At 38.7% G+C, this 288,358-nt stretch overlaps 1 protein-coding gene across 1 annotated transcript; it reads right to left on the minus strand.

Annotated features, from left to right (window-relative positions):
* Positions 1–39,838: 39,838 nt before the first annotated feature.
* LOC149228290 (ABC transporter I family member 21-like) lies at positions 39,839–174,895 on the minus strand. The gene is made up of 7 exons (XM_089378141.1): positions 174,771–174,895; positions 174,073–174,600; positions 125,141–125,301; positions 71,833–71,884; positions 70,875–71,011; positions 40,526–40,612; positions 39,839–40,433 (listed from the first exon to the last, which is right to left on the minus strand). The coding sequence occupies exons 2-7, from the start codon at positions 174,251–174,253 to the stop codon at positions 40,143–40,145; spliced, it is 909 nt and encodes a 302-aa protein (XP_089234267.1). The 5' UTR covers positions 174,254–174,600; positions 174,771–174,895; the 3' UTR covers positions 39,839–40,142.
* Positions 174,896–288,358: the final 113,463 nt, after the last annotated feature.

Genomic DNA, 288,358 nt, shown 5'->3' on the forward strand with positions numbered 1-288,358 from the left:
TTATTGAGGTGTATTAAATAAAGGTTTCGTGTTCGGGATATAGGCCTTAGTGCCTGAGGGCTAAGCACCCGGTCAAGCCCCCAATCACATGAAGGAAGAAGTAGAAAGGGGTTGAAAGCATGAGGGGCTAAGGGACAAATAATACAGTGGTCAGAACTCGCTTATTTCGTGTGTTTCCGCAATAAAATTCGCACCTGAAAGGCTATTTTGCTACATTGAAATACATATCCCAAGGCATATCAGGGCGCCAGTTACATTCAGTGGGAGGTTTAAGGCTGAAACGACAAAGTTGGTCGTTAAAGCAGCTTTAGCAGTAAATCATGGGGGACGAAGCATTCAAAATAGTTATGGGCGCATTCAAGGAAGGATCAGCCTATAATACGCCTCTAGAGTTGGCACCGAAAGCATTTAAAGGAGAATAGACAACGAACTGCTTCAATAGCGGAAAAATGCATCACGGCAGGGACGTGCCTTGACCAGAGGCCTCCACAAGAATAGTAGAGGGATACCTCCTCCTTCCCCTTTCCAACTTCCTTATTTTTTCATTAATTTTTGTAAGATTCCAAGAAATGTAGGAACTCCCTATTGTAATCACAGTTTGGGCAATAGAGCTTCACCTTGGCCAAGATAGCCAGCTGATCTGACAATTGAGACTCAGCCCAGGGATATTTTGTATTGAATCATGTTTGATAAACGCTCCCCATCCTCTTATAAATAGGCGGAAGCAACAATGTAATGAAGGGGGGTTGGCTAGTTGATTGGGCAGGCTAGCTGGTTCCAGAATTTCTCACCCGCTGGGTCTGATTTCTGAGATACCATTTGTTCTACTTGTTGTATTCATGGAGGGGACTGAACTGATGTTTGGATTAATGTATGGATTCATTTTTTGGACCCTTTGGATTAATGAAACTCCCTGTTGATTTCAATCATAATGGATGTGCAACATGTTTTCTTGGTAATTTCATTTCACTTGTGTCTTTCTTTCCTTGAAATAGTGTTAATGGAGACTTTGGTTTCTTGTTGGTTCATAGATTTATCTTAGCTGCTCAATAGTCAACAGTACCTGTGCATATCACATATTTACCTCTATTATTCATTAGCATGCAGCACCTGTAAAATTATATATTTACTTGTGTTTGTGATTAGCTTACAGTACCTGTGATGGCTCACATTTACTTTGGTTGTTAAACAGAGAATGATACCCATATTAATATGTAGCCTAAAACCTTAATCAGTGATCAACTATTTTTGCCATTTCACCTTCCTTTCTCTTCCATATTTTTGTTGGAATATTATTGTTAAGGATTATGTTCATTTACATCCCTTTGCATATGTTTCCCTCCTTTTCTTCCTCTCCACCACTACTCCAACTTCAGTTTTAAAGTTGTCTCATTGCTGTGTGTCGGCCACCAGGAGAAGACATTTCTCTTTTAAGATTGCCTCTATATACCCCCTCATTTGAATCCCTGTATTGGCTTGAGTCCACCTTAATGAAGGCTTATTGAATCAAGCCTCTCCTATTACCTTTTTGCATGACAATTGGAGTGTTGATAACCCCTCACATATAATTTTTCATACATTCCTCTATTTAAGATGTCCTAGGCACTAGTCTACAATCAACTCGGAGGTTGTCTCTAGGGAGCATTCTTTGTCTCCTACTGCACTTCTGCTGCAGGTGCAATATTTAGCTACAACATTAACATTGGAAGGAACATAATGAAAAATCAATCTAGTAGTCCCAGTTTTGGGATCCAAGGGAGAGTCTCTACATATATCTATTTTATGTTTTATGCTCTCACCATTGCTTATTTTCTGTTTTTAGAATTCGTATGCAGGTAATTTTTGTACAGGGTTAAAACCTACAAGTTAAGAAGTAGTTAAGACAGTGCCCAATTACTCATAACTGTCTTTTGTTGAATCTTTTCTTTAAAATGAGACAGAGGAACCAATGTGAGGGTTCTGAAATTTTGCTTAGAGAAATTGTATTTTCATGTGCAATGTGTTGAAGTTCCTTGGAAGATTAATAAAGTTTTCAAGTGATTCCCAATATTTGTTGGCTATAGTATGTGTTTTATCTCTCTGTAACTCATTTATTTTGTTTTGTCTTCTACTTGAATTTGTGTTAAGAAGTTGTTGGTGTCTATTTATATAAATAGATTTATCAACAAAGGATACCTGTCTATTTTTATGCACAGATACCTTAATTAAAGTGCTCCACAAATTCAACATTTCACTTGCACTCATTTTAATTTTATGTTAAGATTGGGTGAATTGGATTCTTTACAACCCCATACATTGAGTCTTTATTCTCAATCCTTCTCCCACTAAATTTCAACTCGAGAGAAATTGTAGTCACGGATACACAGGCCATTTGAAGAGTTATTTTATTTTTCAAATAATTAAATTCACATTAGACTATAATGGTCATCTCTGGGCACCAATATTAAGAAACCTTTAATAGAAATAGTTTATTTACATTGAATAGATGTCCTAGGCATTGGTCTCCTCTCAGCTAGAGTTTCTCCATTAGGTTGCAACATCTTTTGGCACCATTGTCAGGGAGCGAAGAAATGAAGTTATTTTCCCTGGATATTTTTCTTAAACAATTCTTTGATTGGTGAAAAAAGAAAGTGTGGGCTGAAACCACTAACCAGAGGGAGTTATTATCAGTAATATTGGCTCCAAGAAAACCTCACACTAGAAAACTCCAGCTTTGTCTAACCCTGAAAAGCTTATTTCAAGGAGAGACTCGATAGAAAGACAATCTCCAAAAAACCATAGTCCTACCTAATCTTCTACTGGTGCTTCGAGTCCAAGTCCTCAAAAGGATGAAGTTAATATCCTTGAAATTTCCTCAAGAACTTTAGATTTTTCAGAAGGGGAATTCCCCCCTCCTAACTTCCCTTTTACAGAACCCATATTGGAAGAAAAAAAACTTTTGAATCAGTGTCTTTTTCTATACCCATATTTCCAAATATTGAAGAAATTGTTAAACCAGTTATATCTCAGGTTCTGACACCAATCACACGGCCAATTCCAATATTTGTAATCCCTCCTATTTTATCTGCATCACAAAAGTTAATCTTCCTCCACCCAACCTCAAAATATGGCCATTCCAGGGTTTTTTCTCAATAGATATGCCCCCTTAAATCTACCACAACCCATGAATGTTATGCCACAAGATTATTTAAAATTATTGCCTTGATTTACAGGAAAAGATGAAGTGACAACAAAAAATCATGTGGCAACATTTTGTGCTTTTGCTGAGAATTTAAATGTGGAATATCTTGATGTTGTCATGAGGTTATTTTTGCAATCTCTTGATGGGGAGGCAAGAAAATGGTTCAAAACTCTACCAACTAACTCAATTAACACATGGGAGGAGTTAGAAAATACTTTTATGCAGAAATGGGGAGAAAAGAAGGATCATGGTTACTTCTTAACAAAATTTAATAGTATAAAGAGGAAGATTAATGAAGAAGTAGTTGAATTCATTAAAAGATTTAATAAACTTTATAATATATTTCTAGCATAAATAAAGCCTCCACCAGCAGTTTCCAAGGTAGTCTTTGCAGGGGCTTTTGACTTTGATTTTGGTTTCACTTTGAGGGAAATAAAGTCACATAATTTGGATCAAATCCAGATAGATGCTCTAGAACTAGAGGTGAACTTATCAACGACTGGAAAGCTAAAGGGAAAAACAAACCATGTTAATAGAAGAAAAGGGAAAGAAGAAGTTGGGCCCTCCCTGCAACAAAAAGATACCAAGGAGCAGAAATTGGTGAAATGGCTAAGGTCATTAGGAATCTCTCAAACAAACTAGTAAATCTGGAGATGGAAAATAAAAATCCACCAAGGCAGATTCAACATGGGTCCAGCAGAAATTTTAATCCCCAATTTAGGAGACCTCCTCTATATATTTTACAAAAAGAAAAGAAGGATCAACAAGATTAGGTACAACACCCTTTATACATAGAAGATGAACCAGAGGAGAGTTTAGAAGAAGCATTGAAATTCCAGGAAAATTAGTATTCTACTTTATCAAAAGAAGAAGAAGAAGAAGAGATAAGTGAAGAAGGTGTTGATATGGACCCTCAAACTACTTTAAATGAAGGGGAAATCGATGCTTATTGTAAGGGATTTGCAGACATGATGCAGGTCAAGCTGCATAAAAGGTATGATTTGAGGTCAAGGAAGAGACCCAAAACCCAAGATCAAAATGATGTATAGAATCAACAAATTTTAAAAAAATCTAGTGACAAAGGGAAGCTGCCCATTCGGACTATTCGAGTCACTAAGGGAGAGTCATCACAATCTCAACAAGCCAAGACAAACTAGGGAAATCAAGAAAACCAAATTGTTCAATCATAGCAAAAAATTTAAGAAAATAATGAGGTAGATGAATTAGAAAAAGTGGAGAAAGGTGATATAACATTGAAAAGGAGTTGGAAATGGTGAATACTCCTGTCCCATTGGTTGAACTAACAAAGCAGCCTGCTTATAAAAATAAAATTGCTAATTTTATAAATTTGACACATGTGATTATAACTCAGGATACTATAAATGTATAGGAGGAAAGGACAGTGGTGATGTTCGGACCTCATGTAGAAGAGCGGGATTCAATAACTCCACGCTTTTATATCACAATTTTCATTCACGATTTGATGTTACACAAATGCATTCTCGATTTAGGAGCATCACATAATCTTATGCCTCTATATATCATGGCGCATCTTGGTCTACAAATTACTAAACCTTATAAGGACTTGTACTCATTTGATTCAAAAAGAGTCAAATATATTGTCTTGATTAAAGATATGTGGTCTCTGGAAAAAATTCCTACTAAGAGTATTGTAATGGATGTAGTAGTTGTTGACATTCTAGCAAGGTTTGGAATGTGTCTTTCAAGATCCTAGGGAATGAACCTTGGAGGATCCATCAAATAGGATCTTACATATGCAACAATTCCAATTTTTGGAGGAGAAGAACGAAGGCTATACAAAGAATCAAGGTTTGTAAAAACCATTACAAAAGAGGTTAATCCAAATAACTCTCCAATGTATGGCCAAGAAAAAGTATTTTCTTGTTTTTTGTTAGAAGTAGATGATAAAATTGTTGAAAATACTCAAATTGAAATTGCAGCAGCTGTACAAAATCAGAAGCAATCCAAAACTCCATTTGGAAGATGTTTTTCGATGGAGCAAACTCTAAAGAGGGAAATGGTGCAAGAGTTTTATTTATTTCTCCTAAAGGTGAGATGATCCCTCTTTCTTATAAATTGGAGTTTGATACAACAAAAAATAATTTAGAGTATGAAGCTTTAATTTTGGGGTTGCAAGCTACAAAAAATTTGAAAATTCATTATTTGTCAGTATTTGGAGACTCTAAGTAGGTCATAAAGCAGATAAAGGGCCAATGTCATACCAAGCATCCAAGGCTAAGAACATATTAAAATGAATTTTTGGATCTGGTTGATAATTTTTTCTCAGCTTTCAATATTTAGTTCTTGCCAAGAGAAAATAATAGACTAGTTGATTATCTAGCAATGGCAGCTAGTACTTTCAAACATCCACAAAACCCTCATGTAAGTTATGAAGTTGAATTTAAATATTGTCCTTCAATGCCAGATAATGTGAAATATTGGAAAGTATTTGAGGTTGAATATCAGATCAAACACTTTATGGAGGTGATAGGATAACTTTCTTCTTCAAAAATTGATCAAGTAGAAGAAGGTGAGGGTGAAGAGGAGGAAGTTGAAGAAGATATGCCTTGGAAGGATTTAATAGCAGATCAGAAAATTGTACATCTCGGGAGTAATATAATTCCAAAGGGACTTGTACCATTAGAGAGATTATTTGATGCAGATAATGTTCCAGCCAAATTATGAAAACATAGTTGGGAGGAATATATCGAAGATTCCAATATTGGTATATAGCAGCAACCCAAATTAATCAAGTTGACAAAGGGAATTCCAAAAGAATATAAACAGAGGTATGTAGATCCCTTTAAAATATGTTTTGATATTTTTGCATGGTCATATGAAGATTTGAAGACATATAATATAGATATTATTCAGCATAAAATCCCATTAAAATTAGGAATGAATCCGTGTAGACAAAAACTTAGGCAGATCAACCCTTTGTTACTTGTTGTGATAGAAAAAATTATAAATAATTTACTTTAGGAAAAAATTATTGTCCCTTTAAGATATTTAGACTGGGTTGTGAATCTTACACGAGTAAGGAAAAAGAATGGGGAAATAAGGTTGTGTGTGGACTTCATAAATTTGAACATGTCGTCCTTGAAGAATAATTATATTTTTTCCAAAAATGGATTATATTTTGCAAAAGGTAGTGGATTCCTTGAGGCTATCAATGATAAATGGATTTTCTAGATATAACCAAATTGTTGTACATCTAGATGACAAGAAAAAGACAACTTTTACAACACCTTGGGGTACTTTCATGTATGCCAAGATGCCCTTTGGCCTCATGAATGCAGGTGCTACTTTTCAGAGAGCCATGGACATAGCTTTTGTTGGAGAAAAAGAAAAAATTGTGGTCATTTACCTTGATAATATAACTATCTTTTCAAAATCGGATGATGAGCATTTGAATCACCTAAACTAGACCTTTGAGAAATCCAGAAAATATGGGTTGTTCTTGAATTCGAAGAAATCCAGTTTTCTCTCAGAGAAGGAAAATTACTTGGGAGAGGTTTGTTCCTAATTATGTAGAAATTATAAAAGAAATTACTAATATGCTGAAAAAAGATAGGGACTTCAAGTGAACACTTGAAGCCAAAGAATATTTTTCAAGAATTAAAAAGGATTTTGGTGAAGCTCCTGTTTTGGTCAGTCCAAATTATGAAAAATATTTTTTTCTTTTGCATCACCTACGATTGTTGCAGCGGTGTTGTTGCAGAAAAACAAAGATGAGAAAGAGTAGCCTATGGCTTTTTTCAGCCAGGTGTTGAGGGATGTTGAATTGAAATATAATACTCTAGAAAAATAGGCTTATGCCCTTGTCAAGGCGTTAAAGCTGTTTTGGACATATATATTGCAGTGAAAAGCTACAGGTTATGTTCCTCCTATAGCATTTACAGATGTTTTAACACAAGGAGGTGATGAAGGTAAAAGAGGGAAGTATATTGCAAAGATACAAGAGTATTATATGGACATAAAGCCAACCAAACTAATAAAAGGACAAGGCCTAGCCAAGATTTTATTAGAGGAAAATTGTCAAGTTATGGGTATTATTTTGTGGATTATAATCATGGATTAAATGTTGTGATCAAGAATTGTAAATCTAAGGAAGAATATAACAAGATTGCATACAAATATTTGTGGTTAGATTGGTACAAGTGTATTGTCCATTACTTGTTGTTTCTTAGTTGTCCACTGGATTTTGACAGAGAAAAGTATAAAGATTTGATAATGCAAGCCCATAAATATGTCATTTCTAATGGTCAATTATATTGGAAAGATCATGTTGGGGTGTTGTTGTTGTGTGAGGAGATCCCTAAAATTATTAATGAGTTTCATGGATGTGCTTGCGGGGGACACTACAATTGGAAAGTCACAACCCATAAAATCCTGAAAGTTAGATTTTATTGGCCAACAGTGTTCTCTGATGTATATAGCTTGGTGAAAATTTGTAAAGAGTGCCTAATTTTTACTGAAAAGGAGCCGACACCTTTTACCATTAATTCTGGTTTTGTAGATGAACCATTTAGACAGTGGGGATTAGATTACATAGGTGAAATTCACCCACCATCCAATGAGCAACACAAATGGATTTTGACTTCTACTGACTATTTTTCAAAATGGTTCGAGGCCATTCCTACCCGAACAACAATTGATTCAATTATGATCAAAATTATTGAAGAAAATATTCTTGCAAGGTTTGGTTGTCCAAAGAAGCTAGTAACTGATAATGCCCAAGTATTTAAATTTGCAAAGATTATTGATTTCTACCAAAAACACAATATCATACTTAGCCATTCTAGTACCTATTATCCACAGGGAAATGGACTAGTTGAGTCCTCCAATAAGAGTTTGGTAAGAATTATTAAAAAGATTATTGCAGAGAATAAGAAGAATTGGGATTCTCAGTTGAAGTTTTCTCTTTGGGCAAACAGGGTGACAACAAAAAGATCCACTAGAAAGTCTCATTTTGAACTGGTGTATGGCACTGTAGCTTTATTCCCTAGTCAATTAATTATGCTTGTAGCTAATCTAATTCAAGATGCATAGGAAGAAACAAACCCATTGAATAGAAGAATAAATCAGTTGGTGGAATTAAATAAAAAGAGAGAACAAGTAACTCAAAATTTGATCAAATATTAGGAGAAATGAAAGTTGTGTTTGACAAAAATGCCAATGACAAATTGTTTCAACAAGGAGACCTTGTAATTAGATGGGATGTTGTTAATTTTGGGTATGTTCTATGCTTAGAGCAATTTATTTCAATTTTCACAGTGATCAAGCGATCATGTCCTAAGTGGAAAAAATGCTCAAAGTTTGAATTGCTCAACATTAGTTGAAACCAGAATGACAAGATAGGTCTCGATATGACCCTGTAGCCGTAAACGGCACTCAAATCCGACACTGTATGTGAAAGTTATTCAAGTTTGAAAATTCACAATTTCATGCAAAAGACCAGTTTGACTTGGGTTGACTTTGAATTAAAAAAATTAAAAAGAATATTCTAGGAATATTTCTCAAAATATTCTTGGAATATTCCACAAAATATTCTCTACATGCCAATCATGTTTCGACACTTGGCATTCTATGGTAAGATGAGGTTGACTGTGTATAAGGAAGGCCAATCGATGAATGCCACGTGGCCTGCCAGGAGGCCGCCATGTGGCCCTTGGTTGGAGAAACGGTGGCATTGTAAGAATTTTATGGGTCGACCAGGGTTGAACCCATGACCTCCCGCAGGTGAGCCAGGTGACTTAACCAACTCCACTATGCGTTGTTTCTTAACCCATATGGAAAACAGTTTATATTTCAACGATTATGGTTTTTGGTTTGGGGGTATACCGCCAATGATCCCGTAGCTGGGTCACTTGACACTGTTTACACCGTCGTTTTCGCTAACCGTCAGCACCAACCGCCAACCTTAACCGCTGGTTCACATGGTCACATGCGCCATTACCGTCGACAGTTACGGTTAGTTGGTAGTCAGCTTGGCGGAGTCCGCCATTTTAGGCGCTTTTTCCAAAATTAGTGGGGTTAACTGCAGTTACTCCAAGTTTAGTGGAGTTTTCTTAGGCCAACTTGGGAAAAACTTCAGTTGGTCATAACTTTCACTAGGGAGAACCTTTTTGAGCAATTTTTTTTTTGATTTTGGGTATTCTGAGCATTCCAGAGCCAATGGTATAGGTTTCAGAGCCAACAGATCTCATCTTCAGGTACTTTTTCAGCAAAGAAGCTTGGAGAGCCATCAGGGCCTAGGGAGTGTTGGAGTTGTATTGGGCTATGGTTAACCATTGGAGGTGAAACAAAAGCCATTCTTTACTGTTTTTTGTGTTCTGAACTCATTTCCACAGCTTATTTTGCCTGTTTAGGCTTTCTTATCACTGTATAACCAATTTGAGCATCTAATAAGAGCAAGGACATGCCCATTTGGGGGCCTTGGACCTGGCAGATGTAGCCCAAGAGGGGTGAACTGCCTCATCAACTGTTGTGTTATATTATGTGATTTTATCTTGTTGTGTTTTTCAGATTTGATATGCTAAACAGTAAATTGAAATAATACTCCTTCACACATAAGACTTAGAAAGTTATCAAAAACACTTTGTTTCAATTGCAAGACATGAATAACAGTTTGCACATATAATTTAATGGAAATGAATACCTTGAACAGCAAATACAAGTAGTTTCATTTTCAGATCAATTGGTATCAAAGCTCAAGTTTTGAGTATTATTTTTGTGCAAAGATATTTTTGACTGTTTTGCAAGTTTTAATGCTTACCAGGCTTAAGCTTCAAAGAGGGAAAGGACAATTGGTTAGAGCACAAGATAATCCTCAACCAAGGAGGGCCAGGGTGCCATTATCTCCACCTTCTAATTCACCCTCAATAGCCTTAGAAGAAGCTTCAAGTATGTCTGAAAGGGAAGGAGAAGTTCCTAAAGACATGGATCCAAAAGAAGAAGAACGGGTATTCAGAAAAGCTTTTTTGGACATGACTGAGATGGTAAGAATATTATACCAGGAAAGGAATGATAGGTTGGTTGGAGAAGGGTCTAAACATCAGAAAGAAGGAGAGGGCTCTTCAGGAGGAAAGAAAGGTGATGATAATTCAAAGAAAGGACATGGAGGAAATGGTGATCCACCATCTCCATCATCATCCTCTTCCTCTACATCGTCATCCTCTACCTCGGTAAATCAACCTCATAAGCTTAAATCTTCTGGAAAAAGTCCATTTTTAAAGCTAGATGTTAAATTTGAATTACCCATGTTTAACGGTGAAGTCAATGCAGAGAAACTTGACAACTGGATAAGACAGTTGGAAGTTTATTTAAGGATACAGAACTTACAGGATGATGACACCAAGATTCAGTTAGCCTCTTTAAGAATGGATGGAGCAGCATTGGTATGGTGGGAAGCCAAGACCAAGGATGAAATTAAGAAACATGGTAAGATTACTTTAACATGGGCTGAATTTATTTCCACAATTAAGAAGCAATTTTATCCTCTTGCTCATTTACAAAAGGCTATAATGAACTGGCAAAACTTTAGACAACTAAAGGGACAAAATGTTCAAGACTACACCCAAGAGTTTAGGAGAAGAGCACTCTTATTAGGGGTAGACTTACAAAGTCAAGACACTTTGCTGAAATATATAGATGGTTTGCACAGCTACCTTAAACATACTATCCTTATGTTCAATTCTACTAGTCTAGACGAAGGTTGTGTACAAGCTATGCATTTAGAGACTAGAGGGAAAAACACTTTTGATGAGGGTAGAAACAAGCCTTTTAAGGGGAAAAACAAAGAGAAAACCTTTAAGGGAAAAGGCAAAAAGAATGCATATGTCAAAAAGGAAGGTGAGAAAGTGATATGTAAACATTTTTCAAAAGAAGGCCATGAAGAGAAAAATTGTTGGAAACTTTATCCTGAAAAAAGAAATCAGTTTAATAAAAACAAAGAAAAGAAGAAAACTACAGCTACTACAACTACACCTCAAGATTTAGGTGATGATTCAGGGGATGAAACCAAAATTACAGCCATGGGTTTAAAGAGTATGAAGGGAAAGGAAACTGAAACTAAAGCAAGTACTAGTACTTCAAACTGTCATCTACAAGCCCCTAATGAGGAAGAAAGAATTGAATTGTTCCATGTGAGGGTAGTCTCAAAACATACAAAAATTGACACATTGTTTGACAGTGGGTCACAAGCAAATCTCATATCAAAAGACATGGTCAAACAGCTTAACCTTGAGATCATTCCACATCCAAAGCCTTATCCACTTGGGTGGATATGCAAGGACGCAAACTTACAAGTCTCAAGAAAGTGCATATTGCGCTTTGCAATTACTGCACACTTGATATATCAGGAGTTGTTTTGAGAAGTCCTTACTTATTTGACAGGAAAGCGATCTTCCATCGCCATGAAAATAAATATCATCTTTTCAAAGATGGCAAGGAGTACATTGTCAGGGCACATCGCAAGAAGGCAAATATAGCGATGGTAAATGCGGGACAGGTAAAAAGGCTAGTTAATTCAAGTAAGAGTTTTGTACTTCTTATGATCAAGCCTAAGGTTGATGTGAATCATGAGTCATTTGAAAATTGTGATTCCAAACTTAAATCAAATTTATATGATGTAGTTGATGCACATCATGAGATGTTTCAAGAACCAACAGGTTTGCCTCCTAAAAGGGAGATTTAGCATGAAATCCATTTACATCCAGATTGTCCTCTTCCTAACATAGGCATGTACTGCATGTCTATCATGGAGAATGCTGAAATAAAGAAGCAAATTAAAGACTTGTTGGACAAAGGTTTCATAAGACCAAGCACTTCGCCATGTGGGTCACCGATAGTGTTGATTCCAAAGAAAGATGGAACTTGGTGCATGTGTGTGGACTTTAGGGCTTTGAACAAAATAACGGTAAAGAATCGTTACCCACTTCCAAGGATAGATGATTTGTTAGATCAGCTGAAAGATGCTAAATATTTCACTAAGTTAGACTTACATAGTGGTTATCATCAAGTTAGAATTGAAGAAAGTGACATTTGGAAGACAACTTTTAAAACCAAACAAGGACTCTTTGAGTGGCTTGTTATGCCATTTGGTTTATGTAATGCACCTGCAACTTTCATGCGAGTAATGGATGATGTCTTACGTCCTTTTCTTGATGATTTTGTTATTGTCTACTTAGATGACATATTAATTTTCAGCAAGACTAGAGGAGCATGTCATGCATGTTAAGAAAGTACTTGATATTTTGAAGAAAAATTAGTTATTTCTTAAAATGTCAAAGTGTGAATTTGGAAAGACTTATTTGGTTTATTTGGGACACATAGTAGGAGGAGGTGCTTTGAGAATTGATCCTTCTAAGGTAGAAGCTATTATGAATTGGCCTACTCCCAAATCCATTACAGAGGTAAGAAGTTTTTGGGTGCAGCTCAGTATTGGAGGAAGTTTATTTCTAACTTCTCTACCATAGCAGCTCCTATGCATGCAGTGACAAGTGTGAAGCGTGCTTTCCAATGGGGAGGCAAGCAACAGAAAGCTTTCGAGTCTTTGAAAGAAAAGATAAGTTCAGCTCCAGTTCTTGCATTACCGGACTTGAGACAGCCATTCGAGATTCAGACTGATGCTAGTGATTACGCCATGGGTGCAGTTCTCTTACAACATGGTAAGCCTATCGCATTTCATTATGAGACATTTAATGGTGTTGTTGTGAATTATCCTACATATGATAAGGAGTTGTATGTGTTGGTACAAAGCATCAAAAAGTGGAAACATTATTTGATGGGCAAAGAAACAGTTGTTCATACCGACCATCAACCTTTACAGTACTTGCAGTCACAAAGTAAATTGCAGCAGTCACAAAATTTCAGATGGATGGGCTTCCTACAACAATTTCACTTGGTAATGACATACAAGAAAGGTATTTTCAATAAAGTTGTTGATATGCTTTCAAGGCCTATTATTAGTGCTACTACTTTACTTAAGAATGATTCTATTGTACATGAGAGCTACATAGAACAGTATGCATCAGATGTTGATTTTAAGGATGTGTATGCTAACTTGAGTGAAGGGAATCATGTTGAGGAGAATGATTATCATTTGCATAATAATTTGTTGTTTCATATGGGCAAGTTATGTATACCACAAGGAGAGAGACTAAGTATCATGAGAGAAGCTCATTCTTCTCTTATTGCTGGACATTTCGGGGTAAGCAAAACGGTGGCACATTTACAGAGGTATTGTTATTGGCCTCACATGGTAGATAGTGTTTCACGTTTCATTAGAGGTTGTTCATTATGTGCTACAAGCAAGCCTAGAAATAGGAATCTTGGATTATATACGCCATTGTCGGTACCTTCTAGACCATGGGAAAGTGTTTCTATGGATTTTGTAGGAGGTCTACCATTATCTAGAAAGCAGCATGATTATCTTTATGTAGTAGTTGATAGATTTAGCAAGATGTGTATTCTTATGCCATGTAAGAAAACTATAATTGCTTAACAAACTGTTGATTTATATTTTCAACATGTATGGGTTCATTATGGCTTGCCTACTTCTATTGTTAGTGACAGGGATTCCAGGTTTGTGGGGAATTTCTGGTCCAATCTATGGAAGATGATGGACACCAAGTTGAAGAAGAGTACTACTTTCCATCCGCAAATAGATGGCCAAACAGAGGTAGTGAACAGAACCATTGTACATCTTTTGAGAGGTTATTGCAGCAAGCATCCCAAGCTTTGGGATGAGCACTTGCATTACATTCAGCATGCTTACAACCGGGCCAAGCACTCTTCTACAAATACTTCACCTTTTGAAGCTTGTTTTGGGTATTTGCCTAAGTCACCTTTAGATTTCATTCTTGAGAAGGATGTTGCCATTGATGGGCATAGTGACATTGACAAAGCTTGCATGTTCATTGAAAGAATTCAGCTCATACATCAGCAAGTTCAAGAACAGCTTGGAAAAGTCAAGGCGAGTACAAGGAGGGACATGATAAACATAGAATTGATGATAAGTTTCAAGAAGGGGATGAGGTATGGTTGTACATTAGTAAGGAAAGAATGTAAGGAGAAGGTAAAAAGTTGAATCCTATTTGTTATGGTCCATTCAAGATCCTTAAACAAGTTGGAAATAATGCTTTTCAACTAGATTTGCCTTCATATATGCAAATGTATTCCATTGTGAATGTGGAAAATTTACGTTTGTATGAACCTCCTTTAATTGTTGATCATGAAAGTGACATTCAGCTGCCATCCATAGATGATTTCTCGCCAGAATTTTTGGATGAGCTGAAAGAGGATGCTATCCTTGACAGAAGGACACGCACTTCGAGGAGGGGAAATGTTGATTATGTTCGGGTTGGTCTTAAAGGCAGCAAACCGAGTAAGGCAAAGTGGATGGAGGTGGAAAAGGTGAGGGAGTTGTACCCTCACCTTCTTAACAGGTAATTGAAGGCTTTTGGGGTCCAAAAGCTTCCCATTTGGGAGGTGTGATCAGGTGATCATGTCCTAAGTGGAAAAAATGCTCAAATTTTGAATTGCTCAGAATTGGTTGAAACCAGAATGACAGGATAGGCCTTGTCGATACGATCCTGTAGCCATGAACGGCACTCAAATCCGACACTGTATGTGAAAGTTATTCAAGTTTGAAAATTCACAATTTCATGCAAAAGTCCAGTTTGACTTGGGTTGACTTTGAATAAAAAAATATTTAAAAAAAAAAGAATATTCTGGTAATATTCCTTGGAATATTCTATAGAATATTCTCTACAGGCCAATCATGTTTCGACACTTGGCATTCTGTGGTAGGATGAGGTTGACTGTGTATAAGGAAGGCCAATCAATGAACACCACGTGGCCTGCCAAGAGGCCGCCACGTGGCCCCTGGTTGGAGAAACGGTGGCATTGTAAAAAATTTATGGGTCGACCAGGGTCGAACCCGTGACCTCTCACGGGCGAGCCAGGCGACTTAACCAACTCCACTATGTGTTGTTTCTTAACCCATATGGAAAACAGTTTATATTTCAACGGTTATGGTTTTTGGCTTGGGGATAGACCACCAGCGGTCCCACAGCCGAGTCACATGACACTGTTTACATTGTCATTTCCGCTAACCGTCAGCTCCAACCGCCAACCTTAACCATCGGTTCACGTGGTCACATGCGCGGTGACTACACCGATAGTTACGCTAATGCAACCACCAACATTAACCACCGCCGATAGCCCTGGTCACATGCGCCATTACTGCCGACAGTTATGGTCAGTTGGTGGTCAACTTGGTGGAGTCCGCCATTTTAGGCGTTTTTGCCAAAATTAGCGGGGTTAATTGCAGTTACTCCAAGTTTAGTGGAGTTTTCTTAGGCCAACTTGGGAAAAACTTCAGTTGGTCATAACTTTCACTAGGGAGAACCTTTTAGAGCGAAATTTTTTTTATTTTGGGTATTCTGAGCATTCCAAAGCCAATGGTATAGGTTTCAGAGCCAACAGATCTCATCTTCAAGTACTTTTTCAGCAAAGAAGCTTGGAGAGCCATCCGGGCCTAGGGAGTGTTGGAGTTGTATTGAGCTATGGTTAACCATTGGAGGTGAAACAAAAGCCATTCTTTACTGTCTTTTGTGTTCTAAACTCATTTCCACAGCTTATTATGCATGTTTAGGCTTTCTTATCAATGTATAACCAATTGGAGCATCTAATAAGAGCAAGGACATGCCCATTTGGGGGCCTTGGACCCGGCAGATGTAGCCCAAGAGGGGTGAACTGCCTCATCAGCTGCTGTGTTATATTATGTGATTTTATCTTGCTATGTTTTTTAGATTTGATGTGCTAAACAGTAAATTGAAATAATACTCCTTCACACATAAGACTCAGAAAGTTATCAAAAACATTTTGTTTCAATTGCAAGACATGAATAACAGTTTGCACATATAATTTAATGGAAATGAATACCTTGAACAGCAAATACAAGTAGTTTCATTTTCAGATCACACAGTTAGCTCGATATCTTTTCCAGATTAGCAATCACATCAACATAATAGTAAATTGCAGATAGAACATAAACATAAATCGTAGAAGACAATCCAAGACAATAGGACTCAAGATGTGGTGCTAGCCAGGGACAAACCCCAATGTGGGGAAACCCTTGATCAATTATTCTTACATGTTCTTCAATAGTTCAATAGAGAGAGAGAGAGATAGTACATATACAACAGAAGTCAACATTTTGACTTATCTAAATAAGAGCATAGATCATCTCTAAGAAGATGATACACGAGGTAGCTGAACTCAGTTGAATACATGCGGCGTCAACTGATTCTCCAAGGTAACTCCATCGTCTTGCTGCAACTATCATTGTGCTACTCCTCATCATCATGTTGCACCTCACTATGTTGTACCGTGTTGCACCCATCATCACTATGTTGCATCTCATCATACTTCACTAATCATGACTATACCCATCATTGTAGTGCATCATGTACTATTGTTGTCCCATGTGCCATTGTTGCACCATGTTGCCACATTGTTGTCTCATGTTCCATTGCTGCACCATGCTTGCCACACTGTTGCATGTGCTTGTTGCACCATGCTTGCCACTGTTGTCCCATGTGGCATGTTGTACCATGTTGCCATACTGTTGTCCCAATGTGCTTGCTGCCACATTATTGCATGTGCTTGCTGCACCATGCTTTCCATTGTTGTCCCATGTGGCATGTTGTACCATGTTGCCATATTGTTGTCCCAATGTGCTTGTTGCACCATGCTTCCACATTGTGCATGTGCTTGTTGCACCATGCTTGCCACTGTTGTCCCATGTGGCAGGTTGTACCATGTTTCCATATTGTTGTCCCAATGTGCTTGCTGCACCATGCTACCACACTATTGCATGTGCTTGTTGCACCATGCTTGCCACTATTATCCCATGTGGTTCTGTCCACCTCAACGCAGCCCTAGACTACCTCCAACTGTTTGCATTTGCTATGGCCTACGACCTAGCAACAATTTGCTGTAGATTTCGGCCTCCTCCAAATGTGCCCAAACAGCCAGTGTTTTGTTCCTCCTTTACTCAGCCTAGCATCTTTCCCTCTCGGCCCTAGAACTCGGCCTCCTGTAGTAGAATTCCTCGGCCCTCCTTCAGCAATCTGGTCACCTGAACTGGCTTTTGGCTATGGCATCATAGGCCTGCGGCTAGGCTAGGATAGACCTGTGTATGAGGCAGCGTGTAGGCCTCCTTCACCATGTCATATCTCCATCTTGTTAAGGCCTCCTCCATAGATGCATTAAAACTTCTTCCATGACTGTGTTAGAGGTAAGGGCTCCTTTAGGTCAGCGTATAGGTTCCTACCATAGCTGTGATTTGATCTCCATTAGGGAAGCATAGAGGTCCCTTCCATGGCTGTGATCTGATCTCCATTAGGGCAGTGTAGAGGCTTCTCCTTTTGATTGCATCAAGGTCTCATGCTAGGGCTCCTTACCTTCTGCGTTTAGGGCTTCCTCTCCTAGATTTCTCTTCCACTAAAACCCAAAGCGAGTGGAGAGAAATCAAGAGTGAAGTGTGTGTGAATGACTCTCAAGTCATCTCTTTTTATACTAAAACGTTGAGCACATGTGGGGTTTATTAGGTTGCTGGCCGACCCTGACGAATTGTCCTATAACATAAATAAATTCATATCTTTATGAATACTTATCAGAATTAGATGATCTTTAGATCAATCCTACACCTCTCGATGAGAGGGATCCAAGAAAAATATCAGCTGCCATAAATAATATGACCCACATGGAGTTTGGCTCTATTTGTCAATTTTAACACTCCCTCTCAACTAGGGAGAACTCCATCCGCTGATCCATCTGCCAGACTGTACTATCTCTGCCATCAGTGCCCTGCACTACTCTGCTCTGTTGAACCATGAAGAAGAATAATTGATCGCGAATGTCTCATACCATTCTCTACTGACCCAAAGTCAGTTCCATACGAAGAGAGTGTGTCATACCACTCTTATGTCACTCTTACTGACCCGAAGTCAGATCCAGTTGATCCCATACCAATGGAGGTCATCCTAGCATAGGGAGTATGGTAGATACAACAATGTTTCCATCGATAGTACTACTATGGTCCCTAACCCCATTTCCCTACTCATTGGCCAAATGAGAGGTACTTCCCATGAGTCCCAGACTGCATGGGTAGGATGCCTCGACGGGAGAACCACTCATCCTGTCCATAAGTCGCCATGGGGTATCACAGGGGAAGGCTGAACCATTCACTCTCTACACAGCACACCATCAGGGGAGGGTGAGTCTCCCTATGGTCGCTTTTTGATCCAAGAAGTACCCCAAGCCCCCGAGAGCTCCTAGAGCTCAGTGCATGAATCATACAGGACCCTCATAAGAGGGTTTCTCAACGACTCCAAGTCGTTCTGGAAAGTCATAAATTTGACCTTTCATCGAGGCTTTGATTGAATGCCTGCGACTTGCACATCAGTCCCAATGCGATGGAGCCTTCTTGCTCATCAATGTGCCATATCCCAGATAAGGTAGTACCTAGTGTCTATATGCTGGAGAAATCATAGAATACGGGATTCCTCAACAATTGAATCCCCCTCTGGTTGTCACAGAAGATCACGGTGGTATCCATCATGTGTACAAACAGCGCACTGAAGAGCTTCCACAACTAGGCAACTTCACACGAGGTCATACTCGTAGCTATGTATTCGGTCTCAACAATGCTCAAAGCAATCGTCCTCTGCTTCCTTCTCATCCAAGATATCGAGCAAAACCCAAAGAGAACCAGCACCCAGAAGTGCTCTTGCGATCCTCCAAATTGCCTGTCTAATCAGCTTTAGAATAATCATGCAGCTTCACATTTCCGGCAGTGTATCTTAAGCCTTGAGAGATTGTACCCTGAAGATATCTCAAATGATTCTTGGCACCAATCCAGTGAGGCTCAACCAAATATGAGCCCAACATGCTAACTGCAAAACATATATCCGGATGAAAGTTCACCAAGAACATCAATGTGAATGAGTTTATGAAACTCAGAGGCATTTCCCAAATCTGGTATGGCATCATTAATACATAAATTCTGAAAGTTAAGCTCCATCGAGGTAGTCACGGGCTTGCAGTTCACCATTCCAAATCTGGAATCCAACTCCCTCTTACTTTTGCAAATGAGAGGGTATGCACCTATCAGAAAGAGGTCTTCCTCATAAGGTGCCAGTATGAGAGTTCTATCATCCACAACCTTTAAGCAATGGTTTGGATCGGCTTCACTCCTAGTGAATCTCAACTTCATCAGACAATTATCAATCCTCTCATATTAAGCCCGGGGTGTTTTGCATCAAGCCATAGAGGGCTTTCTTCCACCCGCATACATGAGATTCCCAATAATGAATCTCAAACCCCTGGTTGTCCCAAACCTGTGGACCTGCTACATGAGGGGAATGGTCCCCTTGTAAGATTTTCCTTCGGTACATCTCAGACATGTACCTTCATGCTCTTCTTGAATTCAGGCATCCCTATCATCATCTGACCCACATCGGGTACGGCCCCATAATAAGCAGACCTTCGGTGCTATAGATGAGATGTTTCAACTAACATGGTCCCTAATGGACTTCCTGCAAATTGATACAAATTGCCAACCTTGAACCCATGAGTAAAATCATCTTTGAAAATTCTATTTTCAAACACGTACCTTTCCATCGATGAATGCCACCATGAAACCTTTGACTTCCATTGCCGAAATGGACACCAGGTTCTTCTTGCAATCAGGTACATAAAGATATTCTTATAAATGAATCGAGTTACCCTCATCCAATTGAGGGGCAACATTCCCTACACCCTTTCCAAGATAGGTGGCATTGGCTCCAAGTATAATCCCATGATTGTTTCCATCTCTACAAAATTAGAGAGAGCACCCTTCTATCCGATGAAGTGCCTTAAAACACTACAATTAATAAGCCAGATTCCCAAAGAGTCTGGAGGAGAGGGTCAATATAAGATAATGCTTCTTTATCTTATCATAAACAACTTTTTATTCTCCATACCTGGGGTTCCTTGCTTTCTTGAAGAGTCAGATATTTCCTTGATGACCTATATTAACTGTCATTCCTCTTATCATTGAAGATGTCCCTGGAATGATTGTCATCTTCATCAAGTGGTGTATCCCTACCATTTGGACACTCCTTCGCATAATGGCCGAACTTATTCCAAGCAAGGCATCTGCGTTTCCTTCCACCCTTAGATCCAGACTTCTCATTGAAGTGATCTTTAGGTAGGCCATCGAAAGCTTCCGCTGCACCATTCTAATAATATTCTCTGCTTCGACTTCACCCTTGGTGGATTTGAAGAGGGATGAGAAATCCATTGATCCTTTTGTCCTTTACCAACTGTCTTCAGTGATTTCTCTTTCACTCTTGCTTGGGCTTTGTCTTCACCTCAGCTCTGATACCATGTTAATTTTAGGTATGTTCTATGCTTAGAGCAATTTATTTCAATTTTCACAGTTAGCTCAATATCTTTTCCAGATTAGCAATCACATCAGCATAATAGTAAATTGCAGATAGAACATAAACATAAATCGCAAAAGACAAACCAAGACAAGAGGACTCAAGATGTGGCGCTAGCCAGGGACAACCCCAATGTGGGGAAATCCTTGATCAATTCTTCTTATATGCTTTTCAATAGTTCAACAGAGAGAGAGAGAGATAATACATATACAACAGAAGTCAACATTTTGACTTATCTAAATAAGAGCATAGATCATCTCTAAGAATATGATACATGAGGTAGTTGAACTCAATTGAAGACATGATGCTTCAACTGATTCTCCAAGGTGACTCCATCGCCTTGCTGCACCTATCATTGATTGTGTTGCTCCTCATCATCATGTTGCACCTCACTGTGTTGCATCGTGTTGCACCCATCATCATTATGCTACATCTCATCATGCTTCACTAATCATGATTGTACCCATCATTGTACTGCATCATGTACCATTGTTGTCCCATGTGCCATTGTTGCGCCATGTTGCCACACTGTTGTCTCATGTGCCATTGCTACACCATGCTTGCCACACTACTGCATGTGCTTGTTGCACCATGCTTGCCACTGCTGTCCCATGTGGCATATTGTACCATGTTGCCATATTGTTGTCCCAATGTGCTTGTTGCACCACGCTGCCACATTGTTGCATGTGTTTGATGCACCATGCTTGTCACTGTTGTCCCATGTGGCATGCTATACCATGTTGCCATACTAATGTCCCAATGTGCTTGCTGCACCACGCTGCCACACTGTTGCATGTGCTCGGTGCACCATGCTTGCCACTGTTGTCCCATGTGGCATGATGTATCATGTTGCCATACTATTGTCCCAATGTGCTTGTTGCACCATGCTGCCACATTGCTGCATGTGCTTGTTGCACCATGATTTCCATTGTTGTCCCATGTGGCTCTGTCCTCCTCAACGCAGCCCTAGACTACCTCCAACTGTTTGTTATGGCCTGGCTGTTCCTCCTTTACTCGGCCTAGCAGCTTTCCCTCTCAGCCCTAGAACTTGGCCTCCTGTAGTAGAATTCCTCGACCCTCCTTCAACGATCTAGTCACCTTAACTGCCTGCGGCTAGGGCAGGATAGACCTTCGTATGAGGCAGCGTGTAGGCCTCCTTCACCATGTCATATCTCCATCTTGTTAAGGCCTCCTCCATCGTTGCATTAAAACTTCTTCCATGATTGCATTAGAGGTAAGGGCTCCTTTAGGTCAGCGTATAGGTTCCTACCATAGCTGTGATTTGATCTCCATTAGGGCAGCGTAGAGGTCCCTTCCATGGTTGTGATCTGATCTCCATTATGGCAGCGTAGAGGCTTCTCCTTTTGACTGTATCAAGGTCTCATGCTAGGGCACCTTACCTTTTGCGTTTAGGGCTTCCTCTCCTAGATTTCCCTTCCACTAAAACCCAAAGTGAGTGGAGAGAAATCAAGAGTGAAGTGTGTGTGAAATGACTCTCAAGTCATCTCTTTCTATACTAAAACGTTGAACACATGTGGGGGTTATTAGGCTGTTAGCCGACCTTGACAAATTGTCCTATAACACAAATAAATTCATATCTTTATGAATACTTATCGGAATCGGATGATCTTTAGATCAATCCTACACCTCTCGATGAGAGGGATCCAAGAAAAATATCAACTGCCATAAATAAGATGACCCACATGGAGTTTGGCCCTAGTTGTCAATTTTAACAGATGTCAGGCGAGAGGACAAGGGGAAGCATGACAATTTTGATGCTTTATGGTTTAGATCATTCAGTGTGTTTATTTTACTGCAATGTCTGATTTACAATATGACCCCATGCCTAAGGTGAAGGCACTAATCTATGGTTTTTATCATTTTGTTTTCAAAATTATATCCCCAAGTGGAACTAGTGTTGTAGCCACTTTTCTTTTTTCCTCTAAAAAAAATATATAAAAATTATATCCCGAGTGGAGCAGTGTTGTAGCCACTTTTCTTTTTTCCTAAAAAAAAAAAAATAATACAGAAATTATATGTAAAAAGAAAGAAAAAAAAGTGTGAAGGGACTCATATAGCCAACGTATAGATAAAATCCTTCCATAAAAGTTTTTTATATTATATATTTGGTGTAAGTCTAACAATTCAGGCCTAAACTTTTATAAAGTGGAACACGGTTATTGAACAATTTGAAGGGTGAGCCACCCCACACATGTATACTACGACGGAGAGTTAAAAAGTGTGCATGTTACAAGTGCATCATGGTATGTTCGGATCAAACTATGCCCACATCCAAACTCAATAGCATGAGTCGATCAAAGATTATTTAGGGAGGAGCTCCCGAGAGTTTATTTCCCGAAACAGCCAATTGGGAGATCAACGGTCTAGATCTTCCTCGCTACCTCCCAAGGGAAAACCTCTCACTGGCATGGGAACCCCCGAGGGCGGAAAAGGATTTCTATGGAAAACACTTACAGTGACAAACAAGTATGTAGCAAGCGAGCCCGCTCAGTTCCCATCCACGTCACCTTTCACTTCCACTTCACCTTTCCACGTCACTCTTGTCTATATTTTCATTTTCGTTTTCCCTCCATGTCGTGAAACAAAACCCATTCAACCTGTTATTTGCTCCATTTCCTTACAAAGCTCGTTCTCACCCCCTAGTTCAAATCTACAACATTGATCGTATTAAGTCCAGGTCACGACATTACGCAATCTCCTTTACTTTTAATTAAAGGGCAATGTGCTAAAATGGCCAGGAAATCTACTCTTTCTACGTCGGCCACACATATTCCTCTAATGGACATGGAGAGGGACATTTGTTACCCCATATATTCACTAAGCCTCATATAAATCCGTCAGAACTTAATTACCAGTCAAAGGACCTCTTTCGAGCAGTTGGGTCTAGCTTTGGTGTTGCAATTATTCCCCACACTTATCATTTTCCAGAATTCATCAGTTGGTTGACTTCATCTCTTTATCCCCAATGAAATTTTGCGATGAATTATTTAGGTGAGAACATTTTATAAGTCTCTGCTCAATGTATTCGCCAAGCCCTAAATTTCCTAGAGTCCGACAGTTATACCACTTTTACAGATGACTCTCTCTCAGCCACTTATCACACTATTTCGAGGACAGGAAGAAGTTACTTGAAACCGTTATGCCTCCAAACTCTACCCTTCCTCCAAAAACTGTTGAATTTCCTGAAACCCTATTTTAAGAGCTTGCTAGACCAATTCTTTCAGTTATTATGCGTATCTTACGAAAAGATGATACAGAGATCATCAATCACCGGGATTTGGGGATTTTCCATTTAATGATGAAACCAGACATTGTATTAGACATTCCATCTTATTGAGAGCATTCTATTAACCTTCAATTCCAAAATTTCAACATCACTGGATGTTTTATATATTTATCTCTGCTTGTTTACCTTTTCCTATACCATCATGGCGATCAGTTTATTAGTTCAGGGTTTAATATTTTTCAGTCCAATAAGCAAAAGCAGTTTGTCATTGATTGGACTAGTGTTGTCAGAAGGAAAGAGAACAATGAAGCTTTTTGCTATTAACTAAATTATTTTATGTCAATTGCATATAAGATTATGAATGATAAACCTGCTCCTAGAATTCTTCCACAAGCAAAAGCTTTGTTGCAGTTGAGTAAATATGCTAGGGTTGGTGACTTGTACATTTTCGAGGAGTATTTGGAAATAAGACTATATGGAGAAGAAACCTCGCCCTACAGGTTGCCTGCATTTGTGCCTATGAGAATATTTGCTTTGAAATTCATTAGACAGAGCATAAATGTGGATGGAGTCCATTTTGTTCTTGCTCGCAAGGGTTTTTATTCAAGCTTCCTAGAACATTTGGTCCTTTTATTGTGAACAATAGACAAGCTACAGAAAAAATTGAAAAGATGATGAAGGAACTGAGTTTTGAACAAGGAGAAAAATGAAACTACGATACTCATCAAGTAATTTGAAAAAGGAGAAAGGAAATCACTTGTGCACCTTACAGCCATGTAGCAAAACCAGAGCTGGAGAAATTAGCAAATTTGTGTATGGAGAATGAACAACATAATATAAATGTAGAAACCCCCCTTCCCAAGGAAAAGGATTTAAAGAGGAATGCGTTAGATTTTATGGACATTGATATCGAAGACTCGCAATCCAGAAAAAAAAAAAACCAAGGTTCAAGGAGCACAAACTGAAGTTAAATATCTTTCTCAATTGATTGAAATGCCTTCAAATGAAGTAGGTTTCCAAGTATAATTGGGAGATATAAACGCTAGTTTCAAAAACCCTACCCTCTAGGAGAGAGGGTAGGGTTTTTAGGGGAATAGGTAAGGTTTGTAGGGGAGTAGGTAGAATAGGTTTTGTATGTGGAGGGTTAGGGTTTTATGTAGAATAGGGTTTGGCAATAGTGGGATGTAGGGATTGGAAAAAATAGATGAAGGGAATAATGTCTAGGGAGTTAGGGAAGGGATTAGGAGATAGGTTTTGGGAAAATGGATTTAGGGCATAGGGTTTTATAAGGAGAATGGAAAATAGTTGTGGAATGAAATGTATGAGGTAGTTTTAGAGACAAATTATGGTTTAGTTTTTAGAGAGGTAGAAACCACCAAAAATTCATGTAAACCTTAGTTTCAACTGAAAAGAGGCTCTACTTACTTGATAGGAGGTGACATGAGGCAATTGCAGTGATTGAAGATGATTTTTAGAGGTTTGGAAGCTTCACAGCCCAATGCACAGCGCCAGTGTATTTTTCTGAGGGAAGTTTGGCTCTAATACGCAGCGCCTCCCTGATGCGCAGCGCCACTATTCCTATGCGCAACACCAACTTCAAGGTGAGTTTTGACTACCTTTCCGATGTCAAAATTGGGCGTGTGATAGCTTGTTGGAAATATTTTCGAGTCTACTTTCTAGAACATCTTGAATTTTTCAATTTGGAGTTCATTTTCCCTATCAAAAAGTCAAATCTCCCAAGACTGGTCAAAATGTGCAGAATGAGGTTGCCTAAATGCAGAGTGCTATTGCAGTCAACTTTTGAAGGTCTTACTCAACTCCAAATTGAGCTCATGATAGCTCATTGGAAATATCTCTCTGTCTAGATATCATTTGAATAACCAAGAAAGTCATTTGAACATCCCAGCTAGGTGAAATCTTGATTTTCCCAAGGTCACTCCAGAAGTGAATCAATCCTCCTGAGGCCAATGATGTTTTCGACATTTCTCCCAGACCATGAAGCCTGTGTAAAAAATGAAAGAGGTTTTTCTTCTCGGGTTAATTATGGACAAAAAAATCTCTCACTTCTGTCAAATTCATCTTTTCTTGCTCAGAAACATAGTTTGAAGAAAACCTATCCCAATATGTGGAACAGGGGATTTGTAGAAATGAAGGGAAATGAAGGGGATGAGGGGCTTCTAAATTATTGAGAAAATTTTGGGAAGTAGGGAGGGATTTTAGAAGCAAGGGAAAGTGGAATTTCAAATATTGAATGAGGGGAAGGGGTCCAAAAGGGCAAAACATAGGCCTAACCTAGAAAATTGTCAAATTGTAACAATAAGCTAGAGTTTGTGGGAAAATGACGAATTTGAGGGATATCAATGATGGGAATTGTTTATGAAGGTATATTAGGGATAGGGGAAGGTGTATGAACATCAGGACACAAGTTTTGTTGATCATTTGGCCATCCAAGAAAAATTACCTTCAAAACCCTAGGAGAGGGAAATGGGCCTTACCCAAGTACAACTGAAGCACGAACAAGGTGTAAAATGACCCATTGGAACCTAAAATGATGATGACAACTTTTTGAATGATGGTACACTCAGCCAAATGGTGACATGGATCGACACTTGGAAAACTTTGGAAAACAAATCCTAGACCTAAGACCTAGTGATCAAATTTTACTTGAAGACTCACTGAAATGACAAAATTTGACTTTGACACCCTAAGACCACTTTGTAAGAGCATGTTTGATCACTAGTGGAAGGCTTCAAAGACTAACACTAACAGAAGTTGTAATGCCTATGTAATACACCATGTCTGGTCTGTGCATAACAACGCTCACAGGATGAAAGATCACAGATCCCTGGAAGAGAGGCTTGCATAGTTGGATGAACTTGAAGAAGAGAGAATTTTGGTTGGATTTCATCAACAGGTCCAAAAGCAGCGCAAAAAAGTGTGGCATGACCAACATATTAAGCTACGCACCTTTAAGGTGAATGACTTGGTGCTGTTGTATGACAGTAAGTTTGACAAATTTCCAGGGAAATTCAGAATGCATTGGCTGGGGCCCTATGTTATTAAGGAGATTACTGATGGTGGCGCGGTCCAGTTGGTTAAGTTGAATGGAGATCCCTTCCCAGGAAAGGTGAATGGAAGTCGATTGAAGCCATACATAGGTGGCCCGACCATCTGACTAGGTGATAGAAGCATAGTCTTAGCGCTCCAAGCAGCTAAATGGAGGCACAAGACTATAAACTACATTTCCGGGGTTGGGGAGCTGCGCGATTTTAGGACTCTACGAAGCAGTGAAGTGTCACAGGGTCCGCGACAGTGCGAAGACAGTTGTGCTAGTGTGCAAGTCTGCCGGAAAGTGACCGTTAAAGTCACTATTCACGATTTGATGGTCAGTTTGAGGCAAAATGGAGTGGGCAGTAGGCATTTAAGGCAAACTTTATGGCTTAAATTCTTGAAAATCTACCACCAATCTAGCGTTAATGGGCCAAATGTGGGGGGAATGGTCGGATTTGAATTCAAAAAGCCCTATAAATCACATGTGGTTGTCTAGCGAAAAACACTTGGCATTTTGAAAATTCAGTTGTTATGTTATCAAGTGTGTATGGACCTTACAAACTTTGAGGCTTTGACAGCAAGTTCAATGTTTGAGACATTGACGAAGGAGATGCAGGACCTCCTAACTAGAATGATGTCGACACCCGAGAAATTCGCACAGGAAATTGCGGTAGTAGAAGCCCCAGAGAGCGCCAGAGCGATAGTTGAAGTCCCTAAATCACTCAGAACACTAAGACCAAAGAAGGATAAGCAAACTATGATCCCAATGCGTGTCTCACCAAGAAAAGGGGAAGGCCATTAATCTGGAGGCCAAAGAGGAAGAATCTGAAGAAATCCTGGTGGATGAGGAGGACATAGAAATGGAAGTTGAAACCCAAGGTGTGGACCCTATTACCTGGTTACCTGAATATGTTCCTCCGTGCAAGGGCAAAGCTAAGGTGCTGAAGGACATAGGCAAGAGCAAGAGCTCCCTGCAAACTCTGTTGCTCCCAAATGACATTTTTTTTGAGGGACCGCACTTAGGGCGGGTTCCTGCACTGAAATTCAAAGATTGGGACCTCACAGATCACGAGAAATTCCCACATTTAGCGACTGAGTAGCTAATGCGCCGACAGATGGATGCAACTACTAGACCAATTGAATTAGAGCTGCGGACATGGCTCAAGGGTGTAGAGAAAGTCAGGTTTCTTAACCTGCTCTGGGTGTTGGTATGTTCTATGCTAGAGAAATTTATTTCAATTTTCATAGTTAGCTCAATATCTTTTCCATATTAGCAATCACATTAGCATTAAAGTAAACTGCAAATAGAACATAAATATAAATTGCAGAAGACAAGCCAAGACAAGAGGAAACAAGATGTGGCGCTAGTCAGGGACAAACCCCAATGTGGGGAAACCCTTGATCAATTCTTCTTATATGTTCTTCATTAGTTCAGCAGAGAAAGAGAGAGAGATAGTACGTTTACAACAGAAGTCAACACTTTGAATTATCTAGATAAGAGCATAGATCATCTCTAAGAAGATGATACATGAGATCAGTTGAAGACATGATGCTTCAACTAATTCTCCAAGGTGACTCCTTCACCTATCATTGTGTTGCATTTTGTCATCATGCCGCACCTCACCGCGCTGCACCATGTTGCACCCATCATCACTATGTTGCATCTCATCATGCTTCATTAATCATGACTATACCCATCACTGTACTGCATTATGTGCAATTGCTGCACCATGTTGCCATCCTGACCTATGTGTTGGCTGCACCTTGCTTGCTTGTTGTCCCCAATTCCTAATGATGAAGAAGCTTTTTCTTCCATGAATGCTTTGCAAACAAATTTTTAGCAGATTGAGGAGAGAAATGTAAAAGTGAAAAGTAATGTTGCAACCCAGTTGGAGGCCAAGTCAGCCATGGATCTTGAGAAGAATCAGTTGAAATTATCTCTTACCCACTGCGTTGCTCAGTCTATTTCATCAGGCATCAATTTCAAGATCATAAATTTATATGTGAATACCAAAGATATTCCTTTGTCTAACAAGATAAATCTACACAGGGAGACAGCCTACAGGTGAATTAATCTATAGTGACCTTGGCAAGACTTCTTTCGATGCTAATAAAGAAGAAGCACTTTTGGAAAAGGTGATATATCAAATTAAACATGAGAGAGCTAATTCTAGAGCCCTGCATACCCAAAATGAAAAGCTCAAAAAATCAGTCGTTAAATTAGGAATAAATCTTGAAGACCGAGAAACAATACAAAATACTACAAAGTACAGATTTAGTTCAAACATTGAGAAATAAGATTTAGATGTTCAAACATTGAGAAATAAGTTAAAAATGCCTGCATCAGATCATGTATAGACACCTGAACTAGCTTAGGTGGAAGAAGAAAAAGAAATATTGACAAAAAAATCTATTGGATAGAAATTAAGAGCTTGCAGCACTCAAACAACAAAATGCAGAATTGCAACAAAAAATAGATAAGCATGTATGTATTGTGGTAGTGTCAGTTGACTCAGAAGATCCTACAGAAAAACTGACTAGGGCTATGACTGAATTAAAAATCTCAGAAGATGAACTGTAGAAGTTGCAAAATGACTTAAACGACACTAAAGAAGAATTGAAGCATAAAGAAAAAGGAAAAGAATTTTTAAATATGTAATTTTGGGTCAAAAACCCCTCTAGGTGCCAAGTCGACCTACCTATCAAGTCAAACCTGCCCCAATGGACATGTCTATTCGCACCCATCAAGTCAAACCTGCCCCAATGGACATGTCTATTCGCACCCATCTCAATTATAAATAAAGGGAAGATGGAGCTCAATTGGACGCACACACTTGGATGGTTTTTGGCAGATATGACAGAGAGGAAGAGGAGGGCCGAAGCATGAGAGGAGTTTCTTCTTGAGCTTAAAGTTTGTGGAATTTCTGCCTTGATACATCTTGTGTTGCTAGTCTCTTGATGATGGATTTGTCGTGCTAAAGGAGGGTCTGACATGGCATCTAGAGGGTGAAGTTTTATGTGGTCATGGGTCTTGGATATCTCACTTTGATTTGATTCTATAAGAAGATAATTTTCTGGGTTTTCCCCTTGGAGGGGTTTTGCCCTGGCTTGGGGCCTATATCTTGTGTACTAATCTTCATGTTTTACAATTAATAATTGTTTGATGAAGAAGAATATAATTAAATTAATAAAAAACCAATAAAATTCACAAGCATCATCATAGAAAAAGAAAATATAATCTAATCATAAAGCCTCCCATTTTCGAACATGGTATCAGAGCTAAGGTTTGTTTACAGAGGTTTGAAGATCACCTTTTGTTAGCATCTTTGATAACAGTCATCAAGTCTATAACATCCAAGGGGACCAAAATTTGTGTCACATTGACTTAAATGATTCATTTTGTGACTTGTTTATAATCCTTGGTGACTTGAAGATCTATCGCACATATATATATACATCAGTCACTTGTTTTATGGCTCATTCATTGTGACATTGATGGCTTGATTGAACTCTCTTATAGTCTTGTAGCTCGCAAAACTTGTATAATAAGTTGCAGATGTAATCAAAGAGACGCATCTAGTTTGTGATTCGTGACTGACATTAATAGCAAATTGAATAACTTCTTGTGGTTCGGTAATGAAACATGACATGAAATCCTTCTCTGTGACAAGTATCAACCTACCTATGGTTATCTATTCACTAAAAATATAGTCTCACATAGGATAGCCTCACACCTGTAATTCACATCAAAATAATGGCTCGCTTGAGTGATGTGGCTCTGGTGTTATGATTCTCATGACTCAAATTTGTGGCTTCATGAATCATAATTATGAATCACATTTTTTTATTCGTTTTGTGCATCGCACCGTATAATTGGGACATCTCTTTTCTTTGACATCATTGTGGTTCACACAAAGAATCATAATTTTTAGATCATGAATCATCGAGACTCTATACTGAAGCTCGTGGAAGTTCACCATGGATTGATAACAATTGCATTGGATCATACTTTTATGAATTACATACTTTGTGGATCTCGCATATCCTACATGATTTTGTTTTTGGGTCTCACACACTCTAAAAACGGTTCATGCATATTCTCGCGATTTGATGCCAGACAATGTGACAAAAACATTGCATTCTATACTCTAAATATCATGTACTTCAACGCTTAGATTTACAGTAAGGTGGCTTGCAATATTCTTGTACCATGCATTCCCTCTAAGCTCTATTCATTTCTCAGTGGCTTGTTCTTGGTATGGCTCGAGAATATAATCTTTGTAAGGTTTCACTCTAATCATTGGGACATGCTCGCACTATAGTTTGTAGTGGATCACATTTCATGGATCTCGCACTGGAGTCACGTACATTTTGAAATAGATCACGTACATATATTCTTGTGGTTCATATACCCTCTCAATGGCTCATTGACTTCAGTTGTAGCTCGCTCTGTGTACTTTTGTGATGGTTTTACAACACCATCATTACCTATTCTCCTAATAATTCGCAGTTCTGAGTGGCAGCTTTCTTACTATATCGAATAGTTGCAATCTTTGTAGTATCAAAGTGATAGCATCGTTATATGATTTGAAGCACCATTATATAGACATCTATTTATGCTATAACCCCTAACCTATGATGTGAAAGCATCTTTGACATGGTAATAAGACATAATGAATTGCCAGTAACATCAATCGCTATATAGATGCTCTACAGAACTCTTACAAGAAATAACATAGTAATGGTATGAGGAATATAATCTATGACAACTACAATAATGGTTGTATGGATAATGGTCACGCCATTCAGATACATAATAGAAGAAAGAGTGACAATAATGAAGCTAACATGAAGTTGAAAGCAACAATGCTATCTCTTTTTTATGAAGATGATATATATGAGATAAGATATCTGCAAAGTACAAGACAAAATGCCTTGATGAAGTATGGATGTCTCTTTGAAAAGCAGCTCAATAAAATTTCTGAGATTGAAGCACCTCTGCTGAAAAGTGTTGACACGTGAAGAAAGACCGGATCTTTGCAAAGAAGAAGGAATTCTCTATAGTTTGGACACTGACAACCTGAGTTGTATCTAGAGAAAGATGACAACATCGGGTGAAGAAGACTATGGTGAAAAATGATCTTGTAGCTTAAGTTTAAGAGGGAGATGTTGTCGTTTATAAAAGATAAGTGCTCTATCTATCTTGTACTATTATTAATTCCTTTAGTAAAAATAGTTTCTTGCTTTATTTTCATTATTTGATTGCAACTATTTTTTTGTGATCTCCCCGAATAGGATTGCAAGTATAAGTTGTAAATTGTATGGGTTAGAAGAAGTTATAATATCAAAACAAAGCTTGTGACAAATCTTGGATATAGAGGAAGCTTCAGAGGGAGCTTTAAATCTTGAAAGGGTTGTGGATTCAGAGGAAGCTTTGGATCCAGAAAGAACTATGATTTTAAAAGGAAGTTTTGATTCAAAGGGAGCAATTCAACTCTCAAGTTTTAAGGTATGTCTTTAAGTATTATCTTTAAATTATATTTGAAGGCTAAAGTTGTGATAGGATTTTGACAAGCATCTGTCATGGACAAAGTACATGTACTTCAAGGACAAGATTGGACTTGTTAAGATAAATTCTCTCAGTGAGAGACCATTAATAAGATAACAATAGGGGCAGACATTCTCCAGATATAGGAAGAATGGCCTAGACTATTGTTAAGAGCATATGTTCTCCTAGTTTAGGTAGAATGGTCCTTAAGGCCCATTTACTTAGAAGGGTAGGTGTCTTTTTTTGTTGGCACAATCACTCTATCAGAGTGGGTGCCTTTGGTCAGGCTCAGTTACTTGTTAAATGAGCTTTTTGGTCTAGAGTGAGGCCTGTGATGTTAGGGTTTGACCAAGATAACGGCAACCATGTAATGTAAGGATCCTTTAGGGTTTTGACTTGTGGTGTGAGGAATTGAATGTCCTCTAGATTTTGGCCAACCCTGTATAGTTGTAACAAGGATGTTTCTAGAGGTTTGACCTTGGTGATGGAAAACCTGTATTAGTCTATATACCATGAGGTTGAGGCGCCAATTGCATCATGGTGACTAGATGTTGTACCTTAGGCTAAATAGCTTGTATGATGGTACTTAGGGTTGGTACCTTGGCAATAACCTAGATGGTACCTAGATCCCTGTAAAATGGGTTGGTTCCTTGGCAATAGCCTAGATGGTACCTAGATCCCTGTAAAATTGGTTGGTACCATGGCAGTAGCCTAGATGGTACCTATATCCTTGTAAGATGGGTTGGTACCTTGGCAGTAGCCTATATGGTACTTAGATCCCTGTAAAATGTGTTGGTACCTTGGTAGTAGCCTAGATGGTACCTAGATCCCTGAAATATTTTGGGTTGGTGCCTTGGAAATAACCTAGATGGTAACTAGATCCCTGAAAGATCTTGGGTTGATACCTTGGCAGTAGCCTAGATGGTATCTAGATCCCTGGAATAGTATATGTTGGTTATGATGTTGATCTGACTCTTCTTAGGAGAATATTCAATTTGAGAAGTATCCTTGTGACCAATTATGGAATCGTGAATACCTCTCTAGTTAAGAGGGAGTGTTGGAAAATATAACTAGGTTCAGTCTTCATAATTGTCATTGTACTTATGTCATTATATATTTTATGAAAAATGCAAAAGAAGAAAAGGAAATATTATTTTTCTAGCATGGGCTTCATGCTGAAGAACTTATTAGTTTATTAGTTAAGCATGTTCTTCATGCTTCTAGGTTTTCTTGAGTCAAAGAGTCAAAGTCCTATTTGGACCTATTGTAAAGAAAAAGGAAAAGAATTTTCAATTATGTAATTTTGGTTCAAAAACCCCTTTAAGTGTGAATTTGGCATACCTGTCAAGTCGGCCGTGCCACATGGATATGTCTATTTGCACCCGTCTGGACAATATAAATAGAGGGAATATGGAGCTCATTTGGACACACACACTTGGATGTTTTTGGGTCTGTAATATCGCAAATAGGACAGAGATGAAGAGGAGGGTTGAAGTATGAGAAGAGTTTTTTCTTGATCTTAAAGTTTGTGGAAGTTTTGCCTTGATACATCTCTTGTTGTTGGTCTCTTGATGATGGATTTGTTGTGCTAAAGGAGGGTCTAACTTGGCATCTAGAGGGTGATTTTTTATGTGGTCATGGGTATTGGATATCTCACTTTGATCTGATTCTATAAAAAGAGAATTTTTTGGGTTTTCCCCTTGGAGGGGTTTTTCCCTAGCTTGGAGCCCTATATCTTGTGCACGATGATCTTCATGTTTTACATTTGATAACTGTGTGATGAAGAATATAAATAAATTAATAAGAAGCCAATAAATTTCACAAGCAGTTATCATAGAAAGGAAATCTAATCTAATCGTAAAGCCTCACGATTTTCCAAGAGGACTATAACCTGGGTCAGATATCAATTGGTGGCACCCACGATGCAATTAATACACAAGAAACAGAACTGGGGATTCAAGGATCCGAAAGTGGTGAAAAGCGCATACCATTCGATAGCCAAGATACATTTTGAATTGGATATCATTCTCAATTGTTGGAGGACTAGCCCACCAACAAAACCTTGAGCACAAAAACATTATCATCGAGCCATTGTACCTCTAACCTCAGTAATTTCTAGTTATGGTAAGCTTATGAGGAAGGTTTGATGTCGATTAGTCGATGGTCAAGCGCGCGAAGAGGAGTTTAGAACCCCGAGTGTCGAAACACTGCCATTAGTCGTCTAATCTTGGACCTCGAATCTTAGCACTTTTAGTAAAGGGAGGCAAGGAGGAAACCTTGATTCCAAGATCCTAAGATGACATGCATCAGTGGGCTCCACCTCGAGTACTAGCAACATAGATTTGACATCATGGACCACAGACCTTGGATCTAGGCAATATTGACAAAGGAAGGTGAGGAGGAGACCCCAAGATGACATGGCAAGTGATGGGGTGATGATATGGTGATAACGTGGCACTGACATGGTGATAATGAGGCACCGACATGGCACTAACATGGAAATGATTTGGCGAGTAGTGTCATATTCGTGGTTTTTCCCTATCATTGAAGTAGACTACAACTCTTTCAACAAGGGAAAAATCACTCTGATTGGCCCATAAATATGGAGGTTGGTATCACATCTTTGCCCATGGAGAGGGTGTTAAATCCCATGCATGTTAACTGGGTGAAATCCTCTCCCAATCGAGATTGATTGGGGAGATCCTTATAGTTTATGTATAATAAGCAAGGGGGTTGCAGTGGGGATTTGCGCCAAACTTCCCATCGTCATTAGACGACTGAGACCAATTGCAACCACCCCCCCCCCTCGCCAAATTCAAACCCACCATTGGAATGTTCAACGCTACTAGATGTTTGGTCAAGGCGGTATTATACCTCGGCACGATGCACATAAGGTGGGTGACCAATGGGCAGGAGAGCAGTTGTAGTGGTGCCACATGGGTCCATGTGGGGATTCACAGACTGATGTGGACCCTTCTTATTGGTAAAATTTCTAATGAACATAACTTTCAATCCAAAAATTAGATTGAGATAAAATTTACATCATAAATCTCTTGACGAGTTGAGTATGATGGTAAAGTCAAAACTTAATTCTATAGACTTGGATAGAGTTAGGTCATATGACCCCACCTTCATAACAGACCTTGGAGGTTGGGTAAAAACAATCAAGTAACACCTCCCTCATTCAAGATAAGCCCAGGGGCCAGGAGGAAATGTTGCGAGTGAAGCACCAACTCCATCCTTGTCCTCATTTTAAAGGAATCCAATCCCATCTCATTGTTGAAATTTAGGTTGATATCATTATCCCTCATTCAAGATAAGCCAAAGGGGCAGGAGGAAATGTTACGACTGAAGCACCAACTCCAACTGTGTCCTCATTTTAACGGAATCCAATCCCATCTTATTGTCAAAATTTTAGTTGATATCATTATGTAATGCCTCTTACAAAATTTTGACAAGCATCTTTGCCAAAAGAAAAAGCTCTTGACATCACTTACTTATCTCTCTATAACAAGCTTTGTATCATGATGGCACATTCGTAACAATATAGTCATCATCCAACGAGCATTACACCCCAACAATCTTTTGTAACAAAAGGGGATGTTAATTTACTAGATATGGAAAGAACAATTGTCAAAGCAAACAACGTTTTCCTTTACAGGTTGTTGGTAGAATTTGGATTCACCCCACACCCACCCAACCTTTCCCACCTTTATTCAATGGATAAGTCCCTACATTGGAGGAACTTAAATCACACCGGATTCAGAACATACAAGAGCTTTCCCATTGGCAATGTAAGCAACGTAAATGGTGTTGGATGACAAAGCTTCTTGCTCATGCATGATGAAAGAACAAAAAGCCCTTGGATGAAGTTTCAAACAACTCAAGATTACATACAACATTTAAAGTAGTGGGAGTTTAAGGTCCAATTCTCAATTGGCAAGCTCAAAGCAAGAGGAAGAAATGGACATTGCAACAAATGCATTGGAAGAGTTGATATTCTTTCTACCAGTGTTTATCAATTTCTCAACTAAACGCTTGACCCCTCTACCTTTCCAAGCTCTTGGACCTCCATCAAATGTAACAAAACAATCAAGTTAATCAATTCAAATGGAATCTATAGCTAGTGCCCATAATGGGTGCTAAACACTATTTGAAATGTACAGTAAAGTTTTGACATTTTTTTTACAATTATGACGATGCATTAGACAATACAACAATAGCTTTTGGCTACAAAATATATGGATAGAATTGCTTAGCCCAAATAATGAACTACTAAAGTCTCTTATGACTATAAAAGTTTAACTAAGTTTTCTACTATTCCCAACAGGGGAATGGTTCCCACATTTTGACTCAATTCAATTAATTGTTTGAAAAAAGTTGCTAGTAGTATTATAGCCTCAAAGACCTACTAGGGCCACAATTACTATGAATCAAGCATTTCTACAAACATATGGTATTTAATAACACACACTATCGATTGTGAGCCCATATAAAGTATTATTGAAATGAAAAAAAAAATCGTAATGCATGTAGATCCTTGGATTGGTTTTCAAACCTACAAGATCTAACAACCCTGCACAAACATTCTTTAAATGTATAAATGCTACATAAACACACTAATATGAGCCCATTTAAGTAATTGAAAAGGAAAAAAAATCTTAATGCATGTAGATCCTTTGATTGGTTTTTTGCCATGCAAGGTTCAACAACCCTACATAGTATAAACTATTTGAACTTGGAAGTAGTGATAATAAATCCAAATGATAAACAAACTATCTTACAAGTATAACAACTTGCAATCATTAAGTATTATATATCATCACAAGCATTAGCACAACCAAACTAGGAGGGAACCTCTATAACCCTCACAAGCACCCACTTTGACCATTTCTAATTGGCCACATAAATATTATAGTGAAATGGAAAGAAAAGGAAGGTAGTGTTGAATAGATGAAGCAATAAAGGAAGTCCTTATTACTTCTTGGTGTGAGGCACTTACCAATGCAGAGATGTTATCAAGGATCATGTGCTAAAGGCCCTTAACCTTCCAATTAGGGGTTTCATATGGGGAATCTAGTCATTCAGCATCAGATCTTGTATCAAAGCCTAGGCCCTGTGATTTTCATTATTAGGATTTTCTTGTTTCTATTGTTTCCATTGTTATTACGTGAACATCTTTGATGTTACAAGCACTTTACTATTTGAATTTTTCTAAACGTTGTCATTGTTTCCTTGAGTGTGTAATGTCATCTTCACATTAAATTGCCCAAGGGAGGACATAGTAGCCTAATTAAGCCTGTAGGTTATAGTAATTTGAAAAGGGGGAAACCATTATTTAATGTTACGTAGGTAATATTAGATAATGATAGTTAATTTGGGGCAAATGGAGGGAAACTTGTTAGCCACTCAAAATTGAAATTAGGAGGGAAAAACCCCAAAGGGAATCTGTAAAAAGGAGAGAGGAGATTCATTATGATCATGGATGGTTGTTCTTTCTGATTTTGGGCTAAGGCTCTTGGACAGTTTTGATACCCCTTTCTTCTTATTGGTTTTAGTGGTGAAAGATTCAACCCTAGCCAATCCTTCTACATTTCTAATTACAAGGCCGGATTCTAATTGAAGGATCATATTTCTGAGGTAAGCCAAGGCTGGAATCTTCATTTCTGAGGCAGCGAGGGTTGGACTAATCATAATGAGGCAGTGAGCCATTTCCTGAGGCAAGCATAGATTGGGAACTTAGTGGTTGAGGTAGCAAGGATTGGACTAATCTTCCTACGAAAACAAACCAACATTCTAAGGTCATCAAGGGCTAGGAATAGTCCTACTGAGATAGTCGGTCACCTTTTTTAGGCTAGCAAAGGTTCGAGATAGCCCTACTAAAGCAATGGATCATTATAGAGCAAGCGAGGGTTGGAGTCTAGGCAACGAGGACTGGAAGAAGAACAACATTTGGCTATCTGTGGCACAAGACTAGCAGGCTACCTGTAGCTGGATATGAACCTACAACAAGCTTATCTAAGGCATCAAGTAGCCCATGGGGGTTCTGCTCAAGATTCTAGGGTTGTTGGCTGATTGACAATGAGGATCCAAGGGAGATATCAGGGGTTGAATAATAGTGTAGGTTAGCTAGTGTGATAGTTGCAATTTGTAAGTTTGAAAACTATATCTGTGTTGTTGGAAAAACTGTGGAATTTGCAAATCTGATAATTACTTGTTGAATTGGCCCTACTTATAGTGTTGCTGATAAAATCAATTGTTTGTGCAATTAATGATCATCATTGTTTTAAAGATTGAAAAATTACTCCCATTATTGTTATAAAATACATGTTCTTATTGGAAACCCTAACCTAGAATCTCACCCCAAGGGTACTTTCTTAAGAGGGATATCATAAGAGTGAACAAGCACACCATTCATGCACATGCACTAGCATGCTTTCATTGTCCTTGAACTTGACTAGGTGGATGGTTGAGTAGGAGATAACTTTAGTTTACCTTGCCAACAAGTGGAAAATATGATTTGTTTCATATCACTACACAACCAGGCAAGTAGATAAGTGATAAAATCTTAGAGAGAGTGTGTTGCTTATGTTCTTAATGCCCCTAAAAGGTAGTGGTCAATTGTTTTGCATGCTCTCAAACAGCTTTCTAGGGATATTGGCCACAACTTGGCAAAACCAACCCATCACCCATAAGAGGCTACCCTAAAGCATTTGAAACAGAAACTACGATGATCATGAATGAAGATTCTACAACAATTAGTATAATTCCATGGAAATCCCAATCAAAATATTGGCTAATTGATCAAGGTTGATTACTCCAAGAAGCCTACAAATCATGGATTAAATAGGGTAGGCTCAACCATAGATGTAACCACCCAATAATCTTACATGTAATGCACTAAATACAACTCACACAAATATTATAAGACTTTGCACTTTGAGCTCCCTGTTTCTTCCAACTCCCAATCCAGTAATAGAACTTGCGTAAATTAAAATTAAAAAGGTAGAGTGTGGCGCGGCTTCATGTTTCATCCACCTCGCTATCTACTGATAGAAATTTGTAAATTGAAACTATATAAGTAGAATGCATATGGAACCAATGGTAGTTCAAAATATTTTATTTTATGATTAAAAGAACCGATTAAAACATGGGCAATAAAAAGGTTAAATAGAATCTTGAGTATAACGTATATACTAAGTAGATTATTAATGTTTATAATGTTGTACCTAGCTATAAGCTGTTTGATGCTAGTCAGTAAAGCAGTCACATAGTAAGAGAAGCAAAGCTAAAAACAAAATCATAATATAGATTTATAGATTCTTCCCATGATATTCCTGTGCATATATCAGATGCACATGTAAATCCAATTTTCTACCTCCAAAGCTATAAATAATATTATAATATAGAATTATCGACTCTTCCCATGATATTCCTCTGCATATATCAATAATCAGATGCACGCGTACATTCATTTTTCTACCTCCACATTTTAATATACTCCAATCATAAACCTGAAACTTTATTAGCAGTATAACTAAACTCTATTAAATCATAAATGTGCTTAGCCAGCTTTAAAGCTTAAACACATAATCAACGATAATAGGCCATATGCCTACTTGAAGTAAATGGTGAAACTTCTGATAGTTGAGAAGCCATCTTGAACTGGGTAGCTGGCATTGGGGTTTTGTTGTCCTTGTCTTTGTTTTCAGCCCGAAGCCATGACTCGACAACTTGAAGCAAATTAACAGCATTTCTCATTTCATTCAGTTCTGATAGTTTTTCAAAGCGTTTCAATTTTCCATCTTCAATATATGCAACATGGGTAATCCATGACTCTAGGCCATCAAAAATATGCGTTGCATAAACAATAGTTGCACCTCTCTGCCAAATAATCAACAAGACAGGTCAAATAAATTCAAAGATTCTGAAAATTCCTGGGCGAACAAAAGCAAAAAGAGAAAATAAGGATTGACCTGTTCACACTCTTCCCTAAGAAAATCAAGCAAGTCCAATCTCGCCACAACATCCAAATCAACCGTCACCTCATCCAGCAGCAAGACCTGTCATTGCAACATTAAACATTTTGGCACAAGTGACAAATCAAAAGCACTAGGCATGGCTGAAAAACTTTCAGAATTCAAAATTCAGCATTGACTCGATGCTTGTAAAGTCAATTGTTTTCGACGTCGTTACTTTTTAGCCATGAAAAATTACTTGAATAGATAAAAATTGAAAAAAAAATGATACAGCCTAAGCAACCTGATTCAAATTCAAATTCCAATTTAGAAAAGATAAAAATTTAGGAAAAGATCAAAATTCGTCATTATGTTCGAAAAGAAGAATAGGCTGTCTCTTTATAATTTCATATTCTGAAGTAAAATCCAAATACAATTTTTGATAACTTCAGTTTGATAAAAACATCTCAATATTCGCCAAATAATTGACCTGGGTTTTCATAATTGACTATATTTTTTATTTTATTTAATAAAATTTGCCAAAGCTTCATAATTCAATTTGGAATGTAATTCGGACCAACTAAATTCAATAAATCTAGCCAATTTAATCAGCTTTCTTTCACATTCAGTGAATTTTTAATTTTTTGGAAGAAAATCATTAAAATGCAGTTACATATTATACAGCATGAGCTCATTGGTTTGAACAGTGCACTAGATCAATGACTAGACCATAGTCAAGCCTACACCTTGAAGAATAATTTCAAGTAGAGTTCTTCTCAAAACAAAGTTCCTTCAAAGTCAAAACCTCTTGCCCAACTTTCTTGTTAAAGACTATGTTAATGCCGGAAGTTTATTACTGCAATAAATGCTATGACGATGGTCAATACATCTCCCATAGCAGGCTAAATTTTGCGGGTTGGTGCACTTTCCCATATGCAAAGCCCCTTTTCAAATGCAACATGGATGAAAACACAACAGGATGAATTTAACAAGGAGATGGTTGTCATCAACAGTTGAATTACTAGAGTATAAAGCAAAGCAGATTATCAAGTGAGGAATATTAATTTTTCAATGCCTTATATGGGTGCTTGGGGACCTTAAATTTCACTGAAGCTGACTTTTATTGCACCCACCAAAACTATATCATTCTTCCACACATACAACCTTTGACCCAACTAACTAGCTTTATGCCAATTAATGACATGGTCGACCTTTTCTAAAACCTTACGTATAGTTTTGAAGCTTGATCAAAATAAGTCATTTCCTTTCTTAATAACTAAGATGATCCTTAGCCCAATGAGCTATCTCGAGTGGTTATGACTAAGTTGCACTGAAACGGACACAGATACAGGGTTTGAAACGGATACGACAAACTTTCAAAAAATCTAGATATGATATTGCAGAAAACGGCACACACATATATATAAAAAAAATAAGAATTTCATATTACCATTCATATTTTAGAATCTAGATTATATCTAAAGACTAAAAATACATAATCAATTATCATCTATGATCTATCATCATCATCAATTATGCTTAAACATTGTCATCATCATTAATGATTATTATAACATTCATGATTCAACATATCATCAAGTCTCTGTTTCAAATTCAATCATCAACATGACAAGTTACAACATCATTACCAATATTAATAATGCATACTATATAGTACAAAGTACAAAATGAACTATGATTGGCAATCTACTATCATTATTCATAATTCATATGGTTGTTCAAAAGTTTAAAAGTTAAAACACCATCACAAATTACATTTACATATCATCAAATATGTCTTCATTCCTGTCACTAGGAAGTTCCACATCCTCTCCAGAAGTGGGAACATTGCTGCCATGTCCACTTAAACATCCACCTATTGGTGAATCCGCATCAAAGAAAGTCATATGAGACATGGCATTCAATGTCATATCCAAGTCAGGCAACTTTAGTTCCACGTCCCATAATTTGGTGGCCGCAAATTTGTATTCATCTCTCTTGTGTGACAGAAGGCGAAAGTTCGAATGAACATACACTAGTTCCTCAGGCTCCTTACAGCGCAATCTGTTTCCCTTCACCGAATGGATGAAGCCATATGTACTCCAGTTCCTTTCTGCTGAAGAGGAACTAGCAACCTATGACAAGACCCAGATGGCCAATTTTTGGATACGTGGAAGTACCCCACCATAGTAGTTCCACTAATCAATTGGATTTAATTTGGTCTTGTCCCGCATACAATCAATATCAAAACCCCAACCCTCTGATCCCACAAAATGAGCAAACTTTGCACAAATCTGAAGCCCAATTTCAGGATCTACAAAAAGCTTTCTAAAAGCATTTTTAAATCCTTCTGCGACTTCTGGGTTTTTGTTTGGTATGGTTCTTTCCGGATCACTTAGCAACTCTGCAGCATAATATTTTGGATTCACTGCATAGGCCAAAAGGTGCAATGGGGTGGTCATCTTGTTCCACCTTTTGATCAATATATCTTTTACTTCTCTGTAAAAGAATTCATCTAGGTCATTCTCCTTGTCATTTATAACCACCCTTATCTTCTCTATCATGGAATCAATGCCCTCATACACATCTTCCAAATTAGGCATATATGTGTCAAACATATGGATCAAATCCACAATTGGCTTGGTAAATTCCAAGAGGTACTCCACCTTATCCCACCATTCACATCAACAACCTTGCAGTCATCAGAGCCACAACTCTCTGCAGTGGCACTAAGTATGTTAGATTTTCAGGAGAGGTATCGTTAATCACATCTTAGTGTGCTTCACCTTATCTTCTCTCTACCACTTACTACGCAATCAGGCTCTATATAGAAAGGATTGAAGGGTTTAAACTTAGAATAAGCATTTAACTAAAATTAACCAAGATTCCTACATCTCACACCTTAGTGTGCTTCACCTTATCTTCTCTCTACCACTTACTACGAAATCAGGCTCGATATAGAAAGGATTTAAGGGTTTAAACTTAAAATAGGAATCTAACTAAAATTAAACAAGATTCCTACATACATTAGTTTTAGGATCTGCATTTCATATAAGAAATTAACCAAGATTCCTACATCTCACATTAGCTTTTAGGATCCACGCAACAGTTTCTCATCAATTACTTGGTCCTAAATTTCCTAGCAAGATCGTTAACTCCATAAGGCACTGGCATCAATCATCTAAATCTAATCGAATCCTATAAGTCTTGCTAAATCTAAATCAAGTACTTGGTTGCTTAACTGTGTCTCCCGAACTGGTTGGTTCCCAACTAGTTCTCCTTCATTCCATTCTCGTAGATTCTACCCCCCTTAGTCTGCTTTGGGAAACAGCTTAAACGGAGAGATTGCGGATCAGGGTGAAAACCCTCGATCTGAGTTGTTGTCGTGGTGCCTAGACATTTTGTGCGATAACAAGTCCAAAAGCTCAAGTGTGAGACCCACTGCACCTCAGGGAGGGTCATTGTCACCTCACCAACCCTCTTCTCGCTTTTGGGCAGCTCTCCTTTAACTCAAGGGGGGTTCTCCCTATAAATCCTAGATATCTAATGGCCCAGTCACACCAAAGTCAAAAACTCTCCAAAGTTTCTACTTCACACTCCAATCAAATGATCTGATCAATTAGGCTTTAGGTGGAAGATAGGATTACTAGATTTCTTAGAGTAATCACTGTCAGAGTTTAAAGGAAATGTCCCCAAACATATAACCGCTAAGTTGTCGGAAACGCCAGCCCTAACCCCCGGAAACGAAGATCCCCATTTCAGATTCGGAAACCCGTACGATCTGCCATGGAAATGGACAAGATCCGTATTTGTCCCGTTTCAGAAAATTTGGAAACGCGTTTTTTTTAGCCAAATCCATGTCGTTTTTCGGTTTTTCATAAATACATTGGAAATTTTATCCATACCACGATTTCCAAATCCATATCACAGAAATCGTGGTACGGATCACGATTTTCCGAAAACATTTTTCAGTTTGGGATCGTGTTATGCTAGAAACGGTTTGTAAATTGAATTCGTCGGGAACGGGCTTATTGCCAAAGGAAACGTTATAACATGTGCGGCTAAAAGAATAAATCTTCCGCACTTTTAGTTATAAGTTATAACCCATGAGCCGCTTATAGTTCACCATTCGACTGAGCTCAACCGCCGTGGTGACTGGACTCTGGAGCAGTGAAGCGTAACTTTGTTGGACAATGAAGCAGTGGAGCATAACTTTGTTGGAGAATGGAGCAGTGGAGCCTGGGACAGTCGAGAGGCTAGAGCCTGCAGTGTATAATCGAAGTTTCAACCTTCAAACTTTCAAAGTTTCATGTGAGCTTGTAAAACATGATCCGCTAAACGAAGTTTCAACTTTCAATTTAGAATGATCCTATGTAAATGTAGAAAACACGTGAACCAAATATTGTTGGGCTTTGGATCTGCACCTTGGCCACATCTGCTCTAAACCTTACTGCTATGCTTTGCTTGCAGTTAATCACATTATTGCTTTCAAATCTGTCACTTATAGCAGCTATGTTGCACGGGGTTGGGGGTTCAAAACATTGGTATGGATCGGACCCAGGCTTCAGTCGAGGATAGAATTAGTTGCACCAGCATTTTACCTTCAAAAGTTGAACCCCAATTTTTAGGTGCCTCTGAATCTAGGAGCTAATGCAGTTCATTTGCTCTATAGTACACAAGTTGAATCTAATGCTTAACCTGTATCATAAATTTCTTGCTTACTCCAATTGATTTGAAATAGTGTTGGTAGTGGGCTAGATACATTGTGTGTTGTAGTTGCTAGTATTATGCTTAATGATGATAACCATCTCAGTTATCCTACACCAAGGACAAGAAGTGAATTGTAGCTTGTGATAGGTATCAGTAAGAATACATGTTCCATGATTTGAGTACAATTCTTGCACATTCTAAGTTGCAACACCATATTGTGTCTTGGATATTAGGCTGATTCCCGTTACACCAAGTAAAGGCAGTGAGCTAACCATCATGATTTGTATGACTGGGAATGGTAGTTTCGTATTCACAAAGTTATATTTCATGTAAATTGCACTACAATATTTCTTGTTTTTTCAATGGCAATGAATAAAAACACTATTATCAAGAAAATCCTCACTTTTAAAATTGTATCATCAGAGGACATAACTGTTTTGGAGAAAGATGGAATTCTTCCCATACCATGTACATATATGCTTTCCTACTAATATCATGTAAGGTTTTTCAAAAAGCAAAAACAATTGTAACTCAGTGGACCACAAGATTATTATTTTATCTAAAACCACGTGAAGCAAACTTAAATAACATATAAACAAGCTTAGAGATCTACATGATTCAAGTAACTTACCAAATAGGTAAAAGTGTTGTAGATAAAAAGTGTCCCAAAATGAGATCAATTGAAAACTTAAAAGAACTATATATATGATAGCAGTTGTTTGTTTCTACGTGAGACCCAACCATACCTGGGTGTTAGGATATTCCGACACATAGGAAATAGTTAAGTATAACCTGGTCTAGTATAGAGTTAGGTAAAGTGTGTTTCTTTACTATGTACATTTTGTAACTTACAATCCAACGGTCACGATATGTAGTGATCCGACAGTTCATTCTCTCCTCGGTATTATCGACACTTGATCCGTGGCTTAACACCCGATTGGTCCTTCTGCAAAGGGAATTAACTTAGAGAACTATCCATTTACTAAAGTTTGCCAAAGCCTAAAACTGAAAAGATGAATCTTCTCCCATTTTTGTATTTCTACCATTTTTATTATTTATTTTTATTTTTGAAGTAACATAAAACTGACAATTGCACACAAATTCATATAATATTTTGTGAAGATTTCCTTTGTTGAAACTTGAGAGTCGAGACTCGAGACTCGAGAGGCTTTTCTTTGTTGAGATTGCATTGTGACCCATCAATTTTATTTTGCAAATTAATTTACATCATCATTCATGGCAACTTCAAGTTCATCCATTCGTGAGGCAGAGACAGTCCCCTAAAGTTGATCCAAAGTCACCACTTTGGAAATATGTAACTATTGTTGAGAATATCCAAGGAGGGGGATCGTTGGCATGGGTTTGCAGTGTGTAAAAAGGAGTATAAGGGATCATACACTCGGGTTAAAGCACATTTACTTGGGTTAAAAGGCAATGGGATTCGAATATGCAATGGCCCAACTAAAGAGAATGGGACAGATGGAAATGGTTTAAGCAAGGAAAAACTTTCAAAATATCAGAAAGAACAAGACGAGGCAGGTGATAAAGAAAATGAGGAAAATCCTACCTCTCAATTAAGACACCCAACAAGGTTGGGAGCATCTTCATCAAAGCCTCCACTTCATTCTCATGGAATTGTTTGTTCAAAGCGGTCTAATTTTGGACTGCTTGAAAGGAGTTTTAATAATGAAGCTCGAGAGACAACAATCGCAGCTATAGGTCAATGCATTTATGCAAATGGCCTTCCCTTTAACCCTGTGTGATCTCCTTACTGGGGAAAGATGATAAAAGCAGTGCATGAAACCCCAAGAGGGTTCAAGAGCCCTGGATATGAGAAGGTATGCACCACAACGTTGAGTGCTAAAAAGTTAGATTTGGAGACTAAATTAAGCCCCATTCGTAATTCATGGCGCATTCCAAGGGTGTCCATCCTTTCTGATGGATGGAAAGATCAAAGAAATAGGCCTTTGATCAATGTGATTGCTCAAAGCCCAAAGGGGGCAATGGTTTTGAAAGCAGTGGATTGTGAAGGGCAAATGAAAGATTCTCAATTCATTGTTGACATCTTGATTGAAGCAATTGAATTGGTGGGGTCATAAAATGTTGTCCAGGTAATAACTGACAATGCAATGGTGTGTAGAGCAGCAGGCCTAATTATTGAAGGCAAATATCAGCACATCTTTTGGACCCCTTGTGTTGTACATTCATTGAACCTCATGTTGAGCAAGATGGAGAAGCAAATTGAGTGGATTCGAGTTATTTTTGAAGAGGCAAAAGAAATTCAAGCCTTTATCACAAATCGCCACATGTCCCAAGGCATCTACAAGGAATTTGCGAAGTTGGAGCTCCTTAAGGTACCTAGACTTTAAAGTTTATTTCATAAATTTTAATTTCTATGACTCTAAATACAAATATGTAAATTGGATTCTCAAATGTCATGATTCGTGAATCATAATAATTATTCAATCAAATTATGATTTTTAATTTGTTGAAATTTGAAACATTGGAAATTTGGCACCTACAGGTTGTCGAGACTCGATTTGCTTCTCACATCATAGTCTTAACAAGGCTTATGCAGGTGAAAGATGCATTACAATCAATGGTATGCAGTTCTCTTTGGAATCAATGGAGGCAATCCCAATCTGATAGAGCATAAGCAATGAAAAAGTTGGTTGTTGATGATGAATGGTGGGATAAGGTGGAGTACATCTTGGCATTTACCAAGCCAATTGTGCATTTGATCCATATGTTTGACACAAATATGCCTAATTTGGAAGATGTGTATGAGGGCATTGATTCCATGATAGAGAAGATAAGGGTGGTTATAAATGACAAGGAGAATGACCTAGATGAATTCTTGTTCCAAAAGGTGGAACAAGATGACCACCCCATTGCACCCTTTGGCCTATGCAATGAATCCAAAATATTATGTTGCAGAGTTGCTAAGTGATCCAAAAAGAACGGCACCAAACAAAGACCCAAAAGTCTCAGAAGGATTTAAAAATACTTTTAGAAAGCTTTTTGTAGATCCTAAAATTGGGCTTCGAATTCATCCAGAGTTTGCTCATTTTGTGGGATCAGAGGGTTGGGGTTCTGATATTGATTGTATGCGGGACAAGACCAGATTAAGTCCAATTGATTGGTGGAACTACTATGGTGGGGTACTTCCACATATCCAAAAATTGGCCATCAGGATCTTGTCACAGGTTGCTAGTTCTTCTTCAGCAGAAAGGAACTGGAGTACATATGGCTTCATCCATTCGGTGAAGCAAAACAAATTGGGCTCTAAGAAAGTTGAGGAACTAGTGTATGCTCATTCAAACCTTCGTCTTTTGTCACACGAGAGAGATGAATACAAATTTGGGGCCACCAAATTATGGGATGTGGAACCAAAGTTGCCTGACTTGGATATGACATTGAATGCCATGTCTCATATGACTTTGTTTGATGCAGAGTCACCAATAGGTGGATCTTCAAGTGGACATGGCAGCAATGTTCCCACTTTTGGAGAGGATGTGGAACTTCTTAGTGACAGGAATGAAGACATATTTGATGATATGTAAATGTAATTTATGATGGTGTTTTAACTTTTAAACTTTTGAACAACCATATGAATTATGAATAATGATAGTAGACTGCCAGTCATAGTTCATTTTGTACTTTGTACTATGTAGTATGCATTATTAATTTTGGTGATGATGTTGTAACTTGTCATGTTGATGATTGAAATTTGAAACAGAAACTTGATGATATGTTGAATCATGAATGTTATAATAATCATTAATGATGATGACAATGTTTATGTTGAACTGATCATGATGATAGATCATAGATGATAATTGATTATCTATTTTTGGTCTTTAGATATAATCTAGATTCTAAAATATGAATGGTAATATGAAATTCTTATTTGTTTATATATGTGTGTGTGTGTGTGTGTGTGTCGTTTCCTGTCGTATCGTATCCAGATTTTTGGAAAATTTGTCATATTTGTTTCAAACCCCGTATCTGTATCTGTTTCAGTGCAACTTAGAAGAACTCTTGGAGAGTTAGACCACGAAAATAAGGGTTCTCCACAAAACCACGACTTCTGGACTTGTGATGTTAGGATGCCACAATTCTTGACGGCCCCAGAGAATACTCGCATACTATGCCACAAGAAGTTCGTATAAGAGCACATTTCTTTTGAGTCGGATCACAGTATAGAGTTAAGCCTTTCAAAGGAGATCGATCATCATACAGATTTATAATAAACCTTCTAGATCTTCACTTTGGACTTGATTAGCGAGAGGAGAGTAATATTTTCGGTCCTTCAAAGTAGAGCTTCGGATTCCTACATAAGCAAGAGAGTCAGAAGAATAAAGTACTCTGCCAACACAGATAGGAGAAGCTTAGATCCTCATAAAATTCAACTACAATACGAAGATCACAGGGAACTTGGATTGATTCGCAAAATTTTCAACCTATGCCACTCTTGGATCAAGGAGGATTAGCCTTCAAAATTTTCATTAATTTGATTCATCATAGCTTTGAAATTCTTAGGATATCTAAGCGGAGGTTCGAATCTTCATCTTATGAATAACAATACTAGCACAGAAATTTCAGAGCTTACCTCAGAGCTCGCAATATATTCATAGAAGACTTTCGCATGAATACCATACAAAAATCATCACAGGGATTTCAGATCACAAGACTTGCATCCTCAATTTCAAATTCTTATGGTCTTCGAATTAGTATAGGCTCCAGACTCTTCTGAATCTCGAATATATGCACAAAAATTAGATTATCCATAGAGGGAGTTCGGTTACCTTTTAATTGAATGCCTTACCACAAAGATTTTGCATCAATCTACAGGAGAGAAGCTTCCACATTTTACAAGGACGCTTACACATGTATACTTGCATTAACCACAGAGATGCTTGCATACATCATAGGGAGGCTCGCATATATATATTTGTACAAAGAAGCTTGAAGCTAGCAATGACCATTGAGACACTTGCTCGGATCACATCATCCTAGACCTGGATCATGTTACAGAGGGACTCGCACAACCATAGAGATTTACAGCCTCAAGAAACTCGACTTGATCACCACAGAGCTCGGCCTTCTATTACAATTGTTAATCACAGGTGCGGACTTCTAGATTCGGCCTTACATCCTTTGATTTTTACTTTGATCAAGTCACAGATTTGTCACAAGAAGTATGCCATGAATACAAGCCAACTCAGTCTTTCCAGATCTTCAATATTGCTCTTCAATGCCCCCCCAACTCTGATACCATGTTGATTTTACTAGGGCAATGTTAGAACTTAGAACAATTTTTTTTCTTACACAGATAACAACTTCAAACAATCATTATTAGCGTTAACATTTTACATCATTAATCAGTTACAAGAAAATTCATTCATAAGCATGAAAGAGCAGTAGTAAATCACAGCATAAACAAAAGAAATAACCAAGAAACCATGAGACAAGAGACACAGAAATTAGGATTGAGGCCAGGGAAAAACCCACAAGGGGAAAACCCAAAAAATTCTTCCTTATGTGAGAGAGAGAGAGAGTTCAAGATAAATGACTACATTAGAAACATCATCAAGATAATAACCAAACCAATACCCAAGACTAAGAGATATGCCAAGCCAAGTCCTCCCTCAGATTTTCGGCCTCCTTATCTCCTCCTGAAATTCGTTGGATCAGAAAGGCACAAGACAAATTTGATGTACCAAATGAGGAGAAACCCTCTCTTTTATATAAACTTCCAAGGGGGTCGAATGGGTGTCATATTGGTGCCTAGCCGACTTGAAAAACCATGAGGCTGACTTGTAAATTTAGGAGGGAAAATTCAAACTACAAATTTTACAATTTATTTCTTTTATTTTCGTTGAGGGAAATACCAACCATGGCTATCATTTTCAACACATTAAGTGCTCCATGGTGAAGATGGGCCATCCTCCTGTGCCACAATTCTCCTAGCCCTCTATTGTTGCTCACCAATGCATGTGTTGGCTCAAGCTACAACTGAAACAACTTGTCGTGCTTGAATCCACTCACTTTCGCTACCTTGGAATCCTTCGGAAGAATATAGACTTTGCCCCCCTCAAGGGTCACAATGTAACCCTTGTCTTCCAAGGTAGAAACTAATATTAGGTTCTTCGTCATGCCTGGGACATACAACATGTCCTCCACCAGCAAGGGTTTGGTGGACTCCATTTGAAACTTGACCATGCCAATACTAGCTGCATGGTACTTGGCATTGTCTTCAAGCTCAATATAGAAATCAAACTCCTCCAACTTGGTGAAATATTCTTTGGCTCCCGTCAAGTGGCAAGAAGCCCCACTATCAATATACCACACACTATTGGCAGCTGAACTCACAAGACAGGGGATGAGTGAAAACTCATTCTCAAATCGTGTTGCAAATTCATCCACCTCTGCAGTATCTGCAACCTACTTCTTATGCTTGCCCTTGCTTTTCTTTTTCAAGCATTGACTGGTATAGTAACCCAACTGATGGCAACAAAAACACTTCACTTTACTCGGATTTTTCTTCGTCCTACTCTTGGAAGAAGACCCCTCGCTTGGCCCTTTCTTGGCCTTCTACTTACCCTTGCTTGCCAGAGCAGGGTTCTCCTCTTTTTCAAACCTCTTCCTTTTATCTCCCCATTGACCACTTTCTCGAATCTCCTCCTAGACGAAAGCATCTCAAAGCCTCGCCCAATAGGATAAGTGATCCCAGCCCATAATACACTTGAAAAAAACCTCCCAATGCTTCATAAAACCATTCAAGGTTATACGCACTAGCTCCTCCTCATCAATCGTCTCTCCCACAACAGCCAACTTGTCCCTAACATGTGTTAGCCTTAACAAGTAAGATGTCATGCTCTCGCCCTAGGACATTCTTGTCCCATGCAACTTGTCCTTGAGCATCATCTTTCGACTCCGATAGTCGTTTTGACATAGCTTCATGAGCGCATGCCACATCTATGTAGTGTCTTTCTCCGATAAATGGGGTATCAAATGATCTTTAACCCCATCAAGGATAATCCTCTGCGCCTTGCCCTCTCTAACCTTACGCAGATCTAGGGCAGTGGGATCATTCACTAGTGGAACCACTTTTGTATTTGCGTAGGCCATATTTTCCTTGAGAACACAAGTGATTCTAACCTTCCACTGCAAATAGTTCGAAGTGCCCTCAAGCATATCCTCATATCAAACATTGGTTGCCATTGTAGGATAAAACCCTCGAAGAGATTGAAAACTGAAATCTGATTTTTTTGTCTTGAAACATGTGTCAACTATCCTTGGCTTCATATTCAGAATTTAGAGTTCTAATACCATTTAAAAATTTTATAACCTAGTTACGGATTAACTGCTCAACAAATTTTCATAGAATAGAGCCAAAACAAATTTTATCTATCTGATCTGTAACAACGAATGCTCTGGGTTAATTAACATCAATAAACAGCAGAAGCAAATTCACATGAAACCAATCACATCAACAAAATAACATAGATATACCCGGGAAACCCTAGTGTGAGGAAAACCTGCAAATGTTGGGCTCTTTGTAATGTCCCGAAATGGGAATTTGAACAATAGATACTAGAAATAGACTTGAACAACAAAATAAACATAAATAAACACACAGCCAGCAAATAATACACAAATAGACGCCGATAAAATCACCGAGTCATTTTATTAATCCACTAAAAAGAGTACAGCAACATGAAGGAATAGTGGAACCCGAGCTTGCTAAGCAAGCGGAGCAAAACCCAGAAAAATATCTCTGACCCAAGTGATGAATGGCTCTGGCAATGATGTCGATGGCTCAGTGAGAAGACTGCTGCAAACCGGCTACGCAAAACTACTCTCTCCAAACTCCACTGAAGTATTGTGAGATTTCCAAGTGAAATCTCCTCAAGAGTATTGGGTTTTCGTTCAAAACCCACTAATACTCCCGAGGGTTTTCGTCCTTGGGCTACCAATGAAGTAGAGAACCAGGTTCTCAACCTCTCATACAAGAAGTAATATCAAATCCAAGATGTCCTCCAATGGCCTCCTCCTCTTTTATAGATCTGATGGACCCCTCTAGAACCTCCTATTTTATTATTATTTTAATCATGGAGCACTTTTCCCTCTTTTATTTTAATTAAAATATTCTTTTTAATACGAGAAAATGGTAAATTGGCCACCATGTCTCCCCAGGTCACTGAAACTCACATCTAACCATCCCATCATGTAGATCTTCTCATTTTGGTTCCAACGAACTAATACACTAAAGTGTTCTGCCAAGTATTCCTCCTAGAATACCACTTTAAGCGTAATTAATTGAGTCAGGCCCACTAATAACTATGTTTTTTGAAAGTTGTCAGAATGCATCGGAATGAAAGGCAAACTGTGCGGATGATGGAATATACCAAGCGAATGCCATCGGACCTCATAGGAACTCCTCAAAACCCCTCCAAAAGACCATGGGCCTGCTAATGACACCAACTAGCACCTGTGACCTGTCTACCCCCAACTCTAAAAGCCCATCCTAACCATGTCATAAGGAACACCAAAAAAAAGGAACATTACAAATCCTCTGGCCCCAAGATTGCTTGCCCTCAAGGAATCCAAACCTGTGGACCATTCTGGTGGCCGAACACCACTGAGACCCAATACCCGGATCCCATACGAACCACTGGGTGACGTTCTGCCTCTATGTCAACCCATCATGAATGGACCCCTCAATGCCCGAATCTCAAAATTATCTCTGACTATACCTATCCCAATGCCACCATGGCCAATCATTGCCCAGGTCCCATGTCTTAGACTGTGCTTTGTCTCCAGCTATAGTTGTTGCTCCATAAAGCGAATACCAACTCATCAACTCTCTCCAATCCCGCCTCTGGCATAGGCCGAGGTCAACCCCACTTTGTTGATGTTGGGCTAGCGCTAGTGAAATATTGATGAATTGTCGGTCCACATCCCACTAGCCACTTAAACATGTAGTAACCCCATCATCTAAGCGCCCCCGTTGTATTGTGCCCCAGACTAGGGTTGATACTCCACCAAAAGGATACCAACTCATGATCCCCTGTCAATCTAAAGCATGGACGCCAGTGTAAGGAACAAGTCTACTATGTTGATGCTAGTCCACGCTCAACTCATGTTTCTCTACCTGGTCGATCGACAATATCCACTGAAGGAACCCCACCTCTCTCCCTACAATGGGTACAAGTGGCCAAACTGTGTTGCATGCCCTGTCTATGTACTCCTAGAGAGGGATATTGCCTAGAAACACTATAGCTTTGCTGGCTGCCACTGCACCTATCGGCACCTTATAAGTGGGTAGGCCCAAAGATGGGTGCACCACCATCTATAGAAGGTCCTCTCTCATCTGTTTGAAAGCTCCTTACTCCTCTGGTCTACTCATCACCTACAAAACTGCCATGTCAGCCTCTAACACCTCTCGAGGACAAGTGTCTATAAACACTACCACCCTGCTAGCTGTCTATACATCTGTCTGCTCCTCATCAATGGCTGACCCCAAGGGTGGCTGCTCAACCTCCTCTGTCGCGGGCTCAATATGAACCTCCAACTAGCTTGCCCCAAAAGGCTCATCATGCATATTGTGCCCATCATCCTCCTCAGTTGACTCATGCTCCACCATATGCTACTCATGTTGAATCACCACTGGTGACTCATCATCCTGAATGTCTCCCATGGGGTCCACTGCCTGCTCATCATATAAATCTGACCTGCTATCAACGTCTCTACATGACTCATGCTCCTCGGAGGCATCCTTGTATGAACCCATGGACTCGTCCAAAGAAGAATCCTCGCGCTGAAGGTCAGAGAGAATTTCCACCTACTCTACCTTTTGTCATCTCCTCAGTATCACTCAAGCATGAGTGGTCAGATCCCCAAGGTCCCTGCAAATGAAGCAAAGCCCCTTCCTCCTCAACTCATTCCTACTACACAATCCCCCAAACCTGAGCAACTCCTACCTGGTCAGCTGTCCCCTGAACAACCCCATGTTTTACTCAACCAACCTTTCAGCCATTTCATAAGCAGCAGGTGAAACTAGCTGTTCTCTCCTCCAAATGATCAACAATCTAGCCCGCAACTCCCTGCAAATGGCATCACGATCTCCCATAATTGAAGACAAAATGGACAACATGTTTGCTTTGACCATGTCAAGGTGATGTTCCTTAATGCTGAAAAAGGATTGGAACATTTGAATTATCAGGTCATCACACTCTAGATCAAACATGATGTCATAGGTTCGGAGCTTGGCCATATCCTCCAAAATTCGGAGCTTTTTCCCAAAGGTAAGACCCACAGTGTTATCTAAGTCCTGAAAGGTCTCTACTATCAACCTGAAAATTATCCTCATAACATTATCATTGAAAGGAGGTATGGGTGCGGTCAACCTCATAATGTTACTGAGACATGATGCAACTGGAAGTTTGACCCCTTCACAAGGTTCCTCCAAGAACTTGGGTTGTATTAAAGCTAGCATGGCTGGTTTCAAAGCCCAAATTAGTCTGTTTCCCTCTAATTGGTTCAATTTGGAAAGGAGTGCATCCAATTCATATACTTTGAAAAGAGATTTCACTATGACCCTCGTGTTTCAAATCTGTCCCAAGTGCAAAGATTTTGTGTCCTATCTCACACTCTTCCTTGGGCTGGTCTTGTTGAAGAATGGCATGGACCTCTCTAGAGAAGGGTCTGTTGCTTTGCTTGGGTTTTTGGTCCATAGAGGCATGGTGGTCTAAGGCATCAACTATTGTACTATTGTGCTGGTTTATAAGGTGTCTTAGGAACTCCATTGAGCATAATCAAGAAGATGTATGCAACCTACTATGACATCAAGACCTTGAAATACACAACCTTACTTGTCATACAATACTCTGTTTGCAACATAAAAGATTCAGCCCTCCTAGCACAATTGTCACACATTCCAAATTATAAACACAGCAGAGCATATGAAATGATGGAACCTAAGTTGTCACCGCTTGTAGCCCAATCTCTGATCAAATTGTCTTGCTTCAGCACCTTAATGTAAGTGGACAAATTCAGGTCAAAATTCACTGGTTTTGTTGAGCAACCCAAACATGCCACCAGAATGTCTGCAACTTGTGTTATCCTCCGGCTCAATATAACTCGGCTTCCAAAGAGCAATCTGCTACAACAAAATTAACTTGGCTCCAAATACTACTGAGTTTTATGGGATAATGAAATTGTTCCAGTAGGGTGTTTAGTCATACAGTTGGAGACACACTGTAGTCTGTGTAAAAACATCATCATACACAGGAAATAATGTACAACCAGATTGAAAACCGACTATTAGAAGGACACCCCTTACTCAGAGATAATACATATTGTGGATATAAATTGAATTTCAGTAAACTGGGAAGTATGCTTTTGTGTGACTGATTTCTGGTAACAATAAAATACATTACAGTGAGCATATCAGAGAAACTGGTTGGAACGCAGCATTACATTTTCAGAATGACGCCCAGTGTTTAAATCTTCTATTGTAGTGAAGGCTCAAGGTATCGACCTCTCAACTCCCTATTATTTCACCTCTGTAACAATGACAATGAGCTGGTATATGCACGTTCATCAACGTTCAATCACCCAGTCACTGCGTCCTTCGAACCATCTACTACAGAAAAGGTTCTCACAACCAGCAAACAGATTGAGGCTCACTGCTGTGTAGTTAATAGTCTATTCCTCCTTCCAATCGCACCAACAAACACAAAAAGACTCACGGTCTCAACTTAGCAAGGGAATGTGTTTCTTTCATCCCCAAATCTTCCCTCTAGCAATAGATATTTACACAGCCACCAACAGTAAACTGATGAAACTCGTGCCCCCTTATCAAGCCAGAATTCCTTTATTTGATGCAGTCATCGTAGCAATGAAGAAATCTGCCCTCGACCACTGTCTCTCTCTCCAAACTCAATTCCCACTGCAGCTCCTGGAAATGAAGTTGGCCCGTTAATCAATAACTGATGCAATTTAGGTAATTGACCTTCAAAATTTTGACCCACGTTCACGCACGAGCCACATAATCACTCTATCAATCTCGTAATTCGCTCACCCTCCCGTCAGTTTGTGGTCGGCAAAGGGACACGAACTCTTCTGCAAAATGCCAAGCCATCAACTACGGTCCTCTACTTCTTAAATCGAACCACCCACGAAATCGTGTCGTTGTTCAACAGTTGACCCGCAGACTTAGAGCCGCCAATGTAATCAGCCGTCAATGTCAGAATTCGACCCAAGGAGAGTTGCCAATGTAATAAATCGTCAATGTGAGCCGCCAATGTAATCAGTCGTCAACTGTGCTAACTTCCAGACGCGCTTATTAAATCAGGTTCTTGGCCTGCGATAGAAAATTTCGACCCGTCCCGCAATAATACTCAAATAAATTTTTTTTTTAAACCATTCGATGGCCCTTGAGATTTTAATACGACTCCTCTAATAATTCAAAAATTCAGCTCCGCGACTTTTATAAGAGTCAGCCCTTCCCAAACAATTCGACTTTAATAATTATGCCTCCTCCGCTTTGAACAAAATAATAACCTTTGATTGATTAATAATATTGTCCACGGCACCTTCAAATAAATATTGGCCCAATTTGTCCCATAATCATTAAATGAGAAAAAATTTGTCTAATGCTTATGGCTAAGACAAATTTCTCCTAGACGTTGTCGAAATAAGCAAGCAAGTTCGAGAATTCGGCACTTTGTGAAATCACTGTAAATAATTATGAAACCCTTGAACCATAATAGCGACAATTGAAAACCTGCAAGCTGAGCCAAGACCAAGGCTCCGATACCACTCTAATGTCTCCAAATGGAAATTTGAACAATAAATACCAGAATTAGACTTGAACAACAAAATAAACATAAAGAGACACACAGCGAACAAATAATACACAAATAGATTTCGATAAAATCACTGAGCCATTTTATTATTCCACTAAAAATAGTACATCAACATGAAGGAATAGTGGAACCTGAGCTTGCTAAGAAAGCGGAGCAAAATCCAAAAAAAGATCTCTAACCCCACTGAGTAATGGCTCAGGGAATGATGTAGAAGGCTCGGTGACAACACTGTTGCAAACTAGCCATGGAAAAACTACTATCTCCAAACTCCATTGAAACACTGTGAGATTTCTAAGTGAAATCTGCTCAAGAGTATTGGGTTTTCATCCAACACCCACTAGCACACCTAAGGGTTTTTGTCCTAGGGCTACCAATGAAGTAGAGAATCAGGGTCTCAACCTCTCATACAAGAAGTAATATCAAATCCAAGATGTCCTCCAATGGCCTCTTCCTCCTCTTTTATAGATCTGATGGACCCCTCTAGAACCTCCTATTTTATTATTATTTTAATCATGGAGTATTTTTCCCTCTTTTATTTTAATTAAAATATTCTTTTTAATTCGGGAAAATGGTAAGTTGGCCACAATGTCTCCCAAGGTCACCGAAACTCACATCTAACCATCCAATCATGTAGATCTTCTCGTTCCGGATCCAACGAGCTATTATACTAAGGTGTTCTGCCAAGTATTCTTCCCAGAATGCCACCTTAAGCATAATTAATTGAGTTAGGCCCACTAATAACTCTGTTTTCTGAAAGTTGTCGGAATGCGTCAGAATGAAAGAAAAATTGTGCAGATGATGGAATATACCAAGCGAATGCCATCGGACCTCATAGAAACTCCTCAAAACCCCTCCAAAAGCCCCTGGGCCCGCTTTCTCTGCCTAGATACTTGCTCTAACTGAACCTCCAACTCATGCTAATCAATTATGTCTGTGCCTCAACCCATAGGCTCAATTTATAACTTTTCTAAGCTAAGATCGAAAACCAAAATTAACTTGTCAAATTAATTGAAGATAAATTGCTTATTTTTAGTAACTTTTTTACCTTTAGATTTTTTTACTTTAACTCAAGTACCAGTCATAAATTTAGCTTGCATTACATGCATATCTCATGCATGCCACATGTAACTCATCCACATGCATGCAACTCCGCATCTAGCATGCAACCCACTTGCACACTTTGCATGTCGCATGCAATCAACATGCAAACTCCACGTGTCGCATGCAAGCTCCTAAAGAGGCAAAACAAGGTCCTTCTAGTTAAGACACAAGGCTAGAAGACCTTCCACACCCACAAAAATCAACACTTTCATCATGGGATTCCATGCTACTATTAAATTCTATGATAGAATCTAGCAGTGTTCCTGTAGTGATTAATCCTGGAAAAACTTTAAATATTAATTCTAACCTAGAAATGTTTCAACAATTTCAGTTCATACATATGCTACAAAAACATACCATTGCATTTACATGGGAATACACTGATATGTGAGGAATAAATCCTAATACATTTATGCACCGCATTTATATACAGGAAAATGCTAGGCCTATCAGGCAATCTCAAAGATGCGCGAATATTATTTTAAGAGAAATTGTAAAAGAGGAATTTCAAAATTATTAAATTTGAATTTCATATATCCAATTTCTGATAGCGAGTGGGTATCACCAATGTAATTGTGCCTAAAAAGAATGGTAAGTGGCAAGTTTCAATAGATTATAAAGAATTAAACAAAGCTACTTTAAAATATCATTTTCCTCCACCCTTTATTGATCTAGTCTTAGATACCTTAGCAAGAAAGAAATATTTCTCTTGATGATTTTAGTGGATATAACCAAATATAGATTGTACTAAGCTTTTAGGGTTAGCTCAATTGATCGAGTTCTCATCGCTAAAGCACCTTACTAATGGAAGGTCACAGGGTCAGTTCTCCTTGACGCCCTAAGGGTTAGGCTCTGCTAATAAGTCGGCGGGAAGTGATCCCTTCAAGTGGATCTGTTTGGATATTTCCTCAAAGAAAAATTTAAAAAAATGCTCTAGAAGATCAAGATAAGATGACATTTACATGTCCATGGGGAACATATGCTTATAGAGTATTAACTTGGATTGTGTGATGCTCCTGCTACCTTTCAACAAGTTGTTCTAGTAATTCTCTAACTTGATCCACGACTGTGTAGAGGTATACATGGATGAATTCACAGTTTATGGTGATAATTTTGAAGAAGCCTTGGAAAATCTTGAAAAAGTTCTTTGAAGATGTCAAGAAACTAATCTTTCTTTAAGTCAAGAAAATGCCATATGCTATTGAATGAAGGAATTGTTTTGGGGCATTATGTTTTAGGTGTTGGGATTCAAGTTGATTCAGCAAAGATTGAGGTTATTTTTAAACTCTAAGATCCAAAAACTCAAAAAGGTGTAGGAAGTTTTCTCGAACATGTAGGATCTTATAAAAGATTTATAGAAAAAAATTTAAAAGATTGCCTCACCACTATTCAAATTGATCATCAAATATAGTGAATTTTGTTGGACTCCCTCCTGTCAATTTGCTTTTGGCACACTGGTCTCTTCCATTTCATATTTCTATCGATGCTTGAGATATTGCTTTAAGAGATATCTTAGGAAAAAAAGAACACCGAACAGTAAAAAGTTGACACCCACTGAGTTAATTCAGCACCCTTCCCAGTGCGCCTTCCTCAAGGTGATTGGAGTCATCCCATCACTGAGATCTACATTTCGATCCACTTGGAAGGATGAAAATCATGTTGCCTCGTAAAGCAACCACATCCGAGGATTCAATCGAGGACTCGCAAATCCAGAATTTAGCATAATGTTCCAAATAGAAATTTACAGTGATAACAAAGACATGCAATCATTTCAAACACAGAAATTAACTCAGTAAACACACATATAAATGGAAATTCTACCCAAAACACCAAATTGGCCAATTTTTATCAAATATAATGGTTGGAGTACAAAAGAAGATGGAAGGAGTGATGGGCTTGCACAAGGCAAGCTACAAGCCTCAAGTGATCAGTACAAAAGTGCCCAACTGTTGTAGAAGTGTTGATCTCCAGAAAACTGCATTGGCCCTATGTTTTTGCATTGTTCGTTAACTTCAGACCCTAATTTTCCCCCTTAAAACTGCCCCGAAAATTTTGTAAAATTAGGGGTGGGCTACTTGCCAAAAACCCAAAAAACCTAAAAAGGGTTTTCCCTAGTTTTGACCCTCCAAATTTGGCCTCCCACAGCTTGGCCCTCCTCCAAAACCAGAAATCTACACCTATAGCTGAGTTTGTCGTTTCCTGCTCCCAAAATGCTAGAAATCCCCTCCTAATAAGCCTCCAACCAAAATCCCAACAACCCAACTCCTCAATCCTCCAACCAAGACTCTCTTCGAACAACCCACACCAATGAATGTGCATTCTTGTAGGTGATGATGCAATCTTTGAGCACAGAAAATCATTATGAATGTTATGCTCTCTCTCCTGCTGAAGATTCACTACTCTAGGCTGGAAATTGGTCAAGAGACACTCCAGAAACACTTCACACCCAATCCCCAACACCTTTGCTCCTCCAAGACTGTGTGGTCTTCTCTACTATGTCCTTGTTGAACCAGAACAGCGTGATTCCCTGTAGGATATGTCTCCCCCGGTCTCCAAATGAAAAGTAAAACCTTCATGGGGTGGCACTCGAGGTCCACCGCAAAAAGGGTGAGCTTCACTCCTTTAGAAGCTCTTGTGCTAAATAGCATGTTGTGGCTCAACTGAACAGCCAAAGCAACAATGAGTTTTCAAATTGTCAAAAGGCCCCAAATGATGCTTCTCTTCTCCTATTTATGCTTGTTGGCCTTGAGTCTCATGTGGGTCCTGTCAGGCTAGGCAGTAACTCCAGTTTGGCAGAAAACTCAGAAAAACTAATTTGTGTGTTTATTCCATAGGTATGTTATTGATTTATACATTAGGAGTGATTGTTCAGTTCATCTTCCGATGACTGTTCACATTCCTGATTTATCTATTTTACAAATTCCCCAATCATGAAGATTAGGTGTCAACATTCCCCCCCCCTTAATCTGAAGGGATGTTGGTGAGTCCAAGCATCATTCCGAATCGTTCAAGCTTTTCCTTTCCAAGTGCTTTGGTGAAGATGTCTGCAATTTGCTCATTTGTGGAACAATGACGGAGATGGATTGTTTTGGCCTCGACATGATGACGAATCAGATGATATTTAGTATTGATAGGCTTTGTTCGATCATGGAACTTTGGATTCTTGGCCAACTTTATTGCAGAGGTATTATCAATCATGAGTGGAGTTGATTGTACTTGTTTTACCTGCAAATCTTCAAGAATTTTCCTGAGCCACACAATTTCTTTCGTTGCTTCAGCTGCTGCCACGTATTCTGCTTCAGTTGTGGAATCTGCTGGAACTGATTGTTTGCGTGATCTCCAGGAGACAGCTCCTGATCCAAGACTCATAGCATATCCTGAAGTAGATACCCCAGTTTCTTTGTCTCCATCGAAGTCTGAATCAGAGTATCCAATCAAGCTGAAGTCGTCCACCTGTGTATACTTGATTCCAAGGTCTTGAGTTCCCTTCAAGTACCTTAGAACTCTTTTTGCAGCAGACCAATGTCCCTCACAAGGCTTTTGCATGAACCTGGAGAGGATTCCAACAGTAAATGAAATGTCTGGTCTGGTAGTAGTGAGGTAGATGAGACTTCCTACAAGCTGTCTATACTTTGTTGCATCCTCAAATTCCTTTCCTTCAATAGATGTGAGCTTTAAGTTTTGTTCCATTGGAGTAGAAAGAGGATTGCACTCTGTCATGCCAAATCTGTTTAACAAATCTCCAATGTATTTCTTTTGAGAAAGAAATATGGATTTTGGATATTGGGTTACTTCAATGCCAAGATAGTAATGAACATAGCCCAAATCAGTCATTTCAAAACTTTTCCCTAATTCCTTCTTTATGGATGCAATGTAGCTTTCATTGTTCCCTGTCATTAAAAGATCATCTACATATACCACAAGATACACAACTGTTTTGCCAACTTTCTTGACAAATAAAGTTGCATCATCAAGATCAAAATGATTGAAGTTGAGTTTCAGAAGATGCTCAGTTAGTTTTTCATACCAGGCTCGCGGTGCTTGTTTGAGGCCATACAAGGATTTCACAAGTTTGCATACTTTATGTTCATGTCCTTTCACAGCAAATCCTTCAGGCTGGGACATAAAAACATTCTCTTTTAGATCTCCATTCAAGAATGCAGTTTTTACATCCATTTGATGGACTTTCCAACCGTTCTGAGCAGCTAGTGCAAAGAGTGTCCGAATGGTGGCCCATTTTGCTGTGGGGGCAAAAGTTTCCTCATAATCGACCCCTTCCTTTTGTGCAAAGCCTTTTGCCACAAGCCTCGCTTTGTGCTTTTCAAGTGAGCCATCAGCTTTGTATTTGTTCTTGTAGACCCACTTGCAGCCAATTGGTTTGGTTCCAAATGGAAGATCAACCAGCTTCCAAGTGCCATTCTTTATGAGGGCATCATACTCCTTTTTCATCGCTTCTTTCCATTCATCATGAGAAGCAGCTTCTTTGAAGGAAGTTGGTTCAAAATCTGTAGACAAGTTCAATTCACAATCATAAGTAACATCCATATCAACAGGTGATTTAGAGTCATCTACATCACCTCCATTTTGTCGGTTTGAATTTTTGGTTCCTGTTTTTCCAATTTCATCAGGATGAACACTTTCAAGTGTCTTTGTTAGCCACTTTGGGGGACCTTTCTGAGATGGTCCAGGCTGCTCTGTTGATTGAGTTGGGACTGAATCAAGATTGAGTCTCCCAATTCTATCAATTACATCACTTAAAGCATCATCCGTTGTTGGAGTTTCATGCAGGGGAGATTGTTCTTCAGAAGAAGATTCCACATGTTGATCTAGTATAGGAATCCCCCCTTCAAGATGTGGAATCTGATTATCAAATTCTTGAAATGATTTCGTTTTTGTAAATCTATCCAAGCGATCAAGTTGTCGCTCAACAACATTGTCAGATTTGGATGATTCAAGAAAAATGACATCTCTAGATACAACAAACTTTTTATTTACTTCATCATAGAGGCGGTATGCTTTAGAGGTGTTTGAATACCCCAGGAAGATACACTTACGACTTCTAGCACCAAGTTTTTTTCTATGTACCTTTGGTATCAAAGCATAACAGGTGGAACCAAAGATCCTGAGATGCTTTACCGAAGGAACATGTCCATACCACAATTCATAAGGAGTCTTGTTTCTTATAGCATTAGATGGACATCTATTCTTTATATATGCAGCACATAGAACAACATCAGCCCAAAACATTATCTTTACATTTTTGAAGAAAAGCATGGATCGTACCATATTCAAAATTGTTCTATTCATTCTTTTTGCTACACCATTCTGTTGGGGATTATAAGGTACAGTTGTTTGATGTTTGATCCCATGTTGGCGAAGATAGTTTTCAAATTCATTTGATGTATATTCTTTTTCATTATCAATGCGAATAGACCCAATATGAGATTGTGCATCATTTTCAATCCATTTATGAAAATTTTTGAATGTTTGAAAAGCATCAGATTTGTTCTTCAATAAATAAACCCAACACATTCTGGTGTAATCATCAATAAATGTCATGATATATTTATTTCCATTTGCAGAAGGAACAGGCATTGGACCACATAAATCTGAATGAATGAGTTCAAGCTTCCTATGTGCTCTTGAATGTGAATCATGAAAAGACTGTTTGCTATGCTTTCCTAGAATGCAAGCATCACATTGCTTATGTTTCCTAGGAATTGTAGGCAAACCAGCAACACCATTTTTCTTCAATAAGCGGAGACTGTCATAGTTTAAATGTCCAAATCTAACATGCCATAATAAACTTGATGGAAGTGTACCTCTTTCATGATGAGAAATAAATGAGAAATGTTGTGCATGAGCAGAGGTTCCTTGCAGTTTGAGAAGCCTTTCTTCTTCTATTCCCCTCATGACAAGTGAGTGGTCAGATGCTTTTCTTACCTCAAGCTTGCCATCAAACATATGAATGGAGTGACCTTGCTGACGGATGTGGACCAAGGACAGCAAGTTTCTCTTGAGCTGTGGGAGATATAGAACATGATCCAGAAGAAAGTCTGGAAGACCAGACAGTTTAAGCCTGATTGTGCCAAGCCCTGATGGCTTGATTTTTGACTGATCTGCAAAGTATACTGCTCCATCAACATTGTCAGTGAAATCTTCAAAAAAATCTTTCCTATGAGTCATATGACAGGTTGCTCCTGAATCAAGCAACCAATCATTTTTCGAAGAAGCAAGTGAAGCATTAAACAAATCTTCATTTACTCCAATGTTACATTGTGCCTCAATTTAGTGAGCGGATTCAAGTGCTTTACCTTTGTCTGTATCATCAGTTTTACCTTTCTGCTGGTTTCTTTTCTGCTCAATTTTGTCCCATGGTAGCTTGCATGTAGAAGCATCATGTGATCCATTTCGTTTGCAGCAAATGCAATGCAGATCTACTTTTTCTCCTTGAGAATGTCTGCCCCCCCTACCTCTGAAGTATCTTCCTCTTCCTCTTCGTCCACCTCTTCCTCTTGTAGAATCTTGAGCAGGATGCTTTTCTTTATGAGCAAGGCAAACAGTCTCTTCAGAAGATTCAGGGACTGTCTTCTTTCCAAAGGCTTTCTCTCTTTCAGCAAACTTTTTCACAAGAGAGTCAAAGGTTATATCTTTAAGATTTCCATTTGCTTGTAAAGACTCAAGATAATTGGAGTAAGTAGGATAGAGTGCCTTGATAAAAGCAATAAGAGGGATATCCAGCTCAACCTTAGTGGATTTGATATCATGCATTATGGATTTTACTTCAGATGCAAGAGCAAGAGGATCATTATTTTTCAGTTCAAGAGTGAAGAGTTTAATCATGAGCTGAACAACTTCAAGTGCAGAATGTGAGTCATAGAGTTCTCTCAGTTTTTGTAAAGCTTCAAAGGCAGTTGAATATGATGAAATATGGCGACTTACTTCTTCATTTACAGATGCTGCGATTAATGCATAGGCTTTGTTGTTCTTGTTTTCCCAAATGACGAGCTCTTTGTCTGATGTAGGCTGCACTGGGTCATTGTCTCCTTCTCCGACACACACTCCTTTCCACAACTCATTGAAGATGAGGGTGTGTTTTATCATCCGGGACCATTCAGGATAGTTCTCTTTGCCAGTGAGAACTATTCCTACCATAGAGATGATTGAATGCATTCTATAAAAAAAATACTTCTGCTGATAAAAAAAAAACTTCCTTACGTTACAGCCTTATGCACTATATTTTTTTTTTTTTTAAATCCCTCTAATATTTGATAGAAGTATCAGCATTACATATAACTGTAGACCTTCGTTACAAATAAACTATTCATATCAATATACAAATTGTGTATTGAGCAAACAGAGTATTCCTCTATCTCAGTATACGAAAATTTTTAATGAAGCCTGCAGCTTATCATATTGAAGTATCCCCATTGCACTAGTTCACACATCAATCAGGCCTCTGTCCCAAAGTGAGAGTAGTGGATTTTGTTTAATACCATCACGACAAAGAAATTACCTCTGGAATATCATATAATGACGGTCTCTAAGAACGTAGAGAACGCCCCACAAACATTCCACTGCCTTGCAATTTCTGCAACGGAAATGACTTTATATCCCCATTTCTGTCACCGTTGTTCCGACGAAGCAATTTACACAGTTCTCTCGAGAAGATCAACACCTTAATTTTGCGAACCTCTCCACCATGTGAAGGATTATTAAAATTACACTTCTTGTTTTGTAAATGAAGATCAAAATACAGTGGTCGTTGAAGATTCAGATCGTGGATGATCTCAATATTATGTTCAGAAGGAACAGGCCAGAACGAAAAGATTTTCAGGTTTTCGATGTTCTCTTATAGATGCTTTCACAGTTCGACTTGACTTAACAAAAGATTCAAAAATTGCAGTTCTGATCAGGGTTTGCAACAGGATACGTATACCTCCAATGCTCCATAGATACCTCGAGAAATGACGATTTGATATGCTCAGAAATCAATGGAGAGTTTTCATGATCCAACAGGACTGTAGCAGATAACAAACCAAGAGCGTAAGTCGACGGGCAGGCCGGAACGAATTATCAGAATGCGAGCGACTGGTTCTGAATAGAAGGAATCAGGGGAAGGAGGAAAGCAAAGCGAGGGTTTCGCTTGCTCGCGCTCTCTCTGGCGAGGGTTTCAGTCAGTTCTGGCGGGAGGCATAAATGGCCACAACGGTCATCTCGACTCCACCTCTATGTCCGTTGAATGCGAAGCTACAGGATGATCGCTACGCTGCGGGGATTCGATCGCGGGGTCTTCAGCCCTCGCTCTATTACAGGAATCGAGTTAGGAGTGATGTCGCTGGCCGCATATTCCATCAAAGATCGAGATGTCTGGAAGGCATTCAACGCAGCGGGATTCAACGTAATGATTCAGAGCGTAATGATTCGTTCGATGCAACCAGTCAAGGTATAACCGACACATTCATGCGCAGAGAATCAACATCGTTGAGACGCAGGACAGAGGCAGCGCTCAGGACAGAGTAATCAGGTGAATGCAATGCAATGGAGGCAGAGCATTTCAGGACAGAGGCAGTGGCAGAGATAAGGGAGTTACAACTATTTTTAGAACTGGCTCTGATACCATGTCAGGCCAGGCAGTAACTCCAATTTAGCAGAAAACTCAGAAAAATTGATTCGTGTGTTTATTCCATAGGTATGTTATTGATTTATACATTAGGAGTGATTGTTCAGTTCATCTTCTGATGACTGTTCACATTCCTGATTTATCTATTTTACAAATTCCCCAATCATGAAGATTAGGTGTCAACAGGTCCCATCTCTAATTTCAACCTCACTTAGGAAAATCGAATTGCTTACCATTGGGTGTGTATTATTTGTGGGTAAGTGGCCCCCACATTCCACTAAGATGCTCATCAACCCACTTTTCCTAAGTTTTCGTCACCAAAAATTGCCTTGGACCAAAAACGACAAAATTGACAAAATTGTTCCTATCACCTTAGCAAAATAATTAGGAATGGGCATTACATTTAGCCATCATTCTCCATGAGCTAATCAATCTGTAGCAACAAAGATGCCCTCCAGGGCACATACAACTAGATACATGGTTTCAGTTGCCCAAATTTTCGAGCCAAATGAACGGAGAGGTTGTCAATTCTTGGATCTGCAGTCTCTCCACCTATTTCAAAACATGTCCCAAGATGGCAGAGGACATGAAAATTCAAATCGTCAGCCTATAGTTGGAACACATGGCGCAAGCATGGTGAGATACCCAGTTAGAGAATACATCCTTGGTCATTGAACTTAGAGAGATAGAAGAGACCAGTCATGCTTGCATCACATCTTGGGATGACTTCTGCCAGGCATTAAGATCACACTTCTATCCCCCAGGATATCTCCAAAATCTCCTTGCAAAATGGTTGCAACTCTGCCAACTACCGATTCAGCCAGTACAAGCCTACATTGAGGCCTTCTGCAAGTTGCGCATTCAGCTACATATCTCCAACCCGAAAGAGGTACTCATTGTCAAACTTAAATCCGGTTTGTTAATTGTTTTTCATTCAGAAGTTGAATTATTCTATAGTCCTTCCTTGGACAAGGACTTTCTTCTCAAGAGTTTCATGGGAGGTATTAATTTCTACAGAAAAATTCTCTCATTTTTCCCAATTCTCCAATCAAGCAAAATTTCTTTGGGATATCGAGGCTGAGTGCCATTTTGCTAAGCTCAAGAATGCCTTATGCTCTACTCCTGTTTTCCATTTGTCAAATATGCATCAACCATTTGAAATAGAAAATGATGCCTCTCAATTCACTATTGAGGTTGTTCTTAAACAGGGAGGTCACCCTGTAGCATACCATTCTAAGACTCTTGCAGAGGCTAAAGCTTATGTACAGCACCTATGACAAGGAATTATATAGCTTAGTGCAAGCATTGAAGCAATGGCGCCATTATATTCTTGGCAAAGAAACCATATTCCATACTGATCATCATCCACTGATCTTCATCAACTTGCAAAGCAAGATTCAAGAGCAATGTCATCTGAAGTGGGTTGCTTGCATTCAACGGTTCCATCTTGTAATTAAATATAAGAAGGGTACAGCTAATAAAATGGTTGATTTGTTAAGCCAACCACCTACTCAGGTCCTGCACATTCTAAAGGTCCGTTGTGCCGTTTTTTATGCCTATAAAGACATGTATGCAATAGATCCAGTATTTGGTGAGATATGGGAAGCTTTGCAACAGCCTACAGTTATCAACCTGAAGCGAACAAAGTTCCTTCTACAGATTAATTACTCCAAAAGACTTGGAATATCAAGATATCCATTTAGGATATAAATATTATATTAAATAAAATGAATAAGAATAAGAATGATTTACAAATGAGAACGAGAGGCTTGCTTATATACCAAGTGTCTCTTCATGAAAATTGGGCACAGGTAAAGGCTGGTGCAGGCCATGATTATGGTTTGATGGCTTGCTTTGTGAACAGAGTGAACATGCTTGAATGAATTTTTCTACTTGATTGAGTAAGACAAGCTATTAGAATTTAGAAGTGGTGCTGGAGATTGAGAATGGTCTTGGTTTTGCCAAAATATGCTCCGCATGAAGAGGCATGTGCTTCATGGATGAGAAGGAGACGATTATCAAATTGTGGCACACATAGTTGGTTAAGTTTATATAACCAACCATCACGAACGGTATAATCAAGAAAGGGAGTTTGGTTGTGTAACGAATAAAATATATAAATAATATAAATATAATGTAAAAGATAATAATCATAAATAATAGTTAGTTAAGCTAGTAATTAGGTTGAAGAGGCATGTCTAATAGGACATGACTCTTCATGAAGGGACACTTGCTTGGTATATAAGCAAGTCTCTCGTTCTCAGTTGTAAATCATTCTTATTTTTATTCATTTTATTTAATATAATATTTATATCCTAAATGGATATCTTGATATTCCAAGTCTTTTGGAGTAATTAATCTGTAGAAGGAACTTTGTAGGACTTCCGTATTTGCATGTACCACCTTACATATAAATGGACCTCTCTAAGGAATGACAAGGTTATTTAACAGATCTGTGCCATGAACAAGCAATGTTTTTGACCAGCTTCTCACATGAAAGACAACTTTAACAGCTTGATTTAAAGTAGTTAACTGGAGAAGACTTTCATAAATGAGAATAATAAACATGTGCAACAATCACAATGTCTACCTCTCATTGATAATGTTTATCCTAGTACTTAGCCATGCCTATAACCAGTGTTTGTCATTTGTAAGCAATAAATGTTATTACAATCAAACATCATCTCTGCCAGTCAATGCATAGAGACATTGGTCATTGGAGCTAAACTGTGCTGTTCAACTTCTCGCAAACTGACATGCAAAAATACTAATGGAGCATTTCAAGATTTAGAAAGCACATAAAGGTTAAACAACGCTAACGATGAAGACAACAATGCAATCTACAGAGAGAATTTTCATAGAGTTTCAAGATATGCAACAGACTGCCAAAGTTAAAAGCAGATTCTCTAGTCAGATTCACAATATCTTCTATCAAGGAATGTAAAAATTAAGGAATGATGGAAATAACTTAGTGATTAAAAATTTCATGCATTCCTAACTATCTCTGTTCAGTTTCCTTGATTCTTTCAAAACATCTATCCAACATAGTAGTTACCTTGAATGGATGAAGAAGATTCATACAAATCTGTACACGGCGGCGCTGGCCATCTGACACTTTGTGCATTTTCCAGCCAAGATCAATATCAAGCAGTTCAATTAGTTTCTCTCTCCGAGCTGGGTCTACTCCTTCCACTGCACAATATAAAAAACACATAAACTGTTAAATTCACAAATACTATTTAATGTAGAGAACTCCATAAAGCTCGCAGTTGAAGATCATTTTCAATAATTCTCCATAAAGCTTGCTATGAAGATCACTTTCAATAATTCTCAAGGCTGCACTGCTATAATCTAATGATTGATACGCTTGCTCCAAACCCAACAAAAATCTGATCTAGAACATAGAAATACACAGTCAGTCATGCATCAACTACACAGTAAAAACATGTACAGTTTAATAGGACGAATGAAGTAGATTGTTGCTGGTGATATACATTTTATGGTTTAAAAGATTGTCTTGTCAAAGGCCACACTACATCGAACTTCTTAAGCTCATAAAAAGCACTGTTGATAATATTGGTGATATTCGAAAATATCGCGATATTTTCAGCAAAACGATATATCGCTGAGAAAATATCGCGATATTTTCTGTTTTGAAAATATCGCGATATTTTCAAAATATCCGCAAATATCGGCAAAATATCGCGATATTTTGAAAATATCGGCTATGTTTAAAAATTTGAAAGAATTATTTTTTATGCTTGCCAATATTTGCCAATATTTTCGCCAATATTGCCGATAAGATATTTTCTGAACCCTCGCCGATATTTTGCCGATACCGATATTTTCAACACTGATAAAAAGTACTTCCCCTTTATACTTTCAACATGAAAATGTTTAAGTTTATGATGGTAATGGCCTTGCAAAGCTACAGTGGATCAAAATAATCCACAAGATTTAACACGAACTGAAGATGATTGGATTGTTATCAATACATTTTACAAAATTCTTACCTCCATAAATCATGTGTGATGCAAAGAAATCGCCTTGCAGTGGTATATCCCCCTGTTTACATGTGAAACCGTCTGATATTTCAAATTTCTACATAAAAATATAACTACTAAAGATATGCAAGAGCCAAACCAAGAAACACAAGCCCTGAAATCACACGAAAAATTTGTCACTACAATCTCAATTAATAAACACCAGCCCATCACAATTAACATACACCCTGCCCTAGTGTCATGAATCAGACCTGTACCAGATGCACCAAAGTTGAATGCACTACGAAAGTTTGTGTTCATTCTTCAATTCAAGAATGAGAAACAAGCAACAAGATCATACAAACATTTGATTTCATTAAGGACATCATAAATTTTGGAAAGAAGTTATATTGGAATTCTGCTTCTTTTAAACATGAACAAAGGGTCATCTTTGTTCAAAGTAATGTTGATAAGTTGACTAAATAGAAGCCCAACAAGCTAGCTCAAGTGATTGTTGCTTTGAGCTTTATGCAGGAGGTCTTGAGGTCCATCACCAAAGGTGGGTGCCTCTGTTGCATGTCTCAATCAATGTCCCCACTGGGTCAAGCACCATAATCAATGTTAACAAGTTTAAACAAGATAGCATCTGCAAAATGCCTGAGGATTTCCCTGCAAGGTTTTCCTGGGAAAGAAAAAGTTTACTAATTGAGGCGATGATTTTCACGATTAGAATAACAAGTTTTATTGAAAAAATCTTCATCTTGACCCTTCTAACACAAAATCTAGCAGCATATTGTAATGCCTCATTGGGCACTATAGATATTAGGGCAACAATGGGATTAGCCACTATTGTCACCTTGATGGCTTCTCCCCTATTGTTTTATGGTTGGCTATTATCCCCACCAATGTTGATAACATTGGCATCGGCAAAGAACTTGGCAAAGGTCCAAAAAAAAAAAATCTTGGAAACATCAGCAAAAATAGGCAAACCGCCCCAAAAATTAAAAAATACAACCTATATTCGTTTTTTCAAAATTTTAAACATATAAAGCAACAACATCAGATAAACATATTGGTACATAAATATGGAGAAAGCGCTAATATATATATATATATATGATGTAGCAGATGCTAAATAAAAAATGATACATCAAAGTTGATACCAAATCATGAACCTCATCATCAATATCACCCTCTAACCATTAAAATAATATAGAAAAAGCTTAACATCTCAAATTGAGATTTTGTTTGAGTGATCAATACATCTTTACAAGGGTCAAGACAGAGGAGTTAACAATCACTACCCACCAACATCAAGGTATATAGAGGGCTTGTGAAAATTCCTTGGACTGCAGCAACTGAATATTATTCTCCTAGCAATTGAGTATTATTCTCCTAACTTAACAGTTTATTTGTCTTTTGTTAAATTATTAACGGCAAATAGCGAATAAACTACACTGCAATTCTTCACCAAATAAAATACGCTGCAGAAATAAAAATATGGAACCGAGAAATAGATGCACATACACAATAAAATGACACTGTTATTTTGGACTTAACATCCCCAGAAAAACCCCGAAGGGAAAACTAGTGCCGCAGATGAGGGTTTATTATTATGTAGCAATTTGAGAGAAATATTACAACCGGTTGCCTTACTGGCAAACCTCCAAAAATCTACTAGCAAATTATGCTAGAGACACCCTTGTCTCCCTCTGCAACTCATCTGGCATTCTCCAGCCACTCACACCTCCTCCTGGCTATCCGCACCTCTGCCCAGAAATGTGCACTGGTGGCTCTGGCAAATTTGCAGAGCCCTTGGAAATGGCTCCTTGCAAGTAAATATGCCTCCTATGGCTACTAGACCCACTCGCTATGCCTCTAGGATACTAATCCGGCCTCCAACAACTGAAACGAGTCTCTTCTCGCAACTCACATTAGATAAACTAGCTACTCGCACTGCTATTTTGGCCTCCTCTACAGATGAATTTGACCTCCTCTTTCCTGTCTCTCGGACAATGGAAACACTGCGGAAAACTTTCTCTGGAATCTCTGCTCCCAAATCTTTGTTGCTCCCTCTTCCGATGCTCTTTCCCTGGCGAACTGTGCCCTCACTGAAAACTACGAACTGGGTAGCTCAATCTGCGTCTCACAACTGATCACTTTAATGCTATATCCAAGTTCTTCGACCTACTCTTATAATCTCTCATTGGAGTCTCAATGGCCACAATTTAATCTCCATCAACGGCTAAGATCGATATGACTTCATCAATAGAAACCTTGTTAAAATTGGCAACTAGAGCCAAACTTCATGTGGGTCACCTCATTTATGGCAGCTGATATTTTTCCTGGACTCCTCTTGTTGAGAGGTGTAGGATTGATCTAAAGATCATCCAATTCCGACAAGTATTTATGGAGATATGAATTTATCAGTAATTACTTGACAAATTGTCAAGGTCGGCCAGCAGTTAAGTGTGTGGCACTCTTGCCCAGTGTTGCATATAAATAGAGGAGAGGTTGAGTCATTATCTCAACTCATCTTACCTCTCATCTCTTCCATTGTCTCTTGGGTATACGAAGGAGAGAGGACGCAGCTAGGGCAGCGTGGAAAGAGAAGGACGCAGCTAGGGCAGCGTGGGAAAGAGGACGCAGCTAGGGCAGCATTGAAGGAGGACGCAGCTAGGGCAGCAAGGACGCAGGAAGGTGCAGCAAATGGTTTAGGCCTGCGTTGACCAGCACATTGCCTCCATTGACTGCGGCCTTGTGTGGGCAGCCTCTCCTAGGCTAGCCGAAGTGCTGAACAGGTCTGCGTTGACTGTTTAAGGGCACATTTATGACTGCGTTATCTGGTTAGGGCTGGCTGCAGTATGTTGTAGCATGCACTGCTGTTTTGACCATCTTACCTTGACTGTTTTGGGCTGCCACTACCTCTGTTGGAGACCGAGTTCTCCTAGGTTGTCTTGAAGACATTTTGGGAGCTGATTGATCACTTTTACTATTGCTGTCCAAGGGTTTTATTACTGTTGTTGTAAATCACTGATTAGTGATATTGTACTATCTCTCTCTCTGCTAAACTATTGAAGATAAAAGAAGATTTGATCAAAGGGTTTCCCCACATTGGAGTTTGTCCCTGGCTAGCCACCACATCTTGTGTCTCTTGTCTTGGCTTGTTTTCTGTCGATCGTTTAATGTTCTATCTGCACTTTACTTTATGTTGTGATTGCTAATCAGTGGCTAATAAAAAGTAAAAGAAGTAAACTTCTCTAAGCATAGAACATACCATAATTTAACAAACCTCTAGAGCAATCTCAAACGTCCTTAATTAATTAACTTTAATTTACCACTTTTCCTAAGTTAGACTTAGTAAAAAATTTAATTATGGCAAATTAATTTAATTAAGGTGTTTCCAAAACTTATATCGCAAAACCTTTTCTGGGTTTTGGAGATCTCGTGTTCCTTACCCTCTTAGCATCATCTAAGATTAGAACGCTTGTTCGATGCTTACCATATCCATCAAAAACTAACAGGACTTAGTTTTCTTGATTAAATGTTAGTTCCATAGCCTTATACTTGACAAAATCAAATGACAACATTGCAACCCGCCAAATCCTGAAATCCTAAAAACTATTAAGTTTGTTGGATATGAGTTTAGAATTACCATTAATTACTTAGCGTTAGTAGGGCTTGCGCAAATCCACTATCCCAACACTTGGAATCCCTTCTCACACTGTGCAAAAACCCTCAGCTAGACTCAAAATTTCCTCACAACTCCATCTAGCTGAGTGAAATGTCAAAAGAAGGCATTCTGACTTGAGATCGTAATATTTCAATGAATTACACAAAAAAACGACCAAAAAAATAAAAATAAAAATAAATCGTGATTTTTAGTAAGCAACACAATGTTTATTTTATGGAAAAAAATCGCAATTTGTTCAAGCCAAAAAAATTGTGGTTTTCAGCACATTGCCGAAAAATTAGCAATGTTATCAACATTGATCCCCACAAGGGATACTTCACCCACAAGATTTAGAGGTTAGATGACCAAAGAATCTAAGCCAAATAGCTTTCTAAGGGACTTGCAACTAAACACCCTAAAGGACCTTCAACAAAGATAGGATCAAGGGTGGACAAAGAGCTTATGAGAATCGAGATAGAGGCAATCACTGGCAAGGCCTTGGAGGCCATGATATGGTCTACAAATGTTCAAGTAAGATTTTCCACTAGCTACCATCAACTAAAGAATGTTGTTATAAGTTAGGGTTTTATAGGTAGGAAGATTTACAGGATGCAAAACAGTATAACACCAACCAAAACAACCTATAAACGGTAAGAACAACAAAGGTTTGAGTTTGTTCAAGGAGGTAAACAAAGGATAGGTCAAACAAAGGTTTTCAATGGCTGCAAATGCACAAAACAGCAAAAATAACCTAGACATCAGCCCTAAAATCAACTGCAAAATATGCAATAAAATGATAGATTTTGCTTTTTAAACATTAATAATTGCAATTCCTACCTAAAGGACTATAACATCTAGGTGCACGTAATATCCCTTTCTTAATTAATTTGTACTTTTCCCCAAATTTCCTAAGAAAAAATTTAGAAATAATTTTGCTGTAAAATTTAATTAAATTCAACGGGAAAAAATTTGGAGAATCCACACAAGAAAGATTAGAGCCAATAACCGTAAAATCTAGATGAAATTCCTCAACAATTTCCAGCCAGCTTTTATTAATAATTTCTGGGAAAATTTACATAAAAATTATTAGCAGAACCTGTTAGCAAAAATTGGCTGGTTCCCCTTAAATCAACTCGGCCTTTTCCAAGATATTTCATTGCGCCCAATTAACTCAACCTCTATAATGTAATTTCTCTCACCAGAACAATCTCCCGAACCATGGATTCTGACAATTCTCTGTCCTCCTTTGCTAAGCACCAATGAAGAACTTGAAGTGGTTCTCCCTCTTGTCTAGCTAGGGTAGATGTTTCACCACCAAAACTAGTTTTCATCCCTAGAAAGGATAGTTTTACCCCCGAAGAATATCCACACTCAGGGTTACAAATCCTCACACAAAGTTCGATGAGCCCACAAATTAATTTACCAAAACATCCAATCATACCTACAAATGAGCTCCTACTTCTCTTTTTATTATGATGGCTTATCAGAATACCATGGTCAATACCATGGGTCGTCGAAATACCACAGGTCACCTTTTCCTTCATTAAATAAAGTGACTTTTTAATATTATTTTCTTTAGTCATGCTAATTAATTAATTCCTCCCCTTAGAGTCCCCAATTTATTTCAATTTGTAGCCTATGGGAATGGCTAGGCTACGAAGTTGGTCTCTATTCCCAATGCCCAGAAAAAGAGACATTGCAGTCCTCCCTTCCCGATATTGCTTGACCCTAAGCAATTCCAACATCAATACCAAGATCCCACACCAGTCTGCAAAATGGTTTCTTATGCAGTTGTTGTATCATCCCAATCCTATCACACTCTACCATATCATAAAGATGTAGATCATGCGCTTGAAGAATTCCTAATAAGATTGAGTATAGCTCCTCATGATCCCCTTCTCCAGCATACTCTACATCATCCCTTGGCATTAAGCATGGATGCTTCAATATCCCAAATGCAACTAGAAGACTTCCTGTAATAAGCCATATCATGCTACCTATTGTGAAGTCTTTTAGGCACAAAGTATTAGCAAGATCACCATCTAAAGGACTTATGTGCTTCCACATGTTGCTAATTACTCCATCTACTTTAGTCTGGAGAGGGCTTCTACAATGGTCCTAGATCCCTAAAGCATCATCATAGCCCCCAAATTTCTTCTTTTTGCTTCCAAAGATGGAATCCTACCGCCCTATCTGTTGTCGCATGACTAACCTGAGGATATATTCAGGAGATCTTACCCACCTAAAATACCCACTGATAAAGTGATGGTGAACAAGATAAATCCATGCTTTTTTTGCTACCCAATACTCTCTCCATGCATTATCCTGTTTTGAAAACTCTATCCTTGTTGGCTCACTCATATCTCTATACTGCAAGTAGCTTTCTTGTTCCACTTCACACAGCTTCCTTGAGCATATATCTTCTGGAAAAATTGTTGCTATCGATCTTTCAACAATGTCGCCCCTCTGTCTGGATGATATATTATGTTGGCTATCATATGATGTAGCCCTATACTCCCATGGAATTGTAAGGAAATCATAAGCTTGATCACTCGGACAACCTTTCTGTAATTATAATCGCTGCCATGCACTACTGGTAGACCTGGTAACAATTACCCGGTTGTGTTTTCCCGAAGCTTTTGCTGCTTCAATCTGATATAGGTGCAAACTAGAAAATCTGCTATCAAGAAGTCGAGCTCTCATGCATTCATCTTACAAACTAACAGTTACTTGTAGAAGCCCTTACCTCCAATGATCACCAATAAACCTATCCTTGGTGTATCCCCCCAACAAGGGGGACATCCACCCAACAAAAATGTAAACCTTCTTTCTCCTAGTTGTGTTTTCTTGCTTGACCAAGCCCGGCCATATGATGGGATGATCCACTTGGATCCCACTCCCAGATGGGTGGTCAAGCCCTGCCATAAAATGGGATGACCCACCTGGATCCCACTATCAAATAGGGAGTCCATCATCCTTAATACTTTAACACTCTTGCTACATCGAACCCCTAGGTACAAATGTCCTCCCATAAATCCTCCACTTGATAGGGTACCAACTCATAATCTCCATCCAATCTAACTGCCACGGAACCCTATCAAGGAGATGTCAATTGTAAACATAACACCTCTGGAGTCCATGATCTCCAAGAGAATGTCTCTCCCACTAGCCATTGACAATTGCTCGAAAAGAACACCATGCTAACATTGCACTACTCTGATTACAATTAGGATGTTGATATGACAAAGTTATATCTCCTGATCTTGTATCCCAATTTTTTCGCCATCCGGTGGAAATATCCTCTAAGATTAGGTTCGTATTTCCTCATTGATCCCAATCCTATGTGTTAGCAACTGCTCATAGTGTCGCAAGCCCTTTCTATGTATTGCAAAAGAGGGATACTCCACAAGTCAAGTGTTGACTTTTGTCCCTGTCTCCTTAGCATTGCCAACTATCTCTCAATATCGGCAAGGTTAGCAGTTGTCCTCGCATTCCTAGCTACCAATGACTTATGCAATGTATTTTTGTAATATTTTGTTCTTTAGTGCCTTGGTTCTCTCCTATATTACTTAAAGGCCCTTTTTAACCTCTTCTAGCGTATATTCTCGGTGATTACCCACTTGAAAGCCTTGGTGAAGCAATACTCCGGCCCATGCTACTACTATCATCCTCCTGTGTGATGGCATCTGTAGATGACACAGAGTGTGCATCCACACAAATCTTCTCAACCTTTCTTCCTCATTTACCAGCTCCTCCTCAAACAAGTGAGGTTTCAACTTCCCTTCACAATGTTTGACCACAATATGTACTAAGACATACGTAGTTGTTGAACTAACCTGTTTTTGTTCTAGTACAACCAACAATAAAGATACAACAGGCTAGAAAACATCACTTTCATCAATAATGGCAATCATGATGGCCTTCATGCGATCTTGGATAGTTGTGCCATGATCCTTACTTGATGGCACTGAGGAAATGATAAAACATTTGTAGGGAAAGATCATTAGAGTCTAAATCAAGCATGATAACACATGATCTCACCTTTTCCATTAAATCTAGGATCTTAGCCCTTTTGCTGAGAGAATAACTTCTGATGTCACCTAACCCACCAAAACTTTCAACGATCAATTGCAAGACCTCCCGCATGGTATCCTCCTTATACAAAATGTTAGGAGATGTAAGCCTTAGAAGCTCACTTAAACAATGTGCAACAGCAAGCCTTGTCTCCTTATCCTCATGTCTCAGTAGCTTGTGCTTACCTAAGTGAATCAATGTTGGGACCATAGTTGCTTGCATCAGTTGGGAAGGTGTCTAATCCACTTTGTGTAAACATTTTGGCACTTCCTCCAATAAGCTAAGAAGGGTATCTTTTGATGGAGACCAACCACCCAACTTGTCTCCTGCAATAAAAAGCTCCTCTTCCAGCATTTTCCCAACAAGTTCACTAACATACTATTGCACCAATTCTTAAGAGCAACCTAAGCTTCACCTCATACTGATAAAACCCCATAGAAAGCTGACTTATTTCACAAATTTGTATAGTATAGTAGAGACACCCTTCCAAATCTTCAGTCGTTCTTCATAATAGTCTAGGTGCTTCCGCAAACAGTTAGTATGCAAACTTCCTGTATGTCATTGACTACAGCAGAGACAATATTCATAAGAACCCTTGCTTAACACAATTTTGCAGCTTACATATAGAACTGATAATTGTTTTATTTATGTAAATCTAGAGAGTACAATGATTACTTCCGATATAGGGATTTACCCTCAAACTTGGCTTCTACATGATCAATTTTTGCACTCAGGGTGGCTCAACCTTCAACATTCGACCCCAGTTATGATAAAATCAGCCTTTAGAAATAATAGTCTCAAATAAACTCATCTCGACCCAAGAAATAGAGCAGTAGTTCGGCCCTCAACTCATCCAATGACCTCCATGGACTATTCGGACAACTCATGCTAGGGTTTTTTAGTGTGGCCCTTCTCCCACTCATGCACTGTATAGAACTCTTCCGCTAGCAAGCTAATTCGCGCTAGGGTTTCGACCTTCACAAGGAGAAATGCAGCCTCTCCAAGAGGTGGCGACATTTACAAAGAAATATAGCCCCACCAAAGAGAAACTCAAACCCTACAAGCTAAACTTGGCCTCGGCAAGAGAAATCCTACCCCACCAGAGAAATGCGGCCTCTGCAAAAGTGAGATTCACCCCCCCCAAACGAATGGGTACTCATCCTCTACAAGATAACTCGACCCCCTAGAAAAGAAATACGGCCTCTACAAGAGAAACTCGGCTCCAACAAAATAAACTATGTCTCTTCAACACAAAATGGTTAACCCACGAATTTACCTACAATAGAAATTTAGCAACGAAGTGAATCGTCTCTCTACAATTCAACTTGGTGACTTCCACGAACTTCTAAAATTCCGCGCAGTGGTTTTCAGCGTCCTCGTTGCTTCACAAATTCTTCAATTCATCCTAGGGTTTTCGACCTCTTTTCTATCAAACAATTTCTTCAATTTGGCCTAGGGTTCCAGCCTTTTTTCTGCCCACGATTTACTTCAATTCGGCCTAGCGTATTGGCCTCCTTTTTTACCCACAACTTACTTCAATTCGGCCTAGGGTTGCCGCCTCCTTTTTTACCCATGATTTACTTCAATTTGGCCTAGGGTTTCGGCCTCCCTTTTTCCCACGAGTTTGCTAAATAATTGGCCCTACAAATCTTTGTGTATGCACCTGACTTAGTGTTTGTCACAATCCCGCTGCAACATTTCTCAACAAAACCCTTCAAGCTTAGAGGAAAAATTAGCTCTAATACCATTGTAATATCCGTTTTTGAATTATTTTGTAATTTTCCCCAAATTTCCTCACAAACATTTTAGAAATAATTTTTCCATAAAATTTAATTAAATTCTTCAATTGAGTTTAGCTTAGGTGGTTGGACAAACTAGTTGTTATCCTCCCCACCCAAGTTCAAGTTTCGTGAGTTGACATGTTCATGCTGTGGAATATAATAACTATGTTGCGCTCTTAAGTGAGTCTATACTGAGGGTTGGCCTAGTACTAGCTACCTCTCTCTTTGGGAAAAAAAACATTTAATTAAATTCAACGGGAAAAATTAAGGAGAATCCACACAAGAAAAATAAGAGCCAATAACCATAAAATCAAGATGAAATTCCACAACAAATTCCAACAAATTTTTATTAATAATTTATGAGGAAATTTACACAAATTATTAGCGAAACCTATTAGCAAAATTTGGCGAGTTCCCCTTACTCGGCCTTCTCCAAGATATTTCGTTGCGCCCAATTAACTTGGCCTCTATAATGTAATTGCTCTCACCAGAATAATCCTGATCAACTGGAAATACAACAATCTCTTGAACCATCGATTTTGACAATTCTTGATCCTCCTTCCCTAACCACCAATGAAGAACCTGAAGTGGTTCACCCTCTTGTCTAGCTAGGGTGGATGTTTCACCACTGAAACTAGTTTTGATCCCTAGGAAGGATAGTTTCAACCCCAAAGAAGATCCACACTCACAGTTACAAACCCTCACACAAAGCTCGATGATCCCACAAATCAATTAATCAAAACATCAATCATACCTGCTAGTGAGCTCTTGCTTCTCTTTTTATTATGATGGTCAATACCATGGGCCATCTGAATACTGTGGGTCAATTTCCCTTCATTACATAAAGTGACTTTTTAATATTCTTTTCTTTGGTCACCTTAATTAATCAATTCCTCCCGTAAAATTCCCCAATTTATTTAAATTTGTAGCCTATGGGAATGGCTAGGTTACTGAGTTGATCTATGTTCCCAATGCCCAAAAAAATGGACATTATTGTGCAAAAATGCTATAAAATGCAATTTTAACCAAACCATAACCCTAGTTAGAATAAATTTAATAAAAAAAATAAAGGTTGATTGACACACCAAGACTATTGCCTCTAATCAATTGGGCAATGGAGTCAATTAGGGCAAGATCAAGATAGAAGGACCTTGGATAGAGAGGGTGGAAGACAATTCATGTCACTTGGGAAACCCTAGTGACTTTCTTGTGTAGGAGATTTAAGGTCAAAGGATGCAAGAAAACTAGTTCCTTTGATGGATACTTGATGACAAATTTTACATAAATACATAGAAACAAGAGTTCACAAAAGATATTGCACTTTTTAATATGGCATATGAAAACCCCTATTTCAGAAATTTCATGCAAAATGGAAGAAAATAGCATTAAACTTACACCATTCAAGCAAGCATCACTTCATCAATCCAAAGAAAGCTTCTCCATGCAAAACATATCCTCCCCAAGACAATTCACACTCTACTTAGCCATTACATCCAAGAGAAAAGAAAGATTCACTAGTGCACACTCCTTCAAGAGAGAAATGATGAGTGTGTGTGACAATGATCCAAAGAAATTTGACTCCCCTCTATTTATATGAGGGTAACCAAGTCAAATCCATTAATTTACAATTAAGAGCCCTAAAAGTTTGCTCAAACCATCCAAAAGGCTAATAGGTCACAAGCTGACCTAAATATAGTTTTACAAAATGATAAATTACAATAAAATGACAATTTCTCCACGTATGGGAGAAAAAGGCTCTCCAACATGACATCATACTCAATAAATGAGCATCTTCATCAAGTAAAGTGACAAGAGGGTCCAAAAAGTGCTTCTCACTCCAAGATACATAATTAAAGTGGATGGGTGCATCAATGATCCAAAGAAATTTGACTCCCTTCTATTTATACGAGGGTAACCAAGTCAAAATCCATTAATTTACAATTAAAAGCCCTAAAAGTTTCCAACAAGGCTAATAGGTCACAAGCTGACCTAAATATAGCTTTACAAAATGATAAATCACAATAAAATGACAATTTCTCCGGCTGTCCAACATGACATCATACTCAATAAATGAGCACCTTCATAAAGTAAAGTGACAAGTGTGTCCAAAAAGTGCTCCTCGCTCCAAGATACATCATCAAAGTGGATGGATGCATCTCCAAGTCACATCTACTGATCCAAGACGTCATCATCAAGAAGCTTCACATCACCTTCCTAGGGCTTGCACAGGTGATGTGGCAACCCTAGGGCATGTCGTTGGCATTAAGAAGAGGTATGCCAGCCCTCCCAAAGTGTCTCAAGTGATCACCATCCTCCTCTAGACTCTGGTGTTGAATTTAGTAGCTATGGTCAATCTTCATAATGTACAATTTTGTACTTGTAAAGATAAAATATAAATTATATTTGTGATGAAAGAAAAATTATATTTAGCATGTTCTTCATGCTTGTGATAAAAGAAAATTTATTTATTTATTTGTCAAAAGAATATTTTATAAGGCATGTTCTTCATGGCCTTTTCCAAAAGCGGGAAATTGAATTTTTAAATTTGAATTATAGACACCACAAGATGTCAAGTCAGCCTCCCTAGTGATGAAGTCGGCTCAACCCCAAGAGGCACCCATTCAACCCATTGGATCACTATAAATAAGAAGCATTCAACCTCTCAACACCAATTTAAATCTTCTGTGATATATCTTTCTGAGGTAAGCGAAGAAATCTCACGAGAAAATTGAAGGGATTTAGGAGCATATCGAAGTATCTAAGGAGCAGATAAAATCATTGTGGAAGGGTCGAGTTCCCTATGGTATAACCTTTGTGAAAGGGTCGAGTTCCCTGTGGCATAATATCTGTAAGAAGGGTCGAGTTCCCTATGGTAAATACTTTGTGAAAAGGGTTGAATTCTATGGTATATTCTTCAGTGACAAAGCCTGAGTTTTTTGTGACATATTCCTATGATCTAACCCGAGTCTCTTGTGGAGTGAAGCCTGTCATCAAATATGAGTTTCTTGTGAAGTAAAGTTGTGATCAAGACAAATTTTTTCCGCGGTGTAACTATGATCTAGCTTAAGATTTTTCTGTGGAAGAAGAAGCTCGAAACTCAGCCTCCATTACAGATCTTGACGGAGTTGTTCAAGGATGATTTTTGTGAACAAGTGAAGGAGGTTGGACTTGACATCTTGTGGTTGTCTTGTGGAAAGCATCTTGTTGGTTAGTGTGACCATTGACCTTGAATTTGATGTATCTCCTGCTAAACTAATGTTAAAACTAGCAACTAGGGCCAAATTCCACCTTGGGACAGCCCATTTGATGGAGATGATGATTGCATTGGATTCCTCTTTTCGAGAGGTCTAAGATTGATATAAAGATCATCTCATTTGGACAAGCAGAAGTGTGATTTTGAATTTATGCCCACATGTGCAAATTGATCAGGTCAGCTTCATCATTATGTAGGCTCAAGAAGCCCAATGGATGTGTCTCTTCATTCACAATGAATTGTATAAATACAAGAGACCTCACACCTCATTTGGACATTCATCACTCACACATTCTTCTCTCTCTTCATCAGATTGGTTCGTACAGCTATTGGGCAGCCTCTCTCTCTCACACATGTGGCAAGGAGGACGATTTTCTGGGCATAATTACAAGCTGAAATTTCAGACTTCAGAGACAGGTTCGACCAGTGTTGATTGAGGGGTTGCTGACCAAGTTTGACCGCGTTTTGAGGGCCAAAGGTTTGATTATTCTAGGCCACATTGTTGGGCACAGAAACCGAGAAATTTTGGGCTATTTGACTTGCATTGACTTCGGGGTTGACTACTATTTGACCGCATAAAATTACAGCAGTTTTCTCTCTCCTTTGACCAAGTTTGACCAAGTTGTTTTGGGATGAATTTGACCTCTTGATCAGGGCGAGTTTGACCAAGGAAGACCATGCTGCTTTGAGGAATATTTGTTGTTGATTTGACCAGCGTTGACTTTCTGGTTAGGGCTAAAGTTTGACTGCAGCTGACTGCAGAAATTTATAGGGTTGTTTTTACTTTGTATTGGGCAAGTCAATTCGACTTTTATACTCACTCTATGCTAAACTTTAGATTTAATAATAAGAAGAATTGATCAAAGGGTTTTCCCCACATTGAGGTTTTTCCCTGGCATCCACCAAATCTGGTGTCCTCTTGTCTTGGCTTGTCTTCTGCAATTTGTTTTATTTCTATCTGCTTTAACTGTCAATGTGATTATTGTAATTACTATTGGAAATTGGAAATTGATATTGGGTTGATAAGGAACATTAAAGTAAATTGTGCTAAGCATAGAACATTTAACTAAAATTAACATGGAACCAGAGCCCAAGTGAAGACAAAGCCCGAACAAGAGTGAGAAAAACAATCACTAAGGAAAGTTGTTGGAAAAGAATATTGGTCTAGCTTCAATGATGACTACATCATACTTCAAATCCGAGGACAAGCTCAAGGACAATTCTGACTATAGTGCATGAAAGATGTCTTTGGATTTGACTTTGGAAGAGAATGATGATATGGACTATGTAAAGAGAAGAATGGTGGAGCCTCCTTCAAATGCACCTGCTGCTACAAAAACAAAGTACAAAAAATGTGAGGTCAAAGCTAAGAAAATTATTGTAGATTCCATTCACAAGCCTTTGGTTACCTATATTTCTGATTTGGAAACATCTAAGGAGATGTATGATAAGCTGGTTGGGATGTTCAAAGTAAACAAATGAAAATCAAGTCCTCTTTCTCAAGAACAAGTTGAAAGACATCAAGATGGATAGAGGAGAGTCCATTCAATCCTACTTCATGAGGATTACCGAAATCAAGAATGATCTTCTATATATTGGAGAAGTTGTTGGTGACAAAGAGCTCACTCTTATTGCACTTGGAGGTCTTACAAGAGCATGGGATGTGTTTAACACCACCATCCTCAACAATGACAAGATTCCAGGTTTTGATGAATTATTAGCTAGATGCACTCAAGAAGAAATAAGGATGATGGAGAGAGATAAGCCCTCAAATGGAAATGATCCTACCGCTTTCTCCGCTCATGCTAAAAGGAAAAACAATGTTGGTCCAAGGAAACAAGGTCAAGGATTTAAGCTAGGATTCAAAGAAGGAAGAAAAGGAAGATGTTACAATTGCAACAGGTTTGGCCACTATGCTAGAGAGTGTCCTCACAAGAAGGATACTCCAAGGGATGATGACATCAACTACAAAGGCAATGGCAATCAAAGGAACATCAAGTTCAATAATAAAGGAAAGAGGAATGCTCCCGTTGCTCGATATGGAAATGGTCGTCCTCCCAAAAGATCAAGAAATTCCAAGTATGAGGAAAGTAATGTTGTAGAAAAACAAAATGAATTTTATCTTATTTTCGCTTTATCTACTGCCTCTCCTCTAGATACATTGGATCATTGGCTGATTGATAGTGGAGCCTCAAGGCACTTCACTGGGTACAAAGAGGCCCTCTCAAATTTGGTTGAAAAGAAGACTAACTTGCAAATCATACTTGGAGATAATGCCACCTATCCCATGAAAGGAATAGGTACCGTCACTCTTCACTTGAATCAAGGTCAAACCATTCATCTACAAGAAGTATTGTATGTGCCCAATTTGAAGAAGAACCTGGTATCTATTTTTTGATGGAAGATAAAGGCTTCAAGGTAGCATTCATTGATGGAAAGGTACGTCTTTGGCAAAGAAACCCTAAAGATGCATTTACACTTGGATTTAGGGTTGATGGTCTTTATCAAGTTGGAGGAAGTCCTTTGGGAGCCATGTCTTGCGACACTTCTCTTCAATCCGAATTGTGGCACCGAAGATTTGCCCACCTTCATTACAAAGCCTTACCTAGGGTAAGGAAGATGGTCACAAGTATGCCCGATTTCAACATGAATCATGAAGGTGTTTGTCAAGGTTGTGCAGCTGGGAAACTTACAAGGGGACCATTCCCCTCAAGCGAAAGTCAAACTTTTGATATTCTTCAACTGGTCCATTCTGACCTATCTGGTATGTTGCCCGTAACATCATTAGGAGGATACTTATATTATGTTATTTTTGTGGATGACTTCTCTCGCAAAACATGGATCTATTTCTTGAAGAAGAAGGATGAAGTATTCAAATGGTTTCGTGCTTTCAAAGCCTTGGTGGAGAATCAAACAGGGAAGAAGATCAAAATATTGAGGACCGACAATGGGACCGAATATGAATCAAATGAATTCAATGACTATTGTAGAGAAGTTGGCATTAAGAGGGAGACAATCGTTGCATACACTCCTGAGAAAAATGGAGTTGCTGAAAGAAAGAATCGAATGATCATGGAAGCCACTCATGCCATGCTTCATGATCTAGGCCTACCGAAGTTCTTATGGGGAGAAGCTACAAATACCGTCATATATGTTCAAAATAGGTGTTCACATCAAGCATTGAATTTCAAGACAGCCGAAGAAGTTTTCCTTGGTAAGAAACCTGATGTTTCTCATTTTAGAATATTTGGTTGCCCTGTATATTTTCATGTGCCTAAAGAGAAGAGAAACAAGTTGGTAGCTTGCAGGAAGAAAAGAACTTTTGTGGGCTATAGTGAAAACTCAAAGGCATATGGAATCTATGTGTTTGGTCAACAAGATGTGGAAGTAAGCCATGATGTCACATTCGATGAAGACACTGCTCTTGGGAAAGCCAGAGATCTCTGCATTCCAGGATAAAAAAATGATGATGCTAAAAGAAAGCAGGAAGAACCTCTGTCCGATGAGCCTATGCCCAATGTTGAAGCTCCGATGGATCCCATTGATCCACCTCTTAGTGATCCCTCTACCTCAAGGAAAAGACCGTTGTGGCTCAAAGACACTCTTGAAGATGCTGAAAAGCATATTGCTCCAAGAGGGACATTTTTTGAAAGTAAGAAGCCCACCAGGTATCAAGGGTACCTTGCTACTATGAGTACTATTGCTCAATCTGAGCCTTGTATGTTCGAAGAAGTCGTGAAACACTAATTATGGAAGGATGCAATGAATGAGGAGTACGAATCCATCATGAAAAATGATGTCTGGGATGTGGTTCCTAGACCCAAGGACAAATCTATGGTCACCTCTAAATGTCTTTACAAATTCAAACATGGATCTGATGGGAATGCTGAAAAATACAAGGCCAAGTTTGTTGCTCGAGGCTTCTCTCAAAAGGAAGGGGTGGACTATGATGAGATATTTGCACCAGTTGCTCAATATACCACTATTCGTTCAATTATTGCTCTTGCTGCCTCTCAAGGATGGAGCCTACACCAAATGGATGTTAAGATTGTTTTTTTGCATGGCTCGCTTAAGGAGGAAGTATAACTGGAACAACCTAAGGGGTTTGAAGTACAGGATCAAAGGACACATGTATGCAGGTTGAAGAAATCCCTCTATGGGTTGAAGCAAGCCCCCAGGTCTTGGTATGAGAGGATTAATAGCTATCTTATGAAGTTGGAATTTACAAGGAGCGATGATGACCCTAACCTATATTTCAAGGTTGACAATGACAGGCCTCTCATTCTGGTCCTTTATTAAGATGATCTCTTTCTGACAGGTGTAGACCCTCTCATTTATCAATGCAAGAGGGAGTTGGATTCTGAGTTCGAGATGAAGGACCTAGGACTTATGCACGACTTCCTAGGCCTGGAGGTCTATCAAAAGCTAGGAGAGATTTTCGTTTCTCAAGGAAAATACATTGTGAAGTTGCTTGAGAGATGTGGGATGGTGGATTGCAAGTCCGTGTCTACTTCGATGGAACTCAACTTCAAGAAGCTATGTGGAAGTGTTGTTGGGCCCAAATTGGCAAATCCTTCCAAATATAGACAACTTGTGGGGGCCCTGATGTTCTTGGTAAACTCTCGTCCTGACATATGCTTCATTGTGAACACGTTGAGTCAATTTATGGTCAAGCCTCATCACATACATTGGATTGTTGCTAAGAATCTCTTGAGATATCTCTGGGGCACAATCTATTATGGACTAAGATACACTGTCGGGAATTTGAGGCTGCATGGATATACAGATGTTGACTGGGCTAGCAATGTGGTGGATCGTAAGAGCACGTCTAGATGTTTCTTCTCATTGGGATCTGCTTCAATTTCTTGGATGAGCAGAAAGCATAAATAAGTTGCACTGAGCACCGTCAAGGCCGAATATATTGTAGCTAGTATGGCTTGTTGTGAAGCTATTTGGTTGAGGAAGCTCTTCAGTGAGCTATTTGAGCACGTGTTGGATACCACCGTGATCTTCTGCGACAACCAGAGTGGGATTTGCCTTTCAAAGAATCCTATGTTCCATGACCGCTCCAAGCACATTGATATCAAGTACCACTTTATCCAGGATATGGTACAACAGGAAGCAATAAGGCTCCAACACATCAGGACTAATGAGCAGGTCACAAATATCCTCACGAAGCCTTTAGGGAAGGTCAAATTCTTAGCCTTCCGAGAGAGACTTGGAGTCATGGAAAGACCCTCCCATGAGGGTCCCGCTTGAGTTGGACACTGAGCTTTGGGAGCTCCTAGGGGCTTGGGGTACTTCTTGGAGCTATGAGCAACCATAGGGTGAGTGGTTCACCTTCCCCTATGTGGTGCGTTGTGTACAAGGTGAGTGGTTCACCTTCCCCTGTGATACCCCATGATGACGTGTGTAGGGTGAGTGGTTCACCTCAGTGTTGCAGGAAGCGCCCCCCCCCCCCCGGATCCTAGGCCGGAATCGCGTCTCGTACGGAAGCGTTCCGGAAGCGCCCAAGGAAGCGCGATTCCAACTTTTCCGAAGCGCGATTCCTAATTTTTTATGCGCTTCCTAGTTTTTGAGAAGCGTGGGCCCCGAAGCGCGCTTCGGATGGCGCTTCGGGCCTCCGGAAGCGCCACGCTTCGGGCCCGGAAGCGTACGCTTCACGAGCGCTTCGGAGCGCTTCCGAAAAAACCGCGCGGGCTAAGGAAAGACACTTCATTTTTTTTAATTTTTTTTTTAAGTTAACTTAACTTAGCAATGAGGGGGTGGGTTAGGGTGAGTTTAGGGTGAGGAATGAAAAGCATAAAGCTCCCATTCATTCCTCATTTTCTCACTTTGAGTTTATGAGAGTTGGAGAAGAGAAGAGAGGAGAGGAGAAGAGAAGAGAGGAAAGGAGAGGAGAAGAGAGGAGAGCTTGGAGGAGTGAAGAAGGAGGAGCTAGGAGAAGGAGGAGAAGCTTGGAGCAAGAGCTTGGAGGACTTCATCTACAAGAGCTAAAGAGGTAAGTTCAAACCCCAAACTCCCTTGTTTTTTTGAAAAAAAATTTGTATTTTTCTCCTCCCTCTCCTACTCTTTCCCATTGTTTCTACTTGCTCCTTTATTTACAGGTTGTCCACCACCTATATCCATATTCCAAGATGGTGTTCTTTTGGCTTCTATGTATCATTCCACTCTTGGTTTTAATGATGGCAAGGGTGAGGAATAGAAGGGAAGAGGAAGGGGATGAACTTGGTCCTAATAGTAGTGACCCAATGTATGATGAGGAGGAAGGGTTTGAAGAGGAAGGGGATGAACTTGAAGGGGACACTGAAGCACAAGATGGGAAAGGTACATCAACACCCTTGTGGAACTATGTGACCAAACTTGATGGGGGAAAGGGTGGTGGATCTTACAAATTTGTGTGCCCTCATGGTTGTCATGGAGGAAAACCATATTGTGGTTCATATACCCGTCTAAGGAGGCATCTTTGTGGGGTGCTGGACAGTGATGAAAAAAAGGGTTCTGTGGGGGTACAAATTTGCCCAAACATTTCAACTGAAGAAAGAAGAAAATACATCCAAATAGAGATGGCTGCACAACAAAAAAACAAGAAACAAAAAACTCATTCTGATTCAAGTGCAACCTCTAAATTTGGTAGTTGCCCATCTCCTCATGGTACTTCTGCAACCTCTGGAGGTAGAAGAACAATAGGGGATTTCCTTAATGTTGCTGGGAGGGATGATGTGGATGGAAAGATAGTCCGTTTTCTTTGTGCTTGCGGTGTACCATTCAATGTGCTTCGCTCTCCCTATTGGCATGACATGGTAAAGGCCATCAATGAAGCCCCAAAAGGATACAAGGCCCCCAACTATGAGAAAGCTAGAACAGTGTTATTAGAAAGAGAAAAAGCTAAGGTTCAAAGAGCTTTGACACGTTTTACACATGAGTGGGTGGATTCTGGGGTATCCACTGTATCAGATGGGTGGACAAATATTAGAAACCAACATTTGATAAATGTTCTTGGTGTTTCTTCTAGTGGTGCAGTATTTATTGCATGTCATGACTCCTCCTCCATCAGTGCAACTGCACAAAACATTGCAGATCTCCTATTGAAATCAATCAAAGATGTTGGTCCGAATAATGTGGTTCAAGTGATCACAGATAATGCAGCAAATTGTAAGGCAGCAGGAAAAATTATTGAGCGTACTCATCCACACATCTTTTGGTCTAGGTGCCTGGTTCACACATTGAACCTTTTGATGCATGATATTGTGAAACACAAAGATTGTGGGTGGATTGCTGAGGTTTACAGGAAAGGGAAGCAGCTCATTAAATTCATCACAGGGCATACAAGGGTAAACTACTTCTATGGCACTTACTCCAAGTTGCAATTGCTTAAAATTGCAAAGACAAGATTTGCTAGTTATTACCTCACCTTTAGGCGGCTAGTGAGGGTGAGACAAGCTTTAACTAATCTGGTGTGTGTTGAAACATGGGATGAAATTAACACTGACACAGATGGTGCTAATGCAGTCAAGGACACTGTTCTTGACAGTTACTTTTGGTCACAGGTTAAATATGTTTTGCAATTCACCAAACCAATTTATTACATGATCAAGTTTGCAGATTCAGATCGACCAGTAATTGGGGAGGTGTATGAGCAAATGGATAGCATGTTGGGGCAGATTAAAGACATTGTTGAGCCTAGAGATACCACCTTGTACAATTATATTCGTGTAGAGGTGCAAAACCGATGGGAAATGCTAAATATTCCATTGCATGCATTAGCATATGTTTTGACACCTAAATACTATCATCCATCATGGCTTTCAACACCAGCACCTGGGGGGGGAAGCAGGAAAAAACCACACCAAGATAGAGAGGTTCATGAAAAATATATGGCTGCATTGAGTAAATTAATCCCTGATGAGGAGGAGGCTGCATTGGTACGGAGACAGGTGAGCAACTATACGCTCAACACTAGTCCATTTGGGAGCATGCATGCAATTCAAGATCGAGAGACTTTTTCTGCTCTTGAGTGGTGGAACATGCATGGAGGGGGTACTCCACTTCTACAGAGTTTGGCATTGCGGGTGCTATCACAGGTGGTAAACACTTCTTCTGCAGAGAGGTGTTGGAGCTCTTATTCTTTCATCCACAGTGTTAAAAGGAACAGGTTGAATTTAGACCGGGCAGAGAGCTTGGTTTATGTTCATTACAACTTGCGATTGTTGTCCCATTACTGTGAAGATGCAAAGTCTAATAAAGACTTGTTGATTTGGGACAAGAATCCAGAGGAGCCCAATTTGGAGGATGGAGTGTTGCGACTAGAGCAATTAGAGGATGCTCTTATCCAGATATGTCCATTGTGGTATGAATTTTCCAATTTTCCCTTATAAAGCATTTCTCTAATTCATGTTTTTTATTTTTTTGTTAACTAGTGTTTTTTTTTTTTTTGCATGAATTTTTTGAGCGATTCTAGGATGATGATGACCGTGTTGATATGCCACCACCCCCACCCCCATCTGGTCCCTTGGTTCCTAGGTTCCATGGTTCAACACCAACAGCAGGGGGTTCTTCTTCATCAATTTCAGTGCCACGACTTACACAGGGACCATCTTCTTCATTGCCACCACGTGGAGGCCCGCCATCACGTTCTATTCGTGGTGGAAGGAGGAGAGATTAGTAGATATATTCACAATCTACTACTTTTTGTCATAGATTACTCATTAGACTTGTAGACTTGTGAATTTGAATTTTGAACCTTTTTGGCTTGGCGGTGACCAAGTGACATATTTTGTAAACATTATTATTTGAATTTTGGACATGACAAATGTTGACAGTTGCTCACTTGCTAGATAAATCATAATATGCTCTATGTTTTATGTTTTATAATATGCTTAAATGTTTTATGTTTTATAATATGCTTAAAAATTTGATGTATGTTTGTAATAGCTAGAATATAGATGATTGTTGTACATACTAGTAACTACAATGGAATCATGGATGCCATATCTATCTTGATTTATGCAAAAATATGCATGTTTTCATGTCTTCTACAATTAATTTGGTATTTGGGATGTTTGTTTTGAGTACAAATGCAAAAAAATATAAAAATATATATATATATAGCAGACGCTTCCGCGGACGCTTCGCTTCCTAGATTTTTGGAAAATGACGCTTCCGCGCTCCCGCTTCCGCTTCCGCGCTTCTGCTTCGCTCCCGCTTCGTGCAACATTGGTTCACCTTTCCCTACGATTGGCATATGCATAGGATGAGTGGTTTACCTTCTCCTATTGATGCCCCAACGTACATCCTACCCATGTAGTCCGGGACTCATGGGAAGTACCTCTCATCTGGCCAATGAGCTGGGAAATGTGGATAGGGACCACAACACTACGGATGGATGCATCGTGTACTGTCGTACTCCCTATGTCTAGGATGCATGGTGTTCAACAACTTGATCTGGGATCATTTGAGGTTCTACATCTACACTGACTTTTGTCAATGGAGAGTAGTAAGGTCTTGTGACTCACTCTCGACCGATTCTTATTCATTATTACTTCATGGTTCAGCAGAGCAGATATGAGATCACAGAGACGGCATGATGACGACAAATGGATTGGCAGGTGGAATTCTCCCTAGTTGAGAGGGATTGTTAAAATTGCAACTAGGGCCAAATTCCACCTTGGGATAGCGTATTTGATGGAGATGATGATTGCATTGGATTCCTCTTTTTGAGAGGTCCAAGATTGATATAAAGATCATCTCATTCGGACAAGCAAAAGTGTGATTTTGAATTTATGCCCACACATGTGCAAATTGATCAGGTCAGCTTCATCATTATGTAGGCTCAAGAAGCCCAATGGATGTGTCTCTTCACCCACAACGAATTGTATAAATACAAGAGACCTCACACCTCATTTGGACATTCATCACTCACACATTCTTCTCTCTCTTCATCAGATTAGTTCGTATAGCTATTGGGTAACCTCTCTTTCTCGCATGTGTGTGGCAAGGAGAGCGATTTTCTGGGCGGAATTACAGGCCGAAATTTTAGACTTTGGAGACAGGTTTAATCAGTGTTGACCGAGGGATTTTTGACCAAGTTTCACTGCGTTTTGAGGGTGAAAGGTGCGATTTTTCTAGGCCGCATTGTTGGGCACAAAAACCGAGAAATTCTGGTTTGTTTGACCTGCATTGACTTCAAGGTTTGTTGTTGTTTGACCGTAGAAAATTACAACAATTTTCTCTCTCCTTTGACTGAGTTTGACTGGTCTTCTGAAGAGCTTCCCTTTACTCTGCAATAGAGGAGCTATTGCAAAAATCTAGGCTCCAATAGACTGTTGTAGCATCTGCGCATTGATTAGGGCATCTGACAGTCCATGTCAGCCCTATCTCTTGGCTACTACAGTAATCACAAACAACCATCCAATCTTATCTAATCTTGGATCCAACACCTGGCAACAATTCAATCACAAAACATCATGACATACCTTTGTTTGTCACTTATTTGGGACTGTTCCTTTTGTTGTTGACTTTGGTCTAGTTAGGGCTTGTTACAGTCAAACTACAGCGCTTATCTTCTGCCCAAAAGTGCTCCTAACAGATGCATCTCCCTTCTTCCAGCCTATTCCTCTCATGTGTTGTCTTCCTAGGGAGAAATAAGCCTTAGATTAGGCCTTCCATCTCTCTCTAACTCACTCGGCGCTTCTCCCAACTTCAGATAAAGTTTGTGGCTCCCTTGCAACAGTCTTATCAAGCCCTCGGCCTCCTGCAGTGAGACAATTTGTTGAAGCCTTCAGAACAAAGATAACCTGCCACCCAAATCACCCTAAAATCAATCCAATGTAGCCTTAAACCACTCGGCCCTGCTGCAGATTATACCATGCTTCCAAACAGTCACGAAGATGCTCAATCTAGTCGTCTTCTCCTTGCTGGAATCTGCCTCTAGCCTGCAGCCTAAACAAAAATAATCTTCTTGTGCTCGTTGCCTTTGTCTTGCTCACTTGGATGCCTAAATGAGTCTCCACCACCTTGTATTTATACACAATAGAAGGGCTCTAACAAATATACATCTATGGGCTTCCCAACCTATCATAAGGCCTCTCTTATTCTGGCCGACATCAATTCTTGCCGCGCAAACCCAACCAATAACTTCAAAAATTCATTTCTCCACATAGACAATTCGGATTTCGATGATTTTCGATGCATCCAATTCGTCTCAGCATCCTCTATCATCTTCATCCATCACATGTCCAAAACTCCTTACGGATTCACACCCACATGCTCAAGTGCAAAGCCCACAGGCTTGGGTTTCACGCCCACAAGTGCTCTTGTTGCGCTCCAACCTCCAATCCCCAAACTGTAGGGTTTGGATTACCTCCCAAGCTTCAAATCTCAACACAAAGCAATCTTGAAGGCCTGAGTATTAGAATATTGCTATTTAGTATTTAATGCTCATTCCTTTTAGCTGTTGCTATTTGTATTCTTTTAGCAGTTTCTTAGATGAAACTGAGTGTTTCTATATTCTACATAGAAACCTGATGTTTCTATTATTGTAAATATCTTTGTATTATGATTGAGCTGTTTGCTCATTCAAAATTAATTCATTCAACATTCTTTTATGGTATCAGAGCCAAGTTAAGAGATTTCCTGAACAGTTATTCTCTTTGCATCTTAATCTCTTGAGTCCTTTCTAAGGTCGAGCCCTCTGTAAGCCAGGTAGCCTTCACTGAGTCTTAGCCTCGGCTTTGCTCGCTGTGATAAAAGCTTACAGTCGTCCATCTCGATACAGAAATGGATTCTTCCCCTGCATGATCATTTTTTTCCAAGGAATTAACTTTGTGGCGGTGACTGTTTCGTGGGAGCGGGATTTTTTTGGCTGGCCAGTTTGCTTGGAATCGTGAATTGAATCCGGCTATTTTCTTCTTCGTCTGGCGGCTACTCGAACTCAGCACGTATCTACGGTGGAATTCTTCGGCAAACGTGACCCAGGTGTTTTTCTCTCATTCAAAACTCATTTGTTTTTTGAAAATCGGAGTCGTGGTCTGAAAATACGCTCTGCGGGCAACAGTCTATTGTTTTTGTTTGAAACCCGTGGATACACCCTGGCAAATACATCGTGGAAATTATATTTCAAACCCGTGGAACGTAACTGAGACGTAGCGGTTGGTTTTTGTTTTGAAACCCTGTCAAAGCTTTGAACCCGTAGCTGATACCCGTATTTGGAATCCGTATTTGGAACCCGTATTTGGAACCGTGAACCCGTAACTGAGACCCGTATTTGGAACCCGTGGATACGTGTGTAGCTGAGGCGTAAAAGCTTTGACGTGAACGTAGCAGAAACGTAAAGCTGAGACGTGAAGCTTTGACGGCTCACGTGGGTCCCCTTTTAAATCTGCGTTTTTTGCCTTATCATCATCGGTCCTGTCTGCCGGCAGTGTTTTTCCAATCAGCGGATTTTTTTTTCATGATCATGACAGCTTTCATTACAACTCAGACTTGAAATTACCTGTTGTAGCTCGGATTATGGTGCAGCTCATACCTGTGACAGACCTCCTGTGCAGCTCATACCTGAAATTATCTGTTGTAGCTCGGATTATGGTGCAGCTCCACGGACCTGAGCATACCTGTGACATCTGTTTATAGCTCGGACATTGCAGCAGTATTACTACTGTTTTAGACTGGAGAGATATTTTTGCTGGGTAAATATTTTTTCTAGCAGAACAAAGTCTGTTTTTTAATTTACACCAGGATAAACAGGCAGCTACATTTTTTTTGTGTCAAACTTCTGTATTTTCTTTGGGAAAATGGCCACGCTCACCAATCTGATGTTAGAAGGAAATCAACGCTTTAATGGCAGCAACTATAACATTTGGAAACAAAGAATGTTGACCATTTTGGAGTACAGGCGTCTTGATCAACTCATTTTGGGCAAAGAGCTTCGTCCCGGTACAGCTGGGACCGATCAAGATAAATTTGATGATCGAAATCGAGAGGCTGTTATGCTTCTCAAGCTCTCTGTCGCTGATGATCAGTTACCACAGATCCCTTCTGGCAAGACAGCTGCTGAAATCTGGCAACAGTTGAAAGAACTGCATGAGACATCTGACAAAAGCAGAGCTTTTTTTCTCAAAAATCAGTTGTTCTCCATCATGATGGACGAACATATGTCTTTACAGGAACATCTCAACAAAATTAAAGACATTCGATATCAGCTCGAAGCCATTGGTCGGACCATGGAGGAGGAAGATATGGTAGTCATTACTTTGAAAAGTCTACCAAAATCTTATGAACACTTCATAGAAACACTCAACATTACCACCACAAATGTTGATCTGGAGTTTCCAGATTTATGTACCAAACTTCTGCAGCAGGATCGGTGGAAACAGCAGTTTGGTAGTAGTGCTTCATCAGTGTCCTCGGAAAATGCATTTTCTGCAAAATATCAGTCCTCTCAGTCCTTTCAGCAGAAAGGCTCCTCTCAGCCTTTTGATCCTGCTCGGAAGAAAAGTGTGCAGTGTAATTACTGTCACAGGTTCGGTCACATGAAGAAAGATTGCCAACAGAGGATTGCTTCTGAACAGAGGAAACAGGGAGGGCCACATCAGACAGCAAATGTTGCAGAACATTCCGAGCAGACAGAGTCTGCCTTTTACGCCTTTATGGCTAAAAGGTCTTCAGATCCTACTCCTTCCTCTGCATGGTACATTGATTCTGGTGCATCACGTCATTTCTCTCACAGGCGTGACTGGTTTATTGACTTCTCACCTTTCAGTGATTCCGTGGTATTTGGCGGAGGTGAAAAGTACACAGTAGCTGGCAGAGGTACAGTTCAAATTCAGTCTGGTGGGCGCACACTTATATTTCTGAATGTATACTATGTTCCTGGTATGGAAATTAATCTGCTATCTGTCAGCCAGATTATGAGGAATTCTCCTCAACTTGATGTAGTGTTCAGTACCCACAAGTGCTCCATTATTGACAGGGAGACTAGTTTAACAGTTGCTGTTGGCCTAGAGGATCATGGTCTATACAGGCTACTTGACACCGGTGACTCTCCAGAAGTGGCTCTAGCAGCACGTATCTCTCCTATCAGCACTCTATGGCATCAGCGATATGGGCATCTCAATATGCAGTATCTCTCTCAGCTCTCTCGGGAGGGACTTGTGTCTGGATTACCTGATATTCAGACCCAGCAGTTGGGGGTATGCAGCACCTGTCAAGCGGGAAAGCAACATCGGTCTTCATTCAAAAATGGAGAATCTTGGCGCGCATCTAAGGTACTTCAGTTACTTCATGCTGATATTTGCGGTCCTATGAATACAGCTTCTATCACTGCTTGCAAATATTTTTTACTTATTGTAGATGATTTCAGTAGAAAGATGTGGGTATATTTTTTAAAAAATAAATCTGATGCTCTTAGTACCTTTCAGAAGTTTAAAACCTTAGTGGAAAAAGAATCTGGTTGTAACATCATGACCCTTAGGACCGACAATGGGGGGGAATTTTGTTCTTCAGCATTTGCCAACTTCTGTGATATTCATGGCATCAAACGTCAATTAACCACTCCTTACACTCCTCAGCAAAACAGTGTTGTCGAGCGTCGCAATCGCACGGTTGTTGAAATGGCTCGTTCCATGCTACAACACAGGAGTGTTCCAAACAAATTCTGGGCTGAAGCAGTATTTACTGCTGTTTATCTTCTTAACAGATCACCCACTCAGGCTGTTACAGGGAAGACTCCTGAAGAGGTTTGGTCTGGCCGTAAGCCTAAGATCAGTCATCTCAAAGTATTTGGCTCAGTTGCATATGTTTGGATTCCAGCTGCTAAGCGCTCTAAGTTGGATTCCAAAAGCCAGAAACTCATGATGACAGGGTACAGTGATCATCACAAGGCCTATAGGCTGATAGATATAGCCACTGGTCGTCTTAGCTTCAGTCGGGATGTAGTATTTGATGAAGACAGAGGATTCTTTCAGTCTTCTTCTTCTAAGCAGTGTTCTGAGGATCAGCCTCACAGTGTTCTTCTTCCGGTCGGTCCACCTGATGGGAGGGATGATGTAGCATCAGTATTTGATAATACTCTATCTGAGCTTCCTCCAGAAAATAACCCTCCTCTTGCGGCCCCTATTGCTCTTGAGTCTTCTCCACCTCCTCCTGATATTGGTTCCTCTACTCCTGCTATTGCTTCTTCTACTCTTCGGCCAAAATGGTGGGCTAAAACCATTGGTGATCTCCGGGATGATGAGCTCCTTGAAGGCAGAACTTCTAGACATAAGAACAGACAACAGTCTACAGTCAATTTTGCTCTTATGGCTAACCTACACAGTACTTTTGAGCCTCAAACCTATTCAGAGGCTAAGGGTACATCTGAGTGGGAACAGGCTATGGAAGCCGAATTCCAGAGCCTTCAGAAGAATCACACATGGACACTTTCTGATCTTCCTGCAGAAAAAAAACCCATAGGTTGCAAATGGGTGTATAAAGTGAAATACAAAGCTGATGGAACCATAGACAAGTATAAAGCTCGTCTTGTGGCTCGAGGGTTCTCACAGAAGGAAGGCATTGACTATAAGGAGACTTTTGCTCCTACAGCCAAGATGAGTACCATAAGGCTTATGCTCGCCCTAGCAGCTTAGTTCAATTGGAAAGTTCATCAGATGGATGTAAAGAGTGCTTTCCTAAATGGTGATCTCCAAGAAGAAGTCTACATGACGCAACCTCCAGGATTCAAGGTTGCTGGTCAAGAACAGAAAGTATGTCGGTTAGCTAAAGCAATCTATGGATTGAAACAAGCTCCTCGGGCTTGGTACATGAAAATTGATCAGTACCTGACAGATCAGGGTTTTCAGCGGAGTCCATCTGATGCAAATCTGTATATCAAGCATACTGGTGATGATATCTTGTTTGTGGTTGTCTATGTGGATGACCTTATCATTACTGGCAGTCATGCACATTTGATCCATGGGATCAAACAAGATTTATGCAGAACTTTTGAGATGACCGACTTGGGACTTCTTCATTACTGTCTGGGGGTTGAAGTTTGGCAGACTGAAAATCAGATCTTTCTCTCTCAGTCCAAGTATGCCAGAAATCTTGTGGACAGGTTCAGAATGCAGGATTGCAAACCGGCCACTACTCCTATGGAAACAGGGCTCAAACTTTCAGCACAGTCATCCTCTCCCCTTGTGGATGAAACGTTATTCAGACAATTAGTGGGCAGTCTCATCTACCTTACTGCTACCAGACCTGACATCAGTTTTGGAGTAAGCTACATTTCCCGTTTCATGTCAGCTCCTAAAGCTGATCATTGGCAAGCAGCAAAGCGTGTGCTACGATATGTGCGTGGCACTTCTGATTATGGTCTCCTATACACTCGAAGTTCCAAACCTATACTCCGTGGTTACACTGATTCTGACTGGGCCGGTTCGGTTGATGACCGTAAATCTACAGCTGGGTATGTGTTTAATCTAGGATCCGGTGCTGTTACTTGGACTAGTAAGAAGCAACAGGCAGTGGCTCTCTCCTCAACAGAAGCAGAGTATCGGGGAGCAGTTAAGGCATCCTGTGAGGCAGTTTGGCTTCGACGTATGCTTGCAGATATGCATGTTTCCCAGACAGGGCCTACTTCTTTGTTTTGTGATAATCAGGGAGTGCTCAAACTTGCCAAGAATCCAGTCTTTCATGAACGAACAAAGCATGTGGAAACTCATTGCCACTACATTCGCCAGCTTGTTGAAGACGGGTCAGTTCAGTTACAATATGTTCCCACAACAGAGCAGCCCGCCGACATTTTCACCAAGCCTCTTGGTCCTGATAAATTTGTAAAATTCAGAGGGTCTATTGGTGTTGTAAATAGATTGAGCATTAAGGGAGGGTATTAGAATATTCCTATTTGGTATTTAATGCTCATTCCTTTTAGCTGTTGCTATTTGTATTCTTTTAGCAGTTTCTTAGATGAAACTGAGTGTTTCTATATTCTACATAGAAACCTGATGTTTCTATTATTGTAAATATCTCTGTATTATGATTGAGCTGTTTGCTCATTCGAAATTAATTCATTCAACATTCTTTTACTGAGTTACCCCTTGGCCTATCTTTACTACCCGTATGGTGCACCTTTTACTTCAATGATCTTTCTTTTGTTTCTTGCATAGCTTGGATGACCAACTTGCTTAATAATTTTTCAATACCCCTTAAAGATGTAGCGGTTCATTGCTCATCGGTGATAGGACATTTATGAGTTCCTTTGATTTAGAAAGAGCATGATATGCTTAAGAACTAGGTGATGGGTAATGAGCAGGTAGATCTCAAGCTAGGTTTTTTTTCACATGCTTATTTTTATTCCCAACCATCATTTGCATTTTCCATTTTCTTTCATTTGTGGCAATATATTCTTTTATCTTTCTTTTATTCTTTTATAAAGTTTATATTAGTTTTTTAAATATAAAATTTCTTCATCTATTTTGTGATAGAACTGTGTCATAAGTCTGCAATTTTTCCTTGCAATCTTGCTCCTTCGGTTCAGATTCTCAGTATCTTTGACCCATGACATTTGGCACATCATCTATATCTATTGAGGAGTAGATTTTGTACATGATTTCATTGAAAAATCATATAATGTTATCATATCTTTATTATAGCAAAACAACAAATATTTCTTCGTCATGTTCAAAGAAATAGTACCCAATGCGTCCGTCCACATTGAACGAAAAATTCTATCGACATTATGCAACATAAACAACATGTAATTGGAATTTCAAAACATGATCATCCATCATCAATTGTTGATTCTTTATGTCATTTTTTCCCAATTTTGGGTTTTCAATTATATTTGACTTTGGAATTTGTAGTTGATTGGCCAACTACACATTTATGTAATTATTATTGTCACATGAAGTAATAGCAACGATAATGTATTTTCCTTCAATAGTCCCTTTAACATTTAATGCAAAGGAAAAGAACTTTATGGAACCATTATAAGTAAATCTTCCTTCTTTCTCATTATTGGATCTTGGAAGTCAATTTTATATTCTATCAAAACAAGTCATATTTTCACTTTCACACAAACAAGGTGTTCTAAACAACTTTAAAATGACTCCCTCATTTTTAAAGGCCTAGCTACTTTAATTTTTAAAAAGGATCGCCTTGTAAAATTTTACTTTTACTTTATATGCTATACCTGTATAATTTTTTCTCTTCTAACAATGAAACGAAAACCCACAAAGACTTCATCATCATCAACAAATGGTAAGTTGTAACTAGCATAAACCATCAGTGATTGAGTTCCAAGCACCTTGCCCCAAGGGGATCAAGAGGGTCAAAATTGTGACATCCACAACTTCATAGAAGGGATCTCACGTATGAATTGTGATCGGTTGAGTTAACCCTCAAGGCTTCAAAATGTTTGGAACATCTCATCCCATCCTTAAGCAAGAGTAAGAATGTTGATACCTTGCCAGTGTTAATTAGTGCACAAAAAGAAAATTTTACAAGTAGAATTTGAACCTGGGTGGGGAGGATAACAAATTTCCTTCTCAACCAACCACGTTAGACCTAATAAGCAAGGTATACCTATATAATATAAATATTTATATTATTATAAGGATGTTGATATAAAGTTTATATTACTGTGATCATCCTTATATTTAATAATACCAACATAGATCCATCTAAACCCGGGATCTCTCAAGCACCAAGGGGATCTAATCCAAAACTTTATTTTAGGTGTAAAACTTGAAGAAAGATTTGCACCTCGAGGGATTCAACCCCTCTTGGCGCTTGATAGATCTGAGATTTAGATGGATCTATGATAGCATAATCTCAACCATAATATTCATGTTATTCATATAAATCTACACATTAATTACATGCACATGTTATCCATTAGTGTAGTATATTAAGATTCCATACTCTCAACTATATTAATAACATGAGAAAAAATTCCATGGCCCCAACTATATTACAAAAAAACATTGTCTACAAGTCTCTCATCCTGAGGAGCTTTCCGGCATCATTCCCTAATCCTGTGAGCTCTGATAGGGAGGAAAGGCAACTCAATGTTCTCAATTAGCTGTGACTACTCCCGGAAGGGTCATGTCCATAAGTCCAAGCTGCTCTCTAAAAACCAAGAACTTTCCTTTTGGTAAAGGCTTGGTAAGAATGTCAGCTATCTGATCATCAATGAAGATGTGATGGAGCCTCACTACTCCTCTCTACACCATATCCCAGATATAGTGCTACTTGATCTCAATATGCTTGGACTTGTCATGAAACATAGGATTTTCTGCAACATGAATCCTGCTATTATTGTCACAATATATAATTGTTGTCTCTAGAACTTGCTCAAATAGTTCCCCAAAAAGATTTCTCATCCAAACTGCCTCACAGCTAGCCATGCTAGCAGCAATGTACTCAACTTCAGTTGTACTCAGTGCAACAAACTTCTGTTTTCTACTCATCCAAGAGATCATGGCAGATCCCAAGCTAAAGCAACACCCAGAAGTGCTCTTTCTATCAACAGATTTACCTGCCCAATTAGCATCAATATATCCATGAAGTCTTACAATTTTAGCAGTATATTTCAATCCTAGATTTATAGTTCCATGGAAGAACTTGAGTACATGTTTTGCAACAATCCAGTGGACATGAAAGGGATCAATCATATGCTGACTAAAAGTATTTACAGCAAAGCACATATCGGGCCTAGTGTTTAACAAAAACATCAAAGCACCAATGAGTTGTTTATAGTCTCTGGGATTTGCTAGACTAAGTCCTGCAGCTTTGCCATATAATTTCTTTAAAATTCATTTCCATAGGAGTATGCATGGACTTACATTCTACCATAGCAAATCTTTCAAGAAGCTTAACAACATATTTTCCTTGAGAAAAATAAATTTCATCGGGTCTTTTCGAGACCTCTAAACCCATAAAGTAATGCATCAAACCAAGGTCTTTCATTTCAAATTCAGAAGCTAACTCCCTCTTACACTAGAGGATAAGAGGTTCTCCTCCTATCAAGAATAAATCATCAACATACAATACCAAAATCAAAGGTATACCTTGGACTGTCTTGAAGTAGAGGTTTGGGTCTGCACTGCTTCTTGTGAAACCAAGCTTCATCAAGTAGCTATCAATGCGAGCATACCAAGCTCTTGGAGCTTGCTTCAACCCATATAAGGCTTTCTTCAGTCTGCATACATGAGTTTCCCTGTCATGCTCTTCAAAGCCTTGTGGTTGTTCCACAAATACCTCTTCCTTGAGGAAGCCATGCAAGAAAGCAGTTTTCACATCCATTTGGTGAAGAGTCCATCCCTGGCTAGCAGTTAAGGCAACAACAGATCGAATAGTAGTATATTGAGCTACAGGTGCAAAAATCTCATCATAATTTATTCCCTCTTTCTGAGAGAAACCTCTAGCTACAAATCTAGCCTTATATTTTTCAATACTATCATTTGCACCATGTTTAATCTTAAACAACCATTTGGAAGTGACAACTGATTTACCTTGAGGTCTAAGAACCACTTCCCAGACATCATTCTGGATGATGGACTCGTATTCTTCAGCCATGGCATCTTTCTAGACTTGTTCGTTTGCAGCTTCTTCAAAGGTGCATGGTTTTGCCTGAATGATGTTGCTCATGGAAGCAACATACCCTTGAAACCGACTTGGCTTCTTACTTTCTTTGAACGTTCCTCTTGAGGAAGCATGTTGTTCAACATCTTGCAAGGTATCTCACAGCCATAGTGGTTTCTTTCTGGTAGGAGGATCATGTGGTGGAGGATCTAGAAGATCCATGGAACCCATTGGATTATCAACAAGCTCATTCTCAAGTTCTGGTTCAGACTTAGATGCAACCTCTTTGTCATTTACAGCTTGTCTTTCAGCAATGGCAGGAGGAGGAGAGTCTCATGCTTTTCTAAGAGCTACATCTTCATCAAATGTTATGTCTTTGCTAAACTCTATAGTTCTTTGACCAGTTACATAAATTCTATAAGATTTTGAATTATCACAATAACCAACAAATGTACCTTCCTACCTGAAGCTTCTAGCTTGTTCCTTTTCTCTTTTGGCACACAGAAGTATACAAGACAACCAAAAATTCTCAAATGACTCACCTCAGGCCTTTTACCAGTGAAGACTTCTTCAATAGTCTTATTGTTTAAGGTCTGATGAGAAGTTATGTTTTGCACATAAACAATGGTATTTGCAACTTCTCCCCACAAAAACTTTGGTAGCTTTTGATCATGCAGCATGGCTTTGACCGCTTCCATAATGGTTTTATTCTTCCTCTCAGCCACACCATTTTGTTGTGGATTGTATGGCACAGTGGTTTCTTTATTTATTTTGGCGTCTTTGTAAAGATCATTAAAATCATTGGAGGTGAACTCTCCCCCATTATCAAATTTGAAAGCTTTGATCAGCTTTCCAGTTTGATTTTCAATCAGAACCTTAAAATCTCTGAACATGTCAAATGCTTCCTCTTTCTTTTTTAAAATTAATATCCATGTCTTGCAAGAAAAATCATCAACAAAAATCATGAAATACAAGTAGCCACCAAGACAAGCAGCATGCATATGTCCACACAAACCAGAATGTATGAGCTGAAATACCTGACTAATTTTTGTTTTGCTTGAAGGGAATGGTCCCTTTATATGATTTCCACTTGCACATCCTGGGCAAACTCCTTCATGATCCATTTTGATCTCAGGCATTCCAGAAACCATCTTCCTTACATGAGGTAAGGCTTTGTAGTGTAGGTGAGCAAACCTTCTGTGGCATAACTCACACTAAAGATCGATATCATGGACCAGTGCATGAATCGGTTTACCAATGACTTTGTAAAGCCCTTCACATCTTGATCCTAGAGTGAAAGTTTCTCTCATATTTGAGTTCAAAGGCCAAGTTAGAACCTTTCCATTAATAAAAGCAACTTTCATTCCTTTATCTTCTGGAGCAGATTTGGATACAAGATTCTTTTTCAAACCAGGTACATACAAAACTTCTTGTAGAAAAATAGATTTTCCATCATCTAACTGAAATGAAATTGAACCATAACTTTTAACTTGGTGAGTAGAATTATCTCCAAGAATAACATTTTAAATTAGTTTCCCTCTCAACTAGATTAGAGAGTGCTTCTTTGTAACGAATAAAATGTTTGGAAGCACCATTATCAAATAACCAACGATCAAATGAATCTACTGAAGAAGAACCGGAAAGAGCAGAAACAAGAAAATATTATGATGGAGTTTTTGCTGCATTATTTGTATATCTTGGATTTCTTGTTTTCTTAGGATGCCCTTTACTTTTATTTTCATAAGAGTCTTTTCTATAATCTAATTTGTTTTTGAATCTAGGTGCTCTTCTTCTTTTTTTACAGTCACGAGCAAAGTGACAATGCTTTTGATAGTTAAAGCATCTAACTTTTGACTGTTGAAGTTTCTAGGTCCAACAATTAGAAACCCTCCATGCACTTTGCTGATTTATTCCTACCTACTTGTTCTGTTAATTAACAAGTTATTTACCATGTAAATACTGAAAATAAATACAAGTGCATGCTCAACACATTACAGATCATCAACTGAAGGAAACATAAACAAGCACACAAATGACACCGTTATTTTTGGACTTAATGTCCCCGGAAAAACCTAATGCAGGAAAACTGGTGCAGTTATCTGAGGGTTTTATTATTAAGTAGTTTTTTTCAGAGTACACTAGGTGCCAAAGTAGCTAACCCGACAAAGATAAAAAAAAAATCTGGCAGCAATACCTCTCTTCAGAAACAAGTATTCGGAAACCCTGCTCCACGAAATCCCTCTCCAGCACAATCTGAAGCTCAGCGTCAACCCTGCTGGCATGAAGCTCAGCGTCAGCCCTACTAGCCTCTGCATCAACCTGAAACCCTCTGCGTCAGCCTACTGAGGCTCTGCACGGCCTCTCTGCATCACTCCTGCAACCTCTGCGTGGATGGTGTATGCCCTTCTGGCTCTGCACAGTCTCAATTGCCTCTGTGTGGCTCCCCCCTGACTCTACATCTGCCTCTTTGCTTCTGTGCTGGTCTCTCGGCATTGTCCCTGCCTCTTTGCCTTGTACTCACTGCCCCTCGCTGCAACTGATCACTAATTCTATCTCTCTTAGCAAACCCCGCTCTAGAGAATAGAATGACTGATCAATCTGGTGTGTTCTCCAACTGACCCTCAAGCCTCCTCTTATACTTTCCTCGTTGACAAATCAACTGATGAGATTAAGTCCCTAATCAACAGCTAAGATTAGATCTGGCTTGATCCATGTCTTTTGGACCATTCTAACACAGTTTTATATTAATTCACATTAATATTTTAATTTCCCTAAGTTTAGACTTAGGGACTCCATTAAAAATATTAATTATTTTAATATCTCCCAAACTGTTTAGAATCTGCTCAAGCCCTTTATGGGTATTGGAGATCTCATGAGCCCTAACCTCTCCACCAAATTTCGTGGCTAGAGCACATCCTATGCTACCCCAAATCAACATTGACATGTCTAGATTCCCTTTATTTGATTTGAAAGAATATTTCTTTTTATTATCTTTCTTTCTCTTGTCATAGGTTGTAAAGGCGGTAGGCTCTCCTTCTTCATAATGTGAAATTATCCCTTTGGAAATCATTCTAGCCTTCTCTTGGATACACTTTCCCAAGAGCTCATCAAATGTGGAAATAGTGTTGATGTTGCTGATGGTGGTGATAAAAGTCTCCCAAACAGGAGAAAGGCCTCCAAGGGCAATCAACACCATTTCTTTGCCGGGTACAACTTCAACAACTGTGACAATTGATTCCTAATTTTAGTCATTCTCGAGAAGTATGCTTAAACCGTCTCTCTTCTATTCATCTTGATGTCTTTCAACTGATTCTTCAAGGCAAAAATCTGGTTCAAGTTACTAATTGCGAACATGCCAATTAGTTTGTCATACATTTCTTTAGCTTTTTCCAAACCAGAAACATAAGTAATGAGATGATCATTAAGAGAATCAAGGATAATTTTCCTAGCTTTGATTTCACCCTTTTTATGTTTGGATTTGACAGCAGTACTTGAATTATTTGGTGGATCGGCTATTGTGCCTTCAACATACTCCAAAACTTTGTGTTCTTCAAGAGTGATATCTAGCCTTACTTTCCATGGACCAAAGTTTGAAGCATTATTCAGCTTCTCCTCTACCTTGAAGTAGGACGAAGTCATCTTGATCAAAAAAAAACTTTGGCAACACATGGGGTCTCTTCAAGTGATCTTTGATCTCCTTGGACTTGGCTTCACCAAGGCTTTGATACCATGTTAAAATCTGAAAGTTCTATACAGAAATTTTAAAAATCCTTTGCAGAAACTTGAAAGTTCTATGTAGAAAACTGAATGTACTTGCAAAAAATTGAATGTACTTTGCAGAAAACTGAATGGAACTGAATGTACTTAGCAGAAAGTTGAATGTACTTTGCAGAAAACTGAATATACTTCACAGAAAATTGAATGTTCTATGTTGTTACAATTACTTAGAACGCAGATTTCTCTTCACAACTTTTCAGATCAACAATTGTAGATAGAACATAAACTTTGAACCTTTCCATTAAAGCATCTAACTTTTGACATGTCTATATTCCCTTTATTTGATTTGAAAGTGAATTTTTTTTATTACCTTTCTTTCTCATGTCATAGGCTAAAAATGCAGTAGGTTCTCCTTCATGATGTGAAATTCTCCCTCTGTAGATCATTTTGGCCTCCTCATGGATACACTTTCCCAAAAGCTTATCAAATGTGCGAATAATGTTGATATTGTTGATGGTGGTGATAAAAGTCCCCCAAACAGGAGAAAGGTCTCCAAGTGCAATCAACACCATTTCTTTGTCGGGTACAACTTCACCAACTGTTGATAGTTGATTCTTGATTTTGGTCATTCTCAAGAAGTATGCTTGAACCATCTCTCATTTGTTCATCTTGATGTCCTTCAGCTAATTCTTCAAGGCAATAATCTAGTTCAAGTTACTAATTGTAAACATGCCAATTAGTTTGTCATACATTTTCTTTAGCTTTCTTCAAACCAGAAATATAAGTAATGAGATGATCACTAAGAGAATTAAGGATAATTTTCCTAGCTTTGATTTCACCCTTTTTATGTTTAGATTTCACAGCAGCACTTGAATTCTCTGGTGGATCAGCTATAGTGCCTTCAACATATTCCAGAACTTCGTGTTCTTCAAGAGTGATATCTAGCCTTGCTTTCCATGAACCAAAGTTTGAAGCATCATTCAGCTTCTCCTCTATCTTGAAGTATGACAAAGTCATCTTAATCAGAAAAATTTGGCAACAAGTGGGGTTTCTTCAAGTGATCTCCGGTCTCCTTGGACTTGTTTTCACAAAGGCTCTGATACCATGTTAAAAATCTAAAATTTTATGCAAAAATTTAAAAATTCTTTGCAAAAACTTGAAAGTTCTATGTAGAACACTAAAATACCTGCAGAAAATTGGATGTACTTTACAAAAAATTGAATGGACTTGAATGTAATTTGCAAAAAGTTGAATGTACTTTGCAAAAAACTGAATGTACTTCACAAAAAATTGAATGTTCTATGTTCCTACAATTATTTAGAATGCAGATTTCTTTTTCACAACTTTTCAGATCAACAATTATAGATAGAAAATAAACTTAAGGATCATATGAAGACATCCAAGTACAAATATGAAACACTAAGAGTTAGGTCCAATGACCAGGGCAAAACCCACAAGGGGAAAACCCAAATGATTCTTCTTCTATTAAATTTCTTCAATTGTTCAGCAAAGTATAGAAAGAGAGAGAGAGAGAATGAGAATGAATAAAGTCACCAATGCTTGATCATGCAGCTGAAGTGCTCTTGCTCTTTGCTTGAAGATATCCTCCTTTTCTTTGATCAGATCTTGTCCTTTACACTTGTTCTAGTTCATCCCTTTCTCTTACTCTTCACTAGCTCTCACACTTCTCTTGCACACACTCAACACTATCTTTCCTTCTTGAAAATGAATGTGTTACCCTCAACTCTCACTTGCTCTTGCTTAAATAGATGAGAAAGGAGTAGTTACAAAATGAATTCATGCCTTGAGCCAATGATAGAAGAATTGAATTTCATGAGAGAGGAGTTACTTGAGAAGAAATGTAACTCATTCCAAAAATAGAGAAAGAGGTACACTTGTCTTGAGGAGTTACAATTCGAAATAGTGAGAGAGATAGTTAAACTTAGACATGAGAGAATATTTGGTGAGAGTTACAAATTGAATTGAATGAGGGAGTTACAAGTGCATTTAATAAGGAGTTACATTTTTGCCATACATTGAATTAGTGGGAGTGAGTTATATTCTCTTAAGTGAGGAATTGCTATTTTATTCCAAGAGAAAGGTTTGGTTTGCCAAGAGATTTTCAATTTAATTTACTTATTCCATGAAATAATTCGTTTTTTATTTAATCCATTAAAGGTGAATGGCTTTAGATTATTTTATAAATAATAGTATCATAATAATAATAATACTAGTAAAGATAAAAATATTAATCCTCGACTTGTATAATCATGATTGATTTGATTTTAAAGTGCATTTCATATGTCGAGATCATCCTTGATCATTTAGACATGACTTTCTATTTTTGGAAAGTCGCTTCCAAATTTAGATGTAACTTACTATTTTTGGAAATTCATATTAGAATTGTCAGAAATGAAATTTTATTATAAATGGTTCAAACAGAGCTAAAAGATATGATTTCTTCTAGGAGAAATTCATCCCTGAACTGCCAAATTTTAACATATTTCTAATAACTCCTTAGAATGGATTGATGTTCGTAAGAGAAAAGGAACAGAGGAAAAACCCATAATCAATCCTGGGCTCTCAGACCAAGACTATAGTAAATGCATGGCTTTGAACTGTGATGATTTGTGATGGATGGAATGATGTAATTTGCTATTTTGAGGTAATACAAAGTAACTTACAAAAGAAAACCAGAAATATGCTTTCACATGATAAATTAACACAGTTAAATACTGGAGAAAACCCTCTTGAGGTATTAAAAACTCCAGGAATATATATTAACCAGTAAAGACACAGATACAATTGTGTACCCATGTAAATACAATTTATTCTTCCCTTATATTGGTCAAGGGATTCAAAGAATAACTGTCTAGCAGCCGCGACTCTGCCTCCATTTTCTCCCCAGCTTCCCATTTGCATTTACTCTTGATCTACAGCCAAAAAGTAGGTCCCCAACTACCAAACTATTCATTGCTGGGAAGTTAGGGCTACGTGGCACTTGTGCCTACATGCCTTACTTTGACCTGTTTCTGATTATGGATCAGACCTCCCAATTCTGAATCTTTTGGTCCTCATTCCTCCACGAATTCCTTTGGGTTGACTTCTCATTCGTCAACCTCGGATTCTTTTGTTCTCACTTCCAAGAGAGTTCAGAACCGCTCTAATACCAAATTGATCCAGAATTTTTTGGATGCTTGGCTCAAAAGCTGGAGTGTCATATCACTCACAGCTCTCCAATCTGGATCATAAAATTTATTGTGCATTTTCTTGGACTCAACTGCTCAACCTTCTGTCTGTGAGATGGACGACAGTGCATATTTTCATATTTACATAGTTCTAAGCTTTCATCCCTTGGAGATTATAGATTATAGGACACTGCAGTCAACCAAACTATGAAAGAAAAACTATGCTACAAAGCAAGACATTCTATGCAGAAATTCAATCAAGGCAATGAATAAACCATAAGAAAAAACATGCCAACCACTTTAACTCTCTGTGGCGTACTCCGAAGCAGTGTTGAAAATATCGATATCGACAAATATCAGCGAGGGTCCTGAAAACATCTTATCGGCAATATCGGCGAAAATATCGACAAACATAAAAAATCAATTTTTTCACATTTTAAAACATATAAAGCAATAATGATATTTAGCCGATATTTTCAAATATGGTGATACTTAGCCGATATTTTGTCGAGATTTTCAAAATATCGCCATATTTACCTGCCTAAATATCGTTTACCTAAAAATATCACGATATTCGCAATATTATCAACACTTCTCCAAAGTGATATGTCTCTTTTGTTCAAAAGTGTTTATGTAGCTTATATAACAAAACAGCCCAAACTTAGAGGGAACAAAATATGCCAAACTACCAACTTAGGCCAACATCTTTGGCATTCATCATTCATTAGCAAAACAGAATGTCATATCCAAAAAAAACTTCAGCAAGTATCCTTAACACGGCTCTGGCAATAATAAGTTCATGCAATGAATAGGTGCTGCAACCACAATACCACAAAGTCAATGTAACAAATAAACAAGCGGTAAACAAGAAACTTTGTAACATCTCTTAATGTTTGCACCAAAATACATGGGCATCTATCCACCAATGCCATGGCACATTTACCAGAAATGTGTGTTTGATTTACATAAGCCACAGATTCATTAAGCTATCAATAACACTGCAGTATATCACAATAGCAATCAAAATACGCATCTGCACTATAAATTAACAAGAACTTCAAACTGGAGAAAAACCCTCATAGGGAGTCCTCTATATTGGTCAAGGGAGTCACAGAATGGCTATCTAGCAGTTGCTATTCTGCCTCCACTTTCTTCCAAGCTTTTTGTCTACATTTATTCTTGATGTACAGCCAATAAGTCGGTTCCCAGTTGTCAATCCATTAGTTGCTGGCAAGTTAGTTAGGACTATGTGGCACTGGTGCCTACATGCCTTATTGTGAACTGTTTCTGATGACATATCAGACCTCCCCATTCTGGAGGTTTTTTGTCCCCAAAAACCAACTTCAGAAAATCAATCTAGCTCCGTCTTCTCGCTCAAGCTTTGGCTTTGGCTCTGGCTTTAGCTCTAGCTCTAGCTTCTTCAATATACTCTCATTTATTTCTTTGGGTTGATTCTAAAGTCCATACATACTGTGCTACTGCCCTCGTCTGTCAATCATAGTTTTTCGTTTCCACTCCCAGTGTTGAGAAACCAAGTGTAGTAAGATTAGGTTGATTTCTCTATCTTGATAATTACTTGTGAATGTTAAATCCCTTCCTATTACTTCTTATGTGTTTTTCATCAAGCAATTATACAAATATTCAGTCTTTCAAGAAAAACAAAGAGACAAGAGACACCAAAATTAGGCTCCAAGCCAGGGAAAAACCCCACAAGGGGGAAAACCCAACAATCCTTCTCTTATAAAATCAGATCAAAATGAGATATCCAAGACCAAGACCAAACTGCCACCAAGTCACCAAGTTCAGCCCTCCTCCAAGTCACCTCCAAAGTCAAATTCAACACAGGTCAAACTGCTTCAAGTCTGGTCAAGCTTCTATAATTTGGACCTTCAACAAAGGAGGCCAGAAATATGTCTGCAACTGCCTCAGAGACCTTGTCCTTATTCACAGAATTCATTCTCCACTTACACAAGCTCTTTTCTCTGCGTCTTCTTAGTCTAACTCCTTCATTAAGTGCTGAAGATATATGATGATGATGAGTAAGTATCCTTCAAAGTGATCGAACCGTCCTCTATATATATCTGTTCAGGAGGTCAAATGTTGTTGAGCTTGACTAATCTTCCTTCTGTTTGTGCAAGTGGAACCTTCTATGGAAAGACTCTACATACTTTCAAGTTCCCAGAGTTTTCAGCTTTCATCCCTCAAGGAGACTGCAGATTGTAACACTGCAGCGAACAATACTGTGAAATAAAAGTTCTGATACAGACCATGCATTCTGTAGAGAAATTATATCGAAGGCAGTCAATAAATCATAAGAACAAGCATGACAGTCACTTAACGTCTTCATGGTGAAATCTGAAGCAATTTTGTCTCTTCTGCTTTTTCCGAAAGATTTATGTAGTTTGTATCACAAAACAACCAAAACTTAGAGTGAATAAAATATATCAAGCTACCAACTTTGGCCAGCATCTTTGGCATTTATCGTTCATTACCAAAACAGAATATGTCAGATCAAAAAACAACTTAAGCATGTACACCTCTAGGAAAAATAAATTAATAAATGCATGTGAAGAATGAAGTGTTACAACTATGACACGACAGTCATTCTGATAAATAAATGAGTGGTAAACAAGAAACTCTGCCACTTCTCTTAATGTTTGCACCCAAATATGTGATGTTATGAATAAAATATATTAAATATAAATAATGACGATAATTGTAATAATGATTAGTTAATTAGAAATTAGTGTTGACGAGGCATGTCTAAATGGGACATGACTTTCCATGAAGAGGCACCTGCCTAGTAATAAGTAGGCCCCTCACTCTCATTTGCATCATCATTCTTACTCATACATTTTAACATATATTCTTGTATCCTAAATGGAGATCTACATATTCCCAGTCTTTTGGAGTATTTAACTTGAAGAATGAACTTTGGTATCAGAGTTGTTCGATCCTTTGGCCGCTCAGCCGCTGCACACAACCATTCTGACCCAGGTCCTTAGCCATCGAAACTCGTCAACATTGTTGCTGTTGAAGCATTCGCTACAAGAATTTGGAGTTTCTCCATCTTTCCATTAGGCCCTAGGCCATTTAAAAAGGAAACAAAAATCAATATTGAGAAAAAACAATTAAAAAAAAAATACAACAACAAAAAATCATTCAGAAAAAAGGAGTAAATATAAAAATTAAAAATTAAAAATGAAAAAAATAAAAAAATTAATATCTATTTAAAAAAATAAAAAATAAAGTCCACATGGGGTAGCTTAAGTGGCGATGGTCGTAGAATGAAGTCTCATCAAACCGGAGATCTTGGGTTCGAATCTTGTGCTACCCTCCCCCTATAGCAGGGTGAATAATGGACATGTAAAACTCGAAAATCGGAGAGTCCTACCAAGCTTACAAAAAAACTATATATATATATATATATATATATAAGGGAAAAAAAAGATTAAAAAAAATTAGTTAAAAAGAATATTATTTAGTTTAAAAAAACACACAATTATACAAATTAAGAAAAAAAGGGGGTTATTTACAAACCCTAAGTTCTTTGACGAACACAAAATAATTAATATTCGACGAACAAATGGAGTCCAATTCGAAAATGATGAAGGAAGTCAAGATGAGTTCCACACAACAATCATTATTTTGGACTAAATGTCTGTTTTGTATAACATACATTGAATATCCTTGGATTCATAAAAATTGTGAATTATGTTGTCCAACATGTGGAAAATTATTTAATGCGGAAGAATGTCAAGATGATGCACTAATGCAAATGACAGAACAAGAGGAAAAACTTGCAAAATTGGAACAAAAATTAACAAAAAAACAAAAAAAGAGAAAATTTCGTGTCTAATGGACCATAGCCAAAAATTACTTGTGAAGGTCAAGAAGTCCAAGGAACAAAAGAAAAAATTAGAAGAAGAAAAGGAATGTGTCAAGAAGAAATTCAACGAGATTCTATCAGAGAAAGAAGAAGAAAATTTGCACTTAAAAGACCTGAACCAAAGGTTATTGGAACAAATTAGATCTCTAAAAGATGAGAAGCTTAAAAGTCAAGACATTGAAAATAAGGTTGACGAATCATAAACCAAAGAACTCTTACATCTGAGAAACCATAATCAAATTCTACTCACTCAAATTAAGAAACTTGAGGATGATAAGCAATCATTAAAAAACAAGTTAGAATAATTACTCACGAAAGAAGTATCAAAGTCTTTAGACATAATAGTAAAAGTCGAAGAAAAGGAAATAAACACAAACCCCATTAATCTCACAATTCAGACAAATCCAAACCCAACTGAAGTAAGGACATACTCAAAAGTTGCAGTTCAAAGTTCAAACAATGAAAAACCCAGCTGAAGATTTTGTAACCAACTCGACAACATCAGAACCTGAAGCAAGTCTCAATCATGTCACACACATGATAAGGGAAAGACAAACTCCTTATCTACAGCTGAATCATAAAAGCATACATTCCAATCAGTCTGCATATCTATATCTCTCAAAACAAACAACAAACTTATGTTCAGAAGGATACTGAAGTGCACACAATTCAGTGCAGTGATAACGATTCATCACAAGTTTCTAGTAATCGAAAGATTCCACAAAAGATTAATTTATGATGGTCAGATCCTTTCTCCGTGTGACAATTTTATATATCACGCCAAGGATCATATCAATTTGTATCAACGAAGATGACAATTATGAGACGAGAAGACATTCGAAACAAAGAAAGAGATCAAGCCTTTTCATCAGCAAGCTTTGAGGACAAATCCTTTTGAAGGGAAAGGCAATGTTATGAATAAAATATATTAAATATAAATAATGATGATAATTGTAATAATGATTAGTTAATTAATAATTAGTAATTAGTGTTGATTAAGCATGTCTAAATGGGACATGACTTTCCATGAAGAGGCACCTGCCTAGTATATAAGCAGGCCCCACTCTCATTTCTATCATCATAATCTTATTCATACATTTTAATATATATTCTTGTATCCTCAATGGAGATCTAAATGCCTTGAGAAAGCTTCTAGATATTCATTTACGAACAGAAACTTATATTGGGACAACTTAAGACTATGCACATTGGAGTGGAGTTAGCTTTATTTTTCTCACATGCATCTTTTATTTTTGGCAAGAAAGCTAGGACCTAGTCCTAGATGGGATTGGTTGATCTCTCTCCCATGCACATGATCTATTCTTAGCAGGAGAGGAGAACTCCACATGTAATGTCCTAGGGTAATTTTTCCCTTAGGGTTTCTTATTCAATAATGAAATCAGCAGTACTAATACATGAATAAGCAATATGGTCATTAAATCCCAATAGACAATTGCAAGATTTAATGAACAATATAATCCTCCAACAAAATCACACTGCTCTAAAGTTTACTGCCCACTGTACTGAGTTTGCATTCAACCAGCAATCAAGTTACTATAGTTTGCAAGCCCACAATTTTAGTAAAAACAGTACTATATCAGATTCAGAGAAACTATCACTAGTTACTGTCTACCATAGTCTGGTTTTATGAAATGCCTCAAGAAAAACCACTGGATCTTGCTTCAGAAGTGGTCTAAAATCCACCGATTTTCGCCCCAGGGAAATGAACAAGCTGCCTCAAAAATCACAAGACTCTATCTCAGGAGTGATTGAGCTGCTTCAGGAGGAATTACCAGACTCTGCCTCAGGAATGTGATTGATTTGATTATACTGCGGGCAAATTTCAGCCCTGCGGCCTCTACCGCCAGATTGCAGCGAGACTATGGTTACTGCAACCTAGGGATGTCTGCAGGTTGCCTCAAGATGCCCCAAATTACCTTGAAATTCCAGTGAATTACCTAAGGATAGCCATGAATTTCGCCTCAAAAGAGCCACGAGTTTTACTTCAAAAAGCATCATAAAAAAGGCACAAGCTCAACCCACTAGCCAAACCCCATGGCACATGTCACCATCTTTCCAACCATAAATAATGGTTTCCCGATCAAACTCCATGACCTAAGAAAGTAACCAGAGTCAATCTCCCCAAGCATATCCAATGGTCTCCCAGTCAAATGCCATGACATAAGGGAGTAATCAGGATCAATCTCTCCGACCATAACAATGGTCTCCTTGCCAAACCCCATGACCTAAGAGAGTTCTCAAAATCAATTTCCCCAACCATAACCAATGATCTCCCAGTCAAACCCCATGACCAAGGGAGCAATACAAGCTTGATGCTTATAGATACTGCAACATAGCAATTCCTTTCACCAAGGAAAGCATTCTCAATTTCTCCAAGCTTGTCCCAGAAGTACACCAACTTCATCCAGGGATAGAGGCTTTAACCAACTCGAACATAGAAATACATAGGAGCCTCACTGCTCCTTTTATACCACATGTTATGAACTGTCACCGCACACTTGCTCAAACAATCATGAAGCTACCCTGCTTCATAACATGCCAAACAAACTGCAATACATTCTGACCAATCTGAATTTGTATATCCTGCAGTTGTACTTTATCATATGAAACATATCTCAATCAACAGTGCCATATTGGTACCTCAACACATGTAACACATGCCATGGCTCAACCATAAACTGATCAGCTTGAATCCATCACCACATATGTTTTCCAATTATTCTAATGTTGAAACAAATGTTGCTAGGACAATCTAGGCAGCTCCCTCTACAACTCAGTTTCATCAATATAGATACCATGGGAATGGCCATGGACTTGTTGTCTATCATAACAATATTCCATCCTTTTTGACTAAGGAGGATTTCATCATCTCCCTCTGTCATGATTGCTCCCTCTATCACGAAAGCAAATCTTCCTACCATTGTTGCTCCCTCTGTCACATGAGTCCTTCTTTCATCAGAAATAAGCCATATAATAACAAGATCAACCAAGACTCATTAGATATCCATCAATGTTATGCTTGATGTTCATACAAAGTCTTCTTTGGTCTAGAGAAAATTTCTTCTCATAGCTCTCTCTCCCTCTTCCCGAGAGAATCCTCTTCCACAAAATTTGCTTTGTTCTTCCAATACTTCCATCTGTTGCCAAAGCCTTGGCAGGCCTTCACAGTGTACATGCTATCCTCACTAGGAGGTCATGGAAGAACAATTATAACCCAGCAAAGAGAAAAACGACAAGAGGCTAGCTAATAGTAAACTAACAACAATAATAATCAAGAAAGAGAGATATAAGATACTTATCTTTGAGGAATGAAGGGAATTTGACAGTTCCCTCTTGATCCTTGCTTTCTTGCAAAATCCATCTACAAGTTCATCATCCTAGTCTTCATCATCAACATGTTGTCATTCCTTCCATGAGCAAGGGTTTCTTCTTTCAGCGGAAGCATCAACCTTCAATACTTAAGGTCTAGCACTAGGGTTTTGTCCACAAACCCTAGATTTTTCTTAATCATATCCTTCAAAACTTACCTAGGGTTTACAAACCCTAGAGAAAATAACATTATTGAATTTTGTCATGTGCATCCCTTTTCATGAAGCACTCTAAGTCTTGCACGATAGCCCTTCATTAATGTTGACAAAACCCTTATCACAATCAACATCAATCTCAAATTATCTTTGCATATCTAAAATATTCAAAACCATGTCATCTTTATGCCTCTGCATATCAAGGATGTTCCATCCAAGCAAGTGTGACAAGATTAATGGTCCACTCTACCTTCATCTAGCACTATAAATAAACAACATCCTCTATCCATAGTAGGTATCGACGCATACAAATTATGAAAGTAAGTGTCTCCAAGGGAGGAAATTCCATTATCTTTTACAACAATTTTATAAGAGAACTTGTATCATCAACCAATGAATAAGTAACAGTCCTCAAATAGTCCAGCAAATTTTGGCCTCAACTAGATGATCATCCTTGGTTCTTCTAGAACAATTAACTCGGCCTCCTCAAAAAACAATCATTATAGTAGCAGCAATATAGGGAAACTCCAGTTCTGAAGGTGGCCCAGACTTTGCAAGAAAAATTTTGATCCTTGAAAAACTTGATGAGGAAAACTTATAAATGCCCTTTCAATGTCATCATAATTGAACTTAGCCACATATTTCTAAGGCTCTGCCATATAAGTAATCCCAGTCGATACAATCATAATCAGCAGTGCAATGCAAGACAAGATATTAGTATTATTTCAAACTAAGTAGCTCAGCTTCTTCAAAACAATGGCAAGTCTTTAGATCTGAAAATGCCTCAGCCTTCAAGAGAAGTTGATGAGGAACTTGGCTTCTTCTGCACTGTAAACTTATGAATGCCCTTCCAATGAAATCAAGACGGTATTCCAATGTCCTTCCCTCTAATTGAAAATAGCCAATATGTTAAATTGTGGTATGTTCTATACTTAGAGCAGTTTACTTCAATTATTCTTATTAGCCCAATGTCAATTCTCAGTATAGCAATCACATTAACATATAAGTAAAATGTTGATATAACATAAATAAAATCGACAGAAGACAAGCCAAGACAAGAGGCACAAGATGTGGCGGCTAGCCAGGGACAAACCCCAATGCGGGGAAACCCTTTGATCAATTCTTCTATATTCTTCAATAATTCAGCACAGAGAGAGAGAGATAGTACAATATCACAAATCTGTGATTTATAACAGCAGCAGTATAATTCAAATCAGCAAGGTCAAAGCTGGTCAAACAGCTCACCAATGACCTTAAGATATCCTAGGAGAACTCGGCCTCCAACAACAAGTATGTGCAGCCCAAAACAGTCCAAGTAAGAGGGACAAATCAGCAATGAATGCTACAGCAACCTGCAGCCTGCCCTAACCAGTCAACGTTGTCCCAAATCAGCTCTCCAAAAGTCAACGCAGGCTGTCCAGCACTTCGTCTAGCCTAGGAGAGGCTGCCCATGCAAAGCCGCAATCAAAGAAGGTAAGATGTTGGTCAAAGCAGCCCTAAATCACCCCAAACAAGATGGTTGTACCCTCTTGCATCCTTGCTGCCCTAATATGCGTCCTCACAATGATGCCCTAGAGATTTGTGTCCTTCTTCAAAGCTGCCCAAGAGATCTGCGTCCTCCTTCCTTTTGTATACCCAAGAGACAAGGAAGAGATGAGAGGATGAGAGTGAGTGAAATGAGACACAATGTCTCCTCCTTTTATATGCAACGTTGAGGTTAGCTGGGGGTGTGCAACACAACTTAACTGGCTGGTCGACCTTGACAAATTGTCAAGAAATACAAATAAATTCATATCTCCATGAATACATGTCGGAATCGGATGATCGTTATATCAATCCTACACCTCTCGACGAGAGGAATCCAAGAAAAATATCAGCTGCCATAAATTAAATAACCCACATGGAGTTTGGCCCTAGTTGCCAATTTTAATACAATACAAAGCACCCGTATACTTGTCAAGAGCTTTTATACAAAAATATTAACTTCAGGATGCCATACTTAAGACACAATAAGGTTATCAAATCGAACATGTACAAATGTAGATGAGATAGTTTAAACTTTATCCAAACCATAATAGGTCAAAGATTGGTGCCATAAAACCTTTCAGGAGAGCTTTCTTCTTTAACAGGGGCAAGCAATCTACAATTTGAATGATACTTGAAACGTTTCTTGGCATAAATCTGGGTGCTAATGATCCTCAACAGAATTTAGCATACCAATATTAAGCAACAATGTCCTTTGTAAATGAGCAAATCACAAGAAATCAAAGGAAACAAAGTTCACAAAGTCCTTGTAGTCAGAACAGGTCTTATTAGGCTAAGTCACAAGACACGTCCTTAGGGGTCCCGTGTCCCTTATTTCATGTGTCAAACACAATACGACCCATAAAACATGTTTGACACATTCTTCAACATGTCCTAAAATCAAGACACGTGTTTGGCCTGTGCCGGACAGTGCCCTAACGTGTCCTGATTTTAGGACACGTGTCCCACTAAAATCCCAAAGTAAAAAACGTCGCGTCCTTTTTTTTCATTTTTTCCGTCAATTACATGTATTCATGAGGCGTTGGCCAACATGGATCTTAATGACCCACTACTAGAGACAGACACTTTTGATGATGAGTCTCTTGGGGGGTCATCCTCCACACCAACAAATGCAGCAGGAGATCTTGGATTGGGCATAGAGGAGGATGGAGCAGAGTTAAATGGAAGTGGTAGTGATGGTGATTATAGCAAGGAGGACCTAGACTATTGATAGAGTTGTGACTAGTGAATCATGACCAGTAACACTAACGAGCTATTATATTCCTACCTATTTTGTATCTACTCTATTTTGTATTTTCTAGTGGCACTCCCTCGATATCTATGTAATACATTTTGATTTTCATGACTTAATGAAAAATCTACAATTTGTGGTTTTAATACCTAACTTCTACTTCTAAACTTCTAGGTTTATTTTATCAATCATGATATTTCTAAATTTCTAGTTTCTTATGTGCTTGAACAATTGTTAATAACATGAACAATGATTAAATTGTAAATACTAAATTACTAAATAGATATCATCTCATTACTAAATTGTAATTACTAAATTACTAAATTAATAAACTAACTAGTTCTAAAATTGTAAATACTAAATTACTAAATAGATATCATCACGATTCATATCTGTAGATGTTCTAATTTCTAAAAAATATGGATCAGGCACTATATTTCATTATTTTATATATATATATATATATATATATATATATAAAACGTGTCCCTTGTGTCCTGTTTTTGAGGTCGTTGCGTCACGTGTCGAATACTTGTATTTACGTGTCCTCCATGTCCCATGTCCTCGTGTCATATGACTTACGTCTTAGGCAATCTTCATGTGATCCTTGAAATGGTCCAAACATTGAAAAACTCTTCAACTTTATGAAACACCAGTGAAAATCATTCTTAAGAGAGGCTCCTTTTTGTGGCCTGAATGTACAGTGCCTTACAAAAGACTTTGTGCATAAGAGATAGTTCAGCTGACTTTTCCACAGACTGAGGTATTTTGGTCTGAGGCTTTTCAGACCTTCTGAGGTCATATCTGAGGCCTCTCGGTCCTCTACTTCCGCAGCTTCCTTCAGTTCTGTCCACAACTTTATGTAATCATCAATTCTCCTTTATCCTTTGATATTTTTAGAACGTGTAGTCAAGCACTAAGGGGTTTGCTTCGAAGGCAAATATCTGTGACTGCCAAGCAGTGAAAGATCTCCTCAAGACAGCCCTAACCAGGGTCAAATTTGACCTCAGGGTTTTTGTTACATGGCGGAGTTAGGGCTTTAGGACAACCCAAGAAATGGGCCGAATATCACTTGAAACAGTGGCTAATGGAACCTCAGAACAGACCTATATTCTTCCTACTTCGCATTTGGATGATCCACAAAACATAGAGGTTCTTATGAGGATTCTATGCCTATACTTCTTCAAGACATTCCAGGGCTGCTCTTAAACCTTAGCTCTGATACCATGTTAAATTTTTAGGATTTCCTTAACAAATAATTACTTCCAATGATTTTCTTCATTGTTTATCTTGTGTTACTTCATCATTAAGCAATTATACATAGGAAATCTTCAACATTAAAACAATGATGACAGTAAAAACATGAAGAGACAACCAAACACAAGAAACACAGAATTTACCCTGGGAAAACCCCAAACCAGGGGAAAAACCCAGCAACCTTTTCTTAGAGAAATTTGTCCATTCAACAAGAGATACAATCTGAATTTTCCAGTGAAAACAAATCAAACTGACCAGTGATCAAACAGAGATAAAATTCATCCTCCTCAAATTTCGTCCTCCTGACTTAGATATTCATTCTCTTCTCTCTGCCTTAGATTCCGTCCTCTTCTCTCCTCAAATTATGTCTCAGACTCGTCCTTATGATGATCTGAAATAAGCCTCAGATTATCCGAATTGGATGTCCAAAAGATGATGTCGAGTTGCCTTTATATATAGATCAAGGGAGCCCGAATGGACACGTCCCTTGGGCTGGGCCGACTTGGAGCCGACTTTACAATTTTGAGGCAAAATTTATAATTTGAAAAATTCAATTTTTCTTCTTTCAAGACCGGTTTGAAATACAATTAATATTTGTCATTTCTCTTTATTTTTGGAGGGCTAGGATCAATTATGAAAACTGACCATAGCTACAAAACTTCAACAGAAACACCCCTCATAACATGGCCACTTAGCTGAAGGATAGCTCTAGCCTGCATTAAGGCTACTAAGAGTCTAAGACACATTCAAGCTTGCCGTAACATCTGAACTTCCTCATTATTGATGTCAAGACTTTAACATTAATGTCACTGCATTTCATTTTCCACAAGAAGAAGATGTCACTCAATCTATCTCTGATGCTTAAGCATCTTCAAGCCCCTATCAACATTTTTGCATGGTCATTATGCACAAAAAAAAGTATGACCTAAGTCTGGAAATGTAGACTTATTTTGTTTTAGAGATATATTTATTTATAGTAAGATGGCAGTGGGCTAGCAACCATTCATAGATGTGATCTATAATCAGTTGTACTCAATTGTTAGTATTATCCAACTCCACATTCTGCATTAAAGCTACTAAGAGTCTAAAACTAACGTTGCAAACATCGGTATCAGGATAAAAATTGGCAAGGATCTGGAAAACCAAAATACCGTAAAAATCGGGAAAATATCGGTGAACATTGGCAAACATCGGCAAAATTAAGATACCACCAAAATATCGGTAAAAATCGGCAAACATCGGCTAGGCAAAAAAATCGCGATTTCTCGATTTTATCATGAATAAAATCGGGATATTTGTAACACTGTCTAAAACATCCATGCTGACCATAATATCTGGACTCCTTCATTATTGATGCCAAGGCATTAATGATTAATCTCAGTGCATTTCAGGTTCCACACAAAGATGTCTCTCAGTCTATTTCTGATGCTTAAGCATCTTCAAGCACTTGTAAACTTATCAGGAATAACTTATCCAGATCTTAAGGATAAAGTAATAAAGCTCCGAACAATAGTTTTACTGAATTTGTATCAGCTCCTATAATAGTTTGTTTTCATTGCTCATTATTACTACTGTAAACCAAAAAAATAAGATGCAGAGTTTTCCCAGGAAAAGGATTGTACATACAGCACAACCAACAGTTTTGCTCCAAGAACCTCCCAAGTAAGCAAGCTCGCCACTGCACACCAGAGAAGTATCATGAAAAGCAGAACGACCCAGCACCTGAACTACATCTTTGCCACCCACCATGTGCTTGCCCGCCAAAATCTTTAGCAACGTTGTCTTACCTGTAAATGTCAAGTAATCTTACATAAGGAATAAAAAAATACTGTATGATTCAGCAATAAAGACATGCAAAAACAGTATTTAAAAGTAGGATTAACTCGATGCAAATCCAAGAACTCACTCAAAGTTGCTCTCTTAGTTGAAAGGCTCATTTATTTCTAAGATAAAATCTTTACACCTACTTTACCTACAGGCCGTACATACTGCAAATGTAAATAGTAGCAGATTCCAAAAACATATGTTAAGGCTACGAGTCTAGACACAAGAGAACAAATATCTTGAACACTGTACTATGAGTCTAGACTCTAGACATAAGAGATAACAAATATCTTGAACACTGTACCATTCTTGTATTTTGTTCATGATAAATAATGTCTTTCTAAAAACTCTGCTCTTTTTTCCATGCTGAAGATAGTGCAATGGAAGGAAAAACAGTTCGCAAAGGACTACCACTGTTTCTTTGGATGAAAAGCCCTCTTGGGCACCTTCTGTTTTTGATTGGGAGTTTGTTATTTCTTAATATAAAACCCTTGGCACTCCTAGGTTTTTAGGACTGCTCCTGCCATTAGCAATATTGAGCTTCTTCGTGTATGTCTATGTCAAATGTAAAGGATGGCTTTTTTGTAGCATTATATACACACTTTTGGGGAAATGCCCACCTTCTAACCAACTTTCTGCAACCTTCGAATGAAGGCTAACATATTTGGAAAAAGGATTGCTTGGATTTCCTGCAGAATTAAGAGCAAGGGTTTGTGGGCTTTATTCATTAGAAACTAACAATTGTTAGAATGTACGGTTAGGAACTTAAAATATGCTGTAATGCTATTACTATTTAGGCCATACCCAGAATTATCATCGTATAAGGAACTGGACTGTTTACAAGGAATTTTTGAGCTTGGAAATCCCATGTTTGAGATTATCCAAATCTAAGATGCGTGAATTTTAGAGCCTTCAAATTTTCAAGCCAATGAAAGTGCTTCTTAGTTGATTGAAAATAAGAAAACACGTGCCATATGTTAAATGTAAAAGTATTCACAAAAAGGAGGTAAATTCAAAAAAGTATTAAGAAATTGCTTAATAATCTCTGAATAAGATAATATCAATATTGATTCAATCAGAATACAAACAATACATAATAAGAGCAATCAAGAATTCAGTTCACATGCGATAACCTCTAAACTGCCAAATTCAATGACTCGTCGAAAGGAAAAGTTATCAATAGAAAACTGGACATAAAGTTTTCAATTTTCTGGTATATCTTTTATGTTTAATCATGCATTTGAGCTTTTGATTACTCAGACATGCTGGCCTTTTCAAGAATTTGTACATGACAATACTATTACAGGCCAAGACAGGAGATCAAACTTTTTTTAGAACAAATTTATACTATATCAACAAACCAATAAGCAGGCTGTGGGTTTAGCATTTACATGCTTATGACCTGGGTGACACCTGTGAGTAGGAGATAATCAGCCCACCCTGGAACATATTCATACAACTTTGAGATCCTAAAAGGAGGCAATAATAAGTAGCACCATAGTATACTTTGCTGAGAATGAACTATTTTGGGTGTAAATTGCCGAATCAAAAGTCAGTTATACTGCACTTCCTTGCTCAACACTGTACTTGCACTTGATTTCTTACTTCTACATTGGAAATTTGCAACACATGGCTTTAGAACGCTAGGGGTGACTATGCCAGAAATCTATTTAAATTGAAATTAACCTGCATAAGTGCTGGAGGGGAAAATAGCAAGCTCTAAAATTAACTGTTATTTAGTGTGCTTTTGTACTACATGATCATATTACGTTAGTGACATGACATGTGACCAATATGGCAATATGTAACTATTAAAAGTAAAGGTTAGTGTTAGGTGGTTGAACCACCAAACAACACGTCAATAGCACTATTAATAATGTATGTAGAGAATGTTGGAAAACATATAGAGGTATGGCAGGCTATATCAGGCTCCATCAAGACGTTCATAGGAGAAGAGAAAGTTGCTCCATGAAAGCACTGAAATTTTCTTTAAAGAATCTTGATAAGTGAGTGGATTCATACCTTGTACTGTGATGTGAACAGTGGGAGTGAGGAAGTACAATACCCACTGAATGCACTGATTTTTTGGAACATCAGCTCCACTTTGGTCAGAAAGGCCGTCTTGTTGTTTAGAGACCCCAAGAGATCTTTTGTTGCCATTTGCTGACAAAACCATCTCTCCATGGAATGCCCATTGCAAAAGGCGAACTCTCCATGCATTGTCCTACGCCAAACTGATCGAAGTACTGTGGACCGAAGACACTAGAAAATCACTGCTTCATCCCGTTAGCTTTGGCAGTTGCTCCAAAACTCTTTTCGCCTTGCTAGGAGAGTGCTAGGTCTCCTAGCCCCTTTGGCAATGTTTAATGGACATATGCATGGCTCTGTTTGGGTGGATGTTTGACTTTGGTTTGATTGCTACATGGCGCCCTTACCTAGGAAGTTATTACCTTGATCAACATGATGACTAACCCATTGGGTGCACAAAATGGAGGAGTTTGCCACTCAATGAGGTGAGGTACCTACCTAGGAGGAGCACTAGGTAAGAGGGCACTTAGCCCTTGGATCTTAGGACCATGTGATATATACCTTGGAGGTTGGACACTTGACTTGATGATGCTTGGGTTGAGGAGCATACTACATGGAGGTTGGTGAAGGATCGAGACACTATGTTGAGGAGAAGCACTAGAGCTTTGCGATCACATGGCACACATGAAAGTAGCATTGGAAACATGAGGGGACATGTGCCATGGTTAGACGAGAGGCACCTTGCATGAGATCACTTGGAAGCGAATCATCATGGAAGAGGAAGCATTGGACTAACAGCTTGTTGGAAAGCAAAACATCTTGGAGGGGCATTTGATCCCAAGGAGGATCATGCTTGTGTTGAAATATGTAACTAGGTTTGGTCTTCATAATGACATATGTAATCATAATTTTATGTATTTGATGTAATGAGAAAAACAAATTTATTATTGTTGATCCTGAGACATGGGTTTCATGCTCAAGAAGATTTAATTTTAGGTTAAGCTCCCATTGAGAGCTCTTAGGATGTGTCATTGAGTCATCAAACCATTAGAGTCATTGTCATGTATGAAAAGCCCTATTTGGGCATGTTACATATTGTAAGAAAAAATTATTTGAGTCAATGTCTAGTCAAAGAACTCTCCAAGACCAAGTCATAAAAGCAAAATACAAGTCAGCCTTCTCAAAGATCAAGTCGGCCTAGGGACAGCTTCAAGTTGGCCTCAAATCAAGGATGAGAAAGTCTATATATAGGAGGACTCAGCCTCATTCTAGAATCATGGATGAACAATTCAGAAGTTCGATTAACAATGCAAGAAAGGGTCTCAATCAAGCGAAGGAGAAGTGAATTGAAGGAGAGATAAACTCGCTATATTTCAGATCTGTTTTGGGTTCATCTCCTCACACGTGTGACCTGTAACTAGGGCACATCCTCAGCCACAGAAAGTCAAGATTACAGTCAGGACGAATAAATGAAACAAGGGTAAAAGAAGTCTGATATAGCAAGCCGAATACTCAAGAAAGGAAGCCTGCTCAAGCGAAGAGGAGAAGAAGTCACCAACATCTTCAATCTGTCACACATGCGAAAAGTATAGTCTGTTTCAGGAGGCCAAGAATTGCAGTCAAGGAAGTCGAAAGTTGCAGCCAAGAAGGTCGAAATTTCAGGGTCAAAGACTTAAGTTGGAGAAGGGATTGAAGTCAAGAAGAATCTATCGTTTAGTTGAGGCAAGTTTGACTTGGTCTTGGACAAGTTCACTGTCAAGGGTCTAGGTCTTGGAGTTCATCAATTGAAGATTCTATAAGAAGAAGAATTTGGTGGGTTTTCCTCTCAAGATTGGAGAGGTTTTGGCCATAGCTGATAGCCTATATCTTGTGTCCTTTGTCTCATTGTTCACTTTATCTTGGTAATTGTTTGATGAACAGAACACAATAATAATCAAGCTAAAGAACAATCTAATCAAATAAAGTAAAAAAACCTTCACAAGCAGTTATCATATCTAAGAGAAATCACCTATGCCACTGCCCCTAGATTTCTCAACATGGTATCAGAGCTAAGGTGACAAGTCAAAGAAGAGCAGCTCAATAAAGAACACTCAAGGACTGAAGTTCTAGAAGATTATCAAAGGCATCAAATCATCAAGAAGGTCTACTCATCTCTAAAGCAATTAAAGGATTAGGATCACATCATCATCTTGAAGAAAGTCGCCAAAGCAGATCTCAAAAACCCTAGCTCAAAGAAGGATTCTTCACTTGGAACATTCTTGGGATCCTCGCTCAATCATCACCTCAAAGAAGGAGACCTCAAAGATCCTATCTCTACTCAAGAAAGGGAGGACTACAATTTGAAGCATCTTGAAGCCTCCACATCAAGGAAAGCAAGAAGGAAGGTATTGTCATCATCATCAGAGGATTCAAGGTGATCTCCCTCTCCTTGGGTCAAGAATCACTTTTGAAGGAAGAAATCTTTTCAAGAAGAAGCCCTCTATTACCAATATCATCACCAAATTCAAGAAGGCAGCCAGTCGAAGATATTGTCATCAAGGAGTACCACAAACAAATGGGAAAACAGTAGTAGTCAACAAGACTTTGGTGCATCATTTGAAGGGTTACAATTAGAAGTCCACACTTCTACTAGTAAGTCTTGTTAATTTTTAACATTGGATCTAATTTAATTTTCCTAGCAACTTAATTTATACGAAGAAAATATTTCACCCAATAAAATATTTTCTAAAAACTATTGAAAATAAATACATTGGTATTTTAACTTCACAATTTTGCAACATAATTTAAGAAAGAGAAAATCAATCACAGTAATGGCAAAAAAAATTCTCAACAAATTCTCCTCCACTTTTCTACTACTTGAAAAATTAAGGCCATAGGAAAATAACCCTCAGAGAATACACAAAAGATGCAGCAATTTAAAACCTGGAAATAACACCTCCTAGAAATTTTAGCCCACTGGAAAAATTATGCCCTTGGATATTTTCAGCCTCTAGAAAACTCAGCTCTTCCCCTTGCAATTTGACCTCCCCTTTTCCACCTGTACAGCCCCCTACACAAGCCCCCACTAACTCAACCTCCTCTCTCTCCAAGATCTTAGCCCCTAAATTCTTCTTGCTAAAATCTCCTTAGCACACTTTTCTTCTTCTCTTCAATTTTGAGTCTCTAACTCACGCTTGAGAAAATCGCTCTCTCAAGGATTCAATGTATCTTCTTTCTCTCCCTCAAGCTCCTTTTATAATTTCTTATTAAGCTAGATCTCAAACACTAGATCTCCTAAGTGATGGATAGCTAAGATTAAATCCTAAGTCTCACTTGATATCAATGGTTGATATTAGAACTGGATCAATTAAATAATTCAATTATTTATCCTTAGAAAGTTAGCTCAATAGCCAACATTAATCAATTAAATTAATTAATATGATTTTCCTAAGTTAGACTTAGGAAAGAAACTATAATAATCACTTACTCCTCAAGAGCAAGAACCTACAGAGAATTTTGGACATCTTTTACATGCTTGACACTGAGCCTACGCAGAAGCACTTGTCCAGGCTATAACCATCAATAAGTCCCCATTTGAAACTTGGTTTGGATATTTACCACCTTCACCTTTGGATATTGCATATGGGCAGCAAGCAGGAGTGAGGAAGGATCTCACAAGGGATGCTTTAAGGGCAAAGAAAATTGTGGAGAAGATCTGGCAAATCCATTTGCAAGTATAGGAGGCACTAAAGAAGCCACAAGAAAAGTACAAGGCCAAGCATGATCAAATAGAAAGAAACTTTACTCAAGGTGGAACATAGAATATGGTTACAGTTGAACAAGGAGAGGTTACAGGGTCCAAGTAAGAAAATCAAGGCTATATGACATAGTCCCTTCGAGATACTGAAAAAGATGGGAGATAACGCCTATAGACTAAGCCTATCCCCCATACATGCGCATTTGCTAAGTAGTGAAGGTGGAAAATATGAAACTTTGTGAGCCTTCCATGTTGGATCAGGAAGAGGAATAGGTAATACCTTTTATAGAGGAATTAGCACCAAAAAATGTTATCGAAACTGAACCAGTGATTAAACTGGGAATTGATCATAACTGAACCAGAACCGATAAAAAACCAGACCAAAAACCTGGTTGACCAAAAACTAATAAAATATTCAAACTTTAAATAGAAACATATATATTCATGTGCATCCATATGAATCCAAACCATCTCTGCACAAATAAGCAAAAGTTTTCATTTATATGGCACGTAAGGGTGCACATAACCAAAATAACATCGAGTGCAATCCATCTATGAACCAAAAATACATCAACAAACAGGCTCTAGTTGGCCTCTAACATCCAAAAAAATATCATGCTACGAAAAATAACTACCTATCATCAAAAGCATTGCCTATATTGGGATCTTTGTCATCAACATCACCCTCTAAGAATTAAAATAAGATAGAAAAATGTAGCATGTCAAGTCAAGATTTTGTTTGAGTGATGGATACATTTTTAGTAGGGTCATGATAGAGGAGTTTGGCAACCAATGCCACTAACATCAAGGTACATAGAGGGCTTGATGTTCTTGATTAAATACTAGTTCCATACCCTTGTACATGACAAAATCCAATGCAAACGTTGCAACCCCTCCAATCCTAAGATCCTGAAAAATTGTTAAGTTTGTTGGACTTTGAGTGAGATCTAAAATTCTACTTTATCCATATGCAATCAAATGAGGCCGGAACCACTCTCAAACATCCTGATTCATTTCATGGTAATGTCAAATTTTTAAGTAAAAGGATGAAAAGGATGAAAATGAAAGATAAGGGGGAATGTCAGTGAGAAAAAGGCCAATTCAGTACCAAACCAACTGATTCATTATAGAATCAACTGGTTCAGTACTAAACAGGCCATTTCTGGTTCCAAACCTCAAACTGTACTGGTTTAACCCCCAAACCGATCAGACCGGCCAGTTCCACCAGTTTCGGTTCAATTCCGATAACGTTGGCACCAGATGCTCAAGCAAAGTCGGCAAGGATATAGTTTTGTAGAAGAGGTCTAGAACCACAAGAAAGGGGAAGCATCACCTTAGGCAAATTGGGTTGAAAGGACAACTTCTAGGCAAGGCTAAACCGTACTGCAGGGAGAAGATAGAGGAAAATTTTCCTCGCCTCATTCAATAAAAGCTTTTCAGGATCAAAAGCCTCCCAAAATGGGGAGGTATGATATGGATTGGATCATCATATTGTGCCATCATATCAATTCTTTCATGGTGTAAAAATTAGAGGAATTAGCTTATAGGAGCAGTTTTAATGACGGGACTTAGTTTGGTGAATCGGAGTCAGAGACCTTTTGGGGCTAGTTTGAGGCATTAAACGACATTTTTTTAGGGTTAAACTTTGCAACTTAAGCGCCACACACCCTAACACTATTCTACACTTGAAGGCCTTTCCAGCGATGCAAGAATTGCGTCAATTAGAGATCGGATGCAAAAGTGATGCCTCTCAAAATTTGACCTATCGTGATTGACCACCATAATTTGAGAGAATGCCACATCAGCCCCAGGTACTCATGGAAAATGGGCTAGCCACATGGACACTATGAACAAGACTCTAGAAGAGTCGAATTGTAACTCATATTGAGAGTTAAATGGATCAAATTTAACCCCGAGATGGCTATCAGGCTATATGTTATAACCGAGCCACTAGGAGGAAAAGGGGTTTGATTATATTCTAGTGCATTTTGTTCCATAGTAGAGTAGAGTAGCTAAAAACAGATAGAGAGAGGGAAAAACAACGAGGGTTTGTGTTTTGTAGAAGCCCATAGGCCACAGGTCTTACTCCTTTGTATTTGCACCAATTCCATTCAGAGAAAGAGAGAGAAAAGCAGCATCACCTTCCAACTAGGTTTTCTCCCAAAATGATTTCCCAGGTCATATCTTGATTTATTGTGATTTGGGAGTGATTGTTTTATCTGTTCTCTATTTACCACATTTCATATATTGGATGCATAAACTGAAAACATTAATTTAATCAATCTAGAAAATCTAAGGAAAATTTACCTTCATTTCGAATTTCAATATATTTTTATTAAATCTATTGTAACTTGTGACAAATTATCCAATGCAATATCCACAGCAATATACAGATAAAGGACAGACTCCAGAATTAGTTGGATGTTGATCCCTAGCCTAGTTGAGCATTCTATTATAGGCATTCACACATGCAACGTAGGGCACTCTATTCTAACTTCTAAGTGATTGTCTGACCTAAGTTTTCAATTTTTACCACCACGAGGTCGTTTATTTTGTAATCCCTGGGCCTCTACTTCATCTATAAGAGCGTGGCAGGGAGGGTGGCTTATTCATTCTAGTTTTGAGGAAGATAATGGGAGTGAGAGAGAGTCTTTGCGTTATTTTGACTATTGTTTTACTAAGTTAATAGAGCGATGTGTGATTGAGGGGTCCAGATTTTGCACCTATTGGTGTGTTTACAGATCTAATTTCAGATTTTTGCTGCTTTGAATGGTATTAATTAGTTTTTCAGTTCCCAGTTTTAGAGTTTAAATTTTCTAAGTGTAGGTTTGCTTATCATGTCTTGAGAATTTAACATGGTATCAAAGCAAAAAATCTGAAATCTTCCAGGAATTCATGAATGGAGAAGGCTACTACCTGTGACAGGGAGTTGTTGAAGGGTTTTAGTGGGTGTGATCAATGTTGCACGAAGCAAGGACGAAGCGGGAATGTGGAAGTGTCATTTCCCAAAAATCTAGGAAGCGAAATGTCTCGGATTGTCTACTATATGTATATATATTTGTATTTTTTGAATTTATATTAAAAAAACATCCAAAGCACCAAATTAGTTGTAGAGGACATGAAAACATGCATATTTTTACATAAATCAAGATAGATATGGCATCCATTGTACATCAATGATTAATTATTCTAGAATCAACCATCTATAATCTAGGAAGCGTCTAGGGAGCATCAAGGGGCACTTTGGGAGTATTCGGAAAGCATAGTTCCTCACATAGTAATTCGAAATTTCCTAAAAAAAAATAAAAAATCCCTGACGGAACCGTGTGAACCGTCCACCTCCTCTCAGATCCGCTCACGATCTGTGGTGGATACGCGCCTGAACCTCCACCGATCCGCACCTGATCCTTTCCGAAACCGCGCATCGGGTGGTCGGAACTGCGCATCGGGCCCACGCGGATCTGATTTTCCAAGAATTGCGAAAAAATGGCAAAACCACGGATCCGACTTTCGAAGCCGCGGTTCCGCCGAAGGATCGGTGGTGGATCTGTATGGGACACAATTCCGCCTCTAGATCCTTGGGTGGACGGTTCCTGCAACTATGGGTGTGATGCCCAAGAGTCTTCAATGACTGAAGCAATTTGTGCCTGGGATAGACGCATAAACGTGTCAGGAGTTGTGGGTGAGACGCTCATGCAGTTTCAGTGATTGCAATGTCAATCTGCACCTGTGATAGGTTGCTAATATAATTTGTCTTGTCCTACTGATTTGTTTCATTAAGGTGTGTTCCAAGGGTTCCAAATCTGATTTCTTTTGTGGCTGATCTATTCCTTGAAGTGTGATTGTAGGGTTTGCAGTGATGGCCAGTCTTGGTCTCCAAGACTGTGACAAACTAGAGAGCACTTCCAACTTTACACCTAGGAAGAAAATGTTGGAGGTTGATCTGTGGAGCCTAGTTGAGAAGAGGGCTATGCTCCCTACCAATGTGTTGCAGTTGGTCAAGCATACAAAGCAGGGGTGAAAAGCAAAGTGAATCATCCTAGCTTCAATCAAGAACCACTTGATACCTCACATTGCGGAGAAGAAGACAACAAATAAGATGTATTAATGCCTTCATCAATTTGTACCATGTTTGAATATCTCTTGCAAGATACTACTAAAGAACAAGGTCACTTCCACACTCATGACCAATGCAGACACAATAGGCAGCTACCTTATGAATATCATTGACTTGAGATATCAGCTTGTTGTTATAGTGTTGAAGGTCGAGAATGAGTTTGTGCCCATAGCAAGAAATTGGTTCTCTTCATCTTGGAAATCTTTTGTTTGGGATGTTTGTACTCTTTAGAAGCTTCCCAAATTTGAGAAGCTTTAGGACAATTTCATCGAGGAGGAAACCAGGTTAAAGACAGTTTCAACCAAAGTGGAGGAGATCCAAAACCTCTCCTTCATCAGGAAGAAGAGGACAAGACAAGAAAGGAGACTTGAGATATCAGTTGTAGCGAATGAGTTATCATCCACTCTTGAGATAATTTTCTCCATGGTATTGTGCCTTTCCACTATTATTGGTTTGTTGTACGTTGGTATGTGGACAGTGGAGCATCCAAATTCCAGACACATGACCTTCAACAAGAAGGCATTTAGCAGGCTTCAAGAACAGCAAGATGGCATACATGTGGGGTTGGACAATAATGCCACTTGTCCAATTACCAAATTGAGTTCTATCTCTTTCTGCTTGCTTTTGGTGATGTTCTAGAGCTAGATGATATAATGTATATTCCTAGTTTAATGAGCAGTCTTCTTTCTATTTTTTGCATGACAAATCTACGGTGTGTGGCTGAGTTTGATGGTCAGCTAGTGATCATTAGAAACACAGCCCTACACCTGGTTAAGTAATGTCCAAAGGAGTTTGGGATGGTGGCCTTTATAGACTACTTGTTGATCCAAGAAGGCACATATGGTAGGAGGATGCCATGAAGGAGTGCCCTTCCAGCTTTGTGGAGATAGTTTCAAAATTTAACATGGACTTAATGATTGATTGCATGCATGCAATTAATGGGAGTATTTAAGAGTATCAAGACAGATTTATGGTTTAATGTTTTTCTCAAAAAGAGGGAGCCAACCTTGATGAGACTCTTACTGCAGTTACCAAAGGATTCTCTCAAAGAGAATGAAAATTTCAACTATTGCAGCAACTAGAAATTATTCTTCTAACTGATTATTTATTAAGCAGTTTATTTGCTATGGCAAATAACAAATAAAATCACAACTGCAATTTTCACCATAAAAATGTTGTGGAAAATGAAGTGGAAATTGAGAAATACTATGCACACACAATAAATTTGACACGATTATTTTTGGACAACTATCCCCGTAAAAACCCAATGCGGAAAAATCAGTGCAACAAATTAGGGTTTTATTATTATGCAGTAGCAAAAATTCTGAGTACAAATCTGGATGTTAATCTGGGTATCCTCCAACCCTTCTGCAACCAAACTCGACCCCTCTAGCCCTGCTCGCACTTCCTCCCAGCAGCTCGCACTGGCCAAGAATGCACATTGCTTGGCCCAAATAATTCGCATTCCATGCTAGTTGGCTCTTGATGAGCCGCACTACCTCCCTCTAGCCCTAAAAGTGACTCGCTCTGCCTTCTGGGTGATCTCCTGGCCTACTGCAACTGAAACGATCTCTCTGGCACTTCGAATTAGGGTTTCTAGCTGCTCGCATTGGCTACTCGGCCTCTCTGCAAAAACAATTCGGCCTCCCAATTACTGTTGCTATGCAGCTGAGAAACTATGTTGGAAATGACAATGTTGCTCCTTAGTCACTACGTTGCTCCCTCAGTTACTGCCAGTCGATCACTAGCTTGAATTCTTCTCTAACTGAACTCTGCTCTCTGAGAAATTCGATCTGCCTTGATCACTAGTGTGTTCTTCTCCAACCCCATCGACCTCCTCTTATAATCCCCAGTTGAATTACCAACAACCACGATTAAATCCTTATCGATGGTTGAGCTCATCTCTAAGTCGATCCATGTGATTTTATAGAGAATTCTAGGGTTTTGTTTCTAGGTGGAATTTCTAGAAACGATTTCTGGGTTCTGGAGATCTCATGTGTTTTAGCCTCTCCACAAAGTTTGAGACTAGAACACCATCCGATGCTACAAAATTTGAACACTTCCTCTTAGCAAGGAAGGTGTTATCTCCCATAACTCCTCTATACAATTTGTTGATGTCTGACATATGTGACATCCTAACACTGTCCACCAACCACTGTGCAACTCTGATTCATCTGCCACACTATAGCTAAATCACCCTGCATCTACGTCGTTGTTGACACTGCACTGTACACCTATTATTGCTGCCAACTCTGCCATTGCGCTGCCTGCAACTGATCTCACGTTGTTGTTGCTGCTGCAACTACTGCAATTGAAATCTTGAATCCTAAATCAACTATATCTATGGACTACAACTGTCTCCTGAGTAACAGAGTGCTACCAGTCTTTGCACTATCCACTGAGTCTGTCTGCACTGCACTTGCTCTACACCCCTCAGTATTTGACTGCAATTGTCCCTCAAGATCTGATTGCGCCATTTGACACTGATCCATCTGATACTGAATACTGTGGGCCCCTGTAGCAAGTGTAATAATCCATATGAAGAGTAAACTGCAACTATTGGTCCTCTATGGACCCTGCCCAACTCTACAGAACTCTGAAGCCTAGAGCTCAATGTCTCCCCACCTCTCTCCTGGAGGTTACGCTACATACAAAGCAAAATATTCCTCCAACTTAGCGGACAACTGATCTATCTCTACTAAAGTTGTTGCCTAATCTTGCTTCTCCTTCTTGCCCTTCTTCCTCTGAGGACACTGAGTACTATAGTGACCAAAATCACTACATCTAAAGCACTTGACCTTCGACAGGTCCTTATTCTTCTTCTCACCTCCCTGCGAGCCTTGTCCCTAACTAGGACCTTTCTTTGATTTTCCCTTTAATGAAAGGGCTACGTTCTCCTCCTCCTTCATAGTCTTCGATCCTCTACTATTGCCACTGAGACTACTCTTGGCTAGAGCAAGTCGCATCTCCTCCTACGTGAAATTTGACCACAAACGATCCCATCCAGGTAGAGTATCTCGTCTAGTAATGCCTTGGACGAAGTAGTCCACTCCTCGGAGAAACCATTGATGGCTACACGCACTAGTTCAACTTCTTGTGGCGTCTCACCTACGGTAGACAACTCATTCCGGATATCCTGAATCCTGGTAAGGTATGGAGTAACTTCTTCTCCCTTCTGCATCCTGGTGGTTCTCAACTTCTCCTTCAAGAACAGCTTCTGATTCTCGGAAGGATTCTGATATAGTGTTGCAAGTCCATCCCACATTTCTTTGGCCGTATTCTTGGCCACTAAGTGTGAGACTATATGATCCTGAACTCCATCAAGGATCAACCTCTTCGTCTTGGCCATTTCCTTTCTGTAATTCTCTAGTTGTTGCGGGTCTGTAGGTACGGTTATAGCTCTCTCTACGTAATCCTTCAGACCATGCTCATCTAGCAGAGGACATCTTGGCCTTCCAAATAACATAGTTGGAAGCACCATCCAATCTATCTTGATCTCTAAACCTTGTTGAGGCCATCTTCTGCAAAACTCACAACTGGAATATAAACAGGAATCTCCTCCTTCCTGCTCGGTTGCTAGCACTTCTACTCACACTCCCTCTTGGAATGCGCAGGTCTGGCTACTGCTTTTGCTACTGGCAACTGGAAATCATGGATTTCCTCCTATAAACTAGATATGGAAACCCTCTGAAAAAAATCCCTCTACATGTGCAATTTTTCTTCCACCCAACATTAATCTGCCACTACAATTACTGTTGCAAATTAATTGTGCCCAGATCAAAAATCTACTCTACGAAAATACTGAGTTGCTCACCTACTTCCAGCTAGAATCACTTCCCGGACAAATCGACCATTCCTGCACTCTACAACTAGAAATTTGACCCCTTGTCCACCAATTCGCATTGCCTGGCTAGGCACTACACAGTCCCTGAAGAAATTGTGTTGTTGCTCCCTCTAAGTTGTGAATTTCTACCTCTTCGTCTCTGAGCCTCCTATCTGTCAAACTTGCTCTAATACCATGTGAAAATTTCAACTATTGCAGCAACTCGAAATTATTCTTCTAACTGGTTAATTATTAAGCAGTTTATTTGCTACGGCAAATAACGAATAAAATCACAACTGCAATTTTCACTATAAAAACATTGTGGAAAATAAACTAGAAACTGAGAAATAATATGCACACACACAATAAATTTGACAGTTATTTTTGGACAATTGTCCTTGGAAAAACCCAATGCAAGAAAACTTGTACAACAGATGAGAGTTTTATTATTATGCAGCAGCAAAAATTTCGAGTACAAATCTGGATGCCAATCTAGCTATCCTCCAGCAAAATATACTACCAAAATTATTTGGAGGAAATTCCTCCCTTCTACAACCAAACTCGACCCCTTTGGCCCTGCTCGCACTTCCTCCCAACAACTCGCACTGGCCAAAAATGTGCACTATTTGGCCCAAATAATTCGCACTGCCTTCTAGTTGGCTTTGGATGAGTCGTCCTGCCTCCCTCTAGCATTGGAAGTGACTCGCTCTACCTTCCAGGTGATCTCCCAGCGTCCTGCAATTGAAACGATCTTTCTGGCACATTGAATCGGGGTTTTTGGCTGCTCCGTCTCTCTACAAAAATAATTGGCAATCCCAACTACTATTGCTCTGCTACTATGAAAATCTAATGGAAATGACTCTGCTACTCCCTCAGTCATTGTGTTGTTCCCTCAATTATTGCCACTCGATCACTCACTCGAATTCTTCTCTAGCTGAACTCTGCTCTCTAAGAAATTCGATCTACCTTGATCACTGGTGTTTTCTTCTCCAACCCCATCGACCTCCTCTTACAATCTCCAGTTGGATCACCAACGGCCACCATTAAATCCTTATCGATGGCTGAGATCATCATCCAAATGCAACATTTCATAAGAAACACATCTTTTGATTGGGTCGCAAACCTTGAAGCTTCAGTGAAGAGGAGAAGGAAACGTCTATGGTTACTTCTTATGCTCGTTAGGCAGATTCAAGGAGAGGACAAGATCGAGTATTTTTGGAATTATTTCTAAGCTATTTGTGCAAGTTTTTGGTGGTGTTTTCTTTGTATAGCCAGGTCACATTCCCTGTAGTAATTGCAGAAGGATCAAAGGTGTGTAGTGTATTGTTTGGAGTACACGAAAGGCCTACAACAAGTGCAAATCAGCCCTAGAAGGCAGCGAATGGGAGTAGTGTGTTAGTTGAGGAAGGTTGCAGCTGAGAAGAAGGTTTTGGGAGCGAGAAATCAAAGCTGAAGTGACTGTTATATCAGCCCTAACTAGGCCGCAAACTCTTCAGTAGATGCACCAGCTCAAAAGGTGTGTTGATGTGTTTAAGTTGAATTGTTGCTAGTGGATAGACAGTCCTAGTGGAGGACAATTTCTATTGGACATCTTGAGGTTGTTGGAGGGCAACAACTTGTTGAAATGTAACTAGTGTCGATCTTCATAATTGTACTAGAGTCGTGACTTGATGCAATTATTGGCATACTTGCTAAAAGAAAAAGAAAAAATCATTTGTAAAAAGAAAAATTATTTTATTGAAATGGATTTCTTGCCCATCATGTTGTGGTCCTAGGTCAAAGCACCCATTGAGTGCTCTAGGGTCTTGTTGTTAATTCAAAGGGTCAACGTCATGATGTACTAGCCCTTGGAGGGCCCATGTAACAAGAAGAAAAATGTTTAATGTAAAATGTCATGTCTAGAAGCCTCCAAGTGATGGGTCGACCAACCCTCTTCATGTCGGCCTAGAGAGGCCTAATTCACCTCCTAAGAAGCATATAAAAGGAACTCACTCTCCTCATTTGAGAGACACATCATTAAGTAATATCAATATGATCCATACAAAGAAGAAAGGAGATCTAATCTAGCGAAGTTTGTGGATGGAAGAACAAATTCTATAGAGGTCAGCGAAGGAGGAGAATCTGTGTTTGAGTAGCTCACACATGCAGATCTGTTGGAGGAACTGGGGTTTCCTCACTCATCATTTTGCAAAGAATTGGTTTGGGGTTCTGGCTAGCTCACAACTTGGAAGTTTTGGCCTTAGGTCAAGGTCATGGTCTTGGAAGTCTTCATTGAACAGATTCTATAAGAAGAGATTTTGTGGGTTTTCCTCTCTAGGAGAGGTTTTGGCCCTGGCTAGCAACCTACATCTGGTGTTCTTGTGTTTACAATGTGACCTTCTTATTGGCATTTGTCTTGATAATGAACAGAACTAAATAATGATAATAATATCCTAATACAAAACAAAAGAAAATATCAAGGATAAAAGAAAAATAAAGTTAGATAATAACCCTAATTGTTTGATCACAAAAAATAACCTATCTTCAGAATAGGAATAAAATTAATCAAATAATTGAAATTGTGAGTGCAATCTGAAAAAACTCAAGAGAAGGCGAACGCGATGGAGGCTAGGGTTTTGCTTATCTGTGGCTCTTTTCTTCCAACCGATGCAATTCAGGGTTCTAACTCAAATCAGTTGACAGTGCCAATGTGCGCAAACCTATGTTGCAAGAAACGTGGGGTAGGAGGGTGTTTCCGTATGGAAACGAGTACGAAATGCTGAAACGCGTTTGGTACGGCCCTGAAACGCGTTTCAGGCCGTACTGTCACATTTCACGAAACTGAAACGTGGCCAGTACGGCCTGAAACGCGTTTCAGGGCCATACGACCCACGTTCCAGCATTTACTTGTGTTTTTATTATTATTATTATTATTATTATTTTAATCTATTCTTACGTTAGCCTAGTGATTTCTAGTTGCTTCCAGATGCCTGTCTAAAGTTATAAAAGTGAACTTTTGCCCTAGTGTTGATATGTAGTTCATGGTAATGTTAAATTCTTAAAGTAAAAGTGATATTCTCCTTTATTTTTCATTTTCATCCTTTTACTTAAATTTTTAACATTACCATGAAATGACTCAGGATGTTTGAGAGTGGTTTCGCCCTCATTGGATTTCATATGGAGAAAGTAGAATTTTAGATCTCACTCAAAATCCAGCAGACTTATCTGTTTTTCAGGATTTCGGGATTGGGGGGATTGCAATGTTTCCATTGGATTTTATCATGTACTAGGGTATGGAACTTGTATTTAATCGAGAGAACAAAGCCCTCTATGCAGGGGAGACTCCCAATAATCAAGAGAATGTAGGGTACTAGGGTATGAAACTTGTATTTAATCAAGAGCACTAAGGTCATTCGACTATGTAGGAGGAGACTCCCAATCAAGCACGAGACAAAAAATTAGAAATTTCTCGTGGCTGATTTTGGATATTTCTATTTTCATTATGTGATTATTCATGAGTAAATGTGATGTAAATTTAGATACTTATAGTTTATGCATTGACAATTGACAATTTTATCATAATGTAATAAATTAGAATGTATCATATATGCTTTATGATTGCACATATTTCTTAAATGTCCTAATATATATATATATATATATATATTCGCGTTTCCCCGTTTCCAAAATTTGGGGAGGTCGCGTTTCGTATCGCTTCCCGTTTCAGAAACTCGTACCCGTTTCCCCGTTTCGTGCAACCTTGGCGCAAACGAGCTCTAGATTTTTCTCTTTGTAAGGATTGACTTCTTTTCCCACTTCTCCCTACAAAGGAAAGATCTATCTTTGGCTATGATTTATATATGATCAGCGAGGGAGCTGACAGAAAACAAACTGTTGGATCTATTTGCTTGAATCGTATTTTCATGGAGAGGGGATTGAAGCTCGATGTTGTTTCATGGCTCCCAGGGTGGTGCGACTCTCTATATTGTATATGGGTCGCAGAAGCCCCAAAACATTTGTGAGAACCTCGGGCGCGAACTCTTACACTTCCATTAACACAGAGGGAAAAAGTGAGGCCCCCAAATCCATAGCAGGCGCACAACCTCCTCGGCAAGTATAGGAGGCGATGATAGATTTGACGAAAAATACCAAGGTTATCCAATCTGCAGGTTTTGATGACGAAATCCCCTAAATTGTATTCATCTTGTGTAGATCCAGACAGATGAAGGTGGAGGGTCTTCAACAGACATCATTTCTCCTGCACAAAAACATTGATCTCAACATTTATCCTTGGATCTCTCGATAATCTGGAGAAAAGAATCTTTGGCGAAGAGAATATCACCAGATCCACATCTCATTCTCAGAACACAAGATCTAAGCCCAGAAATGGGTTATACCCAATACACTTACCAGATCCTCGCATGGGGTCTACAAAACAAGGCCTCTGGTTACAACCTTTGTACCAGAATCCTGACCTCCTACTCTCTAATGGCGTCGAGATTCTAGCTGGAGGTTTTTTCCACTGCTGCTCTGGGGTTGCAGTATATGAACAGTCGTGGGAAGCGAGAGATGGGTATGGAGTCGTCCTTGATCAACACGAATTGAACGCAAGTAGAGAGTGCAGCCTGGTTGAGCTTAACAAAGGGACAGATCTTGAAGATCAATCACCAGCAACGCCCAAAGGAGACTTGATCCAAATCTTTATTAGATCACTAAAGGGGAAAATTGTTTGCATGAGCATCAGGACTTGGGAGCGGGTACAAGATCTTAAACAAAAGATTCAAGACCGATCGGGTATCCCAGCAAGTCTTCAGAATCTGATTTATGCAGGGAAATCCTTGCATAAGGACTACAAGTTGTAGGACCACAGTATTGACCACCATCCTTAACTTGAGACTCATTAGAGGATGCCCTAGATCTAGCTCAAAAGGCCCAACTTCTTTCAAAGATGCAGTCAAAGGGAAGGCGGAGCCACAAAAACAACCAAAACAGTCCCCCACTCTTCCTAGTCCTTATATCGTGGAACAAATGACCCAGGTGCCAGCTTTGACAGTCAACCTGACTAAGGTAAATGAGATTTTTTATGACTTCCATGCAAGAGCAGTTATTTGCATATTTAATGGCTTCTGACCCAAATCAGATCAATGGATTTTCTCTACTTGGACAGAACGTTGTGATATTCATCTATGCTCTAGGGACTTTTTCATTGTAAAGTTTGATACAGTAAAAGATAAGGATTATGTATTAAACGAGGGATCATGGTTTTGGGGCAATGCGAGACTATTCATGATACCTTGGTTTCCGGGTTTTGATGCAAACACCATGGTATTTTCGAAAATGGCCATATGGGTCAGGTTACATAATCTACCATTGCATTTTTGGCACCACAAAGTATTAGAAGGAATTGGGAACTCCTTGGGGAAATTCTTAAAGGTGGATGCAGAACAAGTCTCAAAAGGCATTTTCACCCCAAAAGTAAAAAGAGACAACCTCAAAAGCCAAAAGGTTGGCAGTTTTCAGAAACTCGGGATGCAGAAACAGGAAGTACAGAAACCATAGAAAAGACCACAAATGATCAGAAACCACAGGACACTTCACAGAAGGATGAGACCAAGCATAACTCTGCATTAGTTACAATGCCTTCCAATCAACAAACAGGTGAGGGATGATTACATCAAAAAAAGAAGTGGTACCAAACGAACCCATGTATCAGAAAGTTCGGATTCTAATAAAAAATTCCCAGTAAATGTAAAAGAGAACCAAATGACTATTGTATCATCCACGCCCAACTCTAGTGGTTGGCGGAAAGTGGAAAAAAAGAAAGGTAGAAAAGAGTAGACAAGTGTAACTGTCTTATGAGTTTTAATGATCTTGGACACCAGGATCTGTTGTTTTATGCATATGCTTTTTAGCATCTACGATATGTAATTTTGTTCAAATGAATAAAATTGCGATATTTTCTTGGGAAAAAATAACCCTAATTGTTTGCCCTAGATTTTTCAACACAAGTAGGTGTTCAAGGTAGCCCTAAGTGCAAACATTGAAGGACTAATGGTCTGCTAGGAGAGGCAGATTTGAAGAGAGCTCAAAGACTGATCTTTGAAGGACTAAAGAAGGAAGTCAAGGGAGCAGTTTGTTTAGCCTAAGTTAGCAGTTCAAGAAGGAAGTTTGACAGTCATAGTGGGCAGCCCTCCATGCCCTAAGTTTGCCTCATTGGAGCAGAGCATAGGAAGGCAATAGAGGGAGGAAGTCCCTAAGAGATGAAGAGCAGCAATGGGCAGTCTCGGAGTTGTGACAACTCAACACAGTCCCTATGTGTTGAATCATTGATGGACGAATGATCAGCTAGAGAACAGATTGGTGAGCCGTGTTCAGTGACCTAAAGGAGCAGGATCCATTGATAGAGGCAGCGCTGCAGATTGGGGGTTGAGTCATTGATGGACGAATGATCAGCTAGAGGACAGATTGGTGAGCCGTGTTCAGTGACCTAAAGGAGTAGGATCCATTGATAGAGGCAGCGCTGCAGATTGGGAGCAGATGGACCAGCAAATATGTTCAGGATACGACCTAGAGAAGCTGTGAAGTCGACTACATCAGCTAGATAGTCAGTTGTACTTTATTCAGGGTAGATCAGTTGTCATAGTTGTTGACAAAAACCCGTAGTTTTTATTCTTGTATCAGTGATTGTATGAGGGCCATGATCCCTGGTATGGGAACCCTAGATAGTTGTATTACAGTTTGTTAATATAACGAAGTTGGGCTATTGAAAAATTGTAAAAAGTTGTATATTTGTGCACGTGTTGATTTACTGTTGTGTTTATTCCGCTGTGCAAAGTAGTTTGTTGTGTGGCATTTGAGTTGGGTAGTGTCAGAGATTCTAAGACCCTAACCTAGATTCTCCAGTGCTGTGGAAAAACAACAGGCCCTGTATACAAAATGAGTTTATCAGTGAAAGAAATCTTCAGCACCTCAAGTTGTGGTGTAAGATGATTTTGACAAGTGAAGTTGACATGAAGGTTATAGGAGGTTGGCAACTTGCTGATGAAGTTTTCCGTACACAACTGATTTACACCTTGAAGATTATCAAGATATTTCAAAGTACAGAAGGGTGCATTGATCTAGGGTCATGTTTCTTCAGGTTCATTGGTGGCCTACAGTTTGACCAAGCCCCCAGACCAGAGAGGAGGTTCAAGAACTCTGTCTTGGTATGTTGGAGATCACCTTCCTCACAAAAAGGGAGTGTAAATTTATCTGTTTGTGTTGCTTAGAAGTTGTTCTGTAGCACAGCAGTGATGGAAAATCCATACAGTAGATCTGGACCAGCAGCTACAGTATGCCTCAATGCTTGTGTAGATATAAGGAAGCATAGTTTTGAAGACAGCAGTGATGGTTGTGGGTAGAGGATGCAGCAATGTGGGAGGCATAATCCAGCAGTGTACAGCATTCAGCACACACATAGCAGATCCATACCTTGGAGCAGCAGTGCCTTACCTTGGGATGTGTGCACAGCATTCCTGGCAGAGTGAAGGCGCATCACTAGTTGCCTTCTGAGGCAACCTGCATCTATGTAGAGAGGTTGCAGGTGCCTGCATCCAGCAGCCATTTACAGCATGCATGCACCAGCCTTAAGAGTACTTCTAGATTTAGTTCTTTCCTATCATTGGAATTTGCTCTTCTGTTTTAGGACCAAACTTGCTTTTCCAGAATTAGAATAGCAGATTTCCTTCTATTTAGCCCCAGTTCTTGTTATAGATTAAACACCCTGCTTATGAGAGATTCCAGAATTCACTAGGTGCTGATCCCTAGTCTAATTGGGCATGCTAATCTAGGCACTCTCACATAGAAAGTAGGGCACTGTATTCTAAGTGAATGTCTGAGTTAGGGTTCCCTAATTTACCACTACATGGTGGTCTATTGTTGCAATCCCTAAACCTCTGCTTCATCTATAAAAGCATAGCAGGGAGAATGACTTATTCATTCTTAGTAAAACATTAGGAGAGAAAATTTTTGGGCTATTATAACTTCTGTTTTACTGAGTTAATAGACAGATGTGTGATTGAGTGGTACAGATTTTGTCTTGCCGTTTGTGTTTTCAGAGTGATGTATTTGCAGATCTAAATTTCATATTTCTGCTGTGTTAAGAAATGTTAATAAGAGTTGCAGTTCCTAGTTTTAGGGTTTAGATTTTCAGAAGGCAGTTCTGCTTATCGTGTCTTGGAAATTTAACAGTGTAACACCTTGGACTTATATGTCAATCAAACAAACTTCTTCATCAAGCAAACATATATATTTCTCCAAATAAAACTTCCGGTTTGTGAGACAAGAATCTAAGCATGTAAGCTTGGAATTTCCAGTCTGCACTCAAAGTTAAGAAGTCTAAAACCTGTTATTTTTTTGGGTTACTCAATGTTTACACCATGTTTGGGTTGGTTCATGAGCTTTAAGGTACACCATGTTTGGGTTGGTTCATGAGCTTTAAGGTACACGATGTATGTTCAGCCCTTGGATGGTCCGTGAGATGGTCTGTGATGAATTTGCATGGTGGTCTGTGCAGATAACTTGCTCAATGATTGCTTGACCTTAGTTAGGTGTTGGCTCAGTATTTTCCCCTTGGGCATTAGAGTTCTCTTCACAATTTGGTGGACACCCTCCATTATGGCTACATCGAGAATCATGTGCTTGGAGAATGCCCTACTTAGGAAGAGGGGCATGTTGAAAATGGTACCAAGGAGGTGTTTGCTAGGCATTTTTCCTTTTGGCCTAGGGAGACACTTAAATCACCTTTTGTCTAATTGATATTATGGGTTTATTAATATCAAGGGGGCTAAAGTACTTTTATGTGGAGTTGTACTAGGTATTTTAAATTATTAAAGTCACATGTTTTCAAAGCCACTTTAGGTGAAAAAGTACTACGTACACTTTATATTGTTAAAGTGACTTTTATATTGTTAGCTATTTCTGGAATTTCACTGTGTAATATGGTCGATCCGTCCAACATTTCGGATGGTGACTCCATCCATCATCAGGGACCAAAGAGAGTCTTGTAAGTAAACGAGTGCTGGAGAGCCTTTTATAGGAACAATTATTGGATTATAAGTCATTTGTTATAACGGTCAATTGTAATTTGTATAACGGTCAATTGTAAAAAATAATAATATATTTGACCAGCTATACTTTAAAAATTATATTTGACCAACCAGAAATTGATGAGAATGGGATATGAGAAATCATAAAAGTTTAATGAGATGCAATATTATCAGAAATTTAAGGAAATATGAATTCTGTTTGAAAGAAGATGAATCTTAGGTGAGAAAGTTGCTATTAGAGATTTAATAATAACAAATTTTAAATAATGCAATATAGTTAATAAAAGGTATTAAATTTTTGAACAGAAATTAGAATAGAAATAAACTTTTTATCTTAAGAATTTTAGAGACATACAATCATTTTAATTTAATAAAATAACCATAGATTATATATTTCATCATAAAATTTAAAAAAAAAATAAACAGACAAATGAGGGGGGGTTGGACCAAATATAAGAGAAATGGGAATTAATAAGAAGAGGGGGACTTTATATTCTAAAAGTGACCATGGTACTAAAACATTACAAGTACTAGGAGTCTAATTAATTTTAAGGGGGACCACATGAGGAGGGGTCAAGTAGGGGACTAATCTCCACCCTTGATCTAAAAGGTTTGAGATTGAATCACAACCATTAGATTTTAGGGATAGGATTCTTATCTTATGGAGAAGACAAAAGGGAGGAAAAAGGAGATTGAGCTCTTTTATCCTCATGAGAGCATTGAGGAGAGGAGCTAGGAGAAAGGAGGAGAAACTTTGGGAGAAACTTCTACAACAGAGAAGGTTGTGAGGGGTAGTACTTGTTGGCATTATGATACATATGTTGTACTTGATGGCAACCCACTCATCTAATAAATTATAGTGTAGAGAAAAGTTCACGCACTTATATGCAGAGAAAAGTTTATTTCATGTAGAGAAAAGTTCACGCACTTTTATGCAGAGAAAAGTTTATTTCTTGTAGAGAAAAGTTCACGCACTTTTATGCAGAGAAAAGTTTATTTCATGTAGAGAAAAAGTTCACGCACTTTCATGCAAGGAAAAGCGCGTATATGTTGGAGAACTTACCTTTGGTCCATGGTAGTTAGTCCTTGGTATTTGAACCTATGAGGAAAAGCGCATATATGTTGGAGAACTTACCTTTGGTCCATGGTAGTTAGTCCTTGGTATTTGAACCTATGAGGAAAAGCGCGTATATGTTGGAGAACTTACCTTTGGTCCATGGTAGTTAGTCCTTGGTATTTGAACCTATGAGGAAAAGCGCGTATATGTTGGAGAACTTACCTTTGGTCCATGGTAGTTAGTCCTTGGTATTTGAACCTATGATTTTGGACCATGGTACCTCGTCAAAAGTGTTGATCTCACGCAATTTCATGGTTGGTTCATGGTATTAGTCCGACAGTTTTTGATCCTATGGTTTTGGCCCGTGGTATTGCATCCAAAAGTGTTGATCTCACGTACTTTCATGGTTGGTTCATGGTATTAGTCCAACAGTTTTTTTTGATCCTATGGTTTTGGCCCGTGGTATTGTGAAAGGCCTAAGACTATAAAAGAGGAAGGAGATCATTTGGCAAAGCATCTTCTGAATTATCGAATATCTGATAAAGTGCTAGATCTGGAATATTGTGATCGGGTTTTGGTGCAGATCTGGATCTGAATGAAGAAGGAACCTGAGCGTAAGGAGAAGGATAAGTTCTATTGATGGGTCAAAATCTTAAGGCTGGAATAGTGGTATCTCTATATGATTTTGATCTGTAATATGTGGCATACGCTTGATCTATAAATCTAATAATCTGGGTCTGAATTATTGATGCATGTTTTATTTTACACATGTTATGATCTGGGTATGTCTGATGTAACAACTGCAAAGTTATAAGGAAATATTTGCAGATCTGTATGCGGGTTGGCTTTGGTGAAATCAGAGATTGATGATGCAATTGTAGTTGATGGGTTTTTGATGTTCTTGGATCCAGTTTGAAAATCTATGAAAAGTGGTCCTTGAAAGAAAAGAAGTAGGGGGTTGTAGCTCCCTTCCAGGAGAGACTGGAAAACGAGAGAGAGTTGTAGCTCTCTGCAGGTTGCAGCCTGCGTACTGGTAAAGGACTGCACCAGTACAAAACCATTGTAAAAGGAGTTTCTAATTTGAAAGAAGATAGAGACATATTGCAGCAGGTGGTTTTCACCCACATTGGGTTTCCACCTTACATCTTGTGTTCTTTGGTGTGACTATCTGTTTTCTTTGTTCATGCTCATTATTTTATGGTACTGACATGCAAAAATAATTCAAAGAATAAATAAGGAAGATTTATTAAAAGAACTTGATAATACTGATTCACCCCCCCTCTCAGTATTATTTCCAACAATTGGTATCAGAGCAGGTCCTTCAGAGAAGCTTGATCGCTTGAAGGAAGATCATTCATCATGAGCAACTACGAGAGGGAAGCATCAATCAGGCCACCAATTTTTGATGGGACAAACTTCAATTATTGGAAGGTAAGAGTTACTTCCTATCTTCAATCTCTTGGTACAGAAGTTTGGGATATCATAGATACAGGCTACACTTTTCCTTCAGCTACTCCTACAGATACGGCCGAAAAGAAGAAATATGAAACAAATGCTAAAGCAGTCAATACTCTGCTGGGATGCTTATCTCAAACAGAATTCGTGAAGGTTATGCAATATAAATCCGCAAAAGAAATATGGGACAAGATTGTCTTGAGCTACGAAGGAGATGAACAGGTAAAGTGTGCTAAACTTCAAACCCTCAGGATTCAGTATGAGAATCTCAGAATGTATAATGATGAAAGTGTGGCTAACTATTTCCTTCGGGTAGATGAGATTGTTAATTGCATGAAAAACTTGGGTGAAGAAATAAAAGAGGCTATTGTGGTTGAAAAAGTTCTAAGATCATTGTCCCCCAAGTTTGAATCTAAAGTGTCTGCAATAGAAGAAAAGGAAAATCTACGAATTCTTACTATGTCTCAGCTACACGGAATTCTAACTGCTTATGAAATGAGAAAGGGAGGTCCATCAGACAGAAGAGAAGCTGCTTTCAAGGCTTCAGGCAAAGGAGACTATTATGAAGCAAGTCACGTCCCAGAAGAAGAAGAAGAAGAAGAATCAAATTTAGTCAGAAATCTTCAAAGGGGAACTGGAAGGTTTAGAGGTAAGTTACCTTTTAAATGCTTTGCTTGTGGAAGAGTAGGTCATTATGCTGCAAAATGTCCTCATAAGGATAAAGGAAAGGAACCTGCTAGATGGAACAAGAAACAGATTGCAAATAAGAAAAGCTACTACACTCATGAAGATAGTGATGGTCTATCAAATAGTGACGAAGATGAACGAGGTAATGACTATAAACTCTTAATGGCATTTGAAGATGATGATTACATGGATGCTATAGATGTGGATAGCTTTTGTGAAGAAATTTCTAGACTCAAGACATGTATAGAAGAAAAGAATAGGATCATTGATACTCTACAACTTCAAATTGATGAAAAAGAAAAATATCTTGAAAAGTTAGAAGGCGAAATTGTTGGTCTTAGAAAAGAGATTGAGAAAACAAAGGCTATTAATCTTAAGTTTGTCAAAGGATCTGAAACTCTGGATGAGATCATCAATGTACAGCGCTCTCCTCTAAATAAGACAAGTCTGGGCTATAATGGAGAAACTTCTCAAGCATCCACCTCAAAGAGTTATCTTGATGCAGCAAGAAGGAATGAGCAAAAGCACAATGGAGATCACCAAGTAAAGCAGGGACCAATTACAAACAAAGACTATCAGGCAAATCAAGGGCAATATGTCTTAAGGATGAACAAAAGCTACAACCAGCCACAGGTAAAATCCTCTCAATTTGCTTCAAGAATGAATGACAATAGAAATTACAATCGTTTGGCCGGAAGATTTGATAACCGCAGAAATTTCTTCAATGGACAATGCTTTTCTTGCCATAACTTTGGTCACAAAGCAGCTCAATGTGTTGCATATAAAACGATCATGACTAGATAAGCTCAAAAACAAAGAAGTATGACCGGGATTACAAAAAGGACCTATAACAACTTTTCGGTTCTTGAAAATGAAGTTGAATGTTCTATTTGCAATAACTTTGGTCATGAAGATTCTGAATGCAGGAGCAGGTTTCAGCAGACAAAGGAACAAGCCTCAAGCACCAAAACATGGAGAATAAAGGAACCACAAACAGAAAGATGTGGGATAGCATTTTATGCAGAGGGACAGGAAAATCTATGGTACATTGACAGTGGATGTTCGAAGCATATGACAGGTGATAAAGAAAAACTTGAATCATATTCTGCTCTAGAAAAATGAAAGAAAGTTTCTTTTGGAAATGATACTCCTGCAACTATAAAAGGAAAAGGCACTGCTCAGTTAAAAGAAAAGGTCAAAGCTGGAAATGTTTTGTATGTTGATGGATTGAAACATAATCTTCTAAGTGTCAGCCAGATGTGTGATCAAAGAACCGAGGTGATATTCAAATCAAATGGATGTCTTGTTCGTGATCTTGATACAGGTAAAACAGTGATCAAAGGTAAAAGAACTCCAAATAATCTATACATATTTGAAGAAGGACAACAACAATGCTATCTGAGCAAGGATGATGAGCACTGGTTATGGCACCGGAGGTTGGGGCATCTAAGCTTTTCACAAATAAGGAAAGCATGCAAATATCAGGCAGTTCGTGGTCTTCCAGATATCAAAGTTCCAGACAACACCATATGCAAATCATGTCAGTTTGGAAAGCAAACCAGAACTACCTTTCCGGAAAAGGAAGGATCAGCTAGCATGCCTCTTGAGCTAGTACATACAGATACATGTGGTCCATTCAGGAAAAGGACACCTCGAGGAGAAGAATACTTGATATTATTCATTGACGAATTCTCCAGGTTTGTCTGGTTAGGACTTATGAAGCACAAAGATGAAGCATTCGAAAAATTCAAATCCTTTAAAGCCTTGGTTGAAAATGAATCAGGATACAAAATTAAGTGTCTTAGATCCGACAGAGGTGGGGAGTTTACCTCAAATGAATTTTTCGATTTCTGTGAAGAACATGGGATAAGAAGAGAATTCTCTACAGCTAGAACTCCTCAGCAAAATGGAGTGGTGGAAAGAATGAACAGAACTGTCCAACAAATAGCTCGTGTTATGCTTGATGAATCTGGAACTCCCGCAACTTTCTGGGGTGAAGCAGCACATGCTGCGGTTATTATTCTCAACAAAACAAATGTCCGAGTGAACAGCACTCAAACCCCTCATGAGCTCTGGTATGGTGAGACTCCTTCGGTAAAGCACTTCAAAATCTTTGGGAGCAAATGCTATATTAAAAATACTGATGAGCAACTTGGCAAACTTGAACCTAGAGCAGATGAAGGCATCCTTCTTGGTTATTCTCCACACAGCAAAGCATACAAGTGCTATAATCAAAGACTTGGAAGAATTGTTGACAGCATTGATGTAGTGGTTGATGAGAAGGGATACATTCCTAGGCAAGTAAATCATGAAGATATCGAAGAAGATGAAGGCCATCCTCAAAGACAGAATGATAAAGAAGAAGAACCTCAAGAAGAACCAGAGGAGCAGATAAGGATAGAAGAGAAGACTCCATCCAGATATGTTCAGAAGAATCATCCAGAATCTCAGATTTTGGGACAGAAAGAAGCAGGTGTACAAACAAGAAGAACAATTGCAGAAGCTTCAAGCTATTTGGCATTACTCTCTTCCACTGAACCACAAATGTGAAAGAGGCATGCAAAGATGAATGTTGGGTCAAAGCAATGGATGAAGAACTTGAGCAGATCGAAAAGAACAACACTTGGGAGCTGGTTCCTAGACCAAAGGATAAGAATGTTATAGGAACAAAATGGGTCTTCAAAAATAAATTGAATGAAAATGGAGAAGTAATTAGAAACAAGGCCAGACTTGTTTGTAAAGGGTATGCGCAGCAAGAAGGAATAGATTTTGAAGAAACTTTTGCTCCTGTTGCAAGACTTGAGGCCATCCGAATGTTCCTTGCTCTCTCAAGCTTTCAAAACTTCAAAGTATTTCAAATGGACGTGAAATCAGCCTTTCTGAATGGAGACTTGGAAGAAGAAGTATACATTGAGCAGCCAGATGGTTTCATTCTTGGAAATGATCCAAATCTTGTATGCAGATTGAAAAAGGCTCTCTATGGCCTCAAACAAGCTCCAAGGGCTTGGTACTATCGTTTGGACAAATATCTTCATCAACAAGGTTTTTCAAAAGGATCAGCTGACAGCAATCTTTATATAAAAGTTGAAAATGACAAATTGCTGATACTTGTTGTGTATGTAGATGACATTATCTTTGGCAGCAATGAAGAAGCTATGAGTCAAAGCTTTGCCTTGGTGATGCAGAAAGAATTCGAAATGTCCTTGCTGGGAGAACTGACATATTTTCTTGGTTTGCAAATCCAACAAAATGAAGGAGGGATCTTCTTGTCTCAAACCAAGTATCTCAAGCAGATTTTGAAGAAATATGGTATGGAAGAAGCAAAACCAGTATGTACACCCATGGTCACAGGATGTAACCTCAGTGCAAATGATGAATCAGCAGCAGTGCATCAACCAACTTACAGATCTATGATTGGAAGTCTACTTTATTTGACAGGTACCCGACCAGACATCATGCATGCAGTGGGAATAGTTGGAAGATTTCAGGCAAATCCAAAGGAAACTCATCTTCAGGCAGTAAAGAGAATCTTCAAATATCTTCAAGGGACTCAAAACTATGGCTTATGGTATCCTAGAGATACAGATCTCACACTTCATGCTTATACAGATGCAGATTGGGCCGGAAGCGTGGATGACAGGAAAAGCACAAGTGGTGGTGCATTCTTTATGGGTTCCAGATTACTATCTTGGTTCAGCAAGAAACAGAGTTCGATTGCCTTGTCTACAGCTGAAGCAGAATATGTTGCTGTTGCATCTTGCTGCACTCAACTCCTTTGGAGGATGCAGACCTTGCAGGATTTTCAAATCACTTGTACACCACCCATCTCCATCTTATGTGATAATACAAGTGCAATCAGCATTTCAAAGAACCCAGTCATGCATTCAAAAACCAAGCACATACCAATCAAGTATCACTTTCTCCGGGAACAAGTGCTTGAACAAAAGGTCAAGTTGGAGTATGTTCCTTCTAAGGAACAGGTTGCTGATATACTCACCAAACCATTGCCTAGGGAGACCTTTGAATACCTCAGGCAAAAGCTGGGGGTTGTTGATGCATCATCTTGTTGTTGAATCTCTTCTGATTGTTGGTTGTACGCAAGGTTCATCTGAAGTATATGCGTACATGTGCTGGGTTGCGGATTGGTCAAAGATCGAATGGCACAAGTTCAGGGGGAGCATATCATGCATTGTTGGCATTATGGAGGAAGTACAGAAGGAGATCATGGATGCTGGTCTGAATATTGCTGCAATACGTCTCTATCTCTTTCATGGTCTATGGTTCTTCTTTGCAGATCTGGTTTATAGTCAAGGGGAGCATGTTCTTAGGGGGAGCATAACCCTTTGCCCTTGATGTCAAAGGGGGAGAGTGATTGGTTGTTGTTGCCATCAAGTCCAAAGGGGGAGATTGTTGGCATTATGATACATATGTTGTACTTGATGGCAACCCACTCATCTAATAAATTATAGTGTAGAGAAAAGTTCACGCACTTATATGCAGAAAAAAGTTTATTTCATGTAGAGAAAAGTTCACGCACTTTTATGCAGAGAAAAGTTTATTTCTTGTAGAGAAAAGTTCACGCACTTTTATGCAGAGAAAAGTTTATTTCATGTAGAGAAAAAGTTCACGCACTTTCATGCAAGGAAAAGCGCGTATATGTTGGAGAACTTACCTTTGGTCCATGGTAGTTAGTCCTTGGTATTTGAACCTATGAGGAAAAGCGCATATATGTTGGAGAACTTACCTTTGGTCCATGGTAGTTAGTCCTTGGTATTTGAACCTATGAGGAAAAGCGCGTATATGTTGGAGAACTTACCTTTGGTCCATGGTAGTTAGTCCTTGGTATTTGAACCTATGGTTTTGGACCATGGTACCTCGTCAAAAGTGTTGATCTCACGCAATTTCATGGTTGGTTCATGGTATTAGTCCGACAGTTTTTGATCCTATGGTTTTGGCCCGTGGTATTGCATCCAAAAGTGTTGATCTCATGTACTTTCATGGTTGGTTCATGGTATTAGTCCAACAGTTTTTTTTTATCCTATGGTTTTGGCCCGTGGTATTGTGAAAGGCCTAAGACTATAAAAGAGGAAGGAGATCATTTGGCAAAGCATCTTCTAAATTATCGAATATCTGATAAAGTGCTAGATCTGGAATATTGTGATTGGGTTTTGGTGCAGATCTGGATCTGAATGAAGAAGGAACCTGAGCGTAAGGAGAAGGATAAGTTCTATTGATGGGTCAAAATCTTAAGGCTGGAATAGTGGTATCTCTATATGATTTTAATCTATGATATGTGGCATACGCTTGATCTATAAATCTAATAATCTGGGTCTGAATTATTGATGCATGTTTTATTTTACACATGTTATGATCTGGGTATGTCTGATGTAACAACTGCAAAGTTATAAGGAAATATTTGCAGATCTGTATGCGGGTTGGCTTTGGTGAAATCAGAGATTGATGATGCAAGTGTAGTTGATGGGTTTTTGATGTTCTTGGATCCAGTTTGAAAATCTATGAAAAGTGGTCCTTGAAAGAAAAGAAGTAGGGGGTTGTAGCTCCCTTCCAGGAGAGACTGGAAAACGAGAGAGTTGTAGCTCTCTGCAGGTTGCAGCCTGCGTACTGGTAAAGGACTGCACCAGTACAAAACCATTGTAAAAGGAGTTTCTAATTTGAAAGAAGATAGAGACATATTGCAGCAGGTGATTTTCACCCACATTGGGTTTCCACCTTACATCTTGTGTTCTTTGGTGTGACTCTGTTTTCTTTGTTCATGCTCATTATTTTATGGTACTGACATGCAAAAATAATTCAAAGAATAAATAAGGAAGATTTATTAAAAGAACTTGATAATACTGATTCACCCCCCCTCTCAGTGTTATTTCCAACAGTACTGTTCCCTGTAGCTTACAGGTCAAGTTATTTCTCTGCCTGTGCAAGAGAACCAGCAGGTCAAACTACGTTTCTGGTTGACTGTTTGGGATCCTTTGACTGCCAACGAAAATTTCACGCTATACAGAGTCTGCTTCAGCAAAAATTTCGGGCAGATTTGTGTAAGTTTCAGTGAGCTGATTTGGAAGAGGAAACCCATGAGCACAGACCTGGGTATCTGTTGTAACTGAGGCCGAGTTCTTAAGGAACCAGTGACTGAATGTGTGGTTCGAATCCCTGAGCAAAAAGAGCAGTCCAGAGGTCGAGTTCTTCACTGGAAAGAGAGAAGACTGTGTGAAGATAATATCAGTTCAAAATTTCAGTGTAATGAGGACTTCTGAAAAGCTACGAAAGGGAAGAGATAAGTAAATCTCTTGCTGAATTCTTTGTTGTATGAAATTTCTTAGAAGCAAATAAAAGCCTCCTAGAAGAACTGGTTTTCTCCAACTGTGGGGTTTTTCCAGGGTCAAGTTGACCAAAACAAAGTGTGTCAAATCATTGTGTGTGCTTGCTATTTCTTCTAGTATCAGTTGTGCAAAAGTAAATAATAGGTGTACTCTTTTATGTTTCAAATGAATGCTTAAGAATTTTTATATCAGCATGTCAAAACATGTGGGTTGGGTTTGAAAAACACTAGCAAAATTTGAAAACTAGGAAAGGGTGCAGGTCATTTAATTTTCTACATGGTATCAGAGCTTGAGAGCAGTTAGATCTGAAAGTTTTGCATCAGCTGATACAAAGACCAGCAAGCATTACTTCTGCAGATTCAGCGAACAGCAGTCATTAAACCTTTGTCAAAAACCCAAAGAATTGTTGATTGAGAGGGAGAAGACTGCCTAGTATCAGATTTGCTCCATTTTGTTGGTCTGAGAGTCATGGCTATTGGGTTGAGGGTAGAGGATAGATTGAGTGGGGCTGATAATTTTGGCCCCTAGAAGGAGAGGATGACACTTTTGTTTGAGGAGTTGGAGGTATGGGACATTGTAGAGAGTGCAGTGCAACCTCCTACTGACCAAACACAGTTGACAGAATTCAACAAGAAGAATGTAAAAGCAAAGAGGATCATCCTTGATGCCATCAAAGATCACCTATTCCCTCATGTGACAGGAATGAAGTTTGCCTATGAGATGTGGGAGTCCCTTGTCACATTACACTAGAGTTCTAATAAGAACAGGAAGATGGTGTTGAGGCAAAAGCTAAGAAACACCAAGATGACCAAGACCGACAGTGTGACCTCATACCTCACCAAGATCTCACAGGTGAAGGATGAGTTGGCTGTCGTGGGAGAGGCTATCCCAGAGAACCAGTTGGTCAGGATTGCATTAGATGGGTTCACCGAGAAATGGGATGGATTCATACATGGCATTGTGGCTAGAGAGCACTTTCCAGATTGGAGGATGTGGGACAATTTCATCCAAGAGGAGATCAGGAGGAGTGCTAAGGTGGGCAACAAGAGTGGTGGGGGAGGTGAGGAGGAGAATGTCGCCCTTGCAGTGAAGGGCAAGAAGAAGGCCAAGAAGGGGTCTTCTAGTGGAGCAAAGAAGGAGAAGGGGAAGCAGAAGGCGAAGGAGAAGGACATGAGCAAAGTGAAATGATTTGCTTGTGGGAAGATGGGTCACTATGTTGTTCAGTGTCCCAACAAGAAGAACAAGAAGCAGGGAGTTGCAGCTTCAGCAAAGGTGGATGAGTTCACTTCCAAATTTGATATTGAATTTTCCTTATTAGCAAAGTTGGATGAGTTTGCCTTGGTGGTGAGTTTAGCCACTCATGTTACATCTTCTCGTGCATGGTTTGTTGACAGTGGAGCATCTTGCCATATGACTGGAGTGAGAGAGAACTTCACGAGTTTCTCAGAGGATGACATTGACTTGGAGGTTGTGCTTGGAGATAACTCCAAACTCAGAGCAGCAGGAGTGGGGGCATATCATTTCAAAGGGAATCATTACCTCCTTTGAAAGTGACAGATGTTCTTTATGAGCTCAGAGCAGCGGGAGTGGGGACGGTATCATTTCATAGGGAGTCATTACCTCCTCTGAAAGTGAGATGTTATTTATGTTCCAGGGCTGAAGCAGAACTTGATATTAGTTTCCAACTTGGAGGACAGGGGGTATGAGGTTTGTTCTGAAAGCTAAGTTGCACGAAACGCCAAAACTTTTCGGAGTTTCCGAAACGGGTATGTTTAGAAACGTCACCTCCCAAAAATGGAAACGTTGACCAAAACATTGGCTAAAACGCTATATGTTTATATATATATAAAGAAATGTATAAATAAGTGAATAGCACATTATTTTGCAAGAAAAAAGGGAATAAGACCCATAGATGACAATTTAGAAGGAAAACCAAGTCTATATTAATTCTCATAGATGGTTACATAATGGTTGAGTTTTGGTCAAGTTTCAGTCGAGTTTCGGAGTTTCAGGTACGGGTACGTCCCGAAACGTTGAGTTCCTAGAAGTTTCGTGCAACATAGTTTGAAAGGGACAAGTGTTGATATATCCTAGGGGATCTAGTGTTGAGCATGCTAGACCTATTGGAGTTCGGAGTGGGAGGCTATACAGGTTCATGTTTCAATCTATTAAAGCCTTGGTGGCACAGACCAGCAGCAATGAGTTGTGTGAGCTATGGCACAAGAGGATGGCACCATGGAGATTTCATGATGATGAGGGAGATGGTTACAGGTTTACTAGAGTTCAACATTGATCATCATGATGTGTGCAAGGGGTGTGCTTTGGGAAAGTACACCAAGACACCATTCTTGAGCAGTGACAGCAGAGTTGCAAGTATCCTTGACTTGGTACACTCTGATGTTTGTGGTCCTATGTCTCATGTATCATTGACTGGATGTGAGTACTATGTGACCTTCATTGATGACCACTCCAAGAAGACTTGGATTTTCTTTTTGAAGACCAAGGATGAGGTCTTCAAGAGGTTCCAAGAGTTTAAGGCTCTTGTGGAGAACCAGATAGGGAAGAAGATCAAGGTGTTGAGATTAGATAATGGGGGCAAGTATACCTCCACGGAGATGAAGGAGTTTTGTAGGAGTGCGGGCATCAAGAGGGAGTACATTGTGCCTTATAACCCCCAACAGAATGGGGTGGCGAAGAGGAAGAACAAGGCCATAGTGGGTGCAGCTAGAGCCATGTTGAATGACTAGAGATTACCTTTCTTCTTGTGGGCTGAGGCGTGTAACACTGCAGTGTATTTGCAGAACAAGAGCCCACATAGAGTCTTGGGGAGCAAGACTCCTGAGGAGGTGTTTACCGGCAAGAAGCCAGAAGTTGGGCACATCAGGATCTTTGGGTGCCTTACATATTCACACGTCCCTAAGGAGAAGAGGACGAAGTTGGAACCCACTGCAGAGAAGGGTATTCTTCTGGGTTACATTGAGACTCGCAGGGCCTACCATATAGTGTGGAAAAAGTCGGGGAAAAATCGGGATTAAATCCCCAAAATGCGATTTTTTTGGCTGGCCGATTAAATCAGCCGATTTTTTGCCGATTTTTTCCCAATTGAAAAAGTCGGGATTAAATCGGGTCTTTTTCCAAAAAATCGTGAATGAGGTAGTTTCTTTAATGATTTTTTATTTTTATTTTTTTTAAATGGGGATTTTATTGAAAAAGTCGGGATTTTTTTAAAAATGAATATTTTTTATTTTGTTTAATTTTGCCGACTTTTTCAAAAAACTCCTGACCTTAACGACTTTTTCAACTTCTGGACCCTTGCCGATTTAATCCCGACTTCGACTTTTTCCACATTGCTACCATATATACATTCTTGCACTTAAGAAAGTTGTCCTGAGGCGAGATGTGAGATTTGAGGAGGTAGGGGCCTTGAGGAGGTCTCAGGAGGTTGATCAGGTAGAGCAACAGGCTTCTTAATAGGGGGCCACACCACAGGTTTCGGGATCATCAGGTGGTACACCAGGATCAGGGCGATCACCTTCTTCAAGGGTGACAGGTTCACAGACTCTAGTATCCTCGAGTGCAGGATCACCTGGTGCAGGATCATCAAGTGCAGGATCTCAAAGTCCAAGATCTCCATTGATCATAAGAGATCCTTCCTCATTAGGAAGAGAGGCTTTGGTTGATGATTTTCCCATACCACCACATGAGGCTACACCAAGGAAGAGGAAGCCAAGATGGCTTCGGGAGACCCCGAAGGAAGCCCAGGAGGCAGTGGGAAAAACCAAGTGCTCAATGACGGAGAGCAGACCACGAGAGAGGTTGGGTGGCTCAGCAAATCTGGAGGGATGCCATGGTGGAGAAGTATGCCTCCATCATGAAGAATGATGTCTAGGAGGTAGTGCCGAGACCTAAGGGGAAGTTAGTGGTGACTTCCAGGTGACTCTACAAGATCAAACATGATGCAGATGGCAACATGGAGAAGTTCAAAGCTCGCTTTATGGCGCAAGGGTTCTCATAGGTAAAGGGAGTTGGCTATGAGGAGACCTTCGGACTTGTTGCTCGTTATACTTCCATTAACGCAGTTATATCTATAACAGCTAAGGATGGGTTGGAGGATTCACCAGATGGATGTGAAGATTGCCTTCCTCAATGGTGTTATACAGGGGGAGGTGTACATTGAGCAGCGACAAAGCTTTGAAGTGCATGGGAGCGAGTCTCATAAATGCAGGGTTAAGAAAGTCTTGTATGAACTGAATCAAGCGTTAAGGGCATGGTATGAGAGGATAGATGCCTATTTGCAACAGATGGGTTTCCAGAAGAGTGAAGTAGATCCAATCCTCTATTTCGTTATGGTTGGTGACGATCCACTCATCCAGGTTTTGTATGTGGATGATTTATTTAAAGTTATTATAGGAGAGGACAGGCTCATCTAGTACTACAAGAGATATCTTGCTTCAAAGTTTGATATGATCGATATGGGGTTGCTGCATTACTTTCTAGGGTTGGGGGTTTGGCAAGAGGATGGGCATATCTTCTTCGTTGATGTATCTGTTCAATGCTAGACCGGATATTTGTTTCGCAGTCAACACATTGAGTCAGTTTATGATGGAGCTCGGGAGAGTGTACTGGGTGGTTGCGAAACATGTATTGAGATACCTGCAAGGCACAATGGATTATGGTCTGGACTATGTCAAGTGTGATGGAATCAGATTGATTGGTTGCACAAACTCAGATTGGGCTAGCAATGCTAATGACAGGAAGAGTACTTTTGGGTGTTGTTTCTCATTGGGCTCAGCAGTTGTGTCATGGTTCAGCAAGAAACAGAGGTCAATGGCATTGAGCAACGCAAAGGCAGAGTATATGGCAGCTAGTCAAGCGGGTTGTGAGGCACTTTGGCTTTGCAAGATGCTATTTGGTTTATTTGGTCAGAGGCTGAGACCAACTACAATATACTGTGATAATTGGAATTGTATAAAACTCTCTGAGAATCTAGTATTTCATGACCAGTCAAAGCATATAGAGATCAATTACCACTTCATCAGAGACTGAGTTCAGATGGGAATTGTAAAGCTTGAGTATATATCCATTGATGAATAGGTAGCAGACATTCTCACCAAGTCATTGCCAAGGGGCAAGCATGTATTCTTCAGAGACAGGATGGGAGTGGTGAGAAACACCTTCCTCAGTAAGAGGGAGTGTTGAAAATGGTACCAAGGAGGTGTTTCCTAGGCATTTCTCCTTTTGGCCTAGGGAGACACTTAAATCACCTTTTGTCTAAGTGATATTATGAGTTTATTAATATCAAAGGGGATAAAGTACTTTTATGTGGAGTTGTACTATGTACTTTAAGTTATTGAAGTCACATGTGTTTTAAAAGTCACTTTATGTGAAAAAGTACTAAGTACACTTTATATTATTAAAGTGACTTTTATATTTTAAAAGTGACTTTATGAGAAAAAAGTGACCTTGGTACTAAAACATTAAAAAGACTAGGAGTCTAATTAATAGAAAGGGAGGCCACATGAGGAGGGGTCAAGTAAGGGACTAATCTCCACCTTTGATCCAAATGGTTTGAGATTGAATCTCAACCATTAGATCTTAAGGATAGGGTTCTCATCTTATGGAGAAGACAAAATGGAGGAAAAAGGAGATTGAGCTCTTTTATTCTCATGAGAGCATCAAAGGGAGGAGCTAGGAGAAAGGAGGAGAAACTTTGTGAAAAACTTCTACAGCAGAGATCAAAGAACCCTTCACTACAGCAGTTTGAATTTCTTCTTAGAGGTTGAGGTTAAGTCTTCAAGAGAGAGCTCGAAGGTTGTAACAGGTGGCACTATTACTTGTAGCTTACAGGTCGAACCAGCAGCTCAAACTAAATTTTTGGTTGACCGTTTATGGTCCTTTGACTGCCAGCGAAAATTTCGAGCTATACGGAGTCTGCTTCAGTGAAAATTTTGGGCAGATTTGTGTAAGTTTCAATGAGCTGCTTTGGAAGAGGAAACCCGTGAGCACAGACCTAGGTATTTGTTGTAACTGACGTCGAGTTCTTAAGGAACAAGTGACTGAATGTGTGGTTCGAATCCCTGAGCAAAAGGTGCAGTCCAGAGGTCGAGTTCTTCACTGGAAAGAGAGAGGACTGAGTGAAGATAATATCAGTCCAAAAGTTCAGTGTAATGAGGACTTTTGAAAAGCTACAAAAGGGAAGAGATAAGTAAATCTCTTGTTGAATTCTTTGTTGTATGAAATTTCTTAGAAGCAAATAAATCCTCCTAGAAGAACTGGTTTTCCCCAACTGTGGGGTTTTTCCAGGGTCAAGTTGACCAAAACAAAGTGTGTCAAATCATTGTGTGTGCTTGCTATTTCTTCTAGTATCAGTTGTGCAAAATTAAATAGTAGAAGCGTTATTTTATGTTTCAAATGAATGCTTAAGAATTTTTATATCAGCATATCAAAACATGTGGGTTGGGTTTGAAAAACACTAGCAAAATTTGAAAACTGGGAAAGATGCAAGTCAATTAATTTTCTACAAAGCATTGGCATTTGGGAGGAGAGCATTAGGCACTAGATATCATGGGATTGTTTAAATTCCTAATTGGTGACTTTGAGTTGACTCAGAGATGCCTAGGCTACAACACTGTTTTTGCAAGGGTAACTAAATCGATGGAGTACATTGCCTACGACGATCGATAGAGTCTGTGGAGGCTTGTGATAGGGGGATGTGGACGTACCTTGTGTAGCTACATCATCTCTAAGCCCTTATTGTGTATGACATCACCTTGGAGCATGACATGTGTACTTTGGTTGGAATGCTTCACTTGTGTTGGCCTACAAGTGCTCATCATAGGGTGTCTGTAAGGACTTGGGCCCACATTATATTCTTGGCCTCCATTACCTCCCATATAAATAGAAGGACAGAGTCCTCATTCATATAATTGTACTCTTCTCCTTTTTCTTTTCTTCTTGAAGTGATTTGCTAGGGTTCATGAGAATAGCCTAGGAGAAGCTTTGGAAAGGAAGGAGGACGTCTTGGTTTGGAGTTTGAACTCTAACTAGGGTTTACTCTTGAGGAGGCATTGCAGACAATCTCATTCATACATCATTCACTCATCTTGTATTAACTCTTGTGTTGAGATGTGACCTAGAGAAGAGTGCACATTAGTCTTCTATCTTCATTTGTGCTCTCTCTCTTTCTCTCTCTCTCTCTCTCGGAATCACTAGGGTTTCTAGGGTTAGGGTTTTATCCATTGGAGGTTTGGGATTAGCGTTTTGTGATAAACCCTAGGGTATATTTGATGGAGAAGAAAAGAGGAGGACATCTTTCCTTGGAGGACTTGTTGGAGTGATTCTTCATGTTGGAGCTCCTTGGTTGAGATAGGGTTTTTATTGTTTTCCCTGCTAGGGTTTTGAAGATCTTGTGATTTCATACTAGCCTTGAGAGAGGGCTATGGTATTTACTTGAACTTCATCTTGAGCATATTAATGAAGTTTTCAGCTATTCAAAACTTGTGCAATTTCCATATTTGATTTTCAGACATATGTTTGTCATGCATTGTGTTAAAATTGACAACTAGGGCCAAACTACACATGGGTCATCTTATTTATGACAGCGGATATTTTTCTTGGATTCCTCTCTCCGAGAGGTGTAGGATTGATCTAAAGATCATCTGATTCTGACATGTACAATTGAAGTTATGAATTTATTTTGATTATGGTCAAATTGTCAAGGTGGGCCAGCAAACTTATGTAGGCTCAAAATCTCAACAGTCACATCTATTCATCCTCAACGTTGCATATAAATTGAAAGTGACTTAGCCTCATTTGGACACACTCATCTTCACACCTCTCTCTCTCTCTCCTCATTGATTGGGTATGGATTTCTGGGCCTCCCTCTCTCCACACGTTCGAAATTTCAGGAGGCCGAAATTTCAAGAGAGCGAAATTTCAAGAGGCCGAAATTTCAGGAGGCCAAAATTTCAGGAGACCAAATTTCTGGACATTTTGACCAGGTGTTGACCAGCGTTGACTGCAGCTAGGGTTGACCGCAGGTGCGCTGTTTGACCAAACTTTGACTGCGTTGAATTTGATTGTTTTGAGGGTTGTTATATCTTGCTTTTTGGAGGCCGAGTTGACTGAAGTTGACCGATTTGTTGAGGGTCAAATCTGCCCTATTAACCAGCGTTGACTTTTCTGGTAGGGCTCTTTTGCTACTATTATAAATTATCAAATTTGTAAATTGTACTATCTCTATCTGCTGATCTATAGAAGACTAAAAGAATACTTGATCAAGGGTTTCCCCACATTGGGGTTTGTCCCTGGCTGGTGCCACATCTTGTGTCCTCATGTCTTAGTTTGTCTTCTACTGTTTATGTTTATGTTCTATCTGCATTTTACTATCATGTTGATGTGATTGCTAATCTGAATATTGATATTGGGCTAATAAAAAAATTGAAGTAAAATTGCTCTAAAGCATAGAACATACCATTGTTGCCCAAAATTAACATGGTATCAGAGTTGAGGTGAAGACAAAGCCCAAGCAAGAGTGAAAGAGCAATCACCAAAGACAGTTGGACAAGAACAAAAGGTTCAATGGGTTCCTCATCCTACTTCCCGGCTGAAGACAAGCTCCATGATAAAGCTGACTATCATGGATGGAAGATGTCTCTTGATTTGACCTTGGAAGAAAAAGAAGTGATGAACTATGTGCAGGGTAAAATCCCTGAACCTCCTTCAAATGCACCAGCTGCTGTGAAGACCAAGTACAATAGGGTTAAATTCAAAGCAAAGAAGATTATCAGGGATTCCATTGACAAGCATCTAGTGGCCTACATCTCCGAATTGAAGACCTCCAAGGAGATCTATGACAGGTTGGTCGGCATGTTCAAGGTTAGTAATGCTAATCAAATTCTATTTCTCAAGAATAAGTTGAAGGATATTAAGAAGGGCAAGGACGAGGATATTCAATCCTATTTCTTGAGGATTACTGAGATCAAGAATGATCTACTCTCAATTGGAGAAGTCATTCCTGACAGGGAACTTACTCTCACCACCCTTGGAGGACTCCCACCTGAGTGGTATGTATTTAGAACCACCGTCCTCAACAATGATCGAATTCCAGGGTTTGAAGAATTGATGTCGAGATGCATTCAAGAAGAAACAAGAATGGTGGAGCAAGAAATGCCTTCTAATAGAAGCAACCCCACTACATTCTTCGCTCATGCCAAAAGGAGAAATAATGCAGGGTCTAAAGGTCATTTCCATGGAAAGCCTGGATCTAAGGGAGGAAGGAAGGGCAGGTGCTTTGTTTGCAATAAGTTTGGCCACTATGCAAGGGAGTGTCCAAATAGAAGGGACACATTGCATGATGATGATCACAATCATTCCAAGGGCAACTTCAACAACAACGATCAAAGGAATGGCAGGTCCAATGGCAAAGGAAAAAGGAATGCGGGACATCAAGGAAATGGTCGACCCTCCAAGAAATCAAGGAACTCTAGGTATGAAGAATCAAATGTTGTTAACAATAAGCAAAAAGAGTACTATCTTATATCGACCCTCTCCACTGCCTCTCCTTCGGACACTTTGGGAAATTCGTTGATTGATAGTGGTGCCTCAAGGCACTTCACCAGATACAAGGAAGCCCTCTCTAATCTGATAGAAAAGGAGACAAACTTGGAGATCATCCTTGGAGACAATGCCACCTATCCCGTGAAGGGAGTAAGGAATATTACCCTTCAATTGAATCAAGGTAACACTATTTATTTGCAAGAAGCACTATATGTACCTAATCTCAAGAAGAACCTGGTGTCCATTTCAGCCATGGAGGACAAAGGATTCAAGGTGGCATTCATTGATGGAAAGGTACGTGTTTGGAAAAGAAATTTTAAAGATGCTTTTACTCTTGGGTTCAGGGTTGACACTTTGTATCAAGTTGGAGGAAATCCATTGGGAGCCATGTCTTGTGACACATCTCTACAATCTGAACTATGGCACCGGAGGTTTGCCCATCTTCATTATAAAGCCCTACCCAATGTGAGATAGATGGTGACAAGTATGCCCGAGTTCAAAGTAGAGCATGAAGGTGTATGTCTGGGATGTGACGAAGGAAAACTTACAAGGGGACCATTCCCCTCAAGTAATAGCAAGACCACAGATATATTGCAATTGATCCACTTCGACATATCTGGTATGATGCCCGTAAACTTTTTGGGAGGATACTTATATTATCTCACCTTTACAAATGATTATTCTCGCAGACCTGGATCTACTTCTTGAAGAAGAAGGATGGAGTGTTCACTCGATTCTGACACTTCAAAGCCTTGATCGAAAACTAATCCGAGTACGAATCCAATGAATTCCAAGATTATTGCAGATAAGCTAGCATTAAGAGGGAGACTACAACGCCATACACTCCTGAGCAGAATGGTGTGGTTGAAAGGAAGGATCGCTCTATTGTAGAAGCAGTTTGTACTATGCTTCATGATCAAGGCCTTCCGAAGTTACTATGGGTTGAAGCTGCAAATACCGCCGTGTATGTTCAAATTTCAAAACAGATGCCCTCATCAAGCATTGGACTCCAAGACTCCCAAAGAAATGTTCACTGGTAAGAAACCCGGTGTCTCTCATTTTAGAATTTTTGGAAGTCCCATATATTTTCATGTGCCGAAAGAGAAAAGAAGCAAATTGGGCGCATCTGGGAAGAAAGAAATCTTTGTGGGCTATAGTGAAAATTCTAAGGGACATTGAATTTATGTGGCTGGTCAAAAGGAAGTTGAGATAAGTCATGATGTCACCTTCTACGAAGATATGGCCCTCAGGAAGATCAACAACCTTCCTATCCTAAGGAAGGACAAAGAAGCTAACACCGGAAATTAGGGTGCAAAAGAAGACGAAACGATGCCTGATGTTGATGAACCTATGGATCCTATTGATCCTCCTCCTCATGAGCCCTCCTCCTCCAAAAGGAGACCCTCATGGCTTAGGGAGACTCTCGAAGATGCCGAGAGACACATTGCACCAAGGGGGACTTTCCGTGAAAGCAAGAAGCCGAACAAGTATCAAGGATATTTGACCGCCATGAGCACTATCATTCAAAATGAGCCTTCATCATTCGAAGAAGTTGTGAAGCATCAAGTATGGAAGGATGCTATGAATGAAGAATACGAGTCAATTATGAAGAATGATGTTTGGGATGTGGTCCCTAGACCCCAGGACAAATCGGTTGTCACCTCTAAGTGGCTCTACAAAATCAAGCATGGAGCTGACGGAAGTGCAGAAAATTTCATGGCTCGCTTTGTTGCTTGAGGCTTCTCTCAAAAGGAAGGTGTAGATTACGATGAGATATTTGCACCTGTTGCCCGATACACCACCATCCGCTCGATCATAGCCCTTGCTACCTCGCAAGGATGGAACCTACATCAGATGGATGTCAAGACCGCTTTCTTGCATGGTTCAATCAAAGAGGAAGTCTATGTGGAACAACCCAAGGGGTTTGAGGTTCATGATCAGGAATCTCATGTATGCAGGTTGAAGAAAGCTCTCTATGTATTGAAGAAAGCACCTCGGGCTTGGTATGAGAGGATCGATAGCTATATGATGAAGTTGGGATTCACTAGAAGTGAAGCCGATCCAAACCTTTACTTTAAGGTTGAAAATGATAAACCTCTCATTCTGGTACTTTATGTGGATGACCTCTTTCAAATAGGTGCAGACTCTCTCATTCACAAATGTAAGAGGGAGTTGGCTTCTGAATTTGAGATGAAGGACCTAGGACCGATGCACTATTTCCTAGGGTTAGAGGTCTAGCAAAAGCCAGGTGAAATTTTCCTCTCTCAAGGAAAATATGTTGTGAAGATATTGGAAAGGTTTGGGATCATGGACTGCAAACCTATGACTACTTCGATGGAACTTAAATTTAAGAAGTTATGCAGTAGTGCTGCTAGACCTGAATAGGGAAATGCTTCTGAGTATCGTCAACTCATAAGAGCACTGTTGTTCTTGGTGAACTCCCATCCGGACATATGTTTTGCAGTTAACAAATTGGGCCAATATATGGTTGAGCCTCATTATATACATTGGATTGGTGCTAAGAATCTTTTGAGATATCTTCGGGGCACAATCACTCATGGATTGAGATACATTGTCGGAAATGTGAGACTGCATGGTTTTTCTGATTCGGATTGGGCTAACAGTGTGGTGGATCGCAAGAGCACTTCTGGATGTTGTTTTCTTTGGGTTCTACTTTGATATCCTGGATGAACAGGAAGCAAAAATCGGTTGCCTTGAGCACCGCTGAGGCCGAATACATAGTTGCTAGTATGGCCCCCTGTGAAGTTGTCTAGTTGAGGAAGCTTTTCAATGAGTTGTTTGGACATGAGTTGGATACCACTGTGATCATCTGCAACAACCAGAGTGGGATCTGATTATCAGAGAATCCCATGTTTCATGATCGCTCCAAACATATAGATATCAGGTACCACTTTATCCGAGATATGGTACAACGAGGAGGAATAAGGCTCCATCACATTGGGACTGATGAGCAAGTCGTCAATATTCTGACAAAGCCCTTGGGGAAGGTCAAGTTCTTGGCCTTCCGAGAACGACTTGGAGTCGTGGAGAGACCCTCTTATGAGGGTCCTGTATGAGATGGACATTGAGCTCTGGGAGCTCCGGGGAGCTTGGGGTACTTCCTGGAGCGATGAGCAAACATAGGGTGAGTGGTTCAACCTTCCCCTAGTGGTTTGCTGTGTACAGGGTGAGTGGTTCAGCCTTCCCCTGCGACACGCCTTGGCGACACGTAGGCAAGATTAGTGGTTCATCCTTCTTCTGTTGAGACATCCTACCCATTAGTCTGGGACTCATGGGAAGTACCTCTCATCTGGCCAATGAGTAGAGAAATGAGGATAGGAACCATAGTACTACCAATGGACGCATTGTGTACTACCGTACTCCCTATGTTAGGATAATCAATATTGATCTGGGATCAATTGGAACTAACTTCGGGTCAGTAAGAGTGGTATGTCACACTCTCTTTTGATTGGAACTAACTTCGGGTCAGTAAGAGTGGTATGACACACTCTCCTTTGATTGGGACTGACTTCGGGTCAGTAGAGAATGGTGTGATACATTCTCGATCACTTCTTCTTTTTCATAGTTTAGCAGAGCAAAGCAGTGCATTGATGGCAGAGATAGTACAGACTGGCAAATGGATTAGCAGATGGAGTTTTCCCTAGTTAAGAAGGAGGGTTAAAATTGGCAACTAGGGCCAAACTCCACATGGGTCATCTTATTTATGACAATTGATATTTTTCCTGGATTCCTCTCTCCGAGAGGTATAGGATTGATCTAAAGATCATCAGATTCTGACATTTACAAATGATGTTATGAATTTATTTTGATTATGGTCAAATTGTCAAGGTCGGCCAGCGTATGTAGGCTCAGAAGCCCAACAGTCACGTCTATTCATCCTCAACGTTGCATCTAAATAGAAGGTGACTTAGCCTCATTTGGACACACTCATCTTCACACTTCTCTCTCTCTCCTCATTGATTGGGTACGGATCTCTGGGCCTCTCTCTCTCCACACGTCCGAAATTTTTGAAGGCTGAAATTTCAGGAGACTGAAATATCAGGAGGCCGAAATTTCAAGAGACCGAATTTCTGGACAGTTTGACCAAGTGTTGACCAACTTTGACTGCAGCTAGGGCTTATAGCAGGTGGGCTGTTTGACCAGACTTTGACTGGACTGAATTTGACTGTTTTGAGCACTGTTTTATATTGTTGTTTGGAGGCCGAAGTTGACTGAAGTTGGCTGATTTGCTGACAGACAAATCTGCCTTGTTGACCAGCGTTGACTTTTCTGTTTAGGGCTCTTTTGCTGCTATTATAAATTATCAGATTTGTAAATTGTACTATCTCTCTCTGCTGAACTATTGAAGACTAAAAGAAGATTTGATCAAGGGTTTCCTCACATTGGGGTTTGTCCTTGGCTGGTGCCACATCTTGTGTCCTCTTGTCTTGGCTTGTGTTCCACTGTTTATGTTTATGTTCTATCTGCATTTACTATCATGTTGATGTGATTGCTAATTTGAATATTGATACTGGGCTAATAAAGAAATTGAAGTAAAATTGCTCTAAAGCATAAAACATACCGTTGTTGCCTAAAATTCACACTTTGTTATTTATAGCTATATATGTCTTGATGATTTATCATTTGACATAAGTAAAAAAACAATTTGTTGAGTAATTTGACATCATGATTGAAGAATCTAAGCGCTGTTTTGCTGCTGCTACATCTGTTCTTTACTGCTGTTAGAACTACTGTAAAAGTGAATTTTCAGATCTAGTCTATGTAGGATAAATTGCCCTAGAGGAAATAAACTTATCAAGATAATTTGGTATCTTTTCTCTTTGGATTGCCTACAAGATTGGGCTGTTAGAAAGCGGAATACTGTATTGCTTCTGCTGTTGTTTTGTATCTATTTCATAACAACACTTAATGCTGAAAATTCACAGGGTTAAGATCAGCGAAACGTCTAGTCAAAGAGGTGAAGTTTTTCTGTTTTGCATTAAAACTTAATTCAGGAGAAGTTCAGCAGAGCCTTAAGTGCCTTTGCAACTTGGTCAGATTACAATTTAGTAATTTACAACATTGTAGAGTTACCCTAGATATGGACATAATAAGCCTCATTGCTACATGCGAAGACTCAATAACTTTAAGACGCTTGATCTCTCAGGTTTCCTTCTTTAAAATATTATTTCGAGTGAAATTTTGGATTTTGTATCTACTCAGTTGTTCACAGCTGAAATAATGCCAATAGATGTAAGAGTCTATTGAGGTAACTATATGCTAAGATAATGTGAACAAAAAATGCAAATCGACACTTTATTTACCAGATTGGAGAAGGTTAGAATATATGAAGAAAAGTTAAAACGGAAAAAAATCACTTTTCTACTGCCAAATCTGTATTGTGGATCAGAATAACAAGTGAACTGCTTCGTCAGAGACAATTGTGCCTACAAAAGCCAGAACCTTGGTAATTTAAATGAAATATATATTTCAAACCTGAGAGTAGGAAATACCAAGAAATATTATGCCAGAGCAACCCAGTGATTTCTTTGAAATTATACTTATATAGCATAGAGTCTAGACCCCCTTAGAGGGAATGATTCGTTTCTGCGCCAAGTGCTTCCATGTTAGTTGTCTTCTAACCCTACCAGGTTACCACTCTAACTCTACCACTCAGATCACGAGTTGATTTTTTTTTGGCTCAGAAGCATAGATCCATCTTAACCCTGGTTCTAATAAACATCCAAAAAGATCCAAAAGGATAAATAAAAAAAAAAAATCAAATCAAATCGTCCAAACTTGAATGCTTTTGCACCATGACATAGTCACATACCATTAAATAAACAATGAGATTTGCGCTGTCTTTTTTAATCCTTCTAGCTTCATACTAAATTTGAGGTTAGTCTGGATAAAGGATTATATTGTTGGTAATATGGCACAATGTGTAGGTACCTGGTTCGTTTCCCATGGCATCAGTGACACTGGGTATACACCATTTGCTTTACATTGGATATCATCCTCAGATTGAGGGATGCGCCCAAGGAATTATTTCCAAGGAAAAAATAGTTATTTTTAAAATATGATAAGCAAGATGTCAAATCCTGGTAGTGCAACAGGATTTCCAGGGGTTCGTTCTGTGAGGCGATCAAGGTTTGAAATTCGTGGTAGTTGGGAGAAGACATATCAAATCCGATCATATTAAGAGTTAGTGTGGCCTAAACCAAGTGTCATTCTGGGTGATTTTGACAGATTAGACACCCCTGCTCCGTCAGGCTTTCGCCCATTGCGGAAAATTCCCCACTGCTGCCTCCCGTAGGAGTCTGGGCCGTGTCTCAGTCCCAGTGTGGCTGATCATCCTCTCGGACCAGCTACTGATCGTCGCCTTGGTAAGCCATTGCCTCACCAACTAACTAATCAGACGCGAGCCCCTCCTTGGGCGGATTCCTCCTTTTGCTCCTCAGCCTATGGGGTATTAGCAGCCGTTTCCAGCTGTTGTTCCTCGTGGCTTCTTAGGCCACAGGCTAGTCCCACAAGTCATGAACACCCTAACAAACATATATACATAGACATAAATAGCACCAAACTTCTATGAGGCCATGCCACAGATCTTAGCATTTGGTAAAAGAATGTTTCCTGGAAGCATGTGGATAGCTGGATCTATGCTGTGAGCAACTTTAGCATATTAAACGTCCTAGTGGTATCCCAAGTGGTCATAGAAACGAAATTCATGGACCACTGTTCAAAAGCTCTTTGAAAGATGTGTAAATTTTTTGGGTTTTCAGTTGAAAAGAAGACAATGCTATGAAGAACATGAAACGAGTGGATGATTAAATAACAAAGCAAAGAGAAGGAAAATGGAGAATGCAGCACCTGACCCATTGGCTCCAACTAGAAGCACTCTAGATCCGGGGGCGACGCTCACACTGAAATTGGTGATGAATGGCGGCTGACCCATGTAAGCAAAATGCAGCCCCCATACTTGAATGCTACTGGTGCTGTTCCCCTTCTCACGCTCCTGTTGCTCCTGCCCCATATCTCTTGTCATCTCCATCTATTCTCGACCTTAATTCGTTCTGCTTCCAATTCCAATTACAGAAGCATAAGCAATATAGATGATGGATTGGTTGCGAATTGAACACGCGTGTAAGACCAATGATCGGTTCCAAATATCTTCCGCATCACCAGGTTAAATATAATTTGTGCCAATGCAAATGAATGCATTCCGATAGACGTCACCCTCGCCCTCAGTTTGTTTGGTCACTTTTATTTCAATGACTTTGCAGCTCTTGGTTCTCACTGTTCCACCGAAGCAATGTCAACACACCAACCTCCTCAAAATTTGAAAACTATTTTTCTTTTCGATCATCCAAATCAAATCGTAATAGATTTCCTGGATCTCTGTATAATATAAAAAAATGAAATGATCAGATTTGGAAAGTAAATTCTTAAAAAAATCAAAAAAATGTGAATTAATCGTTCCAGCGCTCATTAAATTACTTTTGCACCAAACATATCATCAAATGTTTAACTGTTACAACGTTCATTGAATTAGGTTTGCTCTCTTGTACCAAATATATCATCGAACGATTTTCTGTTTGGTTAAAACCTCTTTTGAAAATGGAAGGAGAGAATCAATTGGGTTTAGGCAAAATGATCGAACCAAACATATCCTCTTAGGGTTATGGCAGAGAAAGTGAAAATGAACCAGAGGAAAGTTTCATTTTGTAAATTTTAAGAAAGTATTTGATACAGTCACTCAACCATCTTTACCACGATAATTAAAAGACTTCACTTTTTAAAATATGAAATTATATCGTGTGTAATCATTTTATATAAGATAATTTTAGTGATTTTAGATCATAAAATTTACAATATTTTACAAGTGTTTTTTGGTACAGGCCTGATGGAGTTTCTATCAGAACGGATCAGATATATTACATGGTGTCTTTCTCGAAATTTATAACAATAATATTATTAGTATTAGATAATAAATTTTTTGTATTAAATAATAATTTTTTTTGTTTACATATATTGATGGTTTAGAGTATGCTCTACAATTACTCTAAAATTGTTTTTGTTTAGCTAAACGCTAGTCTTCCTAAGATGTAAGGAAATAGGTTCACAAGGTCCTTTGTTATCTGGGATGAGTAAAAGGTTTGGCAAAGCCTTTTACTATTCATCAATGGCTAATGTTCAGGACCCTTTGTTATCTGGCATGAGTAAAAAGTTTGGCCCTTTACTATTCATCAACAGGACCCTTTGTTATCTGGCATGAGTAAAAGGTTTGGCCCTTTACTATTCATCAACAGGTATTTCTAGGTAGCATTCGTAGATAGTAGCCAATAATAGCCAATAATAGTTGTTCCCATTGTTGCTTTGACAAATTAAATTAAATTAACTAATAATTTGTTGGGTATGTGTTATATTATTTCCACAACTAGTACCACTCGCGATACGTTGCAGATAGTAGCCAATAATAGCCAATAATAGTTGTTCCCATTGTTGCTTTGACAAATTAAATTAAATTAACTAATAATTTGTTGAGTATGTGTTATATTATTTCCACAACTAGTACCACGCGCGATACGTTGCAGATAGTAGCCAATAATAGCCAATAATAGTTGTTCCCATTGTTGCTTTGACAAATTAAATTAAATTAACTAATAATTTGTTGGGTATGTGTTATATTATTTCCACAACTAGTACCACGCGCGATACGTTGCGTCGGGCACAGTGGGGGGTCACATGGGGGCAGTCGCGCGTCGGGCGCAGTGGGGGGTCACAGGGGGCAGCCGCCCCGTGTCGGGGGGTTTGCAAGGGTTGCCCGTGAGGTCTAGGGCAGCGCCTCCGAAAAAAATAATAATAATAATAAATAAATAAATTATGTGGACCAAAGGATGTGAGGCAGACCCAAAGATGGTGGGCAGACCCACCCATGGTTTTGTGCATGGGTTTTGCACATGGTTTTGGGTATGTTGGTTTTCTGCCCATGGTATTTTGTAAATCAGGTAAGGGAACTACGGTTATGTTGTTATAAATTGGGGTATATATATGTATTGTAACATTGAAGGGAATATAATGAAAAATCAATCTGTAGTCTCGGTTTTGGGATCCAGGGGAAAATCTTTGTGTACATTTGTTTTATGTTCTCATTATTGTATATTTTATGTTTTAAGAATTCGTTTGCAGGTAATTTTTGTACAGGGTTGAAACCTACATAATTAAAGTAAAATAGTTAATTAAGCATTCGTAGTTTTTGGACTCTAGATTTTGAAAATTATATGTTTGCTTTAAAATATAATATAATAATTGTTATTTCTTTAATAAAAGTACTCATTTTTTTGTGGGTTGAAACCTACATAATTAAAGTAAAATAGTTAATTAAGCATTCGTAGTTTTTGGACTCTAGATTTTGAATATTACATGTTTGCTTTAAAATATAATATAATAAATTTTATTTCTTTAATTAAAGTACTCATTTTTTTGTGGGTTGAGAGCTCCTTTCTAGACGAGTATGCTAGAGATTTGTAATGTAACATGACTTACTGTAATGTAAACATTTTGAATAGGAAAAAATAATATTAAAATATGGTAGAGATGTGTAACTTGATGTAAACGTAATATAATGTAAACATTTTAACTCGGTGAAAATAAAATAAAAATAACCTTATAAAAAATAAATAATAATAATAAAAAATACCTATGGTATTTATGTGGAATATGACTTATTTGAGAGAATTTGTATTAGCCCTCATGAAAATTCCATGTAATAAAAGTTAATAAAGGCGAAATAATAACCATGGATAATGGGACACAACCTTATAAAAATAAATAATAATAAAAATGACCCATGGTATTTATGTGGAATATAACTTATTTGAGGGAATTTGTAACACCCTAATGAAAATTCCATGTAATAAAAGTTAATAAAGGCAAAATAATTACCATGGATGATGGGACACTTATTCTAAGTTGAATGTTGGGCAAAATCCTAGTGATGGGGATCACTTGTGATTGTTTATGGCTAAGGAAATTGACAAAGGCAATGGTTAAGGCTTTGGAAAGGCAAAATGACATTTTTGGCACATTTATTTATGAAAATAACGGAAATTAGGAGAAAAGGGAGGTGAAAGGTCATGGGTTGCATGTGAGGAGGAAATTGAAGGAAAATAATGGAAAATGAAGAAAATAGATGCCTCATTCATAAAAAGGCTTTTGAGGATCAGTCGGTAACCTTTTGTCTTCGGTTTGGGAGCTCTCTCATTATTCTCTCGATGTCATACTCTTGGAGACTTAGAGTTTTCTTGGAGCACTCTTGGTGGGTGTGGCATACTTGGATTCTTGGATCAAGAAGGCAAAGAAAGAGCAGGAAGCCCAAGAGGGCATCGTGATCAGCAGCTACATCAGATTTTCTTGCAGGTACCGAGTTGTGTGTATAATTTCTTCACTAGTTTTGGCATGCATGGCATATGCATGTGGATTTTTAGTCATGATTTGTTATTGGCATGGAGGATTGCCTAGATTGACAGTGGATTACCTAGCCTTGCCATTTCCTGGATAGCCATGGTGATTGTGGGTTTACTTTCATTGTTTGTTTTTTGTTAGTTCTCATCTTTCCTTAGCTTGGGTTGAGTTATCAGTTCCTAGAAGCCCTGGTTGGACAAATGCTCTGGAAGCCCTGGTAGCTATTAAGAATGTGGATGAGGTGAGATCTTTCATGGGTTTGGCAAGCTACTATAGGAGGTTCATCAGGAACTTCTCGCGGATTGCTTATCCTGTCACATCATTGCAGAGGATAGGTAAGACGTTTGAATGGACAGAGGATTGTGAGGCTAGTTTTGAGTAGCTCAAGTAGTTGTTGACACATGCACTAGTGTTAAAGATTGTAGATCCAGACAAAGAGTTTGTAGTATGCACAGATGCTTGCAAGAGAGGACTTGGTGGAGTCCTTATGCAGGATGGACAGGTGGTATGCTATGAGTCACGAAAGTTGAATGAGCATGAGCAGAACTATCCCACGCATGATCTTGAGTTAGCAGCGATTATACATGCATTGAAGATGTGGAGACATTATCTTCTGGGCAGGAGGTTCACATTGATGAGTGATCACAATGGTTTGTGATATATATTTGACCAACCAAATATGAATGGTAGGCAGGCTCGGTGGTTGGCTATGATCAATGAGTTCGATTTTGAGATCCGATGTATCAAAAATAAAGAGAACAGAGTGGCAGATGCTCTCAGCAAGCGGGTATAGGTAAATCACTTAGCAGCTATGAGCTCCTATGCGACAAACTTACAGGATAGGATCTTGCAAGCAGGTCAGCAGGATGTCAGCTATATGGAGATTTTGCACAGATTGCAATAGAGCACAGGTACAGGTACAAGTGATGTTACAATTACATGTATAGGTATAGGTGATGGTACATGTACATGTAATGGTACAGGTACAGGTGGCGGTACAGGTGCAAGTGCACAGGATTTGGATTAGTGCCTTACAGTAGATGGACTGGTCAGGTTCCGAGACAGGATATATGTGTCGGATAGCAGTGAGCTCAAGAAGGTGATCTTCAGGGAGTTTATCTCGCTTACATGTATCGTTGTAGTATGCTTGGTTACATTCTTACATGTTTGGTTACATTCTTGTATGCTTGGTTGCATGTATCAGTCTTGTAGGTTTGGTTTCAAGTATCGTTCATTCATGTTAGATCATATGTGTTTAGGCATTGTGCAGTTGATTACGTATTGCTTATGTATGTTTATGTCTGCATGTGGTCAAGTGTACAGTGATGTAGTGGTTTTTGTCATGCATGAGGTCGTGGTGTGTGTTGTTGTTAAGGTCATGCATTGATGACTGGACCATAGCTAGAATGTCAGTTGCATGGTTATATGCTTAGATGTTATGTTTTTATATGCCATCATGATTGTGTTATACATGTATCACGCTGATTTTTTGATCTTGCAGACAAGGTATCCTCCCCAAGCTATGTTAAGGTACGTTGGTTTATTGTGATTTGGTTTAGCTGCCATGATATATCTTGCAGGAAGAAATATCAAATGGCTATCAAGATGATTGACTACATAGACTCTCCTTATGAATCTGAAGAGCAATATGGTGTTGGGAACTCTTCCAATTTGGCAGTTACATTGAGATGCTTAAAGGAAGAAATAAGGAGTTGCAAGGCAGATAATGACAGAATCATGTAGGCACAAAAGAAACAAGCATAGGTAAATGCAGTGATACTTCAAAGTTTGTCAGATTTGCAGCAACAAGGACCACATTTGTAGTATACCTAAAGGGGATATTATGGGGTACAGAGGGAGGTACCCAAGGGAATAATGTAATAATGTGATGGGTCATAGTTAATAAATAAAGTGGTTAACCCGCATCATGTAAGGGACCACAAGTAGTTAAGAATAATGTGATAAGGCCATTGTGTTAGATATATGGTATTGAGAGACCCATGGTATTGTATGTATGAAGCCTATATAGAGGCTAGAGACTCCCCATTGAGAGGTGTGAATGATTATTTTATGGACAAGCATATGGCTTGTGGAGTGTTCTCCTTCCTTAAGGAGTGATTGTATGGTGTTACCCTACCTTAAGGGTTTTGATTAATAAAGAGAATCGTTTATATATTCAGATCTTATTATTTCTGGACATATTTTTATTTTCATATATTTGCAAGTCAGATCTATTACAAGTGGTATTAGAGCACTTTCTTGGGCAAAGCGGGGAGATATTTCATTTTTTTAGCGGGATTTTTTGGGGCGACGAGTTTTCAGATCAGACCTGAAACTTCTGGTGCAAAATTTGTAGAAACAAATTGTAGATCTAGATTCTTTGCCAAAAAATACCCAAATTCAAACAAAAAAATCGGTCGAATCGAAGTCCGGATGAGGTAGATATCGCTAATTTAAAAATCAGCTGTGTTGCAGAAATTTGTTTGACGAAAATTCGTGGATGGCGGATATCCAGTCAATTTTTGTAGTTTTTGTGGATAATTTTGAGAAACTAATTGCGGATCTAAGATCCTCTTGAAAAATTACCCAATTTAAAAAAATAAAAAATTGGTTGAATCGGAATCTGGATGAGGGAGATATCGTTGATTTAAAATCAGCTCTTATTTTCAGAATTTGTTGTGACTGTGGGATAGTTGCAGCGCGAATCTGAAATTTCAGAGTGCCTAGATTGGGATTTCTATCACACAAAAAGATGCATAATCACTATTCCATTTCCGGAAATAGGCTATAATAAGGAGTCTGAGCCATATTGACCAAGTTGTGGCCATTTTAAATTTGCCTCGTAAAGTAGGTAATTTTTTTCTTCATTCTACTTCATGGCTTCTACTGAGCTGATTTTTACAGGAAAAGATGATGGCCTTACTATTGAAGAATTCATAAAAAGGGAAAGGCAACCTTTCAACAATTTTGGAAACCTTTAGCATGGATTAAGTTTAGAGATGAGGTTGCCAGATGGCAGAGATCACTAGACCAAACAAAGTTTTTAAGCCTTCCTGATGAAGAATTTGAAAAAGCCCTTTTAGAAAAATGGTCTCATGCTAGAAAATAGGAGAATGAGACATGTAAGGAGTTAGTTTCTGATGGTATCTCCTTATTACATGTTCATGGATGTATTCAGAATGAGAAGATCATTGTGTCTATAAATCCGAATTGCAAGCGAAATTTTATAAATGTTAATTTGGCAAAAAGATTGCAAGTCCCAACCAAACAAATGGAGCACACACAGGTTAATAATGAGGAGGTGCAAGTTTATAAAGATTTGAAGATTTCTGTGGACAAGTTGTATTGCATTTTGATTTTTATGCTTCAGATATGGCTAATGTGGATGTTGTTTTGGGATACCCTTGGATGGAATATGTTGCTACTATATATATTAATGTGCAGAAGAAATTCCTGAAGATCTAATATAAAAAGAAGAAAATTACATTACAGGCTATTCCCATCAATAAACCGGTAGAGTCCATGGAAGCTGAAGCAGAAAATGTTGCAGGTATTGACACATCAGATGAGGAATCCATGGTTGAAGTAATACTAGAAGATAAGAAACAACCGCAGGCATCACAACATGTACCAGATACTAATCAGACTCCATTAGGCGGTGAATTAAAGAAAGATATACTAGGGGTTAAAAATTCAACATATCACCACCCAAATCACCCAACAACAAAACAACCAACAAGATGGCAACGAATTAGCAACAACGACAACAACCCCCGCACGACAGATAGAGAGGTGCGAAGATCCAACCACAACACATCAACACAGAGGAACCGACAAGATCAACTTCCATCTCTACCGAGCAAGGCACGAGCTAGATCGAGGGTTCATCTTTCTCTTGGATCGCTAGATGCACATGCATGGTACTAGTGGACTACTCTTTTGAGTAGATTTTATTATTTGTGTGTCTTCTTATGTTTCGGGGATGAAACATGTTTAAGGGGGACGGAATGTAATATACCTAAGGGGGTTATTATGGGGTAGAGAGGGAGGTACCCAAGGGAATAATGTAATAATGTGATGGGTCATAGTTAATAAATAAAGTGGTTAACCCGCATCATGTAAGGGACCACAAGTAGTTAGGAATAATGTGATAAGCCCATTGTATTAGATATATGGTATTGCGAGACCCATGGTATTGTGTGTATGAAGCCTATATAGAGGCTAGAGACTCCCCATTGAGAGATGTCAAGGATTAATGTATGGACAAGCATATGGTTTGTGGAGTGTTCTCCTTCTTTAAGGATTGATTGTATGGTGTTACCCTACCTTAAGGGTTTTTATTAAAAACGAGAAGCATTTCTATATTCAAATCTTGTTATTTCTGGGCATATTTCTATTTTCATATATTTGCAGGTCATATCTATTACAACGTCGGACCAGCTATGAACAGAAGGATAGAACTAATGGGGCATATGGTAGTCGGTCGCATGGTGGTCACAGGTCAGATAGAGATGACACGGTCATAGATGGCAGATTGTTGGACACTCTGGATAGGAGAGGGGATAGACACAGGTATTATTCTAGTTCTGATTCAGATTGGCACTATGATCGTCATCGTTATCATCCTTACATGAGGAGTGATAGGGGATATTTACCATATGGGTTTAAGAAAGAAAATCCACCTACATTTGATGGAGAGATGAAGAAATCGCAGGATGCAAAGGCATGGTTGCTTGGCATGAGGAAATTCTTCAGGTTGCATGACTATTCAGAGAACATGAAAGCTAGAGTGGGTACATTCAGTCTCAAAGGTAAAGCAGACATTTCGTGGGAAGATGTGAAGAAAGTCAGATGTATTCATGAGGAGGATTTGACTTGGAGTGAGTTTGAGCAGTTATTCAAAAATAAGTACTTGTTACAGAGATACTTTGATGACAGGACGAAAGAATTTTATGAGATAAAGATGGGTTCCATGACAAATGATGAGTACACTAGCAGATTCTTGGAGTTACTGAGGTATGTGCCTTATCTAACAGAGGAAAAGGCCAAGATTAAGAAGTTCATTAGTGGATTACCAATTGCATCCAAAGACAGGATCGATTTTGATGAGCCTAGATCATTAGAGGAGGTCATCCGGAAGTTAAGGCATTGCTATGAACAATCGAAGCTTAGAACTGAGACAGAGCTAAACTGGAGAGGTAATACAAAAAACAAAGGAAAATGGGACAGAAAGCAAGCAAGGCCTCAAGATATAGGTAATGTTAGGCCCCTATACTACTAGTGTAACCCCTTATTGTTATTAGTATAACCCACTTATTATATTGATGTACCCATGTAGTGCCCATATTGTTACTATTGTGCCCCATAGAAGCCCACTATTATTATTATTGTGCCCTTACATTATTATTGTTATGTCGGCTCTGATTATGTTATAACCCCTTAGACTCCTATATATAGAAAGGAGGTCTTTTCATTTGTATCATCCAAGAATTGTTCATTTATGTAATGTAAAGGAGGTTTCCCCCTCGAAGAGGCTGAATTCTAAGGCGTTGATCTATCTTTTCTATCTTTCCTTGAGCTGGTTTCATAACATTTGGTATCAAAGCTTTGGATTCTAGGGTTTCGCTGCTCCAAACAAGTCACCGTGGCATTTTCGCTATAACTTTTTTCTGCGATGTTTCAGAAGTTGCAAAAAAAACCCATTTGAGAAGAAATCACGTTGAACCTCGGGTCCGAATTTCAAAGCTTTTCATGCTATATTTGCGGAGATATGATCTGAGGAAGTTGGTCTTTTTGCAGACTCCTGAATTACATTCCAAACAGGTGACCTGGGGAAAATCGTCATAACTTTCTCTCTGGGGATCGGATTGAAATTTTGTAAGAAGGTACAGAAAGAGGACGGACTTTAGTTTCTTGTATGAATTTTTCAGATCCAAAGGTCGAAAGAGGGACTCGTGGCACGTCGTACAAGTTCGGTCTACTAAACTAGTCTATAATCAAGTCACTGTGGGAGATTTCGCATAACTCTTCCTTGGAGAATCCAATTTGGGTCAGACTTGTGGCATTGGAAAGAGGACGCGGAAGGCTACTACAGGTCACAATTTCAAAACTTGAAGATCCGAAAGTACAGAGTTACAGTCGTTTCAAGTTCAAGCTCCTAAAATCAAGAAAAAGCAAGATGAGGAAGTTTGATGGCAAGGATCCGGTGAATTGGATACTTCAGATGGAGCAATATTTTGATCTACATGGTGTACAATTGTTACAAAAGGTATGTATTGCATCTTCATATTTAGAACCAGATCAATTTTTATGGTACGAAGGGCTTTGTTCTCGTAAACAACTTGTTACGTGGTCAATTTTCACGGAGGAAATGATAGCACATTATGAGGATACAAAGAGCAACACCTTCTTTAGAGCAACACCACAACAATTGGAAAGAGTAAAAGGGCTTTGTGACATAGTGGAAAGCAAAATTATGGAAACCAGGAAGCGTACCCTCACAACTATAAAGATGGAAGTGTTGTTTCTCCTAACCTTCCACAACCTACAAGGGTTACACCACAACAATTGGAAGAAAAAAGAGAAAAAGGGCTTTGTTACAATTGTAATAGCAAATGCACTAAAGGTCATAAGTGTGCTGAGAAGAAATTATTTTACATAGAATATGAAGAGGAGGAAGAAAAGGATCAAGAAACATCAAAAGAAGAAGATATATGCTAGGACCCCACCCCAGAGAAAGAAGAAATGAATCAGACCATATCTTGTAAAGCATTGGCAAGAATTACCACTCCTCAAACTCTCAAGATAGAAGGACATATCAAGAAGAAAAGGGTGCAAGAAGTGAAAGATCACATCGAGAAAGAAGAAATGAATCCAACCATATCTTGTAATTCATGGTTCGAAATTACCACTCCTCAAATTATCAAGATAGAAGGACGTATCAAGAAGAAAAATGTTCAAGAAGTGAAAGATCACATCGAGCATCAAGAAATGAATCCGACCATATCTTGTAAAGGATTGGAAGAAATTACCACTCCTCAAACTCTAGAGATAGAAGGACATATCAAGAAGAAAAAGGTTCAAGCAGTGAAAGATCACATCGAGCATCAACAACAAGTTCTCCAACTTTTAAAGGATAACACCACTTCGGTGCAAAATCAAACGAAACAACAGGTAGATCAACATCATAGTGAAAAATGTTTTGATGTAGGTAATTGGGTATTTTTACTGCTACATCTCAAGCAAGCTATTTATGAGAAGGAAATGTTGGCAATACTACATGCACTTAAAAAATGGCAACCTTACCGAATGGGAAGACTCTTCAAGGATGAGGATGTGGAAGCATTGTTTTGTGCTATTTATATTATCCAACCAGATTGGATAAACGAAGCAAGGGATGAATGGAAGAAGGACGAAGAAATATGGCCACATATTCAAAAGTTGCAAAGATCCCAATTCAAACAATATTGCCAGAAATTGAAGAGGAAGGAAAAATCATATTGGAACCTGGAGCAGTCACATAAGCAAGAACCCGACAGCTACGAAATCGATCAATTTCAGAGTATCTCATCAAGTGGAAGAACTTACCCGCTGAATATTCCACATGGGAGGACAAGAATTTTATACAAAAGCATCAAGAACTACTCAAGCGTTGAGGACAAAAGCATCAAGAACTACTCAAGAGTGTTGTACTTGTGGCAAAGGTCATCGCAAGAGATATTATCTGCATAATCAGGGCGGTAGACCTCAAATATACAGTTCACAGGAGGCACATACTATTGGGGATGTTGGTCAGAGTATTCCACGTATTTATGCAACATTGGATAACAAACAGGCAGAGCATCAGACATCTATCATTTAGATGGACCGTAAGCTTTGTGATCAAGTTATTTCTATTTTGATTGACCCTGGATCTAATTATAGCTATTTTAGTCCTGACTTGGTGGATAAGTGTGGTTTGAGTAAGGAATTGAATGTAGAATCTTGGTTAGTGCAGTTGGCTACAGGTACAAAGAAGCGAGTCCATCATTCGGTAAGAGCTTGTGCATTTGATTTGAATGGTATGCCTACTGCAAAACATTTGAATGTATTATTGTTGGGTTCATACAGTATGTTGTTGGACATGGATTGGTTGTATCTACATAGAACCAAGGTAGATTGTTATGAAAAAGCTATTGAGTGTGTTGATGACAATGGGGAACCAAGAGTCTTACAGGATAAGAAGAAAGTCACATCAGTTAGGATGGTGACGGCTATGCAAGCAAAGCGTACTCACAGAAAAGGGTGTAAGCCATTTGCAATGCACATTTCTAGTAATAAGGGTAAGGAAGTTGAGGATATAGATGTGTTGAGCAGGTACCCAGTTTTGTAGTAGTTCAATGATGTATTTCATGAGGACATTATAGAGTTGCCAACTCACGGGGAGGTAGAATTTTCTATTGAGTTAGTACCACGGGCAACTCCAGCCTCAAAAGCACCTTACAGGATGAGCACACCTGAGTTGGTTGAGTTAAGTTTCAGCTGAAGGAAATGTTGGACAAGGGATACATTAGGCCAAGTGTATCACCGTGGGGCACACCAATATTGTTCGTGAAGAAGAAATATGTTACACTCAAATTATGTATTAACTACAAGTAATTAAACAAAGTGAATATCAAGAACAGGTATCTGTTACCGAGGATTAATGACTTCTTCAATTAGCTGAAGGGAGCCACAGTGTTCTCAAAGATTGATCTGAGAACCAAATATCATCAGGTACACATCAAAGAGGAAGACATTTACAAGACTGCGTTCAGGACTAGGTATGGGCATTATGAGTTTGTTGTAGTTCCATTTGGCTTAACTAATGCTCCTGCTACATTTATGTGTTTGATGAATAGTGTGTTGCATCCTTATTTGGATAAGTTTATTATTGTGTTCATTGATTATATATTGATATTTTCTAAAAATGAGGAAGAGCATGTCGAACATTTAGTAGCATTGTTGAGGTTTTTGAGAGAGCACCAATTGTATGCTAAGCTCAACAAGTGTAGTTTCTTTTAGACCGAGGTACGCTACTTGGAGCATGTTGTCTCCAAGGAGGGCATTGCAGTAGATCCAGAAAAGATAAGGGCCATCATAGAGTGGGTAGCTCCTAAGAATGTGGATGAGGTGAGATCTTTCATGGGTTTGGCAGGCTACTATAAGAGGTTCATCAGGAACTTCTCGCAAATTGTTTATCCTATCACATCATCGCAGAGGAAAGGTAAGAAGTTTGAATGGACAGAGGATTGTAAGGCTAGTTTTGAGCAGCTCAAGCAGTTTTTGACACATGCACTAGTGTTAAAGACTGTAGATCCAGACAAAGAGTTTGTAGTAGGCACAGATGCTTGCAAGAGAGAACTTGGTGGAGTCCTTATGTAGGATGGACAGGTGGTACGCCATGCGTCGCAAAATTTGAATGATCACGAGAAGAACTATCCTACGCATGATCTTGAGTTGGCTGTGATTATACATGCATTGAAGATGTGGAGACACTATCTTCTGGGCAGGAGGTTCACATTGATGAGTGATCATAGTGGTTTGCGATATCTATTTGACCAACCAAATATGAATGGTAGGCAGGCTCGGTGGTTGGCTATGATCAGTGAGTTGGATTTTGAGATCTGATATATCAAAGGTTAAGAGAACAGAGTGGCAAATGCTCTCAGTAGGCAGTTATAGGTAAATCACTTAGAAACTATAAGATCTTATGGGACAAACTTACAAGATAGGATCTTGCAGACAGGTTAGCAAGATGTCAGATATACAAAGATTTTGCACATATTGCAGTAGAGCACAGGTACAGGTACAAGATGGTATAGGTGATGGTACATGTACATGTAGTGGTACAAGTATAAGTGGTGGTACAGGTGCACAGGATGTGGATTAGTACCTTACAGTAGATGGATTGGTCAGGTTCCGAGACAGGATACGTGTCAGATAACGGTGAGCTCAAGAAGGTGATCTTGAGGGATTTTATGTCGCTTACATGTATTGTTGTAATATGCTTGGTTTCATTATTGCATGTTTGGTTACATTCTTGTATGCTTGGTTGCATGTATCAGTCTTGTAGGTTTGGTTTCAAGTATTGTTCATTCACGCTGGATCATACATGTTTAGGCATTGTGTAGTTGATTATGCATGTTTATGTTTGCATGTGGTCATGTGTACAGTGACGTAGTGGTTTTTGTCATGCATGAGGTCGTGGTGTGTGTTGTTGTTAAGGTCATGCATTGATGACTCGACTGTAGCTAGAATGACGATTGCATGGTTATATGCTTAAATGATATGTTCTTATATGCTATCATGATTATGTTATACATGTATCACGTTGATTTGTTGATCTTGTAGACAAGGTATCCTCCCCGAGTTATGCTAAGGTATGTTGGTTTATTGTGATTTGATTTAGCTGCCATGATATATCTTGCAGGAAGAAATATCAAATGGCTAGCAAGTTGGTTGACTACAAAGATTATCCCTATGAATTCGAAGAGCAATATGGTGTTGGGAAATCTTCCGATTTGGCAGTTACACTGAGAATCTTAAAGGAAGAAATAAGGAGGTTCAAGGCAGATAATGACATAATCATGCAGGCACAAGAGAAACAAGCAGAGGTAAAAGCAGTGATACTTCAGAGTTTGTTAGATTTGTAGCGACAGGGACCATGTCGGACGAACTATGAACAAGAGGATAGAACTAATGGGGCATATGGTAGTCAGTCGCATGGTGGTCACAGGTCAGATAGAGATGACACGTCAGAGATAGCAGATTGTTGGACACTCTGGATAGGAGAGGGGATAGACACAGGTATTATTCTAGTTCTGATTCATATGGGCACTATGATCGTCATTGTTATCATCCTTACAGGTGGAGTGATAGGGGATATTTACCATATGAGTTTAAGAAAGAAAAGCCACCTACATTTGATGGGGAGATGAAGAAACCGCAGGATGCAGAGGCATGGTTGCTTGGCATGAGGAAATTCTTGACGTTGCATTACTATTCAAAGAACATGAAATCTAGAGTGGCTACATTCAGTCTCAAAGGTAAAGTAGACATTTGGCGGGAAGATGTGAAGAATGTAAGATGTATTTATGAGGAAGATTTGACTTGGAATGAGTTTGAGCAGTTATTCAAGAAGAAGTACACTAGAAAATTCTTAGAGTTACTGAGGTATGTGCCTTATCTCACAGAGGAAAAGGCCAAGATTCAGAGGTTCATTAATGGATTACCGGTTGCATTCAAGGACAAGATCAAGTTCGATGAGCCTAGATCATTAGAGGAGGCCATCTAGAAGCAAAGGCCCTGCTATGAATAATTGAAGCGTAGAATTGAGATGAAGCTAGACTAGAGAGGTAATGCAAAGAACAAAGTTAAATGGGGTAGAAAGCGAGCAAGGCCTCAAGATACAGGTAACAAGGAGAATGTTGCACCATCTAATAAGTTTAATGCATCAGATAAAGGACACATATTCCTATCAGGAGAACGGAACAAGGAGACAAGTTGGAAACCTATAGAGTGTTGGACTTGTGGCAAAGATCATCGTAGGAGAGACAATCCGCAGAATCAGGTGGTAGACCTCAGATATACAGTGCGCAGGAGGCACAAACTATTGGGGATGTTGGACAGAGTATTCCACGTATTTATGCAGCATTGGATAACAAACAGGCATAGCATCAGGCATCTATCATTTAGATGGATGGTAAGCTCTATGATCAAGTTATTTCTATTTTGATTGACGCTTGATCTAATTATAGCTATGTTATTCCTGACTTGTTGGATAAGTGTGGTTTGAGTAAGGAATTGCATGCAAAATCTTGGTTAGTGTCGTTGGCTACAGGTACGAAGAAGCGAGTCCATTATTAGGTAAGAGATTTGCATTTTATTTGAATGGTATGCCTACTATTGTCCTCTGAGATAATTCTAGGTTAATTAATTATGCCAAAACATCTAAAATGTTTTTTTGTTCTAAGGTTTTTTGGATGACCAATGTTATAAACAATTAAAGGCAGGTGCTTAAACCTTAACAATGTTGAATTTAATGAAAGGGTTGTTTATTTGTCTCTAAACAGTTAATTGATTTTTAATTGAATGAATAGCAGAGTTGAAAGGGTTAAAACTTACTGAATATTTAGTTAATTATAAGACAGAGTGCAGGTAAACAATGTTTACCTGATCACAAAATGTATTTAATTTTATGAAGATGGGTGTGACAATTTATAGATATAGAGGAGTTTATAATAACAGACAGTTCTATAAACTAATCTCTAATTATTGATTATAACTTCACCGGGGATTTCCGATGAAATGACATTCAATTTAATCTTACCCAAGGTTCTCCATTAAAAGTTAAATACATGAAGAAGAACATAATGAAATGAAAACATGAGAAAAACTCACAACAAGACAAACAATTTGAGGCAAATCCAGAATCTTTTCATTAATTTGAAGCAAATCTCAAGTTGATTACAATTCTGCTTTGAAAAGCTCATCCAAGGGTTCAACCCATAATAACTCGAAGGAAGAGTTATTTATACAAAATATTGATTTTCTTGAAAGAGACTTTAACAAAATATAAAAATAGTACAAAAATATAGGAATCCAAAATTTGTTTCGTTGTTGGCATTATCTTCAAGGAAGTTGTTGATGTTTTGGCCCCGAAAATGTGTTGCCTCGTTGTTTGTTAGTTGGTGATGAAAGTTACTCAATGATTTCACACAAGTGATCCCATCTATCCTCACTTTGTATAGAAAGATTAATTAATTTCCTGTAGACTTCATCCACCTTGGTATACTTTTCAAAAGTAGGCTTATTGACAAAAATATTTTTAATTTCATGTTTGATCATTAAATCAAAATTCAAAGCCTCTAAGAAAGCCTTCCTTGTAAGATGACCTTTGATACCTGCAAATTTAGCTTTATCAGTTGCAATTGTGTAAAGCTTTTGGCAATACTCCTCCAAACTGATCAATTTGTCATTAAGTGCCACTAATCCTCGAAATCCTCTTTGGTTGAGCAAGTTTAACTTAAAATGAAACCTTCGGACAACAATTTTCAAAGTCTGACACTTTGTCTCCAACCGTGTCATGATATTTTTCTTTTCCCTGAAACAAAATGTAGCTCACCCATGTTGATCATTTCCCTTATATATTCCAGAGAGAAAATTATCATTGGAACATATTTAGGTAATTTGTATGGAGCTGACTCATAGCCATATACCCTAATCTCTGTGTAATTATGGTAAATATACCAGTGTCCAGTCTTAGCTTGGTCACTTAGGTGCAGGATTCTCTTTATCTCTGGGTTGATTCTTGGTTCACTCTGGCTGCTAAGAATCTGTGCAATTGGATAAATAAAACAATCAACAAAATCTGAAAATTTAAACTTAGTTGAGTTTCTCCTGACCAATGAGGTCCACTATGTAACTGATTGATTTATTTGCTGATCATCCTGCTTGTGTAAGGTTATTGGTAGCATGTCTCCTTGTTGAAAAAGGAACATATGAACTAGTACAGAAGAATACTTGAATACACCTTCAGTAGTGATTTTCATTAACTGTTCATGCATATTTTTAGCCAAAAATTTACTGTAATTATACATGAATGTTGGCTTGTGTTCTTTGGAGAAGATGGGGAGATAACCCAGGATAGGTTCATCTACCCATTGGTCTATCGGTAACCTAACAGGCAAGAAACTAGAGAGATAACGTGTTTATCTCTTTTTGGGAATATTGAGGCTGGATATGGAGCGTTCTTCTTGGGAAGCTCAGCATCTTCTAGAAGAAATATCTCAAAAATTTGAGCTCTTTGGGGGAATGTAAGCTTATGGTATAGATCCACGAGGACAACAACAGAAAAATGTCTAAGGGAATCATTCTCAAGAATCAGAAGCATTTGTTTATGGTTTCAGGTGTGATAGATATCAGAATGTCTCCATTCTGAGCTACCATAGTTATCTACAGGGGATTGTACCTAGTCTGACACCACAAACTATGTTAGGAAATGGATGAGTTTGAGTAAACATGAACAAGGGCAATAGTGATTCCCATAGGTTAATTTCATCCTCTGAATCCTGATAGGTTTGTCTTAACCAATGGTAAAATTTGAAAATATCGAATTCGCACTCTATGTCCACGATTTTAAACAATTGATCAGCTAAAGGGATGTGGTCAAGGTCTAGGGTATCAGTGGCTTTTGGATTTTCCTAAGCAGGGGTCTTGCTACCAGAGGGCTGGTCCTTTCTTCTTGGTTCCATATTCTAATAGATAAGGAAGAAAAGTAACAGGATATTGATGAAATGGGTACCTGAACAGAGATCAGTTCCTGTAAAAACTAGTGAGGGCAATGCCAGCTTTCAATATAGGCGCAATTTGTAGTAGAGTTTAACCAAAGCGAAGCTTTAAAACCTACAATTGAAATAGTAGCAATGAAAACAAGGGAGTCGTGTGAAAAGGGATGAAGATTTATTTATAATAGTGTAGCGATTACCGTTAAAATCACACTGTTATCCTGAGGAATGGGTGTGCATTAATCGACAATGGAAGGCAAACAACGGGTAGGAACAATATGTAAGAGGAATAGGGGCAAGTTTAACAGATAGGGATACGTGGAGGAAAACGATTAGCGGGAGGAAGAGCGCGGGAAACGGGGATAGTTGTTGGTGGAGTGACGTATGGATGAGATTGGATGAGTGGATTTCGAAGGGGGGGGGCGGGTGCAAAGTGATAAGGAGGCGACACGTTGCAATGGGCCTGCCAAAAAGGAAACCACTTTTCGAACCCCCCCTCCCCTTGCCGTTAATGTGAAACGGTAGAAGGGGGTGCGAAATGGCTTCCCTGTCGTTAATTTGGGCGGGGAAGAGGATCACTGTCGAAAGGTATCCGCTTGATAGCACTCCACGACAAAATGTTTTTGTTGTTTATGACTTTAAACTAAACTTTATAAAACTTTGTTTATACAATATTAATCACCTTTAAAAGGAAATTAACCCTAATTAAAGAAAAAAATATCTGTGAATGGCACATTCGATCTAGCAGCCATTTATTTTCCCTAATCCTATTATAATCTTATTCTAATACACCATTTGGCCATGTTTTGATCATATCAGACCAAATTTTATTCTATTCTATCCTATTTGATCATGTTCTACCAAGATTAAACAATTTGGTGAACTTATTCACTAATCTAGAGACATAAATTTAAATGATTTGATCATGGTTAAACTATATGATTCAAATCAAAACATTAGGCTGTGGCATTTTAAACAAGATGCACACAAAACCCTAGTTTATTTGCAATGTAATTTTACTCTTTTCTAGTGGCATTTAAATTTGCTCACTTATACAATTTTTTTCTTTTGATGGGGTTACATTTCATTTTTTATTTTATTTTATTTTTTATTTTTATTTTTTTATTGCATTTTTATTTTTATTCTATATTTTATACCCTCTTTTATAAACAAAAAATAACTTATCAAAACCAAATATGTTACAACATCGGCTCCAACTAGGGACTTCTTCCTCCCGTAGGATGCAGAGAACTTGCAAATCCATGTGCCTTCTCCTCGGCCTAATGGAATCTTTGTTGAAAACAATTATACACCGCATGTAAAGTAAAACACTCCGGTGATGTACAAATGATGAATGAATGAGGAACTCCTCATTATTGAATATAATGCTTCAAGTATTTCCCATTTATAAGCAACGACGAATATTCCTTTCGAGTTTTTTTGATCTCTTTGGAGAGATCCTGTTTGCCCAAACTGCATATATGAGATGGCTGTCCTAACTCCTTTTGTGGTCCTCTAGTGTTTCCTTAATGACTTTAACCAAACTCTTATTTGAGGACTCTGCCAGTCTATTTCCTTGTGAATAGTAAGGGGTAGAATGATGCAACAAAATTTTGATACTTTTGACAAAATTGAATCATCTTGACACTGTTGAATGTTGCTGCATTATCTGTAACTGTCAGTTGGGGGCATCCAAACCTGGCCAGCATATTCTCGTCAATAAATTTAATAACTACAATGTCAGTTGCATTTCTAACTGGAATTGCCTCTACCCATTTGGTAAAGTAATTTGTGGCACTCAATATCCATCTATGTTGGCTACTTGATGGTGGATGAATTTCCCCAATGAAATCCAATCCTCGTTGTAGGAAAGGTTCTTGAACTAGTACTAGAACTAGAGGAAGTGCTGCTAATCTTTGTTTTCCAACAAACAATTGACATTGGGTACAACTTCTAACCTTTGCTCCTACTTGTGCAAACAATGTGGGCCAATAAAATCTTGCTCTTAAAATCTTATATGTTGTAGCCCTCCAAGCATAGTGTCCTCCACAAATACCTGCATGAAATTGATCAATGATTCCTTTTGTCTCACTTTCTGTCAAGCAAAGTAAAAGGATGTTGAGTGGATCCTTCCAATACATATTTTCATTGATAATACAATATTTTATGGCCTTCAAATTCAATGTTTTACATTGATTCTTTGTAAATTCAAATGGACACTCAAAATCTCTAAGAAAATGCACAATATCAGTGTACCATTCAGATAACAAAAATTTCTCCTCAATGTGAATCGAAGTTGATTGAATTGAAGAAGAAGGTTCTTGTCGATTCTTCTCTATTGAAGATGAAGGTTCTTGTGGATTCTTTTGTATTGAAGATGAAGGTTCTTGTGGATTCTTCTCTATTGAAGATGAAGGTTCTTGTGGATTCTTCTCTGTTGGAATTTAAAAAATAGAATTAATTCCCAAGACTTTACAATTTGACTCAGCTAAGAGTTTAGCCAAGCCTTGAACTTTTACTAATTTTGTAGTTTTGATAATAAGATCAAACTCCAATATCTTGGTAATCCATCTCCCTCTCCTTCCATCAGTATCAGGTTGAGTTAACATAGTTTTAACAACACTATTAGGAACATAGGAAATAATGGAAGAGTGAAGGACATAGACTCTAAAAGCTTTCAGAGCTTGGACTAAGGAATAGGCCTGTTTTTCAATGATATCATATTTAAGTTCAACATCTCTCATGACTTTACTGAAAAAGGCAATAGGTTGGTCATCTCCATCCTCATTCTTTTGCAAAAGAACAACAGCTAAGGTAGTTTCAAAGGCAAAGGAAAAGATGCTAAATGGTTTAGAATAGTTTGGAATGACCAGTATGGGAGCTTTTGAAATGGCCTTTTTAATCTGATCAAAATCATATCTTGCTGGAATGGTCCATTTAACTTCATGGTTCTTTCTTAACATATCAGTGATATTCTTAACTATTTCAACATAATTAGGTATAAACCTTCTTAAAAAAATTATTTTCCCGAGAAAAACCCTGAATTTCCCTCTTATTTCTTGGTAATGAAAGTGCTTGTATAGCTGAAACTCTTTTAGGATCAATGATTACTCCTTCCTTGGAAATAATATGGCAAAGCAATTTTCCTTCCTTAAGTGAAAATAGGGACTTTTTGGGATTAAGAGAAATCCCAAACTTCCTGCGCTTGTAAAAAACTTTCCTCAAGTGCTTTAAATGTTTTTAATCAGAATTAGAAAAAACAGTAAGATCATCAAGATAAATGACAAAAAATTTGTTTGTCTTACCTACAAATGCTAAATCCATATCTCTTTGAAAGGTAGCTCCAACATTGGTTAATCCGAAAGGCATCCTTGCATACATAAATGTACCCCAAGGAGTTGTGAATGTTGTGTTTTCTATATCTTCTGGGCTCACCATGATCTTATTGTATCCAGAAAAACCATCTAACATAGAAATTCTATTAGCACCTGAAACTTTTTGAAGCAATTGGTCCATCTTGGGTAATGGATAATTATCTTTCAAGAAAGATTTATTCAAGTTCCTGAAATCCACACATAGTATAATTTCACCATTTTTCTTTCTTAATGGAACTAAATTAGCTACCCAATCAGAATATCTCAATCGAACTATAATCTTGGCATCAAATAACTTTTTAAGTTCTTTTTCAATGGTAGGAAGAAGGACATGATTAATTCTCCTTAACTTTTTCTTAAAAGTTTTAGCTTATGGTTTTAATGGGATTTTATGTTCAATGAGAGATGTATCATATGCCTTTAATTCACTATAAGACCAAGAAAAACCATCTTTATAAGCTTTAAGGAGAGATAAATATTTATCTTTGACTTCCATTGGCAAGGATGCAAAAATTTTAATATTTTTGATTTCTTCTGAAGTTACAATATCACATTCTTCTATATCTTCTTGTGGTGAATTTGATAATGGATTTTTATGGACATCATTTTGATCAAACAAATTTTCAATAGGGACCAAGCCCTTAGGAATGAAATTGTTGGATAACTGAATAATACTGTGATCACCAATTTTTGAGTCAAATTGAGAAGTTTGACTTTCCTTATTTGACTCACTGTTGTCTAGTTGTTCTTCTTCAATTTGCAAAGCTAAAAATTCATCAATTACTTGCAAAAAGGATTTTAACTGCTCATCATCATCAAATATTTTCCAATATTTAATATTTTCATGTATTGATGGTCTATACTTAACTTGAATTTGATATTGGACGAGCATTTAATCAGGAATTTTAAAAGAACTCCCTGAAACATCTAAAGGATATGCATGAACATTTTCATCTCTAAGAATAGCAGTGATGTTAAATGATTGAAGAAATTATCCACTGAATCCCACACTTCATTCCTATAAGATCTAAGTCTAGGATGCTTGGTTTGACAAAGATTCCTTACTTGTTTGACAATGAGTTCTGAGTCACTGAATACACTTAGATTCTGCACTTTAAGACTTTTGGCTAATTCCAATCCTAGCAAGAAGGCTTCATACTCTGCAACATTATTTGTCACATCAAATTCAAGTTTATAGGATTGAGTAATATTCTCTTTTTTTGGTGAAATTAACACAATTCCAACTCCAGCCCCTTCCTTTTAGCAAGAACCGTCAAAGTATAATCTTCAAATATCAGTCTTAATGGTTTTTGGCTTGTCTACAATGTTTTCAATACTAAGTTGAGTGTTTTGTGAATTATTTGATGATAATTCAAAGCATCTAAAGTCTTGATCCACTGCATAAATGGGATGATTCCTTACTTGATCAGATTTACAAACAGTATTCATGAATCTTACTTCTCTGTATAATCTGATATGTTCACCCCCATATACAGGAATAGTAGCATAAGACATGTCCATTTGAAGACTTCCTCCTAATTTGGCACAATAAGATCTTGATAATAACATGCCAAATTTAGGAGGGATATCAGTGACTACAATGTCTAAAACCACACTCTTAACAGGGATTTGAGCTAAAGTGACCACTAGATCCTTTATAAGCCCAAGACAAGGTACTTTCTTCGAGTCAAAAGTGTAAAGATAATGACAAGTCCTGGTAACTTCTAATTGAAGCTGATCCATAATAACCTTTGGCATTCGATTATGGGAGGCTCCATAATCTAACATGCAATTATATAACAAGAAATCATGAACCTTTAGAGTCACATAGAAAGGTGGTACATTTTCGTCTATCATATCTGAGCTAGGACCAAAAACTACTGAAGCCTTTTCATCTTGTAAACTTATTACATCTCCTTCAACATCTACACTGGATTATTGGATCCATTTAGAAACTTGATTTTTGTATCTTGGATTCTTTGAAAGTTTAGATAAAGGCATGGGTATTTTGACTCTTTCTAATTCCTTTTTAACATTGAAAGTGATTAAAACAATTTTATCAATTGAAGTTGCTTCACTTGATTGATTCAATGGCTGAATTGTTGTTGTTTGAGATTCGGTAGTTTTGATTTGTGGTTCATTTACAATGGGATTTTTGGGAGGTCTACCAGGCCCTGACCTAGGTCTTAAGTCATATCTCCTATTTAGTTCAGCAATTAAAAACTCAGAAAAGTCCTGATACTTTGAAATTTGTGAGTCTTCTTGATCTTGTTGAGAATACTGATTTAAAGGAACAGAGACAATAGCATTTTGTACAGATGAATGATCAAGATTATTTATATCCTCAGTAATCAAAGGGATAGTGTCTTCAGGTTGCTGATCATCAATCAACAATTGAGGTTGAATTTGTTGATCAGTACTTGGTATTTGTAAGATTTGGGTTTGAGGAGCTCTCCTGAATTGAGTTTGAGGTCTAGCAGTAGTTTGTTGAATTTTTCTAGGCTGAGTTTCTATTTTTGAAATTCTATTTGAAAGGTTTCTAAGTAATGAAGTGATTTCATCTATCTTTTGATATTCATTTTTAGTTTTTGAGGAAGAACCTTCTTCCTTATCTTTCATTTTCCTTTCAGATTTTTCTGCCTTAGCTTTAAGTTTAGCTGATGTTGACCTATTGGCTTCAACGTCTATAACATTTGTTTTCATGTCTTCTAGGGTATGAGATGTCCTTTCCCTAAGCATAATTGCAAAATCATCTGCAAATGCTTTAGAATATCTAACTTTGACTGTTGCTACTGGTGGTTTACAGTCAGGTGGCATCTTACGAAAAAGTTTATTGAATATTTTTATGAAATCTGTCACTGGCTCACCATGGTTTCTTTTCAATTCTTCAAATTCCATGAGATAGTAAATAGAATCCTTCTTAACCCCCACTTATTCTTAAATATGGTAGTTAATTCGTTCCAAGAACAAACTGAATTAGATCTTAGTTGTTGAACCAAATCCTAACATTCCCTTCTAGTGATTGAACAAACAATCTCATATATACATATTCATGTTCTATGTTCATGTTATCAGCAAAATCCAAGAAGGTAAATAAATAATATTCAATAGATGAACCAGTTTCTCCATTAAATCTTGGTAGGTGTTTTAAATACCCATCAGGAAAATTATTAAGTACATTAGGAAACTATCAAGCAACATACCTAGCTTGAATAATAGGTTGAAAAGCAGCCATAGGTGAAGATGGAGGTGTAAAAGTAGGAGGAGGAGGAAAAGAGGGTGCAAGATCTCTAAAAGTTTTAAAATGTGTTTTGATAACTAACTTCTAAACCTCTGTTTCAACTCCTTTATTTTCAAACAAAGGATTTGAATATACAGAAAAAGTTTCCTCATGTTGGGCAAAAGTAGATGGAAATGTATAATGAGTGGGGGAGATAAAATCAATAGGTTTTAACTCTAGTAAATGTACATCCAATTCTTCTTCTGACTTGGGTGAATCTGAAAATATTTCAGGTATTTTATATGATTCCAAAGAATGGACTAAAAGAGTTGATTGCATATCAACTCCTTTGGATAACAATTCTAAAACCCTAGGTGTTAAATCATCCAAATCTAATGGAGATGGAATAGACCTAAAGGGATCAGAAACTGAAATATCTTTAGGTTTTAATGGTACAAAAGAAGAAGTAGAAGCCTCAAGTCTCCTTCTTAAATAGGCTTTTCTTACTAGTCCCTCTGGGTTAGATAATGGAGAGACTATTTTAGAGTCATAATGAGACCTGGTATGCCTTGAAGGAGCCAGTTTGGGTTTGTGAAGTCGCCAAGTGAAATATTTTAACCTACTATTCCCTTATTCACCTTAAAGGAAAATATTTATCGTTGTCCCAGGGAAAAACACTTCAATTTTCGTTCCCTGGAAACAACGCCAACCTAATGTTGTCCACTGAGATAATTCTAGGTTAATTAATCATGCCAGAGTATCTAAAATGTTTTGTTGTTTTAAGGTTTTTTAGATGACCAATGTTATGAACAATTAAAGACAGGTGCTTAAACCTTAACAATGTTGAATTTAATGAAAGGGTTGTTTGTTTGTCTCTAAACAGTTAAACGATTTTTAGTTGAATGAATAGCAGTGTTGAAAGGGTTATAACTTACTGAATATTCAAACTGAACATTTAGTTAATTATAAGACAGAGTGCAGGTAAACAATCTTTACCTGGTCACAAAATGTATTTAATTTTATGAAGATGGGTGTGACAATTTATAGATATAGAGGAGTTTATAATAACAGACAGTTCTATAATCTAATATCTAATTATTGACTATAACTTCACCAGAGATTTCAGATAAACTGACATTCAATTTAATCTTACCCAAGGTTCTCCATTAAAAGTTAAAGACATGAAGAATAACATAATGAAATGAAAACATGAGAAAAAATCACAAGGAGACAAACTGTTTGAGGCAAATCCAGAATCTTTTCATTAATTTGAAGCAAATCTCCAGTTGATTACAATTATGCTTTGAAAATCTCATCCAAGGGTTCAACCCATAATAACTCGAAGGAAGAGTTATTTATACAAAATATTGATTTTCTAGAAATACCCTTTAACAAAATATAAAAATAGTACAAAAGTATAGGAATCCAAAAATTGTTTAGCTGATGAAACTATCTTCAAGGAAGTTGTTGATGATCTGGCCCCCAAAATGTGTTGCCTCGCTATTTGTCAGTTGGTGATGAAAGTTACTCAATGATTTCACACAAGTGATCCCATCTATCCTCACTTGGTGTAGAGAGATTAATTAATTTCTTGTAGACTTCATCCACCTCAATATACTATTCAAAAGTAGGCCTATTGACAAAAATATGTTTAATTTCATGTTTGATCATTAAATCAAAATTCAAAGCCTCTAAGAATAAATTCCCTGTAAGATGACCTTTGATACCTACAAATTTAGCTTTATCATTTGCAATTGTGTAAATCTTTTGGCAATACTCCTCCAAACCGTTCAATCTGTCCTTAGGTGCTGCTAATCCTAGAAATAATCTTTGGTTGAGCAAGTTGAACTTAAAATGAAACCTTTGGACAATAGTTTTCAAAGTCTGACACTTTGTCTCCAACTGAGTCATGGGATTTTTCTTTTCCCTGAAACAAATTGTAGCTTGTCCATGTTGATCATTTGCCTTATATGTTCCAAAGAGAAAATTCTCATTGGAACATATTTAGGCAATTTGTGTGGAGCTAACTCACAACCATATACCCTAATCTCTGTGTAATTCTGGTAAAGCTACCAGTCTCCAATCTTAGCTTGGTCACTTAGGTGCAAGTTTCTCTTTATCTCTGGGCTGATTCTTGGTTCACTCTGGCTGCTAAGAATTTGTGCAACTGGATAAATAAAATAGTCAATGAAATTTGAAAATTTAAACTCAGTTGAGTTTCTCTTGACCAATGAGGTCCACTGTGTAACTGATTGATTTAGTTGCTGATCATCCTGCTTGTGTAATGTTATTGGTAGCATGTCTCCTTGTTGAAAAAGGGACATATGAACTAGTACAGAAGAATAGTTGAATACACCTTCAGTAGTGATTTTCATTAAATGTTCATGATTTTTTTTCAGAGAAAAATTGACTGTAATTATACATGAATGTTGGCTTGTGTTCTTTTGAGAAGATGGAGGGATAACCTGAATAATTTCATCTACCCGTTGGTCTGTCTGGTAACCTAATAGGTAAGAAACTAGAGAGATAATGTATTTAGCTCTTTTTGGGAACATTGAGGTTGGATATGGAGGGTTCTTCTTGGGAAGCTCAACATCTTCTGGAAGAAAGATCTCAAAAATTTGAGCTCTTTGGGGGAATGTAAGCTTATGGTATATATCCATGAGGACATCAGCAAAAAAATGGCTAAGGGAATTGTTTTCAAGAATCAGAAGCATTTATTTTTTATGGTTTCAAGTGTGATAGGTATCATAATGTCTCCATTCTAAGCTACCACAATTCTCTCCAAGGGATTGTACCTAGCCCGACACCACCACATAACTATGTCAGGAAATCTACGAGTTTGAGGAAACATGAACATGGGAAATAGTGATTCCCATAGGTTAATTTCATCCTCTGAGTCCTAATAGGTCTGTCTTAACCAATGGTGCAATTCGAAAATATCGAATTCGCACTTTGTGTTCACGATTTTAAACAATTGATTAGCTAAAGTGATGTGGTCAAGGTCTAGGGTATCAGTGGCTTTTGGATTTTCTTAGGCAAGGGTCTTGCTACCAGAGGGCTGGTCCTTTCTTTTGGGTTCCATATTCTAATAGATAAGGGAGAAAAGTAACAGGATATTGATGAAATGGGTACCTGAACAGAGATCAGTTCCTGTAAAAACTAGTGAAGGCAATGTCAAATTTAAATATAGGTGCAATATGTAGTAGAGTTTAACCAAAGAGAAGCTTTAAAACCTGCAACTGAAATAGTAGCAATGAAAACAAGGGAGTCGCGCTAAAAGGGATGAAGTTTTGTTTATAACAGTGTAGCGATTATTGTTAAAATCACACCGTTATCCTGTGGAATGGGTGTGTATTAAATGACAACGGAAGGCAGACAATGACTAGGAAACAACATGTAAGAGGAGGGGGGATGAGTTTAACAGATAGGGATACGTGGAGGAAAATTATTAGCGGGAGGAAGAGCGCAGGAAATAGGGATAAACGTTGGTGGACATATGGATGAGATGGGATGAACGAATTTTGGATAGGGTGTAGTGGCAAATGGCATTGCGCAGGGGGGGTGGTGTGTGAAGTGATGAGGAGGCGACACGTTGCAATGGGCCCCCTCGAAAAGGAAACCGCTTTTTGGACCCCCCCCGCCCCCTCCCCCCTTGTCATTAACGTGAAATGATAGAAGGGGGTGTGAAATGGCTTTCTCGTTGTTGATTTGGACAGGGAAGATGATCATCGTCGAAAGGTATCCGCTTGATAGCGCTCCATGACAAAATGTTTTTGTCGTTTATAAATTTAAACTAAACTTTATAAAACTTTGTTTATACAATATTAATCACCTTTGAAAGGTAATTAAACGTAAATAAAGAAAAAATTATCTATGAATGGCGCATTTGACCTAGCAGCCATTTATTTTCCCTAATCCTATTCTAATATTATTCTAATACATCATTTGGCCATGTTTTGAGCATATCAGGCCAAATTTTATTCTATTCTATCCTATCTGATCATGTTCTACCAAGATTAAACAATTTGGTGAACTTATTCACTAATCTAGAGACATAGATTTAAATGATTTGATCATGGTTAAACTATATGATTCAAATCAAAACATCAGGTTGTGGCATTTGAAACAAGTTGCACACAAAACCCTAGTTTATTTGCAATGTAATTTTACTCTTTTCGAGTGGCATTTCAATTTGCTTACTTATACAATTTTTTTCTTTTGATGGGGTTACATTTCATTTTTTATTTTTTATTTTTATATTCCATTTTCATTTTTTATTCCATATTTTTTATACCCTCTTTTATAAACAAAAACTAACTTATCAAAACCAAATATGTTACAACCCCTACCATAACACATTTGAATGTATTACCGTTGGGTTTATACAATATGTTGTTGGGCATGGATTGGTTGTATCTACATAGAACCAAGGTTGATTGTTATGAAAAAGCTATTGAGTGTGTTGATGACAATCGGGAACCAAGAGTCTTACAGGGTAAGAAGAAAGCCACATTAGTTAGGATGGTGACAGCTATGCATGTAAAGCGTAGTCACAGAAAGGGTGTAAGCTATTTGTAGTGCACATTTCTAGTGATAAGGGTAAGGAAGTTGAGGATATAGATGTGTTGAGTAGGTACCCAGTTTTGCAGCAGTTAAAGGATATATTTCCTTAGGACATTACAGAGTGCCCACCTCATAGGGAGGTAGAATTTTCTATTGAGTTAGTGCCAGGGGTAGCTACAACATCAAAATCACATTATAACATGAGCACACCTAAGTTAGTTAAGTTAAAGTTGCAGCTGAAGGAAATGTTGGACAAGGGATACATTAGGCCAAGCGTATCACCGTGGGGCACACCAGTACTGACCGTGAAGAAGAAAGATGTTGCACTCATATTATGTATTAACTACAAGTAGTTGAACAAAGTGACTATCAAGAATAGGTATCTCTTATTGAGGATTGATGACTTGTTCAATCAGCTGAAAGAAGTCGCAGTGTTCTCGAACATAGATCTGAGATCCATATATCATCAGGTACGCATCAAAGAGGAAGACATTTACAAGACTGTGTTTATGACTAGGTGTGGGAATTATGAGTTTGTTGTAGTTCCATTTGGCTTAACTAATGCTCTAGCTACATTATGTGTTTGATGAATAGTGTGTTGCGTTCGTATTTGGATAAGTTTGTTATTGTGTTCATTGATTATATATTAGTATATTCTAAAAATGAGGAAGAGCATGTCGAACATTTAGTAGCAGTGTCGAGGTTTTTGAGAGAGCACCAGTTGTATGCTAAGCTCAACAAATGTAGTTTCTTTCAGACTAAGGTACACTACTTGGGGCATGTTGTCTCCAAGGAGGGCATTGCAGTAGATACAAAAAATATAAGGGCCATCATGGAGTGGGTAGCTCCTAAGAATGTGGATGAGGTGATATATTTCATGGGTTTGGCAAGCTACTATAGGGGGTTCATGAGGAACTTCTCGTATATTTCTTATCCTATCACATCATTTCAGTGGAAAGGTAAGAAGTTTGAATGGAGAGAGGATTGTGAGGCTAGTTTTGAGCAACTCAAGCAGTTGTTAACACATGCACTAGTGTTAAAGATTGTAGATCCAGACAAAGAGTTTGTAGTATGCACATATGATTGCAAGGGAGGACTTGGTGGAGTCCTTATGCAGGATGGACAGGTGGTATGCTATGAGTTGCGAAAGTTGAATGAGCACGAGAAGAACTATCCCACACATGATCTTGAGTTGGAAACAATTATACATGCATTGAAGATGTGGAGGAACTATCTTCTGGGCAGGAGGTTCACATTGATGAGTGATCACAGTGGTTTGCAATATCTATTTGACCAACCAAATCTGAATGGTAGGCAAGCTTAGTGGTTGGTTATGATCAATGAGTTCAATTTTGAGATCTAATATATCAAAGGTAAAGAGAATAGAGTGGCAGATGCTCTTAGCAGGCGGGTATAGGTAAATCAATTAGTAGCTATGAGCTCCTATGGGATAGACTTATAGGATAGGATCTTGCAGGGAGGTCAGCAGGATGTCATATATATGAAGATTTTCCATAGATTGTAGTAGATCATAAGTATAGGTACAAGTGATGGTACAAGTACTGGTGATGGTACATGTACAAGTAGTGGTATAGGTACAGGTGGTGGTACAGGTGTAGGTGCACAAGATATGGATTAGTGCCTTACATTAGATGGATTGGTCAGGTTCCGAGACATGATATATGTGTCGGATAACAATGAGCTCAAGAAGGTGATCTTAAGGGAGTTTATGTCGCTTACATGTATCGTTGTAGTATGCTTGGTAACATTCTTTCATGTTTGGTTACATTCTTGTATGTTTGGTTACATGTATAAGTCTTGTAGGTTTGGTTTCAAGTATCGTTCATTCACGTTGGGTCATACGTGTTTAGGCATAGTGTAGTTGATTATGTATTGCTTATGCATGTTTATGTTTGCATGTGTTCAAATGCACAATGATGTAGTTGTTTTTATCATGCATGAGGTCGTGATGTGTGTTGTTGTTAAGGTCATGCATTGATGATTGGACCCTAGCTAGAATGACGGTTGCATGGTTATATGCTTAGATGTTATGTTCTTATATGTTATCATGATTATGTTATACGTGTATCACCCTGATTTGTTGATCTTGCAGACAAGGTATGCTTCCCGAGCTATGCTAAGGTACGTTGGTTTATTGTGATTTGGTTTAGCTACCATGATGTATCATGTAGGAAGAAATATCAAATGGCTAGCAAGATGGTTGAATACAAAGACTCTCCCTATGAATCTGAAGAGCAATATGGTGTTGGGAACTCTTCCGATTTGGGAGTTACACTGAGAATCTTAAATGAAGAAATAAGGAGTTGCAAGGCAGATAATGACATAATCATACTGGCACAAGAGAAACAAGTAGAGGTAAATGCATTGATACTTCAATTTTTTTCATATTTATAGTGACAGGGGCCACGTCGGACCAGCTATGAACAGGAGGATAGAACTAATGGGGCATATGGTAGTCGGTCGCATGATGGTCACAGGTCAGATAGAGATGACACGGTCAAAGACGACAGATTGTTGGACACTCCGAATAGGTGATAGGGGATATTTACAAGAGGAGTGATAGGGGATATTTACCATATTAGTTTAAGAAAGCAAAGCCACCTACATTTGATTGAGAGATGAAGAAACCACATGATGAAAAGGCATGGTTGATTAGCATGAGGAAATTCTTCAGGTTGCATGACTATTCAGAGAACATGAAAGCTAGAGTGGCTACATCCAGTCTCAAAGGTAAAGCAGAGATTTGGTGGGAAGATGTGAAGAATGTAAGATGTATTCATGAGGAGGATTTGACTTGGAGTGAGTTTGAGTGGTTATTCAAGAAGAAGTACTTGTCAGAGAGATACTTCAATGACAGGGCGAAAGGATTTTATGAGCTAAAGATGGGTTCCATGACAAATGATGAGTACACTAGTAGATTCTTGGAGTTACTGAGGTATGTGCCTTATCTCATAGAGGAAAATGCCAAGATTCAAAGGTTCATTAATGGATTACCAGTTGCATTCATGGACATGATCGAGTTCGATGAGCCTAGATCATTAGAGGAGGCCAGCCAGAAGCTAAGGAATTACTATGAACAATTGAAGCACATAACTAAGACAGAGCTAGACTGGAGCGGTAATGCAAAGAATAAAGGAAAATGGGACAGAAAGCAAGCAATGCCTCAAGATACAGATAACAAGGAGAATGTTGCACCATCTAAGAAGTTTAATGTATCAGATAGAGGACAAAGATTCTGATCAGGAGAACAGAACAAGGAGACAGGTTGGAAGCCTATAGAGTGTTGGACTTGTGGCAAATATCATCACAGGAGATATTATCCACAGAATCAGAGTGGTATACCTCATATATATAGTGCGAAGGAGGCACAAACTATTGGGGATGTTGGTCAGAGTATTCCATGTATTTATGCAGCATTGGATAACAAATAGACATAACATCAGACATCTATCATTCATATGGACGGTAAGATTTTTGATCAAGTTATTTCTATTTTGATTGACCTTGGATTTAATATAGCAATGTTAGTCCTGAATTGGTGGATAAGTGTGGTTTGAGTAAGGAATTGTATGTAGAATCTTGGTTACTGTAGTTGGCTATAGGTAGGAAGAAGTGAGTCCAACATTGGGTAAGAGCTTGTGCATTTGATTTGAATCGTATGCCTAGCGCAACACATTTGAATGTATTACTGTTGGGTTCATACAATATGTTGTTGGCCATGGATTGGTTGTATCTACATAGAACCAAGGTAGATTGTTATGAAAAAGCTATTGAGTGTGTTGATGACAATGGGGAACCAAGAGTCTTATAGGGTAAGAAGAAAGCCACATCAGTTAGGATGGTGACAACTATCAACTATGCAAGAAAAGCATAGTCGCAGAAAAGGGTGTAAGCTATTTGCAATGCACATTTTCTAGTGATAAGGGTAAGGAAGTTGAGGATATAGATGTGTTGAGTAGGTACCCAGTTTTGCAGCAGTTCAAGGATGTATTTCATGAGGACATTACAGAGTTACCACCTCACAGGGAGGTCGACTTTTCTATTGAGTTAGTGCCATAGGCAAATCCAACATCAAAAGCACCTTATAGGATGAGCACATCTGAGTTGGTTGAGTTAAAGTTGCAGCTGAAGGAAATGTTGGACAAGGGATACACTAGATTAAGTGTATCACTGTGGGGTACACCAGTAATGTTCGTGAAGAAGAAAAATGTTACACTCAGATTATGTATTAACTATAAGCAGTTGAACAAGTGACTATCAAGAACTTGTATTTGTTACCGAGAATTGATGACTTGTTCGATCAGCTGAAGGGAGTCACAATGTTCTCAAAGATTGATCTGAGATTCGGATATCATGAGGTACACATCAAAGAGGAATACATATACAAGACTGCGTTCAGGACTAGGTATGGGCATTATGAGTTTGTTGTAGTTCCATTTGGCTTAACTAATTCTCCAACTACATTTATGTGTTTCATGAAGAATGTGTTGCATCCTTATTTGGATAAGTTTGTTATTGTGTTCATTGATTAAATATTGGTATATTCTAAAAATGAGGAAGAGCATGTTGAACATTTAGTAGCAGTGTTGAGGTTTTTGAGAGAGCATCATTTATATGCTAAGCTCAATAAGTGTAGTTTCTTTTAGACTAAGGTACAATAATTGGGGCATGTTGTCTCCACGGAGGGCATTGCAGTAGATCCAAAAAAAATAAGGGCCATCATGGAGTGGGTATCTCCTAATAATGTGGACGAGGTGGAATCTTTCATGGGTTTGGTAAGCTATTATAGAAGGTTCATCAGAAACTTCTCACAGATTGCATATTCTATCACATCATTGTAGAGGAAATTTAAGAAGTTTGAATGGACAGAGGATTGTGAGGCTAGTTTTGATCAGTGCAAGCAGTTGTTGACACATGCACTAGTGTTAAAGATTGTAGATCTAGAAAAAGAGTTTGTAGTATGCACAAATACTTGCAAGTGAGGACTTGGTGGAGTCCTTATGCAGGATGGACAGGTGGTATGCTACGAGTCTCGGAAGTTGAATGAGATCAAGCAGAACTATTCCACGCATGATCTTGAGTTGGCAGTGATTATACATGCATTGAATATGTGGAGACACTATCTTCTAGGCGGGAGGTTCACATTGATGAGTGATCGGAGTGGTTTATGATATCTATTTGACCAACCAAATATTAATGGTAGGTAGGCTTGGTGGTTGGTTATGATCAGTGAGTTCAATTTTTAGATCCGATATATCAAAGGTAAAGAGAACAAAGTGACAGATGCTCTCAGCAGGCCGGTATAGGTAAATCCCTTAGCAACTATGAGCTCCTATGGGACAAACTTACAGGATAGGATCTTGCAGGCAGGTCAGCAAGATGTCAGATATATGGAGATTTTGCACAGATTGCAGCAAAGCATAGGTATAGGTACAAGTGATGGTACAAGTACAGGTATAGGTGATGGTACATGTACATGTAGTGGTATAGGTACAAGTGGTGCTACATGTGAAGGTGCACAAGATGTGGATGTGCCTTACAGTAGATGGATTGGTCAGGTTCCGAGACAAGATGTGTGTGTTAGATAATAGTGAGCTTAAGAAGGTGATATTGAGGGAGTTTCATGCGAAACCTTATTCAAGTCACCCAGGTTATCATAAGACATTGATTGCAGTGAATAAATTTTACTATTGGTCAAATATGAAGAGGGATGTAGCAGAGTATGTGGCTAGGTGTTTTAATTGTCAGTGTGTGAAGGAAGAGTGTACACATCCAGGTGGACTACTATAGCCGATTGTGATTTCATAGTGGAAATGGGAGGTCATTTCCATGGACTTCAACACAGGGTTGTTGAAGACAGTGAGACAACATGAATCCATCATGGTTATTGTGGACAGGTTGACAAAGGTTTCACATTTCATTCTATTGAAGTCTACATTCTCAGCTAGCAATGTATTACAGGTGTTCATAAGAGATGTGGTCAAATTGCATGGTGTTTCAAAGAACATTGTGTTAGACAGGGAAGTGAAGTTCACTTCCAAGTTTTGGAAGAAGTTATTTGCAGGTTTGGGCACGGAGTTGGTCTTCAATACAACTTATCATCCGCAGACAGATGGATAGACGGAGAGGGTCAATAGGATATTGGAGGACATGTTGAGGATGTATGTGATGCATCAACAATGGAAGTGGGAAGAGTATATTCTTACTAGTAGAGTTCGCATAAAACAATGGGTATCAGGAATCCTTGAGGATGAGACTGTTTGAGGCATTGTATGGACGAAGTTGTAACACTCCCATGAGTCAGAGTGATCCGGTTAACATGGCGTTGATTGGACCAGACATGTTGGCAGACATGGAACATGAAATGCAGGTAATCAAGAAGAATCTAAAGGAAACACAGGATAGGCAGAAGAACTATGTAGACCAGAACAGGTTGTTCAAGGAGCTCCAGGTTGGGGAACAGGTGTGCCTGCGCATCAAGCAGAAGAAGAGCTCCTTGTGGATTGGATCATGTGCCAAGTTAGCACCATGGTTTTATGGAACCTTCAGTATCATTAAGAGGATTGGGCCAATAGGCTATCGAATTGTAATGCCTCCGACAGTGAAAGTCCATGATGTTTTCCATGTGTCATTGCTTAAGAAGTATGTTAAAGATGTTAACCACGTGATTGACTAGTCTGTATTGCAGGTGGAACCAGATGGATAATTCCAACCGAAGCCTCAATGTATATTGTAGAAAAAGGTGCTCATGCTCTGGAACCGAGCAATCGAGAAAGTTAAGGTGCAGTGGAAGAAATTTGGGCTCGATGAAGCTACATGGGAGATGGCGGGTCAGATGTGGGCTATGTATCCGTCCCTGTTTGACGGTTGAGGCAAAGCAATTTTGGCTTGGTTTTTTGGTGTGATTTTGGTATATGATTTGGTATATGTTTTGGTGATGTTTGGTATATGTACATATGTATATGGATGTAAATACCGAAAATGAGCTATGTTATAAAGCTCCAATAAGCGGCATGGGTGTCGTGTCGTTATGATGTCATGTTGTTATGTTTTCATGATGGTTTTCTTTTCAGCAGGTTGATCATTGTAAATACCACAACGAGCTAAGTCATAAAGCTCCATTGGTTGTATGTTTTGCTTACAACAATCTTGTGGTTATAGGTGTTGTTGAACACCGAGGTCGATGTTCCCCCAAGGGGAAGGGTTTTGTAACAACTCTGATGAAAATTACATGTAATAAAAGTTAATAAAGGAAAAATAATAACCATAGATGATGGGACATGTATTCCAAGCTAAAGGTTGGGAAAAATCCTAGTGATGGGGATCACTTGTGATTTTTTATGGCTAAGGAAATTGGCAAAAGAAATGGTTAAGGATTTGGAATGGAAAATTGACATTTTTGGCACATTTGTTTAGGAAATAATGGAAATTAGGAGAAAAGGGAGGTGAAAGGTCACAGGTTGCATGTGAGGAGGAAATTGAAGGAAAATAATTGAAAATGAAGAAAATAGAGGCCTCATTCATAAAAAGGTTTATGAGGATCAGTTGGTAACCTTTTGTCAATTCAGTTTTGGAGCTCTCTCATTATTATCTCTGTCTCTGATATTCTTGGAGACTTAGATTTTTCTTGGAGCACTCTTGATGGGTGTGGCATACTTGGATTCTTGGAGCAGGAAGGAAAAGGAAGAGTAGGAAAGCGCAAGAGGGCATTGAGATCAGCAACTACATTAGATTTTCTTGCAGGTACTGAGTTGCATGCATGATTTCTTCACTAGTTTTGGCAAGGATGGCATATGCATGTGGGGTTTTGGTCATGATCTATCATTAGCATGGAGGATTGCCTGGATTGATAGTGGATTGCGTAGCCTTACCATTTCTTGGATAGCCATGGTGATTATGGGTTTACTTTCATTGTTTGTTTTTGGTTGGTTCTCATGTTTCCTTAGCTTGGGTTGAGTTATTAGTTCTTGGAAGCCCTAGTTGGACAAAAGCTTTGGAAGCCCTTGGTGGGTTGAGTTACTAGTCCTGAAAGCCTTGGTTGGACAAATGCTTTGGAAGCCTGACAATAGATGTGGATTGAGTTACTAGTCTTGGAAGCCTTGGTTGGAACAAACGCTATGGAAGCCTTGGAAGACTTGATGGAGACCACTCTGATGATGGTTTTGTGATGTCTGACCGTGAGGTAGAATTACTGTTTGATGGGTTGAGGTGGATGGCCTCTGGAAGCTCTGGATGAGTTTTGATTGATGTGTTCTATGAGATACCACATTCATGCTTGGAATATGGCATAGGGGTGAATGGATGAAGAGAGATTTGGCTCAGCCATTCTACGGTCGAGTGGAACATGGAAGTCCCATCCCGGTTTGGATTTTGCATCATTAGTGAAAGGTTATTTCTCCTTGTATTTCTATGAGATTTTTGATGGATTATATGTGGTCTATGGTTGTACTTTCATGAGTATTTCTGTTGCTATTATGTTGGTTATATATGTGTTTTATGACAACAGCCATGTATGGATTTCATCATGTTTTTACTTGTAATTGAATAATCAATGTATCTATGACCTAATGGATGGAATGGTAGTTGATGTGTTGAGGCATCAATGGTTCTTAGCGATTCTTAAGTAAGTATGAGACCAATATGCTCAGAATTGTTATTTACACCTATAGTTTAAATATTCGTGATATGTTTGACAAAATTTCTGTCATGGCTAGTAGGGGTCTAGTCAAGGTCTTAAAGAAGTATATGCTTTAGTACTATCATTTCCATGTTATTTTATTTCTCTGAAGAGATGGTTCAATTCTGGGCAGTGACCTGGGCTCTGGGCCTGAAAAAGTGGCTCAAATCCCAAGGACGTTAGCATAGCACTGAGGAAATGAGTCTCTGGACGTTGGCAAGCAAGCTTATGAGAGCAACTCTGGGTTTCTGGACGCCTATAGCATGAGATAAACTAAGGCTTAAGTTGTCCAAAAGCTTAGTGGGACCCAAGGGCAAGCTGTCTAAAGTGTTGGATTGGTTCCTGAGGGTCCTGAAGCTGATGTTGAATGTATGTATGGTGTGTTTCCGTCGGTTCCACTTCCTTAATGTGACTTAGGAGGTCGAATCATATCATAGTGGCCTCTCGTCGCATGTTTACCCCGACTAGCTAGTTGCTTGGGTAGATGTGGGAGATGTATGATGTTATTAATGGATTGTACACAATCAACAAAATAAACCAATCCATCAACATAGGGGGTCAACTTTACAACATCAAGATGAAAAAGAATGATACAACGACATTGTACTTCTTTAGAGTATCTCAAATAAGAGATCAACTCAAAGCCATTGATGAAGAAGTCTCTGAAAAAGAATTGGTAGTTGTGGCCTTATGTGATTTGCCTATATCTTGGGACTATTTTGCATCAAGAATTAGTGCAAGAGAAAATTCTCCATATTTTGACAAGTAATGAGCCTCCTACACTTAAGAAGAATTAAGAATCCATTTTAGAGATCCTACTGAAGATCCAAGTGAAGAAGCCTTTGTAGCTCATGCTAAGGGTAATACAAGGAGACCTAATTTTGGAAGGTTTCAAAAAGGTTATGGTAGAAGACAAATTTGTAGACCTGCTCCAAGAAGGGAATCTGGCTTCACAAAGAGGATGTCCTCCTCCCTCTTAAGATAGAAAATATAAAAGAGATAGAAATGATTTAACAAATGTTCAATGTTTCGTTGCCAAGTATATGGTCACTATCAAGTTCACTGCCCTCAAAATAATCGAAGAGATGACTATGAAAGGAATGATGATCGTAAGAGAAGAGGGAAGCATCATGCTTATGTTGTTGATCTAAATGAACCATCTCAAAAGAAAAGGCATAGGAAACATGATTATGATTCTAAATACTCATCTTATTCTTCTCTTACAAGTTCCATTGTAGGTCATGATGAAATATGGTTGGTGGACAGTGGTGCCTTTAGGAACATGACTGGGAATCACAGAAATCTCTCCGAATTGGTTGAAAAGAAGAATTCTCAAAAGATTGAGCTTGGAGATAGTGGCAAATACGAATTCAACAACATTGGTATATCATCCTTCCAATTGGAATCCAAAGGTAATGTATCTATTAACAATATTTTTTATGTTCTTAGTTTGAAGAAGAATTTGTTGTCCATATTATCTCTTGAAAACAAAGGATATAGAGTTGATTTTGTTGATGGACAAGTCCTATTATTGAAGAAGGATGCCGCTTTTGAATCTACTAAAGTCATTGGTGTACAAATTGGAGTGCTATATCTTCTCCTTGGTTGCTCAATCCAAGCCCTACTACATAACGCTAATGATCTTTTTGAGCTATGACGTCAAAGGTACACTCATGTGCATTATAAAGCTTTGTCTAGATTGAAATATTTTGTTAAAGGTGTACCTGAACTTAAGACAAAACATGAAAGAGTATTCAAAAGATGTGCCCTTGGGAAAAATGTTAAAGGAAGATGCACTAGCAGTTATAGTAGATCCAAATGAATCTTAGACCTTGTGCATTCTAATGTTTATGGGACAATGCCTAATAAAACCTTGGGTGGATGCTGTTATTATATATCTTTCATTGATGATTATTCTTGCAAAACATGGATATATCTCTTAAGGACCAAGGATCAAGTATTTGAAAAGTTTTGTGAATTCAAAGCATAGGTTGAAAATGCTACAGGAAGAAGAAACAAGACTCTAAGATCTGATAATGGTGGAGAATATGTATCCAAGGAATTGATTGACTTCTACAAGGACGTTGGAATTAAGAGGGAGTTGATAATTCCCTATTATCCCGAACAAAATGGAACCGTTGAAAGGAAGAATATGACTATTATGGAAGTTGCCAAAGCCATGCTTCATGATCAAGAGTTGCCTATGTTTCTTTAGGGAGAAGTTGCAAGAACCATTGTCTACATTCAAAACCAATGCCCACATCAAATATTGGATTACAAGACTCCCGCAGAAGTCTTCATGAGTGAGAGACCAAATATTGAGCATTGAAGAATCTTTGGTTGTCCTGATTTTGTTCATGTGCCCAAAGAGAAAGGGACAAAACTAGAATTGTCAGGGAAGAAAGGAACTTTTGTTAGCTACTCTGAGAATTCAAAGGCCTTTAGGGTTTATGTTCTAAGACAACATTATCTTGAGACTTGCAGGGATGTTATTTTTGATGAGGATGTTGTGTTTTGGACGTCCAAGGGTTCACATTTGGACTCTGATGACGAAGTACAAGTGGCTCCAAAGAATGTGGAATCAAAGTCTAAAGAACCTAAACCAATGGATCAAGCCCCTCATGAAGAATCCAATGATCATGAACCTATTGAATCTCCAAGAGCCTTTGTACCTGAGACAAGAAAGAGAGACCTGCCTGGCTTGAACAAACATTGAAGGAAGTTGAAGGACATATTGCAGCTCGTGGGACCTTTATGGAAAGCAAGAAGACAAAGAAGTACTCTGGCTATACAACCTTGACGTTCAAGATCATTAAGTAGAATCCATCTACCCTATGAAGAAGTTGTTGAAGAACGAGTTTGGAAAGATGTTATGACTAAAGAATAACAATCCATGTTGAAGAATGATGTTTGGGATATCGTGCCAAGGCCTGAAGGAAAGTTTGTTGTGCCTTCAAAGTGGATCTACAAGATAAAGCATGTTGTTGATGGAAGTGTTGAAAAATACAAGGCTAGATTTGTGGCTTGTGGATTCTCCCAGAAAGAGGGAGAGGATTATGAAGAAACCTTTGCTCCCATTACTAGGTATGCATCTATTAGATCTATTATTTCTCTTGCATCTATTGTAGGTTGGAAATTATATCAAATGGATGTCAAAATTACTTTTCTGAATGAGGTCATTGAAGAAGAAGTATCTATTGAGCAACCTCATGGTTTTGATGTCCATGATAGACAATCACATGTTTGTAAATTAAAGAAAGCCATGTATGGGCTGAAGCAAGCCCCTCGTGCATGGTACTCCCATATTGATGGTTATCTGTTAAGTTTTGGCTTCAAGAAGAGTAATGTTGATCTGAACTTATATTATAAAGTTGTTGAAGGTGAAACCTTGATATTGTTGTTATATGTAGATGACTTGTTTATGATAGGGGTTGAAGTTTTGATTTTCTTGTGTAAGAGGGAGTTGGATTTTGAATTCGAGATGAAGGATCTTGGCCTCATGCATTTCTATTTGGGACTGGAAATTTGGCAAAATCTTGATGGAATATTTATAGACCAAGGAAAGTACACGATTTCAATTCTCCAAAGATTTGGCATGATGGACTACAAGTCCATGGACACTGCTATGGTAAGGAATTTGAAGAAGATCCAAGACAATGATTTTGATTTGATTAATCCATCTATGTATCACAAATTGATTGGATCGTTGAATTATCCTATGAACACCAAGCCTGATATTTGTTATGTTGTGAATACATTGAGTCAATTCTTGGTTGAGCCTCATCATGTACATTGGGTTGTTGCTAAACACATATTGAGATACTTACGAGGGACCTTTAAGTATGGTATAAAGTATGCTTCTAATGGAGAATGGAAACTATATGGTTTCACTGATGTTGATTGGGATGGTATCTCTGATGATAGAAAGATCACCCCTGGATATTGTTTTAGCTTGGGTTCCGTTATGGTTTCATGGTCTAGTAGAAAGTAGACTTTTGTTTCTCTAAGTATGACTGAAGCTAAATACATAACACAAGCTCAACCTATTGTGAGATTATATGATTTCGAAAGTTGTTTGTTGGTTTATTTAATCAAGTACTGGAGCCGACCATTATATATTATGATAATAAAAAATGTGTAAAGATTTCTGAGAACCTGGTGTTCCATGACAGGTTGAAGCACATCGACATCAAATATAGCTACATCTGGAATATTATCCAAAGAGGAGTTGTGAGGTTCAAGTATGTCCCTAATGATGAGCAAGTTGTTGATGTGTTGACAAAGCCATTGTCTCAGATAAAGTTTGGTTATTTCAGATAAGAACTTATAGTTTTTTAGGACCCCTCTCTGAGAGAGAGGGATCATTGATTACATAGCATCATATTATGGACAATCTTCCTTACACTGAGGCTATGAGACCTATGGATTGGTCGGGAATATTGTCACTCCCGTAGGTTGTGTTCTATGAGACCTTGTGGTCCAGGAGATGTATTGATTTGATGATTCCTCCTGTAGGTTGTGTGTTGTGAGACCTTGTGGTTTGAGATATGCATTGATTTGGTGATTCCTCCCTTAGGTTGTGTGCTATGAGACATTATGGTCAAGAAGATGCTTTGAGATGAATTAGATGTTATGCATCTTTCCTTATGATGAGATTGATGATCTCTCCCTTAGGCTGTGTGTTATGAGGCCTATGTATTGGTTGGGGAGATTGATCCTGACAAAGAGAGAGACTTGGATCATGATCTCATCCTTAGGCTGTGTGTTGTGAGACCTATGAATTGGTTGGAAAATTTGGAAGTGTGTTGAAAATTTGAGTAGTTGCGATGAGTATTTTTCATTGGCAAGCAATGGAGAAAATTCAAAATTTGATGTTTAACCAAGTCGGCCTCATGTCCTATAAGTCAGCCCCACATGTGATAATTAGCCCTCCTCACACTCATATAAATATGGCATCGTTGGAATCCATTTGGAGCATCATCACACAACATAACTTGTTCTGCAATTTTCAAAGAGACATCACACATGTGAAGGAGAGAGGAAGCTTTTCTAATTTGCGTTGACTATTTCTTTAGAGCTACTTTGACTTTCTTTAACTTGGGAAATTCAACATCTATTTTACTAAAGTTTTGACCACCTTGGAGGGCCAAAGACTACAAAGATACTTTTACTTTTTTTCACTGAGATTCCATCCCTGTTTTGTCTTGTTGACTAACATTGACAACATGCATTGACTGGAGGTTTGACTGGTTTGTTGACTATTTTTTGAGGTTACTTCAAGACCAAATTATAGACCTCTATTCAGCCACCTCATGGCTCTCTGTGAAAACTGTAATTTCTGACCAACGTTGACTTTTCTCTCTCCTAGTTGACTGGTTTTGACTAGAATATTATTGAGGTTAGATTTGAATCTTGTTGGAATATTCTTTGATGTACTAGTAATGAACATAATCTCTCTCTCATAAGGAAATAATTGGTTTGGTTTCCCCTTGTGGGTTGTGAGCCTAATTCTTGGTGTCTCTTTATCTATTATTTACTGTTCACTGTGATCTCTATATTGTTCTATTGACGAAATGAGTGGTTGAAGTTTTTCATGTATAACTACTTGATGATTGGAATATAAAGTAAGGACTAGTTATATCATTAGAAGTAGTTATCAATTGCGAAAAACTACTTTAGTATTAACTGCACTAGAAAATCAACATTCAGAGGTGTCCAACAATGGTGGCAAGTATGGCTGAAGGCAATCCACATTGAACACTAGGTGTAGGTGAAGGAATGGGGGGAAACTTAGCTCAAAATAATTATCACCCACAACCTTGGTGATGGTGTAAGGTCCATAGTGGAGGGCTCAAAGCTTCCAATGAGCCCTTGCAAGGCATTCATTCTATAAGTGAAACCAAACCTTGTCTGCCACTTGAAACTTGTGTGGCACCCTATGTTGATCATGGAGTTGTTTGTAATTAGTATTGGTCTTTTGCATAATATCATGGACCTATTGGTGGATGTGTTGAATTAATTCAATAAAATTGGTAGCTTTGTTGGCTTTAGATTGAACATGTGTAGATTTTGCCTGTGTCATTGTAAGGGGAAGCACACCATCAATGGGACACAATGGTTGAAATCCTAGGCCCTCCTTAAAGGGGTTGTGTCAATTTGAGCTAGGGAGAGCTCTATTGTAGTTGTACTAAACATAGGGGAGACTCTCATCCCATGTTCGTGGATGCTTGGAGTTGTACATGCATAAAATGTGCATGATCGTCTCGATGACGACCTCTATCTGGCCATCAATATGGGGGTGGAAGGCAGTTGATTTGGTGAGCTTGGTGTCCAACGATGACCATAGGCTTGAGAAAAATGTACTTCTCGATCTGATATTATGGTTTGTAGGATCCCAAAATGTGCCAACACCTGTTCGAAGAAGAGCTTGGGAGTGGCTTCTGATGTGATAATCTTATTGCAGGCAGCCATAATGGCCATCTTAGAAAATCTATTAATGACCACAAACACATAGTCATTATCATGCATGGTAAAAGGAAGGTCAACCATATAGTCGATCGAGATGGATTCCTAAGGCCAAGTAGGAGTATGCAGAGAGGTGTACATGCCTTGCATCTTAATGGTTGGTTTGGTAATGGTGTAGGTGGTGCAGGAGCTAATATGCTTGCCAACATCATGTCAAAGTGTTGGCCAATAAAATACTTCTGCAGTACTACCACTATCTTCTTTACACCACAGTGACCTATCAACTAACTATAATGTGGCTCTTAGATTAGCTTAGCACGCTCACTTGAAGAAACACAAAGGTGGCCCGGTAGCACAACAGTCCATCCCAAGGGTGAAAGTCTGGAACTTACTTGCCTACCATCAACATATGGTATGTGGTAGTGAATTCTAAGTCACTATTGTATAGCTAGGGCCATCTAGAGATCTCGTGTCCACAAGAGTTGAGAATTGTGGTTAGTGCCACAACAAGGGCCGATTGAGGCAATCTATGACATGATTAGTGCTACCCTTCTTATATTTGATGTTCACATGGAATTGTTGCATATATGTGGACCATTTCTGATGGCAGTGATTCTATAACTTCCCTTGTGTTTGCATAAATTTAATAGGCCTACACAATGGAGTACATCTCCTTATCATAAGTGGGCTATCTCCAGACAATATCAAAGAGTGTTTCACTATGATAGGCCACTAGATGTCATTGTTGAATGAGGATTGCACCAATAGCATAGTCAAAGGCATATGTCTCAATATCAAATGGTTGTTGTAAGTATGGTAGGGTGAGGACTGGTGCAAAGTAAAGGTAATGTTTCAATTAATCGAATGCCTTCTGTTGTGACTCAGATATAAGAGAACCCCAACATGAATCTTTGGTAGAAGTTAGCAAGGCCAATAAGCTTCGAAGCTCTGTTAGAGTCGTTGGGGCCAACCAATCCTAAATGACTTAGATCTTGGTCAGATCCACATGCACACCTTGCTCATCAATAATGTAGGCTAGGTATTAGAACTTGTCCATGCCAGAGGAGAATTTTTCCAAGTTAACACATAGATTGAGTTGTTTTCAAGTGTAAAGGACCTAATAAATATAGTGTAGGTGTTCTGCTCAAATCTTGTTCAAGATGAGGATATCATCCAGATATACAACCACAAAAGAGTTGGTGAAAGATTGCAAGATATCATCCATCATCCTCATGAAAGTTGCTTGGGTATATGTCAATCCAAAGGGAATGACCAACCTATATGTCAATACATCAATTGGTTCTATTAGAACTTGGTGGTAGCCAAAATTAAAATCAATCTTAATAAAGTACTTGGTACCCTTGAGCTAGTCAAGAAGATCGTCTATTGGAGGAATAAGATACTGGTTCCTGACTATGATTTTATTACGGGTTTGATAATCAATGCAAGGTCACCAGGTCCCATCTTTCTTCTGCACAAGTACAATTAGGCTTCCACGAGGTGAGGAGATCAATTGAATGTGCCCTTTTGGAGAAGCTCTTGGATTTGTTGCTTGATTTCCTATTTTATAGAAGAGAGCGACGATAGATTGGTCGATTGGGTAGAGGTGCACTAGGGTTCAGATCAATTGAATGCTTGACTTGACAATACAAAGGTACCCCAATGGGTGACGAGAAGATATCTATGTATTCTTCCATGATCTCATCCATTTTCCTCTGTTGCATGGAGGAGCCCTATGTGGAGGCCATGGATGTGGACATAATCTTCCACTTACTTTGAGAGTAAATCGGGAAGAAAACATATTTCCCAGTATGGGAGATGACTTTGCTGCATTTCTTAGCAGAGATCAAAGAAATGGGATACTTATGGTATCCTGTATAGTTATCTTCCCAAAGTAATAATAACACTATGAGGTCTAGACTCATACACAACATGACACTTCCACAAGTATGGTTGACCTAATAGAACATCACAAACTTTAAGGGGAGTAACATCACAAAATACCTCATTTGTGAAAGGTTTGATGCCATAGGGTACGTGACATTGTTGGTTGACGCAAAGATCTCTCCCTTGGTGGAGCCACCGATGGTGTGCCATTATAGGTGTGGTGTTGTCACTTTTCTAGACCTTGGTGGTGATAAATAGTGCCACTAGGTTCTAGATCAATGATTTGTTTGCCTTTGTCTAGGTCCAGTTCAGAGTCAGAACCTACATCTGACTCATAAGTTTTAGCTCGACCACTAGCAAATGCTTTGTGTGACATCCATTTTTGTTATGAGTGGGGATCATATGGAACTTGCACCACTTTCCCATGTCTTTCTTCATCTTCTCATCACCATTCTTTGTTTGCAGCTTCAATGGGTTGCCTTGGGGTGGTACACTTTGGCTCTGTCCTTTGTTCCATCGTTTTGGGATGCCCTTGCCTAGCTTTTGTTGTGAAGTATTCATAAATACAAAGTCCTGCTTCTTCCGTTTAAATTTTTCTCGATTTTAAAAACATATCGGTATGTTGTGCCAAGGGAGGAGATGTCCAGGAACTCAATTTCTTTCGGGATGTATATGTGTAGAAAACCATGGTACATGAGCACCAGATGTCACTCGGAGTCATTGATATATAGCTTGGTCTATAAGATATGAAATATATTTGTGAACTCTGGCACTGCTTGGTCCCTTTCCTATCATAGTGTAATCCATCTCATGTATTGGTCTTCGTAGATTAAAACAAGGTAATATGTTCCTTAACAACATCCCTGAAAGAGTTCTAAGTGAGTGTGACTAAAAATAGTGTGGATTCCTCCATGGACCTTTTCTCATAGTAAGTATCCCATCAGTAATTGACATGGGGGTAGCCTTAAGGAGAGGAAAAGTAATATTTTCTTTATCAAAAAAATTATGGACCGAAAAAATATCCTTCTAGCATATTTAAGCATTTGACTAGAGCATTTGCATCTATATGTCCTTCAAATACAAGATTATAAAAATTATTTTGTAGCTTAAAGGGGGCGACACCTCCACAAGTGGCCATTGGATGGCAATGCATCACTTATTGGCATCCGTTGAAGGATTCAGGAAAAGTTATCCACCATCTTGTTCCTTTGTAGCTCGAGGCCTTCTTCAAGCAATAATTCGATAATATCTCTTGCTCCTTTGTGTTTCTTTTCTTATGCCATGGGAGGCCATAAGGGTTAACAAGGACTGTCTTGCAAGGGCTCAAGCAATTGAGTCCCAACTTCTTATACCCCGACCTTGTTGGGGACATGCATAAAAAAAGAAGAGAAAGAGTGGATTTTTTGATACCACTGATTCAAATTTATGAAGAGAATGAAATGAAATACAAATTAAAACCAAAACACAAAGATATAGTGAAACTGGAATCCAATTAATAAACAAAAAATGTTGAAATTGTATATATGTAGAATGAAAGCACACTAGCTCGAACAATGACATCTTATCTCCAAGAAGAGAGGTGATGGCTACACGCCTTCCTGAAATGTGTTACAATGAGGCTCAAAGGCCTTTTTATCCTAAAAAAGTAATGAGAAATCATAAACATCCAAAAACCTAACCCTAGAAGATGAAGTGTCAAAGGCTTTTGGGCCCCAATGGGGTAAGTTGGAATGTTAACTTCCGAGGGTCGTAACTTTTGCATATGATCTTCGTTTGGTGCGCACGAAAGCCTGTTGGAAAAGTCTATCTGAGGAGTACCATTTTCGACTATCGAATAAGTAAATGACTATTGTCAACCTGTTTCCTAAAAAAATTTGAGGGCCTCAAAATGCCTCTGAAAGTTGAGGGCCTAAAACCTGCCAAAAATAAGAAACTAAGAAAATAGGAAAATTGTGTTGTGAGCTAGTGGAATAAGTGGGTGGCCACTAATATCCACCTGGGTCACGAGTGGACTTGATCTCATATATGTGGATTCCTTCTAAATATTGGGTCCAGGCATCCAACATCTGGTGGTGGAAAGGGCCATTGCATATGTGTGCAAGTCAGATCCTATCCGAGCCATATTTCCCCTTCCTCAATGTGGCTCTCATCCTGGGTCCAAGGATATGGGGTGTAGTGGGGTATTAAGTTCTACAATAGGTTGAATGTGGTTGAATACTTCATCGAGGATTGGTTACATTTGGAGGTCTGGATGTGGACGAAGGAAAATCCATAAGTGTAAGGCTGGACAGGGCTGGAACTTGGGCCCATGCACTAGAGTTAAAAGAGGAAGGTGCCACGAAGATTGACAGTGGTCACATGAATTCCATGTAGGGAGTCCCACTAATAATATGTATCCATAACATGACAATGTGGCAATTCCACGTGGATTCCATGTGTTAGTATTGAGATGATGTGGACCCTGCATTATAATGATGTGGTAGTGCTACATGGGCTAGTTAGGAGCCACATGGATGGCAAGTGGAAAATTCATTGGCTTTCTTTAATATTGGTCAAACTTCATGTTGAGTTCCAAAGCTGCCCCTTTCTTAAGAAATTTCTTCATCCTTCTTCCTTTGTTTTCCCATGCCAATGCATCATAAACCATCAAAAGCCATTTCATGTTGCCTCCAGGAGTGCATTTCAATGATTTTCAAATTATATTATTATGTGTGTTATTTGGATAGGCTTTTGTTCTTTAGCTACGGAACGTAGCCACACTCCGCAGCTAACCAGCCATTCCGCAGCCATCTCCATACTTTTGCAGGTTACAGGTGTCGAGAGAAGAAACAAACCATATGGGTAGCTGGGAAAATGTCAGTACATGGATTGTGTCCTATCCATTTGATCAAAGTCGATGAGAAAGACCCCGGTAAAAGGGGAGTCAACAGAGAAGACCTACGTCAACTAGAACTCTGTTTTTGCATGTTTCCTAGTAAATGAATCCGAGGCAGGTTCCTGAGGCTAAGGATGTCGTTTGCCACCTGCATAACCAGTATCCAACAACCACTATTCATAGATTTATTTTTCAAGGCAACCGAAGACTAAATTTCTGGATACACTACCTGTTTACGTGTTTGCTAGAGAAGACTTCTCTCTCAATACAGTTGTGTATTTTTCCTATAAATGTCAGCGTTTGGAACGCAGAACTAGTTAATTTTTTTGATGATGAAGTAGTGCAATTTCCACCTGTAGCACGAGACATTCAGTACTCTATTTTTAATATAAAAAAACTATGTTTTTCTTATATGGATACCTGAAGCGTGTGAAGTGATTCTGCGTTGCTAGTCCTAGACCTTGTAGAGGGCCCCTGCGTGGTCGAGGTTACTTTTCATTTTTGTACATTTTCATTTGTTGTCTTCTTTCGTTCAGCTATACACTTATTGTGTTTTTTTATTATGTTCATAATTGTTTCTAACACCGTGTTTATTGCAGCTTTTGTCATTTGTTTCCACTAACTCAGATAGGTGCATTCCAGTGTAGAAGTAGTTCTTTAGTTTCCCTTATTCTCCAGCTTTTTAACTGTAGTTTTTAAATTGTTGTCAGTAGAACCATTAGACTTATTTCTTCTGTTGTTCCTTAGTTTTTAGTTTTTAAATTTAAGTTGTTTCATGCCTTTTGCTTATTAGGATAGTCACTCATTACATAGATGAATGTTTCCAAAGCCTTTCGTTGATGGTTTATCCTCGAACTAAATGGTGAAATATGGAGTTTATGAATGAGATTTCTTGCTGTTCAGTACCTTTTCCTTCTTAGTGTAGTCACTCATGATATAAGCAAATATTTCTAGAGCCTTTCGTTGATGATTAATCTTCAAACTAAATGGCGAAATGTTGTGTTTATGAATGAGATTACTTGTTGTTCATTAGTTTAGAGTTAGATAGCTTAATGCCATTTTCTTATCAATTTAAGTAACTCATGATTTAAATAGATATTTCCAAAAGCCCTTCGTTGATGGTTGAACCTAAGACTAAGTGGTGAAATGTCTTACTAATGACTAAGTTTTTCCTTGCATTTTCATGTTTACTTCTTTTAGAATGATGAAGAATGGAATCTCTCAAATGTTGCTATCATAAGGAGTCAATTCTCCCTAAATTATATAGCAGAGTGATAACAATACTTCATTTAGTTTTGCTTTCACAAATAGAATAGCTGCAGTTTCATTTTTGTTTCTTTTCTTAGTATAGTTGCAGTTCCATATTCAGTAGTTCACTGAGCTCTAAATTTGCAAGTAGATTAAACAGCAGAAGTAGTTTTGTTTCCAATATTTCATTCTTAGTTTGTTATAGATAGCTGCAATTCTATTTTCTCACTTAAATTTTGGTTTTGTAATTAAATAGACAACAGTTTTAAGAGTCTTTTCAGCTCATATTTTGGAAACCATTACAATAGCAAGAAGATAAGCTTTGTTCTTCACTTTCTTGTTTTGAAAAACCTCACTTCCAAACTTGACCTAAAAAGCACTTTTAGACTCTCACTTCATTCTTCTAGGATCTTGTCAGTAGTAGATTAAAATTTCAACTACATTGTAGAACTTTAGGAATCAAAAGAAAAAAACCCCAAAACAAACATAAACTTGAAAATAGTGAGGTAAGAAAGGGTTATTTAGCACATATAGTGCACTACACTTCATTAGTTTACGACACCCAGATTGATAATTTATGTAGCAATTTAGGACACTAAATTGACTAGACATTTTGGCGCCGTTGCAGGGGAAGTGTAACTAAGTAGCCTTACTTCTTACATTCATAAAAAAAATAAAAAACAACAAAACAAAAAATGACATGCATAGAGAAAGAGATTCTAGGGGTAGATTTATAGCTAGGGGCAGAATTTCGATTTTCACAACTCTAACTACTCCACCAAGGATTAGAAAGGACACACCTCCATCCCAGACTCATACTCCTAGCCTTAGGATTCCTAGTATTGAAGGGGAAACAACTCAATTAGAAGATTCTCCCACTTCATCTACTAAACCAAACCTAGGAGAGGAACCCTTTTTCACCTCTATAAGGGAGCCTATTGTAGTTGAAGAAGTAGGAATACCTAGAGAAGAAGAGGAAGTAGAAACTCTCTCTCATCAGCCATTAATAGAAGAACCAGAAGATTCTGAGGAAACTATTATGGCAGAAGAAGAGCAAGATGGAGAATTTTCACTATTTCGAGGAGGGGGTAGAGGTAGAGGTAGAGGAAACAATGGAGGAGGAAGAGGCAACAATGGAGGAGGCAGAGGAAATAGGGAAGGAGATAACTCATTTGGATTCCCTATAGTAGATGAGGAAACACATACAACAATGAAAAACATTTCACCATTTATCCTCCCAAACTTTTATGGGTTGAGAAGTGAGGATCCTGAAACATTTTTGTTTGAGTTTGAAGTCTTATGCCGAACTTATGACTATCTAGAAGACTCTCAAAAACTCAAATTGTTCCCTTCAACACTAAAAGGGGCTGCTCTAAAATGGTTTATGGGATTAGTCACTCAATCCATTAGGACTTGGAATGATATGAGGCAGGCATTTTTGGATAGATACTTGGATTACTATATGCCTACCAATCATAAGGATGAGGTATTCAAAATGATGCAAAAGGAAGATGAAAACTTAGAGGATTTGCTTGAGAGGTTTCATTACAATTTGAAAAGAGCAAAAATGAACAATTTAGATGAAAAGACCTTGAAAGCTCTTTTGTTGAAGGCCATTAGAGATGAATGGATAAATATCCTTAACATGATGGAGAAGGGAGACATCTCTCAACTTCCATTGAATGATATAGCATAATTATGTATCCATCTCTCAAGAGGAAAATCTAAAACTGGGAAAGGACCAAGAGATCCTTCTCTTATTAGAGCAAACAAATATGCAACTGGAACTGTAAGTAGGGCAGAAATTGGCAATATGCTTGATGAGTTCAAAACTGATATTTTAGGGAGCCTTAGTGAGCAACCAGAGATCCTCAAAATCCAAAACAAGCAGAAAACAGACGCTGATGCTTTAGCCATCTTTTGTCCAAAATGCAGAAAGAAACATGCTCTAAGGGAATGTCCTTTAGATGCAAAAATTGTAGAAACTTGTATGATGTGTTTAGAAAGTCATGAGACCAAGGGTTGTCCTTCAATCCCAGGTCTTAAGGTTATCTTTCAAGAGGCAATAGTCCCAAATTTAGTAGAACCTATTTGTTTTGTTGCAAGAAGACCTTGGCAAGGGCCACAAAATCAAGGATTTAACAATCCAATGAATTTTCACCCCCCACCAAACTGGAATTCTTGGCAACAACCTTGGCCTCAACCTCAAAATCAATATCAATCTCAACCATGGGCACAAGGGGTACAAAATCCTTATGGGATATTTGCTCAATATTATCAATATCCTCCATCTTACCAGAGCTATCCTCCCCCACAAAATCAACAATCACAACTTCCAAATCAAAGCCCTCACCTTTCATTGCCATTTCCACAACAACCTCCACAACAAAGTCAAAATCCTCAACTCTTACTTCCATTTCAACAAAAGCCAAATCAACTACCAGCCCAACCATTGCCAAACCCCAATAATAAAAGCCCTCAGAATTCTTACATGGTAGAAGGACAACAATTTCCTACTTACATGATTGTTCCTCTAGATCTTAATGATGTTCAACTTAGATCTGGTAGGATTTTAGAAAAGGAAAAACCTTCTATAGATATTCAAGAGAAAGATGCTTCTGAGGAGGATTCTCTGAAAGTCAATAAAAGTTTTGAGGGAACATCCTTTCAAAACCAAAACATTCAAAAAGAAAAACAAAAAGAGTCAATAAATACAACTCCTATAATTGAACAACCTGCATCTACTTCTACACCTCCTTTTCCTGAGAGATTATAAATTGATAAAGGAGTGGAAAAACAGATCTTGTTGCCCAATTATGACTTCCTAGATGAATTAAAGAATGTCTGTATCAAGATTCCCTTGGTTACAAACCATTAGAGAAATTCCTATTCTAGCAAAAACAATAAATGAGTTGAGCATCAAAAGACGAGGAAGAAAACCAAGAGACACAAAAAGAATTCACCTGGTAGGAAAAGTAGCAAATATCATGATGGGAAAGATTTCCATGCAGAAATATGTGGATACAGGAAGTCCAATTGTCAAGACACACATAAATGGGATTGAAATTCCAAACACATTGATTGAATTAGGGGTAGCTATAAACATTATGAGTAGACAGACTATGGAACAACTTAAACTTCCTAATCTTCTTTACACACCTACCTTATTGCAACTTGCAGATAGATCAGTAATCAAACCAGATGGTGTGCTAGAAGACATTTTAGTCTCCTTAGATTCTTGGGAATATCCTGTTGATTTCATGATTTTAACTCCCAAGAATAATCTAGGACGACACCCACTTATCTTAGGAAGACCTTGGCTGGACACAACAGATGCTTTTATTAGTTACAGATCTGGTGACATGTACATTTCTGATGGTAGTTTAACAAAGAAATTCACTTTGTATCCTCCAGCAAAAGCAATCACAGAAATAGATGACAGGGAATGGATCGATGATGAAGATGTTATACAACCTATCTTTACTATATCAGAAATTAGTGAGGATAGTCAAATTTTGAACACATTAGAAAATTTTGAAACATCTTCAGAATATGATCATGCACATTTTCATGTAAAATCTAATGTAGAATGCTTATCATCTAGGCAGATGTCTCTCTATTCTATGGAAGAATTTGGTAGCTCTGCAATTGAAATTTTTCCAGGTAGAACATTGAACATAAACAAAAACTTGGAGAAATTACAACAAGAGGAGCTAACCAAAATCTTACAAAAACATTCTGTTGCATTTGCATGGGAGTATACTGATATGAAAGGTATTGACCCTAAGACTTGTATCCATCATATCTATATTGAGGAAAACAGTAGACCAATCAGACAACCTCAGAGAAGGATGAATCCAAATCTTAGGGAGATTGTGAAAGAAGAGCTCCAAAAACTACTCAATGTAAACTTCATTTACCCAATCTCAGATAGCCAATGGGTTTCTCCTTTGGTAATTGTGCCTAAAAGGAATGGTAAATGGAGGGTGTGCATTGATTACAAAGAATTGAATAAAGCAACCTTGAAGGATCACTTTCCTTTGCCCTTTATAGATCAGGTATTAGATACATTAGCAGGTAAAATATACTTTTCATTTTTGGATGGTTTTAGCGGTTATAATCAAATTCAGGTAGCACCTGAGGATCAGGATAAGACCACATTTACTTGTCCATGGGGAACTTTTGCCTACCAAGTGCTTCCTTTTGGATTATGTAATGCACCTGCAACATTCCAAAGAGTAGTACTAGGAATTTTTTCTGATCTAATACATGATTGTGTAGAGGTATATATGGATGATTTTACAGTCTATGGTAACACATTTGAAGAAGCCTTGGAAAATTTGGAAAAAGTCCTTAAAAGATGTAAAGAAACAAACCTTTCACTAAGCCATGAAAATTGATTTATGATGTTTATGGAAGGTATTGTTTTAAGACATCACATTTCAGGAGATGGGATTAAAGTAGACAAATCTAAAGTTGAAGTCATATCTAAGTTACCAATTCCAAATTGCCAAAAAGATGTTAGGAGTTTTCTAGGATTTACAGGATATTACAAAAGGTTCATAGAAAACTTTACTAAAGTAGCATCTCCACTCTTCAAATTGCTTACAAAAGATTGTGAATTCAAGTGGAATCCTGATTGCCAACTAGCATTTGAAACCTTGAAAACAAAAATATCTGAAGCACCTATCTTAAGAGGACCAAATTGGAAACTTCCTTTCCATATTTCTACAGATGCTTCAGATACAGCTCTAGGAGCTGTACTGGGACAAAAAGATTTGATTCCTTATGCCATTTACTATACAAGTAAGAATTTGACTCCCACTGAGTTGAATTATACTGTGACTGAAAAAGAGTTCTTAGCTGTTGTTCATGCAATTAACAAGTTTAGACATTATATAACAGGCTATGAAACTTTTGTTCATACAGATCACTCTGCAATTAGATATTTGATGAATAAACCTATTACTAATGGCAGAGTTACAAGATGGCTTTTACTTTTGCAAGAATTCAATATTATTGTGCTAGATAGACCTGGAAAACAAAACACAGTTGTTGATTTCTTGTCCAGGATTCAGAATATCAAAGAAGACTCTCTGGTTGAGGATAAGTTCCCTGATGAATATCTATTTGCAGTAACTACTCAAACTCCTTGGTTTGTAGATGTTGCTAACTATTTGGTTACAGGGAAGTTACCTTCACATTTATTTCCTAGAGAGAAAAGAAAGATTATTCAAAATAGTTCAAGATATTCATGGATCTCTAACGAATTGTATAAAATAGGGCCAGATCTTATGATCAGAAGATGTGTCAGGGAAGATGAAATGTTTGATATTCTCAAAGCATGTCATGATGAGCCATGCGGTGGACACTTTGCTGACAAGAGGACAACCTATAAAATCCTTTCTTTAGGATATTATTGGCCATCCATATCCAGAGATGCAAAGGAATATGTTAGAAGGTGCGACAGCTGCCAAGGGGTAGGGAAACCTGCTCCCTTAAATGAGATGCCATTACAACCTCAGGTACTTATCGAACCCTTTGAAAAATGGGCTTTAGACTTTATTGGACCTATTAATCCTCCATCCAAGTAGAAAAAATATATATTAGTATGTACTGATTATGTCACCAAATGGGTAGAAGCTAGAGCATTACTTTTTGCTAACGAAAATTCAGTAGTTAGTTTTCTTTTTGAGGATATTTTTACTCGCTGTGGTGTTCCAAGAGAAATTGTGATAGATCAGGGATCTCAATTCACATCCAAAATGATGGAGAGGCTTATCGAAGAGTACAAGATCAAGCATAGGAAATCCACTCCCTATCTTCCATAAGTAAATGGTTAAGTGGAGTCTAGAAATAAAGTAATTGAAGGAATCCTCACCAAGACTGTGCATCTACATAGAAGAGATTGGGCAGAAAGGCTTCCTGAAGCCTTGTGGGCCTATAGAACTACATGGAGGAACACAACAGGACATACACCTTATGAAATTGTTTATGGAAAGCAAGTCCTGTTCTCCATTGAGTTCCAAGTCAAAACTTTCAAGATGGCAGTTAAGTTGGGGATGGATCTATCAAAAGCTCAAAAGCATAGACTGGAGTAGTTGAATGAACTTGATGAAATCAAACAAGAAGTAGTTCAAAGGACTGGTCTAGTTCAGCAACAAAGAGCTAAGTGGCATGACAAGTACATCAAGGACAAAAGGTTTCAAGAGGGAGATTGGGCATTGCTATTTGATTCAAAGTTCAAGGATTTTCAAGGAAAATTTCAAACTCATTGGCTTGGGCCATATGAGATTGAAAAAGTTTTCAGTAATGGAGCAGTAAGAATCAGAACCATAGATGAGCATCAAACTCCTCTCCTTGTGAATGGTCATAGGTTGAAGATTTATCAAAAGCCAATCTCAAAGGAGGAGTTTATCAAGATCTTTCAAAATAATTCTGAAATGAAGCTGGTGAAGAAGAATCATTCTTCTCCACCAACTTAGTCTTTGTTCTTTTCATCAATTAAAATATATCTATATATCTATATATATGTGTGTGTGTGTGTGGGTATATGTGTAAGGTTGAAAACTAATCACTGATTGGCATCCTTATACATAAAATATAGGGTGAAAATCAGAAGACTTTGACACCCTATATTTTAAAAAAAAAAAAGGTCCTTCATTATGCATTCTGAAAACTCATGGTTTATTTCATTCCATTCCATTTTATTTCTGCAAATTTCATCACCACATTCCATCAATAAACTTTTCTTCAGTATTTCTTCCATATCCAATTTTCATCTCCATTTTGCCATATTTCATCCACACAGTCATTTTCTATTTTCATTCATTCATCAAGTCAAATTTTATTCACTGTGTTACATTCTGCAGCTGTTCTCCAATTCCGCAGCTGTTCTAATTCCGTAGCTATTCTAGTTCTACAGTTGATCTTGTTCTATAGCTAATCCGACTCTGCAGTAACAGTTTGATCATTAGCCAAAAAATAAAAAATAAAAAGCCAGATGCAGGTACTGAGGGAAAAATCAACTTTTGAAGACACATCAGCACTTAAGCACCTACAAAATCAAACAACCAAAGGTTAGCCAATGGAAAGGTATGGTTCTATAGGTGAGAATAAAAACCTATTTCAAATAGTATTATAAAAGCATAAGTTATATAATTTGAATAATCACTACTCCTTGACTTGTCATCATGCGATTTGATTGTTGTCATTACTCCACCATGCCTTCCGACTTAATGCTTAACGGTCTCATGATTTTCTCTCCGACTTTAACTCGTACTTCACTGTACTTCTCTACTCCACCTGTTTAAACGACTAATTATGTGAACTTAACCCAGTTGGATACGGCTCTTTTACACACCGAGTTTCTCGTTTTTCTTTACTCCCGCAGCCTTCTTATGAATACAAGCACTCGAACTATTCATTCAGTTTTCGGTTCTGTGTATGAGCAATACTCTGTCTCCACACAGTCTACGTGTGCACCAGTCCTTATATCCTCCACACTTTTTCCGTGCATACGGCCTCCCTGCTTTGTATACCCTCCATATTTCATTCTCATATCCATCATTTTTTCCACAGTTCCATATCCATCGTTTTTTTCTACAGTTCTCTGATATTCCATTTCTGTCCCTGTAACTGTTTTGTTTCCATATACCACCGTTTACAGAGTTTTCTACACAGTGAAGAAAAGCAGAGAAAAGAATAATGGGTCCCATTGTAAGAACAGAACCTATAGGAGTAAAGTTTATGGAGGGATACCCTCAGTTGAAAGGGACGTTGAAGAAGGCTGGCTGGCTGAAGTTTATTAAGAAATTCGATGGCCATCACAAAGAAGTTACCAAGACATTTGCAAGATCTTTTGATGGGGTAGATGTGGAGATTGGTGATATAAAGTTCTCGGTGTCTGAATCTTCCATTGCAGCTGCAACCGAACTACCAAAAGATGGAGAGAGGTGGTTCAAAAATAAGGAATTCCATGATGAGGCTTGGAAAGTCATTCTCCAAAACCCAGGTATGGATATCTCAATTTTCAAAAGAGGAATTCCCATCTCTACACTTAAGGATAAATGGAGTAGTTTGCTCTTGATTATTTAGAAATTTATCACATGTGAGGGTAGATATGGTTCAATGTATATGTATCACATAAGGTTGTTGATGAACTTTCTTGAAAACGGAACCATCAATCTCCCTTACTTTTTGTTGAATAGCTTAAGGAAGATGTCCACCATTGTTCAGAGAAAAAATAGAGGATATAGAACCTCACCTTTATCACCACGGTCTCATAAAAATTATAGTTGAAAATTATTTTAAGGATATGGGAGATACATGGGAAAAATTCCTGATCAGGAACTTTTTCCAAGATCCACCTGAGTTACCTGAAGGAAGTTCAGTAAAAAAGAGTAGGAGGAGGAGAACAAATCTTGCAATTCAAAACACTCCTACAAGTTCAACAAAATAAAACAGTGAGGAAGAACCTCTCTCTGAAACTCTAACCGAGATCATAAAGCAAACAAAACAGAGAGGAAAAATGAAAATAAAAGTTGAGGAAATCTATCAAACTCCTGAGCCTTCATCAGAGGAGGAACAATTACTCTCTGAGAAATTAGTCCACATTAAGGAACAGTCCAAGAAAGAGAAAGAAAAAGGGAAAAGAAGACAGGTCATAGAGGAAGAAAACATAGGCTCACAAAGTCTGAGGAGAAGCTCTAGGCTTAAGGGCAAAATGAAGAAAACAAAGACAAAAGAGGCCCAATTCATAGATTTGGGAGAGGAGACTCCAACTCAATCCCAAGACAACATCTCATTTGAGCAGAGTCCACAACATTCTCCTCAACTAGACTTTGAAAGTAGTCCAAAAAGAGTATCTCCAGGGATTGACCCAGTTCAGCAGTAGATCTATGATTATATTGAATCATTGGAGTAGAAGAATACAACAGTAGATCAGGGGACTTCATCCAACCCTGAGCAGCCAGCTACATCACAAGAGACTCTGATTCACTCACTTAAGCAAGAAATCTATGAGTTAGAGGTCTTAAATAGGCATATTCAGAAGGAAAATGAAGCTTTAAAAGAGCAAAACAAGTTGGACAAAATCATTCATGATAATACCATGCTTCATTTGGGTCTGTGGCATAAGAAGAACATAAAATTGAAGAGGAAAAATAGGAAGCTAAGCAGGGCCCTCATCAACCTTAAATATAGATTCCTCATGAGAAAGCCTAGAATGGTAGTGGCAGCAAAGAGAAACAAGAAAAGGTTGGATGTTCTAGCTGAGGTTTCAGAGCAGATGCAGTAGAAGAAGGTTGTTACAATTTTGGTTGCATGAGGACATGCAACAGCTTCACAGTGGGGGTATGTTGAGTTCCAAAACTGCCTCTTTCTTAAGCAATTTCTTCATCCTTCTTCCTTTGTTTTCCCATGCCAATGCATCCTAAACCATCAAAAGCCATTGCATGTTGCCTCTAGGAGTGCATTTCAGTGATTTTCAAATTATATTATTATGTGTGTTATTTGGATAGGTTTTTGTTTTTCAGCTACGGAACATAGCCACATTCCGCAGCTAACCGGCCATTCCGCAGCCATCTCCATACTTTTGTAGGTTACAGGTGTCGAGAGAAGAAACGAACCATATGGGTAGCTGGGAAAATGTCAGTACATGGATGGTGTCCTATCCATTTGATCAAAGTCGATGAGAAAGACCCCGGTCAAAGGGGAGTCAACGGAGAAGACCTACAACAACTAGAACTCTGTTTTTGCACGTTTCCTAGTAAATGAATCCGAGGCAGGTTCCTGAAGCTAAGGATGTCGTTTGCCACCTGCATAACCAGTATCCAACAGCCACTATTCAGAGATTTATTTTTCAAGCCAACCGAAGACTAAATTTCTGGATACACTACCTGTTTACGTGTTTGCTGTAGAAGACTTCTCTCTTAAAACAGTTGTGTATTTTTCCTATAAATATCAGCGTTTGGAACGCAGAACTAGTTAATGTTTTTGATGATGAAGTAGTGCAATTTCCACCTGTAGCACGAGACATTCAGTACTCTATTTTTAATATAAAAAACTCTGTTTTTCTTATATGGATACCTGAAGCGTGTGAAGTGATTCTGCGTTGCTAGTCCTAGACCTTGCAGAGGGCCCTTGCGTGGTCGAGGTTACTTTTCATTTCTGTACATTTTCATTTGTTGTCTTCCTTCGTTCAGCTGTACATTTATTGTGTTTTTTTATTATGTTCATAATCGTTTCTAACACCGTGTTCATTGCAGCTTTTGTCATTTGTTTCCACTAACTCAGATAGGTGCATTCCAGTGTAGAAGTAGTTCTTTAGTTTCCCTTATTCTCTAGCTTTTTAACTGTAGTTTTTAAATTGTTGTCAGTAGCATCATTAGACTTATTTCTTCTGTTGTTCCTTAGTTTTTAGTTTTTAAATTTAAGTTGTTTCATGCCTTTTGCTTATTAGGATAGTCACTCATTACATAGATGAATGTTTCCAAAGCCTTTCGTTGATGGTTTATCCTCAAACTAAATGGTGAAATATGGAGTTTATGAATGAGATTTCTTGTTGTTCAGTACCTTTTCCTTCTTAGTGTAGTCACTCATGATATAAGCAAATATTTCCAGAGCCTTTCGTTGATGATTAATCTTCAAACTAAATGGCGAAATGTTGTGTTTATGAATGAGATTACTTTTTGTTCATTAGTTTAGAGTTAGATAGCTTAATGCCATTTTCTTATCAATTTAAGTAACTCATGATTTAAATAGATATTTCCAAAAGCCCTTCGTTGATGGTTGAACCTAAGACTAAATGGTGAAATGTCTTACTAATGACTGAGTTTTTCCTTGCATTTTCATGTTTACTTCTGTTAGAATGATGAAGAATGGAATCTCTCAAATGTTGCTATCATAAGGAGTCAATTCTCCCTAAATTATATAGCAGAGTGATAACAATACTTCATTTAGTTTTGCTTCCACAAATATAATAGTTGCAGTTTCATTTTTGTTTCTTTTCTTAGTATAATTGCAATTCCATATTCAGTAGTTCACTTAGCTCTAAATTTGCAAGTAGATTAAACAACAGAAGTAGTTTTGTTTCCAATATTTCATTCTCAGTTTGTTATAGATAGCTGCAATTCCATTTCTCACTTAAATTTTGTTTTTGTAATTAAATAGACAACAATTTTAAGAGTCTTTTCAACTCATATTTTGGAAGCCATTACAATAGCAAGAAGATAAGCTTTGTTCTTCACTTTTTTGTTTTGAAAAACCTCACTTCCAAACTTGACCTAAAAAGCACTTTTAGACTCTCACTTCATTCTTCTAGGATCTTGTCAGCAGTAGATTAAAATTTCAACTACATTGCAGAACTTTAGGAATCAAAGAACAAAACCCCAAAACAAACATAAAATTGAAAATAGTGAGGTAAGAAAGGGTTATTTAGCACATATAGTGCACTACACTTCATTAGTTTACGACACCCTTTCGTTGATGATTAATCTTCAAACTAAATGGCGAAATGTTGTGTTTATGAATGAGATTACTTGTTGTTCATTAGTTTAGAGTTAGATAGCTTAATGCCATTTTCTTATCAATTTAAGTAACTCATGATTTAAATAGATATTTCCAAAAGCCCTTCGTTTATGGTTGAACCTAAGACTAAATGGTGAAATGTATTACTAATGACTGAGTTTTTCCTTGCATTTTCATTTTTACTTCTGTTAGAATGATGAAGAATGGAATCTCTCAAATGTTGCTATCATAAGGAGTCAATTCTCCCTAAATTATATAGCAGAGTGATAACAATACTTCATTTAGTTTTGCTTCCACAAATATAATAGCTGCAGTTTCATTTTTGTTTCTTTTCTTAGTATAATTGCAATTCCATATTCAGTAGTTCACTTAGCTCTAAATTTGCAAGTAGATTAAACAACAGAAGTAGTTTTGTTTCTAATATTTCATTCTCAGTTTGTTATAGATAGCTGCAATTCCATTTCTCACTTAAATTTTGTTTTTGTAATTAAATAGACAACAGTTTTAAGAGTCTTTTCAACTCATATTTTGGAAGCCATTACAATAGCAAGAAGATAAGCTTTGTTCTTCACTTTTTTGTTTTGAAAAACCTCACTTCCAAACTTGACCTAAAAAGCACTTTTAGACTCTCACTTCATTCTTCTAGGATCTTGTCAGCAGTAGATTAAAATTTCAACTACATTGCAGAACTTTAGGAATCAAAAGAACAAAACCCCAAAACAAACATAAAATTGAAAATAGTGAGGTAAGAAAGGGTTATTTAGCACATATAGTGCACTACACTTCATTAGTTTACGACACCCGGATTGATAATTTATGTAGCAATTTAGGACACTAAATTGACTAGACACTTCAAATTGACATAACTTTTAATCCAGGAATTTAGATTGAGATAAAGTGTATATCACTAGAGAGCTCTTGATGAGCTTGACACAATGGTGGTATTTGTTTCAAGTTTTGTAAATATTGGAAAAAAAAAGATTTTGTAACCCCATCTTCATAACAAACCTTAGCGGTCGTGTTAAGGTGTACATGTAGCACCTCCCATATCCTGAGATAATACATGGGCAAGTGAGGGAGCATTCCATTCCCGTAGACTAAAGTTAGCATTAGAATTATGAAAAACCAAATACAAACACAAATAACACCAAGGAAATTAAAGTTTCTTCTGGGGAAGGAAATTCTTTTACATACCATTAGAGTTTAAAATAGTTGCTCCCTCCATATTCCTTGGTCCTTGTCCCTCCTTTGACCACAACTCACCGTCAAAGTGCACATTATTTTGTATCTTATCACAAGGGGAACATAAATCCTGATTCTGACAACATTATGTTGTATACAATTTTCTCTCTTTATTATGTGGATAACATTGCTTATATATATCGCTTTGGAGGAGTGATCACATGTATCTAGACACTTTTTTGACCATGATCGATATGGTCCTTTCAACCTTAACTTCTAGAACTAATCATTATCTACCTTTTCTACCCTTATCCATTTACTTAACGAGCCCTAGTCACTTCAAATCTCTTTTTCTGTGTAACTGGAGTGTTGCAACTCTCCCTGCTAATGTTCTAGTTGCATTGAAAGAGAAAAACTAGTTTTTGTAGGGTTTCCATGGACTTGTTTCTACATTCCAACCTCCATTTCGATGCTTTTCCCTAGTAGACCCAAGTGTGTGTCACTTTGAGCTCTAGAGGACCCTAATGGTGACATCTTAAGCTATAACATGTGCCCCCTAATGTGTGAGGTCAGAAGAGAAGTTGATGGTTGAAATACATTACAATAATCTCAATGAGCAAGGTACATGGGAGGAACAAAGGATGCAGGACCTAGATAGGGCTACAAAAGTTAGAGTCAGATACATATAATATACATCCTTAAGGTAGGGGTACCCATACTTAGTATGAAAAGAATAGAGCATTGCCACCTACACAACATATTATGGACTCATGTCACAAGGACTAGTCATGATACAATGTAGATATCTAGAACAATAAATATCAATATGGTTACAAACACCAATGTGAGTGTTTGAATAATGGCCCTCAAAGTACATAATACATTCTCCAATGCAACTTGGGGGAGACAAGTGTTTGAGTGAGATATCCCCATGCCCCAAGGTCTAAGAATCTTCCTGATGGTAAGAGTTGACTACATGAAAATAAATGAGTTGATGTCAAGCATGTAGGGAGACCATCTAATTACCAGGGATTGAGGGATCCCACTAATAGACATGAGGGAGACCATCAATGATGAAAATGGTTCCCAAGGTACCTAGTACAATATAGGGAGTGTGAATGAATGAGCTTATTTTGGGCACTAGAATCGATCAACATGAGCCAATGAGGAAATCCCAATGTCAACCATAAGGAAGTATGTCACTGAGGACTGCAAGCTCCAAGGTACTAGACTATTTCTACATCCTAGATAAGGTTTTGGCATTGATGAGATGAGATACATAAAATGAGGGCCTTAATGTATCCCCCATTATTCAACGTGAAACAAACACCAAGATGATATATCCAATGATATTAGATGAATAATTAACGCTCAACTAATACGAGGATGGCCAACAAAAAAGGTAGAATGATACTACAGATGGCTGACTCTGACTAGGACTTCCCTTGAACATATAACAACATGACACAAATGTGAACTTGGCAACTTGGACTGAAGAATACCATATAAACACAATGCTAACATAGGAGGCATCACCACAACCTAGGGACTAGAAGGGTAACCAATCGGGTGAGATATTGACTCAATAATAGAGTGACTCAATTCATGTTGATGGCGTGGCTCTAAATTCAGGAAAAATCCAATTGGAAGAGGATGAATCAAATAAGTTCCATGTTCAAGGGTGAATAACAACTATTATGATAAATAAAAGAATAATAGACTCTTCCTCCCTTTCCCTTTTTTGTATTGATTATTTATGAGCCTCATAAATGGGTAATTATATGGGATCATTTTACCTCCTAACCTAGTCAAATCAACCATTCTCTTAGCTATTTGCATGATTTTCTGATTATATTTATGCTTACAGAGTGAGTTGAGTTAGCTATGATGCCATGTGGTCTAATATGTGTTTAATGCAGATTATTGATGATTTTGTGGTCAAAGTCAAGGATCCAGTGGAAAAATGGTAGCAATAACTCGAAGTGGACAAATGAGAGGACTTATAGGAGGGAATCCCCCTCATTTATTACTCCTCACTTCGAATTCCCCTACATTCAACTTGGAGCACAAGTAGCCGAGTAATGAACTAGAAGGCAACTGAGCAAGTGGAGGATGACTGATGATTATGTCGAGTTTTGGGAGCCAAGCCTCCCTGATTTTAAGGAAGTTGTTGGTAGCTTCATTTGTATAAGTAGAGAGGCCTAGGGCCTCACTAGGGTCGGATTTTTGTTGTACTTTTGCTTATGTAAACTCTGCTCAACTTCAAGCTTATTATTTTGACAGTTTCATGTAATCTCGTTATTGTTTTGAATATAAAGATGGAATCCTTTTTGAGTTAGCACTGAGTTACCTCAGAGGGCTGAAAATATTGGGTTAGGGCCCAATCCAAGCAGCCAAGCTCCTCTTTACTTGCATTTGTATGTTTTATTTCAGTTTGTAGATTAGGTTGCTGTTAGATGAATTTCTTTTATGGTCAAGAATAGGTTGCTTTTGATGATTCAATAGTTTGCTTCCATTTGTGCTTTCTATAGCAGGTTAAGCAGTGATAAAGAAAAGATTCAAAAGGCTAGCAACAGTGCCTTGGCCTCTCTTCCTCCCTTTGGGACCATGATCTGAGGCAAAGACCCTCTTGCTGCCCCAAAAACACAGATTTTCCTCATTCATAGGACTTCTAGTGTTTGCAGTTTTTAGTTGGTTAATAATCTAGTTTTCTTTGCTTCAGAACTTCTCCATCATGCTCATTTCTTTATTTACAACAATCTTCTTTCATGCTTTCCTTGCTTGCAACATTCCTCAGCATTTACTTTCATAGATCACAGTTTAGACTATTTTGATGCAAAGCTCTGTTTTCCTAGATGTACTTCTTTCATTGCTTGCTTGATCTTATTGGTTGACTGTCAGTTGTTTATGCAATGGATCTCTTCTAGCAGCAGGCTAGCCTAGCATCCATTCCATCCTCCATCTGATCCATGCCCCACAGGTCACCCAAGTCTCCCCTCAATTCTGCCTTAGTTTCCTGCATTTTCCCTATAATTTCTTCCTCTCTCCTTGAGAAAATCCTATAATTTTTCTCTCTCCTAATGATTCTTGGTAGACCCTAGGGCCCTAACACCTCATTCCAACTCTCATCCACCTTTTCCACCCACTCTCACACCTTCAAAACAGCCAAAACTGCTCTTGGCCTCGTCCTGTAGGCCTCCTGTAGAACGCTATTTTTCCTCCTGTAGATTTCCTGTGTCTTCCAGTAGATTTTCTTGTAGGCTTTCTTTTGAAGGCCAAGTTTGGGAAAAGCCTCCAAAAGGCCGCCTGAGACCTCATAGGATCTATCCACACCATCCTACATCCTCTCAAGTCCCAAAACCACACTATAATGCCACCTATTTGCTGCCACATTCACAAACAATAAATTACATGCATGTCAAATTCACATAAAAATACATAAAAATCCAAAAAGATGTTTTTTGCTCATTTACTTCCAGAAATAGCTTAGTTAGATGTTGTTTACTTCTTTGAATAGATAATGGCATTCTTTTCATGGTTTTCATAGTGCTTTTTGCAAAAGTAGGGTTAGTTGGTTAATTAGGGTTTACTTGGTTTGCTTTACATTTCAGTCTTTCTCCTTTCTGCAATTAGAATAGCATCTATTTTTCTTTCCTTTCATCACATATAGAGCTTCTTCTGGAATCCATAGAAGTTGGCTTGAGATCCTAGTGATCTTGCACCGACTAACCAAGTGACAACCTGCAGTAAGAACTAGTACTTGTGCATACAACACCGTTGCTTCCAAGTTTGTTACGAACTACCGGGTTGATAAGAGTAAAGTAGGCAGCCTAGGAGTTGCAACATTATTGTTGCAATATTGGTGCTTACCATCTTTTTGGCGCCGTTGCCGGGGAAGCGTCAGAGTATTATGTGATTACTGCTTTCTTCTATTTTCTTCTTGCAACATTCTGCTAATAGTTTATTTAAGCAAAAGTAGACTACTCCTTTATTTTCCTTTAGTTCTGCATTTCCTTGCTTTCCTTTTCAATTCTGCAAATTTCATTTCAGCAAGAGTAGACTAGTCATTCTTTTCCTTCAAGTTCTGCATTTCCTTGCTTTCCTCTTCAATTCTGCAAATTTCATTTCAACAAGTTCATTTCGGTTAGTTGCAATTTGTTTTGTTCAATCAATTTCAGTTTTGCAGGTACTATCAGTGTGGGGAAAAAGAAACAAAAACCAACCAAAAAGATTTCCTTTCATGCCTCGTAGGAATAGAGATAATTCAGGAAATTTTTTGCCAAAAACCCCCACTACTTCACATAGCCAACCTTCTCTCTTCTTCGGTGGCTGCGATCAAGAAGAACCCTTAGGTGAACAACCAAACATATTTGAAGAACCTATAGGGGAAGAAGAAGAAGAAAACATTCCTTTGGAGCCAATGGCTGAACATAGAAATGCTAAGGGGAATGGAGAAAGAATAGAGGGTACCTTTCCCATTTGGGAGATTAATGGGGACACCAAAATGAAGAATATAAGCCCTTCTACCCTACCTCATTTCCATGGTCTGACTACAGAAGATCCTGAAACCTTTTTGTTTGAGTTTGTTGTTATATGTTGAACCTATGACTATGCAGAAGATGAGAAAAAGTTGAAATTGTTCCCTTCCACTCTCAAGGATGCAGCATTGCGCTGGTTCATGGGATTACCTAGCAATAACATCACAACTTGGGCTCAGATGCAGCAAGCCTTTAACAACAAGTATCGAGACTATTGTAGGTCAAAAGATACTAAAGAAGAAATTTTCCGAATGACTATAGCAAGTGATGAGTCCCTGGAAGATTATGAGGAGAGGTTCCAGCTCAGTTACAAAAGGGCTGGGTGTACACTATACCTTGAGTCTCTGAAGCTGGTCCTATTTAGGGGAATTCAAGAAGATCTTTTAGACACCCTCCATCTACTGGCCGAGGGAGACATCTACCAACTATCCTATGAGGACATAAAGATTATTTTTAGAAACCATTCTAGAGCAGCCAGAAAGAAAGGTAGGGGGAGTCAACCCATAGCCAGTACCTCTTCCTCTAACTCATCCATTAAAGGAGAAATTGGAAACATGCTGGAAGACTTCAAGAGTGAGATGCTACAGACTCTTGCCATGCAAATGGATACCTTGCATATCAGAAGGAAACAAGAGGAAGCAGAGAGGGCTTTGGCCATTTTTTGCCCTAGGTGCACCAGGAGGCATCCTAGGAATGAATGCCCATTGAACTCTATAGAATTTTGTTCAGTCTGTGAAGAAAATCATTCTACGGACAAGTGTCCTTCCTTACCTGGACTTAAAGCTATATATCAAGGGGCTGAGGGAGTCACTGAACAACTCTATTACATAAACCAAAGGAGGCTGCATGGACCTAGACCATATCAGCAGGGGATGCAAGGGACATCTCATGCATACTACAACCCCAACCAAGTTACTTCCATACCTTCTTGGGGCTGTTGAGAATGCAACAATATGATGGAGCTTAGTGGAAAGGAGTCGCCTTCACTAAGTTGGTCCGCAGGCTATTTTTGGCACAAAGTCTATTTTTAGACATATGGATCATGGTCTATGAGTTGCAGGATGCTGTTTATGGATGATTGATCATGTTGGGAAAAATAGATGGACTTCTATTTTTGGTTCACAGCGGAGTGATCAGAGTCTATTTTTAGACTGCCAGGCTAAAAATAGAAACAGTCAAATATTATTAGCCCTTAGTAATATTTGGACTCTAAACATTATCTTATTCTCTTGGAGCACTTCAGTTCGAGCTACGGATGTGGCACATGCAGCTGAAAAAAGGAATCACATGGTTTCTTATGTGTTAGTTGAGTTATTGCATGGAGGACTTCAGTTAGAACTCATGCATGTGAATTCTGTGGAGTTGGATGTGGAGTTGATGGAGTTGTGTTCAGTTTGACTTAGTTGAACTAGTTGTATTTTAGTCTGACTAAGGAATACACTAGTGATGAGTTGTGTGAATTAAATATTAATTAATTCACTAATTATTAACTCATAAAGCAACTAAAGAATACATCAGTTAACTCAGTGCATGGACAGTTCAACAGAGACAGGTGTTAGAGGTAAGTGAAAGGGTGAGTTGTGACTATCAGTTGTGCATGAGATTTTGCACATGCATGGATTGGGTTATGCCAATGAATTTTGTGCAGTGTGGGCCAATATCAAGGCAATTGTAGCTTGTGCTCACATGATTTCTCTTGCAGGATTGTGCAGTGGAGGCAGGAAAAGCAGCGGAGGAGATTTGAACCTGTGACTTGTTCGGATCTGAGCTAGTTTTGTGTGTAACAGGTGGAGATAGTACTGAGTACTTGTGAGGAGTATTGTATTATGTATTGTTACATGTTGTCAATCATTATAATATATAGATAGTGTGGGGTTTTCAGTTGTATTCTTTCCCCGGGTTACATACTGTGTTAATGTGCGCATGCGATTGATGTTTCATTGTTTTTAATGCTGCTAAATTGATGATCAACGTAGAGGAGGTTATGTATTATGCATGTATTCCGCAATAGTGTATAATTGGGATAATCTCTGTGAATAAGTGTCATATTATTCAAAATTTCTACATGGTATCGGAGCTGGTTGATTTGTAGAAAAAGTTCTACAGGATATCAAAGCGAGGATTGATCATCAGATCTATTATTCAGAAAGTGATTACATTTTATTTCTTCAGGCAGAGTCTGTAATCGGGCCAGGTAGCCTCTAGATTCATCCTTCTTTTGGAAGGTGAGATATTCGGTGAATGCCCATACAATCGATCTTTGTACAAGAAATACTTTGTTCTCACGAATTTTAGATCAGAAGCAGTTGAGTTTTGAGCCGGTGGAATGGCACTCAAGGATAAACTCAGAAACATCTAAGTGTGAGAATGGAGATAGTATGCCCGAGTATCTCACGAAGTTCACCCAATGCCGGGATGAGCTAGGAAGTGTGGGGGTGACTGTTGATGATGAGGACTTGGTGAGCTTGGCTCTCCTTGGTCTTCCGAAGAGTTGGCATTCCTATCAGGACTCTGTTAATGGTCGGGATAAATTGCCAGGATGGGAGAGACTTTGGTCGGATCTTGTGCAAGAGGAGATCAGACGGAGCACCAGAGATAGTTCTTCATCCATGCATGATGAGGAGAACTATGCCTTAGCAAGTAAGGTGAAGAAGGGAAAGGAGAAGGGTTCTCTTTCTGAATCCAGTTCTTCCAATGATGGGAAGAAGGTTGACAAGTCGAAGGTGAGATGCTTTCGTTGTCATGAGTTGGGCCATCATACTACTAATTGCCCAAAGAAGAAATCAAGAAGGTATCCGGGGAAGGATCTGAAGGTGAGGCACTTGCTTCACAGTTTGAGTTGGATTTCACACTCTTCGCATGCATGGTTTCATCCATGGTGGGAAGTGGTTGGTTTCTTGACAGTGGAGCTTCTTTCCACATGACCGGTGACAAAATTTTGTTCAGTACTTTGAAGGAGAAAGATCTCTAGATACTCATAGCGATGGGTAATGATGAGAAGTATAGTGTCTCACTTGTAGGCACGGTTATTTTTCAGAGGGAGCATGGAGCTCACCTTACCTTGACTGATGTCAAGTATGTACCAGGACTGGAGAGAAACTTGGTGTCGATCGCGATGCTGGAAGACAGAGGCTATGATGTAGTCTTCAGGAAGGGAAAGGTTTTCCTTAGACACATCATCACTAGACAGGTGAAGCAGATTGGTTCACGGGTCAAGAACCTGTATGCTCTTGAGGTTCAAGATGCATGCAAAGCCTTGAGCAGCGAGGCAACTGATGGAGACTTGGTGGTTGAGAGGGAGCATATATTACCTCTTAACATGCAGAGCCAGAAGAAGTCTCAGATGATTGTGGAGGAGCCATGATTGGTGCAGCAACTTAAGGAGGTTGTGGAGCACCCGCAACAAGGGAAGCTGAGAGGAGATCGAGTAGAGACATCTACTCATGCAGAGACCTCCAGTAGGGGGAAACTTCGAGCCAGGTGGGCTGAGGGATCACATGCAGCCATACCTCCAGGTAGGAGGTGGGGTGATGTGGATTGATCGTCCCAAGGAGGAGGGGAAGGATCCTTGAGGTACCCAACCTCTTGGATGAGACCTTGCTACGAGAGCCCCGATGTGGAGTAGTAGGAATTGACTGATTGGGTAGATACAGATGCGTATGGAGCGGCAGAGAGAGTGACAGTGTAGGGAATCCCAGGACAGCGCATAGCTAGCAGGCTGCAGCAATGCGAGAGGCACAAGTGTTTTGCACAGTGCTAATTGGCCCAGAGAAGTGTGAAATGGTGCGGATGCATGGAGATGTTGCAGTAGCGCAGATGTCAGAGAGGGAGCACTTGTCAGTAGCAGGTAGAGCTTCAACATCAGAGTATGTTCCTAGCCCAACAGAGTGGTCAGTTGGGAGTGTTTTTTGTTCCAAGTGTTGTTGGAGCAAGTGGACTAGGAAAATGTGTTGCATGCAGTACATTCCAGAGTTGCAGGATAGGGGTTGCAGATAATCCATATCTTGTTGAGAGGGAGTGTTGAGAATGCAACAAGATGATGGAGCTTAGTGGAAAGGAGTCGCCTTCACTAAGTTGGTCCGCAGGCTATTTTTGGCACAAAGTCTATTTTTAGACATATGGATCATGGTCTATGAGTTGCAGGATGCTGTTTATGGATGATTGGTCATGTTGGGAAAAATAGATGGACTTTTATTTTTGGTTCACAGTGGAGTGATCAGATTCTATTTTTATACTGCCAGGCTAAAAATAGAAACAGTCAAATATTATTAACCCTTAGTAATATTTGGACTCTAAACATTATCTTATTCTCTTGGAGCACTTCAGTTCGAGCTACGGATGTGGCACATGCAGCTGACAAAAGGAATCACGTGGTTTCTTATGTGTTAGTTGAGCTATTGCATGGAGGACTTCAGTTAGAACTCATGCATGTGAATTCTGTGGAGTTGGATGTGGAGTTGATGGAGTTGTGTTCAGTTTGACTTAGTTGAACTAGTTGTATTTTAGTCTAACTAAAGAATACACTAGTGATGAGTTGTGTGAATTAAATATTAATTAATTCACTAATTATTAACTCATAAAGCAACTAAAGAATAGATCACTTAACTCAGTGCATGGACAGTTCAACAGAGACAGGTGTTAGAGGTAAGTGAAAGGGTGAGTTGTGACTATCAGTTGTGCATGAGATTTTGCACATGCATGGATTGGGTTATGCCAATGAAGTTTGCGCAGTGTGGGCCAATATCAAGGCAATTGTATCTTGTGCTCACGTGATTTCTCTTGCATGATTGTGCAGTGGAGGCAGGCAAAGCAGCGGAGGAGATTTGAACCTGTGACTTGTTCGGATCTGAGCTAGTTTTGTGTGTAACAGGTGGAGATAGTACTGAGTACTTGTGAGGAGTATTGTATTATGTATTGTTACATGTTCTCAATCATTATAATATATAGATAGTGTGGGGTTTTCAGCTATATGCTTTCCCCGGGTTACATACTGTGTTAATGTGTGCATGCGATTGATGTTTCATTGTTTTTAATGCTGCTAAATTGATGATCAACGTAGAGGAGGTTATGTATTATGCATGTATTCCGCAATAGTGTATAATCGGAATAATATCTGTGAATAAGTGTCATATTATTCAAAATTTATATAGGCCCCCCCCTACTCATCCTTCCTGGTCCACACCTCCTCCTTGGTCCTTCACATCTCCATATCATGCCCAACCAACCACCCATTCATTTCAATCCTATTCTCAGTCGCAGCCTCAGTGGAATGCATCTCATCAGGGGTGGAGGCCCCAATACAACTCTCCTACCGCTCTTTTGCCTCCACCACCTGTTCAACCACAACCGTTACCTCTTGCTCCACCAAAGCAACCCCAAATGCCTGCCCAGCGAAATCCGAACCCGAACAACAGACAGGCTCAACAAGTGTATAGTGGGGAACCATCATGCCCAACTTATGCTGTGGAGATTTAGGAAATTAGCTTGCGATCTGGGAAATTTCTCCTAGATAGCTAGCCTCCACCCAAGTAGGTTGAGGAAGATAAAGAGGAAAGTGAACCTAAAGAAATTCCACCCTTTTCTAAGAGACTATCCGTGACAATCCAGCCGACCCCAGAAGAAACTAAACTCCTGGGGGAATCGAAACATTTATGTGTGAAGATACCACTTCTCCAAGCCATAAAAGATGTGCCTATCTACAATAGGTTGACCAAAGAGAAGTGCTTTAGCATCTAGGAAGGCGCAAGAGAGATGCCCCAACCATCAATGTCATAGGGCAACCGTTCGACCTGATGTCGGGGCAAGTAGTCTGTCCAAAGTATCTAGACCCTGAAAGCCCAATAGTTGATGTCTACATCAATGGCACCATATCCCACACACTCTAATTAATTTGGGAGCTGCCATTAATGTGATGAAAAATGACACAATGTTGAAACTCAACCTCCAGGGCTCCTTGAGGAAGACCACGATTGTGCTATAGTTAGCAGACCGCTCCACCGCTACCCTTGAGGGGATTGTGGAAGATGTGATGGTCTCCATTGATTCTTGGGAGTACCCTGCTGATTTCTTAGTTCTCCAGCCAAAGGTAAAGCTCACTGGGTATCCTCTCGTTCTGGGAAGACCCTGGTTGGCTACTGCCGATGCCTACATCAGTTGTCGAGCTGGGAACATGACCATATAGAATGAGCATATGTTCAAGCAGTTAATCCTAAATCCTCCTGCCAAACCCTTGTTAGAACATGACCTACCTCTCTGGTGGGAGGAGGAATATGAGGATGAATTTTATTCTGCACCGCTTTGTGCATTAGGAATCGCCATGTGGGGAAACAACAATATGAGGATGATAATTGAAAATCTGATTCAGAATCCACCTCCTAGTGTATCACAATTAGAGGAAATAGTGAGAGAAACGCAAAACAACCCCTCAACTAATCTCTGTGAGGTCGACTCCACCTCTCTGCGTGTTAAGAATATAGAGTTCGGCCTAGAAAGAACCTTGAAAATCAATCCATCCCTATCCACTTTCTAGGAGAAGGAACTATGTAGCTTGCTGAGAAAAAACCTAGATGCCTTCGCCTGGAGTTATAAAGAGATGAAGGGAGTGCACCCTTCAGTATGTACTCATCATATATACATCAAGGAGGATTGCAAGCCAGTCAGGCAGCCTCAAAGGAGGATGAATCCAGCACTTAAAAATATTGTTAAGGAAGAACTACAGAAATTGCTTGATGCAGGATTCATGTATCCCATCTCTGACAGTGAATGGGTCTCTCCTTTGGTGCTAGTGCCAAAGAAAAATGGTAAGTGGAGAATCTGTGTCGACTATCGGGAATTGAACAAAGCCACTAAAAAGGACCATTTTCCTTTACCTTTCATAGATCAAGTGTTAGACGGTCTGACAGGGAAATTTTTTTTCTCTTTCCTAGATGGGTTTAGAGGGTACAACCAGATTCAAATCAACCCGGAAGGCCATGATAAGAACACTTTCACTTGCCCTTGGGGTACCTTTGCATACCGGGTCCTTCCTTTTGGTTTGTGTAACGCTCTCGCCACTTTCCAAAGAGCAATATTGAGTATATTCTCTGAATTAGTTCATGATGCAGTAAAGATATACATGGATGACTTTACTCCTTATGGCTCTGACTTTTAGGAAGCCTTATCTAATATAGGAAAAGTTCTAGACAAATGTATTGAGATGAACATGTCCCTTAGTTAGGAAAAATGTGAATTTTTGATCATTGAAGGGACCGTGCTAGGTCATGCAATATCTCAACAAGGACTGCAGGTGGACCCCAACAAAATTGCCATCATCCAAAGGGTCCCACCTCCACAGAAAGTGAGAGATGTCAGAAGTTTCCTAGGCTTAGCTGAGTATTACCGGAGATTCATTAAAGATTTTAGAAAGCTAGCCTCTCCTTTGTTTGGCCTCTTAGTTAAAGATGTCGAGTTTATATGGTTGGAAAACTGTTAAGAAGCCCTAGATACCTTGAAGAGCAAGCTCGTGACTGCCCTAATTCTGAGAGGTCGAAACTGGGCCCTACCTTTCCACATTCACACAGATGCCTCGAACAAAGCAATAGGAGAATCCTTGGGACAAATTGATGGAAATTTGCCTTATGCCATATACTTTATAAGCAAAAACTTGTCAAAGGCCGAGTTAAACTATACAGTGACCGAGAAGGAATTCCTAGCTGTTGTGCATTCTTTAAACAAATTCAGACATTATATCACAGGCTATCAAACCTTTGTGCACACTGATCATGCTGCAATTAGATATTTAATGAACAAACCAGATGTAAATGCTTGCATTATTAGGTGGTTACTTTTAATGCAACAGTTTGATTTGACCATTATTGATAAGCCTGGTAAAGAAAATGTTTTTACTGACTTTTTGTCTAGAGTAAATTTGCCTGCAGGTGAAGAAGGAATGGTGGATTACCAAATTCCAGATGAACACCTGTTTGTTATCTCAGTACTCTCTCCATGGTTTGCTGATATACCAAACTACTTGGTTTCAGCACAGTTTCCACCACACCTATCCTCAAAAGAGAAGAGCAAGATCGTAAGGAAAAGTGCCCCTTTCACCTGGATTAGGGGCAATCTCTTCAAACTTGGCCCAGATCAGATCTTGAGAATATGTGTTAGGGAGGAGGAAGTCTTTGACATCCTCTTGACATGTCATGATGGGCCTTGTGGAGGTCATTTTGTAGCAAAAAGAACCGCCTTCAAGATACTGCAAGTAGGCTACTACTGGCCCACTCTTCATCAGGATGTGAGGAGATATACTAGCCAGTGTGATTGGTGTTAGAGGATGGGGAAACCTACTCCAAAGGATGAGATGCCCATGCAACCTCAAGTGACCTTTGAGCCATTTGAGAAGTGGGGCATGGACTTTGTGGGGCCTGTTAGCTCTGCTACATGCTGCTGATTTTCCAGGAGAAGGAATAAGTTTGGTCTTTGGTTGCTGGCTCAGAGATGGTTTATAATGGTTATCATTGTCTCTCCCTTTTCTCCTGCTAACCTTCGTTTCTTCCTTCCCCATAAATTCCCCTTATTTCCCTTTAAACCCCTAATAAACCCTTTTTCGGGCTCCCGGGCTTCTTTTTGTTTAAAACCCATTAAACCCCATTACCCTTTATAAAAGCCCAAAAACCTTTTAAAAACCCCGTATAAACCAATTTTTGTTTAAACCCTGGCGCAATGGGCCTAACCCGTTATAATGCGTGGATATAATAAAAACATAACTTGGCACGCCCCTCACCTGTCACATCACATGTCATATCAACCAATATACAAGTTAATCCTGAATCGTCTGATCAGATCCAACGCCATACGCTTCTCCTGCCGCTGGAACTTGTGCGTCCGTTAGGTAGCGGGGAAGGCGGTTTCCCGCCGAACCCATCTGCCATGCGACGCAATATAACTGGATCACGCCCCGTGGTACGAATACTGCCCACTACCGAAAAGAGGTGCGGGGAAACCGCCCGCCCGCGAAACCGCCGATTCCCCCGCCCGTTAACGTGTACGTATCTTCTGCTTGCGATCACCGTCGGATCTGCCACGTCCAGATTCGACAGCCCTCGTTGTCCCGATCCTGTTGACCTCTGATAAACCGCATAATACGATCTCCGCCGTTGATTTTTATGATCCAACGGCTGGGTTTCGTTCCGCTGTTTAATCTGCCTCTGTGTCGTCCATCGCCTCCCGCCAGTTTCCAATGTAATTTTTGTGTTTGTAGCAGTCCTGTGCACCCAAAGAAGAAAGGAGCTCATGGTTAAATACTTAGCGCATTTAATCTGCAACTAACTGCATTTAAAGATAGAATGACCGAAGGATGAGAAGAATGATCCTTGAGCAGTTCAATGACTGCAACAGTTATTGAAATTTATTCAGATAATACTTCATCTATGTGTGAAGGACAACAAAGTACCAGTAAATGTCATTCTGTCCATTAATACATTCAGATTGTAGCAGAGGACCTATATCTAATTGTAAATGCGGTTGGTGGTCAGTTATGACCCCTCCACGCATGGGTTTGCATAGATTTTTTGTAAACAAATTCTATATATACTGAGAAAAAAGATGTAATCAGTTTGATGAGTGTTACTCTGTTGGAAGCTTCAACTTCTGAACACTATAACTATTGTGTAGCCTGCAGCTTCTGGTCTTCATTTCCAGCTAATACAAGATTCTTTTGTTGTTAATTGCTCACTTTCCGCTTCTTCTTCTTTGTTCAAGGCTGTGCCTGTTATGCATTATTTCATGTGCTGTTGATGTTTAGCATCAGAGGGGCTGTCATTCCACCTCCATGTTAAGATTTAGCATGTATCATTGAATTTGTTTGCAGGTTTCTGTTATTTTAATGCCAGAGAGCTGTCATCTTGTCTGTGTATTAGAAAACAGATTTACAGACCTTTTAACTGGTTGCAGCTGGCCCTCACAGGGTCTTGTGCATCTGCTGGTGTGATCAATGTTCTCCATCATCACACTTTCTCTAAAACTGTGAGTAATTGGTGGTTAAAAGCCTTGTAGTCTGGGGGTGTTCACCCATGTCTGGGGTTAAGCACAATAGAAGTGGTTATTTGGCTTGAATATGCAACATTTCTTTCATTCATCCACCACTTATCCAACATTTTGTTGAGTTTGTAATGTTCCCGAGCATCTCTGATATACAACCTAGGAGAGTTTCTTGGGGTGATAACATTAATTGGCGCCGTTGCCAGGGAGAGGAGAATTGAATCCCAGCTTCGCTGGGAAAACGACAAAGCTTCAAGCTTTGATGACAGACAAGGTTGAACACAGTTTCTGGTTGTAATCATCTATCTGGCGACTCCATTGGAGGAAGACCATCATTTGGTGACTCCACATTGAAGTTCTGGCTCAGTTTGTAAGACACACTCGAAGAAATCCTCAGAAATTACCAGTTGAACTAGTGCCTGAACCTGAGAGGACTATCAAATTGAAGAAAGCTTCATAGAAAGGGGCATCAGGATCAGGTAAGCCTAAGAAATCTTATTCATCTCTGAAAGATAAAGTTATTGCTAAAGATTTACAGTTTGAAGATTTAGAGCCCAACACTGATAATAAGGAAAAACCTTCAGAGATTAGTTCGGCCCCTTGTGCAGTTAGTTCCCCTTTGAATCTCAGTACAAAGAAAGTATCCCATCCAGTCCAACATACCTTTATCTCTGCCATCCATCACATTACTCCCTACCATTCAATCTGCTAGTATTCTTCAAAATATTCCAACCATGGCAGGACAACAAGCACCTACGAGGATTGAGAGAATTGTTGCTGCTAGATATGGACCTTTGGTATTGCCTGTGCCTTTAAATCCTATGCCCGTGAGAGAATATAAAAAATATATGCCTAAATTCACTGGTACAGAGGGAGTAACAATAGAAGAACACCTTGAAGCTTTTTACAGTTATGCTGATAAATTAGACATAAGTGAAAATCATGTGTGGATGAGAGTTTTTGTCCAGAGCCTTGTTGGAGAGGCTAGGAAGTGGTTTAGAGAATTACTCCAGAGATCAATAACAGATATTGAAGCATTAGATGATGCGTTTTTGAAGCAATGGGGAGATAAAAAAGATTTGCTGTACTACCACACTGAGTTTGGTAATTTGAAGAGGGAAATGGGGAATCAATACCTGATTTTAATAAAAGATTCAATCGTATGTATAGTAAGATACCAGCTGAGGTAAAGCCTACTCCTACCTCTGCCATGCTCACTTATGCCAATGCTTTTGAATCTGATTTTTGCTTATTGTTGAGGGAAATAAGATGTGCTATGCTAGCAGACATGCAAGATGCAGCACTAGAAGTAGAATCCAATATTATCGCTGCAGAAAAGCTCAAGAGCCAAGCTGACAGGAGAAGACAGAGAGGTCAGGCTTCTACTTCTTCTGCATGCTTCTACTTCTTCTACATCATCTTCAGAGCCTAAATTAGACAAAATGACCAAGATGATAGAGTCATTGGCTGTTGAAATTTCTAAGCTAAAGGTTGAGCAAAACTCAGGGAAAACAAGGCAGCATACACATTTGCTCCAAGAAACCCCAATCCATCCAGAAGAGCAAATGAGTAGTTACAAATAATGCAAAGGGGTGAAGATTCAAAAGAAGATCAGAAAGTTAAAACTTCTTTCCAAAATGTAGTCATTGAGGAGGAACAATTTGAAGAAGATGAGGATGAAATTCACTGCATGGAAGATAAAGGCAGCGCTGCATTTTTGACATTGGCTGAGTACGAAGAATCATTGCTGCATCAACAAGACAACCAAGAATGGGACAAAGAAGCTATTCTACAAACTGAGCAGTAGCAGAGATATAATCTGAGATCCAATGCAAAAAATGCCAAGGAGAATCCTACCCAAAGAGCTGCTGTCCAAGCAGAATCACAGAATGTCAAACAAAGAAGACCAGCAGCTGATCCAATCATCCTCAAAGCTCCAGTTCAAGAGGTAAGAGGTTCTGATAAGTCATCTTCTTCTTTCAACTTTGAGTCAGAAGTTCAGAAATTGAAAATATTTGTGCCCTTGATTGAGTTGGTGAAGAGTGAAGTATTTAGGAAGCCTATCCTTGAAGTCCTTGAGCTAGAAACCAAACAAACCTCCACTGACTCTGTTAATTTACAAGATGACAAGCCCGCCATTATGCTTAGCCCTATGATTGAACCTACTGATAATAATTCTCCATCTTTTTATGTATCATTGACCATTCATGACAAAATCCTCCACAATTTCCTGCTAGACACAGGGGCCAACCACAATTTGATGCCTAAAGCTGTCATGGAAGAGTTAGGCCTTGCTATCACTAGATCCTATCATGATTTATTTATTTTTGATTCAAGGAAGGTGAAATGTCTTGGATTGATTAAAGATCTGGCCATTACCTTAACTCAGCTGCCCATGAAGAGTATGATGATGGATATTATGGTAGCAGATGTCCCTCCTAAGTTTGGCATGCTGCTGTCCAGAGGGTGGATTAAGAGACTAGGTGGGACATTACAGAATGATTTATCTTATGCCACTGTCCCAGTGTTTGGAGGAGAAAGCAAGAGATTGTATAGAGAAGCACAATTGGCATATATCATCAGTGATGAGAAGAATCCTACAAATCATCCTATATATGCAGTGGACACTGGTTTTGGAGCATGTATTCTCCAAATAGAAGAATCTCAGAAGGCCTCATTGCAGCTCAGGAAACCAACAGTTCAGGCCGAAGAAGAGCAAGGAAGTCAGATTTGGTAGATGTTCTTTGATGGAGCGTGTTCCAAGGATACTGTAGGAGCAGGGGTGGTGCTAGTATCTCCATAGCAAGAAAGTATTCAGCTGTCTTTTAAGCTGGTTTTTCAAGTGACAAACAATATAGCAGAATATGAAGTGCTGCTGTTGGGCCTTAACGCAACAAAAGATAGAGGAATCAAGGATCTGAAGGTGTTTGGAGATGCTGATGTGATCATCCAGCAAGTAAATAAAACATTTCAAGCATATCACCCAAGGTTGAAAGCATATAGAGATGAGGTATGGAGAATTAGAGACTCTTTTGATTATTTCTGTATTTCATACATTCCTAGAGCCTAGAATTAGCTTGCTGATTCCCTTGTTGTCTATGCTAGTATATTTATTCCTCCCATGCCTCCCAGATTAGTTTATGAAGTCCAAATGAAGTACAGACCTTCCTTACCTGATAATGTCCACCATTGGAAAGTTTTTGAAGATGATGATGAGATAAATAAGTTCCTTCAAGTCATTGATGAGTTCTCTGAAATGCAAATTAACCAAGAGAATGTTTCCTTAGCAGAAAACCCCCAATCCCAGCTTAGAAATAAGATTGGAAAAGACAACATAGTCCAGCTTCCTAGTAACTATATTCCAAAGGGCCTAATTCCTCTTGAAAGACTGTTTGACCAAAATGATGTGCCTTACAAAGCTGCCCAAAAAGAAGACCAATCTGCAGTCTGTAAGCATGATATAGGAAGTCCAGGTCAGCCTAAATATATAAATTTGTCCACTCATTTGTCTGCTGATCAAAGTGCTGAATACTGCAATTTAATGAGGCAATTTGCTGATGTGTTTGCCTGGGAGTATAGTGACCTGAAAACATATGATAAAAACATAATTCAACATAAAATCCCTCTGGAGAAAGACACCATTCCTTTCAAACAGAACCTAAGACCGATAAATCCTATGCTTCTTCCTCTAATTGAAAAAGAAATTAAAAAATTGCTGGCTGCCAAGATTATAGTCCCTCTCAGGTATTCAAAATGGGTAGCCAATCTAGTGGTGGTAAGGAAGAAGAGTGGAGAAATCAGACTGTGTGTTGATTTCAGAAATTTGAACAAATGCTCAAAGAAAGACAACTATCCTTTACCAAAGATGGAGCATTTGCTGCAAAAAGTCTCAGGTGCCAAAGTAATGTCTTTCTTGGATGGTTTTTCAGGCTTTAATCAGATTGTTGTTCACCCAGATGATCAAGAAAAGACTGCATTTACCACTCCTTGGGGCATTTTTATGTATGCCAAAATGCCTTTTGGGTTGATGAATGTTGGAGCCACCTTTCAGAGAGCTATGGATATAACATTTGTGGGAGAGAAGGACAAATTTGTGCTTATCTACCTTGATGATATAACAGTTTACTCCAGCAGCCATCAAAATCATTTGCAGCATTTAAAAAGAGTGTTTTTGAAGTGCAGAAGGTTTGGAATATCAGTCAATCCCAAAAAATCTCAATTTGCTTTAAATGAAGGCAAGCTGTTAGGACATATTGTGTCTGCTGCAGGTGTTCAGATAGACCCAGAAATAGTAAAAGCCATACAGACTTTGTCTATCCCTAGATCAAAGAAGGATATCCAATCCTTTTTAGGCAAAATAAATTTTGTAAGGAGGTTTATTCCAAATTTTGCAGAACTAGTGAAGCATGTTACCTCCATGTTGAAGAAAGGAGCAGAGGTAAGATGGACTGATACAGCAAGACAATCATTTGAGTCTATTAAAAAGGCTATTATGGAGGCTCCCACATTAATAAGTCTAGACTACAGCAAGGAGTTCCACATATTTTCTTTTGCCTCTGAAAACACCATTGCAACAGTTTTGTTGCAGGCAGATGAAGAAGGTTCAGAACGTCCAGTGGCATTTTTCAGCAAGAATTTGAGGGATGCTGAACTGAGGTATGATATTATTGAAAAACAGGCATATGCTCTTATCAAATCCTTGAAAGCTTTTAGAGTTTATATCCTTCATTCCAAAATAATTGCATATGTACCCTCTGTTGCAATAAAGGATGTCTTAATACAACCTGATGTTGATGAAAGAAGGGCAAAGTGGATTGCAAAAATGACAGAATATAATATAGAGTTGAAGCCCACCAAACTGGTCAGAGGTCAGGGTCTTGCCAAGTTATTAACCGAAGAAAATTGCAGGTCTTTAGATGTTGATTTCCTATGCACAATGGCAGAAAATGGTCAGGGAGAAAAAGACGAAGCAACTGAATCAGAGAGGAAGTAGTTAGTGGCTGAAAATCTAGCTTCATGTAACTGGTATGCTGGAATAATTAATTTCTTGCTGAAGCTAGAGATCCCTTCAGGATTTACTCAAAGTCAGGCCAGAACTTTAAAACTTAGAGCAACAAAATATTGCATTATGGAAAATCTACTATACTAGAGGGATTCATCTGGAATATTTTTAAGATGTCTGGACAAAGAACAATCAAAAGAAGTGATGCAGCAGTTTCATTCCAGCATGTGTGGAGGGCATCATTATTGGAAAACTACAACTCATAAAATTCTCAGAGTTGGGTGCTATTGGCCCACTTTATTTTATGATGTATTTGCTTTTATTAAATCTTGTGACAGGTTCCAAAGATTTGAAGGAAAACAACAGCTGAAATCAATGCCCCAAAACCAATTCAGGCAAAAGGACCGTTTCAGCAGTGGGGCTTGGATTTTATTGGTGAAATCAATCCACATTCCAGTGGCCAGCACATGTGGATATTAGTAGCCACTGATTATTTCACTAAGTGGATTGAAGCAATCCCTACAAGGAAGGCTGATCATAATGTGGTAATGAAATTTTTGATAGATAATATCTTCAACAGATTTGGTTGTCCACATAAATTAATCACAAATAATGCAACAACTTTCAGGGCAAAAGAGCTGGTGGAAATGTGTGCTTCAATGGGTATTAAACTTGTTCATTCCACCTCATATTATCCTCAAGGAAATGGTCTAGCAGAATCCTCTAATAAAAGTCTGATCAGGATAATAAAGAAGCTATTAGAGGACAATAAAAAGAATTGGGATTTAAAGCTCAAGTATGCATTGTGGGCTGACAGGGTGACCATTAAAAAATCCACAGGCAATTCTCCTTTCAAGCTGGTATATGGCACTGAGGCTGTATTTCCAATTTAGCTAACTCTCCCTGTGGCAAAATTCCTTCAAGAAGAGCAGGATGAAGAAGAAGATATGGCAAAGAGGATCACTGATCTAGCAGAAATACATCAGATTAGAGAACAGCTGGTTGAAAAGGTTGCAACACATCAGAAAAGGATCAAGGAAGCCTTTGACAAGAAGGCAAAAAAAAATAATTTTCAGATTGGTGACTTGGTTTTGAAGTGGGATGCACTTAAGGAGAAGAAAGGAAATCATGGGAAATTTGATGCTTTCTGGATAGGGCCTTTCATCATTTCACAGGTTCAAGGGAACAACACCTTCATACTGAAAAGTATGGGAGGAGAGATGGTTTTTGATCGCCCAGTTAATGGGTGGTTTTTGAAAATTTATGTTGTTTAAGGTCTTTGGCCTTAAAGGTTGTAAATATTATGTTTTATCAATTTTAGTACAGATGCAGTAGACTCCATGCCCAATGGAACACTAGGAATTTTGGTTAATTTGTTTGCAGCTGGAAAGGAAATGGTTTGCAAGTTCTTGAGACCTCACAGGGAGGCTCTCATCCCCAGAAGGAGCCAGTGTTAGCTCTGCTACATGCTGCCGATTTTCCAGGAGAAGGAATAAGTTTGGTCTTTGGTTGCTGGCTCAGAGATCGTTTATAATGGTTATCATTGTCTCTCCCTTTTCTCCCGCTAACCTCCGTTTCTTCCTTCCCCATAAATTCTCCTTATTTCCCTTTAAACCCCTCATAAACCCTTTTTCGGGCTCCCGGGCTTCTTTTTGTTTAAAACCCATTAAACCCCGTTACCCTTTATAAAAGCCCGAAAACCTTTTAAAAACCCCGTATTAATCCATTTTTGTTTAAACCCCGGCGCAATGGCCCTAACCCGTTATAATGCGCGGATATAATAAAAACATAACCTGGCCCACCCCTCACCTGTCACATCGCATGTCATATCAACCAATATAAATGTTAATCCTGAACCGTCCGATCAGATCCAACACCATACGCTTCACCTGCCGCTGGAACTTGCGCGTCCGTTAGGCAGCGGGGAAGGCAGTTTTCCGCTGAACCCTTCTGCCACGCGGCGCAATAGAACTGGATCACGCCTCGCGGTACGAATACTGCCCACTGACGAAAAGCGGTGCGGGGAAACTGCCCGCTCGCAAAACCGCATATTCCCCCGCTCGTTAACGTGTTCGTATCTTCTGCTTGCGATCATCGTCGGATCTGCCGCGTCCAGATCCAACGGCCCTCGTTGTCCCGATCACGCTGACCTCTGATGACCTGCGTGATACGATCTCCACCGTTGATTTTTATGATCCAACGGCTGGGTTTTGTTCCGCTGTTTAATCTGCCTCTGTGTCGTCCATCGCCTCCCGCTAGTTTCCAATGTAATTTTTGTGTTTGTAGCAGTCCTGTGCACTCGAAGAAGAAAGGAGCTCATGGTTAAATACTCCGTGCATTTAATCTGCAATCAACTACATTTAAAGACAAAATGACCGAAGGACGAGAAGAATGATCCTCGAGCAGTTTAATGACTGCAGCAGTTATTGAAATTTATTCAGATAATACTTCCTCTGTGTGTGAAGGACAACAAAGTACCAGTAAATGTCATTTTGTCTGTTAATACATTCAGATTGTAGCAGAGGACCCATATCTAACTGTAAATGCGGTTGGTGGTTAGTTATGATCCTCCACGCATGGGTCTACATAGATTTTTTGTAAACAAATTATATATATACCGAGAAAAAAGATGTAATAAGTTTGATGAGTGTTACTCTGTTGGAATCTTCAACTTCTGGAGACTGTAACTATTGTGTGACCTGCAGTTTCTGGTCTTCATTTCCAGCTAATACAAGCTTCTTTTGCTGTTAATTTCTCACTTTCGGCCTCTTCTTCTTTGTTCAAGGTTGTGCCTGTTATGCATTATTTCATGTGCTGTTGATGTTTAGCATCAGAGGGGCTGTCATCCCACCTCTGTGTTAAGATTTAGCATGTATCATTGAATTTGTTTGCAGGTTTCTGTTATTTTAATGCCAGAGAGCTGTCATCCTATCTGTGTATTAGAAAACAGATTTACAGACCTTTTAACTGGTTGCAGCTGGCCCTCACAGGGTCCTATGCATCTGCTGGTGTGATCAGTGTTCTCCATCATCACACTTTCTCTAAAACTGTGAGTAATTGGTGGTTAAAAGCCTTGTAGTCTGGGGGTGTTCACCCATGTCTGGGGTTAAGCATAATAGAAGTGGTTATCTGGCTTGAATATGCAACATTTCTTTCATTCATCCACCATTTATCCAACATTTTGTTGAGTTTGTAATTTTCCCGAGCATCTCTGATATACAACCTAGGAGAGTTTCATGGGGTGATAACAGGGCCTATAAACCCTCCTTCAAAGTAGAAGCAGTACATCATTACGTGCACCAATTACCTGACAAAATGGGCAGAGACGAAAGCAATCAAAGCAGTGACAGAGGAAAAAGTAGCTAAATTTTTGAGAGAAAACATATTCTACGAGTTTGGGTATCCATGGGAATTGGTCACAGATCAAGGTCGTCAGTTTACTTCCAATTTGATTGAAGACCTACTCACACATCATAGAATTAAGCACAGGACTTCAACCCCTTACCATCCACAAGCCAATGGGCAAGTGGAGGTCATTAATAGAGCACTGGAAGGGATCCTGACAAAGGTAGTGAGCAGCAGCAGAAAAGACTGGGCAGAAAGATTAGTTGAAGCCACTTGGGCCTACAACACAACATGGAAGACTATTACAGGGTTCACACCCTATGAGCTGGTCTATGGGAAGAAGGCTTTGCTATCAATAGAATTTGAATTCAATACCTTGAGGATGCCATCTTGGCTGGACCTAGACCTCAGCCATGCACAGAAAGAAAGATTACTTCAGCTCAATGGATTGGATGAACATAGAATGCAGGCCCTTCTCCATACAGAGGTAGTTCAGCTTCAGAGAAAGATATGGCATGACAAAAATATCAAGGAGAAGCAATTCCAAGGGGAAGATTGGGCATTACTCTATGATTCAAGATACAAAGATTTCAAGGGCAAGCTAAGGACAAGATGGCTGGGACCCTACACTGTGGAGAATGCAATGACAATGGTTCAGTTCTGATCAGAACCATCGATGATGAAGCCATCCCCATGCTTGTCAATGGACATTGGTTGAAAGTCTACAAGAAACCCCTTTCCAAGAGATAATTCATTGAAGATTTGAATAATACAGTGATGGTAGTGGAGCATGTATCAGACTCCACTTCCCCCACTCACTAAACAAAAAATATAAAAATAAATAAATAAGGACTCAAGTGAAAACCTCCATGAGGCGCTTGAGTCCCATCATTGGGTTGAATACCTCTTATGGGGCAGCCCAGTGATGTCAAAAAAAAGAAGAGAAAAATAAGATCCCTGGGTGAAAACCTCCCTTGGAGGCGCCCAGGGTAGACAATTAGGGTGAAAACTTCCCTAAGGCGCCCTAGTTGTTTTCAAAAGAAGAAGAAGAAGAAGAAGAAAAAATAATTTTCAGTTGCATTGCAAGTTTGCAGGAGGACTACAAGAAGCAGAAAAAGGTGCCAGGGAGCCCTGAAAATAACACCAGCACCTATCCTACCTTCCCACACCTTTCTCCATCATTCTTGGCATTTTTTCACCTCATTGTGCTTCTTTTTCAAAACCTATGTTTTCTACAGGAGGCTCCTGTAAGAATTACAGAGAGCCAGAAATGGAAACAAAAGGCAGTTTGAGGGACAGGGAAGCTTCATAAAAGATCTATAAATCCTCCTGCAGCCTTCAAACCTCCTTGCCATCATTTCCAACCCTGCATCACATCCCAAGCATCATTCTTCTCCCTGCTCAAGAAAAACACAGAAAAAATAGTTTTTTAGGAAAAAGAGAAAAAAACATAAAATAAGAAAGGAAACAACACCATCCACCTCACCTGAAGCCTACCTATTACCTCTCCATCTCTATCTACATCTCTGGCATCATCCTCATAGCTCCAAGCACAAGAAGAAGCTGAAGTTTCAAAGGGAGAAGCAGCTACAGGAGCTCCTGTAGGAATTCCTGTTGCAGCTGATCCCATTAAAATCTAGCATCAGTAGCAAGAGGGTGCAAATATGAAGGTTGAAGAAGAAACCTGAAGATCAGATCCAACCAGAGAGGAACCTGCACAAAGCAAAACCACACATCAGTGAGCAGACAACATGCATCAAAAGAAACAAAGGCATGCAGAGAGAGAGAGAGAGCCACAACACCTCATAGCAAATGCATTCAGATCTCAGGTAAGTAACTAACCCGCTCCTCTGTTTGCATTTGTGTAATTAGAAGACATGCAACAACAATAAGATGGTTGAGGTTGAATGAGGGAAAGGTGGCCAGTTAACTTGGCCACCTTCATCTAGTTGACTCCACTCATCCAAATATGTCACCCACACGTGCGCACAGTCAACTCAACAAAGATGTCAAGGACAAGTAGTGGAGGAAGTGTGAACTCTGATGCAATCATGAGGGATGATTACGAGGAAAGGGCCATTATGACAAGGCAGGTGGGGACCAACGGTCCGAATATGGCCAACGTACACTTGGCCAGCTCACCCTCCATCACTGGAAATATCCATAAAAAGTAATAAATACTCCTCCCCGGGCACTCTCACCACCTTTTCCTTCATTCTCTCCTTGAAAATCTGCTCCTGCAAATCTCCTCATGCCCCCACAGTGTCGTAACCATTGTTCTTCATTGACCTCTCCCATATTTCTGCTCTCGGCATTCTCTACAGGAGCACCTACAGGAATTCTATAGGAGGGCCAGTGAGTTGTTTTGAAGGGGGAAAACACGGGTTTGAGCATGATTCTTGGGCTGAGGAGGTAGGTTCCATGCATACCCCATTGAATATCAAAATATGCAAGCAGTGGTTTCAATTCGAGTGTGAAATCAAGCCTTTAGGTGGAAGAAATAAAAAAGAAAATTTCTGCTTATTAAAAAAACACAGTCTCTCTGTTTTTCTTCAAAAAATGTTGTCTCCTTCTCCACATTTGGTTTCCCAAAGATGCATAAAAAAAATGATAGGAGGTTTTATGAGGAAGGAGCCCACCAACTCCTCCAGGCTCCATGCACATCTCCAAGTAGTGGACATATTCACAAGAGCAAATTGGATGAACTGTTTTGAGAAATTCCGAGGGTTTGATGAGGAAATTGCTCAAGAATTTGCCCACTCTTTGGTCCCTCACACCAGAACACATGCCACTGTCACCTTTAGAGGCCTTTCCATGGAGATAACCCCTGAATTTATCAGTAGGGTCACTACCATTCCTCTTGGGTTGCCTTGGAGTAAGGATGAAAAACCAATTGGCCAGGCTGCCAAGAAAAACTTCTTCATAAACAATGAAACCCCTGTAGAAGATAAAAATGGCATAAGAAGGGCTAGCATACTATATCCTTGGGACGAGATTAGCTACCAAATAATCAAGTATATTTCCTATGAGGGGAGGTACAACATTGTCTATGGTTACCACTTTAGAATCCTTCATGAGTTAAGGTATGGCATGGACACTCCAGCCCCTCAGAAGCTCAACATTCCCTACTTCCTCATGTAGTCCCTCATTGACTCCAGTACTAAAGTAAAAGCAGGAAATCCAGAATAGCTAGCTCACCATGGGTTAATCAAAATTTTAGTGGAAGAAGCCCTCCATACATTTACACTCCCTATAGCATGGGAAATCTTCCGAAACATGACAACTAAAGATGACATAAAGACCCTAACCTATGATATCAGTCCTACTGGCAGTGAGGAGGAAGAGCAGCAAGGGGGAGAAGGTGAAGCAACTGGTGATTTAGAAGAACAAGAAGGGAAGAAGGAAGAAACTAGGATAGAGGAGGAGAAAGCTGAAGAAATAGAGTAGGGAGAAACAAAGCAAACAGAGACAGAGAAAGAGATAGAAGGAGGAGAAAAAGGGGTAGAAAAGACAGAAGTGTCCCTTAAGACTCTAGAAAGAGAGGCAGCAGTTGCTCTTACTGCCCTCAGCACACCAATTAAGCCAAAATAGAAGAGGAAGAGGCAGACCTCAATGTATTTCAGGGCTAGGAAGAGCACAAGAATCAAAACAGGGAAACCTCAGCCCTCTTCAAAAGTGCCAAGTACAATTGAAGATTCACCCTCTGCCTAAGGAAAACAATCCCCTTCCAAGGCACCTATCACTGAAAGAGGGACTCCTAGATCCCCCACATGGAAAGAAAAGGGAGTACTATAGGACCCAAAAAAAGTTCTACAGGAGGCACAGGCAGTTCTACAGGAGGCCCTGTCAAAAATACAAGAGACCCAAAAGCTTGAGAAAAGGGTAGAAGGACAGCCACAGGGAAAGGAGGAAGACACAAAGCTACAAGAACCTGATCCCCAACCTAGCCTTGGCACCTACTACAATCTTCTTGAGGGGGGAAGAATAATTCCACAAAAATTTGCAATTGCAATATTCTTTGAATTAGAGAAAGAAAGAATAAGGACCCATAGGTGGATGCAAATAGCCAAATCCAAAGGAGTTGAGGATATTGGCCATATGGAGAACAAACTCAGAGAAATGGGCAGAGAGTTAAGTGCTGTCAGACACAGAGAAGCAATCACAAGAAGCCACCTTGAAATTGAAAATGAATTGCTAAGAAGATAGCTGCAAGAGAAAGAGAACCAACTGGCATGCATGGCCATCTGGTCCATGGAGGCATTGCAATGTAGGACACTAGCAAAATCCTATGGCATGTATCTAAAGGACCAATGGTTGAAATTTCAGAGAAAGACTTTGGCACAAAGAGGCGCAATGCCTTTCCAAGATTATAGGTAGTTTATGGACCTGTGTGACCAAAGCACATCAGAAGATAAGGCAAAGATGTCAAAATTTTACTTGCATAACATGGACCTCACAAACATGAATGTGTGGGACCCCAATGCTAAGCTAGGGGACCTGCAACTAATGGCTATGGCCTCATGGATGAACCATGAATAGTTAAGGGCATCAGAAATAAGAAGGTTGATGATAAAGGAGCATAATGAGCCATTAATGATCAGAGCTGAGCCATCAGACCCCATGGCACTCATCAACACACATAGCCTGCTTGCCACTAATCCTCAGATTGCCCCCAGATATATAAGTGATTAGGCACAAGCCATTGCACACTTTGAGGATATGGAAAAGTTACTTGGGGATGACTGTGTGCATGCATGTATGAGGAGATGGAACACCTTACCACACAGTTTGCAGATCAGGGAATATCATTGCCCAATGAGAATGAAGGAGGCATTAAGGAGAGTGCCCATGTATAAGCGCTCCATGCAAAGGTTGAAGGTCAATTGGATTGGCCTCAAATTGAGTCCCCCACTGCTACTAGGCATGCTGCAAGGCAGAAGAGAAGAAGAAGAGCAGGAGTAGTGGGAAGAGATAGACAGGAAGGCAAGATTCTATGACAAGGAAGAGGAGACCACATCAAAAGCGTGCGATGCTAGGGAGGCCACCAGGGCCATAAAAGATGAGGAGATGGATTAAGTTGCTCAGAGGATGAGCAACACTTTCAGTAGGGGGGTGATGATGAGCCTCATAAATGGGTAATTAAATGGGCTCATTTTACCTCCTAACTTAGTCAAATCAACCATTCTCTTAGCTATTTGCATGATTTTCTGATTATATTTATGCTTATAGAGTGAGTTGATTTAGTTATGATGCCATGTGGTCTAATATGTGTTTAATGCAGATTATTGATGAATTTTGTGGTCAAAGTCAAAGATCCAATGGAAAAATGGTAGAAATAACTCGAAGTGAAAAAAAGGAGAGGACTTATAGGAGGGAATCGCCCTCATTTATTACTTGTCACATCGAATTCCCCTTCATTCAGTTCAGAGCACAAGCAGCAAAGTAATGAACTAGAAGGTAGCCGAGCAAGTGGAGGATGACTGATGATTATCTCGAGTTTTGGGAGCCAAGCCTCCCTGATTTTAAGGAAGTTGTTGGTAGCTTCATTTGTATAAGTAGAGAGGCCTAGGGCCTCACTAGGGTCAGATTTTTGTTGGATTTTTGTTGTACTTTTGCTTATGTAAACTCTGCTCAACTTCAAGCTTATTATTTTGATAGTTTCATGTAATCTCGTTATTGTTTTGAAAATAAGGATGGAATCCTTTTTGAGTTAGCACTGAGTTACCTCAGAGAGCTGAAGCTCTTGGGTTAGGGCCCAATCCAAGCAGCCAAGCTCCTCTTTACTTGTATTTGTATGTTTTATTTCAGTTTGTAGATTAGGTTGCTGTTAGATGAATTTCTTTTATGGTTAAGAATAGGTTGCTTTTGATGATTCAATAGTTTGCTTCCATTTGTGCTTTCTATAGCAGGTTAAGTAGTGATAAAGAAAAGATTAAAGGCTAGCAATAGTGCCTTGGCCTCTCTTCCTCCCTTTGGGACCATGATCTGAGGCAAAGACCCTCTTGCTACCCCAAAAACACAGATTTTCCTCATTCATAGGAGTTCTAGTGTTTGCAGTTTTTATTTGGTTAATAGTCTAGTTTGCTTTGCTTAAAAAATTATCCATCATGCTCATTTCTTTATTTACATCAATCTTCTTTCATGCTTTCGTTTCTTGCAGCATTCCTCAGCATTTACTTTCATAGATCACAGTTTAGACTATTTTGATGCAAAACTCTGTTTTCCTAGATGTACTTCTTTCATTGCTTGCTTGATCTTATTGGTTGAATGTCAGTTGTTTATGCAAAAGATCTCTTCTAACAGTAGGCCAGCCTAGCAGCCATTCCATCCTCCATCTCATCCATGCCCTACAGGTCGCCCAAGTCTCCCCTCAATTCTGCCTTAGTTTCCTGCATTTTCCATAGAATTTCTTCCTCTCTCCTTGAGCAAATCCAATCATCTTTCTCTCTCCTAATGATTCTTGGTAGACCCTAGGTGCCCTAACACCTCATTCCAACTCTCATCCACCTTTTCCACCCACTCTCACACCTTCAAAACAACCAAAACTGCTCTCGGCCTCCTGCTGTAGGCCTCCTTTAGAACGCCGTTTTTCCTCTTGTAGATTTCCTGTGTCCTCCTGTAGATTTTCCTGTAGGCTTTCTTTTGAAGGCCGAGTTTGGGAAAAGCCTCCAAAAGGCCACCTGAGACCTCCTAGGACCCATCCACACCATCCTACATCCTCTCAAGTCCCAAAACCACACTCCAACGCCACCTATTTGCTGCCACATTCACAAACAATAAATTACATGCATGTCAAATTCACATAAAAATACATAAAAATCCAAAAAGATGTTTTTTGCTCATTTACTTCCAGAAATAGCTTAGTTAGATGTTATTTACTTCTTTGAATAGATAATGGCATTCCTTTCATGGTTTTCATAGTGCTTTTTGCAAAAGTAGGGTCAGTTGGTTAATTAGGGTTTACTTGGGTTGCTTTACATTTCAGTCTTTCTCCTTTCTGCAATTAGAATAGCATTTATTTTTCTTTCCTTTCATCACATATAGAGATTGTTCTGGAATCCATAGAAGTTGGCTTGAGCTCCTAGTGATCTTGCGTCGGCTGATCAAGTGACAACCTACAGTAAGAACTAGTACTTGTGCATACAACACCATCGCTTCCAAGTTTGTTACGAACTACCGGGTTGATAAGAGTAAAGTAGGCAGCCCAGGAGTTGCAGCATTATTGCTGCAATACTGGTGCTCACCAATTATCCTTTCATTGTTTACCAAGCATGAAAGAGAAGACACGTGAGCTCAATAGTGTCCTTTTCATTTAGTTTTAATGATCCTAAAAAAAGAGTTAAAAGAATATTTGAATTGGTCTCTTTTTCATGAGTTTTATAATGAGGTTCAAAAAGAGATAAAATTACACTCATGTCTTTCTCATGTTTTACAAAGCTTGATAATATAGAAGAGTTTTCTCGTCGATGCTCATCTTAACTAATGAGTAGGAAAGAACATAAAGAACTTGACATTTTCAAGCAGTTTAATGAGCATGAAAATATTCCAAAAGAAACTCGATGTTTTCATTGTTTTATGAGCATGAAAAGAGAACCAAAATAAATATCATTCCAAAGAAATGAGTGGGATAACAATATTCCTAGTTCCAAGGTTGATGAAACCAACCTAAGCAAACCAAGAGGCAGTGGCAAAGTGTCTGGAAATGGAAATCATCTCATCACAGTGATCTATTTGAACAGGTGAGATGGGTTGCAAGATGGAGGCAAGGTTGATGAAAAGGAAGGTAGTCAAGCATGGTTGCAATGTTTGAAAGCGTGGTGAAGGAAAGCAACATTATCATAACATCTAGCAAGACATTAATGACCATAGGGATAGGTGACCAAAAAATAACGATAAAAAGGGTGGGGACCTCCTATAAGGGTTGTAGATAGCTAGAAATAATAGATAAAGAGAGGCGTCAAGCTCAATTTTGATGTCATGGTGGGATCTAAACAAGATCCCAAGACCTACAAATGACCACAACATGGTACCAAAGCGACAATTAGGTGTTATTTTAGGGCACCCATGAAGGGCAGGACCTACAAATGATGACAACATGGTACCAAAGCGACAATTAGGTGTTATTTTAGGGCGCCCATGAAGGGCAGGCTCTACCACACAAGTTACAACATGCAAAAAAACATGGTGAATATTGCAACCCGAGGGGGTGGTAACTAAGGCACAATGAATGGTATGGGAAAGGTCAAAAATCCAGTGGTGAGATTGATGTGGATCCTAAACCTATATGTCGGTTTTGAAAGTATACCTCAAATCACAATGAAATTTGGTACAAAATCCATGTGCCTATCCAATAGATAGCCAAAAACTCTTTACAAGATCATTAGTAGCATGATAATATGGTAATATACATGAAAAATACCCTTAACAATGAAATATCTAACATAAATAGCTATGATCAATGTGAAAATAGATATTTTGATACCATTCGCCTTATAGAAAAAGAAGAAATTTTTACCATTGTGCTCACTTGTTATACAAAATGAGACAAATTGGGAGAAATTCTCTTGCTCTCAGTTTTTTTGTTTTTTTGTTTTCAAATCCTTAGAGTGTTTGACCATGAATCAAGATTTCGTCACCACCGGGTTAGAGCTCTTAAATTCCTCTTTCATTTAGTTTACATTTTACATTGATTTTCCCTAAAAACTAGCTATTTTTTTGGGGGGGGGGGACATTGTCCAAGTGAATGCACTCTAACACACTATCATAAAGAAAAGGGAGAGTTTTTGGGCTTTCAAACACTTCCCTATTAAGGGAAAGCATTACAACTCTCCTTGAACCCATTGGAAGAGTGTCGAAGGATTTATTTTGCAGATCTAGCCTAAGGAAAAAAGGTGTTGGTCCCAATTTTTGGCATTTGGATGGAGACTAATGTTCTTTTTTTTGGTTTTGTAGGGATAGTAATACGTTTGAGTATAGGGAAAGAGAACATGAGGTTGATGTTGTGGCTACCCTAGAAGACCCAGGGACATTAGCTTACTTACACAATTATGGAGACATTGTCCAAGTGAATGCACTCCAACACACTATCATAAAGCAAAGGGAGAGCTGTTGGTCTCTCAAACACTTCCTTGTGAAGGGAAGAGAGCATTGCAACTCTCCTTGAACCCATTGAAAGAATGTTGAAGGATTTATTTTGTAGATATAGCCAAAGGAAAAAAGGTTTTGGTCCCAGTTTTTGGCATTTGGATAGATACTAATGTTCTTTTTTCGGTTTTTGTAGGGATAGTAATATGTTTGAGTGGAGGGGAAGAGAACATTAGGCTGATGATGTGGCTACCATGGAAGACCCATGGACATTAGCTTACTTACACAATTATGGTATCCTCAAGTTTTTTGGAACACAAAATATGAGGGGTCAACCAAGATTACTAAAGAGGATCATCCAATGGTGGGATATTGTGGAGAAACATTTCGAAGTACAGGGACTTGTGCTAAACATAGAGATAGAATATATCTACTTTCTCATGGGCCTTTGGAGGTGAGGGGCCCTTGTGGCGGTGTCTAGAGGCAGATTAGTTGGTGAGAGATCAATGGAAGATTTTATTGTAGAGTATTGTGTTCCTAATTCACAAAAGGAAAGTGGAAAGATCATAATCACATATATATTTGAACTCCCTATTTATACCATCCTATTCACTATGTCCTGAGTGGAAAAATCAATGAGTCACCACTGGGCTTCCAAAACCTAAGTTAACATTGTAATTTGATGCATGGGTGTGACAATGTTTAACAAGTGTGAGGGATTGTTGGAAAACTTAAAAGATTAGTTGATCAAGTGTAGGATAGGAAAACAAATATTTTTTTGGGTATGGTAGCTTCATAGCCCCATTCTTTTTAGAGAAAGTTCCAATATTGTGACCATCGGTTCTTACACCATGGCTAGGGAGGGCAGAACCAATTATGAATTGGTGGACCAAGTTGATGGCTAGGCTAGGAGATGGGGCACAAACATGGTCCTATGATCTTAACTAACTCAATTGGTTGGAGGAATAATTTATCATGATCAATGACTGTGTGTATTTAGGGACCAATTTTTGTAGAGACCCCAACTTAGTTTTCCTCCTTAGTAAGCAATGGGGAGACCTAGGTGAGTAATGTGTATTTATGTTTTTCTTTTTTTTGGGTGGTATAGTGCACTAATAATTTAGATGTTTTTGACATAAACATCACGCCATAGAGAGTTAAGGGAGAGTATCCATACATATGTTATGGAGTAGTTAGAGAAGTCAACCCACTGGCAACCTAAGGAGATTCAGATCAGGATGAGGATGATAACGACAACGATTTGGGGCAGGGTGCAATGGAATCTAGAGGGTTTGATGATGGGTGTGCCATTTACATAACTAGAGGATGTTCTACAACATATGCAATGCCACATCATGGGTGTGTCTAGTAGGATGGGACATCTTCTTCGTCGTGTGTCCAGGATTGTTATGAAACCAGCTCAAGAAAAGATAGAAAAGATAGATCAATGCCTTAGAATTCAGCCTCTTCGAGGGGGCAACCTCCTTTACATTACATAAATGAACAATTCTTGGATGATTCAAATGACAAAACCTCCTTTCTATATATAGGAGTCTAAGGAGTCACAATATAATCCAGTCGACCTAACAATAATAATATAAAGCCACAAAAATAACAATAGAGGGATTCTATGGGGCACAGTAATAACAATATGGGGGCAATAGGGGCACAACAATATTAATAAGGGGTATAACTACAAAAGTAATGGGGTAATCACTATTATTATAGGGACCCAACATGCCCCTCTCCTTCAAAAAAGTGTTGTCCTCAATGCTTGAGTAGTTCTGGATACTTCTGCATAAAATTCTCATCCTCCCATGTGGAATCTTCAGCAGATAAGTTCTTCCACTTGATAAGATACTCTAAAATTGAACGATTTCGTAGCTGTCGAGTTCTTGTTTCTATGACTGCCTTCGATTCCAATATAATTTTTCCTTCCTCGTCAAGTTCTGGCAATATTGTTTGAACTGGGAGCTTGTCGCCTATAACCTTCTTTAAACATGAAACATGGAAAACTGGGTGCAATCGAGAAGCTACAGGAAGCTCCAATTTGTATGCCATAGTACCAATCTTTTGCAACACCTTGTACGGACCATAATACTTTGGTGATAATTTATTATCCTTCTTAGCTTGCTTGAGGGACATTTACTTATAGACTAGTTCAGTAGAGTGAACTTGTATACCAAATGTTATGAAACCATCTCAAGAAAAGATAGAAAAGATAGATCAACGCCTTAGAATTCAGCCTCTTCGAGGGGGAAACCTCCTTTACATTACATAAATGAACAATTCTTGGATGATTCAAATGACAAAACCTCCTTTCTATATATAGGAGTCTAAGGAGTCACAATATAATCCAGCCGACCTAACACTAATAATATAAAGCCACAAAAATAACAATAGAGGGATTCTATGGGGCACAATAATAACAATATGGGGGCAATAGGGGCACAACAATATTAATAAGGGGTATAACTACAATAGTAATGGGGTAATCACTAGTATTATAGGGACCCAACAAGGATGCCTATTTGTTACTTGGCTCATTGAGATTCATATGATGATTAGTGGTAGGACACCTCTATTGACTGTGTACTCCCTACAAAGAAATTTTGGACATTAGTGTAGTAGTTATGGGCTTGTGAGTCTGGGCATGTGAACACAATTTTGGGACTATACAAAATTAGATATTTTATGATGATGTATGCAAAATATGTTATACACACACATGTGTTTCAGGTGCTACTTATGGATCAACCAATGCATTGGAACTTCTAGGGATAGGTTGATAAATGATGTAGTCAAATGAATGCTCAAGAAGACATATGCTGAGATAACAATGAAATAACACAAGATGTCAAACATGGTAGATGTGATTAAATTATTATACTATGAGCTGAGATTCCAAATTAAACACTAATTGATATATACCTATAGCTATGGCCTTGATTAAGAGTTCATGAAAACAATGTATTATGCAGTTACCTTGTTAGTGGCAGGGCCTAGAAAGATGCCCCTTGAACTCAAAAGTTCATTAGTGGGTGAAAAGATCACCCAAGCAGTGGATGCAATGTTCTAGGAACTCTGATTGGCACCATCAACATATCCTATGTAGATCGAAGGGGATATGGAAATATGAAAACCAAGTACCAAGCATGCTAAGCAGTGAACCAAAATGTAACACACATGAAAAAAAGGGTAGTAACATACACTAAATACACATGTATAGGGCACCGTGCCTAGTGACATATGCATAATACTTCTTTAAATAGATCCTATTGTGAGGCTCTATGAGAGTGTTCCCATCATGGTCAATGAGCACATATTTCCCCTTATTTAACACCTGTTTAATAATGTTGGGACCATGCCATAGGGGTTCTAACCTTCCTGCACCTAATTGATCATGTTTCTAGTCATAGACCAAGACCAAGTCACCTTTGGAAAACATGTGAAGTTGAACAAAATTTTCATACTAAATTTTTATGAATTTTTTGATGGGCCTCATTGGTAATATAATGTCACGATTTTGTTCATCAAGATGGTCTAAATAAAGGAGGAATTCTTCATCAGCCAAAGTGTTAGGGAGAAGATCAATGGCGAGTTAATGAGGGAATTTCACGTTCAACTAAAAACACAGCTTCCATGCCATATCTGAGTTGAAAGGAGTAAATCCCATGGAGGTATTGACCAAGGTTTTATATGCCCAAAGGGGTAAAAAGAGAATCATGTTCTAATTATATTTGTGGTTCCCCACCATGTATTGGACCATAGTTTCCAATACATAATTGATCTCCTCAACTTGACTATTATCTTGAGGGTACTCGGGAGAGGAATTCTCATGGAAGAACCCCAACTTGGTTGCCAATTTAGTCATCATATGATTATGAAAGTGATATCCATGATTAATCACAATATCTTTGGAGACATTGAACCTGGTGATGATGTGATGGAAAGGGAAAAGAGCCTTGGTGGCAATGTCGTTTGAGTAGGTAGGCATAGCCTCAACCCACTTAGTGAAGTAGTCTATGACAACAATGTCATAGTTATGGTTGCATTACGCCGCATCAAATCAATACCCCATTTTTCAAAGGGGTCGATAGTAACCAAAGGGTAAAGGGGAGTAGAATGGCCATGCACTTTATGGGTATATATTTGACAAGGATGACACCTCTAGATCTTATTCATACAATATTTGAAGATTAATGGCCAAAAGTACCTAGTATGAGTAATGGCTAACTGTGATCACCCCAAGAAACTCTCCTAGATTGTATATCAGAGATGCTCGGGAACATTACAAACTCAACAGAAAGTTGGATAAATGGTGGATGAATGAAAGAAATGCTGCATATTCAAGCCAGATAACCACTTCTACTGTGCTTGACCCCAGACATGGGTGAACACCCCCAGACTACCAGGATTTTAACCACCAATTACTCACAGATTTAAAGAAAATGTGAGGATGGAGAACACTGATCACACCAGCAGATGCACAGGACCCTGTGATGGCCAGCTGCAACCAGTTAAAAGGTTTGTAAATCTGTTTTCTAATACACAGACAGGATGACAACTATCTGGCATTAAAATAACAGAAACCTGCAAAGAGATTCAATGATACATACTAAATCCTAACACAGAGGTGGGATGACAGCCCCTCTAATGCTAAACATTAACAACACATGAATAAATGCAAAACAGGCACAACCTGGAACAGAAAGGAGAAGTGGAAAGTGAGCAATTAACAACAAAAGAAGCTTGTATTAGCTGGAAATGAAGACCAGAAGCTGCAGGTTACACAGTAGTTACAGTCTCCAGAAGTTGAAGCTCACAACAGAATAACACTCATCAACCTTATTACCTCTTGTTTTTTAGTATATAGGGAGTTTTTCACAAAATTGCTTTGCTGCCCTAAGCGTGGAGGGGTCATAAATGACCACCAACCGCATTTACAAACTATTATGGGCCTCTGATACATTTTGACTATTTTAATTAACAAATTTGAGATTCTCTGGTACTTTGTTGTACTCCTTGAATAGGTGGAATGTTTCATGAATAAATTTCCATAACTGCTGAAGGTGTTGAACTGCTCGAGGATCGTCCTTTATTCCTCGGCCGTGCTGTTCTTTGAATGTGCTAGCTGAGGATTTAATGCACAGATTGCTGGATCTCGGTCTCCTTCCTCCTTCGGGCACACAGGACAGGCCCAAAACACGTAAAATGCATGAACAATGAACCAGGAGCTGAGAACGAATGCCAGTCGTTGGATTGCTCAGATGGACGACCGAGATCTGATGGCTAGAGGCGATGGGAAGGCACATAGGTGAGATGGATTATAGGCCATCGGATGTGGTAAATTGGATGGCGGAGATTAGATCTGAGAGGGCTATCGGGTGTAAACAAGGATAGGCAAACAATGGCCATTGGATCGCGGTGGGAATGATCCAACCACTGATGGGAGGCGGAGATGATCGATAGTTAATGAGCGGGGGACAAGTGATTTCGTGGGTGAGCGGTATTCCCCACACCGCTTTCGGGCTAAGGGCGGTTTCCGTATATGGAGGAGCGATGCAATGAAACAATGACATGTGGCTGAAAGGATGGCGGAGAAAACCACTTTCCCGCGGGTTAACGGGCATGCGGTTTCGTAGAGTGGGGAAAGCGAACACCGTCAGATGATAAGGCGGGATGATCGGACGAAAGAGAGAAAAGGCATGGTTAACGCACATGTTTGGTTGATATGCCAGGTGATGTGACAGGTAAGGGGTGGGCCTAGACTTTATTAAAGCTTAGGGTTATGAATTTTATGATATGCGCGGGTTATAAAGGGTTATGGGGGCTTATAATATTAAAACAAAAAAAATGCCCAAAAAGCCTTTAAACAAGGTTTATGCGGTTTAATAGCATTATAAACAAAAATCACTCGGGAGGTTAGAGGAACATGGGTTTAGGGGTTTTGGAGGCAAAACAAAGAAAAACAAGGTGGTGGGAGTTATAAGGATATAAAACAAATGAAGGGGGGAAAGATTAAATGAACTGCTGCTAGCCCCTCCTTTTCAGAAAGCACCAGAGCCAAGCTGTCCTTGACCCTCAAAAACGCTCAAACATGTAGCAGAGCTAACACTAACATAGAGAGGCGATTTCCACATGCTCCTATATGGAAATAATTCAAAACATGTTTAACCTATTCATGAGTCAAACATCGATATAACACCAAGTCAACCCTCCAGTGATAAATGGTATCATTTATGATGAGGTAGTATTTGGAATTATTTTGTATGCACCAATGATCATCACAAGACAACTCCGATCAAAAGTGTTGAGTCTGGAGATAGAGAAGTATATCCCCATACCACAGATCAGATGAGCTAATGACGCAAAAAGACTCATCAGGAAATGAATCAATAACCACCATTCCATCACTAGCTAGAGGAAGGATATATAATATCCTTGTGAAGACTAATGATGTTTTGGATTTCGTGGCCACGAAATCCAAATCAAATTTATGCAAGCTAATGATCCATTTGGAATAATTTCCCCCAATTAATTTTTTGCTAAGAAAATGGTGCATGGGGTTGGATTCAATGACTATGAGAACCTTACACAAGACTATGTAATGTTTAAGCCATTGGACAATGAAGACAACAACTAGAACCAACCTTTTAATGTACGAATAACAAAGTTCTATCTCCACTAATCCTTTTCTAAGGTAGTTGATAATGTTCTCATGGCGGTCCTTACCCTCTTGGACACCAACAACCCCGAGAGTTAAATCAGTGGCTGGAAGATATAAAATGAAGTCTACCTTATAGTCAGGAGGGCTCGGTAATGGGGCTAACATCAAGGTATTTTTCAAGGAATCGAATAATCTTTGTGCTTGGTCATCCCATACAAATGGTGTATCCTTTTTAAGGTGGCATATGAAACCTTTGGTGATATCAACATAGTTAGCAATGAATTTGTTGAAATTCTAATTCAAGATAGAATTTATTAACATGATAATTATTTGTGACTGATATATATATATATATATATATATTTCTTAACATTTAATTTATTTCATTATGTCATCAAGCAATTACATATTAACGATTTATCTATTCAAATAGAGAACATAGTGCATAAGCGATAAAAGACACCAGAGATTAGGCTAGAGGCTAGGGAAAAACCCACAAGGGGAAACCAAACAATCCTTTCCTTATAAAATCTTTAGTCAACAAGAGAAATCCGAGTCAAAGATAAATTGACTAGTAACCCAAGTTCCAAGTCAACTCTCCATGAAACAATAGCCTTGCCACAATTTTGTTCAAGATATGCCACATGTCTTGTCGTTAGTTCTGCTTAGAAATTTCACTTTGCTTGTAATACTTAGGATATGAACTTGCCTCAGGATACAAAATTCTTCAAAAATAACCTTTAATCTACCTCAAGAATAATAAACAAGCTGCTTTAGGAATAATGTACAAATTGCGCTCAGAGATAGTGTAAGAATTTCCTTAGGGATGGTGAATAAACTACTTCAAAGATGATAAAAGACTGCCTCAAATATGCATCTGATGTGATATGTGACGTGCCTAAGATATGCTTCAGAATCTGCCATGCGAATTGCCTTGGATATGCCTCAGAATGTCCCATGCAAATTGCTTGGGATATGCCTTAGAATGTGCCATGTGAAGTGCCTTAGACATGCGAGTTTCTCTTTCACATAAGTTGTGAGTTAGTTGCCAAATTGGTGGAGTGATAATGCCAATATATAGTTGTTTGTCTGTGGGAAGGGACACATCTCTTGGACAGGCCGACTTGGCAGATAGTATTTGATTGAAAGACACATAAAAATATTTTTATTTATTTTAAAAGATGTTTGAATGGGACATGATAAAATAAATTTTCTTTGAATCAATTGAATTCCTTTTTACTATTTACAAAAACATAATTATGAAGATTGAACTTAGTTACAATTTCAACACTCCCTCTTAACTAGGGAGGTATTCATAATGACTCATTGGGATATTATAAAGTTGAAGACTTCTATAAGAAAGGATCTAGATTGATAAGCATCAATGATGATAACATCAACATAACCAACATTTTCAAAATACCAAGGCCTTGAAAAGTAAGCTATATTTCTCCACTAGATTAGAGCATAATAATGGGAGGCATTCAATAGGACACCACAACCTCTTCGAGGCACATACCCCACCTAGGTTCACCAAGGTATGTCCTCACATGATCATTTCCTAATCCATTGTCACAATACTTGACACTAGGTAATTCCAGTCGTTCAGACCATTCTTATATTAGATCAATGCACTTGAATTAAGGTTATTTGTCCTAGTCACAGTAAAAATCTAAAAAATGTTAGTCCCTGATGCTTACCCAATCCACCATTCTCCCTATCTGTGTTCATGTACTAGAGTTACAATTGTTAGTCCTTGCCATAGTACATGACATATAGAGAACAAAGGTGTCCATCCTCACTCCCTCTCAAATTGGGAGAACATATCCACAAGCCCAAGCTTGTCTAAAAAAGTACTCATCCTCTCCCTTAAGAAGGGACTTCATCAATAAATCGGCTACCTGTTTGTTAGTGGAGATATACTATAGCTTCATGGCTACATTTTTCATCATGTCACAAATGATAATGTGCTTCGACCTTCATGGTTCTTTGAAATCTTCATATAGAGTATCACGATTGAATCTAGCACGTCGTCAAATAGTCCATAAAAAATTATACGAAGCTAAACCACTTTACAACTAATTGTACAAACTTCCGTATATTCTACTTCCACAGTGCAAAAGAATCCTACTTCATGCTCTTCCAAGAAACCATACTAGATCCCAACCTTCAATAGTATCTCAACTCATCTTCAACACTGCCAATCCAATTGATGTATCCTCAAGTCTCAAGTTATTGTGTAAGATCCTTCATGTCAACTTTTTCTTCCAACTTCCTCTAAAGTTAATATTTCTTCCCTTGAATCATGAGTCCATCTTTCCCAAAGTACAAAGGTCTTATTTCAATCATAAGGCTGTTTCAAAAACCCAAGGCAATTGTCGTAACATGATCCTCTCCCACTTATTGGGAGAATATTCAAGCTTTTATGTTGCCATATACTTCAAATTATCTGTTCCTACAAAATTCAGGTCTCCTATAAATATGAAAATTCCTCTAGCTATGTTTCATTATTCCATATCATTCTTATGATGCCAAAGGTTAGATCACCCTAGTTATTTATCTGCAATTCTCACTAGGAGGATATGGGAGAACAATAATAACCAAGCAAAGGGTACATAGACAAGAGACTAACAAAAAATTAAATATAATAACAATACTATTAATAAAAAAGGATAGATATACAATATTTATCTTTTTTAGAAGATTCAACTCCCTCTTAATCTATGAACTTCTTGCATACATCTGACTTTGACATCTCCATCTAGCATTCAACTTTGCAAGACAACTTTATCCACATCATCTTGCTAGGGTTTCTTCTTCTTTTAGACCTTTTAAAATCTTTTTTGGAGTTCATAGACCAACTTATTTATTATAGTTTGATAAGATTTCTTCAGCCTTTTTCGAACTTGCTAGGGTTTAGTAAACCCTAGACTTCTAATGCCCATATGCCAAAACCTTAAAGTCCATTATTGTTTTTAAGGAATTACCTTTAGTATTCATATTTGAGCAATGGATCTTAGCACATTGATCTTTTGTCCAACATGACACCAACTGGTGAATCTTGCAACATTTGCCTTGGATACAAATCAACATTTCTTCAAACTACTTGCTTTAAGAAGATAGGTCAACTTCGTGGGATGCAACTAGGATGCCATATGTTAGAAGAATAAGGTTTGTATAACAACTAACTTTAGCTAATATATTTGATCTATCATAGGGATTCATCCTTGTTTTACATAGGGATGTGAATTATCGAAAGTAGTTTTGGCTTCAAATGTTTCTTCCTTTTTGTCTTGATTTATAAAGACTCAAATTATGTGATAAATCTGAACCATGCCAATATTTTTTCTTTAATGAATTGTAGTGAGGTAACTCAGACTTAACTTGGTTCCACAAGGGTTGATAAACTCAAACTGTAACTAATGTAATTTTAATTTCTTTCATGATGTCTCAGACTTGATAATTCTATTTAGACTTGATCAGGAAGAAGGAAATTTGCTCTTGAACAATACCACAAAGATATTGCTTTAACACAGTGAGGAGGCTCAGACTTAGGATTGCTTACAGATTAGTGGAGGGTCAAGGAATCAAACCAATCATAGTTCTGAAATGGCTCTAAGGTGACTAAAAAATTGGAACTTGGACCAAATGTAGACCTTGGATCAAAGACATGGCTCGACATACCCCTCCAAAACTCTAATAACTAGACCTGGGATGACCATCAAATTCAAACAAAAAACATAATTTCAGATCAGGAGCAACAAACCTTGGGATTTCTTCTTCATTATATACAAAACTTAGACCAATACAAACCTTGAGACGGAGGATACTTCTTTAGCTCTTGATTTCTTCCTTAGAGACCTTCACATAAAAGAATAGATGTGCCTTTGTGTGATCGAATTTTATTTTCAAGGAGAATGAATTTTAAGCCAATGATCCTGGACTTAGAGTTTTTGGATCTCTTTGGATAGATACAGATCTTGGATTTCTGGTTTAGTTCTACTAGACATTATTTCACAGAGATAAGTCATAAAAGAGCTCCGCCGTATATAAAATTTGGATCTCTTTCAATAGGATCATTGTTAGTTGGATTCCTTATTATAGAGAAGATTTAATTCTTATCTCCAAACTTGGACCACAAAAATGATTTAGGACTGTTCCTAAAACATGGTGACTAGAACAAGATTGAAGGTAGACTTTGTGATCTTCATATCTCCTGAGAACTTTGACCTTATTGCAATCTTCTCGATTTTTGAGGATAGGGCTTACACCAAACCTTTATTCTAGCTTTGAAACCACGTTGAAATTCGAATGCAAGATAGAATTTCTTAACATGATAATTACTTATGATTGATATATATTTATATATACATATACATATACATATAATTTCTTAGTATTTACTTTATTTCGTTATGTCATCAAGCAATTACACATTAATAATTTAGCTATTCAAATAGAGATCATAGTGCACAAGAGACAAAAGACACGAGAGATTAGGTTGGAGGCCAAGGAAAACCCACAAGTGGAAAACCCAACAATCCTTTCCTTATATAATATTTTGTTGTTTGGATTCCTTATTACAGAGAAAATTGAATTCTTATCTCCAAACTTGGACCACAAAAATGATTTAGGATTGTTCCTAAAAAATGGTGACAGGAAAAATATTGAAGGCAGACTTTGTGATCTTCATATATCATGAGAACTTTGACCTTATTGCAATCCTCTCGATTTCTGAGGAAGGAGTGATGTTGGCGTGCTAGCTAACTACTCTATGTCACTCTCGTGCCCAAGGTAGCCTTTATACCATGTTGAAATTCGAATGCAAGATAGAGTTTCTTAACATGATATATATATATATATATATATATATATATATATACATACATACATATATATATATATATATATATATATATATATATACATACATACATACATACATATATATATAGATATATATATATATATATATATATATATATATATATATATATTATATATATATATATATATATATATATATATATATATATATATATATATATATATGTATGTATGTATGTATCTATAACTTCTTAGAATTTACTTTATTTCATTATGTCATCAAGCAATTACACATTGACAATTTAGCTATTCAAATAGAGATCATAGTGCACAGGGGATAAAAGACGCCAAAGATTAGGTTGGAGGCCAGGGAAAAACCCACAAGTGGAAAACCCAAAAATCCTTTCCTTATAGAATATTTAGTCTTCAAGAGAAATCTAAGTCAAAGATAAACTAACCAGTAAGCCAAGTGCAAAGTCAACCCTCTATGAAACAATAACCTTGTCACAATTCTTGTCCTTAGTTCTGCATAGAAATTTCACTTTGCTTGCAATAATTCCTCATGATACGAACTTGCCTTAGGAAACAAACTTCTTCAGGAAAAAAACCTTTAATCTGCCCCAGGAATAATATACAAGTTGCTTAAGGAATAATCTACAAATTTCCCTTAGAGATGGTGTAATAACTGCCTCAAGGATGGTGAATAAGCTACCTCAGAGATGATAAATAGGCTACCTCAAATATGCCTCTAATGTGCCATGCGAGGTGCCTAGATATGCTTCAGAATATGCCTTTTGAATTTCCATGGATATGCCTCAGAATGTACCATGTGAAGTTCCTCACACATGCAAATTTTTCTTTCATAGAAGATGCGAGCTAGTTGCCAGAATGGAGTGATAATGCCAATATATAGTTGTTTTTCCATGCAAAGGGACACATACCTTGGGTAGGTCGACTTGGTAGATGGTATTTGAATGAAAGACATATAATTTTTTTTTCTTTCTTTTAAAATATGTCCAAATGGGAGATGATAAAATAATTTTTCTTTGACTCAAATTAATTCTTTTTGACTATCTACAAAAACATAATTATGAAGACCGAACCTAGTCACAATTGCAATAAAATCAACATAAGAAGTTCACTTTTCCTTGCAAACTCTGAAGTTGACTAATAGTGTGAAGAGGAGGCAAATTAATGATCACCTCAACATTGAGAGGATCAACCGTGATCCCATAATGGACATGATGAAGCCTAAGAATCATCTAGAAACAATAAAAAAGATGCATTTGTAAGGATTCAAATGAATATTACAGTAGAAACAATGCATAAACATGGCTCATATATGTGTAGGATGATTGACTAGGTAATGCGATTGAGCAGTGAGGTCATACAAATATGCCTCCACAATTCACTTGATGTCATGAAAAGCATATGCCATGGTCTGCTGGAAGAAGCCATCCTTGAAGGAAAAGTTATCACTATTGGTGCATTCATCATTGATTTGGTCAATGAATGGGGTTAGGTAGTTATCTTTTAGACATGCTTGATTAATTTCCCTATAGTCAACACAGAACTACATAGATGAACTTAGATTTGAGCAAGTTTTCAACTTCTGCCTTGAAGGAAAAAACTTTCAAGGATTGATTGGTTGGAGCCTTTATTGAACTATATTATCTACTTTTTAAGTGATTATTTCATGATCTACGATTCGAGGATCGTTGCGAGGCATTTATTCATCGGAGCACGTGATAAATTTGTATAATTCTTTGAAAAGAGTGGTATAGGTAATGATATCATGCAGAGAGAAGTCTGCTCCAATCATAGTGTTTTCCATGACCCCAGATTTCATGATAATATCAATGGGAATAATAGGAGAAATGTTTTCTAAGTTCCCTCTAGAGAGTAAAAAATGTGTCATGGCTAGATCTTGTGCCCAATGGACATTTCACAATGAAATAAGGTGGTTTAAGTCATCATTCAAATGTTCTGAACAAGGGAGGAAAGATGATTGCTGGTGATATTGTTCCTAAGGTGGATCATAGATTGCTATGGCTTCCTAGACGGACTCATCATATGGCATCATATGAGAACTTAAATGATCAACATCCCATGTAGGAAAGGAATAAGCATTAAGCTCCACATCATGTGAGATAGTTCGCTCAAGGTCAGAATTTGCCATTTGGATAGCTTGATAAGCCAACTTGGTGGGGCACAAAGGCATCAGATCATTGTATATGTCTATGTTTGAAGGATAAGGTATTATCCATGAATCATCAGATCCATCGAAGCTAGGAAGTGACAGACATGATCATGTTGATAATATTCATAAACTATTACATATGAGGTGGTATCAAGGGAAAAGTGCCCATTAACAAAGACTCCTTGAACATATCTTCTCCAAAGATTTCTATACTAGAATGGGAATCTCCTACAAATGGAACCAACTGACTATCATTAAAATGAAAATCGAGCTTCCTAAATGTCAACTGGTCAATAGTGACGATTTTACCCTGATGGGGGAACATTACAACGTGAAAGACAAATGAAACAATAGAAATAATGGCATAGAAATGACTTCACTTGAGTAAGAGGTTATAGTCTAATGTGGAATTGATGACCTCAACTTCGATTGATATAATTTTACCCCTGGATTCCATGGGAAAAGAAGGAAAAAACCCTTGAGGTTGCAAGTTATGCCTATTAAAGGCCTTTAATGTGGACTTAGGTGGTGACAAAGTCAGTGTTCCAAGAGATTTACAACACTTTGCTGACATAATACAACTAGATGCCCATTCGTCTAAGATTATCCAATGAACATGTCATCCAAAGATGTGGACGATGATCTAGAAGCCTATATGATGTGTAAATTAGGGATTCCATGAGGATGGATTGAAGGTGATGAAACTTGAATACGTGGTATCTACTCCACCAATGGTAGTTAGAAGTGCTTTGAATTGCATGGGGAGACTTTGCAAAAATTCTAGTGCAGATATAGTAGTAGGGGCTTGGGCTAGATACTTTACAATGCTATAACTATGAGCACCTCATACATTTTGGTTATGCATAGTCTTATGAGGTGCACCTTTAGGATAATTCGAGACAGTGTTCAACAATGGTTTATTAAAATGAAGAATACCATTATGTTAAGTAGGGATCATGGGTTCCAATGCATAAGTACTACTCTTAGGATTCTCATAGTTATGCACTCTATTCATGAGGTGGATTGATTTTTCCACATGAAGATACCCTGCATGGATGATGAGGCCATATTATAAGGATATCCCCCACTCCCCCCTTGCTAAGGAGATGGAAGGTTCAAACCATATGTTGTTGATGGGCCAAAAATGGATTCGTCAAGATAACAAGTTGATGACAATTTTTTGTTGTAAGAAGTAAATGATTGATCTCATCCATTTGGGGAAACTCATGAGCAAGATGGTCTTCCCCATAAAGTAAAGAAATTAATTATTTTTCTTTTTCTCTTTCATGCCTCCCTCAATGGTCTATTGGGTTTGAGGCACTCCTTATTCAATATTCAAAGGTTTATTTGACTTGATTTTCTTCTTTTAGCCTCCAAGATCCGAGGATTCTTCTAAGGTGTTCATTGCATATAATTCAACTCAGAGGTTTGAACATCAACACTAGGAGGTTGAGTGGTAGGCTTAGCAGCTAGGGCATTAGAAGAGATGTTTATTTAGCCCATATGGCTGGCTAGTTAATGTATGTTTCCTAAGGATATAGACCACCCACACCAACTGTGTTGGATCTTAGCTTTGGTTTCGATCACTGAGGAACATTAGGGATGATTTCATATAGAGTACCTGCTTGAGAATAGATCAAGTCCAATTAGTGGGCACACATGACAACTCGTTCCTTGGTTTGGGATCCTACCTTTGCTACATATTTAGTAATCATAAGAAAGATAGACTTAGTAAACTACTCACAAAATAGATCTTTAGGAAACTTGGTTTTAAATAGGCTTCATCTCTTCCTCCACTCATGGATGTGATCTGAGATGTGGGTGGAAGTATCTTGACATAAGTTAGTGAGTATGTCGGATCTAGTTTCATACATAACAGGAAATTAATAATGGGTAATAAAGGCCTATTCTAAAGATAAAGTTATCATAAGCAGTGCTATCAAGATCAATGTACCACTCAGTTGCACTGTTGTTAAGATTCTACAAAAGATGTAGCCTAATGTTATATCCCATGAAAGAATTGGAAGAGCACCATAGGTTGTAAGTGGTAATGACAGTTGCAGGGTCTTCTCTAGGTTTACCATCAAACTTAGGGATGGCAACCAAAATTTAGGTGGGACCATCAACCATGCAAGGTTATGCTTGATGGGATCATTCATTAACTTTGAGAGGCTATGCAAGATAAGGGTTGTCAAGAAAGGTGAGTTGAATGATGCCTAGGGAGGAGGTGGTGCCCCTTGTGCCCCAAGTGGATGTTGTGATCTTCTCATAGTATGGTCTTAGTGGAAGGGATGCTCGAGAATGTAGGGTGACTAGAGGAGTTATCTCCAGTGCCCATATGCACATTGTGAAGGTTAATGCCCCTAGGAGAAGGCCCCCCAATAGTAAAATGACTCCCAAAAGGTTGTTGATGTCTAGGATCAAAGGGTGCACCAAGAGGAAACCCTCCTGGACCAAAAGGTTGGACGAAATGGTTGGTACATGCTGACAATGTTGGACCCACCAACATTTAGGGGGTTTCCTCGATATGAAATCACAATTATACCTCACACCATTTGGAGTAGGAACCCTATCTGGAATACGATCCGATTGTCGAAGTAGTGGTTTTTAATGGTATGCCTTTGCTACAATAGTGCATAGAATGATGCATTTGTGAATTTAGTGAAACAAGCGTATAAATCTGTGAAGGGTCAAGTGCAATGCATGAGAGGTTCTAACACAACAAGGGGGGAAATAAGTGAGCCCCTTAGAAGCTTTTAATGGTACACAACTTGAAAGGAACACACGAGCATAAAAGGAATCACAAGTTAGCCTGCAAAACAGTTCACAAGATAACCATGATTGAAATGCATCACATCACACATCAAACAAGATTCTTACTAATGTAAACAAAATAGTTCATAAGCGTTAACATAAATGAAACAACATATATTTCAAACATAATAAGAGTAGTCCTACTATATTAACAACATATGCATGAAAGTGTGTCGGCTCTGAGATTTTATTAAAGTGAAAGTCCCAAGCATACATATACAATAGACGAACCACTAGTCCCAATAGTGGAACATGAAGTCTACACCTACTCCTCCAAAGAAAGATACTCCCTCTATGTTAAGGAGAAGTCAAGGTTGTCAAAAAAACTCCCAAGATTCTGATCCTAAGCCAAAAGCCACTTACATGAGTTGTGAGGACATATTTATAACAAAAGGGGTGATTATTCATCTCCCTTTTGTGACTCTTGGAATTCCTCACGAATCTTTGACTTCCTTCAACCATGACCTTTGGAAGTCATTACAAAATGACTCTTCACATTCCACAATTGACACTTGTAATTTCACTTACAATTAATTACAAAAGAATATTACAATATGGTCATACCCATATAGGACAAAATTGGGTAGAGTCAACTAGGCAACCTACTAAGACAAAACAAGTCAAGCCTGAGTTTGGGGAAACTCCAACTCAGCCACTTCAACTTGTAGTTCCTTAGTCACATGGTGTTACCAAGCTTTATGCTATGCGATGACTTCCCCAAACTGTGTGATGGGATTAGGATGGAAGCATACTCTAGCTTCCATTGCATTTGGGTACACTGATTAGAGCCAGTTTGAGTTTCATTCTTTAGCAGGAGCAACATGGTATTGATCTAGACAGGGCCACCAATGTACTCTGCATATTATGTTCATTGACCTCAAGATATTCCTTGGTAGCGATCTGTCTTAGATAGTCTAAGTATTCTTCAACCTCCTATCTTACCCGATTCTTGCGTTTGGCTTCGGTGAGTGAGCCAACAGAAGGGATCTTGTGCGATTTCACCATGAAATCCACACTGTTGTATAGTTGTACATATGAGGCCTGAATGTTGGCGATGAATGAGCTGATCTGTTTGTTACTCTAGACAAGCATCTGAACTTTTGCTTTCTCCAACTCACCCTGTTACCTTATTTTCTTTCCCAATTTAGTCGATTCCCCTTTATATTGCATTAACCACTCATGGACGACAATGATGGTTGTTTGAACAATATTAAGGGCTTTAGCATTATCTTTTCACTTCTGTTGCATGTCGTGCAAGTGGACAACTGCCTTATGCATGGTGACAAGCTCCTCATAAAGGTTCAACATGGTATCTCTCAATGCCAATACTTCTCCAAGTATGGATGCCTTAAGTTCTTCCAGATATACCTGTGTGGGAGATGCTTTTTGGACCTCTACTTAGAGTTTTTCATCTTTTTACCTTGGAGCCTATAAGCTCTTCACTTGACTTGTAAAACTATTAAACAACGTTGGACTCACTGATCATGACAAGACCGAATAAATCCTTCTTCGGGTTCGTTAAAAATACTTAGAAGGATTCTTTCGAAGGATGAACTTATAGATGAAGCATATGTTATTCTCCTCAATATTATTGAAAATAAATAGGTACTAGCCAGAAATGGTTGGGAAATTAGGAAAATAGGGCATCAAACCTATTAATGGAAGTGAGTCACTCTTGAACATGACACTCTTTTACTTCATCTCCATGATTTCTTTGGGTTGGGGAGTTCACTTGCCTCTCTGTTGATCACGCCTTATAGAAAGATTTCATGATGGGTTTTTTTGTCAATGTTTCCAACTCCATATCAGTTTCACCGATATGTTCAAGAGAAAGTCCACCCTCAGTTGACATCTGCTGAAATACCTTTAAGCTTTACTTCATGTCTATCTCTGCTGAACCAACTCTATATCATTAGATTCTGCCTCAAATCTTGATACTTGTTTCGTGTCGTTGATGGGGGATACATCAAGCCCCCCCTGTGATAGGTCACTTCCTGTCAACATCAACACATTATCTAGGAAGTAAAATTAGAAACTCCCTTCAGTGCCTTAGAGCTTTCATACATCAATGGAAAGTTTCCTCACTTTGGGTGACATGTTTTCCTCATTGACCTTCAACCGAAAGATTTGTGTGGTGTTCGACTTCAGCTCATTCATTCACACCACATAGATTGTACTGTAATACCTTGAGGGCCACTATCATTATTGGTGGTTCCTCTTGCATCTGTTAATGACTTACATCATTGGTCGATAATCAAATGGTATCTACCATGGTTAGACTTGTACTATTGAGTGACAAGGTATAAGACCCTAGATCTAGTTTCATCCGTCCAGGCTACAATTTCAAGATTCATACAAGATTACAAAGTATGATGGCTATGATCATTCAGAAAGTCATCTAAGCATGGGTCCACCTTCTATCATCAGTGGACGTGACTTGGATTATTGTACATGTAAATTTTCTTATATTCTAAGTATGGGCATGACTACCTCACCAGTGATATCATGCCGATTATGTGTTGTAACAAACAATTGATGATCTCGACTAATCTATTCTTGATCCAAAGTTGTCACATGGTAAAGAAACTCAATCCTCATCCACTTCTTATGACTTTTTACTTTTGGGGGAAATATGTTATTGGTCATTTTGTCACATCCAATTAAATGGACTGAAAACTAGATCAATAAACATCCACTGACATTTTTCATTCATCCCCTATAAATCCTAGAGCACTCTCTCTAAAAGTTCCAATAATTATGGGTTAAATAAATCAAAATCCTAATTTTTAGGTCCTTTGCACTTTCTCTTCATGCAACCTGCACTGAACAATGCATGTTGCCTTTG

Source organism: Pinus tabuliformis, chromosome J, assembly GCF_031772625.1.
Source record: "Pinus tabuliformis cultivar Carrire ecotype Pingquan chromosome J, CPIR1, whole genome shotgun sequence".
In the NCBI taxonomy this organism is placed as follows: Eukaryota; Viridiplantae; Streptophyta; class Pinopsida; order Pinales; family Pinaceae; genus Pinus; species Pinus tabuliformis.

Coding starts and splice junctions, on each gene's coding strand:
- LOC149228290 (XM_089378141.1), bottom strand. CDS start 174,253: ATGGAGATGACAAGAGATATGGGGCAGGAGCAACAGGAGCGTGAGAAG. Junction 71,012..71,832: donor ATCACACATGATTTATGGAG/GTAAGAATTTTG, acceptor TATATTGTGCAG/TGGAAGGAGTAGACCCAGCT. Junction 40,434..40,525: donor TTAGGGAAGAGTGTGAACAG/GTCAATCCTTAT, acceptor ATTATTTGGCAG/AGAGGTGCAACTATTGTTTA.